We start from the raw sequence: 251,372 nt of genomic DNA on the forward strand, positions 1-251,372 counted from the left end.
CCTTAAAAGATTTAGATGCACTATTGTAAAGTGGTTGTTCCACTGGATATCATAAGGTGAATGCACCAATTTGTAAGTCTGCTAAATGACTTAAATGTAAATGTAAATGTGTATATTGATGACATTTTGATATACTCCGCTACACGTGCATGTGTCCCTGGTGCGCAGAGTGCTTGGTTGCCTGTTGGAGCATGACCTGTACGTCAAGGCTGAGAAACGCCTGTTCTTCTAACAGTCCGTCTCCTTCCTAGGGTATCGCATTTTCACCTCAGGGGTGGAGATGGAGAGTGACCGCATTGCAGCCGTGCGTAATTGGCCGACTCCCACCACAGTAAAGGAGGTGCAGCGGTTCTTAGGGTTTGCCAACTAGTACCGGAGGTTTATCCGGGGTTTTGGTCAGGTAGCGGCTCCCATTACCTCACTGCTGAAGGGGGGACCGGTGCGCTTGCAGGGGACAGCTGAGGCGGACAGGGCTTTTAGTCACCTGAGGGCTCTGTTTACCTTGGCTCCCGTGCTGGCCCATCCGGATCCCTCTTTTGCGTTCATAGTGGAGGTGGACGCGTCCGAGGCTGGGATAGGAGCAGTGCTTTCTCAGCGCTCGGGTATGCCACCGAAGCTCCGCCCCTGTGCATTCTTCTCGAAGAAGCTCAGCCCGACGGAGCGAAACTATGACGTGGGGGACCGGGAGTTGTTGGCTGTCGTCAAGGCTTTGAAGGTGTGGAGACGTTGGCTTGAAGGGGCTAGACACCCTTTTCTCATCTGGACTGACCACCGCAATCTGGAGTACATCCGGGCGGCGAGGAGACTGAACCCTCGCCAGGCAAGGTGGGCCATGTTTTTCACCCATTTTGTGTTTACCCTTTCTTACAGACCAGGCTCCCAGAATGCGAAGGCAGACACATTGTCTAGGCTGTATGACACAGAGGAGCGGCCCATGGATCCCACTCCCATACTGGTGGCGCCGGTAGTGTGGGAGCTGGACACGGACATTGAGCAGGCGTTACGTGCAGAGCCCGCTCCCGTTTAGTGTCCCATCGGGGGTCTGTACGTCCCGTCTGCTGTTCGTGACCGGTTGATCTATTGGGCCCACACGTCACCCTCCTCTGGTCATATTGGGATCGGTCGGACAGTGCACTGTTTGAGCGGGAGGTACTGGTGGCCTACCTTGGCTAAGGACGTGAGGGTTTATGTTTCCTCCTGCTCGGTGTGCGCCCAGTGTAAGGCTCCTAGGCACCTGCCCAGAGGTAAGCTACACCCCTTACCCGTTCCACAGCGGCCTTGGTCGCACCTGTCAGTGGATTGTCTTACTGATCTTCCACTCTCACAGGGTAACACCACGATCCTGGTCGTTGTGGATCATTTCTCTAAGTCCTGTCATCTCCTCCCTTTGCCCGGTCCCCCTACGGCCCTACAGACTGTGGAGGCCTTGTTTACACACGTCGTCCCGGCACTACGGGGTGCCTGAGGATATAGTGTCTGATCGGGGTCCCCAGTTCACGTCTAGGGTCTGGAAGGCGTTCATGGCTCGTCTGGGGGTCTCGATCAGCCTTATTTCAGGTTTTCACCCCGAGAGTAATGGGCAGGTGGAGAGAGTTAACCAGGATGTGGGCAGGTTTCTGCGGTCCTATTGCCAGGACCGGCCGGGGGAGTGGGCGGAGTTCGTGGCCTGGGCCGAGATGGCACACACTTCGCCACTCCTCCACTAACATCTCTCCCTTCCAGTGCGTATTGGGGTACCAGCCGGTTCTGGTGCCTTGGCATCAGGGTCAGACCGAGGTTCCTGCGGTGGACGACTGGTTCAGGTGCGCGGAGGAGACTTGGGAAGCTGTCCGTGTCCACCTTCAGCAGGCCGTGACGCGCCAGAAGAGTAATGCAGATCGCCACCGCAGTGAGACCTCGATGTTCGCACCGGGGGACCGAGTCTGGCTCTCGACCCGAAACCTGCCCCTCCGCCTGCCCTGCCGAAACCTGGGTCCGCAGTTTGTGGGGCCATTTAAAGTCCTGAGGAGAGTGAACGAGGTATGTTATAGGTTACAGCTTTTAAAGGTTACAGTTTCCCCCCGATTACCGCATTAACCCCTTGTTCCATGTGTCTCCCCTCAGGCCGGTGGTGGCTGGTCCGCTCCAGGAGTCTGAGGTGCGGGAGGTTCCTCCGCCCCCTCTGGACATCGGGGGGGCCCCGGCGTACTCCGTTCGCTCCATACTGGATTCGAGGCGCCAGGCGAGGGGCCTTCAGTATCTCATGGAGTGGGAGGGGTACGGCCCGGAGGAGAGGAGCTGGGCTCCGGTGGAGGACGTGTTGGACGTGTTGGACCCATCTATGCTGCAGGAGTTCCACCGTCTTCGTCCAGATTGCCCTGCGCCTCGCCCTCCGGGTCGTCCCCGAGGTCGATGCACTGCTGGAGTTGCGCGTCAGGGGGGTGGGGTACTGTCACGACTTCCGTCGAAGTTGGTCCCTCTCCTTGTTCGGGCGGCATTCGGCGGTCGAAGTCACCGACTTTCTAGCCATCGCTGATCCTCTTTTCATTTTCCTTTGGTTTTGTCTTGTCTTGTATCACACCTGGTTCCAATCCCATCAATTACATGTTGTGTATTTAACCCTCTGTTCCCCCACATGTCTTGTCGGTGATTGTTTGTTTGTAAGCTATGTGCAAGTTATGTTCTGGTGTGCGACAGGTTTTGTACCCACTTGTATTATTTTGTATATTTTGGTTGTCGGAGTTTCTGAGCACCTATTAAACTGCTCCGTTTATACCAAGTTCGATCTCCTGCGCCTGTCCTCCCTGCCACCAGCACGCACCCCCTTACAATAGCCTTTTAGCTATTTTATACAGCATTTTATGTCATATTGCTGGATAGCTAGCTACATTTTTAAGAGAGAGCTTTTCAATTGGCATCTCTCCCCCTGTTTTCAGTCAAAAGTGGGGACTGGATTAGGTGTGAGCAGTGCAGGAGATGAGTTCATGAGTTGTGCTTCAATTTTACTGGGGATCGCTTTATTTGTGACCTATGTACAAATTAGAATCGTGCAATCGCAGAGCATAAGAGAGTTACCACATCAATATTCCACTGAGTTAATTAGTTAAGTTATTGTTATTAAATGCTATATTCCAATGTTATTTCATGTTATTAGTTATATTCCAATATTATATTCCATATACATTTTTTAAATGAATTATATACAACTATTGAAAACCCTTTGCTCCTGAATGTCATTTTAAAGACTGCTGAGATTTAAAATCTTCCATTATTCAAATAATATTTTGTGCAATTGTACATAATGGATTGTATTTTATTTTATTTCCCAAGATGGCGTAGCAGTTCAGACGTCCTTTGTCTTCCTCTTGTCGTGTCCCGTATATATATATATATATATTACTTTTTTTTTACATATTTTCTTCGCATATGTTTTTACATATTTTTTTTCTTCTCAAAACACTCTCCTGCAACCCGCCTCACCAATTTAAAAAATAAAAGTATTATTTACCTCAAATCTGAAATCCACAACAGAAGCTAGCCAGAGGTTAGCCAGTTCAGCTAGCCACGGTTAGCGGTCCTCAGCTATCCATTAGCTCGAAAAGCTATCGGCAGTTTTTGTACACCGCGAGTCAGACCAGAGCTTACCAGACCTATTCTCTCTCCATATCCCCGGATTTCTACCGTAGGCTCTGGACATTTACACCTGGATCTTGCAGCTAGCTAGCTGCTATCTGAGTGACTATTGGCAACGTCTGTCCCGGAGTTAACATAAATTATTCCGGAGCTAGCCAGCTGCAGAGTTTCATCAGCCACTCCTGGGCTATTCCGGAGCTAGCCAGCTAAAGAGTTTCATCAGCCACTCCTGGGCTATTCCGGAGCTAGCCAGCTGAAGAGTTCCATCAGCCTCTCCTGGGCTACAATCACCTATCCGGACCCGTTTTACTGCCGATGCGGAGCCCCATCGGGCCTTCACGACTGGACCACCGACGTTATCTGCCCGAGGGAGTTATCCAACTGGCCCCTACGTCGCAACGGAAACCCGAATGCCCATCTGCGGCCCGCTAATCGTTACCTGTCTCATCGGCTGCTATCTGAATAGGTCTATCGGACAATTTTCTTGGGCCACTATAACTAACTATTTTGCCAATTGGACTGGTCCCCCCTACCACACGGAAACCCACTAATCTACAGACGGAATCGCACGAGGTGGCTAAAAACAGACCTCCCTCCATCTTCTACCAGCTTGCTACCTATGGCTCGGCTAGCTATCTAACTCTCACTGGACCCTTTGATCACTCGGCTAAGCATGCCTCTCCTTAATGTCAATATGCCTTGTCCATTGCTGTTCTGGTTAGTGTTTATTGGCTTATTTCACTGTAGAGCCTCTAGCCCTGCTCATTATACCTTATCCAACCTCTCAGTTCCTCCACCCAGACATGCTATGACATCTTCTGGTTTCAATGATGTTTCTAGAGACAATATCTCTCTCATCATCCCTAAATGCCTAGGTTTACCTCCACTGTACTCACATCCTACCATACCTTTGTCTGTATATTATACCATTAAGCTATTTTATCGCCCCCAGAAACCTGCTCCTTTTTCACTCTATTCTGGACGTCACAGACGACCAATTCTTATAGCGTTTAGCCGTACCCTTATCCTCATCCTTCTCTGGTGATTCCTCTGGTGATGTAGAGGTGAATCCAGGCCCTACAGTGCCTAGCTCCACTCCTACTCCCCAGGCGCTCTCTTTTGATGACTTCTGTAACCGTAATAGCCTTGGTTTCATGCATGTTAACATTAGAAGCCTCCTCCCTAAGTTTGTTTTATTCACTGCTTTAGCACACTCTGCCAACCCGGATGTCCTAGCCGTGTCTGAATCCTGGCTTAGGAAGTCCACCAAAAACTCTGAAATCTTCATCCCTAACTACAACGTTTTCAGACAAGATCGAACGGCCAAAGGGGGCGGTGTTGCAATCTACTGCAGAGATCTGTCCTACTATCCAGGTCTGTACCCAAACAATTTGAACTTCTACTTTTAAAAATCCATCTCTCTAAAAACAAGTCTCTCACCGTTGCCTCCTGCTATAGACCACCCTCGGCCCCCAGCTGTGCTCTGGACACCATATGTAAACTGATTGCCCCCCATCTATCTTCAGAGCTCGTGCTACTAGGTGACCTAAACTGGGACATGCTTAACACCCCAGCCATCCTACAATCCAAGCTTGACGCCATCAATCTCACACAAATTATTAATGAACCCACCAGGTACCACCCCAAAGCCGTAAACACTGGCACCCTCATAGATATCATCCTAACCAATTGGCCTTCTAAATACACCTCTGCTGTTTTCAACCAAGATCTCAGCGATCACTGCCTCATTGCCTGCATCCGTAATGGGTCAGCGGTCAAACGACCTCCACTCATCACTGTCAAACGCTTCCTGAAACATTTCAGCGAGCAAGCCTTTCTAATCGACCTGGCCCTGGTATCCTGGAAGGATATTGACCTCATCCCATCAGTAGAGGATGACTGGTTATTTTTTTTAAATGCCTTCCTCACCATCTTAAATAAGCATGCCCCATTCAAGAAATGTAGAACCAGGAACAGATATAGCCCTTGGTTCTCCCAAGACCTGACTGCCCTTAACCAACACAAAAACATCCTATGGCGTTCTGCATTAGCATCAAACAGCCCCTGTGATATGCAACTTTTCAGGGAAGTTAGAAACCAATATACACAGGCAGTTTGAAAAGCTAAGGCTAGCTTTTTCAAGCAGAAATTTGCTTCCTGCAACACAAATTCAAAAAAGTTCTGGGACATTGTAAAGTCCATGGAGAATAAGAACACCTCCTCCCAACTGCCCACTGCACTGAGGATAGGAAACTCTGTCACCACCGATAAACCCACTATAATTGAGAATTTCAATAAGCATTTTTCTACGGCTGGCCATGCTTTCCACCTGGCTACCCCTACTGCAGTCAACAGCACTGCACCCCCCACAGCTACTCGCCCAAGCCTTCCCCATTTCTCCTTCTCCCAAATCCATTCAGCTGATGTTCTGAAAGAGCTGCAAAATCTGGACCCCTACAAATCAGCCGGGCTAGACAATCTGGACCCTTTCTTTCTAAAATGATCTGCCGAAATTATTGCAACCCCTATTACTAGCCTGTTCAACCTCTCTTTCGTGTCGTCTGACATTCCCCTAGATTGGAAAGCAGCTGCTGTCATCCCCCTCTTCAAACGAGGGGACACTCTTGACCCAAATTGCTATTGACCTATATCCATCCTACCCTGCCTTTCTAAGGTCTTTGAAAGCCAAGTCAACAAACAGATTACCGACCATTTCGAATCCCACCGCACCTTCTCCGCTATGCAATCTGGTTTCAGAGCTGGTCATGGGTGCACCTCAGCCACGCTCAAGGTCCTAAACGATATCGTAACCGCCATCGAAAAGAAACAATACTGTGCTGCCGTTTACATTGACCTGGCCAAAGCTTTCGACTCTGTCAATCACCACATCCTCATCGGCAGACTCAATAGCCTTGGTTTCTCAAATGATTGCATCGCCTGGTTCACCAACTACATCTCTGATAGAGTTAAGTGTGTCAAATCGGAGGGCCTGTTGTCTGGACCTCTGGCAGTCTCTATGGGGGGTGCCAAAGGGTTCAATTCTTGGGCCAACTCTTTTCTCTGTATACATCAATGATGTCGCTCTTGCTGCTGGTGAGTCTCTGATCCACCTCTACGCAGACGACACCATTCTGTATACTTCTGGCCCTTCTTTGGACACTGTGTTAACAACCCTCCAGACGAGCTTCAATGCCATACAACTCTCCTTCCGTGGCCTCCAACTGCTCTTAAATACAAGTAAAACTAAATGCATGCCCTTCAACCGATCGCTGCCTGCACCTGCCCGCCTGTCCTGCATAACTACTATGGACGGTTCTGACTTAGAATATGTGGACAACTACAAATACCTAGGTGTCTGGTTAGACTGTAAACTCTCCTTCCAGACTCACAACAAACATCTCCAATCCAAAGTTAAATCAAGAATTGGCTTCCTATTTCGCAACAAAGCATCCTTCACTCATGCTGCCAAACATACCCTCGTAAAACTGACCATCCTACCGATCCTCGACTTCGGCGATGTCATTTACAAAATAGCCTCCAATACCCTACTCAACAAACTGGATGCAGTCTATCACAGTGCCATCCGTTTTGTCACCAAAGCCCCATATACTACCCACCACTGCGACCTGTACGCTCTCGTTGGCTGGCCTTCGCTTCATAATTGTCGCCAAACCCACTGGCTCCAGGTCATCTACAAGACCCTGCTAGGTAAAGTCCCCCCTGATCTCCGCTCACTGGTCACCATAGCAGCACCCACCTGTAGCACGCGCTCCAGCAGGTATATCTCTCTGGCCACCCCCAAAGCCAATTCCTCCTTTGGCCGTCTCTCTTTCCAGTTCTCTGCTGCCAATGACTGGAACGAACTACAAAAATCTCTGAAACTGGAAACACTTATCTCCCTCACTAGCTTTAAGCACCAGCTGTCAGAGCATCTCACAGATCACTGCACCTGTACATAGCCCATCTATAATTTAGCCCAAACAACTACCTCTTCCCCTACTGTATTTATTTATTTTATTTTGCTCCTTTGCACCCCATTATCTCTATTTCTACTTTGCAGTTTCTTCTACTACAAATCTACCATTCCAGTGTTTTACTTGCTATATTGTATTTACTTTGCCACCATAGACTTTTTGCCTTTACCTCCCTTATCTCACCTCATTTGCTCACATTGTACATAGACTTATTTTTCTACTGTATTATTGACTGTATATTTGTTTTACTCCATGTGTAACTCTGTGTTGTTGTATGTTGTCGAACTGCTTTGCTTTATCTTGGACAGGTCGCAATTGTAAATGAGAACTTGTTCTCAACTTAAACAAAAATGATATAACAAAAAATGTAAACTGTAGCCATTTATTTCCCTTTATAGTTTATTTGCCTAAGCATGACCTTGATTTACATACAAGTTTTTCTCTCCAAACTTTGCTTTCTTGTGTCAGCAATTAGACATTGTTCTTAAGGGTGGCTAGTTACCACCTAGTACCCTAATAATTTTCATACTGTCCAAGAAGTGCAGGTGCAGGTGCAGGTGCAGGTGCAGATGCTTCCCAAACTGTTTTCGTAGACCACAGGAGGTTGGTGGCACCTTAAGTGGGGAGGACGGGCTCATGGTAATGGCTGGAGAGGAATCAGTGGTATGGTATCAAATACATCAAACACATGGTTTCCATGTGCTTGATGACATTCCATTCGCTGGTTCCAGACATTATTATGAGCTGTCCTCCCATCAGCAGCCTCGCCTGTCGTAGACCTACTGATATAGGCTACACACTCACAATCAATTTGTGCAATAAACTGCAAAAAGTATTGCATCAGTTTTTGTGCAACTTAATTTGTGGAAAAGACATACATCTTTGTGCTACTTCATTCCTAGGAAAATAGACGTATTTGAGGGGTACATTTCGGAACAATCTTTTGAAAGTTATTGGAGCAATGCATGATGGACAATGGTGTTCTACACTGCTTTTTTGTGTCCAACATTTATTTCTAAAAAATTAAAATAAACAATATTGTTAATCAACCAGGTTGTCACCGAAAATATTGTAATGTAATAGTAGCCTTACGTTTTTTTATTAATACCAATACTGTTTTCTATGCTATGATTTCGCTTAATATTTTGGGATACTGGTGCACTTGTAGTCAGAAAACATCTGTTTCATGACCAAACCCACTCTAGGTGATGGTGCCCATAATAACATGTCTAGGATCAGCTTTCTCTCTCCAAACAGTACCAGAAAATAACAAAAAGCGGACCCCTTGATCAGTACTGTCTGTACAGTATCACAGGTTATTGTGAAATAGACAAGGATTGCTCATTTGAAAGGCCTTTTTTTCATGTAGGCAACAGTACACAATTTTCTTCATAAAGCATTTCATAGGCTACAAGGCTACACTTTTTCGTGTAGCCTACATTACATAATTTTCTTGATAATGCATTTATTACAAGGCTCCACCTTTTCGTGTATATAAAAAAAAATGTTTTCATAATGCATTTTATACAAGGTATTGCCAGATTGGAGAAAAGGGACAAATTTGTTTAAAAAAATGGTGGTATTGATGGAGGTATGTATTTGATTGGGGAATAGGGATACAATTTAATTCTGGGAAATTCATCAATAAATGTGGGGAAACAGAAGACCGGCAAAAAAAATCTGCTTGGTTTAAATGCTCCTAGCGTATTTGCAACTATAACGAGTCTGTCTAGACTATGATCAATTAAGCCATATCTGTCACACCCTGATCTGTTTTTACCTGTCTTTGCACACTCTTGGCATTCTCTCAACCAGCTTCACCTGGAATGCTTTTCCAACAGTCTTGAAGGAGTTCCCACATATGCTGAGCACTTGTTGGCTGCTTTTCCTTCACTCTGTGGTCCAACTCATCCCAAACCATATCAATTGGGTTGAGGTCGGGTGATTGTGGAGGCCAGGTCATCTGATGCAGCACTACATCACTCTCCTTCTTGGTCAAATAGCCCTTACACAGCCTGGAGGTGTGTTCGGTCATTGTTCTGTTGAAAAACAAATGACAGTCCCACTAAGCGCAAACCAGATGGGATGGCGTTTCGCTGCAGAATGCTATGGTAGCCATGCTGGTTAAGTGTGCCTTGAATTCTAAATAAATCACTGACAGTGTCACCAGCAAAGCACCCCCAAACCGTCACACCTCCTCCTCCATGCTTCACATTGGAAACAACACCTACTCTGCATCTCACAAAGGCACGGCGGTTGGAACCAAAAATCTCTAATTTGGACTCATCAGACCAAAGGACAGATTTCCACCAAAGGACAGATTTCCACCAAAGGACAGATTTCCATTGCTCGTGTTTCTTGGCCCAAGCAAGTCTCTTCTTCTTATTGGTATCCTTTAGTAGAGGTTTCTTTGCAGCAATTCGACCATGAAGGTCTGATTCACGCAGTCTCCTCTGAACAGTTGATGTTGAGATGTGTCTGTTACTTGAACTCTGTGAAGCATTTATTTGGGCTGCAATTTCTGAGGTTGGTAACTGTAATGAACTTATCCTCTGCAGCAGAGGTAACTCTAGGTCTTCCTTTCCTGTGGTGGCCCTCATGAGAGCCAGGTTCATCATAACGCTTGATGGTTTTTGCGACTGCACTTGACGAAACTTTACAGATTGACTGACCTTAATGTTTTAAAGTAATGATGGACTGTCGTTTCTCTTTGCTTATTTGAGCTGTTCTTGGCATAATATGCACTTGGTATTATACCAAATCTTCTGTATACCACCCCTACCTTGTCAAAACATAGCTGATTGGCTCAAACACATTAAGAAGGAAATAAATTCCACAAATTAACTTTTAACAAGGCACACCTACTAATTGAAATGCATTCCAGGTGACTACCTCATGAAGCTGGTTGAGAGAATGCCAAGAGTGTGCAAAGCTGTCATCAAGGCAAAGGGTGGTTATTACTCTACGATGTAGAAAATAGTACAAAATTAAGAAAAACCCTTGAATGAGTAGGTGTGCCCAAACTTTTGACTGGTACTGTATATATATATATATATATATATATATATATATATATATATATATATATATATATATATATATATATATTAAAAAAAAACGTTTATAAGTGCAAAAATGGATGTAGCTGTTAGGACCGACGCTGGAGATGAGAAGCAGGTATGGGGAGCTGAACATTTAATGAAGAACAGACAGGTGACAGGAACAGCGTCAGCACACGGGTATACAAAGACATGTGAACATTAATGCTGAAGCGGGGAACAGAACGGGAAAACAGACAGTTATAGGGGAAGTAATGACAGAGGTGATTGAGTCCGATAATCGCTGATGCGTGTGACTGGGGGAAGGCAGGTGTGCGTAATGATGGTGGCAGGAGTGAGCAATGCTGGGGATCCTGGCGCCTTTGAGCATGAGGGAGGGGGAGGGGGAGCGGGGGCAGGCGTGACAGTAGCAACTACATATTGCCTCTTTAAGTCTATCAACAGTGTACGAGTTTGAGCATGTATCCATTAGGCCTATGGATCTTTTTAAATTAGCATTAATAAGATGACCAATAAAATACCCACTTTTATTCCATGGGCTGGGACCCGCACTATGCAACTGTTGCAAGAGCGCATTTTTCACTGGCTGTCCACTGGTTTCAAAAACAATGATTAATAGGCAGCTTAACTTCTTGAATTCAACCATTATTGAGCTAAATACACATTTAGATTTGTGAACAGCCATCCACAACAACCACAATCCGTAAAGCGCAAATAGCTAAATGAGAGAGCAGCAGTGTGATTCACATCAATGCGCTATATAGATATCAATAATAAGTAATATCCGTATTGCCGTAGACTACACCACTGCTGTTATCCTTACCTCTAAGCGTTTATTCAAGTTGGATAATCTTTGGATGCCGACAGCAGTCGAACCATTGGAAGACATAGCTTGGATTGTAGCCTACAAAAGCCTATTCCTGCTCTTTCCCCAGGATCCATCAAACAAATTGGTCTGTCATCATAGGGATGGATCTATGACACGTCGAACAAATTTAAACTTGCCCCTCCGAGAAAACAGAAAAGTGTCAAATATTTTTTTCGCAAACATCCTTCCTGAATTGAAAAGTAATCCTCAAAGTAATCATATAGTTTTTCAAAAGTATCTGTAGTCTGATTACAATATTTTTGCCGGTAAAGTAACGGATTACAGATACAGGTTTTTTGTAATCCGTTACTCCCCAACCCTATTTACAATTGTCATCAGTCTAAATGCACATAACAGCTAGGAATAGGTTAGTGATACAGTAAATGTGTCCAACAAAATGTCTGATTCACTTGATCTATTGCATGAAATAAAGACAAATCAAAACAATACTGGCTTGTTCGATAGTTGTTACAAACTCTCAGCTCCTTCACACCCATTTGATGATCTTATGTCTTAACTTCACTGTCAGTGTCCTGTTCTGTAGGACAACTCCTTTTACAGGACAGCGCTCCCTCGCTCAGTGACAAACTCATTCCAGAAGCAGTAGCTTCTTCTTCTGTCTTTTCACAGATACTAGGAGGGCCTCCCCCTCTTCTTTCTCCCCAGAGAGACTCATTCTAGAGGGTTCTCTCCCAATCTTTCTCCACAGAGAGACTCATTTTGAACCCTTTGTCGTGTCTTTGGCTATGCCGGATTAAGTGATATGACATGCTAACCTATAAAATTCTCTCTGTAATTAATATTACCTGATTAAGCTAATCATGTAAATGTAATTAACTAGAAAGTCGGGGCACCACGGAAGATCGTTTATAGAGCCGTTATCTTCCGAATAAACTCTTAAAATACTTAGTAATATTTTACATCGATTGCAGTCAATATTAACCCTTATCTTATTTTCAGTCTCATAATGAAAGTTGTAAATTCTTGGCTATCTTCACGAACCCTGGCTAACAAGTTGAATCAGCAATGCAAAATTGGGTTTAACTATTTATTTACTAAATACCTAAACCAATCACACAGAATTACAAATACACCGAATACATATGATGTCATACAGAAAACGTCCTGGTGGACGGAACCTGTATCATGGCTGGTTACACAAAGGAAAGGGGGTTGGGCTTGAATGAAAGAGCGGGAAGATTTAGGAACAAAGAAACAGCAGCTATGCTATCGTAAATACATTATCTTATGCATTCTAAATTACCGCCCATTTGGAAAAGGAAAATGCAATAAATATTTACTCTGAGCTGCGCTTCGGTAGATTGGTCGTAGATGCTGGCCGGGTTGGCCAACAGATCTTCCTGTCCTCGGAAGAATGTCAATGGTGGTAAATTGGATACGTGGTGGTATCTTCGTCTGTCTGTTAGACTGGATCCGTCGTCCGTCCTTTCCTAGCCCACGTCTACAGCGGCCGCTGCTAACTCAACGGCTAGGAAGTATCACTTCTGTAGTGAATAAGCTCAAAGTTCATACCATTCGCCACCAAAGCTCACGCCGAGGTTGGCTTAGTTCTGTACTTGACATGTGTGTCCTTCTAACGTAGAGGCTGCAGACCTCACGTACTGGAACAACGTGGTTATCTTTTCGTCAAAGGCTTATATAGTGGAGAGGGGGAAGGATGTGTTTCATCGTTTATAACCCCTGTCTCTTCACAGGGGTGGGCCACTGATCAAGCAGGGCACTTTCCTTATGAAAACCCAATTCTCTCATTTGGAAGCTAAAATTACATTTAATCCCCTAACAAACAATTTCAATATCAAACATTTCAATTGCATAACAATTCCATGTTACTCTGATAACTAGAGGGTGTATACTTTCTCAGGTACAGTTTATGTCATCCTGTCATCAGTCATAATGTCTCAGATGACAACTGAACTGACATACATACTCATTACGTTCCCAAGCATATTTCCAACTGGTTTTATTACCAAAATATGGTTCCTTTTCCCCATTTGTTTGATGTTCCCAGACTCTCTATATTTAACACAGGCTATTCAAGTCCTTCAGTAGTGTCAGAGAGGGGAAGGGAGAAAGGTATTTATGGGGGGGTCATAAACCTTACCCACAGGCCAACGTCATGACAGTCCCCCCATGTTGGGTTCAATCTTGCGATTAAACTGCATGTTGTAAACCAACATAAAAATGAACGTGGGTTGTCCTGGTTGTGGATCATCGTTGTGGTCCCCATCTGGCGGTCGACCCGGGTAGGGTGTCTGCAAATGAAGAAGTCCGCTCCAAGGCTGGGCAGCAGATGTCCAGTTGGTGGTTGCTATTGCAGTCCCCCCTCTGGTGGTCGACCCGGGTAGGGTCTCTGCAAATGAAGAAGTCCGTTCCGTGGCTCGGCAGCGGATGTCCGGATTGGGATCGCCGTTCCGGACCCGTCGTCTGGTCATCCAGACTGGAATATCTGTGCAGTAACTTAGGCAGATGTTAACAACGCACACACACTCATGAAATATTTCATTACAATTCCTCCCAAATGAGCGGCGTTGTGGCACTAACTGATGGTTGTATGGGGGAGTTGTTTATGGCTTTATCACTTTCTATGTGCCGAAGAAAATGAAACAAAATGAATGAAAGCATAAACAAAACAAAATATAGTTATGCCACCTTAATCATCTAATTGGACTGTATTCTATCTACGTCCATGGTCTTGGCAAAATGACCCTATCATGGCATTGTCTAATGTCATATTTAGGGCTTTCCTAATTTGCGGGGTGGCTCTTAGGGTACTATCCTAAGTTGACAACTATATGATAAGTCTACAGCTGTAAGGCACTAGTTTTGGGCAGTCTACAGGGGTGACCTATGGACTTCTGGTTAGAAAACTGTGTGCTGTAGAGTCAAAGGCCTAGAAGTAATAGTTCAACTTTACTAAGGCTGGTATTTTGCTTGGACCCTTAAGTGATCCTAGCATAAATCCTAATTGGATGTTCCGTTGTGCATGTGCGTTTATGCTTACACAATCGCGCATGTCAAGGGAAGAAAACCAAGTATCCTGGCAGATTACAACTTGTTCAGAATGAGTCTGACGTAGTCAGGTAATTTTCAGGTCAATGCCTGGAGGTCAGTCAGAATTGGTGTCAAGGGAGTCTGTAGTAGTTTTCTACAAGTCATGGTGTCTTCCACTATTGTAGTGGCGATAGGTATGAAGTCTATTTCATAGCTATGTTATCCACGGAGGAGCTAACATCACGACGGAAGTACTCTAAGTATTAGACCAGTCGTACGTGGTGTGATCATGGTTCATGACTTCTAATAACTTTTCTCCTGAACGGAGGGTTCTATTTATTAGTGGCGTGTGTTAACCATTGGAAGAGTGCAATGGAGATTCCCTTCCCCGTGTTGCACTCTGAGTGACTCCTATGTCGCTATTATCAATAGCAATTTAACTTGTGAGGTTACTATTCATCTTACTGAGTGTTGCTGGACTGACTGTGGTATTGGTACTGGTATTCAAGGGGTCCAGTTGTCCTACCGATTTATTCTGAAATATTATCTACCGGAACACATGATTGGAGCATATTACTAGTTGTATTGTAGTTGAACCTACACATGGCAAGGAATGATTATTGTTGCCATTTGTTTTGGAGGTGGATAAGTCCATTGGACTTCCTTTACGACCAGTGTGGTACACCTCAGTACTATCTTAGGTGTGTTCTAAGATAATCCCCGTCTAGGGGCCTGTCTGCTCCTCACTGTTCTCAAAGGGGAGTTTACAACTAGATTTGATTTATGCTCTGGCGGCCTCGTACGGTGTTGTCCGTAGTCTCGACCCCCCCACCGGCCTCGATGAGGCTCATCATGGGTCTGGGCTACTATTCCCCCCCTTTGTGTCTCGGGACCCCCCCACCAGCGGGTGGCGTTGGTGTCCAAGGCGCAAACGAAAAGGTCGGACCCTATGTACGAGTTGTCAGTGGCCGCGTTATTATGAGAATGGCTGTAACCTTTCAACCAAATCTCCTGGTGTTTGTGCTTCAACACACTCAGTGGCTGTCGAGGTCTGTCAGTCACCACCGCGTCCGCGTGTGGCAACCTCTTCAGTACCTGCAAACTGAGACGAGGATATCGGTCTGTGATATCGCAAAGTGTTTCACCAGTGGGAGTCATCGGGTCAGTTGCTGGACTGACGCCATTAGTGTCATTGTAAGGGGTGACAGTCCCCAACAAAGCAGAAGGTGTATCATCGGAAGCAGAGTGTACTCTGCGCATCAATGTTTTTCTTGCTGAGACGGCCGCAGTGCTTGCGGAAGTGTCCGAAGGGCAAGAGAAGTTCATCTCAACTACCGTATTGCACGACTGCAAGGTGGGGGGAAGTTGCTCATTCACAGAGACAGCTGGCTCGAAATCATCCATCAATGGGAGTAACCGATCCATCAAGTCTGCTCCAAGTAGCAGGGGTACAGTTTCGAGGCTGGTAACATACACAGGGTGAACGAGCGATACGTCCTTGAAGTGTAGTTTCAGCATGACTCTCAACGTGAGAGGCGAGTTAGTCTGAGTGACCCCTCGAAGTGTAGTTTCGCATCGCTCCACTTTTAACCAACGTTTAGTTGGCTTCAAAGCCCTTTTGAGATCATCAAACAATGTTTGAGAGATGAGTGATATTGTCGCACCCGAATCAATTAGCGCATGACAAGTGAAGCAATCCTCCAGGACTGTTTCCAGGTATGGCCGTTTAGATTCGTGGTTAGTGGACATATTCCCCACAAAGTGGAGTGGTCGTTCGCAACGACGTGATGTGCCATTTCTGTTCAAGGTGGAAGCAGATTGACTTTTCCGATTATGAGTGGGCTTGGCTTTAACGAAGCGTTTGACCTTTTTCTTCGCAACATTTGTATCAGAGTCTATAGACAAAGCCCGGGGGCTTGTTTCTTGATCAGGCGGGCCCTGGATACGGTCTTGAATGAGAGCGGGAGAAATTTGAACTTTAACATCCTTGCTATGGGTGTTAATTTCTGCGGACCTGGTGTCCGGTAATTCCCCGTCTAGTCCTTGTGACTTATCTTTTACCCTTTTCTCAAATTGTTCTCGCTTTAGTTCTTCCCGTAGTGGGACTTCTCGAGAACATTGGTCTATGTTTTGATCGTCCTTCAACCCTTTGTTACCCTTGTGCTCTGACACTTTGTGTGGGTTGGGTGCAGGAACGTAGCGAACAGGTTGATTGTAGCGGTAGTCGTTTTGAAGGCGACGTACTTTACAGTTATTTCGACCGCGGCGGTTATTGGAATCATGGTTTCGTGGTAGAAACTGTTGTTGTGCGTCATCTCTCGACGCTCCAATACCTGATAATGCACCCTCTAACTGGAGTGAGTGCTCCTGGTCAAACTTCAAAACCGAGTGGTCAGGGCTCTTAGAGTTGCGAGCTTTTGATGCCTCAAAAGCTGTGCTTGCAAGCTCTCTGAGTTGTAAGATAGGCAAGCCAACGTGGGCTGCAGGGCCCAAGTAGGTAATGAAGGTGGGATACATGTTCGACAGAAACATTTGTTTGAATGGTAACAGCTCTTCCATTCCTGTTTCCGTGAGTAGGCCAAAGTAAGCTGAACGAAGCCTATGATAGAAAGCTTGTGGGTGTTCGTTCCGAGCTTGTTTGACCGTGTTAGCCAGTGAGCTATCGTGTTTGCGAGTCGCAGAACCACTGAATTCTAATTTCAAAGCTGTGGCAAGTTTAGCGTAGTCATTTAGCACGTGTTGCTGTTGTAGGCGAATGAACCTCGTCACGTGTCTATTCGACGTTCGCTTCAACAGGTAAACCCTGTCAGAACCCGTAGCGTTCGGGTAGCCATCCAACGCGTCCTCTATGTCAGCTAGGAACGTCTCAGTATCGTTTGGCTGGCCTGGAACGGGGTCAAAGATGGGGAAATTCTTGACGAGTTTGTCAAGGTATTCCGCGCCAAGTGGGAGGAGAGGGTTGGCTTCATCCTGTGGAGAAATTGGGGCCGAAAGGCCAAGAGGAGAAGCCAAGATTTGGCTTTGTTGGCCAAGAGGCTCCATATTACTCAGTGCCGAATGGCCAAGAGGAGAAGACTGAGGGACACATGATGGAGGCAATGTCTGAAACCTATCGTCTTCACTCCTTTGAGTACCGGACTCCGGTTGCTTGGATGGGTAGTCATGCTGTAGAGCGTGACCATTCTGGACTTCCTCCAGATGGTACCTAAGGGTGGTCTTCTGCTGCATTGCAGAGTCCACTTGAGCGCTTAGAGTACCGATTTTGGACACGTGAGTGTCACCTCTGCTCCTTTCGGTCTCAAACTTATCTGTCATGGTTTGCAGATAGAGGTCTCGAGTACGGAGCGAGAGATTCAGTGATGAGATTTCCTCTGCTTGCTTAGAAATCAATATTTCCATCCTCATCACCTGAGTTCTCTCATCATTCAATTGGCCAGCGACTTCAATAAGTTCTGCTGATTTGTCATCCAACTTTGTCATTGTGTTCATCAACTGATCGTCTTTGGTCTGCAGAATTTGGAGTAGAACATTGTTACCTTGAGTAACGTTCAACAAAACTGCCTGCATGTCATCAAATTGCGCGTTCCTGTTTGTAGATAACTCGACAGATTTATCTAGTTTGGCGTGGACTACATCGCATTTAGTTTTGGCTAAATCGAGTTGTTCCTGCAGACGATGATTTTGTTGGAGAGTTTGTGCTCGTTCATCGTCATAAGTATTTGCAATTACTTTTAATTCTTCCGATTTCAAACGCAGTTCCTCGACTAGCAGAATGTTTTCATTTCCTGCTTTTGTCAATAGTTGCTCAGTTCTCTCCACCTTTGCCCTCATGTTAGCCATGTCTTGCACGTGCTTCAGCTGTGCACTGTGGTATTGGATCGATGCCAACCTTTGATGGCGATACATAAGTGCTAAAGTGGAGAGAACCGTCACAAAGCCTGTGTTTGATGGTTGATTTTGGAGAGCGTTCGCAATTTCGGCTGTGTTTTCGCTAATGTCATAATTAGGGTTGGTATCCCTGCTGAGGTCAGAGATCGATCCTTTTATGGGTTGAGGTTCACTAATTAGCGGAGGAGTGGTGACCACCTCCTTTGGTAGCTTGCACATTATTAGAAAAAATTTAGAGGAAAAATGTTCCTATTTTTTTCAATGTTTGGGTTTGGAATTCATTGGAAGCTGCAAAGACAAGTTTAATCTATTCATAGATGTTGACGAACCATCAGTACTGTACCAGTAATGTGGAAGTTGGACGTGAATGAATTTGCAAAAGCAAATTGAATTAATTAATCAATGCCAATGATTAATCCTACCTGGATAGGCTATCTGGGTATTAAACTTGAATTAACCTGAGAGGTTGCTTCATCCAGGTTAATATGGGAAGTTTAAAAGTGTCTCATTTGATTGCAAGAACATTAAGGTATGTTCAACAATTTAACTTATTAAATTGAATGAGATGACAATCCATACAATCTCCATTGATTGGATTTCATAAGTGTAAACAGTCGATCAAATGTTGGGAACACTCCCCACTATGGTACACTTCTTCCTTGGGCCGAAGCCACATGGGATTCCCGCGGGGACTTCTGTCAGTACTGGATTACTGAATGGGTTTTGCAAAAACCAAATTTTCCTGATTGATCAATTTTAATGATAAATCAAACCTGTATAGGCTATTTGGGATTTAAACTTTAATTAACCTGAGAGGTTTATTCATCTAGGTTAATGTGGAAAAAAGATTACAATGTCTCATTTAGAAAACTCATCAATTTGGATATTATTTAAAAGATCCACTTGAGAATGTAAATCTGGCAATTTCACTTATTAGTTCAATTGAATAAGACATCGATATCCGTCTGGATATTACGAGTAACGACTTGAGTGTCACCTGACTAATTCTTCTTGAAGGAAAGTACTGGTGACTCTTCAGAGGTCCCTGCTGGCACACGCTGAAATCAAGTGGAAGTACCCAGGGCGGGACTTCCGTTCAGCAAGGCGGAGGATTTACAATGTGGCACATAACAAAATGGCTGTTTTCCCTTTTGTTAGCTTAGCATCTCGAGCAAGCTAATGCTACTTTATGCCTGAAAAATGCTCAACATAGGATTCCCTTGGCAAGGGAAAGGTTTTACTTATAACGTATTATGTTCAAACCCTTTTCGGCGATATTTGACGATGTTTTAACCGGAACTCGCGGCAAACAACGAAATGCACCGTGGTCTACTCGCATCGAAACGCGAGAGAGACAGAGAGATACTTATCGCTGGTCAAGCTAATCTCTCCTAAATTTCAATCGGCTGGCTCTTTGTCCTCGCTCGAGAAATTAATAATGACCTAGCCAACACGCGTCTGAAATGCGCGAGGCAGAAATAGCCCAGCGTTTGGCCAAACGCTCTATTTCTCAGACAGCTTTATCAGCCCTCATACAGAACTGTAGTTTAAGCTCCCCACTGACTACGTCAGAGCACAACACGGAGGCGATTCTCCAGAGCACACACGCACCAATAATTCCGGTCTACAATTCCCATAATTTATATAATAAACTTGGTATATTATGTAATCTGCTTTTCAATTTTATATAGGCTGAATCAAAATGAAAGCGTCATCCTATTTTAGATTCCTCGCACGGGGGCTCCAATATGTCTGTTCAGACCCTTTTCCGATCATTGAACAATGTTAAATTCTTAGGAAGCAGAGTATACTCTGGGTTAACAAGTTGAATCTGCAATACAAAATTGGGTTTAATTATTTATTTACTAAATAACTAAACTAATCACACAGAATTACAAATACACCGAATACAAATGATGTCATACATGATGGCTGGTTACACAAAGGAAAGGGGGTTGGGCTTGAATGAAAGAGCGGGAAGATTTAGGAATAAAGAAACAGCAGCTATGCTATCGTAAATACATTATCTTATGCATTCTAAATTACCGCCCATTTGGAAAAGGAAAATGCAATAAATATTTACTCTGAGCTGCGCTTCGGTAGATTGGTCATAGATGCTGGCCGGGTTGGCCAACAGATCTTCCTGTCCTCGGAAGAATGTCAATGGTGGTAAATTGGATACGTGGTGGTATCTTCGTCTGTCTGTTAGACTGGATCCGTCGTCCGTCCTTTCCTAGCTCACGTCTACAGCGGCCGCTGCTAACTCAACGGCTAGGAAGTATCACTTCTGTAGTGAATAAGCTCAAAGTTCATACCATTCGCCACCAAAGCTCACGCCGAGGTTGGCTTAGTTCTGTACTTGACATGTGTGTCCTTCTAACGTAGAGGCTGCAGACCTCACGTACTGGAACAACGTGGTTATCTTTTCGTCAAAGGCTTATATAGTGGAGAGGGGGAAGGATGTGTTTCATCGTTTATAACCCCTGTCTCTTCACAGGGGTGGGCCACTGATCAAGCAGGGCACTTTCCTTATGAAAACCCAATTCTCTCATTTGGAAGCTAAAATTACATTTAATCTCCTAACAAACAATTTCAATATCAAACATTTCAATTACATAACAATTCCATGTTACTCTGATAACTAGAGGGTGTATACTTTCTCAGGTACAGTTTGTCATCCTGTCATCAGTCATAATGTCTCAGATGACAACCGAACTGACATACATACTCATTACGTTCCCAAGCATATTTCCAACTGGTTTTATTACCAAAATATGGTTCCTTTTCCCCATTTGTTTGATGTTCCCAGACTCTCTATATTTAACACAGGCTATTCAAGTCCTTCAGTAGGGTCAGAGAGGGGAAGGGAGAAAGGTATTTATGGGGGGGGGGGGGGGTCATAAACCTTACCCACAGGCCAACGTCATGACACCTTGTAGAGCCTGTTATATTGGGAGGAGGAGTTACTTTGTTATGCGCACTTCCACCTGGTGTCCCCAATTGACTCCCTTTTGAAATTGTTCATGTTTTCTTTTTTGGTGGTCTTTTCACGTCCAACAAGAATGTTTCAACGTCCAACTTCTCACAGTTACTGTTACAGGGACAGGTGCTTCCCAAACTCTTCTCGTAGCCCTACCCATGACGTGTTTATTCCTGTCACGCCCTGACCAGGTGAACTCGGGTATTTTGGTCAAGGTGTGTCATGTTGGGTATTTTTCCTTGGTTTGTTTTCTATGTTTGCGTTATAGCCTTGTGTTAGCTCTATGTGGATTATTTCTGTTGGGTTCTGTCGATTCCCAATCAGAGACAGCTGTCGCTAGTTGTCTCTGATTGGGATCACATTTAAGTTCCTTTTTCCCCCACGCTGTTTGTGGGGTGTTGCCTCTTTGTGTTTGAGCAAGTTAACGTATCGGCCTTGTCTTGGTTTTGTGTACGTGTTTATTTCAGTGTAAAGAATAAACATGTGTTCACTCCCAGCTGCGTTTTGGTCCGCTTCCTCATCACCCGACGACGATCGTTACAATTCCAAACATCTGCCAGCACAAAAGTAAAGTCACTGCCAACCATCTGGATTAAAACTGCTTTCAGAGTGCATAACCGCCTCACAAAAAATTCTGAAGTAAAAAATAAAAAATAAAAGTTATAAATAATTAATGAGCAGTAGTAAAATAACAGTAGTGAGGGTTATACAGGGGGTACCGGTACATAGTCAACCAATGTGCGGGTGCACCGTTTAGTCGAGGTAATTTAGGTAATATGTACATGTATTTAGAGTTAAAGTGACTATGCATAGATAATAAACAGTAGTAGCAGCATCATAAAAGAGGGGGGGGGGCAATGCAAATAGTCCGGGTAGCCATTTGATTAGCTGCTCAGGAGTCTTATGGCTTGGGGGTAGAAGCTGTTAAGAAGCCTTTTGAACCTAGACTTGGTGCTCGGGTACCGCTTGCCGTGCAGTAGCAGAGAGCAATCCATGACAAGGTTAGCTGGAGTCTTCGAAAATGTTTAGAGCCTTCCTTTGACACCGCCTGGTATAGAGGTCCTGGATGGCATGAAGCTTGGCCCTAGTGATGTACTGGGCCATACGCACTAACCTCTGTAGTGTATTGTAGTCGGAGGCCAAGCAGTTGCCATACCAGGCAGCGATGCAACCAGTCAGGATGCTCTCAATTGAGCAGCTGTAGAACTTTTTGAGGATTTGAGGACCTATGCCGAATCTTTTCAGTCTCCTGAGGGGGAATAGGCTTTGTCGTGCCCTCTTCACGACTGTCTTGATGTGTTTGGACCATGATAGTTTGTTGGTGATGTGGAATGGGGGCGTTCTCGGTCCTCCATTTCCTGTAGTCCACAATCATCTCCTTTGTCTTGATCACGTTGAGGGAGCTGTTGTTAACCTGGCACCACACATCCAGGTCTCTGACCTCCTCCCTATAGGCTGTCTCATCGTTGTCAGTGATCAGGCCTACCACTGTTGAGCATGCACCCCTGAGGGGCACCCTTGTTGAGGATCAGCGTGGCGGATGTGTTGTTACCTACCCTTACCACCTGGGGGCCGTCCGTCAGGAAGTCCAGGATCCAGTTGCAGAGGGAGGTGTTTCGTCCAAGGGTCCTTTGCTTAGTTATGAGCTTTGAGGGCACTGTGGTGTTGAACGCTGAGCTGTAGTCAATGAATAGCATTCTCACATAGGTGTTCCTTTTGTCCAGGTGGGAAAGGGCAGTGTGGAGTGCAATAGAGATTGCATCATCTGTGGATCTGTTAGGGCGGTATGCAAATTGGAGTGGGTCTAGGGTTTCTGGGATAATGGTGTTGATGTGAGCCACTACCAGCCTTTCAAAGCACTTCATGGCTACAAACGTGAGTGCTACGGGTCGGTAGTCATTTAGGCAGATTACGTTAGTGTTCTTGGGCACAGGGACTTTGGTGGTCTACTTGAAACATGTTGGTATTACAGACTCGGACAGGGAGAGTGGCAAGTGGCAAGTGAAGACACTTGCCAGTTGGTCAGCGCATGCTCAGAGTACACGTCCTGGTAATCCGTCTGGCTCTGCGGCCTTATGAATGTTGACCTGTTTAAAGGTCTTACTCACATCGGCTACAGAGAGCGATGGTGTGATGGTAAGTACCATTGGTGCGGCTGGCTTCTGGGTTAAGCGAGCAGTGTGTCAATAAACAGTACGACTTGGCGGGGTTGTGTTTCGGACTCTGGAGTTGCAGCGATGGGACAAGACTAACTACCAACTGGATATCACAAAGAAGGGATAAAAAAACGAAGAAAAAAATATGTTTCTGTCTGTAAAATGTATTATGCGAGAAATGGCGGTGGAAACGCGTTCATCAGCAAATATTGATATAATAACCATCATATTGAAGCAAATTTGGAGTCACACGATGATATGTTGTGGGGTCCTCCCACTTCGACTCGGGAAAGCATGCAGTTTATTAGGCTACAGATAAAATAAGTTATGATGAACTTCCCAGGGTGGTGCTTGATGCTCATTTCCAATAAATATTGAGGGTCTTATTCTGATGACATGATGATCGATGCTGAACAAATTAACATAATACCTCACTTTTTTCCATAATAATCTCATCACGTAGGCTATATGTCCACACTGTATCTGCCAGCTGTTGGCTACCACTCTGGTATATGTGCCAATACCAGAGTGGGCACATTCGCTATATAACAACATTTTCAACTCAGTAGAGTTGAAAATGTGATGGAAACCATCACGCATATCCTTTTATCTGTAACAAGTCAATTTGATGGAAACATCTCTGGTGGGAAAATGTTTATATTTTATTTATGCAGATTTTTGAATATTCACATGAAAATCTGTTGAAAAACTGAATGGAAACCTAACTAATGATAGAAACCTAGCTAATGATGGAAACCTAGTTAAGGATGGTAACCAAGATAAAGATGGAATCTTAGATGAGGATGGAACCCTAGATAAGGATGGAAACCTAGTTAAGGATGGAAACCTAGATAATAATGGAAACCTAGATAAGGATGGAAACCTAGATAATGATGGAAACCTAGATAAGGATGGAAACCTAGATAATGATGGAAACCTGGATAAGGATGGAAACCTAGATAAGGATGGAAACCAAGATAAGGATGGAAACCTAGGTAATGATGCTATAAACAACATTAAATAGTCATTTCCTTCTTCATAATAACAACATCCGACGGAGTCACCTCCATGAGGGATAGTATCGTGGAGAAAGATTATGTTATAAATACTGTTATTACATCAAATGGTTGTTTTATGCAACAGAACAGGGGGTTCTTAGAACTCTATTCTGTCTTTGTGTAATGAAAGTGGGCCTCTGGGGCGTAATGCTGACAGAAGATTTACGATACCTTAGGTGATAAACCTAACAAGACCGCATTCCATAGCATGAGATGGTGCTTGTGTGCTGGGAGGTACCAGGGTAGAGATGGCTCCAGTATGGATAATTATGAGAGGAACCTTGTTTTGGGGACCGGACCCTGGTTTCTACACAAGGAGAACAGTCTTTACAGCAGATACTGTCTGCTGTGAATTATTAGTATCTTTCATACGAATCTTAACCTTGTGACCCATTCCACACATCTGTTGTTTGTCATGTAGACTAAGGGGGTGTATCTTTGCTATAAAAGTTATTTGTATCGTTTGTCTAGAGGCTCTTGATGAATCATCTAAGTGTGGTTCGTCGGCCAGCCTTCGTTATTGCAGAGCACTCACATCATTAACTTGTGTGTGGTGTGACATGCTTTCCTTATTAATAAGTGAATAAAGATTTAGTTTAAGTAGAACTCTGACTTGTGTGATAAGTTTGTCTCTCCTCATTTGATAGTAAAGAAATTAACCACCACAATAGTGGGCTCCCGAGTGGTGCAGCGGACTAAGGCACTGCATCTCAGTGCAAAAGACGTCACTACAGTCCCTGTTTCAAATCCAGGCTGCATCACATTCAGCTGTGATTGGGAGTCCCATAGGGTGGCGCACAATTGACCCAGCGTCACCGGGGTAGGCCGTCATTGTAAATAAGAATTTTTTCTTTATTGACTTGCCTAGTTAAATAAAGGTAAAATTTAAAAAATAGTCTCAAATTCAAAACCTCAAAGTCTCCAGTTTACAGTGTGGATCCACCAGTCCAGCAGAGAACAGCTTCACTCCTGAATCCTGGAGTTTATTGCCACTCATGTCCAGCAGTCAAAGTTGTCTTTCTGCTAAAAGGCCGGACTGGCATTGTTCGCTTGTGAAATAAAATGTATTTAATAGTTAAACATCCTGCCTGTTTTCAGATCTACTTCATTGTTTGGTGACTTTGTATAATACAGGTTTTCTAAGTTGTTTAGATTCAGGTTTGGTTAGCAATAGTCACCTGACCTGGCCACCCCTCATAGCCTGGTTCCTCTCTAGGTTTCTTCCTAGGTTTTGGCCTTTCTAGGGAGTTTTTCCTAGCCACCGTGCTTCTACACCTGCATTGCTTGCCGTTTGGGGTTTTAGGCTGGGTTTCTGTACAGCACTTTGAGATATCAACTGATGTAAGAAGGGCTATATAAATAAATACATTTGATATACCATTTAGGAACTATTAAAATATGGAAAAGTAGTCACATTTATTTTGTTCCAATCTGCAATTGGTACATACATCTTTTGACTTTTAATTGAATGATTTTTACTCATTGATTCTTTAAGAATATAACTTAAAACGCCACATGAGAGTAGTTAAACCGTCCTAAATAATCATAACCCCAAAATATAAGCAGGTTTAACTTCTGTTTGTTAAGCATGTAATTGTAAACAAACATCGTATTGCCTCAAAACATGGTACATTTTAATATAAACTTTTTTCAAAAATAGTGGCAGCGTGAACACTTTGTTATGGTTTAAACTGCTGATTGCCCCTTTAAAAGCCATTGAGTTCACAGTTAGGCCTATAATGTATGAACATTCATTGCTGTGGGAACCAAGTCATTCAATTAATCATAGATGGATAGAATGTCACACTGCAATAGGAATAACAGCTTTACTTCATATATTTAAAGAATATGAAATACAGTTTACCATTGATTAACACACAGGGTTACATAGAATCTAAGAAATGCTTGTTTTAAAACCCTACAATGAAAACACATTAAAGCAATAAGTAGTCAATACTACAGCACAAAGACTACAGAGGCATATAATACACTGAAATAGAAAAGATACAGTACAAAAGACGTACAGCAGGGTTACTAGGAAGGACAAACTATTAAAATATGGTATAGTAGTGAAAGGTTTTGTTCCATGTGAAATGCATTTTAGTTGGAGCAGCAGAATACCTTAAATGCCTTGAGTGCACACAGGTTCACCTATTCATTACGAAACCAAGGGCACGATTCAATGCATATCGCGGAAGTTCAGCGTTACAATATATGTAACCCTGTTCAGCTGTAAGTAATTCTACATTACTATAATAAAAAATATATCTGATTTGTAACACGCTTTTCAAAACCCAAGGTGCTACAATAAATAAATAAAATCCTCAAAGCAGTGTACAACACATAATCAAGACAATCCAGAGACTTCTAATACTCTGGAATATGAAGATATCAGTCTGGTAAGATGTAGAGTTACTAGTAATACAATAAGGTTGTTGATATTAAGTTTACTATAGTGACACTAGTAGAGACACTGAACTACAGTCAATATGTATAGACATGATGGATATAGCATGATGTCATTATAAAATGGCTTTTTACTGAGCTAACAGAACACACTGAACTACAGTCAATATGTATAGACATGATGGATATAGCATGATGTCATTATAAAAAGAGGGCTTTTTACTGAGCTAACAGAACACACTTTACTACAGTCAATATGTATAGACATAATGGATATAGCATGATGTCATTATAAAATGGCTTTTTACTGAGCTAACAGAACACACTGAACTACAGTCAATATGTATAGACATGATGGATATAGCATGATGTCATTATAAAAATAGGGCTTTTTACTGAGCTAACAGAACACACTGAACTACAGTCAATATGTATAGACATGATGGATATAACATGATGTCATTATAAAATGGCTTTTTACTGAGCTAACAGAACACACTGAACTACAGTCAATATGTATAGACATGATGGATATAGCATGATGTCATTATAAAATGGCTTTTTACTGAGCTAACAGAACACACTTTACTACAGTCAATATGTATAGACATGATGGATATAACATGATGTCATTATAAAATGGCTTTTTACTGAGCTAACAGAACACACAGTCCACTGACACGCAACAGAAACAGCACACATCAACCAACATCAAACCACATTTACATTATTTACATTTCCTATAACGCCACCTTACTGACAGATTGACAAGTCATCATTCCAGCCAGGAGTAACAGTCAGTCCATGTACTGCAGTGTAATGAGGTGAAGTAAAAGTAATCAAACTGAATGACCAAATGCAGTTTCTTTTGTCATTTTCTTTGTTGGGGGGAGGGGGGGGTGTTACAGTAACAATTATCAAAAATATTGGTACAGGATTCAAACAAGAAAACTAAAAAGTGGGCCTCAACCTGTCATCCCATTTATCCAACCACCCACCCCTCCCCCCTATTTAACAGTCTGATGGCCTGGAGATAAAAGCTGTTTTTCAGTCTCTCTGTCCTGGCTTTGATGCGCCTTTACTGAGAGGTCCTTGATGATCTTCTTGGCCTTCCTGTGACACCGGGTGCTGTAGATGTCCTGGAGGACAGGCAGTATGCCCCCAGTGATGTGTTTGTTGAGGTTAGTTTCCTGGCACCACTTCGCCAGGGTCCTCTGATTCAAGGAGCTATCATTGTCGATTTCAAAGCATTGAATATTTATATTCATGCACTTTGAAGTTAATTTAGTAACTGTCCCAGAAGTATTTAACAGCAGCACACTCCCACAACCAAGGACTTGGAGCTGAGGCCATTCCTTCACTGACTCTCAGGGAGCTTTCAATCATTTAACCTGGGAAATAAAGAAGTCCACATACAGCAGCATAGACATATAGGGGTAGTATTCACTAGACATCAAAGAGAAGGACACTGAACAAAAAGGGCAGGGACTACCTGAACTTGTCCAATAAGAAACAAGCATGTGTTGCAAAATGTTTCGCTACAGTTTGCACAAATGAATATGATCCGGGTGTCTGGATGTCTACAATGGCTAATTGTTCACTATATTACTGTGATCATAAAACTCACCTCAGTGTCTCCAGTTTATAGAGGGGATCCTCTCGTACAGAAGAGAGCAGCTTTACTCCAGAGTCTCCTGGAGTATTTCCACTCAGGTCCAGCTCCTTCAGGTGGGAGGGGTTTGACCTCAGAGCTGAAGCCAGATAAGTACAGCCTTCCTCTGTGATGCTGCACCCTGCCAGCCTGTGGAAAGTGAGGCAGAAAAGTTACACAGTATAAAATATTCCAGAAAATGTCAGTTTAGCATCTAAAGATAATGATACAATTAATGATAAAAACAGACAAATTGTCTTCGATTATGACATCAGAGACCAAGTCCCAATTATGACATCAGAGACCAAGTCCCAATTATGACATCAGAGACCAAGGTTGGAATTTAATCCAAGTCTTGAGCAGAGACTGGACAGCTGACAATGCTGACAACATTATCCCAATGTTTGTGGAAATCTCATTCACTCTAATATGTAGTGCATGTCGATCGAACGTAAATGAGCTTAGAAAGTCACACTGTCAGCTGTCCAGTGCACTGCCTTGTATTAAATCCAGGACCGGTGAAATGTAAGTTAAACTCCATGAGGGTTAGTCTTACCTCAGTGTCTCCAATTTACATTGTGGATTCTCAAGTCCAGCACAGATGAATCTCACACCTGAATCCTGGAGTTCATTTCCTCCCAGGTCAAGCTCTCTCAAACTTGAGGTGTTTGAGCTGAGAGTTGAAGCCAGCACCTCACAGGATTTCTCAGTTAGGATACAATCATTCAACCTGGAGAGAGATAATGCAGCTTAGTAACCCACACAAATCTATAACTACCTTTACAACATGAAGAATTTACATCTTTATATTTACAACATCCACTTCAAAGTCACTCACTTCAATTTCTCCAGTTTACAGTGTGGATCCTCCAGTCCAGCAGAGAGCAGCTTCACTCCTGAATCCTGGAGTTTATTGCCACTCATGTCCAGCAGTCTCAGACAGCATGAGTTTGATTTGAGAACAGAAGCTATTGCCTCACAGCTTTTCTTTGTGAGTTTACATTCGTTCAGACTGTGGAGAAAAAAAGCTGCATCTTAAGATAACCAGGTGCCCACAAATATATTCCGCCTTTGGGCTTGAGTTGTCATTCAAACTGATGTTCATTATTATGTTATATTATTAGCATGCTGTCTGGAATGTAATTTGACTAAGCACTTACAGGGCTGTTCTAGAGGATCTGACAACTGGGAGAAGTTTGAGAAGAGCCGCATCTGATCTGATATATTTCTTCAAGTCAAACACATCCAGCTTCTCTGAGGTCAGCAACATGAAGACCAGAGCTGACCACTGTCCAGATGAGAGTTTAGATTTTGAGAGACTTCCTGATCTCAGGTAGCTTTGGATCTCCTCCACTAGAGAATGGTCATTCAGTTCATTAAGACAGTGGAACAGATTGATGCATCTCTCCAGACTGAGGTTCTTCCTGATCTTCTCCTTGATGTAATTGACTATTTCCTTGTTGCTCTGTGAGCCGCTTCCTGTTGGTGTCAGTAGGTCTTGAAGGAGATGCTGATTGGACTGCAGTGAAAGGCCTAGAAGGAAGCGGAGGAAAAGGTCTAGATGGCCATTTTCAAACTGCAAGGCCTTGTCCACTGCATCTTCATATAGACTGTTTTTTTGGGGGAGGGATTTCTCTTCAGCCATCAGATTGACGTTGTTGTTAGTGAACATGAGGAACACATATAGTGCAGCCAGAAACTCCTGGATACTCAGATGGACAAAGCAGTACACCTTTATCTGGTTAAGCCCAGACTCTTCTCTGAAGATCTGAGTGCACACTCCAGAGTACACAGACGCATCCTTGATATCAATGCCACACTCTCTCAGGTCTTCCTCATAGAATATCAGATGGCCTTTTTCTAGCTGTTGAAAAGCCAGCTTTCCCAGTGCCAGAATCATCTCTTTATCCCAGTGAGAATCGTTGGCATGCACTACAGGATACTTCTGACTCCTCAGTTTTGACTGGAAGATCATGAGATGAGCGTACATTTGAGTAAGATTCTTGGGGATCTCTCGACTCTCTGCTTCAACCAATAGTCTCTCTAGGACAGTGGCTGAAATCCAACAGAAGACTGGAATGTGGCACATGATGTGGAGGCTCCTTGATGTCTTTATGTGTGAGATGATTCTGCTGGCCAGGTCCTCCTCAGCGACTCTCTTCCTGAAATATTCCTCCTTCTGTGGGTCATTGAATCCTCGTACCTCTGTCACCTGGTCAACACATTCAGGGGGGATCTGATTGGCTGCTGCAGGTCGGGTGGTTATCCAAATGTGAGCAGAGGGAAGCAGATTCCCTTTGATGAGGTTTGTCAGCAACACATCCACTGAAGTCGACTCTGTGACATCACAGCAGATCTTATTATTCTGGAAGTCCAGAGGAAGGCGACATTCATCCAGACCATCAAAAACAAAAACAACCTTTTCGTTTTCTGAGATTTCTGATTCTTTTGTTTCTATGAAGGAGTGATGAAGTAGTTCTATCAGACTTTGATTTGTATCTCTCATCATGTTCAGATCCCGAAAAGGAAGTGGAAAGATGATCTGGATGTCTTGATTTGCTTTTCCTTCAGCCCAGTCCAACATGAACTTCAGCACAGACACTGTTTTTCCAATGCCAGCAACTCCCTTTGTCAGCACTGTTCTGATAGGCTTGTCTTGTCCAGATAAGGGTTTGAAGATGTCATTGAGTTGGATTGATGTCTCTTGTTCTACTGGAAACCTGCATGTTGTCTCAATCTGTCTCACCTCATGTTCATAATTTACCTCTCCACTTCCACCTTGTGTGATGTAGAGCTCTGTGTAGATGTTGTTAAGAGGTGTTGTTTTTCCTTGATCTTCAATTCCCTCAAATAAAGAACATGTCCTATTCTTCAAGTAGGATTTCGTTTTCTCCTGGACTTCTGTTGGGTACCTACAGTGGCAAGAAAAAGTATGTGAACCCTTTGGAATTACCTGGATTTCTGCAAAAATTGGTCATCAAATTTGATCTGATCTGATCTTCATCTTAGTCACAACAATAAACAAACAGTGTGCTTAACCTCTAGGGTAGGGGGCAGTATTTTCACATCCGGATAAAAAATGTACCCGATTTAATCTGTTTATTACTCCTGCCCAGAAACTAGAATATGCATATAATTGTTTGATTTGGATAGAAAACACCCTAAAGTTTCTAAAACTGTTTGAATGGTGTCTGTGAGTATAACAGAACTCATATGGCAGGCCAAAACCTGAGAAGATTCTGTACAGGAAGTGCCCTCTCTGACCATTTCTTGGCCTTCTTTACCCTCTTTATCGAAAACAGAGGATCTCTGCTGTAACGTGACACTTTCTAAGGCTCCCATAGGCTCTCAGAAGGCGCCAGAACGTTGAATGATGACTCTGCAGTCCCTGGCTGAAAAACAGTAGCGCATTTGGATAGTGGTCGATCTGAGAACAATGAAACGGGGGCGCGCTTGCACGTGAAGAGTCCATTTTCTTCTTTGAGTCTTTGAACGAAAACGACGTCACCCGGTCTGAATATTATCGCTATTTTACGAGAAAAATCGCATAAAAATTGATTTTAACTTCTTACATCTAGACGTTCCGCTAGCGTAACGCCGCTCCAATATCCAATGATAAGGCGTGGCGCGAAATACAAACTCCTCGAAAATCCGAAAACTTCAATTTTTCAAACATATGACTATTTTACAGCATTTTAAAGACAAGACTCTCCTTTATCTAACCACACTGTCCGATTTCAAAAAGGCTTTACAACAAAAGCAAAACATTAGATTATGTCAGGAGAGTACCCAGCCAGAAATAATCAGACACCCATTTTTCAAGCTAGCATATAATGTCACAAAAACCAAAACCACAGCTAAATGCAGCACTAACCTTTGATGATCTTCATCAGATGACACTCCTAGGACATTATGTTATACAATACATGCATGTTTTGTTCAATCAAGTTCATATTTATATCAAAAACCAGCTTTTTACATTAGCATGTATACATGGAAAAGAAAGATACATGTTCCTTGTTGAATTTAATTATATTGTGTAAAAAGTATCAAATATAAACTCTAATCTACAGTTAGCTAGACTAAGTGAAGATTAAAGCATAAAATGTGGTGTATTTACTGGGAGACAATGCCCTCTGCATCTCCTGATAGTTACACTAAACCTTGGGTACAGTCTCACTATTACAGTCATCATATTATTTTATTTACATTTCTAGTATAAAGTCAGACTGAATGATGTCCTGTAGACAATTCAAATCCTATAACAAGCAAAATGAGGTGTCGAAAATGATGAACTGGATGCTATTACCTTCAAATTCACAGAGTAAAGGTACTAGATGTCATCAGATACATGGCTGGTGAATTAAACTACAAAACAGGTAGGATGTAGTGCAAACTGCGATCACTCACACTAACTCATCATCAGTAGGGCCTCTGGGTTGGTTATCCATTGACTGGTCATTCTCCTCAGAGATACTGCTGGGTAAAAATGAGCACAGAGAGCATCAACATCAGTCTTTATCTATACATAAGATGCTAAATAAAAGGAAGTGGCATAATCAAACACTATGTTATTTCTCAGGTTTCACCTTTGCCCAGTGGAAAGTTCTCCCTCCTTGAAGAAAATAGGATGTCCCATAGACTGGTCACTCTTCATGGAGATACCACTAGGTACAGGTGAGACTGGTCGGTCTGTCTTGATCCTGTTTAGAGCAGGATATTAATTTCCAACATGGAGTGCGCACACTTAAAAAAAATGTTTTACTGATTTTTTTATGGTTACTTTATAATTGTGATCAGTCTAAATGCTCATAACAGCTAGGAATAGGTTAGTGATACAGTAAATTTATCCAACAAAATGTCCGATTCACTTGAACTATTGCATGAAATAAAGACCAATCCCAACAATACTGGCTTGTTGGATAGTTGTTTCAAACTCTCAACTCCTTCACAATTACCTATTTGATGATCTTACCTCTTAAGTTCCCTGTCAGTGTCCTGTTCTGCAGGAAAACTCCTTTTAAGGGACATTTCTCCCTCACTCCCTGAGGGACTCATTCTAGAAGCAGTGGCTTCATCTTCAATCTCTTCACAGATACTAGAGGGAGGGCCACCCTCCTCATTCTCCCCAGAGAGACTCATTTTGACCCCTTGTACACTGGACTTTTAAAAAACAACACCTTTTACAACACCTGCAGCCTATTGGTAGATTACTTTTAAGCTAAACAGAAATACAACTTCTGAGACCGCTATTACTGGTGTAACCCAGCTTGCATCCTTTCTCAAGTAAAACAACTAAACTGAAAGCAGGAAATGGAGAAAAAAAGTCCCTATTTTAACAGTGAGGTCATAGAGTTCTGAAACTTTCAGATTATATACAGGGTAGATACCACTATAAATTAATAGAACAAAAACATGATGTGCTAGAAGTGTGTGGTTGATTTGAGAGTTGTGAGCATTGAAAACCAGATATACATAGCATGCATGTGGATAGTTGGGGAAATTTTTCCTCCCGAGCATAAACCCATTAACTATATTCCAAGTTTAATAAAGCAACGTTAGGAGACAAACATAATGCATCAATCACAAGTGAGATTCTGATCTGCTCTGAAAATTGTCTTAAGATCTGAAAAGGATACTGTGGCTAGCTCTGCAGGAGTGGTAGCAGCCTAATGTCATCTTAAATAAGAATGTCATGTAATGTTGATTAACAATGTTGGTTGATGATGACAATAACACAGGTGAGTCAAATTAGCCTTTAAAATGAACTGTGTACAAGGGGTCCTACAATGTGCCTCTCCTCGGGGGAATTCATAACAGACCTCTGATCAGGATGTGCTGACCTGTGAACACACAAAGCACTTTACTTGACACACACCAAAGAAATGGTTCAAGTAACTGTCCAGTGAAAATCTGACATTTAAAAGTTAATATTCTGTTAACTCATACCCAGATAATGTTGTTGACTCATCCTATACTCGAAAAAAACACTTAAAACCCCCCACACCAAACTTTCATCTCAAACAGACCGTTTCAAAAATGCTTGCTATTGCTTTATAAATGTCAATGATGTGAATATTTTTAACGAGGGTTTATGCCCACACCATTCTGTTGTTAGGGTATGCTCACATCATTCAAAAACAGAAAATGGAATGTTAAAATCCTCCAAGCACTTGGCACTATGGTCTCCTGTGGCATTTTTGGAGAAAAAAATGTACTGAATTTTTCAAAACGTATTTTGGGCACATCTTCCCATTCTAAACCAACTAATATGGCTTTAAATAATTTTGTACCACTGTGATAACATTGTGCCAGCAGTGGGAGTATAACACCAATGATGGTAACACCCATAGAAATATAGTTAATTATATTTATATGGTAACATGAATGAGGCATTTTTGGTAAATTAGGATTTTCTTTTTAAAATCGAGGCCACAAATACTCAAATCGTCACATCTACGGTCATCGATCAAGTTAACTGATTAATCATTTTGCGCACAATGTTATTTCCCTTCATTTCAATTGACTAATACCAAGTGACACTTTGGATTTAGACAAACCAAATGTATGAATAATAAAAAGTGGGATTAGTAAATCATTTTCTTTAATATAGACCCCTCCCCAGATAACAGTTTGCCATGGGAGAGAATACTCAAAGTCCTTGTAAATCGCTGATTTTCAAGGCGTTACCCATATACTATGTCATACTATGGTCTAAATTCTGTAGTATTACTATATTTCTATACTATACTGATGTCCTAGAAAAACACTACAGTGAATAACTGTAGTGTTTTTGCAGACATGACTGAAGTATACTGTAGTACTAATACTGAGAGAGAGGGGGGTTGCTGGTTTGAGGTCCAGGCATTTTATTGGCAGCGCCCTCCAATAAGGTGACTGACTGTCTTTAAGTGAAGTCATTTGTGTTTCTAAAATATGTAAATGCAGTGGTTAACTGTTCTTTCTTTTCTACCATCAGAAGTACAGTACTGTTTTGTCACTGTTTTTAGTCATGCTGTGAACTTAGCCAGTAGAATCTTTGTTAAAGCATTTTTCTATTTCAGAAAGCTACCTAGTGGAAGTAACAGATGTAAGAAATTACTCTTGTTAATGTGTGTTATTTATCTGTGTCAAACAAGCAAACTTAATCCTTCAAGCTTCAATAAACTTAGCTTGTTCTTTATATCTGCTTCTGTACTGTTTCCCTTTAAATGGGCCTAGAACCTAACGTTTAGATGTTACAATTGTAATAAAACATTTATATTTTTGCTAAGGTGTTGTCTGGTCCTTTGCATTGCTCAGAACTGTTGACCCAACTCAATAGGTGGCCTGTCACCAACCTGTGTGTCTTATGTCCTGGTTGAGGGCTTCCCCTTATCAAACAGTAGGCATAGTCTGGTTGTTGTGCCATTTTAGCTAACCCTAGTCGACAGGTCGACAATATACTAGTCATGTCCGCAAAAACACTACAGTCAATACTACAGTCATGTCCACAAAAACACATTTATTTAGACTATAGTATTTTTCATGTGTGTGTTTTTAATGTGGGTTAGCTGTATGAACTAACTTGTGTTATTCTCAACACATTTCTAAATGCATTGCATGTGGTTGTATTGTGTTTTTAAATCAATCAAGGGATTCTACAGTATACTACACAATTCTATATTGCTCGAAATCAGGGGCGTCCTGTCATCCCGAGGACGATAACAAAATATGTCTGGGATTGCTCAAAACAGACGTTGGGACAGTTGCGGGACGATAGGCCAGAAAATATTAAATGTAAACAACAGTGATTCCATACTAAAATGTTTAAACACAAAGACGAGGCTGATGAAACATATCACAACATTTAGCTTAAAAGTTGATAAACTATGAATAATTCACATTAGCACAGCAATGTTTTCTTTCACTCGTCTTGGCCATGAGTGAATGTTCCAGAATGCTACTACGGGAGAACACCTTTCTCAAACGTGCACCTGATGCGAGCGGTTTTTATAATGCCACAGAGATGGATATACAGCCGAATGGTAAAAACGTAGAAAGAGGGAGTATCAGAAGATGCAACAATAGGATTGTGACTTACGGCCTTTGGACAGTTGAAGAAATGGTTTCAATGACATATCAGGAAATCTTTGCTTTTTTTCTATGGTCGGATTTTGGCAGTAGGCTATTAAAAGCAAGGTAAAATAGTTTATGTCCAGGTTTCAAACAATGATATGGCTATCTATGCATCGGATATGTAATTATTTAGGTTATGGAACTGTATAAAATTAGAATATCATTCTAATGTTGGGGAAATAGACCTATTAGAACGTACATTTGACTTTCCCAGCCCGCCGGCCCGGAGCGGAGGTTGCGTGTGCCGTGAGTTGCTGTGGCTTTGCTGGCATGCATACCACTTTTTGTTGTTGTTGCCACACCAAGATTTACATGCTAAAATCGCCACTGTAAACAATATACCACATTACTTCTTACTTGTAATACATTTGTTGTTTTAGATAAATTACAAAGCATGCTCATCAATTGTTTAGTGTTTTGTTGGTGTAATTTTTGCCGAAAAAACATTTTGGATGGTAAAAAATCTTAGTGGCTGGTAGATTGTTTTTTTTATCTACCTGCCACAGTGGCTGGTGTACCAAAAAGTACATTTTAGTCGGTGTCCGTTAGCACGTGGTGGTGCTCAAAAAGGTCAAGGCGACCATTCTTCAGTCACTAAAGAGGCATTACCATTTTCCTTGTATTATTTCGCTAATTATATTTATTTATTTATTTATTTTCAACTCTGCATTGTAGGGAAAGGGCTCGTCAGTAAGCATTTCACGGTAAAGTCTACAGCTATTGTATTCGGCGCATGTAACAAATACAATTTGAATTAAACCTGACCTGAACCCTCACACAACGGATCTCATGATGTAGGCCTAAGTTCTGATAGTGTTTCTACTTAAGCCTTTGTGTTTTTTTTTATTTTTATAATTGTAGGCTACTACCTTTAGCACTTCAAGTTAATAAAGTATTTTAATATTTTGTTTTTTAAGCACTACCTCACTGCTTTAGGCCACAGTCACGTGTTCACAATTCTTTAAGAGATGTGTGGATCTAAGGCTGAAGAGGGTGTGAACGAAGCTAAATGGACGTAAACAAAAGAGCAGCACTCTAGCTGTACTTTTTTCCAATTTAAAATGTTTGAACATAAGACCGAGGTGGTCGATCACGTTGTTTTGGAGGGGGACTATGTAGCAATTTTCACTCCACCCCCTCCATAGCCCCCAATGCAATGTTTTTTTTTTCAACTTCGTTTTCATTAATTACTTATTACATTTCCTTGTTGGCAAAAGTGGCCATTGATTACAATTAAATATCACTTGAATGACTTATGTACACAGCAATGTTTTGAAATGTGAGCTTTTATTTTGAAGGTTTCCTAAATTACCATACAAAGTGATGTCATCGTTTGTGCTGCTGGCAGAACTCTGGTTTTGTTTATGGACGTGACGCAGTTACTTTTGTAACTTTGCCTACCCATATATCATTACTATTTGACAATGCATCCTAAATTAATTGTGCATTCCAACGGAATATCAAGACAAATGTGTTTTCCGCAAAGGGAGCAAGTCTCTGTAATACGTAATGGAATATATTTTAATAGGGCCTGGCTTGTAAACCATTTTACAAATTAGTTTCGCTTCCTTACCAGGACGAACTACGCGACTTTATAGCATTTTTCTTCCAGTATAGGATATAGGTCCTGTAAACTCATAGATTTGAACAGTATGCTAGGCCTTGCCTACTTTGTTAATGGTTACATTTATTTTAAGACTTTAAGAAAAAGTTGCCTGCCTTTGTATCCCGAAAACAGCATTCATTTTCCAGACCACTTCTTTGTGTAGCTTCCAGCAGACTAGACACTGTATTTCTGCCTTTCACAGTTTTCTGGCTTCTTCTTCTGTGGAGTTTATCAGCAGTTTGCATCCAATATCATGTTGCATTATCGCCACCTACTGTACTAGATAGAGTACGGCCAGAGACAGGGAGGAACTTAAACAGTTTGCATTTCACATTTGTTAATTAAACTATTTATGAAATTGCACGGTCATCTAACCCTATATACACTACATGACCAAAAGTATGTGAACACCTGCTCGTCGAACATCTCATTCCAAAATCATGGGCATTAATGGGGAGTTGGAAAGCCTTCCCACTCTCTGGGAATGTTTTCCACTAGATGTTGGAACATAGCTGTGGGGACTTCCTTCCATTCAGCCACGAGCATTAGTGAGGTCGGGCTGATGTTGGGCGATTAGGCCTGGCTCGCAGTCGGTGTTCCAATTCATACCAAAGGTTTTTGATGGAGTTGAGTTCAGGGCTCTGTGCAGGCCAGTCAAGTTCCTCCACAGCGATCTTAAACAAAACAAAAAATCTGTATGGATCTTGCTTTGTGCATGGGGGCATTGTCGTGCTGAAACAGGAAAGGGCCTTCCCCAAACTGTTGCCACACAGTTGGAAGAACAACATTGTCTAGAATGTCATTGTATGCTGTAGTGTTAAGACTTCCGTTCACTGGAACTAAGGGGCCTAGCCCGAACCATGAAAAACAGCCCCAGACCATTATTCCTCCTCTACCAAATTTTACAGTTGGCACTATGCATTGGTGCAGGTAGCGTTTTCCGGGAATCCGCCAAACCCATATTAGTCCGTCAGACTGCCAAGATGGTGAAGCTTGATTTATAACTCAAGAGAACACGTTTCCACTGCTCCAGAGTCCAATGGGGACAAGCTTTACCTGACTCCAGCCGATGCTTGGCATTGCGCATGGTGATCTTAGGCTTGTGTGCGGCTGCTCGGCCATGGAAACCCATTTCAGTAAGCTCCCGACGAACAGTTATTGTGCTGACGTTGCTTCCAGAGGCAGTTTGGAACTCCGTAGTGAGTGTTGCAACCGTAAAGCACTCTGCAGTCTCGTTCTGTGAGCTTGTGTGGCCGGTGAATGAGCCATTGTTGCTCCTAGATGTTTCCACTTCCCGATAGCAGCACTTACAGTTGACCGAGGCAGCTCTAGCAGGGTAGAAATTTGATGAACTGACTTGTTGGAAAGGTGGCATCCTATGATGGTGCCACATTGAAATTCACTGAGATCATCAGTAAGGCCTGTCTACGGCCAATGTTTGTCTATGGAGATTGCATGGCTGTGTGCTCAATTGTATACACCTGTCAGCAACAGGTGTGGCTGAAATGGCAGAATCCACTAATTTGAAGGAGTATCCACATACTTTTGTATATATAGTGTATATGGTGGCGGTAATGCAATATAATATGGATGTCAAACGCCATTAAACCTCAACGAAGAAGAATATTCACGCCTCCAGTTGTCTGATGACAACACTTTGGTTGTTTTAGTTGTCAGTGTCAACAAAGAACCAGCATCATAACACGGGTTTCTGAGGGCATCACAACCTTTTGTTTCACAATGATGGGTATAAATATTTATCTTTATTTATTTATGTTCCTGCAGAAGATCTAATCTCTTGCTGGGATGTGTTCAATATGGGCACACTAAAGCGAAACATTTTGCAATGGAAAATTTACATCTAGTTCAGGCATATCAACTTCCCCATTTCACATAAAAACATATTCTTCAACTACTGAACATGGCTATGGAAATGCAAACAGGCGTACACACAAATGCATGGCCCCTTTTAAAACTATATTAAAAGTGCCATCAGCAATCCTCGCATCATTTAAGTAGGCTCTGAATGGAACTGACTGTACAGGTGAAAGCCCCTTTGTTCACTTTTAAAGATGGAAATCTGCAGTAGGGGAAATAGTGCCCCTGTCCACCCCACAGATGTTGTTATTGTTTAAGTTTTATTGACAAAGCAGAGCTGGGGAGCGTTGCGTATCGTGGTATTGTTTTGGGGGCATTACATATGTTGCAATTCTATCACTGGTGCAATGATGCCCAAGGGGAAAAATAAGTGTTTGTCGTTTGCAAGTAACTTCTTTGTTGTTGGAATATCACAAACGGGCGTGGCAGTTTCATCAATAAGGATTCCAGCTTTAAGGAATTAGAACGGGTCTGATATGTGTCAACCCAATCATAGTCTTGCACTACCAAGTCTCACTGGCTTTTGGAACAAATGTAAACGGTATTTCTTGAGGGGAGGACAGCTCATAATAATGGCTGGAGTGGCGTCCTCCCTTCAGTAGCCTCCACTGGTATATACAGTATACTGTACATAGAATTGGAGTCGTCAACTGTGATTGAGATGTCTTGGAGTGGGCAGGCCTTCCCCAGGAGGAAGAGCAGCTCTCTCCTCGTCTTGTCAAGACTGAGCTTGAAGTGGTAGGTAGGCCAGAAACCCAGCTGAGATACGTGTCACCACATGGGTGTCAGAGGGGAGGAAGGGGAAAAAAAAGAGTTGAGTGTCGTCCACATAGCAACAATAAGACACCATGTGAGCATGTGCAACAGAGTTAAGAAGGTGCAGTAAGCTAACTCCACAGCTAGCTTGAAATGTCGCCAATGGACATATCAAATTAGATATTTTTCTATAGTTCAATCGGTTCGTACGTTGTCAAGGAGGACGGTGTCGTGTCTTTGGCTATGCCGGATTAAGTGATATGACATGCTAACTTATAAAATGATTTCTCTGTAATTAATATTACCTGATTAAGCTAATCATGTAAATGTAATTAACTAGAAAGTCGGGGCACCACGGAAGAACGTTTATAGAGCTATTATCTTCCGAATAAACTCTTAAAATACTTAGTAATATTTTACCTCGATAGCAGTCAATATTAACCCTTGTCTTATTTTCAGTCTCATAATGAAAGTTGTAAGTTCTTGGCTATCTTCACGAACCCTGGCTAACAAGTTGAATCAGCAATACAAAATTGGGTTTAATTATTTATTTACTAAATACCTAACTAATCACACAGAATTACAAATACACAGAATATAATGATGTCATACAGAAAACGTCCCGGTAGACGGAACAGATATGACGGCTGGTTACACAAAGGAAAGGGGGTTGGGCTTGAATGAAAGAGCGGGAAGATTTAGGAACAGAGAAACAGCAGCTAGGCTATCGTAAATACATTATCTTATGCATTCTAAATTACCGCCCATTTGGAAAAGGAAAATGCAATAAATATTTACTCTGAGCTGCGCTTCGGTAGATTGGTCGTAGATGCTGGCCGGGTTGGCCAACAGATCTTCCTGTACTCGGAAGAATGTCTCTGGTGGTGAATTGGATACGTGGTGGTATCTTCGTCCGTCTGTTAGACTGGATCCGTCGTCCGTCCTTTCCTAGCCCACGTTACAGCGGCCGCTGCTAACTCAACAGCTAGGAAGTAGCACTTCTGTAGTGAATAAGCTCAAAATTCATACCAGTTCATACCATAGCTCACGCCGAGGTTGGCTTAGTTCTGTCCTTGACATGTGTGTCCTTCTAACGTACAGGCTGCAGACCTCCCGTACTGGAACAACCTGGTTATCTTGTCGTCAAAGGATTATATAGTGGAGAGGGGGAGGGAGGTGTTTCATCGTTTATAACCCCTGTCTCTTCACAAGGTTGGGTTACTGATCGAGCAGGGCACTTTCCTTATGAAAACCCAAATCTCTCATTCGGAAGCTAAAATTACATTTCATCTCCTAACAAACATTTTCAATATCAAACATTTCAATTGCATAACAATTCCATGTGACTCTGATAACTAGAGGGTGTATACTTTCTCAGATACAGTTTATGTCGTCCTGTCATCAGTCATAATGTCTCAGATGACAACCGAACTGACATACATACTCATTACGTTCCCAAGCATATTTCCAACTGGTTTTATTAACAAAATATGTGGTACCTTTCCCCATTTGTTTGATGTTCCCAGACTCTCTATATTTAACACAGGCTATTCAGGTCCTTCAGTAGATTCAGAGAGGGGAAGAGAGAAAGGTATTTATGGGGGGGGGGGGTCATAAACCTTACCCACAGGCCAACGTCATGACAACGGTCACGTGTGTTTTGGAGCAGAGGATCACTATTTCTAGTCCAGTATGTTACAGGGACAGTGGAGGAAGCTATACTGTAGACAGCACACTGACGTCTGGTTCACATACCTAACAGAATCAATTGACTTGGTGTACAGAGAGAACTGGAGAGGACCTAGTACAAAGCCCTGGGGGACAACAGTAGCACAACCTTGTAGTGAAGACACAGACCTTCTCCACAATCACTTGGTAGGAGCAACCTGCTAGGTAGGATGCAATGCAGTGTGCGCCGCCTGAGGATCTTGTGTTTTATGGTGTCGAATGCAGCAGATAGGTCTAGGCCACAATGACAACAAAACCATCAGCACCTGCCTGGTTACTAACACACACACACACACACACACACACACACACACACACACACACACACACACACACACACACACACACACACACACACACACACACAGCAGTAAGGAGCTACTGAGACTGCATGGCTCTCTGCTTTACTGACCAACCAGAAGACCCACAATGAGATGTTCAGAGTTGTCTTTCTGTGAAAATGCCAAACTGGCATTGTCTGTTTATGTAATAAAATGTATTTAATAGTAAAACATCCTTCCTGTTTTAAGATATACTTTATTTTTTATTTAACCTTTTTAACTAGGCAAGTCAGTTAAGAACAAATTATTATTTACAATGATGGTCTAGGAACAGTGGGTTAACTGCCTTGTTCGGGGGGCAGAACGACAGATTTTTACCTTGTCAGCTCGGGGATTCGATCTCGCAACCTTTCGGTTACTGGCCCAACACTAACAACTAGGCTACCTGCCGCCCCAATTGTTTGGTGACTTTGTATAAGAAAGGTTTTCTATAATGATTGGTACATTATATGTGCCTCAAACGTTTCCTGCCATCAAGCCCCATTCCAAAAGCCACCTAGCCTCTTCTATAGGTTTCTTTATACGGTATTTTGAACTTTATTAAAATATGTTATATGGAATGCTGACATTTTTAATAAAAGATCATTTCGTAACAATGCGTAAATTGCAATGCATTAAATCCATATCTCTATAATCTGTAAATAAGACACTAACAGTTTACAGATGCTAGGCAATTAAGGGCACAGTTATGAAAACTTAGGACACTAAAGAGGCCTTTCTACTGACTCTGAAAAACACCAAAAGAAAGATGCCCAGGGTCCCTGCTCATCTGTGTGAACGTGCCTTAGGCATGCTGCAAGGAGACATGAGGACTGCAGATGTGGCCAGGTAAATAAATTGCAATGTCCATACTGTGAGATGCCTAAGACTGCTACAGGGAGACAGGACGGACAGCTGGCAGCTCGCAGTGACAGACCACGTGTAACAACACCTGCACAGGATCGGTACATCCGAACATCACACCTGCGGGACAGGTACAGGGTACAGGATGGCAACAACAACTGGTACAGGATGGCAACAACAACTGCCGGAGTTACACCAGGAACGCACAATCCCTCCATCAGTGCTCAGACTGTCCGCAGTAGGCTGAGAGAGGCTAGACTTAGGGCTTGTAGGCCTGTTGTAAGGCAGGTCCTCACCAGACATCACCTTCAACAATGTCGCCTATGGGCACAAACCCACCGTCGCTGGACCAGACAGGACTGGCAAAAAGTGCTCTTCACTAACAAGTCGCGGTTTTGTCTCACCCGGGGTGATGGTCGGATTTGCCTTTATCGTCGAAGGAATGAGCGTTACACCGAGGCCTGTACTCTGGAGCGGGATCGATTTGGAGGTGGAGGGTCCGTCATGGTCTGGGGCGGTGTGTCACAGCATCATCGGACTGAGCTTGTTGTTATTGCAGGCAATCTCAACGCTGTGCGTTACAGGGAAGACATCCTCCTACCTTATGTGGTACCCTTCCTGCATACTCATCCTGACATGACCCTCCAGCGTGACAATGCCACCAGCTATACTGCTCGTTCTGTGCGTGATTTCCTGCAAGACAGGAATGTCAGTGTTCTGCCATGGCCAGCGAAGAGCCCGGATCTCAATCCCATTAAGCACGTCTGGGACCTGTTGGATCGGAGGGTGAGGGCCATTCCCCCCCAAAATGTCCGGGAACTTGCAGGTGCCTTGGTGGAAGAGATGGGTAACACCTCACAGCAAGAACTGGCTAATCTGGTGCACTCCATGAGGAGGAGGTGCACTGCAGTACTTAGTGCAGCTGGTGGCCACACCAGATACTGACTGTTACTTTTGAATTTGTCCCCCCCTTTGTTCAGGGACACATTATTCCGTTTCTGTTAGTCACATGTCTGTGGAACTTGTTCAGTTTATGTCTCAGTTGTTGAATCTTGTTATGTTCATACAAATATTTACACATGATAAGTTTGCTGGAAATAAACGCAGTTGACAGTGAGAGGACATTTATTTTTTTGCTGAGTTTACATGTATTCATCAAAAGGTGAATTGTGGTATACAAAGATAAATATACTATACCAAGCAAACATTATACCTGGCTATTTTAGTATATAATTCTGCCAAAATGAATATTGTCAAAGTCTGTGAAGGACAATTAGAAAAAGTTGTGGAGAAAATGTATGCCCTTTCATCAGTTTAATTTTTAAACGAAAATACAAATTAAATGTACCGTATGCAATGTATTACATTTGTGCAATTCAAATGGTCATTGCTGGAAGGGATGCAGCTAATGTCAAAGTAACGTCAAAATGTGCATGTTACAGTGGCGTCAGGGAGAATTTTAGCAAACCCTATCCCATTTCCTAACCTCAACCTAATTCTCCTTACCTGGTACGTTAATTACCTAATCTGCTGCTGCTGTGTAAATTCTCCTAACATGCTATGAAAGGTCACTTCTGACATTAGCTGCATCCCGTCTACCCAAAAACAATACAAATTGTACTTCTTGTGGATCCCTCCATAGACAGCTCGTTGGTCAAATGTGATTGGTCCATATGAACACTACACTTCAGGAAGAAGGAAATCAATAGCCAATGGGCATTGGCACAACCGGCAGGAGCAATCTTAACCCTTTCTATTAGAAACTCCATAAAGGTATACGGACATGAGGCGTATTTGCGAAGCACTGTAAAGCTATTTCCATATGGAATATAAATTCGGAATACAAGTATTTCTCCTATTGTTTTGGAGATCGGCTTTAGATGCACTGGTGTCGGAGAATGACGGAGGGTGGTGAGTGTTTTTTTAGGCTAAGTTACGTCTTTGACCATCTATAAATTACGACTACTTCTGTTTTTTTCCACTGATTTGAACTTTTAATCAATATCTAACTCTTACATTCATTCAATAATACTAGTATTCGTAGCCTAAAAAGCGTATTTTTCCCCTCGCATGCAGGTCGTCAAATTCAGAATACAGTTTGACTGATGAGGGTCCATGCAACATTGACATCTGGGACAAAGCTTCGTTATCACATCGCCAGTTTATCCAACAGTACGTACTGTAGTCTACTTCATGTGTTCAGCCTGGGTGTGTTTGCAGTCTCTGTGAATCATTACACTGTGTGTGTTCTGCACCCATACATTGGAAACGCCTCTTTTCTATCAAGTTTTGCACCAGTATGTGTAACACACCTCGTTTTATTCCTAGATATGCCTACTCCAAACCAGTCATCCTTAAAGGTTTCTCTGACAATACGGTACATGTGAATCAAAAAAACAATTACAAAAATAAACTTGTCTCATAGGCCTTACTATCAGTCTAGCAATGGGCTCTGGTGAACGTAATTGTTTTGTTTTCAGAAATTCCAGTTCTTGTGCTCCAAGTCAAGCCTGCTGCAGCAGTATGGAGAGAGGATGGTGAGGCTCAGCACTGCCAACACCTACTCTTACAGGAAAGGTACACACACACACAATGTAGTCATCCTAGAAGGTATTCAGTGTTCTCTATTTGTAGTACATTACTTTGCCTCTTCGTTATCATTTAGTGGATGTCTGGTTTGAGGAGTTTGTGGACTTGCTGCTGAGGCCTCAGTCTTTGGACACACTGGGCAGTGGTGAGTTGTCTGGAACACCTAACTGTCGTTGTACAGTACATGAGCTCAACAGGAAAACCATGATTCGTAACATAATACAACATGCTATGTGATCACGCTGAAAAGTCAAAGCATTAACAGAAACAATTTAAAGTTCACACAGCCAGACATCCTGTATCTCACCTGGTCTCTCTTTGACAGACACTCTGTATTTCTTCGGGGACAACAACTTCACCGAGTGGCACTCTCTGTTTGAGAACTACAAGGCACCACGCTACATGCTGCCTCACACCACGGGGGACTACAGCTTCGGGATCGCAGGTCAGTGGATCTGTGGACCTGTATGGCTCAGTTAGGACAGCTCCCACAGTTGTGTCAAGTTGGCTGGATGTCCTTTGAGTGGTGGACCATTCTTGATACACACTGGAAACTGTTGAGCGTGAAAAACCCAGCAGTGTTACAGCTCTTAACACAAACCGGTGCACCTATTACAATACCCCATTCAAAGGCACTTAAATATCCTCTGAATGGCACACATACACAATCCAAGTCTCAATTGTCTCAAGGCTTAAAAATCCTTCTTTAACCTGTCACCTCCCCCCTTCATCTACACTGATTGAAGTGGATTTAACAAGTGACATCAATAAGGGAAAGAGCAGGTGTTCCTAATGTTTTGTACACAGTGTATAATATGAATATGTTGTGGATTACACTATACCAGGGTCAAGGGTTGGATATCAGAATCATGTCGTACAGCTGCAGTGGTGTTCAGGGTAGATTCAACGATATGGCGTTACCATCAGTAGCAGGGCGACTTGTACGGGACACAGAGTACGAAGCAAGAGGCTAAACTCCGATGCATTAACTACCACCTGCAGGTTGGCAGAGAGCTGAACAAACCTCCATGGACACTGATGCATCTGTGAAGAGGACATCTTAATAGTGTGTGATACATACAGCCAGTTACTGTGGTGACTGTAAAGAACAGGCTGTCATCCTCTGTTGAAGCTTACCTCCTGTGCCTTTATCTACCCACCCAACCAGGCCCAGGAACAGGTGTACCCTTCCATTGGCATGGACCTGGCTACTCTGAGGTCATCTATGGCAGGAAGGTAAAGAACACATTAACTGCCTATCAAATCATGGTCCACCTTATGCTTGATCATTTCTCCTAAGAATATCTTAATCAAGTCAGATTTATTTAAAGTGCATTTCACATGAGTCACAACACACTTTACATCAATAAAACAACAATGGGACCTTGAAGAAAGAGGAATAATGGGGAAACGACAAACAAAATGAACGTGTTTCAAATACAGCTGTCCCAGCGTCCATAATGACGCCTGGCCACAGCTGTCCCAGCGTCCATAATGACGCCTGGCCACAGCTGTCCCAGCGTCCATAATGACGCCTGGCCACAGCTGTCCCAGCGTCGATAATGACGCCTGGTCCCAGCGTCCATAATGACGCCTGGCCACAGCTGTCCCAGCGTCCATAATGACGCCTGGCCACAGCTGTCCCAGCGTCCATAATGACGCCTGGCCACAGCTGTCCCAGCGTCCATAATGACGCCTGGCCACAGCTGTCCCAGCGTCCATAATGACGCCTGGCCACAGCTGTCCCAGCGTCCATAATGACGCCTGGCCACAGCTGTCCCAGCGTCCATAATGACGCCTGGCCACAGCGTCCATAATGACGCCTGGCCACAGCTGTCCCAGCGTCGATAATGACGCCTGGTCCCAGCGTCCATAATGACGCCTGGCCACAGCTGTCCCAGCGTCCATAATGACGCCTGGCCACAGCTGTCCCAGCGTCCATAATGACGCCTGGCCACAGCTGTCCCAGCGTCCATAATGACGCCTGGCCACAGCTGTCCCAGCGTCCATAATGACGCCGGGCCACAGCTGTCCCAGCGTCCATAATGACGCCGGGCCACAGCTGTCCCAGCGTCCATAATGACGCCGGGCCACAGCTGGGCCAGCGTCCATAATGACGCCTGGCCACAGCTGTCCCAGCGTCCATAATGACGCCGGGCCACAGCTGGGCCAGCGTCCATAATGACGCCTGGCCACAGCTGTCCCAGCGTCCATAATGACGCCTGGCCACAGCTGTCCCAGCGTCCATAATGACGCCTGGCCACAGCTGTCCCAGCGTCCATAATGACGCCTGGCCACAGCTGTCCCAGCGTCCATAATGACGCCTGGCCACAGCTGTCCCAGCGTCCATAATGACGCCTGGCCACAGCTGTCCCAGCGTCCATAATGGCGCCTGGCCACAGCTGTCCCAGCGTCCATAATGGCGCCTGGCCACAGCTGTCCCAGCGTCCATAATGGCGCCTGGCCACAGCTGTCCCAGCGTCCATAATGGCGCCTGGCCACAGCTGTCCCAGCGTCCATAATGGCGCCTGGCCACAGCTGTCCCAGCGTCCATAATGGCACCTGGCCACAGCTGTCCCAGCGTCCATAATGGCACCTGGCCACAGCTGTCCCAGCGTCCATAATGGCACCTGGCTACAGCTGTCCCAGCGTCCATAATGGCACCTGGCCACAGCTGTCCCAGCGTCCATAATGGCACCTGGCCACAGCTGTCCCAGCGTCCATAATGACACCTGGCCACAGCTGTCCCAGCGTCCATAATGACACCTGGCTACAGCTGTCCCAGCGTCCATAATGACACCTGGTTAATGTAAACATTGGTCCAGCACCAGTAGATAGGCTGGTGTAAACCTGAATCCAGGGTCAGCCCTGCCGGCTGTTAGCCTCAACATCTACACTACCTTGTTGTAATTGATGCTGTTAGCCTTAGCACGCTACACTACCTTGTTGTAATTGATGCTGTTAGCCTTAGCACGCTACCCTACATTATTGTAATTGATGCTATTAGCCTCAGCACGCCACCCTACCTTGTTGTAATTGATGCTGTTAGCCTCAGCACGCTACACTACCTTGTTGTAATTGATGCTATTAGCCTCAGCACGCTACCCTACCTTGTTGTAATTGATGCTGTTAGCCTCAGCACGCTACCCTACCTTGTTGTAATTGATGCTGTTAGCCTTAGCACGCTACCCTACCTTGTTGTAATTGATGCTGTTAGCCTCAGCACGCTACCCTACCTTGTTGTAATTGATGCTGTTAGCCTCAGCACGCTACACTACCTTGTTGTAATTGATGCACGTCTGTTAAACACAACAGTATGAGATACCTTTTTATTTATTCTCCAACCACCACAGCGCTGGTTCCTGTACCCCCCGGACAAGGCGCCCCATTTCCACCCAACTACACCACCCTGTCCTGGGTCAAAGACACATACCCTTACCTGCCTGAGGAGAAGCCCATAGAGTGCACCATCTGGCCAGGAGAGGTCAGAAAACTACCATTAAGGCTGTGTTCACAGGCAGCCCAATTCAGATCTCTCTCCTTCCTTCTACTAATTAGTCTTTTGACCAATCAGATCAGCTCTTTTTACAATAATTGGTCAAAAGATCAGAATTGGTCTGCCTGTGCCAAAGCAGCCATAATAGAATAGACAGACTGGTTGAATATCGGAATACTTTAACTGTCACCCTTCCCTCCATCTACACAAGACACTAACGTCAGCTAAAATAATGTTGTATGCATTTTCCAACAGAATGGGATAACAATCAGAGTCATCATTTGGAGGAATTTCAACCATAAAATGTTAAACACATTTATCAACCATGGGTCACTAACATGAGCTAAAATTACTTTTGAGGCATTTAACCATTAGGGATAGTAGGAGCCATATTTATTTTTGAAATTTCAACTATGGAATATAATAAACACTTAAAACAACCATGGGGGTCACTACGTTTGAGGCAAACATTACTTTTGAGCCATTGTTTTCACTGAATTGGAATGATAGGCTGGATTCAGATTATTTCTTATGTATTTTTGCCTTACCAAGGCAAAGCAGGAAGATAATATCAACTTGTCACTCCAATGTCACTGACTTTTTGTGTTGTTGCTGATAGGTGCTGTATTTCCCTGACCGCTGGTGGCATGCCACGCTCAATTTGGACACCAGTGTCTTCATATCCACCTTCCTGGGCTGACCCCGCAACACACTAAAGGTCATAAGGGTCATTGCCCACGTGACCAAAGCCCTTATAGAATACTTAACATGCATCATTCCTTTTTCCCCTCTGAGGTAATCAGATTTCTTGCACAGTTCTCAACCCACCTCAGACAGCACAGATCACACACACAGTGGTTACTGATTACTGAGGGGGAGCAGGAAGGACGCACTTTCAAAAGTATCATGTCAGCTGAAATGGCACCACACCACTCCTGTCAACCAAAAACTGCCCAAAAAGTCATCTAAAGCTGTATTTCCACTCTGTCATCATAACTACTATGTAGATCAGTGGTCCATCTGTTCATAGACAAAGAAACAAAGCGGTCAAAGACTATTGGAACGTCTACTGACCAATAGGAGATGAGTGTGGCTTGTTCTGACTGTATTCCCTGGAAGTCACACACTGGTTTTCTAGCCCGTTTCCACTTCTGTGACTTTTCCCATCGGTTCCATTGTACCGGGCCAACTAGGTCAAAAGCAGCTAATATATTTCACATTTATTTTAAAAAAAATTAAGTACTTGAAAATAAGATGACCATTTGTATGTTGATTATCAATGTAAACACTGCAGCCTCTAAGTTGTAGCCTTTATTGGAACACTTGTAGACATAACAGCACAACAGTGAAATAAAGAACATTCACAGTCCCACTGAGGCTCTAGAGAAACTTGACTGTTCCCACCCCTCTCTTAGGAGGAATCAGGGCCAAGGGGGAGAGGAATATGTCCCCAACCCTACATGTACACATAATATTGATACACATGACAGACTAACACAACATAACTGCATCCTCATATCCAGCAGAGGGTAGGAATATACAGGTTCATTTCACATTCAATCATTTTCAGTTGGTAACTCAAACAGGGTCGTATGGCTGAGAGGAATGTATGATTTCTGAAATGACGAGAAGAGGAAACTGATTATCTGTTTGCAGCAGGGTTGAGGGGTCGAATTGAAAATGATTTTTTTATTATTTAAATCAGGATATTTTAATTCATGAATTTGCGTTCGAAAATCATCAATTGAAAAATGTCATCGACCCCAACCATGCTTCGCAGCCATTGGACTAAGGCTCAAAGAGTGGAATCATTAAAACAAGAGCGACCACGAGCAGTAAGTTATACTGAAGAGAAGACAGTCCTTCTCAAAGCCAATCAGATGACTGACTTCCATATTCTACTTCAAGCGCCACTTGAGGCACAGACAGGACACCACCTGAAAACATTCAGCAACATGTAAACCAGAGAAAACACATTACCATTAAACACAGCCTTCAAAAACACACCTGTGACTCACAATTTTAAACAAATCTTTAGAAAGAAAATGTGGAATTGGGTTTAATTCATTGACTGGAATTGAAATAGAATTGACCCCAACCCTGACCCCTACGCACTTCCCCATTCATCAACGCTCAGCTCTGTATGAGCGGCAACAAAATGGTGGAAACTCAGCCAAAATTAGAGATGTCCTTGGTCAAAAAACAACCCTTTGCGCAAAGCCTTGAATGCTCTTCCCAGACCCTCCCATCATTGATTACACATATTGCTTCCCTACATACTGCAAAACACTGAAGATGAGGGCTTGGGTTTCATTCTATATTATACAGTATTTTCAGCCCTCCAAGAGGATATAGAGAAGTGCTGCATTGTAGTGGTAAGAAATCAGCTTGGGTTTAAAATTGGCCCATCACTCAAGAGGACTACATTGGACCATCTACAGGCCACTCAAGAGGACTACAATGGAGAGTGGAGAAAACATGGCGGTGCCTCAGACAGTCCTCTTCCCCATAGAAAAGGAGATTTAAAATAGAAGACAAGTTGTGGAGCATCACCACAAGTAAAGTACATTTAGCCCTGATTGGTCAATCGCTGCACTTGTAGACTCGAGGTCTAGGATGTGATTGGGCCGCTGGGTTTAGTGGTCTGCAATATGATTGGTTGTTCTGAGTAACGTTCAAGCGATTGGCCCAAGGTGTTGTGTACTATATTCTGATTGGGTCCTGTTGTTGAATGATGTGCTCTGATTCGGTGCAATGTTTGGTAGCGTGTCCTGATTGTTGGATCTGACTAGTATGAGCAGCTGAGAGACACAAAATAAATGGGGGGAAAAGGACAATGATGGAAACAGAGAGAGAGATGTATAGATCAACAGGAGATTTAATGGCAGTCCTAGTATCAGTCTGTGGTGTAGTCTCAGTCCTAGTGAAGGTGTATCAGTCTGTGGTCTAGTCTCAGTCCTAGTGAAGGTGTATCAGTCTGGTGTAGTCTCAGTCCTAGTGAAGGTGTATCAGTCTGTGGTCTAGTCTCAGTCCTAGTGAAGGTGTATCAGTCTGTGGTCTAGTCTCAGTCCTAGTGAAGGTGTATCAGTCTGTGGTCTAGTCTCAGTCCTAGTGAAGGTGTATCAGTCTGTGGTCTAGTCTCAGTCCTAGTGAAGGTGTATCAGTCTGTGGTCTAGTCTCAGTCCTAGTGAAGGTGTATCAGTCTGTGGTCTAGTCTCAGTCCTAGTGAAGGTGTATCAGTCTGGTGTAGTCTCAGTCCTAGTGAAGGTGTATCAGTCTGTGGTGTAGTCTCAGTCCTAGTGAAGGTGTGTCAGTCTGTGGTGTAGTCTCAGTCCTAGTGAAAGAGTATCAGTCTGTGGTGTAGTCTCAGTCCTTGTGAAGGTGTATCAGTCTGTGGTGTAGTCTCAGTCCTAGTGAAAGTGTGTCCGTCTGTGGTCTAGTCTCAGTCCTAGTGAAGGTGTATCAGTCTGTGGTCTAGTCTCAGTCCTAGTGAAGGTGTGTCAGTCTGTGGTCTAGTCTCAGTCCTAGTGAAGGTGTGTCAGTCTGTGGTGTAGTCTCAGTCCTAGTGAAGGTGTGTCAGTCTGTGGTGTAATCTCAGTCCTAGTGAAGTTGTGTCAATCTGTGGTGTAGTCTCAGTCCTAGTGAAGGTGTCAGTCTGGTGTAGTCTCAGTCCTAGTGAAGTGGTGTCAGTCTGGTGTAGTCTCAGTCCTAGTGAAGTGGTGTCAGTCTGGTGTAGTCTCAGTCCTAGTGAAGTGGTGTCAGTCTGGTGTAGTCTCAGTCCTAGTGAAGGTGTATCAGTCTGTGGTGTAGTCTCAGTCCTAGTGAAGTGGTGTCAGTCTGGTGTAGTCTCAGTCCTAGGGAAGGTGTATCAGTCTGTGGTGTAGTCTCAGTTCTAGTGAAGGTGTGTCAATCTGTGGTGTAGTCTCAGTTCTAGTGAAGGTGTATCACTCTGTGGTGTAGTCTCAGTTCTAGTGAAGGTGTGTCAATCTGTGGTGTAGTGTCAGTCCTAGTGAAGGTGTATCAGTCTGTGGTGTAGTCTCAGTCCTACTGAAGGTATGTCAGTCTGTGGTGTGGCCTCAGCTTTAAAGTGCAGATCATACTTGTTTGGTTTGTTGTCATCTTTTAATGTCTGGTTCTTCTTTTGGAATGATTCCTACTCTCCCTCTCTCCCTCCTTCGTTCAGTAGTCCTCCACCCATCCATTCTCCATGATGAAAGCATCGATGACCTCTTTCATGGCCAGATTAGGGATCAGCTGGTCTTGAGTCAGAGGGCTGCGTGTCACCGGGTCAAAATGGCCCACTCGCTGCAAACATAAGAAGACAGTTAGGATCATATGGGTGACATAACACCTTAATACCAGGGCTGAAAGTACATTTCATTTCTTCCTGGTACAGGACCTCCTGACCAACAGAATGTATGGGCCTCATCAGAGAATTACACCTCTCCCGTCTTCTACGCTGCTGCTACTCTCTGTTACTATCTATGTACCATCACTTTAATAACTCTACTACATGTACATATTACCTCAATTACCTCGACTAACCGATACCCCCGCACATTGACTCTGTACCGGTACCCCCTGTATATAGCCCCACTACTGTTATTTACTGCTGCTCTTCAATTATTAGGTATTCTTATCTCTTATTTAATTTTTTATTTTTTGGTATTTTCTTAAAACTGCGTTGTTGGTTAAGGGCCTGAAAGTAAGCATTTCACTCTAAGGTGATCTGTTGTATTGTGACATAACATTTGATTTGAATCCCTATTAATTCAATAGCATCTCTCTGGGCCTAGTCGTAAAGATTTGTCATTTAACATGTATGACCTTTTATTGTGGCATAAACACAAACAGTCATGATGTTTTCATCTGATTGTGAAGCGATCACTTCAAAAGGGCTGCTTTACCAATAGGCTACCAGCCTGTGTTCATTCACTCACAGTCTATTTCAATTCCAAACTCCAAGCAGTGGTGAATGGAAAGAAGCATCTGTTACATAAAACACCAGAAAGTCTGACATTGGGCGATTGTCATTAGGACAGAATTTATGCGTCCAATGCTGACCGCGCGTGTCTCGGTGTCGGCCACTCATCTCTACTTTGGCAAAATGTCTGTGTTTTCGTCCAACCACATCGCATTTTGGAGACGTTTTCATGTTTCATGTCTCTGACATGCGGTAATGATAGATAGTGGTGTAATAGCTTACATTTTTCTTGACATTATGTTTTAATTATTGTGATAGGGTCATGTTTTACCGGTACAACGTACCCCCACTATTTATTTTGCCGGGACGCCGTACCGGACCATACCACCTTACTGTCACCCCTGCTTAATACTTCATAATATTGAACACAGAAATGATGTGGAACTATTCTTTTACATGGTCAGTGATTTATTTGTGAGTATAAAGGAGTATTTTGGAGATTCAATTTGGAGTACTCCTGCCGATCCTTACCTAGTCTTTCTAGACATCAATTTGAAGTACTCCTGCCGATCCTTACCTAGTCTCTCTAGACATCCATTTGGAGTACTCCTGCCGATCCTTACCTAGTCTCTCTAGACATCAATTTGGAGTACTCCTGCCGATCCTTACCTAGTCTCTCTAGACATCAATTTGAAGTACTCCTGCCGATCCTTACCTAGTCTCTCTAGACATCAATTTGAAGTACTCCTGCCGATCCTTACCTAGTCTCTCTAGACATCAATTTGGAGTACTCCTGCCGATCCTTACCTAGTCTCTCTAGACATCAATTTGAAGTACTCCTGCCGATCCTTACCTAGTCTCTCTAGACATCCATTTGGAGTACTCCTGCCGATCCTTACCTAGTCTCTCTAGACATCCATTTGGAGTACTCCTGCCGATCCTTACCTAGTCTCTCTAGACATCAATTTGGAGTACTCCTGCCGATCCTTACCTAGTCTCTCTAGACATCAATTTGGAGTACTCCTGCCGATCCTTACCTAGTCTCTCTAGACATCAATTTGGAGTACTCCTGCCGATCCTTACCTAGTCTCTCTAGACATCAATTTGAAGTACTCCTGCCGATCCTTACCTAGTCTCTCTAGACATCAATTTGAAGTACTCCTGCCGATCCTTACCTAGTCTCTCTAGACATCAATTTGAAGTACTCCTGCCGATCCTTACCTAGTCTCTCTAGACATCAATTTGAAGTACTCCTGCCGATCCTTACCTAGTCTCTCTAGACATCAATTTGAAGTACTCCTGCCGATCCTTACCTAGTCTCTCTAGACATCAATTTGAAGTACTCCTGCCGATCCTTACCTAGTCTCTCTAGACATCAATTTGAAGTACTCCTGCCGATCCTTACCTAGTCTCTCTAGACATCAATTTGAAGTACTCCTGCCGATCCTTACCTAGTCTCTCTAGACATCAATTTGAAGTACTCCTGCCGATCCTTACCTAGTCTCTCTAGACATCAATTTGAAGTACTCCTGCCGATCCTTACCTAGTCTCTCTAGACATCAATTTGAAGTACTCCTGCCGATCCTTACCTAGTCTCTCTAGACATCAATTTGAAGTACTCCTGCCGATCCTTACCTAGTCTCTCTAGACATCAATTTGAAGTACTCCTGCCGATCCTTACCTAGTCTCTCTAGACATCAATTTGGAGTACTCCTGCCGATCCTTACCTAGTCTCTCTAGACATCAATTTGGAGTACTCCTGCCGATCCTTACCTAGTCTCTCTAGACATCAATTTGGAGTACTCCTGCCGATCCTTACCTAGTCTCTCTAGACATCAATTTGGAGTACTCCTGCCGATCCTTACCTAGTCTCTCTAGACATCCGGGTTGCCTCCCACAATTGTTCCAGTTTAACACATATGTACGTAACAGAACGTCAGTTTGGCATAGAATAACTACTTCACTGCCTACGTCACTACCTGATCAGCTTGAATACAGTAGTAAATAGTAGCTAGCAAGATGGAGATCACGGAGGTTATTTTTAATGAGTGCATTTTACATGTGGCTAGTTTGCATCAGCTACCTTCACTAAAACCACAGCAAAGGTTTTGCCTTCAAACTCTGGTTTCAAATCATGACATTCTGGCATGTCTGCCTCTGATTTGTTGGGAGAGTTGTCTGTCTGAAGAGGACCCAGCCCAGAATTTTTTTCTCCACCTCATCGAGGATGCCATAAGAGCCCAACTTTCAAACCTGACCCAGTCACTGCTGTTGCCAAGGGTCAGGTTTGATGAGACTAATCCTTACCTGTAGGTGCTCCTCAATGTCTTTGCGGTCATAAGTGATCCCACTGGGTGTAATGCAGGGCTCCCTCATCAACTCAAAGCTGATCTTTCCACACAGGTAGTCTGGGATCTCCCTTTTCTGTTAAACAAACAGAGGTTATCACTAAATAGCCATGATAGAAGAGATGTATACTGTAGTTACATATTTTAGTGTCTTGTACATTCTGACCTGGTATTTGTTATTAATGAAGGGGTTAAGATTGTTTAAGGGTTTAGGAATAGAGAGTTGTTTCTAGTATAGCCAGAGTGATAGCCATCAAACACAAACCATTGATTATGTAAGGGCTAGTGCTGAGTTCCAAACCCCTAGCCCCTACTCCACAGCAGACTAGCCGCTCCTCTAGATCTGAGAGGATTGGACAGGTGGAAGCAATTTGGAATCATTTTCACCCAGCCAATCAGAAGACAAGATGAAACTTGTATTCATATCTCCCTATTACTCAGAGTGCAGAGTGCCAAGGGTGTAGGGGCTAGGGGACAGGGGTAAACAGAGCACGGGAGAATGTCAATTGCATTTCCTCTATTCCTCTCTTTCCTCGCCTCCTTCTCAAAAACCATTTGAGAAGGAGGCGAGGGTGGGAAGGTTAGAGGGGAGGAGGCTCTGACCTTCTCATCCAATGGGTTTTCGGACAGAGGCGAGGAAAGGGGTGAGAAGAATCAAGGAAATGCAACAGAGATTCTCCCCCTGAACCTGTATCCAGCAGGAGGCAGTAGAGCACTCACCTTCCTCTTCTCATCCAGCTGAGAGAAGAGCTCCTCCATGTCTGACAGGTGCTTGTCCTGTAGAGAAATGTGACACCTAAATCAAGATCATTTTATTCATCAATTGTACACAAGGTCCAACCAAAACGTTACTTCTGCTTTATCCCAACTCCTCCGAAAGACACACATACATGCAATAAGCTAGAGTAAGGCCAAACACGATTTAAACATGTTCTGTTTTTTTTTAATATATATACACATACTACTAGCCACCTACCTCATAACTAGCTACCAAGAAGCCATTTCAGGCCATCAATCAAGTTAGAGTAGCTAGCTTGTCTGCTGGTAAGGTTGGTAGACTAGAAAAGCAATAACTAATTGTACTGAATAAGACTCACGTTCCTCTCAATCTTTTACCCAGATTTTAGCAGAGATGCAGAGAAGCATATTTATACATATTATTTTACCACCAGTCAGGAGGATACAGACAGCTCAAGAGTTATGCTTATCTTTGCAAAAAAATATATAATTTGACATAGAATTAAGCACAAATGCTAAATTCTCCTAACCCCCCTCCAGACCACCCCCTGCCATTCTCACGTACTTTGTGCCCACTAAGAGTTTTTGGGAGCATAACAGCCCTGTTCTGTTGCATATCCTTATGATGTAAAAAAACAGATCTTGATTAGTAAGGTTGTGTTAACATGTCTTCGGTTTAGCTGATGAAAACCCTTTTGTTGTTTAACCATTTCTAGTAACCTAGGCTACGAGAGCATTCTAAACAGAATGTGGGTAAGTCCTTATTTCCCCATTGATATGTGTTTATACCCTGCGTCTTTGGACGTTAGCTGGATGTTGGTACACTTGTTTTAGGACTCACGTGTTTGGAGTGGAACTTAGTGAGGTCGTGTCGGCTTCTGCATTCCTCCGACTTGGCATCTTGTTCCTCTCTGCTGTCATCCAGTTCCCTGAGGATAGGACCAGTCATCCAAATCACTCTGCTAACTTCAACCAACCAAGGCTTAGCTTATTGCAATATAAATGGATAGTATGGATTACTTCAGTAACTTCCTCCAATGAAGGCTAATCTTATTGCAATATAAATGGATAGTATGGATTATTTCAGTAACTTCCACCAATGAAGGCTTATCTTACTGCAATATAAATGGATAGTATGGATAGTATGGAGTGTAGGCCTATAAATGGATGGACTAACTGGTTTTACACACCAACCACAGTTGGGGGCATTTAAAAAAAAAAACTCTCCCGGGGTGACGCCAAGCACACAGTTAATTAACAGTCATCTAGAGCATGGTGCTTGCAACATCAGGAGAGTGGGTTTGATTCCCGGGACCACCGGGCATGAAAAGTATATGCCTGCATGACTGCTTTGGTTGAAAGTGCCTGCCAAATGGCTTATATTATTATTATATGAATGCCCCCAACTGTAAGAGACGTTGTACCAACAAGGCAGCATACCACCCTGCATCCCACTGCTGGCTTGCTTCTGAAGCTAAGCAGGGTTGGTCCTGGTCAGTCCCTGGATGGGAGACCAGATGCTGCTGGAAGTGGTGTTGGAGGGCCAGTAGGAGGCATTCTTTCCTCTGGTCTAGAAAATATCCCAATGCCCCAGGGCAGTGGTTGGGGATGCTGCCCTGTGTAGGGTGCTGTCTTTCGGGTTGGGATGTTAAACAGGTGTCCTGACTCTCTGAGATCATTAAAGATCCCATGGCACTTATCGTGAGAGTAGGGGTGTTAACCCCAGTGTCCTGACTAAATTCCCAAGCTGTCCCTCATACCATCGTGGTCACCTAATCATCCCCAGTTTACAATTGGCTCATTCATCCCCCTCCTCTCCCCTGTAACTATTCCCCAGGTTGTTGCTGTAAATGAGAATGTGTTCTAAGTCAACTTACCTGGTAAAATAACAGTATCTTTTTTTTTTAAATGCAATGGTTTCCCACTGACTAATGGGAATTGATTGCGCAACACGTTTATGGTTGTTTCATTTCAACTTGAGTGTTGTGGAAAAACTAAATCAAAATGGCTATTCTCTGATTCACAAAGTGAATTCATGTTCTGTAAATCCCCCTCCCAACCCCTACAGTGTTCCCACCATGTGGCTGGAACAGATTCAGATGAGCCTCTATTGTCCTACTCGGGGGAAACCTTAGCACAGCTCACACATTATATACACACACGCACAACAGTGGAGGCTGCAGAGGGGAGGACGGCTCATAATAATGGCTGGAACGGTATCAAACGTGCTGGATACCATTCCAGCCATTAGACTCCACTCCAGCCATTATTGTGAGCCGTCCACTGATACACAACATATATAGAACACACAGCCGGAAACAAACTATTGGTGAGCACAGAAAGAATCTCTCACCTCTCTTTCTCTGCCAGGATGAGTTTGGTGAGATAGGCATGCAGCTCGTTCTCCTGGTTAATGCGCTTCTCCTCGATGCTGTTCCAGCGCTTCTTCTTGGCTATCCGGAGGGCACTGGGAATGTCGTCGCCAAAGTTCAACCGTTGCTCTTTCGCCAGGTTATATGCTGAGGGCCAAATTAAGGACAACTATTATTATTAATGATATAATGGTGAAAATGAAGCTTTGCATTAGCTGGTAGAGCTGACTTAATCCAATGTCCTGTCAAGACTTAGGCAAGTAACTTAGAAATATATTTTGATGTGTGCATCTAGACTCCTGAATGGGAGTGTGTCCGGGATGGGTGCATCTCAATAGTCTGAAGTAGGTTTCTCTCCTCATCTCCTCAATAGTCTAGTAGCTTCCTCTCCTCATCTCCTCATCTCCTCAATAGTCTAGTAGCTTCCTCATCTCCTCAATAGTCTAGTAGCTTCCTCATCTCCTCAATAGTCTAGTAGCTTCCTCATCTCCTCAATAGTCTAGTAGCTTCCTCATCTCAATAGTCTAGTAGCTTCCTCATCTCAATAGTCTAGTAGCTTCCTCATCTCAATAGTCTAGTAGCTTCCTCATCTCAATAGTCTAGTAGCTTCCGCATCTCAATAGTCTAGTAGCTTCCTCATCTCAATAGTCTAGTAGCTTCCTCATCTCAATAGTCTAGTAGCTTCCTCATCTCAATAGTCTAGTAGCTTCCTCATCTCAATAGTCTAGTAGCTTCCTCATCTCAATAGTCTAGTAGCTTCCTCATCTCAATAGTCTAGTAGCTTCCTCTCCTCATCTCAATAGTCTAGTAGCTTCATCTCCTCATCTCAATAGTCTAGTAGCTTCATCTCATCTCAATAGTCTAGTAGCTTCATCTCATCTCAATAGTCTAGTAGCTTCATCTCATCTCAATAGTCTAGTAGCTTCATCTCCTCAATCTCAATAGTCTAGTAGCTTCCTCTCCTCATCTAAATAGTCTTGTAGCTTCCTCTCCTCATCTAAATAGTCTTGTAGCTTCCTCTCCTCAACAGTCTAGTAGCTTCCTCTCCTCATCTCAATAGTCTAGTAGCTTCCTCTCATCTCCTCTCCATCTCAATAGTCTAGTAGCTTCCTCTCCTCATCTAAATAGTCTTGTTAGCTTCCTCTCCTCTAAATAGTCTAGTAGCTTCCTCTCCTCATCTAAATAGTCTTGTAGCTTCCTCTCCATCTCAATAGTCTAGTAGCTTCCTCTCCTCATCATCTCAATAGTCTAGTAGCTTCCTTTCCATCTCAATAGTCTAGTAGCTTCCTCTCCTCATCTAAAGTCTTGTAGCTTCCTCTCCTCTAAATAGTCTAGTAGCTTCCTCTCCTCATCTAAATAGTCTAGTAGCTTCCTCTCCTCATCTAAATAGTCTTGTAGCTTCCTCTCCATCTCAATAGTCTAGTAGCTTCCTCTCCTCATCTCAATAGTCTAGTAGCTTCCTCTCCTCATCTCCATAGTCTAGTAGCTTCCTCTCCTCATCTCCATAGTCTAGTAGCTTCCTCTCCTCATCTCCATAGTCTAGTAGCTTCCTCTCCTCATCTCCATAGTCTAGTAGCTTCCTCTCCTCATCTCCTCTCCATCTCAATAGTCTAGTAGCTTCCTCTCCTCATCTCCTCTCCATCTAAATAGTCTTGTAGCTTCCTCATCTAAATAGTCTAGTAGCTTCCTCATCTCCTCTCCAGCTCAATAGTCTAGTAGCTTCCTCTCCTCATCTAAATAGTCTAGTAGCTTCCTCTCCTCATCATCTCAATAGTCTAGTAGCTTCCTCTCCTCATCTAAATAGTCTTGTAGCTTCCTCTCCTCATCTCAATAGTCTAGTAGCTTCCTCTCCTCATCTCCATAGTCTAGTAGCTTCCTCTCATCTAAATAGTCTTGTAGCTTCCTCTCCTCATCTCAATAGTCTAGTAGCTTCCTCTCCTCATCTCCTCTCCATCTCAATAGTCTAGTAGCTTCCTCTCCTCATCTCAATAGTCTAGTAGCTTCCTCTCCTCATCTCCATAGTCTAGTAGCTTCCTCTCCTCATCTCCATAGTCTAGTAGCTTCCTTTCCATCTCAATAGTCTAGTAGCTTCCTCTCCTCATCTAAAGTCTTGTAGCTTCCTCTCCTCATCTAAATAGTCTAGTAGCTTCCTCTCCTCATCTCCTCTCCAGCTGAATAGTCTAGTAGCTTCCTCTCCTCATCTCCTCTCCAGCTCAATAGTGTAGTAGCTTCCTCTCCTCATCTAAATAGTCTATAGCTTCCTCTCCTCATCTCAATAGTCTATAGCTTCCTCTCCTCATCTCAATAGTCTATAGCTTCCTCTCCTCATCTCAATAGTCTATAGCTTCCTCTCCATCTCAATAGTCTATAGCTTCCTCTCCATCTCAATAGTCTATAGCTTCCTCTCCATCTCAATAGTCTATAGCTTCCTCTCCATCTCAATAGTCTATAGCTTCCTCTCCATCTCAATAGTCTATAGCTTCCTCTCCATCTCAATAGTCTATAGCTTCCTCTCCATCTCAATAGTCTATAGCTTCCTCTCCATCTCAATAGTCTATAGCTTCCTCTCCATCTCAATAGTCTATAGCTTCCTCTCCATCTCAATAGTCTATAGCTTCCTCTCCATCTCATTAGTCTATAGCTTCCTCTCCATCTCATTAGTCTATAGCTTCCTCTCCGCATCTCCATCTCAATAGTTTATAGCTTCCTCTCCTCCATTTCAATAGTCTAGTAGCTACCTCTTAATGTCCTCTCCTTAATCTACACCGATCTGAAATCCAAAGACTGGTGAACACTACCTGGTAGATGTATATTGGGAATTTCTTTTGACACTTGTCCAGTTCTTTAAAATGAGTACAAATGAAGGCGAGAAGACAGGACGCCTATGGGGCAGGGGGACTACGGGACAGGGATAGGAGGCCTATTTCGACTAGTGAGATGCACCTCTGTGTCTGGACCCTTGATTGCCACCTAGGTCCCCAGCCCACCTCTCTGCAGGTTGCCGATGGCTTCGTCGTAGTTTTCCATCTCCAGGTGACACTGACCCAGGAAGAAGAGGGCCTTGACTGACTGGGGGTCCAGCTCCAGCGCCTGCTTGCAGTCGGCCAGGGCCTTGTCGTGTTGCTGCAGCTTCACGTGGCACAATGCCCGGTTGGTGTAGTACACAGACACTGAGGGGTTCCGCTTCTGGGGACAAACACATTATTCACTATTTCTATCCCCTTATCTCATTCCTAAGTATGCCACGTTTGCACACGCACACACACAATCTTCGCTACAAGCGACAGCTGACTTTCTATATCTCAGAGTGAGGTTACTCATCACGCAAAGTTACAATTTGGGGCACTACCTCAGTTCCACACACACTCCACACTCTCTCTTTCTTTATCTCTCTCCCCCTTCTCCCAACCCCTTGTCCTTACAATGGCTTTGCTGTAGCAGGCGGCCGACTCCTGGTACTTGCGGCTGAGGAAGAGGCGGTTGCCCTGCTCCTTCCACTCCTGCGCCGAGACACTCTTCTCGGGGCTGCCCGCCATATTGTCCGCAGGCCCCGCTGTGGCGGCAGCCTCTCCGCTCTGCTTCCCTATCCTGTTACCCGTGTCTCAGGCCGGGCTGCGGCTGGCTGGGGGGAGAATGCACAAGTTCCAAGACATCAATAGTTTGGGTGGGGGAAGCAGATGGAGGAGTTTCATTTGAGGGGTGTTGCCAGTCTACAACTATAAAGTGATTGAGTGGTGTTATCAGTCTACAACTATAAACAGTGATTGAGTGGTGTTATCAGTCTACAACTATAAACAGTGATTGAGGGGTGTTGCCGGTCTACAACTATAAACAGTGATTGAGGGGTGTTGCCAGTCTACAACTATAAACAGTGATTGAGGGGTGTTGCCAGTCTACAACTATAAACAGTGATTGAGGGGTGTTGCCAGTCTACAACTATAAACAGTGATTGAGGGGTGTTGCCGGTCTACAACTATAAACAGTGATTGAGTGGTGTTATCAGTCTACAACTATAAACAGTGATTGAGGGGTGTTGCCGGTCTACAACTATAAACAGTGATTGAGGGGTGTTGCCGGTCTACAACTATAAACAGTGATTGAGTGGTGTTATCAGTCTACAACTATAAACAGTGATTGAGGGGTGTTGCCGGTCTACAACTATAAACAGTGATTGAGTGGTGTTGTCAGTCTACAACTATAAACAGTGATTGAGGGGTGTTGCCGGTCTACAACTATAAACAGTGATTGAGGGGTGTTGCCGGTCTACAACTATAAACAGTGATTGAGTGGTGTTATCAGTCTACAACTATAAACAGTGATTGAGGGGTGTTGCCGGTCTACAACTATAAACAGTGATTGAGGGGTGTTGCCGGTCTACAACTATAAACAGTGATTGAGGAGTGTTGCCAGTCTACAACTATAAACAGTGATTGAGGGGTGTTGCCAGTCTACAACTATAAACAGTGATTGAGTGGTGTTATCAGTCTACAACTATAAACAGTGATTGAGGGGTGTTGCCGGTCTACAACTATAAACAGTGATTGAGGGGTGTTGCCGGTCTACAACTATAAACAGTGATTGAGGGGTGTTGCTGGTCTACTACTGTAAACAGTGATTGAGGGGTGTTGCTGGTCTACTACTGTAAACAGTGATTGAGGGGTGTTGCTAGTCTACTACTACAAACAGTGATTGAGGGGTGTTGCCGGCCTACTACTATAAACAGTGACTGAGGTGTGTTGCTGGTCTACTCTCCTGTAAACAGTGTTTCCCAACCTGTAACTAATTTGTAGTTAACTAGCACAATGTTTGGATAAAACAACAGGGGCTAGCTTGCTACATCGTTTGATTTGACAGTTGCACTGAAGTAAAGATACAGGAAAAATAGTCAACTCTAGCTAACTGGAAGCTTCCAAATAGCTGCAAGCATAACGCTAGCTAGCATGTTACCGTTTCAATGTCCTCCCCTCAGGTGTCAAGCGGCCTCTCCGACTTCGCTCTTGTCCTGGTTTTGGCCTCCTCCCACACAGCTCGTCTGTCTACCTCTTCCAACGCAGACAGTTGAATATTTTGGAATATAGCTAGCTAGCGAACTGCCTGACGATAACGAAAAGCACAGCTATCTAAACATGTGTATAATCAATTGCTATTATTTGACATAGTGTAGTCTGTAGTATTATTTTAGCTGGGAGGATACGCTAGTGCGTAGCCAGCTAACTAGCTAATGTTTTGATACATTTCTGGTAGTCATCGATGATGACGCATTTGTAAACGGAAGTGTTTTCAGTTAAAATTTCGTCATCAACTCGCGCCTCATTGTTTTGGAAAGCAAGCATGGCTGGTAGTGTAACTGGCGTAGCTGTGCCTAAACATTCTTTATCAAAACTACAATCTTTAAATGGACTTTTTGCCATTTATAAAAAGGAAGGACCTACGTCTGCTGATGTTTTAAACTCATTAAAAGAGGCACTCCTTAAAGAGGCCGGTGTGAAAGATCCTAATCCCAGAAAAAGGAAGAAGCAAGCTCTGAAAATGGGGCATGGCGGGACTCTGGACAGCGCAGCCTCTGGTGTGCTCGTTGTTGGGATTGGAAATGGAACAAAGATGCTTAGTACTATGCTTGCTGGTTCAAAGAAATACATGGCTGTTGGAGAGTTGGGAAAAGCAACAGACACCCTTGACGCCACAGGAAATGTGGTTCATGAGAAGCTCTATGATCACATTACCAGGGAAGCCTTTGAGGAGAAGTTGAAGCAGTTCACTGGGGATATCATGCAGGTTCCTCCACTGTACTCTGCACTGAAGAAGGATGGCAAGCGTCTGTCTGTCCTGCTGAAGCAAGGCCACGAGGTGGAAGCCAAACCTGCACGGCCGGTCACAGTGTATAACCTGTCTCTGCAGGACTTCACTCCCCCCCTCTTCACTCTTGATGTTGAATGCGGTGGTGGATTTTATATCAGAAGCTTGGTGGATGACCTGGGAAAAGCGCTCTCATCGTGTGCCCACGTGAGGAAGCTGATCCGGACCAAACAGGGTCAGTTTACCCTTGACGACCACACGCTGCAGGAGGAACACTGGACACTGCAGCACATCGTTCAGTCCATGCAGCCCTGTCCCGGGTCAAAGGTCACCGAGGAGGATGGCCCAAAACCAAGCCCAAACCTGGGGGTTAAACGGGCCCCGAACGTCCAGGTGAAGGGGGATAAGAATGGCAAAGATGAAAAGGGGGAGTTATAACCCCCCCCCCAAAGTCACAATGTCCCCTCTATATGAGAGCTTAAGGCGGCGTTTTGGTTCTCTGCCCCTCCCCGGAGGTGTGCACGTGTTCACTCCCTCTCATGCATGTAAAAGCATTGGTTTGGTGCAAGCATGGCTGGTGGGAGTTTACAACATATTCCTCATGCCGGTCGATTCTTTGGCGGAAGCCAGTTTAACCAGTCCCTGCACTGTTACATGCATAATTTTTGTTGATGTGTGTATTACTAGAATATGATATCGTCATTGGAACTGACCGAAGACAATTTAATGTTTTTTGCTTTTTTATAGATTAAATCATTAATTTAGCATTTTTAAATATTGATTTTATTTTGTTGAATTGTACTGTCTTATTTTGTCATGCATTTTGAGGTTTTGTTTTGAATATTGTTTCTATCAAAGATCTCTACACCATCTAGTGTTGCCACAAGATAAGACATGGAAGCAACTTGAAATGTAACTCCCATACCTTTGTAATTGACAGCAGTGCATGTCAGAATTAATAAACAACAAAAGTCTCCACTTATTTTTGTTGTTAGTTTTTTGCAGATGTTTTGTTGTAAACACAGATGGTGTTTCTCGTATTTAGGTCATTATAACCTAGTCATGTTTGGTTTTCTTAGTATGTTCATTGGGCCCCAAGAAGCCTTGCACATATGAAGTTGCTAGAGAGCACATTCAAATCCTCAATAAGACATTGGTTAAGTTCAATCCACTGTACATTTATTTGAGGATACTACACTGAACAAAAATAAAAACGTAAAGTGCTGGTCCCATGTTTTATGAGCTGAAATAAAAGATCACAGACATTTTCCAGGCACAAAAAGCTTATTTCAATCCAATTTTGTACACACATTTGTTTACATCCCTGTTAGTGAGCATTTCTCCTTTGCCAAGATAATCCATCCACCTGACAGGTGTGGCATATCAAGAAGCTGATTAAACAGCATGATCATTACACAGGTGCACCTTGTGCTGGGGACAATAAAAGGCCACTAAAATGTGCAGTTTTGTCACACAACACAATGCCACAGAATACTTAAGTTTTGAGGGAGCGTGCAATTGACATGCTGACTGCAGGAATGTCCACCAGAGCTGTTGCCAGAGAATTTAATGTTAATTTCTCTACCATAAGCTGCCTCCAACGTCGTTTTAGAGAATTTGGCAGTATGTCCAACCGGCCTCACAACCGCAGACCACGTGTAACCACGCCAGACAAGGAACACCACATCCGGCTTCTTCACCTGCGGGCTCATCTGAGACCAGCCACCCGGACGGCTGGTGAAACTGGGTTTGCACAACTGAAATTCTTTTGCACAAACTGTCAGAAAACGTCTCAGGGAAGCTCATCTGCATGCTCGTCTTCCTCACCAGGGTCATGATCTGACTTCAGTTTGACGTCGTGACCGACTTCAGTGGGCAAATGTTTACCTTCGATTGCAACTGGCGTGCTGGAGAAGGGTGCTCTTCATGGATGAATCCTGTTTTCAACTGTACTGGGCAGATGGCAGACAGTGTGTATGGTGACGTTTGGGGCGAGCAGGCTGCTTATGTCAATGTTGTGAACAGAGTGCTCCATGGTGGCGGTGGGGTTATGGTATGGGCTGACATAAACTACGGACAATGAACACAATTGCATTTTATCTATGGAAATTTGAATGCACAGAGACACCATGATGAGATCCTGAGGCCCATTGTAATGCCATTCATCCGCCGCCATCACCTCATGTTTCAGCATGATAATGTATGGCCTCATGTCGCAAGGATCTGTACACAATTCCTGGAAGCTGAAAATGTCCTAGTTTTTCCATGGCTTACATACTCACCAGAAATGTCACCCATTGAGCATGTTTGGGATGCCCTGGGTCGACAAGTATGACAGCGTCTTCCAGTTCCCGCCAATATCCAGCAATTTCGCACAGCCATTGAAGAGGAGAGGCGGCAATGAGTGGGAACATGGACGAAAATGCACTTGCTGAAATGAGACTCATTCTCCACATGGATTTCATAAATAGTTGCATTTTTAAATACACTGAGCAAAAATATAAATGCAAAATGCAACAATTTAAAAGATTTTACTGAGTTACAGTTCATATAAGGAAATCAGACAACTGAAATAAATTAATTAGGCTCTAATCAATGGACTTTACATGAATGGGAAGACTGATATGCGTCTGTTGGTCACAGATAGCTTAAATAAAAAGTAGGGGTGTGGCTCAGTTAATCAGTCAGTATCTGGTGTGACCACCATTTGCCTCATGCAGCGTAACACATCTCATTTGCGTAGAGTTGATCAAGCTGTTGATTGTAGCCTGTGGAATGCAACTATTTATTAAATCCATGTGGAGAAGGAGTCTCATTTCAGAAAGTGCATTTTCATCCATGTTCCAACTAATTGCCGCCTCTCCTTGATCACCTTTGACCTTTTTCAAAAGGAGGTGAGAGAGGACACAGGAGTTGAGCAATTCCAATTGAGAAAAGGCCAGTGTTCCAGCTACATGGCAGAAGTCACATGATGATACACCTCCAGGTGTAAACCCAATCTCTCCTTGAATTAAACACAAAACTTGTTATAAGTGAGAAGTAGGTCAATTCAGTTGGTCATTAGTTCAATTCTATTCTCCAAAAGGAAGTGGACTTATTATTAGTATTCATTCTGACATGTACTACTGTCAGTTAGAAAAGTCTTGAGTTACACATTTCAAATTTCTTCCATGTCTTACCTTGCAGTGGCGGTTCTAGACCATTTCAACTGGGGGGGCCAAGCTGGGGCCAGTTGTACTGTTAGATGGGCCAGTTACATTAGACGTTATTGTTGTCATATCGTTTTCTTCACTGCATTGCAGGCATTAGCAGGAAAAAGACCATGTTCATAATCATTAGTGTTCCGCGTTGCCACTATCTGATAACAGATGTAAAAAAAGAACGATAGCAAAAATGAGTTATGTAAAAATTATTTCATACTCCACATTTAGGGGGGGTCACAAGGGGGTCCAAAATTGTTGTCACAGGGGCACTGCCCCCCCCCCAGAACCGCCCCTGTTACCTGGTACTAACATTACATGGTGTAGAGGCCTTCAAAAGTAAACCTCAAAATGCATGAAAACAATTAGATATCACAATTCAACAACATTTTAAAATACAAAATCTTTTACTTAATTTAGAAACTTAGTAAAAAAAAAGAAATTAATTTAACATTCAATTCTTTAGTCTTCAGTCAATTCCAATGACATGTGGTAATGGTGGGAAACAGGGAGCTATATAATATCATGTTCTAGTAATATACACATCCATAAATGATGCCTGTAACAGGGCAGGGACTGGCTTCAACTGGCTTTGTAATAAAGAGGAGGATGGGTTCAACAGCAAGGTAGGAGAGGAGGATGGGTTCAACAGCAAGGTATGAGAGGAGGATGGGTTCAACAGCAAGGTAGAAGAAGGGAGGTGTATTACGAGGTTTGGCCGTTGAATAAATTCATACAACAATTACATGAATTGGTTGATTTTATTTGCCAGTTAAAAGACCACACACACAGTACACACATTAAGAAACGTGACAGGGATATCACAAAAAAGTAAGACTTAATTCCATTGTCGTCCCTAATGTGCATGGTGCAAAAACATTACATTACACAGATAGACACATTACATAAAGTGCCTTCAGAAAGTACTCACACCAGTTTACCTTTTCCACATTTTGCTGTGTTACAGCCTGAATTTAAAATTGTGTTACAGCCTGATTAAATTGAGATTTTGTGTCGCTGATCTACACACAACACTGTAATGTCAAAGTGAAATTTAGTTTAGATATTTTGACAAATTAATTCAAAATGAAATGCCTTGAGTCAGTAAGTATTCAACCCCTTTTTTTATAGAGCCTAAATAAGTTCAGGAGTAAAAATGTGCTGAACAAATCACAAAAAGTTGCAAGGACTCATTCAGTGTTCAATAATAGTGGATAACATGATTGTTTTATGACTACCCCATACATATAATTGTATGTAAGGTTCCTCAATCGAGTAGTGAATTTCAAGCACAGATTCAACCACAAAGACCAGGGAGGTTTTTTCAATGTTGCAATGAAGGGCACAGATTGGTAGATGTGTACATTTGTTTTGTTTAAAGCAGAATATCCCTTTGAGCATGGTGAAGTTATTAATTAGGCTTTGGATGGTGTATAAATACACCCAGTCACTACAAAGATACAGGCATCCTTCCTAACTCAGTTGCCGGAGAGGAGGAAACTGCTCAGGGATTTCACCATGAGGCTGATGGTGATTTTAAAACAATTAGATTTTAATGGTTGTGATATGAGAACTGAGGATGGATCAGCAACATTGTAGTTACTCCACAATAGTAACCTAAATGACAGAGTGAAAAGGAAGCCTGTACGGAGAAAAAAAATATTCCAAAACATGCATCCAGTTTGCAACAAGGCACTTCTACATCTACATTGCTTGCTGTTTGGGGTTTTAGGCTGGGTTTCTGTATAGCACTTTGTGACATCAGATGATGTAAAAAGGGCTTTATAAAGTTGATTGATTGAAGTAATACTGCAAAAAAATGTGGCAAAGAATTGAACATCTTGTCCTGAATACAAAGCGGTGTTTGGGGAAAATCCAACACAACACTGAGTACCACTTACCATATTTTCAAGCATGGTAGTGGCTGCATCATGTTATGGGTATGCTTGTCATCGGCAAGGACTAGGGAATTGTTTTTAGGATGAAAATAAATAGAATACAGCTAAGCACAGGCAAACTCCTAGAGAAAAACCTTGTTCAGTCTGCTTTCCAAAAGATAATGGGAGACAAATTCACCTTTCAGCATGACAATAACCTAAAACACAAGGACAAATCTACACTGAAGTTGCTTACCAAGATGACATTAAATGTTCCTGAGTGTCCTAGTTACAGTTTTGACTTAAATCGGCATGAAAATCTGAGGGAAGACTTGAAAATGGCTGTCTAGAAATGATCAACAACCAACTTGACAGAGCTTGAAGAATTTTTTTAAATAATAATTGGTCTATATTGTACAATCCAGGTGTGCAAAGCTCTTAGACTTACCCAAAGACTCACAGCTGTAATCGCTGCTAAAGGTGATTCTAACACGTATTGACGCAGTGAATATCTCTTATTTTTTTATTTCACCTTTATTTAACCAGGTAGGCAAGTTGAGAACAAGTTCTCATTTACAATTGCGATCTTGCCAAGATAAAGCAAAGCAGTTTGACACATACAACAACAGAGTTACACATGGAATAAAACAAACATACAGTCAATAATACAGTAGAAAAATTAGTCTATATACAATGTGAGCAAATGAGGTGAGATAAGGGATGTAAAGGCAAAAAGGACATGGTGGCGAAGTAAATACAATATAGCAAGTAAAACACTGGAACGGTAGATTTGCAGTGGAAGAAAGTGCAAAGTAGAAATAATGGGGCGCAAAGGAGCAAAATAAATCAATTAAAAATACAGTAGGGGAAGGGGTAGTTGTTTGGGCTAAATTATAGATGGGCTATGTACAGGTGCAGTGACCTGTGAGCTGCTCTGACAGCTGGTGCTTAAAGCTAGTGAGGGAGATAAGTGTTTCCAGTTTTAGAGATTTTTGTAGTTCGTTCCAGTCATTGGCAGCAGAGAACTGGAAGGAGAGGCGGCCGAAGGAGGAATTGGCTTTGGGGGTGACCAGAGATTTAATCAATCAAGATAGTGTTTTATTTTTCATTCGTAATAAATGTTAGAATTTTTCTACCACTGACATGTTTTTTTTTGTTGTAAATTGCTGACAATTAAATCCATTTTAATCCCACTTTGTAACACAACAAAATGTGGAAAAAGTCAAAGGGTGTGAATACTTTCTGAAGGCACAGTCATGAAAAAGTTGTTCTTTCATTAGCCAGCTTCTGACATTCTTTTAAAATGACGTTATTATGGCTATACAGTATACATCACATTATTGTACATTCTTTGTTCAGAGAAATAAAGGAGAGATACAACATAACAGTATTGTAAACCCACGGGCCATTCTGTACTCAAGTATACTTCATTACCTTAAAACCTAAGTGTGACCACAAACTTTTCTAAAACCCTTGTCCCACCCATTGGGACATTTACTTTCTGAAAGACAATGCTTAGATGTAGTCTACTCTATTTGAGAGAAATGGCTGCAGTTGGGGATTGAAGTCTAAGCCCAAGATAAAGGGGCTCAGTGAATGTGGTGTGGAATGCGTACAGGTGGGTCCGTTTGTCAGACTCAGAGGAGATGTTGTAGAAGGACAGGATGCCGGCCGGCCAGTCCAGAAACACCCCTATTCTATAGGACTCATTTGATTTGATTTCAGGGAGCCGTAACTTGTGAATACATTTTTTATGCTGGGCATGAAACTTATCCTTTGAGGCGTACAAAATCCAAGAAACAGCATTCCGTCCTAGCATTACATTGTCACCGGCTCCTTTCCGCTCTAATTGCTTGTAGGCCATGCCTATATGTACGTTGTGTAGACACTCAACCTCCAGGTAATGACGCCCGCAGAGGCCCTCCTTGCACAGCACCTGGTTGCATTTATTAAACCTCTCTTGGGTGCTGGGATAGTACTGCTCCTTCCTCTGGCGCGTCACCTTCCTGTTCCCCTCAGACAGGGAGAGGAAACCATTTACTGTGCTGGGGTCTAGTGTGACCTCACTGGCATCTGAAATGTGTAGATTAGAAGTTTCAGTTACTTGCTACACAAGCTTTGCGATCACACTTGACACTATTATAAATTGGTACATAGTCCTCCTGTACGTACGTCAAATATTCTACATAGACCACTGTGAATCACTGTGTTCATAAAGGTGAGAATGATAAATGGACATTTACTCACATTTCTGCAGACCTGGTTTATTCCTGCTCTCTCCTCCGTGGTCCATGCTGAAAAACACACAAAATAAAGAGGTATTAATGAAAGCCTAGAAATGCTCATACTACTCAGGGGATGCAGTATCATAACACTAGCATGTAACAGGGCTCATATCTAGAAGGTTGAATTAGTTTAATAAAATAGTTTAATTGTTAAAGTTCTAATCTCTCAATGTTTAGCTCTACTCATTAATATTTTATTCAGAGACGTGTTTGTCTTTTTACTCAATCTAACTCACTTCAGCTGAAGCGGGAAATCCAATTCAACGGTTCTGAGGGGATTGTAGCTCAGATCCAGCTCTTTCATGTGGAAGGATTCTGACCTCAAAGCTATGGCCAGGACAGACTCAGGCAATGTGATCAAACAGCCAGATAGCCTGTAAATGAGAATAGGAAAAATTATGGAAAACATACAAATTTGTTTCACCATTAAAACTAGAAACATTGAACATTGAAGAACCATCTATATCCATAGGTTAGCACAGTGATCAGCACAGATGAACCCCTTCAAATGTGTCATTGTCTTATTTGGTACTGACGTACATACCTTAGTGCTTGCAGCTTGCAACGCTTGTGGAGGGCAAAAGCAAGCAACTCTGCCCCCGGGTCCCCAAGGTCATTGCTGCTGAGGTCCAAGTTCAGAAGTTTTGAGGTGGGACAAGTCAGCACTTCACAGATTGCCTTGACACCGCCAACTCCCACATGATTGTGGCGTAGATTCAGGGTTTCCACCTTGCAGTTGGGGTTCCGCAGCCCACAGCAGAGGCGGATCACCCCTTCATCGCCCAGGTTGTTGTGTCCCAGGTCCAAGACTGTCAGATGGGAATTCTCAGACTGAAGAACCGAGGCTACAGTTTCACACTCCAGGGCTGTGATGTCACAAAAGTTGAGTCTGAAAAAGATTGAGTTCATAATTGCCATTCAACTTTTCAATTTATATTGTATGTGAAAAAATTTAAATTTACTTGTGCGATATAAACATGCTTCACAAATAGTGAGTGATACTTACAACGCTCTAGTGCAAGACACCAAAGCAGGAGCCAGTCTGCGAAAAGCTTCCTCAGAAGTTTTGTTATTCCTGAAGTCAAACTCTTCAGGCTTCTTTGACATAATGAACATATATGCCAGGAGAGAACACTGAAATGGAGTTGGCTGTGTGTCTGAAGGCGAGACTTGGTTGTTGTCATTCTGTAGAATGGTGTGGTCTTTCAGCTGAAGCAGACAGTGGATCAAGTTGATGCATCTCTCTGGAGAGAGGTCCTTCCTTTTCAACATCTTGATATAGCCAATTAACTTTTTGTTGCATTCTGAACTGCTGGTTGTTTTTCCCAGAATGTCTTGAAGGAGGGCCTGGCTGGAGTCGTGAGAGATCCCGAAAAGGAAGCGTGTGAAAAGGTCCAGGTGTCCATTTTTACTATCTAATGCAGTGTCCAGAGCACCTTTGAGAAAATCTAACAAAGTGCCACCTTTCCTCTTTTTGATTAAGGCTTTCACTGAGTCAGTCCTGCCATTTTCAAATTCATGAAATGCGTACAGAGCAGCAAAGAACTCCTGAACACTCAAGTGTACAAAACAATACACTTTCGTGGGATACATGCCATGATCTAATTCTACAAGTTCTGTACACAGGCCAGGGCATGTAGCAGCTTCCATGACACTAACACCACAGTTTGCCAAGGCCTGTTCTGTAAAGAGCACATTTTGACTTTCCAGGTTCTGATATGCTAGCTTTCCTAATTTCAAAATGATGTCTTTGTTTGACATCAAAGGATGTTGTTTCCCCTGTGTTGGTCCATGCTTTTCGAAACTAATTATTGTTTGGATCTTAATGTAATGCATGTACATGTCAGAGAGGGTTGTAGGCAAAGATCGAGGCTTTGGCCCGCTCTTGTTGTCTTTACTCAGTATATTCTGAAGCACAGTTACCGCCATCCAGCAGAACACCGGTAAATGGCACATGATGTACAGGCTCCGTGTCGCTTTTATGTCTGAGATGATGCGGCTGGTCATCACTGGATCTCTGATGTGTTTCCTGAAGTACTCGTCCTTTTGAGCATCATTGAACCCTCTGATCTCTGTAACTCGATGACAATACTCTCTAGGAATCTGATTGGCCGCTACTGGACGGGAGGTTATCCAGAGGAGAGCCCCAGGGAGAAGACGGCCAGTGATGAGGTTTGTAAGCAAAACGTCCAGTGAAGCAGACTCAGACACATCAGATATCAGCCTGTTATCAATTTCATCAAACTCTAATGACAGCTGGCTCTCATCCAGGCCGTCAAGGATGAACAAAATCTTATGTTCATCATAAATCTTCCTAACGTTTACATCTTTAAGTTCAGGGTAGAAGATCTGAAGAAGTCCATGCAGACTGTGAGGGAGTTTTATCAAATTCAGCTTCCGGAAAGGTAGGAGGAATAGAAAATCTAGATCTTGATTCTCTTTTCCAACTGCCCAGTCCAAGTTGAGCTTCTGAGCTGCCACAGTCTTCCCAATGCCAGCGATTCCCTTTGTCATCACACATCTGATAGTTTTGTCTTCGGCAGGCTTGAAGATATCTTGGCATTTTATGACGGAGGCCTCAGAGAAGTCTTTGAGGTGTGCCGTCTCAGCCTGCCACACCTCGTGTTCCTTATTGATGCTGGTAGAATCACAGGTCACAATGTACAACTCTGTGTAGACCTTGTTAAGGACTGATGTGCTTTGGGTTTCAATACCCTCTTGAATGCTTTCAGACTTCGTCTTCTGGCATAATTTGATCTTGTCTCTGATGTGAATGATGTCTTCAAAAAGAGCTACAAAACAACAAATGTGTTATTTTGGGTGAAATTAGTCTGTTTTTCTGCTCTGGGATAACAACTGAATTTGACTTACGCCGTTTCTCCTCGCTCTGGTCATACACTGGCATCTACAGGAATTAACAAAACAGACATTTAGATTTCAAATACAGTGTTTCAATAACATATAGAGTTAATGCTGGCAACAGTCCATAATCTTATAAAGATTGTCTACAAGAATTCCCATTCATTACCTGCTGGTCAATCATATCCCCTCCAGTGTACACAGGGCCTAGAGAGAAAATAAATTTCATAAACATCACAATAAACTAGGTTAGAAGAGCAACTTACAAAGATGCATACAATTTATAAAACAGTGATCCACCCATGTTTTGCCCCAAAAGTCCTGACACCTTCTCTTACCATAAATATTTGTGGTAGAATTTAAATTCAAGTCCTTTCCAACTGAAAACCCAGTTAGCATTGGTGCATAAACGTTGCTTCCATTAGTTGCTGTGTTTGTACACCGAGCGCCACTTGGCATTGCATCGAGTGGTCCTCCAGCGTGGTTGGCCTTAGAGGTGTCACATCCATCAAATTGGGTATGTAGGGAAAGAAACAATAACATATTAGCCTCGTCACCCCATACCATAGAGATGTACTAGACAGCTCATCTTCTATCTTCAGCAATGGCCGCTTCTGTGACAACAAGGCCAGAGCCATTGTGGGTTTTCTTTACTTCTATGAGTGTAGTGACACTTCATAAATAAACTGAATAGGATCATACCACCACCTACTGTTCTAGAGTGTAGCTGCATACCGTGCTGCAGTGTGTTTAGTCTAAACAGATACATAGACAAGGTTGGTGATTTACTGCCATCTACAGTTACAGAATGTTCACACAGCAGTATAATTCATTGGCTGATCCCTCCTGCTGACCTGCATGGAATTCTGTGATCCCTCCTGCTAACCTGAATGGAATTCTGTGATCCCTCCTGCTAACCTGAATGGAATTCTGTGATCCCTCCTGCTAACCTGAATGGAATTCTGTGATCCCTCCTGCTGACCTGAATGGAATTCTGTGATCCCTCCTGCTGACCTGAATGGAATTCTATGATCCCTCCTAACCCATACCAAGCCCCACCCAGTTGACTGCTCAAAATGGTGAAAGCATCAATGGCACTGCCAATGAAAAGAAAAAAAAACTATGTCCCATACACATCTATAGGAACGTTCAGAATCCCTGTAGCTGGAAAGAACATTAAAAAATGCTCCATTACCTGTTGGTCATCCATCTCTACCTTGATGGGAGATATTGTCAGAATCTCCTCGCTCTCAATGCCTATGGAGGAAAGGCGTATATCTTTGGTGAATCATTTAACATTGACTAGAGAGAGAGATTAGGGGCCTTTTTTGGACCAAGATTAAGTCCATAAAATACAGAAAACACTGCATATAGGTAATCAAATTCACTGTTGTAATACAATGCAAACACAGATATTTTATTGCGAGGGGAGTTTACCGGGTATGTCATTCCATAAACAATTATGCTTACATCTTTATAAGAAAATAAATGCTACTGAGTAAATACTATAATCAAGACTAAGCCCAAAATCCCTCCTTTACTCCTGTGCGAACTCATACATTTGCGTTATTGAGTATTAATGCCTATACTCACCTTGTTGACTTCCTCTCCGTTTACTCTGATATTTACTGTCTTTTAGAAGTGAGGACACAATGTGACTGGCCATTTCTCCATATTTCTTCATCAGTACTGCCACAATGCATTTCATTCCCATCATCTTAACACTCTTATCATCCATCTTCCTACACAGATGGAGTTGAAATCGTCTGAACTTCTTTGACTCCAACCGTTTCAGTTTGGCACTGACCTCTGCTTTGACCCTGTTGTAGTTATACTTTCTTGCGGACATCTGAAGACAAACACAATAAATAAAAAGCATTTAGAGTGCATGCACAGTCTGGTTCACGGGACCTTTAAATTCCCCATGAACATAAAAACATTACTGTCAGTGGTAGACTACAGTAAAGCCCGACAACTATTAAAGCACTCCTCCACAATGAGAGTATTAGCTGGGTCGGTGATCATAACACAGACTGATGTCCACAATAGCCAGATCATAGCATTATTTGTTCCGATGTCAATTTAATTGCAAAATTTAAGACTGTAACGTGTAACTGTAACGTGAACCCTGACGTGAGATGTATGCATAACTGTCTTGATTAACTAGAACTTGTATTTCGCCTCGCTAGCTTCGCCCTAATGTGGTAGCTAGCAAGCACGATAGGTATTGCTAGTTATCAATAGCCAATCCAGTAACTGCTGGATGCTAAAGTGAGCTTCGATTGGTCAATAGCGCCGCGATATCGTAGAGTATTTGCATAAAGTTCAGCTTTCCCCAACTTTGGTCCCACTCTGTTCACGTCGCCCAACGGTCCTCCGCCCCGCTTCACTTCCCTCCATTGAAAATGAATGGGGCGACAAAACAACGTAAAGCGTCCACATATTCGGAGTCTACAGACTGAGACCACCATCAGAAGGGGATGCGATGCCAGAACACGCACCTCAACAAAATTCCCATCAAACTCCACGTACAAGTCCTTTATTCTATCGAAATGTGTTGACAGTTGGAGAAATAGTTTGAGCCACGTGAGAATCCTAAAAAAGACAACCTATGAAAGCCAACGGTCTGATATTCTAGAACACTGCTGTGCATATGGTACATGTTTAAAAGGCTCTGCATGGTCAATCCGACCTCTGCATTGGCAGTGCAGTATCCATAATTCTTGCTCTTCCCGGAGCAGCAGAGCTGCTGCTGAGCAGAGCTGCTATGAAGGAAGTCTGTTTGTGTTTATACAGGATCTCCCGCCCCCACCTACCGTCAACCAATCATGTCAATGCGGAGCTGTACGGAGCCCTCTGCATTGTTACAAAATTTGGGAGGCGCACAGCAATGCGGTACAGAGCTCAATTTGGCCTCTACGTGCCTTTGGAGGCTCCACAATTGTGTCACACCCTCCATATGGAGCCTCCAATCACATTTTCAGATCAAGCATAGAAGGTCAATCTGATGTCTGCATTGGACTTGCAGCATTTACAGTGATATGGCCTCTGCAGAAATCAGGGCATTCATACTTCTTGTGCTTCGCCTTGCAGAGCTGTTGTGAAGGAAGTTGTCAAGAAAGTGAGTTTGTGTTTATAGAGGTCCTCACGCCCCCCACCTGGCATCAACCAATAATATCAATGCAGAGCTATACCGAGCACTCATTGTTACAAAATTTGAGAGGCGCCTGCACAGTGATACTATGCTCAAATTGGCCTCTAAGAAGCTACGAAATTGCGTCACACCATCCAATCACATTACAGATAAAGCATAAATTGGATTACTCATGACATTTATCTGGATAGGCAGAGACATATTATTTACTTCTGTGATTTAATGTAATGTAAACATTTTAATGTAATTACAGCAACTACTTAAAACCTAATGAAGTGTAATTTCATATCAGTTGTTCACTTTTATTATTTCCCCTTACCAGATTTCCAGTCGACGGAAGTGAAGATTTGAGAGCCCGGGCTTTTGAAATGGCGGCAAACTTTGATCGGTTGCTGAATATCAATGTCTTGGAGTGCACTGGAGAATGTAGCCTGCAGTAGCCTCATATTCTCAACCAAATCAACTATGCTTTTAGGACTACTCGAATGGACAGTTCAAGCGAGTCTCGGAAGCATTGTACACGTTTTAATGTCGACTAATGGAACTAAATGATTCATTTCAATGAAGAGTTGTTCAATTTGCTCCCCCTCCAGTGTTCACTGCAAGGATGACATTTTCTTTGTTCACTGCGACATTTTACTTGACCGTTTCGTAGTAACAATCCATTGATAAATCAAGTGTTAAATCGAATCCAAACTTAATCCTCACACTAGCGCACATAACTTACCACAAACAGACTAAATAAACAAATAGTCTAGTATTATTGTAGCTTGTAGGCTACTGTAACATTAGTGCACCATGCAGAATGCGCACACAACCATTCGCGTCAAATGCAAGGATAGTGGTAGGTCCATTCTTACAGCCAATGCAATTCAGACAGTAGCCTAAATTAACGAAAAAAAGTCATTTTATTGTCATACATGTTAAAAGGGTTAGCAACCTACCTTCAAATTTGATGCTTTCTCAAATCGTTTGTCTCTGCTGCTGTTTCACTTAACGAATAAATGTCCATTCACAGGATTAACTGTCTCGAATTATCTCGACTAAATACCAAATCAATTGGCTTAAAATGATAAAAACGTACTGTGGCTACATCATTCTACGGAAAATGACATTCGTTTTATGGTTTCTTTCTGCAGAAACCAATAGTAACGTGTCGCTTTCGGTATCAACAGAACTGCCTCCTCGTCGTGTGGGTGGAGTGTGAAAGTCAGTCCCTCCCTTCCCTCATTCTCAGAAATGTGCATTTAATAAGTAATACATTTGTTCCCCGTTGAAAGCAGGCGTTTAAAAAGAATAATAAAGAAATATAAAAGTGTATACACTGTATATATTATATATATATATATATATATACAGTCCACAAATTTCTTGTTAGCAAACTATAGTTTTGGCAAGTCGGTTGGGACATCTACTTTGTGCATGACAGTAATTTTTCCAACAATTGTTTACAGACAGATTATTTCACTTATAATTCACTGTATCACAATTCCAGTGGGTCGGAAGTTTACATACACTAAATTGACTGTGCCTTTAAACAGCTTGGAAAATTCCGGGAAATGATGTCATGGCTTTAGAAGCTTCTGATAGGCTAACTGACATAATTTGAGTCCATTGGAGGTGTACCTGTGGATGTATTTCAAGACCTACCTTCAAACTCAGTGCCTCTTTGCTTGACATCATGGGAAAATCTAAAGAAATCAGCCAAGACCTCAGAAAAACAATTGTAGACCTCCACAAGTCTGGTTCATCCTTGGGAGCAATTTCCAAATGCCTGAAGGTACCACGTTCATCTGTACAAACAATAGTACGCAAGTATAAACACCATGGGACCACGCAGCCGTCATACCGCCCAGGAAGGAGATGCGTTCTGTCTTCTAGAGATGAATGTACTTTGGTGCGAAAAGTGCAAATCAATCCCAGAACAACAACAGCAAAGGACCTTGTGAAGATGCTGGAGGGAACAGGTAGAAAAGTATCTATATCCACAGTAAAACGAGTCCTATATCAACATAACCTGAAAGGCCGCTCAGCAAGGAAAAAGCCACTGATCCAAAACCGCCATAAAAAAAGACAGATTACATTATGCAACTGCACATGGGGACAAAGATCGTACTTTTTGGAGAAATGTCCTCTGGTCTGATGAAACAAAAATAGAACTGTTTGGCCATAATGACCATCGTTATGTTTGGAGGAAAAAGGGGGAGGCTTGTAAGCCGAAGAACACCATCCCAACCGTGAAGCACAGGGGTGGCAGCATCATTTTTTGGGGGTGCTTTGCTGCAGGGGGGACTGGTGCACTTCACAAAATGCATGGCATCGTGAAGGAACATTATGTGGATATATTGAAGCAACATCTCAAGACATCAGTCAGGAAGTTAAAGCTTGGTCGCAAATGGGTCTTCCAAATGGACAATGACCCCAAGCATACTTCCAAAGTTGTGGCAAAATTGCTTAAGGACAACGAAGTCAAGGTATTGGAGTGGCCATCACAAAGCCCTGACCTCAATTCTATAGAAAATGTGTGGGCAGAACTGAAAAAGCATGTGCGAGCAAGGAGGCCTACAAACCTGACTCAGTTACACCAGCTCTGTCAGGAGGATTCGGCCAAAATTTCACAACTTATTGTGGGAAGCTTGTGAAAGGTTACCCGACACGTTTCACCCAAGTTAAACAATATAAAGGCAATGCTACCAAATACTAATTGAGTGTATGTAAACTTCTGACCCACTGGGAATGTGATGAAAGAAATAAAAGCTGTAATAAATCTCTCTACTATTATTCTGACATTCACATTCTTAAAATAAAGTGGTGATCCTAACTGACCTTAAACAGGGAATATTTACTAGGATTAAATGTCAGGAATTGTGAAACTGAGTTTAAATGTATTTGGCTAAGGTGTATGTAAACTTCCGACTTCAACTGTATATAAGACTTGGTCTTTACCAAATAGGCCTATCTTCTATATACTACCCCTACCTTGTCACAACACAACTGATTGTCTCAAACGCATAAAGAAAATAAATTCCACAAATTAACTTTTTACAAGGCACACCTGTTAGATTGTAATGCATCCCAGGTGACTACCTCATGAAACTGATTGAGAGAATGCCAAGAGTGTGCAAAGCATTCATCAAGGCAAAGGGTGGCTACTTTGAAGAATCTAAAATATACAATTAGTTTAACACTTTTTTGGTTACTACATGATTCCATATGTGTTATATCATAGTTTTGATGTCTTCACTATTATTATACAATGTAGAAAATAATCAAAATGAAGAAAAACCCTTGAATGAGTAGGTGTGTCCAAATGTTTGACTGGTACTGTATATATATATTAATCTTCATCAATGAAATACATCACAATATAGGCTACAATATAGGCTACATCACAAGAAACATGCATAGTTAAATAGAATTGTAAAATTAAATACATCTACATTTTTAATCAACATAAAACAATTACTCAGATTACACAACAAAAATACATTATTATTTAACCACATTTATTAGCTGTGCCCCAATTACACACAAGCTTTAATTACATTCTCCCCTTCAATTTCTGTTCTCAGTCACTTAAACAGGTGCAATGGCCAGTGATTTTAAGATTATTTTATTTGTCTTAAGTTAGTTTTACAGAATGTTTTTCAACGTTCACTCAAAATCAAAGTCAATAATCTGGTTCAAAATGAAGGTTCAAATAAATCAATAATTGTTAAAAGTTCAATTAAGTCAAAAAATAAACATGAAATAAAATCAACACATTAACCCACCTTAACAAACCATCAAAACCAAAGAGACTGTAATTAATTAAGCATTAAGGCCCGAGGGGGTTTGGTATACGGCCATTATAGCACGGCTGAGGGCTGTTCTTATGCACGACGCAACAGGGAGTGTCTGGATACAGCCCTTAGCCGTGGAATATTGGCCATGTACCACACACCCTCAAGGTGTGTTATTGCTATTATAAACTGGTTACCAACGTAATTAGAAGAGTTAAAAGTAATATTTTTTCAAACCCATGGTTTATTGTCTGACAGACTACGGCTTTCAGCCAATCAGCATTCAGGGCTTGAATCACCCAGTTTATAATAATCAATATATCACACAAATAATAGAAGGATACACATCTATCAAATCACCATAATTTTTTTTTTTTAAAACAGCTTCAAAGCAATGATCTAAAAAAAAATTAAGGCTGTGGTTTTAAAGTACCAATGCAGCTGTTTTTATATCAATATCAAATCATTTCTAGGTAACAATTAAGCAACTTACTATAATAGTCTTCCATTCATTTCTCAAGCAAGAATTTTGCTAGGACTGTCTGGGAGTGGTCTGAGTGGAGATGGGAAAACTGAAAGCTAACTTATTGACAGAGAGGTTTGGAATTCTCTTTGTTATTGGTCTATTAACCAATTTACCGTATGGTGATGTCACCATGGAAAACCAAAACTCCCACCCATGCAAACCTGCTGATTAGAAGGTCCTGTGTAGATTGTATTTTCAACCACCAACTATCAGGAAATAACAGTGATACAATTTGTTCATACTTTAACAGTGCTGGTTTAATGAGCTGTTGTACAATATGAAACAAAAATTAGGAACAACAGAATTTTGAATGCACTGGGCCTTTAAGGCTGCAGAAAAAGGTAAACACCTCTAAGACAGCTGAATGTCTGGGAATGGATACTTACTGCAACAATTAAACACAAAGACAATATACAGTCAGTCGTGGCCAAAAGTTTTGAGAATGACACAAATATTAATTTTCACAGTCTGCTGCCTCAGTTTGTATGATGGCAATTTGCATATACTCCAGGATGTTATGAAGAGTGATCAGATGAATTGCAATTAATTGCAAAGTCCCTCTTTGCCATGCAAATGAACTGAATCCCCCAAAAACATTTCCACTGCATTTCAGCCCTGCCACAAAAGGACCAGCTCACATCATGTCAGCGATTCTCTCGTTAACACAGGTGTGAGTGTTGACGAGGACAAGGCTGGAGATCACTCTGTCATGCTGATTGAGTTCGAATAACAGACTGGAAGCTTCAAAAGGAGGGTGGTGCTTGGAATCACTGTTCTTCCTCTGTCACCCATGGTTACCTGCAAGGAAACACGTGCCGTCATCATTGCTTTGCACAAAAAGGGCTTCACAGGCAAGGATATTGTGGCCAGTAAGATTGCACCTAAATCAACCATTCATCAGATCATCAAGAACTTCAAGGAGAGCAGTTCAATTGTTGTGAAGAAGTCTTCAGGGCGCCCAAGAAAGTCCAGCAAGCGCCAGGACAGTCTCCTAAAGTTGATTCAGCTGCGGGATCGGGGCACCACCAGTACAGAGCTTGCTCAGGAATGGCAGCAGGCAGGTGAGAGTGCATCTGCACGCACAGTGAGGCAAAGACTTTTGGAGGATGGCCTGGTGTCAAGAAGGGCAGCAAAGAAGCCACTTCTCTCCAGGAAAAACATCAGGGACAGACTGATATTCTGCAAAAGGTACAGGGATTGGACTGCTGAGGACTGGGGTAAAGTCATTTTCTCTGATGAATCCCCTTTCCGATTGTCTGGGGCATCCGGAAAAAAGCTTGTCCGGAGAAGACAATTTGAGCGCTACCATCAACATTTTACATTTACATTTTAGTCATTTAGCAGACGCTCTTATCCAGAGCGACTTACAGTAGTGAATGCATACATTTCTTTATTTTATTTTTTTTCTGTACTGGCCCCCCGTGGGAATCGAACCCACAACCCTGGTGTTGCAAACACCATGCTCTACCATCTGCTCTACCAACTGAGCTACAGGGACACATGACACATCAAGACTGTGTCATGCCAACAGTAAAGCATCCTGAGACCATTCATGTGTGGGTTTGCTTCTCAGCCAAGGGAGTGGGCTCACTCACAATTTTGCCTAAGAACACAGCCATGAATAAAGAATGGTACCAACACATCCTCCGAGAGCAACTTGTCCCAACCATCCAGGAACAGTTTGGTGACGAACAATGCCTTTTCCAGCATGATGGAGCACCTTGCCATAAGGGAAAAGTGATAATTAAGTGGCTCGGGGAACAAAGCATCGATATTTTGGGTCCATGGCCAGGAAACTCCCCAGACCTTAATCCCATTGAGAACTTGTGGTCAATCCTCAAGAGGTGGGTGGACAAACAAAAACCCACAAATTATGACAAACTCCAAGCATTGATTATGCAAGAATGGGTTGCCATCAGTCAGGATGTGGCCCAGAAGTTAATTGACAGCATGCCAGGGCGGATTGCAGAGGTCTTGAAAAAGAAGGGTCAACACTGCAAATATTGACTCTTTGCATCAACTTCATGTAACTGTCAATAAAAGCCTTTGACACTTATGAAATGCTTGTAACTATACTTCAGTATTCCATAGTAACATCTGACAAAAATATCTAAAGACACTGACTGAGGCAGCAGACTTTGTGAAAATTAATATTTGTGTCATTCTCAAAACTTTTGGCCATGACTGTACAATAGTCACAAAACACAACCAGAGAGATATGTGAAAAAGTACATTAAAAAGTATAAGGACAATGAATCAGATACGGCTCACTGCAGTACCTCCCAAAGCTCAGTCCAGACTCCAAGTCCCTGGAAGTCAAACAGAGAGAAACTGTTACCTTTATGTGTGTGTGTGTGTGTGTGTGTGTGTGTGTGTGTGTGTGTGTGTGTGTGTGTGTGTGTGTGTGTGTGTGTGTGTGCGTGCGTGCGTGCGTGCGTGCGTGCGCGCGCGTGCGTGCGTGTGCGCGCGTGTGTGTGTGTGTGTGTTTCCTATAGCATCATCAACACTGTCCACATGATTGGCAGCCATGTTGTTGTTGGTAGAGGCATAATACTCACAGCTGATTGGACCAATGGTGACGGGATTAAGGGGGACGGAACTGGAGCTGGATCTCCTTCGTCTGGAACACAACTGTGGAATGAAACTAAATTGTTTTAGAAGGGTAAGAAAGTACTGTACCAGAGAGAGAAAGAGAGAGAGAGAGGGAGAAAGAGAGAGAGAGAGAGAGAAAGTGGAAGACAGACAAAGTCCATGGCCAGTATTCACAAAGGATCTGAGAAGTGCTGATCAAGGATCAGGTTACACCTCTAATTCACCACAATAAAAAAAAGGCCAAACTGATCCGAAATCAGCGCTCCTACTCTGAGACGCTTTGTGAATGTGGGCCCAGGACTCACTGGAGTGCAGGAGGAGCTCCTTTGGTCACACAGGCTGAGGCTGCAGTGCAGGAAGACGTCCTGGTAGTCCCCCTGGAACAGAAACAGCAGCACAGAGAAGCGAGCCTCGAGTGATGAGCCACTCTCCTCCACCCTCACCTGGGTACGATCACTAGGACATCTGGGGAACAGAGAGGGAGTGGCCAGGGTTAATTTGTACACCGCTACAAAAATACAGAAACAAAGAAATGGGACCTGATGCCTCTCTGCTTTGCATTCATATCAGCATAATTTTTTTTATTGGATGAAAGGCCCATGGGGTGTACTTGTACATTAAGTTGCCTCATGCTACAGAAACGGGAAGTAGGCTCCTGTCCTATGGGCTGTTCTGGCTCGGACAAGTCCACTTACAAAAATACACAGACATATAGCCAAAAACAAACACACACACTTACAGGCCGCCATTGTAAATCATTATTTATTCTTAACTGACTTTCTGAATTGACTTGCCTTGTTTAGTCTATAAACTATAAAGAAGCATAAATACTTGTTCTGAATGATGAAATATCTCATAGGGTCATCAGGGTTGGAGGAGTGAGTGGTGTAGCAGTTGTCCAGGACAACCACAAATCGCTCCGTCTCCGTCTCGTTGACGGATACGCCCACATGCAGAGCAGAGCCCAGTGGCAGAGTGACTCTCTGACCCGCTGGGTAAGGCTCTGTGTAGTTGGAGTTGTGGTACAGAGACATGGAGGCTGACGCCTTGGAGCCAATACCTGAAACTCCACCCTCCACCCTGGTGCAAAGAGAACAAGCCAAGACAAATGTATTTTATTTATGACAAAGTTACAAAGCTGTAGCTTGTTATGTGCATATTTGTCTGCATTTAATAACAACAACTGTCAAGACTGAATGTATAAAATGCCATGAAAAAAACATGACACCATAAATATTTCCAGTTATCTGACTGACTATTATTAGAATCCTGGACTAATCAGGGTGTAACACAGATGGGGCGGGACTACAATGTTGTGTTGTGGTGTGTTGTGGTGTGTTGTGGCGTTTGTATTGTTTTCTGTAATGTGACGTCTCCACTCACGGTAGGTAGGGTACGACGGCCACATCTAGGCTGCTCTCGGTGTCTAGCGGATAGGCACAGGAGAAAGGTATGCTCACGGGTCGGGTGAAGGAGACATTGTGCACCTGGTAGATGAATAAACTGTTGGAGTAGATGGCATGGCTGCTGTTGGTCTGGAAAACAGATGAAGAGAGGATGACAGTTGGGATGACATGAACAAAATGACCTCTTGACATAATATAATATAGTAAAGACCGCTGTCATGTCTCCCTGAAGTGTGGAAGTTACGATTCACATGACACATTATTAATGTGTAGAAGTTACGATTCACATGACACATTATTCATGTGTAGAAGTTATTATTCACATGACACATTATTAATGTGTAGAAGTTATTATTCACATGACACATTATTAATGTGTAGACGTTATTATTCACATGACACATTATTAATATGTAGAAGTTATTATTCACATGACACATTATTAATGTGTAGAAGTTATTATTCACATGATACATTATTCATGTCCAGAGCCAGAAGTTTGTCCAGACCACATGGCCAGTTTCAGAGAGGCAGGCAGCAAGGTTTAGACAAACTCCCACAGTTGGAAACAAAATGCTAGGCTAGAAGCATGGGGAAATCATGTCTAGATGCTTTTTTTCCAGTGGAGATTAAGTTTACTGTCCCACAGCCAGTGGATGTGCATTGATAATTCAAATGGAACTGTTAACAGGATTTCACCTCAGGATTATCAGGAATAACTAACAGCTATCAACCATTCAGCATCCCGGGTCTGAATTTACCGTTTTCTAAATATTAATGAACAACTGACAGATACAGTATGAGCTGCCCTTCAGTTGAAGTGAATTGACTGTAAGAAGAGAGAATATTGAAAGGAGCCAGAAGTCAGTGTTCTCACTCCTCACCGTCAGTGTGTTTCCACAGCTGCCCTCCCTGCGCTCCACCTGGAACCACACTGTGCCGTTAGCTTCCTGGTGGGAGGAGCAGCGGAGGTCGGCCAGGTGAGCAGAAAACGCGTTCAGACCTGCAGTCTCCAGACCAGCCCGGCTGAGACCCACCTCTAGGAGGCGCCGACCACACACCAGCTCTGGGCATGAGTTGGAAGGACGCTCTGAGTCTGAGAAAAATTGGGAGGGTAAGAAAGTGGGGATGAGAGAGAGGAGAAAAAAGGTATACATACAGGGCCCAGATTCTAAAAATAAGACACCAGAATGGGGATCTAAATATATCCATAAAGCCTTCACTGAAGATGTTGATTGAATTATAAAAAATTATGAATAAGGATCATTAAAGAATGATACTCCTACCCGAACAGACGACACCAGCGTCTTCACCATGATTACAGTTGTGTCTCCCAAACCCTTTGTGACTGCACCTTGTGAGATTAGACTCGCTGCCTGTACATCCAACATCATCCATCCATATTGTCCCGTTCCCCTGTCCGAAGTGGGCTTGGTGTGGTGCAGACAGAGCTCTTCCACAGCCCAGCTGTCTACAAACCACCTGGGTGTCACTCAAGTCCCACGAATCATCACACACCGTCCCCCAGTGACCACTGTGGTAGACCTCCACTCTCCCTGAGCAGGAGTTAGGACCGTTGATCAATCTGATCGGGGCATCTGACAAAGAAATCAAAATCAAAACAAATGACTTATTGTAAGAGCTAGACGTCACAGCTAGCACAGGCCTGCAGTGTTCAATTCATTACCAAGTGCAGCTCGCAATCTGTTGCTGTGGCCACTATTTTATCCATCACTATGCGTGAATACCAAACTGTGAGTGCAGTACTTGTTTCTCAATGTTTTACTGACAAAGTTGTCAATAGTGTTAGGGTTGAACTGGCTATTTGTATGCATAGCCTTTATAATATACTGGGGAAGCTATGCTACAATATTAAGTATATGAACTGCGAGTAAATCAACTGAAGACAAGAAGAACTACAACCGGAAAAAGGAAGTGCGTCACGACGCTGGGATCAGCCTACACGCCGACGACAGGAGGAGCAAGTTTAAACCACACTCCTCCTCCCTCGGACAGGCCAGCATTGAGCAGGAACTATCTCTGTTAGAGTATAAAAGAGAGAACAATAGGATGTGTCGCTCTCTTCTTTGTTTTGCCCTGCGAGGTAAAACAGCGAGACCGTATATATACGAACCACACATATACCACGCACCTGTTTGCATTAATTAAAGTACAGCTAAATCAGAAGTTACTATGTGCTGACTATTTTGTTCTGTTACCAGAAACGAACTGTCGCAACATTAACAATAGTTAAATCATATTTTCGTAGTTATTACAGCAGTTATTACAGTTATTACAGTTATTACATATATCTCGTTTTCATGCTAGCTCTGTAACAATGTTAGCTACATTTTGCCTATCATTGTTCGGTGGGTAGTCTTGTAGCTAGCTAGCTGTATTTTCCTTTCAGTCATCGTATTATTGTCACAGATGAGAGCAGTATCTTGTTTTGTTATTGCTAAATGAATATGTGCCTTATCCTAGTATTGATGCCATTGTATTCATGTTTATTATTTCCAGACCACATGCTGTATGGATAAAATGATAGTTCATTGGATAATCATAGCTGGGTGATAATGGCATAGAAGTGTGAACCTGTGTTGATCTAAAATCAACATTAAAGAACCCTAAACTGAGGAACAGTGTCTCTAATAGGAAGGAATACAATCACCATATCTCTGCCTACTCAAACCAGTGTAATAGTCTCAGAGACTTCAGCCCCTTTCAACACTTTTCCAAGTTACAATTGAATTCTAAGTGCATTTTACACAACAATGAGACAGCACACTTTCTTAACACTCACCTTGCCACGCTGTCACTGGTGTAATTATTGTGGTGTTACCAGCCAATGTGGTTGATTGGTTGGTTGGTCCTGCTGTTTCTGTTGTGGTGTTCCAGTAGAAAGGTGGTGATGTTGACAGAGCTAAAGACAGGAGTTCAGTACAAATGTACTTTATATGGTTGTGAAATGTTCAGTTTAACCCGGTCATGTCATTTGATCAGTAAAACCTCTGTGCCCTAATCTATGGTTGCAATGCATTAACAAGAACACCATTGATCTGACAATACCACTTATAATACCAATTAAGCTTCATCAGACAAGGTTTTAACCTTCAGAGGCAGTGGGATACGGGAAGGTGAGACACGGGGGCACTTACACACAGTGAAAGAGAGATTTAGAGCAGAACACAAAAGCACACAACAGAACAAAAGAGCACACACGTCCTAAACGTACACAAGATACCTACACATCCCAGGGAAACCCCTACTACATAATTGGACAGAAAACAAACACACACACCGACAGACTAAACACTAGACAGATTGTTTTGATTTGATTTAATAGACGCACACACCCTAAAGAAACAGGGATACACACACACACCGTACCTAGTATAACGAGGGAGGTGATGCCCTGTTCATTGCCGCTGGGGTAGGTGGCGTATTCACAGATGTATCTCCCTTCATCAGTCATCCTGATGTCAGAGATCTGGATTGAAGGGTTGTTGAGGGAGGGCGTGGGGAAGCTAACTCGTCCCTTCAGGGGTGACATGGGGTAAATTACCCCAAATATGGGGTGGTACACAGCTATGTTGAGCCTCTCGCCCTCAAAAGTTTGGACACACCTACTCATTCAATGGTTTTTCTTTATTTTTACTAATTTATACATTGTAGAGTAATAGTGAAGACATCAAAACTATGAAATAACGCACATGGAATCATCATGTGTTATTGTTTTTACCATCGAGGACCACTTTGGAAATGCGTTTTAATTAATAATTTCAAGTGATATCCTCTGGCTCCACATTGTACATTTTGTTGTATATGTCTGTTACCCCAAATAAATTCAATTCAATGTAGTAACCAAAAAAGTGTTCAACAAATCAAAATATATTTTATATTTGAGATTCTTCAAAGTAGCCACTCTTGATGACAGCCTTGCACACTCTTGGCAGTCTCTCAACCAGCTTCATGAGGTCGTCACTTGGAATGCATTTCAATTAACAGGTGTGCCTTGTTAAAAGCTAATTTGTGGAATTTCTTTCCTTGTGTTGTGACAAGGTAGGGTTGGTATACAGAAGATAGCCCTATTTGGTAAAAGACCAAGTCCATATTATGGCAAGAACAGTTCAAAGCAAAGAGAAACGACAGTCCATCATTACGATGTTGGGCATTGTCCATATCACGGCCGGATGTGATACAGCCTGGAATTGAACCAGGGACTGTAGTGATGCCTCTTGCACTGAGATGCAGTGCCTTAGAACGCTGTGCCACTCGGTGAGCCCAATAGAGTTACCAGCCTCAGAAAATGCAGCCCAAATAAATGCTTCACAGAGTTGAAGTAACAAACACATCTCAACATCAACTGTTCAGAGGAGACTGCGTGAATCAGGCCTTCATGGTCAAATTGCTGCAAAGAAACCACTACTAAAGGACAAGAAGAAGAGATGTGCGTGGGCCAAGAAACACGAGCAATAGACATTAGACCGGTGGAAATCTGCCCTTTGGTCTGATGAGTCTAAATGTAAGATTTTTGGTTCCAACCGCTGTGTCTTTGTGAGACACAGAGTAGGTGACCGGATAGTCTTCACATGTGTGGTTCCCACCGTGAAGCATGGAGGCGGTGGTGTGATGGTGTGGGGAAGCTTTGCTAGTGACAGTGTCTGTGATTTATTTAGAATTCAAGGCAAACTTAACCAGTATGGCTACCACAGCATTCTGCAGTGATACGCCATCTCATCTGGTTTGCACTTAGTGGGACTATCATTTGTTTTTCAGCAGGACAATGACCCAAACACACCTCCAGGCTGTGTAAGGGCTATTTGACCAAGAAGGAGAGTGATGGAGTGCTGCATCAGATGACCTGGCCTCATCCGACCTCAACCCAATTGAGATGGTTTGGGATGAGTTGGACCACAGAGTGAAGAAAAAGGAGTTCCTATATATGCTTGAAAGAGTTCCCATATATGCTGGGAACTCCTTCAAGACTGTTGGAAAAGCATTCTAGGTAAAGCTGGTTGAGAGAATGCCAAGAGTGTGCAAAGCTGTCATCAAGGCAAAGGATGGCTACTTTGAAGAATCTAAAACCTAAAATATATTTTGGTTTGTTTGACACTTTTTTGGTTACTACATGATTCTAAGTGTACTATTTCATAGTTTTGAGGTCTTCACTATTATTCTACAATGTAGAAAATAGTAAAAATAAAGAAAAACCCTGGAATGAGTAGGTGTGTCCAAACTTTTGACTGGAACTCTATGTATGACTACTCTTACTTTCTGTATTTTCTTGTACATGTACTGCTACCTGAACTATTAAAGGTAAAACATTTACTACTACCTGAACTATTAAAGGTAAAACATTTACTACTACCTGAACTATTATAGGTAAAACATTTACTACTACCTGAACTATTAAAGGTAAAACATTTACTACTACCTGAACAATTAAAGGTAAAACATTTACTACTACCTGTCACGTTCTGACCAGTATGAGGGTTATTTTGTTAGTGTAGGCTGGTCAGGACGTGGCAGAGGGTATTTGGTTTATGTGGTTGGGGGTGTGTGTATTATGTAGAGGGTAGTTGATTTATGTATTCCGGGGTTTTTTGGTCACTGCTCTGTTACTCTATGTTCTTTCTAGTTAGTCTGTTTCTATGTTTAGTTAATTGGGGTGTGGACTCTCAATTGAAGGCAGGTGTTGTCTAGTTGCCTTTGATTGAGAGTCCTATATATTAGGGTGTGTTTGTGTTTGTAATTTGTGGGAGGTTGTCTCCTGAATTGCTGTCTTTTGCCGTCAAGTCTGTATTCGTCGGCCCTCGGTTTGTTTTGTTTGTGTAAGTGTGTTCATTAAAGTTAATTATGAGCACTCAACCCGCTGCGCCTTGGTCCATTCCTGACGACCGTCGTTACACTACCTGAACTACTGTAGGTAAAACATTTTTTAATCAAATACTATCTGACTTCATCCATGTTGGAATTTGGATGATCAAGGACAAAGTATATTTTTCTCAGCATATTGTAACAATATATATATTAGTCCACACAACTTCCTGTGTGACTGACCTGTGTGAGCTGTATGACCTGCGTTCCTATGAAGGCACACCGCAGGTTAACCGTCTGGCCAGGATATGATATCACTTCTGGTTCCACCTCCACCCACTGTGACCAAGCCCCTGGTAGGAAGACGAAAAGAAGAGGAAATTCTCACCTTTCACCGCAGCTTCTTGTTGTTTCCCAGACAATGGGGAACCATAACGTTAAGGAGACGAGGAGAGAAAGCTTCTTGAGACTTTTGGGGCTAAGCCTCAGCTCCTAATGACAAATGACAGTACTCCCTGTTGTTTTGCTTAACTAGCTAACATTGTGTCTATTTTCTGAACTGCAGAAACAGAATAATAGATGATCTATGTAAGGGGTTTTCTGGCCCAGGGACACCTGCCCAGGCAAACCGACGACCCAGGGACACCTGCCCAGGCAAACCGGCGCCCCAGGGACACCTGCCCAGGCAAACCGGCGCCCCAGGGACACCTGCCCAGGCAAACCGGCGCCCCAGGGACACCTGCCCAGGCAAACCGGCGCCCCAGGGACACCTGCCCAGGCAAACCGGCGACCCAGGGACACCTGCCCAGGCAAACCGGCGACCCAGGGACACCTGCCCAGGCAAACCGGCGTCCCAAGGACCCCCATCATTTGTTAGAAGAATAAACTGGCCCGTGAGGCACAACGACCCAAATTGCAATACTACTGGCACATGTTTTGCTTTACACTCAGATTGCAATTCTATAAAAAACATTTATCAAAACACAACACACACTTCTCTACCTTAGGAACAACCTTCACAACTAAAATCTCTTGTGTGCAAATGGAAAGCAACACTCTTCAACAAGATAAGCTCAATTACCAATTGATCACTTTCCCTTTTCACATTAATTGCGTAAATGTTCACTTTGCAATCAGACTTTTGGTATGGATAAAAAGGCTACAGGTGAGTACTCAGTATTTTTTACTAATTATCCCACCTTTCACCGCAGCTTCCTGTTGTTTCCCAGACAACAGGAACCATAACGTTAAGGAGACGAGGAGAGAAAGCTTCTTGAGACTTTTGGGACCAGGCCTCAGCTCCTTATGGAGCTACACTATTTTGCAACATGTTTATCTTGCATACTGTATTAATGTAGTGTTTACTGTACTGGATGCTATTTTGTTTGTAGAACTGAAAGACGACCACCACGTGGTGGTAGAACGTGTCTATCTACAGAAGAACAGCAGGCTGCCATTGTGCAAATGGTGGTTGAAAATAATGCCAAAAGACTGCGGGAAATCCAACAACAGATTATTGAAAACCCTGCCATCTTCCATAACATCATAGTAAGCTTATCAATCATAGCCCGCATACTTAAGAAACACCATTTCCGGATTACGCAAATCTACAGTCTCATTTGAAGGAATTCCCAGAGTGAAGGTTAAACAATACAAATATATGCAAGTAAGTAATGTTCTAGTATTACACTCTTAAAACATTAGACTCATTGATGTTGCCAGTGAACTTGACTATACAGCAATTACAGTATTTGCCATTTCAGAGAATCCTGGAATTGAATGCAAGTCCCATCCCCCCAGGAACTCATAGTCATAGATGAGGCTGGATTCAATTTTGCGAAGACGAGGAGAGGAAGGAACATCATTTGTCAATGCGCCATCATTGAGGTACCTGGCCACATTGGGGTAAATGTCACCATATGCGCAGCTATGAGCCACAATGGGGTCCTCCACCGCCATGCCACCCTTGGACCATACAACACTGCCCATCTCCTTAATTTCCTGAACACCTTACATTTCAATCTTTTTCAGCCAGATCAGAGAGGGCCAGGTGATCCTGAGCAGGAAATGTATGTTCTAATTTGGAACAACGTGAGTTTCCATCGGGCTGCTCAGGTCCGCAACTGGTTCCATGACCATCCCAGCTTTATAATTCTCTATCTCCCACCGTATTCCCCATTTCTCAACCCCATTGATGAGTTTTCAGCATGGCGGTGGAAGGTGTATAATCGCAAACCCCATGAACGTATGGCCCTTCTCCAGGCAATGGAGGCTTGTGTTGACATTCCAGCAGAGTCCTGTCAGGGGTGAATGTGTCATGCCAGAAGATATTTTCCTGCTGTCTGGCCACGGAGAATACCGCATGTGATGTTGATGAAAATCTCTAGCCGGACCAAAACACAAGACAGAACTGATTTTGTTTTCGCAATGGAGTATTTGTTTCTTCACTTATGATTTGACTGTATTTTGACAGTTTCTTTATCTCTTCCATACAATTGATCTAACATACAGTACAGTAGTACAAATTGGCCTATTTTTCTTCCTTTGCATATGCATGTGTGTGCTTACAGTATGCTGTTTGACATGTATTGAGTCATGTTGAAATATACAACAGACATTTTTACATTTGTGTTCCTTTCCTGTTTGAGTACACACAAACAATATACAGTATAACAAGTCTTTACACTGAAATAGGTTCTGAGAGAGGTGTTTTGAATATGTCACAGAAGTGTGATCTCGGTTGTCACTAAGTTAGATTCATTTGATGTGTGTCTCATTTGTAGGCAGAGTTTCATTTTCAGTAGGGAGTACATGATTTTGATTGCTGTGTTTCATTTTGCAAGATGTCTGTGGGGTTTGGGGAAATTGGCTAACAGTTTTGAGTACCTGAGATGCAGTTTAAGCAAACGTGTGTTAACAATTGGGAAAAACTGTAAAATGAATTGTCGTGTCTTTGGGGCACCATTAAACTGAAGACATGTTTATCAATTAACTCCCTGTAATTATTATCACGCGATTAAACTGATTAATCGTTTAATTGTAATTAACTAGGAGATCGGGGCACCAAGGAAAATATTCAGATTACAAAGTTATAATTTTCCTAATATAACTTTCCTATATTATAACATTACATATTATAGTATAGGCCGATTATCTTCTGGTTTAAATGGTGTATTTTACCTCGCGTCCAGTCTCGTTCCAAACGTCGTAAATTGTTGTATCTGCACGAATCCAGCCTTTACTAAAATCATCCATACATCAATTGTCTTAAAATCATTTATTTACTAAACTAAGTAATTCACAGAAAGCATACAAACAGTAATTATCGTCACAAAGAATTGGTAGAGTAATGTGCCCTAGTGGCTAAACAGGCATGGCTGGTGTCTTGTTAAACAAAGGGTCATAAAGGGGCAGCTGAGAAGGCACACCAGAGTTGATAAATATTAACAATTGATATGCTAATCCTTTGCACATGAATGCTCACTCATTCGGGAACGAATTGCAATCAATATATATTTACTGTGTTGTGTGTTGTCGGGATCCTTGTTGGAGAGTCTTCTCTCTTTCTCTCTCGGTTAGAATGGATCTTTCAAAGCGACATTCATTAATGTCGTTAAAGAATGGAAGGTTTCGTCGGTCTTCACGTTCAATGATATAAGTTACTTAGCTGCAGACTAATAATTAATATCAAAGACTTGTTCTTATTCTGTCGGTATCGATAGTCTAAAAGTTAACCACGTGGTATAGTTCATTTTCAGTAGAGGAATTGGATGGTCAAACCTATTGGCCAACTCGCAATGGAGTGGAGGCCTGGTCTGAAGAAAGTAAATCAGGGTGGGGTTTTATAGTGAACATAGAACAGGCTTGTCACATGACGCCTGGTCCTGTCTGTGTCCCTGGGGGCGTGCCGATGACTGATTTAATCTTTGAACATAAATACATTCTATCACATTAACATCAGTACACAGCATCTCAATGTATTACAAAATAGCTTTATCCTTATTAATACATTCTATACAACCATTTGGATGCAAGTCCCATAGCTGAGGCTATTATATAAACAGTTTTATGGTAATATGGCTATATTGTCTCTTCTGAGTATCACAGAATTGTACCAAGCGGACCAGTTCGTAGCTGGATTCTTCACCAATCTTTTATACCTTCTCCAGAACATATCGTTCGGTTCCCCAATTCTGTGAGTTGGAAGAATTTCCTGTGTCTCTCTATGAAACCCCTCTGTGTCTCAACTGGGCCATGTGGCAAGAGATTCTCCTCTAGAATTTTACAACCCCTTCACACAGGGCCTGGGTAGACAATTTGGTAGACAATTCCATTATTTTGACCTCTCCACAGTTCATTGGAAGAGGAAGTGTAGACTCTAACATAGCCTATTAGCTAGAAATAAAAAGTGCTTTCAGAAAGTATTCAGACCCCTTGACTTTTTCCACATTTTGTTACGTTATAGCCTTATTCTGAAATGCATTAAATACAATGTTTTCCTCATCTATCGACACACAACAACAAAAAAATATGTAAAAAAACAATACCCCATAATGACAAAGCAAAAACAGGTTTTTAGTCATTTTTGCACATTAATTACAAATACAAAACAGAAATACCTTATTTACATACTATAAATATTCAGACCCTTAGCGATGAGACTCGAAATTGACCTCAGGTGCATCCTGTTTCCATTGATCATCATTGAGAAGTTTCTACAACTTGTTTGGAGTCCACCAGTGGTAAATTCAATTGATTGGACATGACTTGGAAAGGCACACACCTGTCTACAGTGAGGGAAAAAAGTATTTGATCCCCTGCTGATTTTGTACATTTGCACACTGACAAAGAAATTATCGGTCTATAATTTTAATGGTAGGCTTATTTGAACAGTGAGAGACAGAATAACAACAAAAGAATCCAGAAAAAAACACATGTCAAAAATGTTATAAATTTATTTGCATTTTAATGAGGGAAATAAGAATTTGACCCCCTCTCAATCAGAAAGATTTCTGGCTCCCAGGTGTCTTTTATACAGGTAATGAGCTGAGATTAGGAGCACACTCTTAAAGGGAGTGCTCCTAATCTCAGCTTGTTACCTGTATAAAAGACACCTGTCCACAGAAGCAATCAATCAATCAGATTCCAAACTCTCCACCATGGCCAAGACCAAAGATATCTCCAAGGATGTCAGGGACAAGATTGTAGACCTACACAAGGCTGGAATGGGCTACAAGACCATCGCCAAGCAGCTTGGTGAGAAGGTGACAACAGTTGGTGCGATTATTCGCAAATGGAAGAAACACAAAAGAACTGTCAATCTCCCTCGGCCTGGGGCTCCATGCAAGATCTCACCTCGTGGAGTTGCAATGATCATGAGAACTGTGAGGAATCAGCCCAGAACTACACGGGAGGATCTTGTCAATGATCTCAAGGCAGCTGGGACCATAGTCGCCAAGAAAACAAATGGTAACACACTACGCCGCGAAGGACTGAAATCCTGCAGCGCCCACAAGGTCCCCCTGCTCAAGAAAGCACATATACATGCCTGTCTGAAATTTGCCAATGAACATCTGAATGATTCAGAGGACAACTGGGTGAAAGTGTTGTGGTCAGATGAGACCAAAATGGAGCTCTTTGGCATCCACTCAACTCGCCGTGTTTGGAGGAGGAGGAATGTTGCCTATGACCCCAAGAACACCATCCCCACCATCAAACATGGAGGTGGAAACATTATACTTTAGGGGTGTTTTTCTGCAAAGGGGACAGGACAACTTCACTGCATCAAAGGGACGATGGACGGGGCCATGTACCGTCAAATCTTGGGTGAGAACCTCCTTCCCTCAGCCAGGGCATTGAAAATGGGTCGTGGATGGGTATTCCAGCATGACAATGACTCAAAACACACGGCCAAGGCAACAAAGGAGTGGCTCAAGAAGAAGCACATTAAGGTCCTGGAGTGCCCTAGCCAGTCTCCAGACCTTAATCCCATAGAAAATCTGTGGAGGGAGCTGAAGGTTCGAGTTGCCAAACGTCAGCCTCGAAACCTTAATGACTTGGAGAAGATCTGCAAAGAGGAGTGGGACAAAATCCCTCCTGAGATGTGTGCAAACCTGGTGGCCAACTACAAGAAACGTCTGACCTCTGTGATTGCCAACAAGGGTTTTGCCACCAAGTACTAAGTCATGTTTTGCAGAGGGGTCAAATACTTATTTCCCTCATTAAAATGCAAATAACTTTATAACATTTTTGACATGCGTTTCCCAAAGATAAACATCCACCACACAGCATAACGTGGAAAGAACAATTAAGCCCGCACACAGAACAGGCGGGCATATGGGCTTAAATAGCCCAGCTAACAAGCCTAATAAAACACAGGTGTAACTAATTAGGCATAACCAATCGTAAAGGAAAAAGGGATCGGTAGCAGCTAGTAGGCCGGTGACGACGACCGCCGAGCTCCACCCGAACAGGGAGAGGAGCCACCCTCAGTAGGAGTCGTAACAATACTACCTTTCAAAAGTTTGGGGTCACTTAGAAATGTAATTGTTTTTGAAAGATAAGCAAATTTTTGGTCCATTTAAAATAACATCAAATTGATCAGAAATACAGTGTAGACATTGTTAATGTTGTAAATTACTATTGTAGCTGGAAACGGCAGATTTTTTATGGAATATCTACATAGGCATGCAGAGGCCCATTATCAACAACCATCACTCCTGTGTTCCAATGGCACGTTGTGTTAGCTAATCCAAGTTTATCATTTTTAAAAGGCTAATTGATCATTAGAAAAACCTTTTGCAATTATGTTAGCACAGCTGAAAACTGTTGTCCTGATTAAAGAAGCAATAAACCTGGCCTTCTTTAGACTAGTTGAGTATCTGGAGCATCAGCATTTGTGAGTTTGATTACAGGCTCAAAATGGCCAGAAACAAAGAACTTTCTTCTGAAACTCGTCAGTCTATTCTTGTTCTGAGAAATGAAGGCTATTACATGCAAGAAATTGCCAAGAAACTGAAGATCTTGTACAACGCTGTGTACTACACCCTTCACAGAACAGCGCAAACTGTCTCTAACCATAATAGAAAGAGGAGTGGGAGGCCCCGGTGCACAACTGAGCAAGTGGACAAGTACATTAGTGTCTAGCTTGAGAAACAGATGCCTCACAAGTCCTCAACTGGTAGCTTCATTAAATAATACCCGCAAAACACCAGTCTCAACGTCAACAGTGAAGAGGTGACTCCGGATGTGACTCCACGATGCTGCCCTTCTAGGCAGAGTTGCAAAGAAAAAGCCATATCTCAGACTGGCCAATAAAAATAAAAGATTAAGATGAGCAAAAGAACACAGACACTGGACAGAGGAACTCTGCCTAGAAGGCCAGCATCCCGGAGTCGCCTCTTCACTTTTGACATTGAGACTGGTGTTTTGCGGGTACTGTTTAATGAAGCTGCCAGTTGAGGACTTGTGAGGCGTCTGTTTCTCAAACTAGAAACTCTAATGTACTTGTCCTCTTGCTCAGTTGTGCACCGGGGCCTCCCACTCCTCTTTAGTGCGGTAGCAAAGAAAACAGTCTATGACTTGGGTGACTGGAGTCTCTGAAAAAATGTTGGGCTTTCCTCTGACACCACCTAGTATATAGGTCCTGGATGAAAGGAAGCTTGGACCCAGTGATGTATTGGGCCGTACGCACTACCCTCTGTAGTGCGGTCAGACGGCGAGCAGTTGCCATACCAGGCGGTGATGCAACCACTCAGGATGCTCTCGATGGTGCAGCTGTATAACTTTTTGAGGATCTGGGGACCCATGCCAAATCTTTTCAGGCTCCTGAGGGGTAAAAGGTGTTGTCGTGCCCTCTTATCGACTGTCTTGGCGTGTTTGGACCAGGGACGACCCAGGGACACCTGCCCAGGCAAACCGGCGACCCAGGGACACCTGCCCAGGCAAACCGATGACTCGGGGACACCTGCCCAGGCAAACCGATGACTCGGGGGCACCTGATAGTTTGTTGGTGATGTGGACACCAAGGATCTTGAAACTCTCGATCCGCTCCACTGTAGCCCCATTGATGTTAATGAAACATAAGATATTACAGTTTTTAATGTCCTGTTGGTAGGATAATCTTAATCGTAGGTAATACATGTTATTTTCCAATGATTGCACGTTGACCAATAGAATGGATGGCAGTGGGGGTTTACTCGATCGCCTACGAATTCTCAGAAGGCAGCCCAAACTCCGCCCCTTTTTTCTCCGTATTTCTTCACACAAATGACGGGGATTTGGGCCTGTTCCCGAGAAAGCAGTATATCCTTCGCGACGCGCTATGTACAAAATAAGTTTCAAAATAAGTTATAAACAATGCAAAAATACTAACAAAATAGCACAGTTGGTCAGCCATCCCACATCTACACAGTGCATTCGGATTGTATTCAGACCCCTTGACTTTTTCCACATTTTGTTACGTTACAGCCTTATTCTAAAATTGATTAAATAGTTTTTTCCCCCCTTATCAATCTACACACAATACTCCATAATGACAAAGCGAAAACAGGTTTTTAGAAATGTTTGCAAATGTACCTAATTTTTTATTTTTATTTGTTATTTACAAAGATGTTTCTATAACTTAATTGGAGTCCACCAGTGGTAAATTTAATTGATTAGACATGATTTGGAAAGGCACACACCTGTCTATATAAGGTCCCACAGTTGACAGTGCATGTCAGAGCAAAGACCAAGCCATGAGGTCGAAGGAATTGTCTGTAGAGCTCCAAAACAGGATTGTGTCGAGGCACAGATCTAGGAAGGGTACCAAAACATATCTGCAGCATTGAAGGTCCAGAAGAACACAGTGGGCTTCAACATTCTTAAATGGAAGAAGTTTGGAACCACCAAGACTCTTCCTAGAGCTGGCAGCCTGGCCAAACTGAGCAATCGGGGGAGAAGGGCCTTGGTCGGGGAGGTGACCAAGAACCCACTGGTCACTCTGACAGAGCTCCAGAGTTCCTCTGTGGAGATAAGAGATCCTTCCAGAAGGATAACCATCTCTGCAGCACTCCACCAATCAGACCTTGATGGTAGAATGGCCAGAAAGAAGCCACTCCTCAGTAAAAGACACATGAAGGACTCTCAGACCATGAGTAACAAGATTATCTGGTCTAATGAAACCAAGATTGAACACTTTGGGCAGAATGCCAAGCGTCACCTCTGGAGGAAACCTGGCACCATCCCTACGGTGAAGCATGGTGGTGGCAGCATCTTGCTTTGAAGATGTTTTTCAGCGGCAGTCACTGGGAGACTAGTCAGGATCGAGGGAAAGATGAACGGAGCAATGTACAGAGAGATCCTTGATGAAACCTGCTCCAGAGCACTCAGGACCTCAGACTGGGGCAAAGGTTCACCTTCCAACAGGACAACAACCCTATGCACACAGCCAAGACAACGCAGGAGTGGCTTCGGGACAAGTCCAAGAACGTCCTTGAGTGGCCCAACCAGAGCTTGAATCCGATCTAACATCTCTGGAGCTGCAGAGAGGAATGGGAGAAACTCCCCAAATACAGTTGTGCCAAGCTTGTAGCGTCATACCCAAGAAGACTTGAGGCTGTAATCACTGCCAAAGGTGCCTTTACTTATGTAAATGTGATATTTCAGATTTTTCTTTGTAATTCTTTTTCTATATTTTCTAAAAAAAAAAAGTTTTTTTAATGCTTTGTCATTATGGGGTATTGTGTGTAGATTGATGAAGAAAAAAAACTATTTAATACATTTTAGAATAAGGCTGTAATGTAACAAAATGTGGAAAAAGTCAAGGGATCTGAATACTTTCCCAATGCACTGTATTTAACCCATTTGGAATTCAGGCAGTAATGCAGCAACATGTGGGATAAGCAAGGGGTATGAATACTTTCTGAAGGCACTGTAATTATTTAATTTGTGGATCAACCCTTAGCAGTCATTCTGATCTCGTTCCCAATGATGAGTGCTTTAGTTTATTATGTTGCTGTCCAGCAGTTCTGAAATTGCGATGCACCCAACTATCCACGTTTTTCTGTGTAATAATAGCCTTTTGATTTGAACATTTGAAAAGTTTTGGTGTGTGTACTATCACTAGCGGTGCCTGGGTAAAATCACCGGGGAAGCCAATCCAAAAATAAAAGCCTTATTACAACCTATGTGTTGTGATAATTGTGTTGTTTGCTCTATAACCTGTTAGTTCATATGCCTTGACACTAATATATAGGCCTAAGGCCAAGAAAAATAGAAGACACTGTGGCAGAATAAATTCAACCACACATTTGTTTCATTACAAAACCGGAGCGCAACATCTGTCCGGTGAAGTCCACAAAATATATTGCATGTAACAAACAGTTCATGATCTACAGCATTGTCAACCAAGGTGATGTTATTGACATTTTCGTTACCGCAAGTCACAAAGAAAACAGGAGTTGCCTCCATTATTCCAGCAGCATTTCAACATCATCTAATCACCTCTGCTTAGTCTAATACAGTGACAACTAAAAGATACCAAAAACGATTTAGTCCAATCAACGTAAGCTAAATATGATGTGGCTGTCCATGTATACTGATTTATATATGTGGGTGTGTGTACATGCGTGCAAGTAGAAAAAACATGTTGACTCACCCTACTTGTAAAACAACGGCAATGCCATCCTCCTCTTTCATGTTGCCGAAATGGTCTATGACTCTGGTAAACGTTACGCCATTTCAGTTAGTTAACATTAGCATACTACATCTAGCTACATGTAGAACTTCCATACTCTCAGGCCAGGGGCACAATGTATGAATTTATGGTTGGATCAGAATCGCCGTTATAATCATTGGCCCGTACGGAGAATTAAGTAAAACCACATTCAAATCCCTATTTCCATCCATGGCTAATTTAGGAAAGGGACAATTTTAGCTAGCTACCTAGCCACCGGAGGACAACAACACAACGAGATGCAACAATAACATTTTTTCTGTCAATAATGACATTTGACTTGTGATGTGATTGGTCTGAAGCCAAATCCAAACTGGGACCATTCACAGCTGAGTTCACTCAGTTTAGCGCAGCGCTGATTGGCTATTATTTGTATTTATTTTTATCAAGGGAGGCCAAATGCTCGCTGGCTTCCCTTGCATTCAATGCTACGGGTGCCAACATTGTCATACTCTTTCTGATCAGACAGCACCAGATAGATACGCTACGCATATTGAGACAGAGGGGCGCTGTTTTGTTCGCTCGGATGCTTTAACCGGTGAGATACATACAGCCTCTTGCGAACTGAATGAAATTTAGGAAACAAAGAGATGTACATGGTCATTTTTTTATTTGGTCATTTTTCGGGGAAGCCTGGCTTCCCTTGGCATCCATGAATTCACGCCACTGTGTACTACAGTACGCGATTTAATTGTATTTATTTATGTTACAGCACTTTGGTTTCACTAATAAATATGTTGAAATGGAACCAAATTATATTTTTCTGTCTTCAGTCCTTTTTAAATAGTCCATCTATCCTATGTGGGCTATGGTATTGGTCGAATGTGATAGTCTGCCTATAACCAGCCTGAGTAGGCCTATAACTCCATTCCTATTCTATTCAGAGTTTAGAGAAATTAATCAAATTGGAAATGAGGTATTATCATGCTGGTTAATGCGATGCATGTCTGTTGAATTTGGAAAAATTCACCTGCACTCAGCCTTGCCCCATCTACGCAGCAAATCAGTAGCCTCTACTTCATTGCGGCCGTAGCATACTGCATACTTCTCACTAAACGGTACGTTCTAAATAGTATGCAACGATGAGTTCATAGTATGCAGTTTAAGTATGTAGTACGCTATAATAGGTATTCGGACAGGGCAAGAGTCTGGGTGTACTTTACAATGATCTTGCCACCTTGTTATTGGTTCTGTGGAGTTACCTGCCAATGTGGTTCTTTGGTTGGTTGGTCGGGCTGTTCCTGTTGCGGTGTTCCAGGAGATAGGTGGTGCTGCTGTGGTGTTGCTGCCACCTGACAAAGATAAAGACAGGATTTCAGTACAAACTTACTTTACGCTCTTTTTAAATCCTAAAGTCCCTAGTGAAGGTTGGGTTATAAATGGATGGGAGAATTGGAGGTTGGGTTATAAAGGGATGGGAGAAGTGGATGTTGGGTTATAAAGGCATGGGAGAAGTGGAGGTTGGGTTGTAAAGGGATGGGAGAAGTGGAGGTTGGGTTATAAAGGCATGGGGAGAAGTGGAGGTTGGGTTATAAAGGGATGGGAGAAGTGGAGGTTGGATTCAAATAAAACAGACATAACAAAATTAGGAAAATGAATACATTAACGAGAAAAATGTGTGCTTGCTCTTCTTGAAGTATTTATGGCTGTGAAATAAGTTGTTGTGGGGGTTTAAACCATAAGACACCAGGATGGTGATCTAACTGTATCCAATAAGCCTTTACTAAGGTTGTTGACAGGAAAAAAAGAGTAAAGTTGATAAAGAAGCTTAAAAAACGATACTCCTACCTGAGCAGATGACACCAGCGTCTTCGTGATGTCCACAGTTGTGTCTCCCAAACCCTTTGTGACTGCACCTTGTGAGATTAGACTCGCTGCCTGTACATCCAACATCATCCATCCATATTGTCCCGTTCCTCTGTCCGAAGCGGGCTTCGTGTGGTGCAGACAGAGCTCTTCCACAGCCCAGCTGTCTACAAACCACCTGGGCGTCACTCACGTCCCACGAATCATCACACACCGTCCCCCAGTGACCACTGTGGTAGACCTCCACTCTCCCTGAGCAGGAGTTAGGACCGTTGACCAATCTGATTTGACTATTGGCTATTGCTGATGTTGTTGTATCGGATGTCATTGTTGAAAACATAGTGTCTGCGACACTGGGTGGGGTGGTGAGCGGTGGTGTCGACATCTGTGTTGGAGAGGTGGCATTGACATCTGACTGATCTGAAAAAATTGAGTTTCTGATGAAGCATAGGCTACTAGCCACAGTATCATGTACAATAATTATGTATGACTAACAAGACCTTCAGGAAAAATGTCAACTGCTATGATGAAAATGTAACTCTGCCCAGATCTTAAACACAAGGACCTGAAACGCATAATAACAAATGACCAAGACCATCAACCCTGTTACCTGAGCTATGACCAGTGGTGGCCTGTATGAACAGGAGCAGCAGCTGTTACCTGAGCTATGACCAGTGGTGACCTGTATGAACAGGAACAGCAGCTGTTACCTGAGCTATGACCAGTGGTGACCTGTATGAACAGGAGCAGCAGCTGTTACCTGAGCTATGACCAGTGGTGACCTGTATGAACAGGAGCAGCAGCTGTTACCTGAGCTATGACCAGTGGTGACCTGTATGAACAGGAACAGCAGCCGTTACCTGAGCTATGACCAGTGGTGACCTGTATGAACAGGAACAGCAGCTGTTACCTGAGCTATGACCAGTGGTGACCTGTATGAACAGGAGCAGCAGCTGTTACCTGAGCTATGACCAGTGGTGACCTGTATGAACAGGAGCAGCAGCTGTTACCTGAGCTATGACCAGTGGTGGCCTGTATGAACAGGAGCAGCAGCTGTTACCTGAGCTACAGTGGGGGAAAAAAGTATTTGATCCCCTGCTGATTTTGTATGTTTGCCCACTGATAAAGAAAGGATCAGTCTATCATTTTAATGGTAGGTTTATTTGAACAGTGAGAGACAGAATAACAACAAAAATATCCATAAAAACACATGTCGAAAATGTTATAAATTGAGTTGCATTTTAATGAGGGAAATAAGTATTTGACCCCCTCTCAATCAAAAAGATTTCTGGATCCCAGGTGTCTTTTATACAGGTAACGAGCTGAGATTAGGAGCACACTCTTAAATGGAGTGCTCCTAACCGCAGCTTGTTCCCTGTAAAAAAGACACCTGTCCACAGAAGCAATCAATCAATCAGATTCCAAACTCTCCACCATGGCCAAGACCAAAGAGCTCTCCAAGGATGTCAGGGACAAGATTGTAGACCTACACAAGGCTGGAATGGGCTACAAGACCATCGCCAAGCAGCTTGGTGAGAAGGTGACAACATTTGGTGCGATTATTTGCAAATGGAAGAAACACAAAAGAACTGTCAATATCCCTCGGCCTGGGGCTCCATGCAAGATCTCACCTCGTGGGGTTGCAATGATCATGAGAACAGTGAGGAATCAGCCCAGAACTACACGGGAGGATCTTGTCAATGATCTCAAGGCAGCTGGGACCATAGTCGCCAAGAAAACAATTGGTAACACACTACGCCGTGAAGGACTGAAATCCTGCAGCGCCCGCAAGGTCCCACTGCTCAAGAATACATATACATGCCCGTATGAAGTTTGCCAATGAAAATCTGAATGATTCAGAGGACAACCGGTGAAAGTGTTGTGGTCAGATGAGACCAAAATGGAGCTCTTTGGCATCAACTAAACTCGCCGTGTTTGGAGGAGGAGGAATGCTGCCTATGACCCCAAGAACACCATCTCCACCGTCAAACATGGAGGTGGAAACATTATGCTTTGGGGGTGTTTTTCTGCTAAGGGGACAGGACAACTTCACCGCATCAAAGGGATGATGGACGGGGCCATGTACCGTCAAATCTTGGGTGAGAACCTACTTCCCTCAGCCAGGGCATTGAAAATGGGTCGTGGATGGGTATTCCAGCATGACAATGACCCAAAACACACGGCCAAGGCAACAAAGGAGTGGCTCAAGAAGAAGCACATTAAGGTCCTGGAGTGCCCTAGCCAGTCTCCAGACCTTAATCCCATAGAAAATCTGTGGAGGGAGCTGAAGGTTCGAGTTGCCAAACGTCAGCCTCGAAACCTTAATGACTTGGAGAAGATCTGCAAAGAGGAGTGGGACAAAATCCCTCCTGAGATGTGTGCAAACCTGGTGGCCAACTACAAGAAACGTCTGACCTCTGTGATTGCCAACAAGGGTTTTGCCATCAAGTACTAAGTCATGTTTTGCAGAGGGGTCAAATACTTATTTCCCTCATTAAAATGCAAATAATTTTATAACATTTTTGACATGCGTTTTTCTGGATATTTTTGTTGTTATTCTGTCTCTCACTGTTCAAATAAACCTACCATTAAAATCATAGACTGATCATTTATTTTTAAGTGGGCAAACATACAAAATCAACAGGGGATCAAATACATTTCCCCCCACTGTTTGACCAGTGGTGGCCTGTATGAACAGGTATTTTCTTGTAGCTAGCGATATTCATAAAATAAATATTTTTACCCCACAAAAATAACCTCCTCAAAATTGTTTTACAAAAAGATACCCCCCAAAATTACCGGACCCCCTGCAGTACCCTGGGCCACGGACCCCAGCTTGAAAACCACAAATCAATGTTATTTTTAAGAATAGTAAAATTCATGACATCTAGATCAGGTAGGAGTCAGCAAAAAAAGCTGATGTTCTCGTCTGTCATCTATGCTAGGTTTGAAATCCAGCCGAGGCTGTTATTAGTCATTTGGCTAATAAAATAGAAGGCTGTGATACACTGGAGATGGTCAGGTATGTACGCAGAGATTTTATTTGAAATAATGTGTAGATCGTCAAAGACAAAGGTGGTTGTAAAATGCAGTTATTCTACTGGGGTAGTGGTGGAATGAATGGGATTGAATAGGAGGCTTTAGACTCCTTAAATTCTCCCTTTGATTCATTCTTGGGCTCTGCATTGTCCGAGGTGAAGGTACACATTTGTTAAATTAACAAACCATAAAAGTGAGGTGATACTTTGCATTGAGATGTTTATGAGCATGTCACACATACTGTCTGTGTGCCAAAGCACAACCTGTTCGCGCAACCCTGTCTTTAAGTGGGGCAGCAGGTAGCCTAATGGTTAGAGCGTTGGACCAGTAACCGAAAGGTTGCTAGATTGAATCCCCGAGCTGACAAGGTAAAAATCTGTCGTTCTGCCCCTGAACAAGGCAGTTAGCCCACTGTTCCTAGGCTGTCATTGTAAATAATAATTTGTTCTTAACTGACTTGCCTAGTTAAATAAAGGTCAAATAAATAAAAGTGCAATGTTAAGTGTAATTTGTCTGGAAACAAGATAGCACTTTCTAAAAGAAGAATGAAAGAATGAATGAAATGCAGTAAAGCATGTTTTTTCCCTCTCACCTTTTCACCCTGGCGTGGCGTTAACTACCGATGGGGTTGTTGGGTAGATTGGTCCTCGTGTCTCTGTTGTAGCGTTCCAGTAGATTGGTGGTGCTGCTGTGGTGTTGCTGCCACCTGCTGAAGCTAAAGACCGAAGTTCAGAACAAGCTTACTTCAAACTACAGGCTCTAGTGGAGGTTGGGCCAAAACAACAACTATGGCCCATGGTTATAGCCAAGGCCCAGAGTTATACAGATAGCTCGGTTAGCCAATGTGCGGGAGTGCTGGTTGGTCGGGCCAATTGAGGTAGTATTTACATGAATGTATACAGGGGCGAAAATCTGATATCAACTTCGGAGGGGACAATTACATGAAATTTTCTCAAGAGCAATTCCTGAGGGGGACACCAAAAGTAGTGCTGTAACACACAGCCTACGTTGTAATATGGTACATGTATATTGAGGAACCAAAGAAATAAGGTGTTTGCGGTACTCCTAACTACCGGTATCCAAAACTACACAACTAATCACAACAGCAATACCATTGCCTTTAACAAATCTTAGTTCAGTCACCAGTGTAAGTTGAGAGTGGGGGTATCCATGGCATTTTCCAATTATGTTCCTATTTTACAAGTCAAAAAAATTGAGAACCTTTCATAATGTTGCCAAACAAAGACTCAACAAACTTACCTGAGACTCCCTGTCTCTGCCAGTCTGTCCCTGCATATCTGTCCCCAGCTCTGCTGTCTGTGTGCCATCTGTTGCCTGCTCTGCCTAATGACATCATTGTGAAACATTTTCATTAGCATTTCACTTCTTTCTTATGAACATTATATCAACTAGTCTTTGAGATATTAGGCTACTAGGGTTCTTACTTTGCGTTTTGGTGTACTGAAAAATACCCTGATGTCCGTCATTTTTCTACCTGGCTGGCTACACACACACAGGTTATTTACAGTAGGAGATGGGCTTCTATCATCCTATCTTCTATCATTCCATATGGGCTTCGATCTAAAAGGTAGCTAGCAAATGTGAAAAGGATTCCTTTGACAAGAGTTGACAGCTGTATGAGTTCACCATTTACACCACATATGCTGCAACCTTTTGTAATTATAACCGTTTGTTTCATATTGGCTGGCTTCCAACAATAGCTGAATTTGCAAAGCTAGCGAGCACAAATTCCGTTTCAGTGGTGTTTGCTATAATCTTTGCTACCCGGGTTAAATAAAGGTCAAATAAAATAAATAAATAAAAGTTCCCTTGCGACAATTTAGCTTTTGCAACGAGACCATTAAATATATTTAAGACAATGGTAGAAGAGAGTGTAGTTCTGTTCAGTTTGGACTTCAGTTTATCGCTAACCTTCTCACAGGGACTTTGAAGCACTAACACTTGGAATAAATTGACGATAGCAAAGATTCCATCTTTGGCGATGCCACATAAATGGAATAGGTACTAGCTAGCTTAATAGTTAATATTTGCACGCTAGCTCTGCAAATTGAGCTAGTGTGTGTGTGTGTGTGTGTGTGAACCCTGCCAACATAAAACAAAACATTGCTATGGCGCGATTGACTGGATGAACCTCACGTCAATTATGTGCATTGAGTGCCTTTCAGACACTAGATACGAACCCTCTGTTACCTTGCCAACTAAGGAACTGGCAGTGGATCAAACCATTGTTAAATGAGGCCTCACCCCCTGGTTACACTATTGACCATACCCCCCGTGCATCCGGCAAAGGCGGAGGTGTTGCTAACATTTACGATAGCAAATTTCAATTTACAAAAAAAAATAAACTATGACGTTTTCGTCTTTTGAGCTTCTAGTCATGAAATCTATGCAGCCTACTCACTCACTTTTTATAGCTACTGTTTACAGGCCTCCTGGGCCATACGCAGTGTTCCTCACTGAGTTCCCTGAATTCCTATCGGATCTTGTAGTCATAGCAGATAATATTCTAATTTTTGGTGACTTTAACATTCACATGGAAAAGTCCACAGACCCACTCCAAAAGGCTTTCGGAGCCATCATCGACTCAGTGGGTTTTGTCCAACATGTCTCTGGACCTACTCACTGCAACAGTCATACTCTGGACCTAGTTTTGTCCCATGGAATAAATGTTGTGGATCTTAATGTTTTTCCTCATAATCCTGGACTATCGGACCACCATTTTATTACGTTTGCAATCGCAACAAATAATCTGCTCAGACCCCAACCAAGGAGCATTAAAAGTCGTGCTATAAATTCTCAGACAACCCAAAGATTCCTTGATGCCCTTCCAGACTGCCTCTGCCTACCCAAGGACGTCAGAGGACAAAAATCAGTTAACCACCTAACCGAGGAACTCAATTTAACCTTGCGCAATACCCTAGATGCAGTTGCACCCCTAAAAACTAAAAACATCTGTCATAAGAAACTAGCTCCCTGGTATACAGAAAATACACGAGCTCTGAAGCAAGCTTCCAGAAAATTGGAACGGAAATGGCGCCACACCAAACTGGAAGTCTTCCGATTGAGGAAAATAAGAACAATCCGAAATTTCTTTTTGATACTGTCGCAAAGCTAACTAAAAAGCAGCCTTCGCAAATGGAGGATGGCTTTCACTTCAGCAGTAATACATTTATGAACTTCTTTGAGGAAAAGATCATGATCATTAGAAAGCAAATTACAGACTCCTCTTTAAATCTGGGTATTCCTCCAAAGCTCCATTGTCCTGAGTCTACACAACTCTGCCAGGACCTAGGATCAAGGGAGATACTAAAGTGTTTTAGTACTATATCTCTTGACACAAGGATGAAAATAATCATGGCCTCCAAACCCTCAAGCTGTATACTGGACCCTATTCCAACTAAACTACTGAAAGAGCTGCTTCCTGTGCTTGGCCCCCCTATGTTGAACATAATAAACGGCTCTCTATCCACCGGATGTGTACCAAGCTCACTAAAAGTGGCAGTAATAAAGCCTCTCTTGAAAAAGCCGAATCTTGATCCAGAAATTATAAAAAACTATCGGCCTATATCGAATCTTCCATTCCTCTCAAAAATTTTAGAAAAAGCTGTTGCACAGCAACTCACTGCCTTCCTGAAGACAAACAATGTATACGAAACGCTTCAGTCTGGTTTTAGACCCCATCATAGCACTGAGACTGCACTTGTGAAGGTGGTAAATGACCTTTTAATGATGTCAGACCGAGGCTCTGCATCTGTCCTCGTGCTCCTAGATCTTAGTGCCGCTTTTGATACCATCGATCACCACATTCTTTTGGAGAGATTGGAAACCCAAATTGGTCTACATGGACAAGTTCTGGCCTGGTTTAGATCTTATCTGTCGGAAAGATATTAGTTTGTCTCTGTGAATGGTTTGTCCTCTGACAAATCAATTGTAAATTTCGGTGTTCCTCAAGGTTCCGTTTTAGGACCACTATTGTTTTCACTATATATTTTACCTCTTGGGGATGTCATTCGAAAACATAATGTTAAATTTCACTGCTATGCGGACGACACACAGCTGTACATTTCAATGAAACATGGTGAAGCCCCAAAATTGCCCTCGCTAGAAGCCTGTGTTTCAGATATAAAGAAGTGGATGGCTGCAAACTTTCTACTTTTAAACTCGGACAAAACAGAGATGCTTGTTCTAGGTCCCAAGAAACAAAGAGATCTTCTGTTGAATCTGACAATTAATCTGGATGGTTGTACAGTCGTCTCAAATAAAACTGTGAAGGACCTCGGCGTTACTCTGGACCCTGATCTCTCTTTTGAAGAACATATCAAGACTGTTTCAAGGACAGCTTTTTTCCATCTACGTAACATTGCAAAAATCAGAAACTTTCTGTCCAAAAATGACGCAGAAAAATGTATCCATGCTTTTGTTACTTCTAGGCTGGACTACTGCAATGCTCTACTTTCCGGCTACCCGGATAAAGCACTAAACAAACTTCAGTTTGTGCTAAATACGGCTGCTAGAATCCTGACTAGAACCAAACAATTTGATCATATTACTCCAGTGCTAGCCTCCCTACACTGGCAAGGGCTGATTTCAAGGTTTTACTGCTAACCTACAAAGCATTACATGGGCTTGCTCCTACCTATCTTTTCGATTTGGTCCTGCCGTACATACCTACACGTACGCTACGGTCACAAGACGCAGGCCTCCTAATTGTCCCTAGAATTTCTAAGCAAACGGCTGGAGGTAGGGCTTTCTCCTATAGAGCTCCATTTTTATGGAATGGTCTGCCTACCAATGTGAGAGACGCAGACTCAGTCTCAACCTTTAAGTCTTTACTGAAGACTTCTCTCTTCAGTAGGTCCTATGATTAAGTATAGTCTGGCCCAGGAGTGTGAAGGTGAACGGAAAGGCTGGAGCAACGAACCGCCCTTGCTGTCTCTGCCTTGCCGGTTCCCCTCTTTCCACTGGGATTCTCTGCCTCTAACCCTTTTACAGGGGCTGAGTCACTGGCTTACTGGTGTTCTTCCATGCCGTCCATGGGAGGGGTGCGTCACTTGAGTGGGTTGAGTCACTGACGTGGTCTTCCTGTCTGGGTTGGCGCCCCCCCTTGGGATGTGCCATGGCGGAGATCGTTGTGGGCTATACTCGGCCTTGTCTTAGGATGGTAAGTTGGTGGTTGGAGACATCCCTCTAGTGGTGTGGGGGCTGTGCTTTGGCAAAGTGGGTGGGGTTATATCCTGCCTGTTTGGCCCTGTCCGGGGGTATCATCGGATGGGGCCACAGTGTCTTCTGATCCCTCCTGTCTCAGCCTCCAGTATTTATGCTGCAGTAGTTTATGTGTCGGGGGGCTAGGGTCAGTCTGTTACATCTGGAGTATTTCTCTTGTCTTATCCGGTGTCCTGTGTGAATTTAAATATGCTCTCTCTAATTCTCTCTTTCTCTCTTTCTGTCTTTCTCTCGGAGGACCTGTGCCCTAGGACCATGCCTCAGGACTACCTGGTATGATGACTCCTTGCTGTCCCCAGTCCACCTGGCCGTGCTGCTGCTCCAGTTTCAACTGTTCTGCCTGCGGCTATGGAACCCTGACTTGTTCACCGGACGTGCTTGTTGCACACTCTACAACTACTATGATTATTATTATTTGACCATGCTGGTCATTTATGAACATTTTAACATCTTGACCATGTTCTGTTATAATATCCACCCTGCACAGCCAGAAGAGGACTGGCCACCCCTCATAGCCTGGTTCCTCTCTAGGTTTCTTCCTAGGTTTTTGGCCTTTCTAGGGAGTTTTTCCTAGGGAGTTTTTCCTAGCCACCGTGCTTCTTTCACATGCTTTGCTTGCTGTTTTAGGCAGGGTTTCTGTACAGCACTTTGAGATATCCGCTGATGTACAAAGGGCTATATAAATAAATTTGATTTGATTTGATTTGATTTGTGAGGCAAAGGGTGGGGGGTCGCAATCTCTTGAAACTTCAAAACGCGCTATTAAGTGTCTATAATCAGCACAATTGCTTTCATTGCGTATTATTAATATTATTTAAATTACATAGTTATCTTTACAGTGATATATTGGGGGGGACAAATCATATTTTTCCCAGGATGGAGGGGTCGTGTGTCCCCCCGTCCCCCCTGGGATTACCGCCCCTGAATGTATATTTAAAGTGACTATGCATATAAGATAAACAGAGAGTAGCAGCAGCGTAAAAGAGGGGTTGGGGGGGGCACACAATGCAAATAGTCCGGGTAACCATTTGGTTACCTGTTCAGGAGTCTTATGGCTCGGGGGTAAAAACTGTTGAGAAGCCTTTTTGTCCTAGACTTGGCACTCAGGTATCGCTTGCCATGTGGTAGTAGAGATAACAGTCTATGACTGGCCTTCCTCTGACACCGCCTGGTGTAGAGGTCCTGGATGGCAGGCAGCTTTGCCCCTTCTGATGTACTGGGCCGTACGCACTACCCTCTGAAGTGCCTTGCGGTCAGAGGCCGAGCAATTGCCGTACCAGGCAGTGATGCAACCGGTCAGGATGCTCTCGATGTTGCAGCTGTAGAACATTTTGAGGATCTCAGGACCCATGCCAAATCTTTTAGTTTCCTGTTTTAGGTTTCCTGAGGGGGAATAGGCTTTGTCCTGAGGGGGAATAGGGTTATGTCGTGCCCTCTTCACGATGTACTGAGGTACTGATCCTCAAAAAGTTCTACAGCTTCACCATCGATAGCATCACCACTTGGTATGGAAAATGCACCGCTCTTGACCACAAAGCGCTACAGAGGGTGGTACCGTACGGACAGCCCAGTACATCACTGGGGCCAAGCTCCCTGCCATCCAGGACCTCTACACCAGGTGGTGTCAGAGGAAGGCCCAAAAAATTGTTCTAAGCTGTCATATGGAATTGTTTTAAGATGGTCATACCATGGATCATTTCGCTATTTGATTAAAAAAAATGTAGGTATACATTTTTTTAAACTAATAATTATTTGATTAAATATTTAAGTTACTACCATAGCCCATAGAAACTCATTGAATAACAAATTCAAAGACTGTCAAAAAATGTATCATAAGGAAAAAGGTTTTCAAGTGTCTGTCCTGTATCTAGGAGATATAAGAAAGCTGAGGATATATGTATATATATATATATATATATATATATATATATATATATATATATGTGTTCATTCAGTATTGTTGTAATTGTCATTATTACAAAAAAATAAAAAAATATCTGCCGATTAATCGGTATCGGCTTTTTTGGCCCTCCAGTAATCGGTATCGGCGTTGAAAAATCATATCGGTCGACCTCATATATATATATATATATATATATATCGACCGATTATGATTTTTCAACGCCGATAAAAGCCGATACCGATTAATCGGCAGATATTTTTTTATTTTTTTGTAATAATGACAATTACAACAATACTGAATGAACACATATATATATATATACATATATCCTCAGCTTTCTTATATCTCCTAGATACAGGACAGACACTTGAAAACCTTTTTCCTTATGATACATTTTTTGACAGTCTTTGAATTTGCCGCCATAATGCTTTGTCATTATAGGGTATTGAGTGTAGATTGATGAAGAAAAAAAACGATTTAATCAATTTTAGAATAAGGCTGTAATGTAACAAAATGTGGAAAAAGTCAAGGGATCTGAATACTTTCCCAATGCACTGTATTTAACCCATTTGGAATTCAGGCAGTAATGCAGCAACATGTGGGATAAGCAAGGGGTATGAATACTTTCTGAAGGCACTGTAATTATTTAATTTGTGGATCAACCCTTAGCAGTCATTCTGATCTCGTTCCCAATGATGAGTGCTTTAGTTTATTATGTTGCTGTCCAGCAGTTCTGAAATTGCGATGCACCCAACTATCCACGTTTTTCTGTGTAATAATAGCCTTTTGATTTGAACATTTGAAATGTTTTGGTGTGTGTACTATCACTAGCGGTGCCTGGGTAAAATCACCGGGAAGCCAATCCAGAAATAAAAGCCTTATTACAACCTATGTGTTGTGATAATTGTGTTGTTTGCTCTATAACCTGTTAGTTCATATGCCTTGACACTAATATATAGGCCTAAGGCCAAGAAAAATAGAAGACACTGTGGCAGAATAAATTCAACCACACATTTGTTTCATTACAAAACCGGAGCGCAACATCTGTCCGGTGAAGTCCACAAAATATATTGCATGTAACAAACAGTTCATGATCTACAGCATTGTCAACCAAGGTGATGTTATTGACATTTTCGTTACCGCAAGTCACAAAGAAAACAGGAGTTGCCTCCATTATTCCAGCAGCATTTCAACATCATCTAATCACCTCTGCTTAGTCTAATACAGTGACAACTAAAAGATACCAAAAACGATTTAGTCCAATCAACGTAAGCTAAATAGCATGTGGCTGTCCATGTATACTGATTTATATATGTGGGTGTGTGTACATGCGTGCAAGTAGAAAAAACATGTTGACTCACCCTACTTGTAAAACAACGGCAATGCCATCCTCCTCTTTCATGTTGCCGAAATGGTCTATGACTCTGGTAAACGTTACGCCATTTCAGTTAGTTAACATTAGCATACTACATCTAGCTACATGTAGAACTTCCATACTCTCAGGCCAGGGGCACAATGTATGAATTTATGGTTGGATCAGAATCGCCGTTATAATCATTGGCCCGTACGGAGAATTAAGTAAAACCACATTCAAATCCCTATTTCCATCCATGGCTAATTTAGGAAAGGGACAATTTTAGCTAGCTACCTAGCCACCGGAGGACAACAACACAACGAGATGCAACAATAACATTTTTTCTGTCAATAATGACATTTGACTTGTGATGTGATTGGTCTGAAGCCAAATCCAAACTGGGACCATTCACAGCTGAGTTCACTCAGTTTAGCGCAGCGCTGATTGGCTATTATTTGTATTTATTTTTATCAAGGGAGGCCAAATGCTCGCTGGCTTCCCTTGCATTCAATGCTACGGGTGCCAACATTGTCATACTCTTTCTGATCAGACAGCACCAGATAGATACGCTACGCATATTGAGACAGAGGGGCGCTGTTTTGTTCGCTCGGATGCTTTAACCGGTGAGATACATACAGCCTCTTGCGAACTGAATGAAATTTAGGAAACAAAGAGATGTACATGGTCATTTTTTTATTTGGTCATTTTTCGGGGAAGCCTGGCTTCCCTTGGCATCCATGAATTCACGCCACTGTGTACTACAGTACGCGATTTAATTGTATTTATTTATGTTACAGCACTTTGGTTTCACTAATAAATATGTTGAAATGGAACCAAATTATATTTTTCTGTCTTCAGTCCTTTTTAAATAGTCCATCTATCCTATGTGGGCTATGGTATTGGTCGAATGTGATAGTCTGCCTATAACCAGCCTGAGTAGGCCTATAACTCCATTCCTATTCTATTCAGAGTTTAGAGAAATTAATCAAATTGGAAATGAGGTATTATCATGCTGGTTAATGCGATGCATGTCTGTTGAATTTGGAAAAATTCACCTGCACTCAGCCTTGCCCCATCTACGCAGCAAATCAGTAGCCTCTACTTCATTGCGGCCGTAGCATACTGCATACTTCTCACTAAACGGTACGTTCTAAATAGTATGCAACGATGAGTTCATAGTATGCAGTTTAAGTATGTAGTACGCTATAATAGGTTTTCGGACAGGGCAAGAGTCTGGGTGTACTTTACAATGATCTTGCCACCTTGTTATTGGTTCTGTGGAGTTACCTGCCAATGTGGTTCTTTGGTTGGTTGGTCGGGCTGTTCCTGTTGCGGTGTTCCAGGAGATAGGTGGTGCTGCTGTGGTGTTGCTGCCACCTGACAAAGATAAAGACAGGATTTCAGTACAAACTTACTTTACGCTCTTTTTAAATCCTAAAGTCCCTAGTGAAGGTTGGGTTATAAATGGATGGGAGAATTGGAGGTTGGGTTATAAAGGGATGGGAGAAGTGGATGTTGGGTTATAAAGGCATGGGAGAAGTGGAGGTTGGGTTGTAAAGGGATGGGAGAAGTGGAGGTTGGGTTATAAAGGCATGGGGAGAAGTGGAGGTTGGGTTATAAAGGGATGGGAGAAGTGGAGGTTGGATTCAAATAAAACAGACATAACAAAATTAGGAAAATGAATACATTAACGAGAAAAATGTGTGCTTGCTCTTCTTGAAGTATTTATGGCTGTGAAATAAGTTGTTGTGGGGTTTAAACCATAAGACACCAGGATGGTGATCTAACTGTATCCAATAAGCCTTTACTAAGGTTGTTGACAGGAAAAAAAGAGTAAAGTTGATAAAGAAGCTTAAAAAACGATACTCCTACCTGAGCAGATGACACCAGCGTCTTCGTGATGTCCACAGTTGTGTCTCCCAAACCCTTTGTGACTGCACCTTGTGAGATTAGACTCGCTGCCTGTACATCCAACATCATCCATCCATATTGTCCCGTTCCTCTGTCCGAAGCGGGCTTCGTGTGGTGCAGACAGAGCTCTTCCACAGCCCAGCTGTCTACAAACCACCTGGGCGTCACTCACGTCCCACGAATCATCACACACCGTCCCCCAGTGACCACTGTGGTAGACCTCCACTCTCCCTGAGCAGGAGTTAGGACCGTTGACCAATCTGATTTGACTATTGGCTATTGCTGATGTTGTTGTATCGGATGTCATTGTTGAAAACATAGTGTCTGCGACACTGGGTGGGGTGGTGAGCGGTGGTGTCGACATCTGTGTTGGAGAGGTGGCATTGACATCTGACTGATCTGAAAAAATTGAGTTTCTGATGAAGCATAGGCTACTAGCCACAGTATCATGTACAATAATTATGTATGACTAACAAGACCTTCAGGAAAAATGTCAACTGCTATGATGAAAATGTAACTCTGCCCAGATCTTAAACACAAGGACCTGAAACGCATAATAACAAATGACCAAGACCATCAACCCTGTTACCTGAGCTATGACCAGTGGTGGCCTGTATGAACAGGAGCAGCAGCTGTTACCTGAGCTATGACCAGTGGTGACCTGTATGAACAGGAACAGCAGCTGTTACCTGAGCTATGACCAGTGGTGACCTGTATGAACAGGAGCAGCAGCTGTTACCTGAGCTATGACCAGTGGTGACCTGTATGAACAGGAACAGCAGCCGTTACCTGAGCTATGACCAGTGGTGACCTGTATGAACAGGAACAGCAGCTGTTACCTGAGCTATGACCAGTGGTGACCTGTATGAACAGGAGCAGCAGCTGTTACCTGAGCTATGACCAGTGGTGACCTGTATGAACAGGAGCAGCAGCTGTTACCTGAGCTATGACCAGTGGTGACCTGTATGAACAGGAGCAGCAGCTGTTACCTGAGCTATGACCAGTGGTGGCCTGTATGAACAGGAGCAGCAGCTGTTACCTGAGCTACAGTGGGGGAAAAAAGTATTTGATCCCCTGCTGATTTTGTATGTTTGCCCACTGATAAAGAAAGGATCAGTCTATCATTTTAATGGTAGGTTTATTTGAACAGTGAGAGACAGAATAACAACAAAAATATCCATAAAAACACATGTCGAAAATGTTATAAATTGAGTTGCATTTTAATGAGGGAAATAAGTATTTGACCCCCTCTCAATCAAAAAGATTTCTGGATCCCAGGTGTCTTTTATACAGGTAACGAGCTGAGATTAGGAGCACACTCTTAAATGGAGTGCTCCTAACCGCAGCTTGTTCCCTGTAAAAAAGACACCTGTCCACAGAAGCAATCAATCAATCAGATTCCAAACTCTCCACCATGGCCAAGACCAAAGAGCTCTCCAAGGATGTCAGGGACAAGATTGTAGACCTACACAAGGCTGGAATGGGCTACAAGACCATCGCCAAGCAGCTTGGTGAGAAGGTGACAACATTTGGTGCGATTATTTGCAAATGGAAGAAACACAAAAGAACTGTCAATATCCCTCGGCCTGGGGCTCCATGCAAGATCTCACCTCGTGGGGTTGCAATGATCATGAGAACAGTGAGGAATCAGCCCAGAACTACACGGGAGGATCTTGTCAATGATCTCAAGGCAGCTGGGACCATAGTCGCCAAGAAAACAATTGGTAACACACTACGCCGTGAAGGACTGAAATCCTGCAGCGCCCGCAAGGTCCCACTGCTCAAGAATACATATACATGCCCGTATGAAGTTTGCCAATGAAAATCTGAATGATTCAGAGGACAACCGGTGAAAGTGTTGTGGTCAGATGAGACCAAAATGGAGCTCTTTGGCATCAACTAAACTCGCCGTGTTTGGAGGAGGAGGAATGCTGCCTATGACCCCAAGAACACCATCTCCACCGTCAAACATGGAGGTGGAAACATTATGCTTTGGGGGTGTTTTTCTGCTAAGGGGACAGGACAACTTCACCGCATCAAAGGGATGATGGACGGGGCCATGTACCGTCAAATCTTGGGTGAGAACCTACTTCCCTCAGCCAGGGCATTGAAAATGGGTCGTGGATGGGTATTCCAGCATGACAATGACCCAAAACACACGGCCAAGGCAACAAAGGAGTGGCTCAAGAAGAAGCACATTAAGGTCCTGGAGTGCCCTAGCCAGTCTCCAGACCTTAATCCCATAGAAAATCTGTGGAGGGAGCTGAAGGTTCGAGTTGCCAAACGTCAGCCTCGAAACCTTAATGACTTGGAGAAGATCTGCAAAGAGGAGTGGGACAACATCCCTCCTGAGATGTGTGCAAACCTGGTGGCCAACTACAAGAAACGTCTGACCTCTGTGATTGCCAACAAGGGTTTTGCCATCAAGTACTAAGTCATGTTTTGCAGAGGGGTCAAATACTTATTTCCCTCATTAAAATGCAAATAATTTTATAACATTTTTGACATGCGTTTTTCTGGATATTTTTGTTGTTATTCTGTCTCTCACTGTTCAAATAAACCTACCATTAAAATCATAGACTGATCATTTATTTTTAAGTGGGCAAACATACAAAATCAACAGGGGATCAAATACATTTCCCCCCACTGTTTGACCAGTGGTGGCCTGTATGAACAGGTATTTTCTTGTAGCTAGCGATATTCATAAAATAAATATTTTTACCCCACAAAAATAACCTCCTCAAAATTGTTTTACAAAAAGATACCCCCAAAATTACCGGACCCCCTGCAGTACCCTGGGCCACGGACCCCAGCTTGAAAACCACAAATCAATGTTATTTTTAAGAATAGTAAAATTCATGACATCTAGATCAGGTAGGAGTCAGCAAAAAAAGCTGATGTTCTCGTCTGTCATCTATGCTAGGTTTGAAATCCAGCCGAGGCTGTTATTAGTCATTTGGCTAATAAAATAGAAGGCTGTGATACACTGGAGATGGTCAGGTATGTACGCAGAGATTTTATTTGAAATAATGTGTAGATCGTCAAAGACAAAGGTGGTTGTAAAATGCAGTTATTCTACTGGGGTAGTGGTGGAATGAATGGGATTGAATAGGAGGCTTTAGACTCCTTAAATTCTCCCTTTGATTCATTCTTGGGCTCTGCATTGTCCGAGGTGAAGGTACACATTTGTTAAATTAACAAACCATAAAAGTGAGGTGATACTTTGCATTGAGATGTTTATGAGCATGTCACACATACTGTCTGTGTGCCAAAGCACAACCTGTTCGCGCAACCCTGTCTTTAAGTGGGGCAGCAGGTAGCCTAATGGTTAGAGCGTTGGACCAGTAACCGAAAGGTTGCTAGATTGAATCCCCGAGCTGACAAGGTAAAAATCTGTCGTTCTGCCCCTGAACAAGGCAGTTAGCCCACTGTTCCTAGGCTGTCATTGTAAATAATAATTTGTTCTTAACTGACTTGCCTAGTTAAATAAAGGTCAAATAAATAAAAGTGCAATGTTAAGTGTAATTTGTCTGGAAACAAGATAGCACTTTCTAAAAGAAGAATGAAAGAATGAATGAAATGCAGTAAAGCATGTTTTTTTCCCTCTCACCTTTTCACCCTGGCGTGGCGTTAACTACCGATGGGGTTGTTGGGTAGATTGGTCCTCGTGTCTCTGTTGTAGCGTTCCAGTAGATTGGTGGTGCTGCTGTGGTGTTGCTGCCACCTGCTGAAGCTAAAGACCGAAGTTCAGAACAAGCTTACTTCAAACTACAGGCTCTAGTGGAGGTTGGGCCAAAACAACAACTATGGCCCATGGTTATAGCCAAGGCCCAGAGTTATACAGATAGCTCGGTTAGCCAATGTGCGGGAGTGCTGGTTGGTCGGGCCAATTGAGGTAGTATTTACATGAATGTATACAGGGGCGAAAATCTGATATCAACTTCGGAGGGGACAATTACATGAAATTTTCTCAAGAGCAATTCCTGAGGGGGACACCAAAAGTAGTGCTGTAACACACAGCCTACGTTGTAATATGGTACATGTATATTGAGGAACCAAAGAAATAAGGTGTTTGCGGTACTCCTAACTACCGGTATCCAAAACTACACAACTAATCACAACAGCAATACCATTGCCTTTAACAAATCTTAGTTCAGTCACCAGTGTAAGTTGAGAGTGGGGGTATCCATGGCATTTTCCAATTATGTTCCTATTTTACAAGTCAAAAAAATTGAGAACCTTTCATAATGTTGCCAAACAAAGACTCAACAAACTTACCTGAGACTCCCTGTCTCTGCCAGTCTGTCCCTGCATATCTGTCCCCAGCTCTGCTGTCTGTGTGCCATCTGTTGCCTGCTCTGCCTAATGACATCATTGTGAAACATTTTCATTAGCATTTCACTTCTTTCTTATGAACATTATATCAACTAGTCTTTGAGATATTAGGCTACTAGGGTTCTTACTTTGCGTTTTGGTGTACTGAAAAATACCCTGATGTCCGTCATTTTTCTACCTGGCTGGCTACACACACACAGGTTATTTACAGTAGGAGATGGGCTTCTATCATCCTATCTTCTATCATTCCATATGGGCTTCGATCTAAAAGGTAGCTAGCAAATGTGAAAAGGATTCCTTTGACAAGAGTTGACAGCTGTATGAGTTCACCATTTACACCACATATGCTGCAACCTTTTGTAATTATAACCGTTTGTTTCATATTGGCTGGCTTCCAACAATAGCTGAATTTGCAAAGCTAGCGAGCACAAATTCCGTTTCAGTGGTGTTTGCTATAATCTTTGCTACCCGGGTTAAATAAAGGTCAAATAAAATAAATAAATAAAAGTTCCCTTGCGACAATTTAGCTTTTGCAACGAGACCATTAAATATATTTAAGACAATGGTAGAAGAGAGTGTAGTTCTGTTCAGTTTGGACTTCAGTTTATCGCTAACCTTCTCACAGGGACTTTGAAGCACTAACACTTGGAATAAATTGACGATAGCAAAGATTCCATCTTTGGCGATGCCACATAAATGGAATAGGTACTAGCTAGCTTAATAGTTAATATTTGCACGCTAGCTCTGCAAATTGAGCTAGTGTGTGTGTGTGTGTGTGTGTGAACCCTGCCAACATAAAACAAAACATTGCTATGGCGCGATTGACTGGATGAACCTCACGTCAATTATGTGCATTGAGTGCCTTTCAGACACTAGATACGAACCCTCTGTTACCTTGCCAACTAAGGAACTGGCAGTGGATCAAACCATTGTTAAATGAGGCCTCACCCCCTGGTTACACTATTGACCATACCCCCCGTGCATCCGGCAAAGGCGGAGGTGTTGCTAACATTTACGATAGCAAATTTCAATTTACAAAAAAAAATAAACTATGACGTTTTCGTCTTTTGAGCTTCTAGTCATGAAATCTATGCAGCCTACTCACTCACTTTTTATAGCTACTGTTTACAGGCCTCCTGGGCCATACGCAGTGTTCCTCACTGAGTTCCCTGAATTCCTATCGGATCTTGTAGTCATAGCAGATAATATTCTAATTTTTGGTGACTTTAACATTCACATGGAAAAGTCCACAGACCCACTCCAAAAGGCTTTCGGAGCCATCATCGACTCAGTGGGTTTTGTCCAACATGTCTCTGGACCTACTCACTGCAACAGTCATACTCTGGACCTAGTTTTGTCCCATGGAATAAATGTTGTGGATCTTAATGTTTTTCCTCATAATCCTGGACTATCGGACCACCATTTTATTACGTTTGCAATCGCAACAAATAATCTGCTCAGACCCCAACCAAGGAGCATTAAAAGTCGTGCTATAAATTCTCAGACAACCCAAAGATTCCTTGATGCCCTTCCAGACTGCCTCTGCCTACCCAAGGACGTCAGAGGACAAAAATCAGTTAACCACCTAACCGAGGAACTCAATTTAACCTTGCGCAATACCCTAGATGCAGTTGCACCCCTAAAAACTAAAAACATCTGTCATAAGAAACTAGCTCCCTGGTATACAGAAAATACACGAGCTCTGAAGCAAGCTTCCAGAAAATTGGAACAGAAATGGCGCCACACCAAACTGGAAGTCTTCCGATTGAGGAAAATAAGAACAATCCGAAATTTCTTTTTGATACTGTCGCAAAGCTAACTAAAAAGCAGCCTTCGCAAATGGAGGATGGCTTTCACTTCAGCAGTAATACATTTATGAACTTCTTTGAGGAAAAGATCATGATCATTAGAAAGCAAATTACAGACTCCTCTTTAAATCTGGGTATTCCTCCAAAGCTCCATTGTCCTGAGTCTACACAACTCTGCCAGGACCTAGGATCAAGGGAGATACTAAAGTGTTTTAGTACTATATCTCTTGACACAAGGATGAAAATAATCATGGCCTCCAAACCCTCAAGCTGTATACTGGACCCTATTCCAACTAAACTACTGAAAGAGCTGCTTCCTGTGCTTGGCCCCCCTATGTTGAACATAATAAACGGCTCTCTATCCACCGGATGTGTACCAAGCTCACTAAAAGTGGCAGTAATAAAGCCTCTCTTGAAAAAGCCGAATCTTGATCCAGAAATTATAAAAAACTATCGGCCTATATCGAATCTTCCATTCCTCTCAAAAATTTTAGAAAAAAGCTGTTGCACAGCAACTCACTGCCTTCCTGAAGACAAACAATGTATACGAAACGCTTCAGTCTGGTTTTAGACCCCATCATAGCACTGAGACTGCACTTGTGAAGGTGGTAAATGACCTTTTAATGATGTCAGACCGAGGCTCTGCATCTGTCCTCGTGCTCCTAGATCTTAGTGCCGCTTTTGATACCATCGATCACCACATTCTTTTGGAGAGATTGGAAACCCAAATTGGTCTACATGGACAAGTTCTGGCCTGGTTTAGATCTTATCTGTCGGAAAGATATCAGTTTGTCTCTGTGAATGGTTTGTCCTCTGACAAATCAATTGTAAATTTCGGTGTTCCTCAAGGTTCCGTTTTAGGACCACTATTGTTTTCACTATATATTTTACCTCTTGGGGATGTCATTCGAAAACATAATGTTAAATTTCACTGCTATGCGGACGACACACAGCTGTACATTTCAATGAAACATGGTGAAGCCCCAAAATTGCCCTCGCTAGAAGCCTGTGTTTCAGATATAAAGAAGTGGATGGCTGCAAACTTTCTACTTTTAAACTCGGACAAAACAGAGATGCTTGTTCTAGGTCCCAAGAAACAAAGAGATCTTCTGTTGAATCTGACAATTAATCTGGATGGTTGTACAGTCGTCTCAAATAAAACTGTGAAGGACCTCGGCGTTACTCTGGACCCTGATCTCTCTTTTGAAGAACATATCAAGACTGTTTCAAGGACAGCTTTTTTCCATCTACGTAACATTGCAAAAATCAGAAACTTTCTGTCCAAAAATGACGCAGAAAAATGTATCCATGCTTTTGTTACTTCTAGGCTGGACTACTGCAATGCTCTACTTTCCGGCTACCCGGATAAAGCACTAAACAAACTTCAGTTTGTGCTAAATACGGCTGCTAGAATCCTGACTAGAACCAAACAATTTGATCATATTACTCCAGTGCTAGCCTCCCTACACTGGCAAGGGCTGATTTCAAGGTTTTACTGCTAACCTACAAAGCATTACAGTGGCTTGCTCCTACCTATCTTTTCGATTTGGTCCTGCCGTACATACCTACACGTACGCTACGGTCACAAGACGCAGGCCTCCTAATTGTCCCTAGAATTTCTAAGCAAACGGCTGGAGGTAGGGCTTTCTCCTATAGAGCTCCATTTTTATGGAATGGTCTGCCTACCAATGTGAGAGACGCAGACTCAGTCTCAACCTTTAAGTCTTTACTGAAGACTTCTCTCTTCAGTAGGTCCTATGATTAAGTATAGTCTGGCCCAGGAGTGTGAAGGTGAACGGAAAGGCTGGAGCAACGAACCGCCCTTGCTGTCTCTGCCTTGCCGGTTCCCCTCTTTCCACTGGGATTCTCTGCCTCTAACCCTTTTACAGGGGCTGAGTCACTGGCTTACTGGTGTTCTTCCATGCCGTCCATGGGAGGGGTGCGTCACTTGAGTGGGTTGAGTCACTGACGTGGTCTTCCTGTCTGGGTTGGCGCCCCCCTTGGGATGTGCCATGGCGGAGATCGTTGTGGGCTATACTCGGCCTTGTCTTAGGATGGTAAGTTGGTGGTTGGAGACATCCCTCTAGTGGTGTGGGGGCTGTGCTTTGGCAAAGTGGGTGGGGTTATATCCTGCCTGTTTGGCCCTGTCCGGGGGTATCATCGGATGGGGCCACAGTGTCTTCTGATCCCTCCTGTCTCAGCCTCCAGTATTTATGCTGCAGTAGTTTATGTGTCGGGGGGCTAGGGTCAGTCTGTTACATCTGGAGTATTTCTCTTGTCTTATCCGGTGTCCTGTGTGAATTTAAATATGCTCTCTCTAATTCTCTCTTTCTCTCTTTCTGTCTTTCTCTCGGAGGACCTGTGCCCTAGGACCATGCCTCAGGACTACCTGGTATGATGACTCCTTGCTGTCCCCAGTCCACCTGGCCGTGCTGCTGCTCCAGTTTCAACTGTTCTGCCTGCGGCTATGGAACCCTGACTTGTTCACCGGACGTGCTTGTTGCACACTCTACAACTACTATGATTATTATTATTTGACCATGCTGGTCATTTATGAACATTTTAACATCTTGACCATGTTCTGTTATAATATCCACCCTGCACAGCCAGAAGAGGACTGGCCACCCCTCATAGCCTGGTTCCTCTCTAGGTTTCTTCCTAGGTTTTTGGCCTTTCTAGGGAGTTTTTCCTAGGGAGTTTTTCCTAGCCACCGTGCTTCTTTCACATGCTTTGCTTGCTGTTTGGGGTTTTAGGCAGGGTTTCTGTACAGCACTTTGAGATATCCGCTGATGTACGAAGGGCTATATAAATAAATTTGATTTGATTTGATTTGTGAGGCAAAGGGTGGGGGGTCGCAATCTCTTGAAACTTCAAAACGCGCTATTAAGTGTCTATAATCAGCACAATTGCTTTCATTGCGTATTATTAATATTATTTAAATTACATAGTTATCTTTACAGTGATATATTGGGGGGGACAAATCATATTTTTCCCAGGATGGAGGGGTCGTGTGTCCCCCCGTCCCCCCTGGGATTACCGCCCCTGAATGTATATTTAAAGTGACTATGCATATAAGATAAACAGAGAGTAGCAGCAGCGTAAAAGAGGGGTTGGGGGGGGCACACAATGCAAATAGTCCGGGTAACCATTTGGTTACCTGTTCAGGAGTCTTATGGCTCGGGGGTAAAAACTGTTGAGAAGCCTTTTTGTCCTAGACTTGGCACTCAGGTATCGCTTGCCATGTGGTAGTAGAGATAACAGTCTATGACTGGCCTTCCTCTGACACCGCCTGGTGTAGAGGTCCTGGATGGCAGGCAGCTTTGCCCCTTCTGATGTACTGGGCCGTACGCACTACCCTCTGAAGTGCCTTGCGGTCAGAGGCCGAGCAATTGCCGTACCAGGCAGTGATGCAACCGGTCAGGATGCTCTCGATGTTGCAGCTGTAGAACATTTTGAGGATCTCAGGACCCATGCCAAATCTTTTTAGTTTCCTGTTTTAGGTTTCCTGAGGGGGAATAGGCTTTGTCCTGAGGGGGAATAGGGTTATGTCGTGCCCTCTTCACGATGTACTGAGGTACTGATCCTCAAAAAGTTCTACAGCTTCACCATCGATAGCATCACCACTTGGTATGGAAAATGCACCGCTCTTGACCACAAAGCGCTACAGAGGGTGGTACCGTACGGACAGCCCAGTACATCACTGGGGCCAAGCTCCCTGCCATCCAGGACCTCTACACCAGGTGGTGTCAGAGGAAGGCCCAAAAAATTGTTCTAAGCTGTCATATGGAATTGTTTTAAGATGGTCATACCATGGATCATTTCGCTATTTGATTTAAAAAAATGTAGGTATACATTTTTTTAAACTAATAATTATTTGATTAAATATTTAAGTTACTACCATAGCCCATAGAAACTCATTGAATAACAAATTCAAAGACTGTCAAAAATGTATCATAAGGAAAAAGGTTTTCAAGTGTCTGTCCTGTATCTAGGAGATATAAGAAAGCTGAGGATATATGTATATATATATATATATATATATATATATATATATATATATGTGTTCATTCAGTATTGTTGTAATTGTCATTATTACAAAAAATAAAAAAATATCTGCCGATTAATCGGTATCGGCTTTTTGGCCCTCCAGTAATCGGTATCGGCGTTGAAAAATCATATCGGTCGACCTCATATATATATATATATATATATATTCGACCGATTATGATTTTTCAACGCCGATAAAAGCCGATACCGATTAATCGGCAGATATTTTTTTATTTTTTTGTAATAATGACAATTACAACAATACTGAATGAACACATATATATATATATACATATATCCTCAGCTTTCTTATATCTCCTAGATACAGGACAGACACTTGAAAACCTTTTTCCTTATGATACATTTTTTGACAGTCTTTGAATTTGCCGCCATAATGCTTTGTCATTATAGGGTATTGAGTGTAGATTGATGAAGAAAAAAAACGATTTAATCAATTTTAGAATAAGGCTGTAATGTAACAAAATGTGGAAAAAGTCAAGGGATCTGAATACTTTCCCAATGCACTGTATTTAACCCATTTGGAATTCAGGCAGTAATGCAGCAACATGTGGGATAAGCAAGGGGTATGAATACTTTCTGAAGGCACTGTAATTATTTAATTTGTGGATCAACCCTTAGCAGTCATTCTGATCTCGTTCCCAATGATGAGTGCTTTAGTTTATTATGTTGCTGTCCAGCAGTTCTGAAATTGCGATGCACCCAACTATCCACGTTTTTCTGTGTAATAATAGCCTTTTGATTTGAACATTTGAAATGTTTTGGTGTGTGTACTATCACTAGCGGTGCCTGGGTAAAATCACCGGGGAAGCCAATCCAGAAATAAAAGCCTTATTACAACCTATGTGTTGTGATAATTGTGTTGTTTGCTCTATAACCTGTTAGTTCATATGCCTTGACACTAATATATAGGCCTAAGGCCAAGAAAAATAGAAGACACTGTGGCAGAATAAATTCAACCACACATTTGTTTCATTACAAAACCGGAGCGCAACATCTGTCCGGTGAAGTCCACAAAATATATTGCATGTAACAAACAGTTCATGATCTACAGCATTGTCAACCAAGGTGATGTTATTGACATTTTCGTTACCGCAAGTCACAAAGAAAACAGGAGTTGCCTCCATTATTCCAGCAGCATTTCAACATCATCTAATCACCTCTGCTTAGTCTAATACAGTGACAACTAAAAGATACCAAAAACGATTTAGTCCAATCAACGTAAGCTAAATAGCATGTGGCTGTCCATGTATACTGATTTATATATGTGGGTGTGTGTACATGCGTGCAAGTAGAAAAAAACATGTTGACTCACCCTACTTGTAAAACAACGGCAATGCCATCCTCCTCTTTCATGTTGCCGAAATGGTCTATGACTCTGGTAAACGTTACGCCATTTCAGTTAGTTAACATTAGCATACTACATCTAGCTACATGTAGAACTTCCATACTCTCAGGCCAGGGGCACAATGTATGAATTTATGGTTGGATCAGAATCGCCGTTATAATCATTGGCCCGTACGGAGAATTAAGTAAAACCACATTCAAATCCCTATTTCCATCCATGGCTAATTTAGGAAAGGGACAATTTTAGCTAGCTACCTAGCCACCGGAGGACAACAACACAACGAGATGCAACAATAACATTTTTTCTGTCAATAATGACATTTGACTTGTGATGTGATTGGTCTGAAGCCAAATCCAAACTGGGACCATTCACAGCTGAGTTCACTCAGTTTAGCGCAGCGCTGATTGGCTATTATTTGTATTTATTTTTATCAAGGGAGGCCAAATGCTCGCTGGCTTCCCTTGCATTCAATGCTACGGGTGCCAACATTGTCATACTCTTTCTGATCAGACAGCACCAGATAGATACGCTACGCATATTGAGACAGAGGGGCGCTGTTTTGTTCGCTCGGATGCTTTAACCGGTGAGATACATACAGCCTCTTGCGAACTGAATGAAATTTAGGAAACAAAGAGATGTACATGGTCATTTTTTTATTTGGTCATTTTTCGGGGAAGCCTGGCTTCCCTTGGCATCCATGAATTCACGCCACTGTGTACTACAGTACGCGATTTAATTGTATTTATTTATGTTACAGCACTTTGGTTTCACTAATAAATATGTTGAAATGGAACCAAATTATATTTTTCTGTCTTCAGTCCTTTTTAAATAGTCCATCTATCCTATGTGGGCTATGGTATTGGTCGAATGTGTTAGTCTGCCTATAACCAGCCTGAGTAGGCCTATAACTCCATTCCTATTCTATTCAGAGTTTAGAGAAATTAATCAAATTGGAAATGAGGTATTATCATGCTGGTTAATGCGATGCATGTCTGTTGAATTTGGAAAAATTCACCTGCACTCAGCCTTGCCCCATCTACGCAGCAAATCAGTAGCCTCTACTTCATTGCGGCCGTAGCATACTGCATACTTCTCACTAAACGGTACGTTCTAAATAGTATGCAACGATGAGTTCATAGTATGCAGTTTAAGTATGTAGTACGCTATAATAGGTATTCGGACAGGGCAAGAGTCTGGGTGTACTTTACAATGATCTTGCCACCTTGTTATTGGTTCTGTGGAGTTACCTGCCAATGTGGTTCTTTGGTTGGTTGGTCGGGCTGTTCCTGTTGCGGTGTTCCAGGAGATAGGTGGTGCTGCTGTGGTGTTGCTGCCACCTGACAAAGATAAAGACAGGATTTCAGTACAAACTTACTTTACGCTCTTTTTAAATCCTAAAGTCCCTAGTGAAGGTTGGGTTATAAAGGGATGGGAGAATTGGAGGTTGGGTTATAAAGGGATGGGAGAAGTGGATGTTGGGTTATAAAGGCATGGGAGAAGTGGAGGTTGGGTTGTAAAGGGATGGGAGAAGTGGAGGTTGGGTTATAAAGGCATGGGGAGAAGTGGAGGTTGGGTTATAAAGGGATGGGAGAAGTGGAGGTTGGATTCAAATAAAACAGACATAACAAAATTAGGAAAATGAATACATTAACGAGAAAAATGTGTGCTTGCTCTTCTTGAAGTATTTATGGCTGTGAAATAAGTTGTTGTGGGGTTTAAACCATAAGACACCAGGATGGTGATCTAACTGTATCCAATAAGCCTTTACTAAGGTTGTTGACTGGAAAAAAAGAGTAAAGTTGATAAAGAAGCTTAAAAAACGATACTCCTACCTGAGCAGATGACACCAGCGTCTTCTTGATGTCCACAGTTGTGTCTCCCAAACCCTTTGTGACTGCACCTTGTGAGATTAGACTCGCTGCCTGTACATCCAACATCATCCATCCATATTGTCCCGTTCCCCTGTCCGAATTGGGCTTGGTGTGGTGCAGACAGAGCTCTTCCACAGCCCAGCTGTCTACAAACCACCTGGGCGTCACTCACGTCCCACGAATCATCACACACCGTCCCCCAGTGACCACTGTGGTAGACCTCCACTCTCCCTGAGCAGGAGTTAGGACAGTTGACCAATCTGATTTGACTATTGGCTATTGCTGATGTTGTTGTATCGGATGTCATTGTTGAAAACATAGTGTCTGCGACACTGGGTGGGGTGGTGAGCGGTGGTGTCGACATCTGTGTTGGAGAGGTGGCATTGACATCTGACCGATCTGAAAAAATTTAGTTTCTGATGAAGCATAGGCTACTAGCCACAGTATCATGTACAATAATTATGTATGACTAACAAGACCTTCAGGAAAAATGTCAGCTGCTATGATGAAAATGTAACTCTGCCCAGATCTTAAACACAAGGACCTGAAACACATAATAACAAATGACCAAGACCATCAACCCTGTTACCTGAGCTATGACCAGTGGTGACCTGTATGAACAGGAGCAGCAGCTGTTACCTGAGCTATGACCAGTGGTGGCCTGTATGAACAGGAACAGCAGCTGTTACCTGAGCTATGACCAGTGGTGACCTGTATGAACAGGAGCAGCAGCTGTTACCTGAGCTATGACCAGTGGTGGCCTGTATGAACAGGAGCAGCAGCTGTTACCTGAGCTATGACCAGTGGTGACCTGTATGAACAGGAACAGCAGCTGTTACCTGAGCTATGACCAGTGGTGGCCTGTATGAACAGGAGCAGCAGCTGTTACCTGAGCTATGACCAGTGGTGACCTGTATGAACAGGAACAGCAGCTGTTACCTGAGCTATGACCAGTGGTGGCCTGTATGAACAGGAACAGCAGCTGTTACCTGAGCTATGACCAGTGGTGACCTGTATGAACAGGAACAGCAGCTGTTACCTGAGCTATGACCAGTGGTGACCTGTATGAACAGGAACAGCAGCGGAGCCCCTGAGGACGGCATTAAGAACACCATCATTCAGATCCAAAACACACCTGAGAAGAGGTTTAGAGTTAGTAGTGGGTAGTTAGTGGACAATTGAGTGATACTGTATATAGTTAAACATCTAGAAACCATGTAGAAACCAATTCACATAAAGTGCTATTAGGAATTACAAATAAAATAAAGCATAATTGAAAGAAACCAAATCTAACAATGTAGTTTTAGTCTGCTAGAATGGTCAAGTCTTCCATGACCTCCATCGTTGACTTACCACTCAGAGGACGTGTGTTCTGGATTTCACCTGGGAGCTCCATTTATACCGTTTCCTAGGACACATCATGTGACCATAAAGAACATTTATATTGTGATTACTGGCATTAAGTTAATTATTCATCGCTTTTAAATCCAAACAGAAACTAACCTGACAGATGAATAAAATGAGTCTTTGTCAGAAAGCCTTGTATCAATATACTTAGTCATAGGACGTCTCAATAATATGGACACAACCTCCCAATATATTAGAACAACCTTGGGGGTTATGAACACAAAGACAGTTTGTACATTCCAGTAAAACCACAGCCAACCCCTTTTATCCAAACCTACCTTTAGCCAACAGCCATGTCTATAAAATGTATTTAATGTGTTACTATCAAGAAGTCCTTTGAAGTAATTTGGGTTCATTGCAAAACTGTGAATAAAATAAAAACATACATACACAACTTTAACAGCTCAATTGTAAATCTGACCTAATTGTTTGATTGCAGTTTACCCGTTTCTTTGAATGTTTGATACTCCTTTAATTTATTTCTGTCTGCAAAAGGAGTTATTTGTACAAAGTAAAGTTTCCTTTTACCCAAAGTAAACTGACCCTAACCTTCACAATACAGTTCCCATGGATTCAAAGTGTGCAAGAATGCAGAGGCTTTATCTTTCGTGTAGTGAACCATAAAAAAACAATCCTGTAGTGTATTTCCACTATCTAAATCAAACACACTAACCCTGGTGGTATGAGAACCTACATTCCCAAGTTGTCATGTCATGTTTGCGTGTTGCTGGGAAATACCTGGCATGTGTCCCAAAAGGCACACTATTCCCAATATAGTGCACTACTTTTGACCAAGGCATGGGGTTCTATATAGGGAAAAGGGTGCCATTTGGGATGCAAGCCCAATGTCATTTCTTACTAATAGTATGAATTGTCATACGTGTGAGATTTGCTTTACTCAAAGTGTTGCTGGGGCATGCCTCTTGTTGTATAGCTCCTGAAGTCCTCACTGTGCTGTACACTCTCAAATAAAAATGTGTCAAATTGCATTACAAACTAATTACAGTATTCTGAACAAAAATATGAAGGCAACATGCAACAATTTAAAACATTTTTAACATGAGTTACAGTTCATATAAGGAAATCAGTCAATTTAAATAAATTCATTAGGCCCTAATCTATGGATTTCACATGACTGAGCATGGGTGCAGCCATGGGCAGGCAGGCATAGGCTCACCCACTTGGCAGCCAGGCCCATCCACTGGGAAACCAGGCCCAGCCAATCAGAATCATTATTTTCCCCACAAAGGGTCTTTATTAAAGTGTAATTATATTGTCCCCAGCACAAGGTACACCTTTGTAATGATAATGCTGTTTGATCAGCTTCTTGATATGCCGCACCTGTCAGGTGGATGGATTATCTTGGCAAAGGAAAAATGCTCACTAACATACTTGTAAACAAATTTGTGCACACAATTTGAGAGAAATAAGCTTTTTGTGCATATGGAAAATGTATAGGATTTTTTATTTCAGCTCATGAAACATGGGACCAACACTTTACATGTTGCATTTATATTTTTGTTCAGTGTAATTGAGGTACAAATGCTTGTCACTGGGGTGATACCCTGTAAGGTACACTATATATACAAAAGTACAGACCCGTAGCACTCACGTCCGTAGCCATGAAGTGCTTTGAAAGGCTGGTAATGGCTCACATCGACACCATTATCCCAGAAACCCTAGACCCACTCTAATTTGCATACCGCCCAAACAGATCCACAGATGATGCAATCTCTATTGCACTCCACACTGCCCTTTCCCACCTGGACAAAATGAACACTTATGTGAGAATGCTATTCATTGACTACAGCACAGCGTTCAACACCATAGTACCCTCAAAGCTCATCACTAAGCTAAGGAACCTGGGACTAAACACCTCCCTCTGCAACTGGATCCTGGACTTCCTGACGGACCGCCCCCAGGTGGTAAGGGTAGGTAGCAACACATCTGCCACGCTGATCCTCAACACTGGAGCTCCCCAGGGGTGCGTGCTCAGTCCCTTACCAGGCAGTGTCAGAGGAAGGTCCTATAAATTGTCAAAGACCCCAGCCACCCAAGTCATAGACTGTTCTCTCTACTACCGCATGGCAAGCAGTACCAGAGTGCCAAGTCTAGGACAAAAAGGCTTATCAACAGTTTTTACCGCCAAGCCATAAGACTCCTGAACAGGTAATCAAATGGCTACCCGGACAATTTGCATTGTGTGCCCCCCCAACCACTCTTTTACGCTGCTGCTACTCTCTGTTTATCATAAATGCACAGTCACTTTAACGTACTACCTCAATTGGCCCGACCAACCAGTGCTCCCGCACATTGGCTAACCGGGCAATCTGCATTGTGTCCAGCCACCCACCACCCGCCAACCCCTCTTTACGCTACTGCAACTCTCATCATATATGCATAGTCACTTTAACCATATCTACATGTACATACTACCTCAATCAGCCTGACTAAACGGTGTCTGTATGTAGCCTCGCTACTTTTATAGCCACGCTACTGTATATAGTCTCGCTACAGTTTTTCACTATCTTTTTACTGTTGTTTTTATGTCTTTACTTACCTATTGTTCACCTAATACCTTTTTTGCACTATTGGTTAGAGCCTGTAAGTAAGCATTTCACTGTAAGGTCTACACCTGTTGTATTCGGCGCACACATCCATGCAATCTCCATAGACAAATATTGGCAGTAGAATGGCCTTACTGAAGAGCTCAGTGACTTTCAACTTGGCACTGTCGTAGGATGCCACCTTTACAACAAGTCAATTCGTAAAATGTATGCCCTTCTAGAGTTGCCCCAGTCAACTGTAAGTGCTGCTATTGTGAAGTGGAAAGGTCTAGGAGCAACAATGGCACAGCCGTGAAGTGGTAGACCGCAGAAACTCACAGAACAGGCCGCCAAGTGCTGAAGCGTGTAGTACGTAAAAATTGTCTGTCCTCTGTTGCTACACTCACTAACGAGTTCCAAACTGCCTCCGGAAGCAATGTCAGCACAAGAACTGTTCGTTGGGAGCTTCATGAAATGTGTTTCCATGGAGGAGCAGCCACACATAAGCCTAAGATCACCATATGCAATGCCAAGTGTCGGCTGGAGTGGTGTAAAGCTCGCTGCCATTGGACTCTGGAGCAGTGGATATGTGTTCTCTAGAGTGATGAATCACGCCATCTGGTAGTCCGACGGACGAATCTGGGTTTGGTGGATGCCAAGAGAACGCTACCTGCCGAATGCATAGTGCCAATTGTAAAGTTCGGTGGAGGAAGAATAATGGTCTTGGGCTGTTTTTCATGGTTCGGGCTTGGTCCCTTAGTTCCAGTGAAGGGAAATCTTAATTCTACAGCATACAATTACATTCTAGACGATTCTGTGCTTCCAACTTTGTGGCAACAATTTGGGGAAGGACCTTTCCTCTTTCAGCATGACAATGCCCCCGTGCACAAAGCGAGGTCCATATAGAAATGGTTTGTCGAGATCGATGTGGAAGAACATGACTGGCCTGCACAGAGCTCTGACCTCAACCCCATTGAACACCTTTGGGATGAATTGGAACGCCGACACGAATTGGAACGCCCAACATCATTGGCCAACCTCACTAATGCTCTTGTGGCTGAATGGAAGCATGTCCCTGCAGCAATGATCCAACATCTAGTGGAAAGCCTTCCCAGAAGAGTGGAAGCTGTTATAGCAGCAAAGGGGGGACCAACTTCATATTACAGAAATGATACAAATTTGCATTGGGATACCACTCTGGTGACAAAGCCCTTTGTTCCTTTCCTGTGGCAAAATTGTACCATTAAAAGCGTACACATTTGCCATCTTAAGGTACCACCTCAATGACAAAGACATTTGTTCCTTTAAGTTGCAAAAGGCTCCAGTAAGACGTTCTAAACCTCTCTGCATTTACAATATGTAGTGTAATATAATGTTGATTCAACAACAATGAATATTAGCAAGACCTTTTTGTTATCACATACTCTTACATAATCCTTTACAAAGACTTTAGAACTGCCGTTGGACAATAATAGTGATCAACCTGAACATAACCATAGACTACCTAAACTGGTACAAAACTTCCATTAATGGGTGGCACAAATACAACACGGTGGAAACCACGGCCATACAATATGCTAATGAGCCCACACAAACATGAAAAAAACTCAGTGATGATTGTATTCAAAATATTGTGTATAGAAATGTACCATTATACTAGATTATCTGCACATGTACCCTAAAAGGTACTGAACAGTACAGTATGTTTACCTCTGAAGATACTTTGTGTACTTTTGACCTTTTTGTACCCAAGGGAACAATACTGAACCCTAACCATACCCATATTTTTGAGAACGTACTACTATAATAAGTGCATAAAATATTTGCCTTTATTTCTTTCCACTGGCGATTGGACCCTGAGCCGGAGGGGATGGGAGTGTGAACATCTCTTATGATGCTGTTATGGCAGGGCTCTCCAACCCTGTTCCTGGAGAGGTTTTCACTCACCTAATTATCTGATTGATAAGCTGAATCAGATTAGTTTCAACTGGGGTTGGAGCGAATACCCTCTTGTATGTTTCTCTCCAGCAACAGGCTTGGAGTTAAAACCTACAGGAGGTTAGCTCTCCAGGAACAGGGTTGGAGTTAAAACCTACAGGAGGTTAGCTCTCCAGGAACAGGGTTGGAGTTAAAATCTACAGGACGTTAGCTATCCAAGAACAGGGTTGGAGTCAAAACCTACAGGAGGGTATCTCTCCAGGAACAGGGAAAGGAACCAACCAAACGTAGTTGGTCTTGTAGAGCCATCTGGTGGGGGATGTCGATACAGGATAATGAAGCAAGACTTGGCAATATGCCAGGACCTTCATCAGATTGATTATCACATCATCTATGTATTTTCAATGATAAGACCTCATGTAGCCCTTTTTATCACTGTAATACAACACATCTCTTCAGATCTCTTTTTTTGTGACTGACTGTGTTCAAAACCAGATTTCAAGCGCACCACACAGCTATGTTACCCTGAGCTGAAGCCTGCTAGCATACCACACAACTATGTTACCCTGAGCTGAAGCCTGCCAGCGCACCACACAGCTATGTTACCCTGAGCTGAAGCCTGCCAGCGCACCACACAACTATGTTACCCTGAGCTGAAGCCTGCCAGCGCACCACACAACTATGTTACCCTGAGCTGAAGCCTGCCAGTGCACCACACAACCATGTTACCCTGAGCTGAAGCCTGCCAGCATACCACACAACCATGTTACCCTGAGCTGAAGCCTGCCAGCGTACCACACAACCATGTTACCCTGAGCTGAAGCCTGCCAGCGCACCACACAACCATGTTACCCTGAGCTGAAGCCTGCCAGCGCACCACACAACCATGTTACCCTGAGCTGAAGCCTGCCAGCATGGACATTCTCTTGGGGAGTTAACAGAAGTCTTCAGGTCTCAGGCAAGGTTACACCCCACGTCAGTGTAGTACAAACCACCTCTGTTACATCTGGCTACATGTCCTAGATTGAATATTAAGAGCATTTTGAACACTGCCCAATGTTTTACTGACTCAACTGAATCAAATAGTATTGTCAAACAGATGGACTCAGTTATCGATCTGCTATAAAGGCTAAGTCAATTAGAAACCATTTGATAGGAAAGCTATTGAGTCACTGCCATTGATTTGGAGCGTTTTCAACCTTTTTCTGGTCTCTGCGTGTTTAAGTTGTATCAGTAGGTTCGTATTCTGTGGAAAAGTTCCATCTTTATTAACAGACATGCTGGAATGAGACATACTCCTGCACTCTGTAGTATTGTTGCTTAATGATGATTCCAAATTGGCCTGGTGGACAAACAACATCAAATCATTGTTGGCTGGCCTAGCTGTGAATTCCTCCATGTGAGCTTTGTGTGCTACACTGACTCAGACAGTTTCAGGACATTGTGATGTTAGAGTTGTCCACCACCAGGATGAACAAGGCCAAGGCCTCCACACTGCTGACATGGACAGATGGAAGTTCTAAGACATCAGAACTCATTGCCCTGAGGTCCACTGAGGTCCACTGAGGTCCACCAAGGTCCACCGAGGTCCACCGAGGACCATTGAGGGCCACTGAGGACCACTGAGGTCCACTGAGGTCTACTGAGGGCCACTGAGGTCCACTGAGGTCCACTGTCCTAATATCTTGTTTCTGACTTTTCTGTGATCACTGTTTCAGTTGTTTGGCATGTGTTACTATTTTATGTGTATTTATGCATTATTTATTGATCCATTCTTGTCCTTTTGATTTCCATTTTCATATTTCTGTTTTAAAACTATGCTGTTTTCATTTAACCTATGGCATGATATGCAAACTGGGACCTTCAGGGGAGGAGGTTAGTGGGTGGTGGATGGAGGGTTCTTTTAGGGTTTTATGTTGTTGTGTCTGAAAATGTTCTAAAACTAAATGTATCACAAAAAAATTGTATCAGTGACTCCTGAGGACTCACAGACAGGCATCCGTAAGACCTTTAACATAGGTGATTTGCATCACATAGCGTTGATAGTAAAACACACATGCCTTATTTTGGGGGTTCTGGTCCAAAAAGCTAATAGTAATGAAGTAGATGCTCCAACACATTAGTTCACCCTTAGAAAAGGTTCCAGGAAGAACCTTTTCACCAAAGGTTTCCTAAAAGGATCTTTGAGGGTTCTTTGTTGGGCAAAAGGGTTCTACCTGGAATAAAAAGTGGTCCTGGAAACTAGACAGCCGGAGAACCCTTTATGAACCCTTTCAAAGAAAAAATATTTAGATCCCTGAAAGGATGTTGGTCAGGTCCATGTCCTACTTCATTAGTGTTTCGCATCACAACAATAGAAACAGAATGGGAACATTATGAGACTGAAAATAGAAAAGGAATGGGAACATTATGACACTGAAAATAGAAACAGAATGGGAACATTATGACACTGAAAATAGAAAAGGAATGGGAACATTATGACACTGAAAATAGAAACAGAATGGGAACATTATGACACTGAAAATAGAAAAGGAATGGGAACATTATGACACTGAAAATAGAAAAGGAATGGGAACATTATGACACTGAAAATAGAAAAGGAATGGGAACATTATGACACTGAAAATAGAAACAGAATGGGAACATTATGACACTGAAAATAGAAACAGAATGGGAACATTATGACACTGAAAATAGAAACAGAATGGGAACATTATGACACTGAAAATAGAAACAGAATGGGAACATTATGACACTGAAAATAGAAAAGGAATGGGAACATTATGACACTGAAAATAGAAAAGGAATGGGAACATTATGACACTGAAAATAGAAACAGAATGGGAACATTATGACACTGAAAATAGAAACAGAATGGGAACATTATGACACTGAAAATAGAAACAGAATGGGAACATTATGACACTGAAAATAGAAACAGAATGGGAACATTATGACACTGAAAATAGAAACAGAATGGGAACATTATGACACTGAAAAGGAAAGAACATGAGCTGTATGTTTCATTGATATCACACAATGTGCTTTTCAGATCAGTGGGTCCCGTCCATTTTAATGTTGGCCAGTGGACAGACTGTTTGATCTTCTCTCTCTTATTACTCCTTGTAAGAGAAAATAAAAGATTATGCAGATCTTTTTAAAGTGCACCAAATGTGTAATTTGCTTGTCCTCTAAAAGAACACCATAGTATCTTAGATCACTGAATGCAGCGCCTGTATTTTAGATCACTGAATGCAGCGCCTGTATTTTAGATCACTGAATGCACCGCCAGTATTTTAGATCACAGAGGAACATGCAGATTGTGCTTTCAGTTAAGTACAGTATTGAGTGTTTAGATTGGCGTGACGTTTTGGAGGTCTCCAAGGGAGCCAATCAACTGGTTGATACCCTGTGGTCCCAACACCCAGCGTGAGGTCACTCAGGACACATTTCTGGTGTTGGTACTGCCATTTACCACTCGTTAAACTAAGGTGTTTAACACGGCTGCGATCGGGCCAGGCAAGGCCCCCCGTGGTCTCATTGATCCTACCATTCAGTCCTCCCCAGGGGTGCTTTTAGAGATTTGGCAGGGTGTCAATTGGATTCTGAACCCTGTGACCACTGTCCTGTCAGTACGTTCTTCTTAGAACTGGTCTTGGTAAGGCTCTGAAAGTCACCCAGAGTTCTAATTCTAAGTTGCAACCAAGATAATGATTTGTTGCATTTCGGCTCACAGTGAACCTACACTGAACAGTTTTACAGTTCAGGATTGATCTACTCACCGCCAGAGGATTAGAAGACGAACAACAGACAAAGAACAGAGTAGATATTGGTCATCCTTGGCGCAAGCCCCTTAAAAGTGGAAATCAATGTGAACTTAGTTTGTAAGCACTGATGCCTTGGGTGCTCATGTGGCCGGTGGCACCTTAATTGGGTAGGACAGCTCATAGTAATGGCTGGAACGGAATAATGGAATAGTATCAAACACATTAAACACATGGTTTCCATGTGTTTGATACCATTCCATTCATTCCATTCCAGCCATTATTATTAGCTGTCCTCCCCTCGGTAGGCTCCTGTGCTTGGGTGACAAGTCCAAAAGATGATTCAAGGAAATTAACTTCTCAGAAGCCACATTTTCAGGTACAGAGAATAAATAGTCCCATTCTCTCCTGTCAAACACATCTGAATCTAAGGATGCTCAGGAACGTCCCAATATGCAGCGGAGTGTTGGACATTGGTTAATAAACCCTGTCTAATCCAATATTATGTATATCAAAGCAGATGTCTTTCACAACAGAGAAGCAAGACATTTTGCTGGTATTTGAATGTTTCGATTCAAAAGCAAAATTGGTCTAAAAGAGCAACAATTAGACACGTCTTTGCAATGCTTTAATAAAAGTTTTAACGCTGCTTCTGTCAGACTTTGACACAATGGTCGAGAGAGAGTGCTTAAACATTTCCAGAAGAAAGATGCAGAAAATGTATTGGGTACACCCTCATGCGATTTAGAGTTATTAAGGAGAGAGGAGAGACGACAAGTTTAGATTAGGTAGCGAAATATTCCTTTTGAATCTCACTGTTTCTGAAAAAGCAGTCTGAATTCAACCTATTGGATGGGATCGGTCAGTGTCTGTAATTGACTGTAAGTAGAGTGATGGCTTTGAATCATGCATCATCATCTCAAATACAGCCTCTCTATGTTTCTTCATTGTCATTCCATGGCAACAATAGTTGGTTACAGCCTGTCAGGTAAGAGGGTCAGGCACCATTTTAGGTTTTTAAATCACATTTAAAAACACACCTTTTAGCATGGCTTTTAGTCAGTAATTGTTTTAGACATCCTCAGTGTTTTGTTATTTTATTAATCCTTCATACATGTTCGCTTTAACTTTATTCATTTGATTGTTTTAATGTAAAGTGTGTTGCGATTTTGAATGCACTTTAAATAAAGTTTGATTTAATTTCATTTACAACACATTTACATAAGACCAGGGCAAGCTATCACTTCTCCTCAAGGGATGCAGTGTCTCCTGTCCCCTGTCCTCCAGCAGCCATCCCAATTCCTTCCTTCCTGTCTCAGACCTCATTAGAGAGTAACTCAGCCCAGCTCTCCTCAGAGAACATGTCATGCTATTCATAGCACACAGGCTAGGTATGGATCTCCTAGGACATCTGTAGGTAACTACATAGATGCATTCTTACTAGCAACCCAATTCTGTCTGAAACAACGTTTTATGCTATCCTTGGTGGACTACGTAGGATACCATAATGAACAAAATCCATATTCTTTCTAAAGATGTATTTATCTGTCTTATGTGGTGGTTATTCAATAGAGATGATTTGACTTGACTGAAGGTAATCTCATTTAACAGAGAACTAAAATCTTGCGTAATTTGGTCAGATGTTCGATAGACGTCTGTCAACGAGAGATTAGACTGAAGGCTAATTAGTGCAGGTTAGGGTTTTTTGTCATGCATCTTGTTCTGGAGGCAGCTCTGCAGAGTGGTCACAAGCTGGCACAGCCACAAAGTCATCACATCTGATTTTAAACATAACCCTAACCTTAACCCTGACCACACTGCTGACCATAATGCCTGACCTTAAATTAAGTCCAAAAAGCACATTTTTGTTTTCAATAATGTTTACAATATAGCCAATTCTGTCTTTGCAGCTGGTCCATCTAGCCGTAATCGCTCAGTTCTGCCTCAAGTACAAGACTCATCCCAATAAACATCAACCTGCTTAATTAGTCTGAGAGGCTCCTTCATTTGCTTTCATCCCAGTCAGCGGTCCAACACACTTTGAGAACATCTCTTCATCTTTCCCTGAAGAAGAGATCATCAAAACCATTCGGGTATTGACTCCCCATTACCCCAGAGACAGGAAATCGATATCGAAACTGCACGGAAGAGAAAGGGTCAATTGAACACCTTGTTCATTGGTCAATTACTTCAACATTCCTTTGACCTTCTTAGGTCATCACCAAATTCTCATGTGCCAATGTAACGGGCGGCTTCTCTCTGTCGGGACCACAATGCACCAGGCAGTAACCTTCACGCTCGTCAATAAGGCTGAGTAAGAGTTTTTAGGAGAGCATGTAGCTTGATACCACTCACCAGAGTGGATAGTATGCGCAGTATTGATTTCATGGTTCCCCGTAAGAGCAATTAGCATGTTCCCTGCCTGCAGCAGCAACCCGTGAACTCTTTGACCAGCTGTTCCTTTTGTCGCTGAGGATCACGCACATTCGTTTTGCACTCGGCAACAGAACACAGAACACAGTGGAACAGAACACAGAACACAGTGGAATAGAACACAGTGACACAGAACACACAGACACACAGTCACTCTGCATGCACGGACTCAGGTACCGCTTGTTAGTGTGGTTTGTCTCTTCACCACATTTCAATCCTTTTCAACACAAAATAAGTCAACATTAAAGGGATAGTTCACCCAAATGACATATTGGTTTCCTTACCCTGTAAGCAGTCTATGGACAAGGTATGATGACAGCATCCATTTACATTTTTTATAATTTTGTATTATTTGGTGTTTTTATCAATGTCAATCAATAAGATATAGCAATCACATGATTACCGCAGCAACAAAACATGAGCAAGAATTGGGGGGGGGGATTGATACAGCAGTTGAAGATACAACAATTGAGAGATAATATTACGAGGGGTACCTAACCGAGGTCTTTGATGGTGGAAGTGTCTTTTGACCAGCCCACTAGAATGTTTGTAGCGGTGCCATGCTTTGGTTTTATTTACTTGGCCACTGTTTCCAAATGCTAACTTTGTTTTTCATTCGTGGCACAAATCCAATGCAAGTCAATAGTACTGGAATGTGTCACACTTCATGTCCAAACCATCTATTGAGCTACACAATCAATGTTAGATATTTTAGGACGATTTGGACATGAAGCATTGTCCATACTGAATTCATATCAAGCCATTTGTCATAAAAGCAAGGCATGAACAAGAAGACAAGCATGTACATCAGTGGAGGCTGCTGAGGGGAGGAAGGCTCATAAAAATGGTTGGAATGGAGTGTTTGGAATGGCATCAATCACATGGAAACCATGTGTTTAATGTATTTGATACCATTCCATTGATTCCGCTCCTGCCATTACCAAGAGCCCATCCTCCTCAATTAAGGTGTTACCAACCTCCTGTGGTGTACATCCATGTGAATGTATTTTATTTTCGAAGAGTACAAACAGATGAGTGAAATCGACGAAGTCCCAGATGTCCCTAGCCGGATATCATTTTACATTTTTTACATTTTAGTCATTTAGCAGACGCTCTTATCCAGAGCGACTTACAGTAGTGAATGCATACATTTCATACATGTTTTTTTCCCCGTACTGGTCCCCCGTGGGAATCGAACCCACAACCCTGGCGCTGCAAACACCATGCTCTACCAACTGAGCCACACGGGGATATGTTCACTAATCCAATCAGAGAGCAGTGCACTGAAATTGTCACACTAAAATTTGGACTGTGACCATCGCTCTAATGCAAGGCTCTCCAACCCTGTTCCTGCATCATGTAGGTTTTCAATCCAACCCCAGTTTTAACTAACCTGATTCAGCTTATCAACCAGCTAATTATTAGAATCAGGAGCGCAAGATTAGGTTTGGTGCGAAAACCTACAGGACGGTAGCTCTCCAGGAACAGGGTTGGAGTTAAAACCTACAGGATGGTAGCTCTCCAGGAACAGGGTTGGAGTTAAAACCTACAGGAGGTTAGCTCTCCAGGAACAGGGTTGGAGTTAAAACCTACAGGACGGTAGCTCTCCAGGAACAGGGTTGGAGTTAAAACCTACAGGACAGTAGCTCTTCAGGAACAGGGTTGGAGTTAAAACCTACAGGACGGTAGCTCTCCAGGAACAGGGTTGGATTTAAAACCTACAGGACGGTATCTCTCCAGGAACAGGGTTGGAGTTAAAACCTACAGGAGGGTAGCTCTCCAGGAACAGGGTTGGAGTTAAAACCTACAGGATGGTAGTTCTCCAGGAACAGGGTTGGAGTTAAAACCTACAGGATGGTAGTTCTCCAGGAACAGGGTTGGAGTTAAAACCTACAGGATGGTAGTTCTCCAGGAACAGGGTTGGCGTTAAAACCTACAAGACGGTAGCTATTCAGGAACAGGGTTGGAGTTAAAACCTACAGGACGGTATCTCTCCAGGAACAGGGTTGGAGTTAAAACCTACAGGAGGGTAGCTCTCCAGGAACAGGGTTGGAGTTAAAACCTACAGGATGGTAGTTCTCCAGGAACAGGGTTGGAGTTAAAACCTACAGGATGGTAGTTCTCCAGGAACAGGGTTGGAGTTAAAACCTACAGGATGGTAGTTCTCCAGGAACAGGGTTGGCGTTAAAACCTACAGGACGGTATCTCTCCAGGAACAGGGTTGGAGAGCCCTGCTCTAATGGGTATGCACTAATCTTTCAATTACGGAGATTATCAGGCCGTTACTGAGAACTGTTGTCAATTTCCAGCAGACATGCTGTTATAGGATTTTGTATTAAAATTGATTGGTGTTGATATGGCGTTATAGATATCACCTCACTAATTAACTCTGTGGTTAATTACTTAATCGTGCCATTGACACAGATTTCACATATTGGTCTCATTACTTCTAATTAACATAAATAAAACCCTCACATACAATACCCTAATTATATTATAACAGTGTACTTAATCATAAAATAGTTGATTCATATTGACTCCATAATATAGTGTTTAATCACCCTTTCTCATCCACCTACACTCAAAAAATAAAGAGAGAGTCCCTGTTGGGCCACAGATCGATGCCATGTTAACATGGAAAAGGGAGAAATTCAGAATCCAAACCGTTGTCATGGCAACGGCCCCTGCCAGATTCCACCAATCAATGGAGTCCGCAAGGCGATGTGAGAGGCACCAGGCGGGGAAAAAAGGCCAGGCGTTCTACATAAAGAGTCCGGGACGGGGAGTCAGGGCGCCACAACGGGGCAACCCACCTCTTGCACACACTCACACACACACACACACACACACACAAAGACATTAAGCACCAAGAGGAAGACGGAAAGAGTGAAACGAAGAAAAAGAAGGAACAGAGAAGAGAGAGAGAGAGAGAGAGAGAGGGGATATATATGACTAGATATGGCAAACACCTATGAAGGAGGAATCCCTGCCCGGGTCTATCTGGGAACCCTGCTCGTGGCTCTTTGCTTCCACCCCATCGCCGTTGGAGGAGGTAAGGTGACTGTGTTGACAGACTGCTCTGCATAGTGATCAACTGTTTAGCTTGTCTAATTTAGTCACTGCCACTTTCCTCTCTCACTATAGTGCATCAACAACATCAGTTTTATTTCCTATTCTATTTACATTTCTTATCCTAATGAAGGATAGGAAAGAGATACAACTCTGTTTTAGAGGAATATCGCCCCACTCAGTGTTGGGGAAATGGTGGTGGGACACGTTGCATGTGGGTTGCTCTCTTTAAGCCCTGAGGCACTAGGTTGAGTAATGGAATAGCAGCACTGTCCCACCAGTTCCATTTCCCACATCCTATCTCTGTCTGTCTGTGGTGCTTTGCAGGGAGAGCCTGAGATGTTTGTTTTTGTGTGGCCTTTGTGAGTCAGAATCGATGAGGATGCTATTTTAGAGACTGAAGAAAATGCTCTTTCCTATATTGAAGGACTTGACCAGGGAAGCATCAATTGAATTACACTTTATTTCAGGCTATAACGCCTTCATTTGCATGGCAGTTTATTCCTCATGCGTTTTGTGTGCTCGTCTTGTGTGCACACACACACACGCATATCTATGTTTAATTTAGGGGATTCAACCCCCCAGCTTCTAAAAATCTCTGTGCTTGACTAGAGGAGAAAATTCTTAATCTTTTATTAATAGCATCATCCTCAGCTGTATCAATTTCCCTGAAGTTCTCACTTCAAACTATTGCAACGAATTCACCACAGCATTTTAAAGGAAACAAATGGAATTCTTGGAATTCTTTAAACTAGGAAGTAATTAGCCGGAACAAATCAATCTGTCACAATTAAATGGCATGTCAACCGATCACAATTAATATGCTTGCAAAAGTCAAATTGAACTTCTGAAGTCCAATTTAGTTTGAGCTGGGTGAATGACACAAATTACACAAATGCAATATGCATTTGACCCACAAGCATCAGCTGCCGTCACGGAAATGTAGGCTGTAAGCTAGTTGTGTCTAATGAACTGAGCAAAGGTTGCTTTGAAGTGGAGGTGCATGATTAGCCGACAGTGGTGACATGAAGACTGGGGGGTAGGGGGGGGGGCAGGAGTCTTTCTCCCTCTGTGTCTCATTAAACCTATAGTAACAGGAGGAAGCAGCTGGTGTCAATGGAGGCAGAGGAAGGAGGGCGTTAAAGAGAGTGAGCGTGCAGCTTGTCGTGCTGAGACTTCCTTTCATGTGACTCTACAGTGTGCATGTGCCACTTGTGCTCATCCTCAAGAAGACCCTGTAGTGAAGAAGGAGACATCTTGTGTTCAACCTCACAGGAACCCTGTAGCGAAGAAGGAGACATCTTGTGCTCAACCTCAAGAAGACCCTGTAGTGAAGGAGACATCTTGTGTTCAACCTCACAGGAACCCTGTAGTGAAGAAGGAGACATCTTGTGCTCAACCTCACAGGGACCCTGTAGTGAAGAAGGAGACATCTTGTGCTCAACCTCACAGGAACCCTGTAGTGAAGAAGGAGACATCTTGTGCTCAACCTCACAGGGACCCTGTAGTGAAGAAGGAGACATCTTGTGCTCAACCTCACAGGGACCCTGTAGTGAAGAAGGAGACATCTTGTGCTCAACCTCACAGGGACCATGTAGTGAAGAAGGAGACATCTTGTGCTCAACCTCACAGGGACCCTGTAGTGAAGAAGGAGACATCTTGTGCTCAACCTCACAGGGACCCTGTAGTGAAGAAGGAGACATCTTGTGCTCAACCTCACAGGGACCCTGTAGTGAAGAAGGAGACATCTTGTGCTCAACCTCACAGGGACCCTGTAGTAAAGAAGGATACATCTTGTGCTCAACCTCACAGGGACCCTGTAGTAAAGAAGGAGACATCTTGTGCTCTACCTCACAGGGACCCTGTAGTGAAGAAGGAGACATCTTGTGCTCAACCTCACAGGGACCCTGTAGTGTTAGTAATACATCTAAGTAATAATAATTTTACCAGCAGTGTATGTAATTTTTCAGTCCTTTCTCCGACACTGCCTGGCATTTACGTCCCGAATGGCTGGGTGCTCACCCACAGTGATGCACTGGGCCGTCCGTACCACCCTCTGTAGGGCCTTCCGGTCGAGGGGGTTGCAGTTGCCATACCAGACGGTGATACAACCAGTCAGGATGCTCTCGATGATGCAGCTGTAAAAGTTCCTAAGGATCTGAGGCGCCATGCCAAATCGTATCAGCCTCCTGAGGGAGAAGAGGCACGACTGTGCTGGTGTGAGAGGATCATGTTAAGTCCTCAGTGATGTAGACACCGAGCAATTTAATACAGTCTATTCATGTAATAATCTGCAAATATGGATTTTAAAACTTGAAAAAGTATTTTAGTCAGGGGATAAAAAAAATGTTTTCGACATGTCTGGTGCTTATACAGTATGGCCTAGGCATAATTGTACTTAAAGACAAGAAGCCTATTGGTTTCATAGCCTACACTATTACCATCCATTATCATCCATTATTATCCGTCTATTAACATTGTGTTTTACGCTCCAAGATGCTGACCCTAAACCCAAACCACGGGTAAGATTTCCCCATTAGCGACTGGGTCAGTCACTTCTGAACTGCAGACGAACTCAGCAACTCTTCAAGTTTATGGCTATCACTGCACTGTTAATTAAGCTTTGAAGGAGAGAGTGTAGAGTGTTAAGGCTGGTAGACAGCTTGTCATAATGAATGATTGGTTAGCGGTTGTAATTCATTGTGAGAGCCATGGTGGGTTTATAGGGAACGGCAGGGCTTTTACATTTTAAAACAATGTGTTGAGTTGCTCGGTAGTAGTGTATGTTTTAGAAGGAGGTGTCGATTGGCTGGATAGGGGTGTTTATGTTTTAGGAAGATGTGTTGATTAGACAGTTGGATGGGACTTGATGGATGTGCCAGTGTTGTCGGGTAGGACAGGATGCCAATCAGAGAGACTCAGATGTCGATACATTGATCAAGGCGGGTCTCACATGGACTGAGTATCTGTTGGTTGAGTTGGTGTTGATTGGCAGAAGGCTCAACTGTCAACTCAACATTCAGTGTCAAAGTGAGTGATGACTGGAGAAGAAGGGCTCTATCTCAATTTGTCTTTCTGCAATTCCTCACCTCCTTCACAACCGTATTGGAGGAGAAGGTCCAAGGGGAGGATGCCATAAAGAATAGAGAGAACGGTGAATAGAATGAGGTTGTGAGGAATCGAGGACAGATGAATTGAGAAAGAGGTGTTTTCACTTGCAGTTGACCCGGTGTTGAACGGGATCCCTTCATCTTCTCTTCCTGCAGCCGTGCTGAAGCAGGAGGTGGCGCTGGAGAATGGCGCCACAACGCTGAACCACTCCATGGCAATGGTGCAGCGCATGGAGGGTCTGCTGGCCCAAGGCAACGGCAGCGATGTGGCCCTCCGCGTGCAGACGGTAAACACGGATGAGGTGAAGGTGATCCAGGCGCACACGCTGGTGCTCTCGCTGCAGAGCGAGGTGTTTGAGGAGCTGCTGCTCAGCCACAACACCAGCACCTTGGTCCTGAGGGAGCCTGCCGACTGTGCTGCTGTCTTTGACAAGTTCATCAGGTGAGGGGACCTGGGGGGGGGCAGAATGAGCGTACACCTCAAGAGGATGGGGGAGGAACAGAAATGGGCTAATGTTGTTTCATGTATTTTTATTTAAAAAAGTGACCTTTCAAGTTCGGTAATGACTGCCAATGTTTCTGCAGACCGATCTAGCCTTGTTTTATCTCTGCAGGTACCTCTACTGCGGTGACATCTCTGTGCGCCTGGACCAGGCAATCCCTCTGCACAAGCTGGCCAGCAAGTACCGTGTGTGGAGCCTCCAGCAGGGCCTGAGCCAGTACATGACGGGGCACCTGTCCAGCGACTCCCCGACAGGACACGTGGTTGGCTGGTACCAGTACGCCATGCAAATTGGCGACGCCAACCTGAGGGACAGCTGCCTCCAGTACCTCTCCTGGAACCTGTCGTCGGTGTTGCAGAGCGGCGAGTGGGGCTCCATCAGCGACGACCTGCTGCTGTCCCTGATGCAGCGCTCCGACCTCATCCTGCAGAGCGAGCTGGAGCTCTACGAGGCCCTGGAAGCCTGGATCGGCCAGAACCAGCCGGCCAGCCTAACGGTGGAGAATGCCCTGAGGCAGGTGCGCTATGGCATGATCCCCCCACAGCACCTGTTCCGTCTGCAGAAGCAGTCACCAGTCATGCTGAAATACTACGAGTCCATCCGTGACCTGCTCTTCCTGGCCTTCCAGTTCCACTCGGCCTCGCCCGTCCAGCTGGCCAAATACTTTGACGTCAACTGCAGCATATTCACGCCACGCAACTACCTGTCACCGTCCTGGGGCTCTCCATGGGTCATCAACAACCCCACGCGCGACGACCGCAGCTTCAGCTTCCAGACCCAGCTGGGCCCCAGCGGCAGCGACACCAGCAAGCGGGTGACCTGGAACGCCCTGTTCTCCCCGCGCTGGCTCCCGCTCAGCGTGCGCTCCGCCTATACAAACGAGATGCAGGCCACACGCACTGACGGCGGTCGTCCTCGCATCATCGTCACCCCAGCCACTTCCAGCCCCGACTTCGCCGGTGTGAGCTTCCAGAAGACGGTGATCGTGACGGCGAGGCAGGGGGGTAAAATGGTGGTTCGTCACGTCTACAACTTCCACCAGAGCACTGAGGAGGCCGGGGATTTCCTGGTGGAAGCCGACCTTCACCGCCGGGCGTCTGAATACCTCATCGACAGCTCCCTCTACCTGCACGTCGTGGTAAAGCCCCTTTACCACAGCCTCATCATTGCCAGAAAATAGGCCAAGAGGTTGTTGTTGCCTTAGTAACCAACGGTTCCCATTAGATGGTCAAGTTGCAGAGTAAAAATTGGCTATATCATAAATAATTATGAAAACAAAACATTTGCTTTTTGGTCTTAATTTAAGGTACACAGCATAAGGTTTGCAGTGTGGTTGAGGTTATATTTCAAGAACAGAAATTGTAGAAATAGGCTGGGTTTATGACTTTGGAACTTGCCCAGACAGTGATGACCGTAACCAACCGCCCTCCCTGCTGAGTCCCACCCCCCCTAGCCTGCAGACAAAGTCACACATGCACACTCATATCGCAACTCCTGTTTATTGGCCTGGTACTGGGCACCTCTGTTCTACATAAGGTAATGGTACTTTTTGCAGTAGTGGTTAAGTTTGTCTCCAAACTGTTTTAGCTCTGAAAAGAGGTGTCTGGAGCCAGCTGTAACTGTACTGCATCTATTAAAGAAGTCAATGAAAGAGTTTCAGATAATAACAGTTCCTCCACATTGTTTCCCCCCCAATCTTACACACATGGTAGGGGCAAACACGACTGCACTGTATTTGTTTGAGATATGATTATGTCAATACTTGGATATTTCCTTGATTGCCCCTGATTAGAGGAAAGGCACATTCTTTATGACATATTTAACTGTATGAATTTATCTGCATAGCTACAGGATACTACTAGTAAATCAAAGTGTCAGTTATTGGTATTGTTTCCATTAGCTGAACTCTCACTTTGTTGGTGCTAACCAAACCTCACAGGATCAAGTGAAGCTTCTTTTGTTGCTTTGCACACTGCCAACACCATAAGTACAGGCCAATTTAAAAGCATGCATTCATACCATTAGTCACAATTACAAGCATAAGTTTACAGGCCTAAATATTATAGCCATGCTGATACTCAGTGACCAGACAATTCCTATACCAGAGTTTCTCTAGAAGCCATTTTGCTGTTGCCCTACTCTTTTGCAATTGAGGAGCATTTCTATTGAATCTTTAAGTCAACCGGCAGTATTAGTGGTCTTAGAAGGATTGTGTTGTTGTGAGTAGTGCTTATATAATGAATTATGCACAGGCCTATGGACAACATTGTTGGTCTAAATTATACTTTCGGGTCTTTAGAATGTTACTGGTTCATGTAGCTACCATATCTCTCTCTATGTCCTCTTCCTATATCCTGAATAAAATGTTATTTTACCCAGTCTGTAATTGGTCTGTTTACTTGATTCACCCTAATATGCAGAACACAATGTGATACAGAGGACAATTGTGACTTAAGCCTAATTTATACCGTACATATGCAACAAAGTAATGCAAACACAAAATGGCTACCCTGCAAACTGGCATCACATTTATAATCTTGGGGCTGCAGACATGTGTTTTTGCTACTCAACAATACAGCATTGCAATTTTTCATAGCTATTTGTAGCTCTTGTAGTTCATAGTACTGTAGGTATGGTATAAATTAAGCTTTAATCAAAAACAACCAAGATATGCCTATCAAAATGAATTTCACATGCCTTGTATGGGGATATCTATCTGAAATCAAAATGTTTTGAAGCCATTGAAAACCACAAATTATACAATTACATTCTTAGAATGTATATATATATTTTTCAACCATGATTGTTGTGACCATGGACTGGTCTTGGACATGTCCAAGCTTGTTGGCAATGACAGCAGACTACATATCCCACAACTATGTACAACACAGGGAGGAAAAACGTCATAACGCATTTGACGCTCGAGCTTTCAGACGTCAGATTGATCGAGTTGGTTTTGCATAGCCCGGTGCCCCGGGAGAACAGAGTTTACTCATTTTAGACCATTCCATTGTTCCTGAATAAGATCTCCACACACCCAGGGCACCGGGCTATGCTAAACTAATCCGTCCACTTCTTCGCTATCTAAAAAGTGTAACGTTTGGTATTGTAACGTAATCGAGTTAAATTCGCCGGCATTCATATGTCCATTCGGTTTATAACTTTTTTTATTTTTTTATTTTTTAAACAAGAAGCCCTGCGACACGGAGACAAACTAACGCAACATGCATGAAGATTGAAACAGACTTGCATCGTAGTTGCAGGACAAGCCGCAGCTTCTGAGCGGGGTAGATGCAGGGAGGGAGGGAGTAAAAAAAGTCTTTGTGCTTCCCCTCGTCAAAGCAAAGGGGGGAAATGTCTCTTTCTAAAGGAGGTAAGAATTCTAACAATAATGTTAATTGTGCAACAAGAATGAATCTGACAAAGATGCATTGCTGGAAGTCAGGGTATTGCGTCATTGCATTATTGACGTTTTTTAAAATCAGTTCGTTTCCGGCTTAACCTAACGTTAGGGTCTGCCCTTGTACAAAGTTGCTAGCTAACTTCAGCTAGCTACAGTACAAGTTGTACTGTGGTGCCTGATTGCATTTCTCTGTAACCTGGCTAGAAACCGTAACATTTATGCGGATTCCCCGGGGTTGGTTGTTTCCTGTCAATTCCTGGAAATGTACACAATTGTTTGTGAACACGCGATAACGTTGCTAACGTTAGTTAGGCTACTTGGGGCTGCAAGTTGCAACTGTTGCTTGCTAGTTAGCTACCTACCTAGCGAGATAACGTTACCTATAGCATTGTCTATTCGACCAAACGAAAAGTGCGTAGCTAGCCACACCGGTATCGATGTAACGTTAGCTATATCGCGTGCGTTATTTTATTTGGAGCACGCATGCCATGCCTCGCGACTTGTGGGTTGATGGGAAAACATGAGTCATGTATTTTTTTCCGACAGCGTTACTTGGTCTAATATTACCGTGTGAGTGTTCATGTCGTCTCTCACGCATTCTTGCAATAGTTGTCCACTTGTATTTGTCTCGCATATTTTCTACAAATGCCTGATCTATCATACAGTTGGTCTCCCTCTGACACAAGGTGATGTGTAGCTAGCTAGCAACAAGCAATGTTGAATAAAAAACACCTGGTGGAAAATAAATCAAGGCCCTCCTACGTCACACATGGGGACATTATGTTACACCATCGTTTCCCGAACTCTGTCCTGGGGATCCCAAGGGGTGCACATGTTGGTTTTTGCCCTAACACTATCGTTACACAGCTGATTCAAAATATCAACTGATTATCAAGCATCCATTGTTTGAATCAGCTGTGTGGTGCTAGGGCAAACACCAAAACGTGCACCCCTTGAAGTCCCCAGCACCAATTTGGGAAGTGCTGATCTACACAATCCTACTGGCATTACCAGCAGGATTGTGAGAGGCCTGCTCACTGACTATTATGCTATCACAGGCAGCCCCTCTATAGCCTAGCTACCTGAATGCATGTGTTGACTTGTACTTCCAGTGACTTCTGCAACCTGTGGTTGTAAAGATGCTACACTGTTGTGCTATGCTGACGTTATTGGTGCTCACCTTTTCTTTCAGGAGCAGCAACGGCCTGTTTGCTGATAGTAAAAGTGTAGGATGAGCCTTTCCATTGTGTATGGACTTTTCTTGACCACTGTAGCCAGTTTCACTTTGTTTAAGGTATTGGGTGGAGTAGGCTTAAGTGCTTTGCAATGCTTGTTTTTTCATTTCAAGTTGCTGTTGCTTAAGGAGGTTTTACAACAAATAATGCACTCTTCTAAAACGGTGTTTACCCTGCCCATGTAACAGTGTAGGTTCCGTCCCTCTCTTCGCCCCAACCCTGGCTCGAACCAGGGACCCTTGCACACATCAACAACTGATACCCACCGAAGCATCGTTACCCATCGCGCCACAAAAGCCGCGGCCCTTACAACGCAAGGGGAAACCCTACTTCAAGTCTCAGAGCGAGTGACGTCACTGATTGAAATGCTATTAGCGCGCACCACCGCTAACTAATTAGCCATTTCACATCGGTTACACCCACACAAGAAATGTCAGCTGCAATGTGAGACATTTTCAAGCACCCCATTTTTTGTTTTGTTTTACATTGACCTTTTAGTAATTTAGCAGACGCTCTTATCCAGACTGACTTACAGACAGTGCTAGGCTTTAGCACAGTGGGTTAACACGGTCTGACTGGTGTGCCTTCTGACTGGCAGCCAGTCCCATCCAGGACACAGATTAAGCCTAGTTCTGGATTAAAAATAAATCTCAATGGTTTATCTCCGTTGAAAGTGCGTTGTAGTCCAGGACTAGGTTTAGAGGTAAACTTATTTTGTATTTTATTCGTATCCCCATTAGCTGTTGCTAAAGCAGCAGCTACTCTTCCTGGGGTCCACAAAAAACATGACATAATCCCAGAACGTCAATAGACAAGAACAGCTCAACTACACATCTTAAATAACAATAGAACCATAAAAAGATCCTAATGACAGTTACACACGTTACTGAGTTACCCACACATCAGTACATGTACCTATGCCCAATAATTATTTGGGTCAGACAGCGGAGAGGCATTGTGATGTGTTGTTTTATTCGGGGGGTTTTTAAGCTAACTTTGCTGTTTGTTTGAGTCATTTGAGATGGAAATGAGTTCCACGCAGCAATAAAGGGCTGATTTCGACAACTAAGAACGGTGAAGCACAAGGCTAAACTTCTCTGCTGTTTTGGTCCCGTACCTACCACGTTGTAGCAGTGTGATGTGAACCCGTGCACATGCACAGAAACTCAGTGTGAGCGAGAGAGAGCACTGCTGCTTGTCCAGAGTGAAAAATAACCTGTTACTTGGTAGCTTCCTCGTTGCCGGTGTAAGCGGGTCGATGGCGGCTGTGATGGTGGCTCGTGACCCAGCCATTCACGCCGTCATCCAATGGGCTGTCCAAGAATTCAGAGTATTCATCTTCACACGGAAGATATAGCATACCTTGTGCAGGAGTCTTCAAACTGGTGCACCTGTCTGTGACTAAGGCCGGGTGGGGTTGTTTTCCTGTAGAAGGTAGTGAATCACTGTAACATGATATGCACACACACCACAGCTACGGCTGTAGCTAGATTAGTCAGCATCAATTATTTCATTTTACCGCCTAGGCCTATAGGCTATTTCTGTGCATGGTTCAGGCCGTTGAGGGAATGCTTCCTTGGAAATCTGCTCTATTGCTCGAGTTGTCATGTCCGATGGCGGCGTCCAAGCTCAAGAATCGATGGCTGACGTGCGCATTCATTCCATCTTGTGAATTGAATGAGAAATAAAGTTGATTTTGGTTACATATGGCCTTGACTATACACAACACTGGTTATTTTACAACGCTTTACAACACGCTCTGTGTAACAGGTAGAATGTCACATTGACACGATGCTGATGGCAAAGCAACGCGTATAGTGGAGTGTAAGCCACTGTCTATAACCAAAGGGTTGTTGTGCAGTAAGCTTATTAGGCTGGGTTTAGGGTTCAGGTGGATGTAAAAGGGGTTCAGAAAGCTGGAGGAGAGCTATGCCCAATGACATCATGCTTCCCAAAGGATCTCATGACAGCTATTCAGAAAGGATGTCTTGTTTGGTTGGGAGTCATCCTCTCTTGCCTGGACACTGCCCTGACCCCCGAACCCTGAGGAAGTTAACACAGTGAGCATCGTCCATATGGGCTACCATTTGTAACATGAGAACTTCTAACTTGGTTTTGTCGACGTCAGACATTCCCACAAAGAAAGTGTTGGATACGGCATAGTCCCATGCCTGAAATGCTTAGAGTTGTAGGATTTTTAATAGCTCCTTCATTGATATGAGGCCTGATGTGGGCCTAGCTGTCAACTAGTCAAATATGTGACCTCAGACGCTGAAGGTATAATGTATGTCAGGGAGTTCAGCTGAAATAGAGTGCCACGTAAGATCCGTTTCTGCCATGCATTTTAGCTATGCATTGCGAGCTAACGGCAGTATTTAGCCAAACTAAATAGTTTCTTGCCATGCTTAAAACAATGTTGGGCTGTGGATCATCTTTAATATTGCAGATTGTGGCTTCTAACAATGTAATTGTCTGCATCATTTCCAATCCCCCATATATATATTTATATATCCAAATGCATTTCAATTGACTGATTTCCTCACTGTAATTCAGTAAACTCAATGAAATTGTTGTTTTTATAAAAACAACAATTTCATTGAGTTTACTGAATTACAGTGAGGAAATCAGTCAATTGAAATGCCTTTGGATATCACATGACTGGGAATACAGATATGCATCTGTTGGTCACAGATACCTAAAAAAAATGGGCCTCACAATGGGCCTCAGGATCTCACCACGGTATTGTACATTCAAATTGTCATCGATAAAATGCAATTGTGTGTCGTTGTCTGTAGCTTATGCCTGCCCATACCATAACCCCACCGCCATCATGGGGCACTCTGTTCACACCCTTGACATCAGCAAACTGCTCGCCCACACGATGCCATACACGTGGTCTGCAGTTGTGAGTCCGGTTGGACGTACTAAAACGACGTTGGCAGCGGCTTATGGTAGAGAAATTAACATTCAATTCTCTGGCAACAGCTCTGGTGAACATTCTTGCAGTCAGCATGCCAATTGCATGCTCCATCAACTTGAGACATCTGTGGCATTGTGTTGTGACAACACAATGCCTTTTATTGCCCCCAGCAGAAGGTGCACCTGTGTAATGATTATGCTGTTTAGTCAGCTTGTTGATATGCCACACCTGTCATGGGAAATTGATTATCTTGGTGAAGGAGAAATGCTTGCTTGGGATGTAAACAAATTTGTGCACAACATTTGAAAATGTTTTTTTTTGGTTTTCATGGAACATTTCTGGGATCTTTTATTTCAGCTCATGATACATGGCACCAACACTTTACATGTTGCCTTTATATTTTTGTTAAGTGTATCTTAAATATAAAAAAATATATTTTCCTTTATTATTTTCCCCTAACCCCACCACCCCTAATGGGAGTAAACAAATGGACAACAATACCAATACTTTTACTTCCAGCTTATACATACTATATACATTTTACGGACATGGTATATTTTACATTAGTTACCTTTTTTGTTTTCAGTCCCAGCCTTCAGCTACCCTCAACCCCTCCCATCAATCTCTAAAGAACATCCAGTTTTGATTTCTAGCTGGCATATATTTTCCCGCTGTGATGTTTCACAAAAGTTCTGAAGCTTTCTATTCTCATGGTTTCTACAGATTGTAAATAATAAAAAAAACTACGATTTTTGCTAATTGTATTATTGATTAGGACTTTTCAAACCCCCCAGCCGTGCTATTTGTAGAGTTAGCTCCAAGTAAATGTTGACATTATTCAGCCATTCCTGAACCTGCGACCAAAAATAAGCTACATATGGGTAGTACCAATACAAGTGATCTAATGATTCTGTCTCTAAACAGCAACATCTGCAGAGCTGGGATGGTTGTATCCCCCATGTACAGTACCAGTCAAAAGTTTGGACACCTACTCATTCAAGGGTTTTTTTCTTTATTTTTACTATTTTCTACATTGTCGAATAATAGTGAAGACATCAAAACTATGAAATAACACCATGGAATCAGGTAGTAACAAAAAAAAGTGTTAAACAAATCAATAAAATAAAATATATTTGAGATTCTTCAAAGTAGCCACCCTTTGCCTTGATGACAGCTTTGCACACTCTTGGCATTCTCTTAACCAGCTTCACCTGGAATGCTTTTCCAACAGTCTTGAAGGAGTTCCCACATATGCTGAGCACCTGTTGACTGTTTTTCCTTCACTTTGAGGTCCAACTCATCCCAAACCATCTCAATTGGGTTGAGGTCAGGTGATTGTGGAAGCCAGGTCATCTGATGCAGCACTCCATCACTCTCCTCCTTGGTCAAATAGCCGTTAGACAAAAAAATCCACCTCTCCAGAAACAAGTCTCTTGCCGTTGCCGCTTGCTATAGACTTTCTGCCCCCAGCTGCCCTGGACACCATATGCAAATTGATTGCCCCCCCATCTATCTTCAGAGCTCATGCTGCTAGGTGACCTAAACTGGGACATGCTTAACACCCAGGCCATCCTACAATCTAAGCTTGATGCTCTCAATCTCACCCAAATTATCAATGAACCAGGTACAAGGTACAACCCCAAATCCGTAAACACGGGGACCCTCATAGATATCATCCTAACCAACCTGCCCTCCAAATACACCTCTGCTGTCTTCAACCAGGATCTCAGCGATCACTGCCTCATTGCCTGCGTCCGTAATGGGTCTGCGGTCAAGCGCCCACCCCTCATCACTGTCAAATGCTCCCTAAAACACTTCAGCGAGCAGGCCTTTCTAATCGACCTGGCTCGGGTATCCTGGAAGGATATTGACCTCATTCCGTCAGTAGAGGACGCCTGGTTGTTCTTTAACCTGTTAGGGCTAGGGGGCAGTATTGACACGGCTGGATAAAAAACATACCCGATTTAATCTGGTTACCACTCCTACCCAGTAACTAGAATATGCATATACTTATTACATATGGATAGAAAACACCCTAAAGTTTCTAAAACTGTTTGAATGGTGTCTGTGAGTATAACAGAACTCAAATGGCAGGTCAAAACCTGAGAGATTCCTTTACAGGAAGTGGCCTGTCTGACCATTTCTTGAACTTCTTTTCCATCTCTATCTTTTACTAAGGATCTCTGCTCTAACGTGACACTTCCCACGTCTTCCATAGGCGCTCAGAGCCCGGGAAAAAACAGAATGTCGTCATTCCAGCCCTAGGCTGAAACACATTATCGCCTTTCTCAAGTGGCCGATCAAGGGACTCTGGGCTTATGCGCGTGACCCGACCGCCCCCGCCTTTGTGATTTTTTTCCTCTGTTTGCCGAAAAGGAGATTCCCTGTCGGAATATTATCGCTTTCTCACGAGAAAAATGGCGTAAAAATTGATTTTAAACAGCGGTTGACACGCTTCGAAGTACGGTAATGGAATATTTAGAATTTTATTGTCACGAATTGCGCAATGCGCGCGACACTTCTTTACCATTTCGGATAGTGTCTGGAACGCACGAACAAAACGCCGCTATTCGGATATAACGATGGATTATTTTGGACCAAACCAACATTTGTTATTGAAGTAGCAGACCTGGGAGTGCATTCTGACGAAGACAACAAAAGGTAATCAAACTTTTATAATAGTAAATATGATTATGGTGAGTGCTAAACTTGCCGGGTGTCTAAATAGCGAGCCCGTGATGCCTGGGCTATGTACTTAGAATATTGCAAAATGTGCTTTCACCAAAAAGCTATTTTAAAATCGGACATATCGAGTGCATAGAGGAGGTCTGTATCTATAATTCTTAAAATAATTGTTATGCTTTTTGTGAACGTTTATCGTGAGTAATTTAGTAAATTGTTAGTAAATTCTTGAAAAATGGGTGTCTGATTATTTCTGGCTTGGTACTCTGCTGACATAATCTAATGTTTTGCTTTCGTTGTAAAGCCTTTTTGAAATCGGACAGTGTGGTTAGATTAACGAGAGTCTTGTCTTTAAATAGCTGTAAAATAGTCATATGTTTGAGAAATTGAAGTAATAGGATTTTTAAGGTTTTGAAAATCGCGCCACAGGCTGCAAGTGGCTGTTACGTAGGTGGGACGCTAGCCCATAGAGGTTAAAAGTGCTTTCCTCACCATCTTAAATAAGCATGCCCCATTCAAAAAATGTAGAACCAGGAACAGATATAGCCCTTGGTTCACTCCAGACCTGACTGCCCTTGACCAGCACAAAAACATCCTGTGGCGTACTGCATTAGCATCGAATAGCCCCCGCGATATGCAATTTTTTGGGGAAGTTAGGAACCAATATACACAGGCAGTTTGAAAAAGCTAGCCTTTGCTTTCCTAACAGAAATTTGCATCCTGTAACACTAACTCCAAAAAGTTCTGGGACACTGTAAAGTCCATGGAGAATAAGAGTACCTCCTCCCAGCTGCCCACTGCACTGAGGCTAGAAAACACTGTCACCACCGATAAATCCGCGATTGAGAATTTCAATAAGCATTTTTCTACGGCTGGCCATGCTTTCCACCTGGCTACCCCGACCCTGGTCAACAGCCCTGCACCCCTCACTCCAACTTGCCCAAGCCTCCCCCATTTCTCCTTCACCCAAATCCAGATAGCTGATGTTCTGAAAGAGCTGCAAAATCTGGACCCCTACAAATCAGCAGGGCTAGACAATCTGGACTCTCTTCCTAAAATTATCCGCCGCAATTGTTGCAACCCCTATTACTAGCTTGTTCAACCTCTTTCGTATCTTCTGAGATCCCCAAAGATTGGAAAGCTGCCGCGGTCATCCCCCCCTCTTCAACGGGGAAGACACTCTGGACCCAAACTGCTACAGACCTATCTATCCTACCCTGCCTTTCTAAGGTCTTCGAAAGCCAAGTTAAGAAACAGATCACCGACCATTTCGAATCCCACCGTACCTTCTCCGCTATTCAATCTGGTTTCAGAGCTGGTCATGGGTGCACTTCAGCCACGCTCAAGGTCCTATACGATATCATAACCACCATCGATAAGAGACAATAGTGTGCAGCTGTATTCATCGACCTGGCCAAGGCTTTCGACTCTGTCAGTCACCATATTCTTATCGGCAGACTCAACAGCCTTGGTTTCTCAAATGACTGCCTAGCCTGGTTCACCAACTACTTCTCAGACAGAGTTCCGTGTGTCAAATCGGAGGGTCTGTTGTCCGGACCTCTGGCAGTCTCTATGGGGGTGCCACAGGGTTCAATTCTCGGGCCGACTCTCTTCTCTGTATACATCAATGATGTCGCTCTTGCTGCTGGTGAGTCTCTGATCCACCTCTACGCAGACGACACAATTCTGTATACTTCTGGCCCTTCTTTGGACACTGTGTTAACTAACCTCCAGACGAGCTTTAATGCCATACAACTCTCCTTCCGTGGCCTCCAACAGCTCTTAAATGAAAGTAAAACTAAATGCATGCTTTTCAACCGATCACTGCCCACACCTACCCACCTGTCCAGCATCACTACTCTGGGCGGTTCTGACTTAGAATATGTGGACTAGTACAAATATCTAGGTGTCTGGTTCGACTGTAAACTCTCGTTCCAGATTCACAATAAGCATCTCCAATCCAAAATTAAATCTAGAATCGGCTTCCTATTTCGCAACAAAGCATCCTTCACTCATGCTGCCAAACATACCCTCGTAAAACTGACTATCCTACCGATCCTTGACTTTGGTGAGGTAATTTACAAAATAGCCTCCAACACTACTCAGCAAATTGGATGCAGTCTATCACAGTGCCATCCTTTTTGTCACCAAAGCCCCATATACTACCCACCACTGCGACCTGTATGCTCTCGTTGGCTGGCCCTCGCTTCATATCTGTCGCTAAACCCACTGGCTCCAGGTCATCTATAAGTCGTTGCTAGGTAAAGCCCCGCCTTATCTCAGCTCACTGGTCACCATAGCAGCACCCACACGCAGCACGCGCTCCAGCAGGTATATTTCACTGGTCACCCCCAAAGCCAATTCCTCCTTTGGCCGCCTTTCCTTCCAGTTCTCTGCTGACAATGACTGGAACGAACTGCAAAAATCACTGAAGCTGGAGACTGATATCTCCCTCACTAGCTTTAAGCACCAGCTGTCAGAGCAGCTCACAGGTCACTGCACATGTACATAGCCAATCTGTAAATAGCCCATCCAACTACCTCATCACCATATTGTTATTTATTTTGCTCCTTTGCACCCCAGTACCACTACTTGCACACTCATCTTCTGCACATCTCTCCCCCCGTGTTTAATTTGCCATACTGTAATAATTTTGCCACAATGGCCCATTTATTACGTCACCCCCCCTTATCCTACCTCATTTGCACACACTGTATTTAGACTTTCTCTGTTGTATAATTGACAGTATGTTTGTTTATTCCATGTGTAACTCGGTGTTGTTGTGTCGCACTGCTTTGCTTTATCTTGGCCAGGTCGCAGTTGTAAATGAGAACTTGTTCTCAACTAGCCTACCTGGTTAAATAAAGGTGAAATAAAAAAAACAGCCTGGAGGTGTGTTTGGTCATTGTCCTGTTGGAAAAACAAATGATTGTCCCACTAAGTGCAAACCAGATGGGATATCGCTGCAGAATGTTTTGGTAGCCATGCTGTTAAGTGTGCCTTGAATTCTAAATAAATCACTGACAGTGTCACCAGCAAAGCACTATCACACCTCCTCCGTGCTTCACGGTGTGAACCACACATGCGGAGATCATCTCACAAAGACATGGCGGTTGGAACCAAAAATCTCAAATTTGGTTTCCACCTGTCTAATGTCCATTGCTCGTGTTTCTTGGCCCAAGCAAGTCTCTTCTTGTTGGTGTCCTTTAGTAGTGGTTTCTTTGCAGCAATTCGACCATGAAGGCCTGATTCACGCAGTCTCTGAACAGTTGATGTTGAGATGTGTCTGTTACTTGAACTCTGTGAAGCATTTATTTGGGCTGCAATCTGAGGTGCAATTAACTCTAATGAACTTATCCTCTGCAGCAGAGGTAACTCTGGGTCTTCCTTTCCTGTGGCGGTCCTCATGAGAGCCAGTTTCATCATAGCGCTTGATGGTTTTTGCGACTGTACTTAAAGAAACTTTAGAAGTTCTTAATTTTCCGGATTGACTGACCTTCATGTCTTAAAGTAATGATGGACTGTCATTTCTCTTTGCTTATTTGAACTGTTCTTGTCATAGTATGGACTTATCCCTATTTGGTAAAATACCATCTTCTGTATACCACCCCTACCTTGTCACCACACAACTGATTGGCTCAAACGCATAAAGAAAGAAAGCAATTCCACATTCACTTTTATCAAGGCACACCTGTGTATTGAAATTAATTCCAGGTGACTACCTCATGAAGCTGGTTGACAGAATGCAAAGGGTGGCTATTTTGAAGAATCTGAAACAAATCAAAATATTTTATATTTAACTTTTTTTGTTGGTTACATGATTCCATGTGTGTTATTTCATAGTTTTGATGTCTTCATTATTATTCTACAATGTAGAAAATAGTGAAAATAAAGTGTGGAATTTGTAGGTGTCAACTTTTGACTGATACTGCGTGTGTGTGTGTATATATATATATATATATATATATATATAACATTTGTATTGGTTGCAAAAATGTTGTATAATTTTAATGTGAAAAATAAAGTTTTGAATCCGGCATAGTTTTGTGAATCCTTACCTTCTCCCCTTTCCACTTGCCGCCTCCATTTTTGCAGTGATGCTGCAATCAGTTGGTTGTAATTTTGAATACAGCAGACATTTCCATGTTTTGTTAACCATTCCACCAGTCCTATTTATATCATTTACAAAGATTAAACCATTTTTAAACATGTTATTTTTTGTTGTTGAGTTCAACAATATTTGTTTAATCCACCAGAAAAGACTGAACAAATATTAAACTGAATTTTCAACCAGCTTTCTATGGCTTGTTGTTACGCACGCCTCTAGAAAGAGGGAATACAACTTAACTCTCTGTGGTGTGAAAAAGGTGTGGAAGTGTAGGTGTGAGCAAGGATGACAAAAAGGCAGAGAATACCGTTTACTGGGAATTTATTCCTTCACGCGGTAAGGTTGGGGAAAAGGGGCTGGACGGAACCAAAGCAAAGAAACTAAATATCAAAGCCCCCTCTCCTACTTTACCTGCCTACCCACTACTTAACTAACTAGCACCACCTGGTGCACTAACCAAAATACAGGGGATGGTCCGCCCAGGTCTTTCCTAGTGTGCGTAGACAATAAATTACTACGGGTATATGTATGCCCACGGGCCTCTTGCCTAAGCACTCCCTAGGTGCCTTCCCCTTCCCCCTTGGGAACAAATGAAACAGAATATTCTAAATGTCTTCACAACAAACTGAGAAAAAACTATTAACTCAGGACATTAAAGAAGCTCTCTCTGAGCAACAACTACACAGTACATACCAAATGTCTTAGCAACCACCAACATGCTATAACTCTCAACCATTATCTCTGGGTCTCCCAACAAATATCTCTCTGCAATCATCTCTCTTTCTGAGCAACAGAACTGGGGCTTATATAGCTTCAGAAGAAGTTAGTAATTGGAGACAGCTGCGTCCTGATGAGGGGGCGGGTTCAGCTCTCCAATCATCAATGTTGATTGACCAATCAGCTGCTCGTAGAGAATTTCAGGAATCCATTTCCTGAAATACATACATGATAATACACAAACCACAACACAGAAACTGGGGAACGTAACACTTGTTTTAAATATAGTGATATTTTGGAGATTCCATTTCAAATAACCAAAAGTGAATGAAGGGGAAAAAGGCAATTTCTTGACATGCTACTTCAGTTGGGACAAAGGCTGTTTTTTATACTGTTGTTCTAGGTCATTTTAAGAAGGTTTTGAATGCTCTTTTTTTAGCTTGACGGAGGAAATGAACATCTATTTTTACTCTGCTGGGTGCATGTGAGCATAGCACAAGTCAATGAATCTCCCCTCACTGTATTTCACTGGGAAGTCAATGAATCTTACTGGGAAGCTGGACGTCTGCAGTGGCTCATCTGAGAGCATGAGATGCTACCTGTCCAGTCTATACGAACTTGCTTTCATCCGGATATGTAGGTTATTTGCTAACATTTAGCCTCCTGTGTATGTACTGCAGATAATCCACCCACGATTAGGCTGCACTGTATTACCCGGCCAACACAGTATACCCAACCTAAATGCTTCACTTGCAACATTGCAAAACGTTGCACTGCCTTTATGAATGGTGTCTCTGCTCTCTGCAGCCTTATTTCCAGTTGTTCGTGGTACAGAGAGCCAATGGAAGCTTTAAACAGCAAGTGGTGTTTAAGTGTCTGGTTAACTCTGAGCCAATGTACACTATATATACAAAGTATGTGGAAATACATTAGTGCAACACATTCGGCAGAAATAGCTTAATTCATCAGCCACACAAGTAAATGACCATATTATTTAAAAGCTATAGCTTTTTCATTGTAAGCTCATTTACTTGTGTGACTGAATGCCAAATAGTGTTGCACTTCTATTGTCATCTGATGAATTAAGCTATTTCTGCCAAATGTGTTGCACTAATGTATTTTCTGTGAAGGTAAACTATATTTTTATACCCCTGATCACTACTGAAGCAAAATAGTGTGTGTGTGTGTGTGTGTGTGTTTTTAGCAAAAACGATACATGGCCATCATATTTCTGTTTATCATAGAAAGAATGTCGCCAGCTACATTTCCTGATGTTTTGCCGGAAGCTAATCGTACATTTTACCAGAGAAAAGTAGGCTACACCGAGAAAAGTAAAACAGAGAATCAGTCCAGAGTGCTGTCTACTGATAGAATGTCTGTTTTGTGAATTCTCATCTGAGTGAAGTGCAGCTGAAGCACAAATTAGTCTGGGCAAAAAAAAGCATTTAAACCAGCGTTTTACAAAACACAGCAAGATTTTTCTTTTGCGTTTTCATTTTTTGTTTGCGTGACAACACAGAATTCTGCATTTAACAGGACCTCTGCAAATGTACCTGCCAATAGCTGTCAGAAATCAACCTGCCTCAGGCCCCGGATGAGAGCAGGTCCTAAATATCTTTCTGCTGTATCACCTCATCCAATGTTGTGCAGATCAGGAGAGGAGAAAAGGGTGTTTAGACTATTGAGGCGCAGTCCTCGTCTGAATCCCACGTTCCTTCAGTTGGGGTTGTTGTTTTACACCAGCATGGCCCCGTTGCCCTAGCCTGGATGAGAAGTCCCCACTTGTTGCTTGTGAACAGTGTTTATGAATGCACTGTAGTGTGCATTTCACACAGGGAGAGGTCTCTGGTCTCCATTGTGTAGGCAGCAGCAGACCTACTGCAGGAGCTAACGTGAGTCACTGTTCAGTGGCTATTCTGATTATGGTTGAGACTTTGGTTCGGACAAACCAAAGCGGTTAAACTACTGCTTGTATAACAATAGGGTTAGACAAAACAGAGGGTTAATGAGTGAGATAATCTGTTTCTGCTTTCTCGCTCTCTGTGTCATCATTCCGATTTATGAGCGAGTCATTCACCTGTTTCCTATTGTTAAGCAATCTCTGGGTAGATAACAAATGGAGCTGTACAGTCAGTAACACGTTACAGTACAAGTCGGAAGTCCACACCAAAAACAGAACAGCTACCCCACTGAAAATCAAATCCAAGCATTCTCACAACACAAGGTTCAACTTTCTCTGTTCTGGTTTATTTAAAGTGAAGATTGACAGGTCATGGTACAGATGAGTTTTCTGAAAGAACTAGGCTGATCTCTCCTCTCCCCATCCTCTCATAGGGAAGAAGAAGAACCCAGGCCTCAAGCTCTCCAAAGAGGTCTTTGATCAGCCCCCACCTGCAGCTGCAGCGTAAGGCTTCTTCTCTGTCATTGGTTGGCCGGATTCCAGGTTGTCTTTTTCGTGGTCACGCTGTGCATCTCAGAAGACTGCTATATCATATTAACGTGGTTCCTGAGATGGTAGGCTAAACACTTCTCCAGATATTGAGATCTCATCATCTGTGCAGCACGACTCCAAAAAAGATACCCTGGAAATTAGCCACTGCTGTGTGTTTTTCACAAACGTGACGATGACCTCTGTGCAGATTGTGTTTGTTTTAATTTCTTAATAATGATGAAGAGGAAAACCGCTGATGCCAGAGAGAAGCTAACAAAAGAAACAGGGAGAGCGTACTGACGAGGTAGCTGTACAGTAATAGATGATGAGGTTATGGTTTCATATGCTGATGTGATCACCCCAATCTCCTCTTTCACACCCTAAACTCTACCACCCAGGTTTCACATAGCATCTTGTCAAAGTACAGTCATACAGTGTGATGTTCAATGAGAAAGAGCATTAGTTGTTGGTGTTTGATATCGATGTCACATTTTTAAAGGAATGCATGGTATTAATCCCACTACCTTTCCTCTCTCCTCAGCCCCCCTCGAGATCTGGATTCCAAAGCCTGTGTTACCATTGGAGAAAAGGTGGGGAAAGGAAGAACGTTGTGTTCAGGCTGTAGTACTTCACTTTCTGTCACCTTTTGTGGTTTTACTTGGGTCATGTTCATTAGACACCAAACGGACGAAAACGGACTGAAACAGGGAGGGACTGCTTGGGGTGTATTCATTACGCCGATTCTGTTGGAAAATGTTTCTTAAACGGAATGGGGACGGACCTGAATTTGTCCAATAGAAACTCATGTTTTGTAACTTTGGACTAATGTTTACACCCCTGGACTTGTCCTATAAGAAGCACTTACTTTAGTTTTGCGTTGCTAAGCTTTTTGAAAATGTTTTCTGTTGCATGTCCTAATGAACACGACCTTAGCGTTTTCTCTAATGCATTTACTGGGTGACTTTGATGTGACTGATAGACTTTTCTCACACTGTGCATCTCAGACAAACGTGATGATCTCCTCTGTGCAGATGATGTATTTGTTTTAATTTCTGAATAATCCTGATGAAACAAATCACTGATGCCAGAGAGAAACTAAACAAAAAGACAGGGAGAGTGTTGAAGAGGGTTGTACTGTAGTCAACGACAAGTATATGGTTTTGGTGTCAAAATGGTGATGTCATTACCTGACTCAGAAATCCAAAACTATACCACCCAGGTTTACCTGGACTTGTCCAATTAGAAATATTTTATTTTTGTTTTCTGATGGGTCCTAATGAACACGACTCTGGGGTTTTCTCTTTTGCATGTATTGGTTGAACTTGATGTGATTGGCTGATAGACCTCTTTCCCTCTCCACTGTGTTTCTCTCTCTGGCCAGAACTTTGTTGTGAAGGCAGATGACTTGGAGCAGATTGGGGAGCTGGGTAGAGGAGCGTATGGTGTGGTGGACAAGATGAGACATGTGCCCAGTGGGCTTATCATGGCCGTCAAGGTGGGTGGAGTGCTCCAGTTGGCTCCAGGGTCCATGTTAAATGAGCCAACGTTATGGAACGTTGCAGATAGAAATGCCATGAATAGAGACAAAACAATTCCTTATTCTACATGTCAGAGGCATGTTTGTTCTACATAGCATATTTGTATCTGAATGTTTCAAAATATTGCGTTCTACTGAAAGACATTTTAGATTTCTGTACAGTGCATTCGGAAAGTATTCAGACCCCTTGATGTAAATAAGGCATTTCAGTTTTGTTTAAAAAATATATATATGTTATTTTTTTTTTTTACATTTTCAAAAATGTCTTAACCAGTTTTTGCTTTGTCATTATGGGGTATTGTGGGGTATTGTGTCTAGGTTGGTGGGGGGCGGGGATATTGAATACATTTTAGAATAAGGCTGTAACGTAACGAAATGGGGAAAAAAGTCAAGGGTTCTGAATACTTTCCGACGGCACTTTATCAGAGATGTTTATTTGATAATATTAGATGTTTTCAAAAGTCAAAACAGACATTTTCTATTTATATATCTGAGATGTTTATTAAATAAGTGTACGTGTCACATTTAAAGACAAGCCACACAGCTCTATCTCAACATCAACACTCCTGACCAACACAGACCTCTGCTGTTTTGACAACTCCCATGGTCATTTTGGGCTCGCGAGTGGCACAGCGGTCTAAGGCACTGCATCTCAGTGCTAGAGGTGACACTACAGACCCTGGTTCGATTCCAGGCTGTATCACAACCGGCCGTGATTGGGAGTCCCATAGGGCGGCGCACAATTGGACCAGCGTTGTCCAGGTTAGGGTTTGGCCGGGGTAGGCCGTCATTGTAAATAAGAATTTGTTCTTAACTTACTTGCCTAGGTAAATAAAGGTTAAATATGTTTTACATTTTTTTTATTGTCAAGCCAAACGTGACAATGAATGACCTCTGTGCAGATGATGTATTTGTTTTAATTTCTGAATAATCCTGATGAAAGAAACCACTGATGCCAGAGAGAAACTAAACAGGTAGTTTAACAGTAATGGATGAGGTTATGGTGTCATATGCAGATGTCATAACAAATTTAAAGTTTATTTTCACTGTGAAGTCAATCTTTAACAAGTGAGCCCTTAACTATATTTAATTTACACACAAATACAAAATAGATACATTATGGAAGAGCTAATTAGTATTCCTGTGAGTCTTCCATTCAAATTGCCATGGTCTGAGCCAAAGGGCTTTGTTCCTTCTATTGATTGTATTTCTCTGACTGCCCCCCTCCCAGAGGATCCGGGCCACAGTGAACACCCTGGAGCAGAAGAGACTGCTGATGGACCTGGACATCTCCATGAGGACCGTGGACTGCTTCTTCACGGTCACCTTCTACGGCGCTCTCTTCAGAGAGGTCAGCTCTCAGCACCACATCTGTAGCACAGCCTGGGTTTGCCTGGACACTGTCACTCAGCACCACATCTGTAGCACAGACTGGGTTTACACAGGCAGCCAAATTATTGTATTTTGCCCATTTATTGGCAAAAGTTCTGATTTGTTCAAAATACCAATTATTGGCCAGAAATCTGAATTGGGTTACTTGTGTAAACAGCCATAGACGGCACACCGTCACATTCACTCTTAGTTTGTCAAATTAAGATGGAGTTATCTGGACTTTATTTTAATTGGTTAAAAAAAACTGTCCTTGTGTCGTTCCCTTCATCAACTGGTTGGAAAAGACTTAACAGGTTGTTACGTTCCCCAGCAAGAAAACCAAAAATTGTCACTCAAACCGAAAGGGGAACCAAGAACAACCAAAAGGAAACGGGTAGGGTTTCAGGAGGGGTTCTGAAGGACACTCATGGGGGTGTCCACTGAAAGTTGACTAGCACCAACAACTGGGACCTAAAAGACACCCACCATGAGACACACTATATTTGCCCAAGAGGAGGCAAACAAAATTACCAAACTTAAAGACAGGAAGCAAACCAAAAAAGGTGGAACAAAACTAAATTAGGGAAGACCAGATAAAGGATTGTTATTCTAGAATGATGGGGGGAACCAGCACAGGTGTAACACATGCTGACTAACGAGATGGGGGGGAACCAGCACAGGTGTAACACATGCTGACTAACGAGATGGGGGGGAACCAGCACAGGTGTAACACATGCTGACTAACGAGATGGGGGGGGAACCAGCACAGGTGTAACACATGCTGACTAACGAGATGGGGGGAACCAGCACAGGTGTAACACATGCTGACTAACGAGATGGGGGGGGACCAGCACAGGTGTAACACATGCTGACTAACGAGATGGGGGGAACCAGCACAGGTGTAACACATGCTGACTAACGAGATGGGGGGGGAACCAGCACAGGTGTAACACATGCTGACTAACGAGATGGGGGGGGAACCAGCACAGGTGTAACACATGCTGACTAACGAGATGGGGGGGGACCAGCACAGGTGTAACACATGCTGACTAACGAGATGGGGGGGGACCAGCACAGGTGTAACACATGCTGACTAACGAGATGGGGGGGGGGACCAGCACAGGTGTAACACATGCTGACTAACGAGATGGGGGGGAACCAGCACAGGTGTAACACATGCTGACTAACGAGATGGGGGGGAACCAGCACAGGTGTAACACATGCTGACTAACGAGATGGGGGGGGACCAGCACAGGTGTAACACATGCTGACTAACGAGATGGGGGGGGGACCAGCACAGGTGTAACACATGCTGACTAACGAGATGGGGGGGGAACCAGCACAGGTGTAACACATGCTGACTAACGAGATGACACCAGTCAGTGCGCCCTACGTGCTAAAAGTCCAACCTCAAAACATAAATGGAAAAACCAAACCTGTGAAAACAACATTATGGTGGAAGCCCGTGGCTAGGCTGGCTTTCACTTGGCCACATCTTTCTGCCCTCAAATACATTTTCAATTCAGTTGAGTTTTCAAATTACGATTAAAAGTAGTCTCCTCTGTATTAGTCACGGAAGGACTTATTTGCTTTTCTTTGTGTGTGTCACACTGACCTCTGTGCAGATGATGTATTTTGTTTTAATTTCTGAGTAATCCTGATGAAAGAAACCACTGATGCCAGAGAGAGAAAAACAAACAGGCTGAGTATTTAAAGAGGTAGTTCTATAGTAATAGGTGTTTGTCTCTGTGTTGCCAGGGTGACGTGTGGATCTGCATGGAGCTGATGGACACGTCTCTGGATAAGTTCTACAAGCAGGTGATAGATAAAGGCATGACCATCCCTGAAGACATCCTGGGGAAGATCACTGTAGCGGTGAGTGGACACCTGGGTCGTGTTCATCAGGGCACACAATGAAGATCATTTAAACAAACGATTTGCAATGGAAAACAAATGAGTTTCTTATTGGTCCAGGTAGGCCCTCCCTGTTTCAGTTTTTATTCTGTTTGGTGCCTAATGAGCACAACCTGCAGGGTTACTGAATAATGCTTAGAGTTACAGTATAACGTCACACTGACCTCTGTGCAGATGATGTATTTTGTTTTAATTTCTGAATAATCCTGATGAAAGAAACCACTGATGCCAGAGAAACAGAACAAAACAACATGGATAATACTGAAGTACACTGTCCTATTGATATGATTTATATTGTCATCTGTAAAAGGTGTCCACACCAGCTTGTCGTGATGCTGTATAAGGAACAGTCACACAGCTACTCCTGTTCCCTCAGGTTATCTGGAATGATGTCATTAAAATGCCGTGTGTAACTGCTTCTGTCTCTCTCTCCAGATCGTCAAGGCTTTGGAGCATCTGCATAACAAACTTTCAGTGATACACCGAGGTAAATGAAGGATACGATTTTGTTAGCCTGCTGAGCTAAAGCCAAGGCAAATAGCTTGGGGAGCTAACAACTCTTCATGTCTTGGGCACGGTTACTCATCACTCGATCATCTCCTTTACTCATGTTGATCTGAAATGGTCCTTTGTTTTATTTGTATTTTTTTGCTCTCCGCCACAGTTGTCGGGACAACTATTCCTTATTATGAAAAATATTATTTTTTAAAAATAAATCTGACCTTTGTGCAGATGTGAAACCGTCCAACGTGCTGATCAACACACAGGGCCAGGTGAAGATGTGTGACTTTGGCATCAGCGGCCACCTGGTGGACTCTATGGCCAAGACCATGGATGCCGGCTGCAAGCCCTACATGGCGGTGAGTAGGAATGGGGGGAGAGAGAGAGAGAGAGGTGGGTGAGCTCTGACACCTTCTTGGCTATGTTCAGTAGGCACCAGGGTTTCTGTTAGCCGGTAATAGACGGCTTTTGGTAAAAAAGAATTGAAAAGCCAAAAAAATGTAGCTGCCGAGAGACAATTGTCCAGGAGAAGAGAAAATCCTATTGCAAAATAATGCTTTTTAGCCTATTCATTGATGGAAATACCAGTCGACATAAATGCATTTGACCGGTCATGCTTACAGTGCATCCTTATATAAAATGGATTCAATTCATTTATTTTTCTAATGACAAATCGAAAACAAGTTTTTAGAAATGTTTGCAAATGTATTACAAATAGAAATACCTTATTTACATAAGCTTCCAGACCCTTTGCTATGAGACTCGAAATTGAGCTCAGGTGCATCCTGTTTCCATTGATCATCCTTGAGAGGTTTCTACAACTTGATTGGAGTCCACTTGTGGTAAATTGTGTTTCCCATTTATATATGCAACGGTATGTGTAGGCTTCAGTGCGTCACACACCACTTTGAAATGAGCTGGAGGCAGTATGCATTTTGAAAACATGCATGTAATTGTTTGAAACCTGAATGTTTTACTTCATATTATGAGACATGTCTTTCCTACCTTCAAAGAAAAATCCGACCATAGAAACGTGGTGGCAATTATTTTATAGACTTCCATATGCCATTGAAACCAGTAGCATATTCAACTTTCTTTCATTGTCCAGTAGCCAAAGGCACAATCCTAGTCATGTTAGCAACCCATGCTAGTTGCATCTTTAGTTCTCCCCTCTTTCTAAATTGTGTGTGCGGTGCGATTTGACAATGGTGTTTTCATGCTAATTGCATTATGGAATGAACATCCGCGTATAGCCTACTGCCTTGTGCTCATTGCTGCGCTTATAATGTGAAGAAATAATAGTTTATCGACATTTTAAGTTAATGTTCTGCTCTGTTGCATCAGCCTCGTTATTTTTTTTAATGTAGCCTAGGCCTACTGTTTGTATGAATTTGGGATCCTTCGTCCCACAACTGTCCCAGACTCCGTTGCATCCTGGAGTGGCATGTTCTGTTAAAATGAATAACCATCATGTAAAAGTGACTTCAATGGGTGGACTCCCTAATCAGATACCCACCCGATGTCTACATTTCGTGAATGCGCACATTTCTCAAATGTCTGTTTAAATTAAAATGCTGCCGGTCAAATGTCCTGCGCCACATTTTCCTAAAGGAAACCCTGTTTTAGAGAAGTTTGACACGTAAGAAATAAAATGAAACATCCATATCGAACAAGTTAACCTCTATGGGACCCCTTCCCGTTCTCATCCCGTTAACGGGATTGATTTTGACAACAGCCAGTGGAAAATCAGAGCGCCAAATTTAAAACAGCTAAAATCTCATAATTCCATTTTCTCAATCAACTATTTTACACCATTTTAAAGATAAACTTCTCGTTAATCTAACCACATTGTCCGATTTCAAAAAGGCTTTACGGCGAAAGCATAAAATTAGATTGTTAGGACATAAACTTCAAACACCACACAGACATTTTTCAAGCAACTAGATGCATCACAAAAACCCAAAACACAGCTAAATGAAGCACTAACCTTTGACGATCTTTGTCAGATGACACTCCTAGGACATTATGTTACACAATACATGCATGTTTTGCTTGATAATGTTCATATTTATATCCAAAAACAGCATTTTACATTGGCGCGTAATGTTGAGAAATGTTTTCCCTCCAAACCTACCGGTGAATCAGCACAATGAGCACACACAGTATGTAAATTCTCATCGTAAACATTGATCAATATAGTGTTATGCACAGAATTATAGATACACTTCTCCTAAATGTAATCGCTTTGTCAGATTTCAAAAAAGGTTCACGGCGAACGCACAATTTGCAATAATCTGAGTACAGCCCAGATGACACTAACAACTAGCAAACAGAAACCCGCCATCTTGGAGTCAATAAAACTAAGAAATTACATTATAAACATTCACTTACCTTTGATTATCTTCATCAGAAGGCACTCCCAGGAATCCCAGCTCCACAATAAATGTTAGATAAAGTTCATATTTATTTCCAAATAATCCATTTTGTTTGCGTTAGATTCACTATCCAAATCCACTACGCGCGTGCTTACTTAGTCCAGACAAAAAGTCAAAAAAGTTATACTACAGTTTGTAGAAACATGTCAAACGATGTATAGAATCAATCTTTAGGTTGTTTTTATCATATACCTTGAATAAAATTCCAACCGGACCTATATGAATATGAACTCAGCTCGCTCCCAAGTCATTGCGCGTGACTTGAGCCCATGCCTTATAATGGGACACCAGTTTACTACAGCTGGTATTCCCTTCAAATTCACCATAGAATCTTCAAACACTGTTCTAAAGACTGCTGACATCTAGTGGAAGCTTTAGGAAGTGCAAAATGAACCCTAAGTCACTGTATACAGTCAAGGCAATCACTTGAAAGGACTACAAGCACCAGACTTCCCACTTCCTGCTTGGATTTTTCTCAGGTTTTTGCCTGCCATATGAGTTCTGTTATACTCACAGACACCATTCAAACAGTTTTATGCATATTCTAGTTTCTGGGACAGAGTAGTAACCTGTTTAAATTGGGTACGTTTTTCATCCGGCCGTGAAAATACTGCCCCCTAGCCCTAAGAGGTTTAATGTGGTACCTCCTACGTTTCCATTTTTTGTGCCGACCCTGGTTGCAGCGTAAGGCTTCTTCAGTCATTGGTTGGCCAGATTCCAGGTTCTTTTTCATGGTCAAGCTGTGCCTCTCAGAAGAATTCTACATCATATTGATGTGGTTCCTGAGATGCTAAACGTGACGATCACCTCTGTGCAGATGATGTATTTGTTTTAATTTCTGAATAATCCTGATGAAAGAAACCACTGATGCCAGCGAGAAACTTAACAGAACAACAGGGAGAGTGTGTTGAACAGCGATAGTGAGGAGGAATGGGGAGAGGTGGCTCTGACACCGTCTGGGCCACGTTCATTAGGCATCGCATGGAAAACGTCTAACACAACAAAAATACTTAACACGAGCCTGGTCTAGTTGTGGTTGGGAGCGCACTGCCTGAAGGAAATAGGATTGGTGCTTGTTGTGTTGATGTCGTTGTTATATGTTACAGTGGTATTCTTATCCTATGTGATGGCGTTGGTGTCATTATGTAATGGTGTTGATAGTGTTTTCATTCCCTCGGTTTCAGCCGGAACGGATAAACCCCGACCTCAACCAGAAAGGCTACAGCGTCAAGTCAGACATCTGGAGTCTAGGAATCACAATGGTGAGTCACAGACCTGATTGGGACCAAATCCTGGATTGAGATCATGTAAACTGTGCATTAATGTCAAATTACATCCATTCATCTCAAATCGGTATGCTACCAGTAACACCCAAACCAATTCTTTCAACAGCAGGGTCATGTTCATTAGGCACCAAACAGAAGAAAATGGGACTGAAACGGAGAGGGGCTACCTGAATTTATGTGATTGTTTTCTGTTCCAACGTTAGTTTGTAATGGTGTGTCCTAATGAATACAACCTTGGTCTGAGTGATGATTCTACTGTATTGTCCCATGTTTCTTTATGACGGTAAATACCAGTGTCCATAGTTGAAAGATGAGCTTCTGCCTGCCTCTCTCTGTGGGTTAACAAGCCTCTGTCTGGTCCTCTGCCCCAGATTGAGCTGGCCATTCTGAAGTTCCCCTATGACTCGTGGGGTACACCCTTCCAGCAACTGAAGCAGGTAGTGGATGAGCCCTCTCCACAGCTGCCCTCGGACCGCTTCTCCCCTGAGTTTGTGGACTTCAGCTCCCGGTGGTGAGCCCATCTCTCTCTCCCTGTCTGCATTCCAAATGGCACCATCTTCTCTGTTTAGTATGGATGGGTATGAGAACTCGACGTCAAACCTTTCTTTTTAACCAGAGGTCACCTTTTTCCCCCCAAATACTGTAAAAGTATATGGTGGAATGGTTCCACACTGGAAATATACAGAAACATTAGTTTGAAAAAGACAAGCCTGTTTTCATAAGAATTATTAAGCCTAAACCTACTAAACCAAACTGATGTTGTCGCAGTATTCATCACTGTGAGCATTGTTCAACGTTAATCCATTTAGAACATTCCAAAGAACAGGCAGAATAAACTAAATGGAACATCTGTAGGCCTATATCGAAAAGATTTTGGTTTGTAACCCTGAAGAAATGTCAACGTTCCAAACTGAGCCTCGTTTCAAATGATCACTGGTTGAGAATAACTGTTCCAGATGCACATCACTTCGCACTGGCAACTTTTCTTTCATTTGGAAAAATATTCTGTGTTTTCTTGTTATATTAGATCATGTTTTTGCTCTAAAATAGGTTTCTTGACTGTGAGTGCTCAGGAAATGAACAAGACAAGGCTATGCCATTGCAAAGCCATAGACTTCTACATGCAAGCGCCCCTGCTGAGGTTACTACCATTTTAGAAGATTGTTTCACCATGTAATATAACCAGTTGATATGGTTTCAAGAAATGAATCTTAAATGGCAATTGTTTTATTGACTAAAATAAATATATATATATATAAATATATATATAATCTGTAATGGTCATGATAAATTAGGCATCGTTGGCATAGATATACGCACACATATTTGTCCTTGTGTTCTAAAAGTTAAAAAATATATATGTATAATATATATTCTCCATTCTGAGTATTGCGAGAAAATCCTGCGAGTACTCGAACAGTTAAAAAAAAAAAAAAAAAACATCCCTACTATTTAGTGCACTACCTTTGACCAGGACCTGTAGGGTTTAGAGCCCTGGTCAAAAGTAGTGCACTGTATAGGGAATAGGGTGTTATTTGGGATGCCGCCTGTCTGGCCTTACTGATGAGGCAGTTGAACCAAACAGCAGGTGGCACTGCCCTGCTGTCCCCTCCCTGTGGGTCCAGGCCTGGGTCCCCTTCAGCCTGTGCATCTCTGACTGCCCAGTGTGAATGCAACCTGGGGGAAAAAGACGACCTGGAAATGAATCCACCTACATTTTTGGGGATGACCCAGTTTTCCTGACCTAGTCCCACCTTGGCCCACTATAAATGTCATGCTGTAGCTTTCATGTAGGCTTATCTGGTGTAAATGTGTTTTGGTGTACTTGGGGTTGCACAATTACGGCAACCTTCCCAGGTTGGAGGATTCTGGATTTCCTGCTTATTCCTTCCTGATTCTGGGAATCTCCTAACCGGGATATCTGGGAAAACTTTCCCAAAAATCCCAGGTTATCAGAATTTTGTCCTCAAACAGGCTTTGATGTGTTGGGGGCTCTTACTAAAGGTATATTGTAAGAAGTGTCCAGTATTGAGGTATGTTTCTCAGTTCTTTGTTTTGTTTTCTCTCTGCAGCTTAAGAAAGAAACCCAACGAGAGACCCGCCTACACAGAATTAATGGTTGGTTTTAGATCCTCATAAGCATTTGTTTAAATCAGTGACAGGTGAATACGTGTAATGTTGTTGGATTGTAGGCGTTGTTTTTCTCTCTTCATTCACATCGTCTTTGTAAAGGCTCACTTCCTGTCTCCGTTTCCTCTTTGTTATGTGTCCACAAGAGGACAGGCTTACCCAAGTGTTTAGTCAAACCAGGATGATGTATTCTTGTGTGTAAATGTGTACTTTCTGTTGGACTACTGTTTATTTTAGGAATTGTTGACTCATGGTGTTTTTTTACAGCAACACCCCTTTTTCACCCTGCATGACTCCAAAGAGACGGACGTAGCCAGCTTTGTCAAGATCATCCTGGCAGACTGACATGCCCCTCCACCCACCAGGGTAGGAGCTGGCGGGACTTCTCCACCCACCAATCCAAGGCCTTTCAGAAAGCTCACTGGAATTGATCTGCCACACAACTCCAACTTTCTGTCCACCTACCTACTCCTACAGGGTTTCCCCAAAGACTGACTACAGCTCACAGATGCCACGTGGGAAAGCGCTTGTAATATGAACTCAAGATGTTGATGGTGTCCACCCAAACTGGAGATGGTCAACTCGCCCACGGGTCCAACAAACCTTTCCCTCCCTCTACTCCTACAAACTAAACTGAATCAAACTCCTCACTGTACCAGTTTTCTGATTGGACAGTGTCTATCAGCAGGAAGAAAATCTCTCTTTACACATACTGTATGTCCATCACTCTGAATTACACAGAAAGCGAAAAAGAATTCGGTGAAATGTGTACGTTTCTGTATAATGAATTGAAAAGATATATATTTTTCATTTATGCGTTTTTGTTTTTCTGATACAGTTTGTAATACTGTATATTTTCATCACATATGAATTTAAGGAAGTGTCTTTACTCTTTCTGAATTGTATCATGAGGGGAAGAGGTGACCTACATTTCTCGTCTCGCCTTCTGGTGATTGGTCAGTAATGGGACGGCAGCTGCTGTCGTCGGGCAGGGTTTTGGGAGGCTCTGGAGGGGTCAGACGAAGTAAGTTTCTTTGTAGGGGGAAGTTCCAAGGTGAAAGCGTGACTGGGGATTCTGGACAAAAGGAATTGCAAGTCCTACCTAGGTCTCTGGTGGCATGGGAATGTGAGGCATCCGTTATCGTCTGACCCTATATACAACCCCCTCACCCCTCTGCCCCGCCCCTTCCTAACCATCACACCCTGCTCTGTCACCAACAGGATGTGAACAGTGTATTCTCATATAGTACATGGACTTGTAATTGGGGGAATGATAATCTAACTATCCAGACTATACTGCATCTATCTTCCAGTCCCTTTGGGCCATTTTAAAAGCTGTAGTTTCATTATTAATTATGACTATCACTTGGTTTCCTGGATGTGGTTGGGGGCTGCTGTTTGACCCATTTTAACTTTTTAATTTTACATTTTTCTCAATCTCCTTTTCCCGAGTGCTGGACAGGAACATGTCAGTATCGTGTTTCGTCCCTGAAGCACAGAGAGGTCTACGAAGCCTCATGCCTTACACGTACAGTATGTTAGGGAAAATAATTTATGTGTTGAAGATGTAAATACTATTTGACAACTTTTTCTCTTTTTAAATGTAACGTTGGCAGAGTGGACGTGTAGTTGTGTGCTATGCGGCTGATTGATGTGTACTGGTTGGTTTTAATGCAGTCGGGGTGTGTGAGAGGCAAACGCAGCCCGCTGACTCCTCCTGTAATCATCCGCCTGTTTGATCGATCTGCTGCAGCCACCTCTCAGGTTTCAATGCCCTGCTTTAAGTCAGCGGAGGCGGCCATGTTTATTTCCCCACCATGTTGTACCTCTCTTCAGCGCTGGGTTGTGTTCATTAGGCACCAAACGGAAGAAAACAAACAGTGAGGAACTACCTGGACTTAGTCCGAATAAGAAACGCTAATTTTCGATTCCTCGTTGCAAAACGTTAAACGCTTCCCGTTGCATGCCCCAATGAACGCAACCCTTTATGGTGGAAGACTACGTGTGAGATCATGCTAGGCTGTGAATGGGTACCTGCCATCTAGGCTTGAATCCCAAATCCACCCCCTAATCCCTAGACAATCATCTAGGTCTGCGACCGATTTGGAGGTATGAGCACTATAACAAGGTGAAGCAATCACCATATTGGTTAAAGTTTCCACTCCATACTTTATAGAAGTGCCATAGGGAGTCGGGAGGCTCTGGGTTGATCTGGAACTCAACCCTCTGGACTCTGCTATGCAGTGGCCCTCAGGTCTTTGATCAGGACTATGAGAATCCTGCCATGTGACCATCAGTGGTAGTGGTGGCACTTGCCCTTAGTGTTTTTAGGGTGCGTCCAAAAGGATGCCCTATCTCTTCTTTCTAGGGAACCGGGTGCCATTTCAGACGCAGCCTTGGTCTGTAACTGGTAAGCCTATCTGGTCTTCTCTCAGCCTCTCTGACATACATTGTAGTTGGCTTCTTATCAAAGTTGGTGGATGAGGAGTATTTATAATATGTGAGTAAAGAAGGGAAAGCAAATAAAGAGCTGCTGTGATTTGACCTTTTTTTTCTTCTTGTCGGCCATCTTAGAAGTGGGCCACTGTAATCCTCGGAATAGTTCCGTTCCACTTTTTAGTTCCGTAAAGCAGACTAGAGCAGTGAACAACCCATTAGAACGTAGCGTGATGGGCCCATTCACAATGTGTTCATGACTATCTAACTGACAGTGTTAGTTCTTTATGGGTTACTTTGTAGTTTGTGAAGCTTAAGGATCTAGAAGTGGAGTGGGACTATTCCAATTAGTACAGAGGCTCCTCACAACACACTGATTCCTTATGTGTTGAGAAGATTGAGTAACACAGTGTGGATGGAACTGTCAGGCTGATGACTGGGTGGATGGAACTGTACAGGCTGATGACTGGGTGGATGGAACTGTACAGGGTGGATGGAACTGTACAGGCTGATGACAGGGTGGATGGAACTGTACAGGGTCTTGACTGGGTGGATGGAACTGTACAGGCGGATGACTGGGTGGATGGAACTGTACAGGCGGATGACTGGGTGGATGGAACTGTACAGGGTGGATGGAACTGTACAGGCTGATGACTGGGTGGATGGAACTGTACAGGCGGATGACTGGGTGGATGGAACTGTACAGGGTGGATGGAACTGTACAGGCTGATGACTGGGTGGATGGAACTGATGGTCTACCTCTCTCATTCCCTCTACATGCCACCACGTCATTGTGTAGTTTTGACAAACTTGAACTGTGGGAAGACAAAATAAAGGCTTTATTCTTAAATGAAATGTGTCCTTGTCAATTACTGTTATCGCACCAAACTTCGAGTGTCCTGTTTTATCATTTGTTGACCATGATTGTAGAATCGTGATTAAATCAAAGTTTATTGGTCGCATACACAGTTTAGCAGATGTTATAGCGAGTGCAGCCAAATGCTTGTTACTAGCTCCGAACAGTGCAGCAGAAATGTCAAACAAGAAATCAAATGTCAGAACCAGTTCTTGAGGGCGCTATTTTCACGTCTGGATGAAAGGTGTGCCCAAAGTATACTGCCTGCTACTCAGGCCCAGAAGCTAGGATATGCATATAATTGGTAGATTCGGATAGAAAACACTCTGTTTCTAAAACTCTTTGCATTGTCTGTGAGTATATAATAGAACTTATTTGGCAGGCGAAACCCCGAGGACAAACCATCCAGGATTTTTAATTTTTTAGGTCACTCTCTTTTCAATGGGTTTTCATTGAGAATCCATAATTTTAAGGCAGTTGCTTGCAGTTCCTATCGCTTCCACTGGATGTCAACAGTCTTTAGAAATTGGTTGTTTTTCCTTCGTGTAATAAAGAAGAAGCCCTGTTCAGAATGAGGCTCGAGGGAAGTGTACTGTTTGATAGAGGCGCGTGACCTGAAAAGCACGCTCCACTTTGTTTTCCTCTGGTATTGAACGCAGTTTATCCCGTCTTAAATTTTATCGATTATTTACGTAAAAAAATACCTAAAGTTGTTTGGACAAAGATTAAAGGTAACTTGAGATATTTTGTAGTCATGTTGCGCGAGTTGGAACCGGTGTTTTTCTGGATCACACACGACAAATAAATGGACATTTTGGGTATATAACGACAGAATTAATCGAACAAAAGGACCATTTGTGATGTTTATGGGACATATTGGAGTGCCAACAGAAGAAGCTCGTCAAAGGTAAGGCATGAATTATATCGTTATTTCTGAGTTTTGTCGCGCCTGGCGGGATGAAATATGATTGTCTGTGTTTGATGGGGTGCTGTCCTCACATAATAGCATTGATTGCTTTTGCTGTAAAGCCTTTTTGAAATCTGACACTGGCTAGATTAACAAGAAGTTCAGCTTTAATTTGGTGTATTGCACTTGTGAATGTATGAAAGCGCTCTGCCATTTCACCGGATGTTGTCAAATCAATCCCGTTAACGGGATTTGAGCCATAAGAAGTTTTAACAACCCAAATAACACTCAGTAATCCAAATGCAATCTATGCGTCTATACTAGTGTTGACACGATACCAGGATTTTTACTTCGATACCAGGTTTATTATACTCGATACCAGTGGAGGCTGCTGAGGGGAGGACTGCTCATAATAATAGAATGGCATCAAACCCAGGGAAACCACAACAATGCTTAAACCACGTCAGGGGACCAAAACACGTTCCCCTTTTAATTAAAGTGCACATGCACTGTTTAGTTAGCGGTGGTTGTGTGGGCCACACTGTTTAGTTAGCGGTGGTTGTGTGGGCCACACTGTTTAGTTAGCGGTGGTTGTGTGGGCCACACTGTTTAGTTAGCGTGGTTCTGTGGGCCACACTGTTTAGTTAGCGCTGGTTCTGTGGGCCACACTGTTTAGTTAGCGCTGGTTCTGTGGGCCACACTGTTTAGTTAGCGCTGGTTCTGTGAGCCACACTGTTTAGTTAGCGGGGGTTCTGTGGGCCACACTGTTTAGTTAGCGTGGTTCTGTGGGCCACACTGTTTAGTTAGCGCTGGTTCTGTGGGCCACTGGATTGATGCACATAATCAAGATTCTGCCTGGTAGGCATCGGCTACTTTAACTTTTAATTGAGAAGTTTTCTGGGAAACCCTTTCCATTGACCTGACAAAGGTTAGCCTATCATTAGCATTGCTAACGGCCACACAAGGTGGTAGACACACACACACACAGATGGGCATTCCTTTGCCGTTGTCTCTTCAGATAATGATCAACTTGAGCACATTTTCTAATAAGTTCAATAGATTTAGTTGATTTCCAAACGTGAGACATCTGGTAGACGAACCGAAAGTACAATTACAGTACTGGACTGTTGTTCAGGTTTTGGTGTACTGTGCAACAGTTTATACAACAAAAATATATATACTAAGAGTATGTACAGCAGTAGATATTACAGTGAGCTATGTTGAGAATCCAGTGTATAAATAAACTGTAAAAATAATGCAATGTGTATATACACTGCTCAAAAAAATAAAGGGAACACTTAAACAACACAATGTAACTCCAAGTCAATCACACTTCTGTGAAACCGAACTGTCCACTTAGGAAGCAACACTGATTGACAATAAATGTCACATGCTGTTGTGCAAATGGAATAGACAACAGGTGGAAATTATAGGCAATTAGCAAGACACCCCCAATAAAGGAGTGGTTCTGCAGGTGCGGACCACAGACCACTTCTCAGTTCCTATGCTTCCTGGCTGATGTTTTGGTCACTTGAATGCTGGCGGTGCTTTCACTCTAGTGGTAGCATGAGACGGAGTCTACAACCCACACAAGTGGCTCAGGTAGTGCAGCTCATCCAGGATGGCACATCAATGCGAGCTGTGGCAAGAAGGTTTGCTGTGTCTGTCAGCGTAGTGTCCAGAGCATGGAGGCGCTACCAGGAGACAGGCCAGTACATCAGGAGACGTGGAGGAGGCCGTAGGAGGGCAACAACCCAGCAGCAGGACCGCTACCTCCGCCTTTGTGCAAGGAGGAGCAGGAGGAGCACTGCCAGAGCCCTGCAAAATGACCTCCAGCAGGCCACAAATGTGCATGTGTCTGCTCAAACGGTCAGAAACAGACTCCATGAGGGTGGTATGAGGGCCCGACATCCACAGGTGGGGGTTGTGCTTACAGCCCAACACCGTGCAGGACGTTTGGCATTTGCCAGAGAACACCAAGATTGGTAAATTCGCCACTGGCGCCCTGTGCTCTTCACAGATGAAAGCAGGTTCACACTGAGCACATGTGACAGACGTGACAGAGTCTGGAGACGCCGTGGAGAACGTTCTGCTGCCTGCAACATCCTCCAGCATGACCGGTTTGGCAGTGTGTCAGTCATGGTGTGGGGTGGCATTTCTTTGGGGGGCCGCACAGCCCTCCATGTGCTCGCCAGAGGTAGCCTGACTGCCATTAGGTACCGAGATGAGATCCTCAGACCCCTTGTGAGACCATATGCTGGTGCGGTTGGCCCTGGGTTCCTCCTAATGGAAGACAATGCTAGACCTCATGTGGCTGGAGTGTGTCAGCAGTTCCTGCAAGAGGAAGGCATTGATGCTATGGACTGGCCCGCCCGTTCCCCAGACCTGAATGCAATTGAGCACATCTGGGACATCATGTCTCGCTCCATCCACCAACGCCACGTTGCACCACAGACTGTCCAGGAGTTGGCGGATGCTTTAGTCCAGGTCTGGGAGGAGATCCCTCAGGAGACCATCCGCCACCTCATCAGGAGCATGCCCAGGCGTTGTAGGGAGGTCATACAGGCACATGGAGGCCACACACACTACTGAGCCTCATTTTGACTTGTTTTAAGGACATTACATCAAAGTTGGATCAGCCTGTAGTGTGCTTTTCCACTTTAATTTTGAGTGTGACTCCAAATCCAGACCTCCATGGGTTGATAAATTGGATTTCCATTGATTCTTTTTGTGATTTTTGTTGTCAGCACATTCAACTATGTAAAGAAAAAAGTATTTGATAAGATTATTTCATTCATATCTAGGATGTGTTATTTTAGTGTTCCCTTTTTTTTTAGCAGTATATATTACTATGAGCTATGTGAAGAATACACTGTATGAATACACAGTGCAGTCAATTAGATTTTTGTTGTATATATATTTACACACTATGAGGTTGGAATAATATTGTGAAATGTATAATGCCCTTTTAGTGTAAGAGCTGTTAAAAAATATATAATACAATGAACTGACATTTCAGCCTGTTTGTTTTGGTGGGAGGGAGTTTTGGCCTTCCTGGTGACAGCACCATGTGGTAAATTAGTCAATAGACCAATAAAAAAGAGTTCTAAACCTCTCTGCCAATAACAGCACATTTTCATTTTTCCCCTCCCCACAACCACTCCCAGACAGTCCTAGCAAAAAATCTGGCTTGAGAAATTACTCTTTGCTAAGAAGCTATTTTTTTTTTACTATTTTAATTGAAGGTAGGTACTTAATTGTTAACCAGAAATGATTTGATATTGAGATAAATGGCTGCATTGGATATTTTTTTAAGTGCAGGCATAGTGTTACCTGAAGTTCATGCTAGGACTTGCAGGAAACTGCCAGGAAGTGTACACATGCAGTCCAATAAATACTAGAGTAGTGTTGTGTCTGTTCCAATACATGATTGAAGTATCTGTCTCTAACTTTTATTGTGTAATTACTGTAATTACTTGTATTGTATAATTGCTGCTGGTCTTGTCATGCAGGGCACTCTTGAAAAAGAGACCTTGGTCTCAATGGGGCTCCCTGCCTAAATAAAGGTTAAATAAAACATGCATCTTGGCCGTCACCGTTAGACCTGCCATTGAGACTGGTCCTCCATCAATCAAGCTCAAGCCTCCTGACCCTGAGTTGTGCGTCACTAACGGGTTCCACTTAAGTTCATCCTTCCTGAAACCACACACCTTGATTGAGATGGGAGAGATATAAGATGTCTGATCCTTCAGATAAAGTAGGGAAACTGTCTCTCTCCCCCCCCCTCACTCCTCTCCTCCCTTTCTCTTCTCCCCCTCCCTCCTCTTCTCTCTTTCTCCCTCTTTCTCCCTCCTCTTTCTCTCCCCTCCCTCCCTCCTCTTCTCGCTTTCTCCCTAATCTCTCTCTCCCTCCTCTCCTCTTTCTCCCCCTCTCCCTCCTCTCCTCTTTCTCCCCCTCTCCCTCCTCCCCTCTTTCTCCCCCTCTCCCTCCTCCCCTCTCTTTCTCTCCTCTCCTCTCTTTATCCCTCCTCTCCCCCTTTCTCTTCTCCCCTCTCTCCCTCGTCTTCTCCCCTCTCTCCCTCCTCTTCTTTCTCTCTCCCTCTCTCCCTCTCTTTATCCTCCTCTTTCCCTTCTCTCCTCTTTCTCTCCCTCCTCTCTTTCTCCCCCTCTCTCCCTCCTCCTTTCTCCCCTTCTCTCTCTCTGTCTCTCTCTCTGTGTCTCTCTCTGTGTCTGTCTCTCTGTCTCTCTCTCTCCTCCTTTTTCCCCTTCTCTCTGTCTGTCTGTCTGTCTGTCTGTCTCTGTCTGTCTGTCTCTCTCTCTCCTCCTTTCTCCCCTTCTCTCTGTCTCTGTCTCTCTCTGTGTGTGTGGTGCTTTTCCAGTGTACTTGTCCCGCCGGCTCCATTCTTCTTCTCCATTGTGTACCATGAATATTTTTAATGGTTAACCTTTAGTCATTAGATATGTTAAAGAAGAACAGTGTTCCAGTACTTGCTAGAGGCTGTATAGGATGCTTGATCAGGAAATAGGGTTCTGTTGTTGTCATATCTGTATTGTAGGAATGCATCCCAATGAAATTGAGTTTTTCAAAGATGGAGAGGAAAGATGGTAGCTGTGCCCCTTCTCTCACTCACTCTCACACACACACACACACACACACACAGAGGATTTGGGAACAACCTCACTGTTCTCTGTGGTATGACTTTTCAATCTGAGTTCACTTTACAGCCAATTTCCCCATTTAGTTATATTAATTCATCTTGTTCATTATAACACATGTGCATGTACCTGATGATATTGCAGTGGTGTCTGTCTTTATGTTGCATCCTAATGGAAGCAAAAAGAGGACTGTGTTGCACGCCTATTCATTTCAGAGGCTTCATAAAAAGAAACACAAAAGCACATTTCCTGGCTCTTTTTGAGTTCTTTCACTATCAATGCAACAATTAACAAACAATCACTTCCCTTGACCAGTCCAGTGCAGACCACTCCACTCTGAATGTGTGTCTGTCAAAGATCCAATCTATTCACGGCACAATGGGGAAGCTCAATGCCAGGAGACTGCAGCCACCGGCTCAAGAGTTGGGAGGTCCAAGACATGGCCACCAGCCAAAGCGGAGGCACTCTTTTTAGGAAAATAAAAAGTCAGCCAAAGCGAACACTTATATAAGGGCAATGAAATTCAAGAGCTTTGCTAGAGAAAAGGGCCAACGTCCATTTGAGTTAATATCCCTCAATGGAGAGGCAACCTTGGTGCCGAAGGGAACCGCTGTTTTATAACAGAGGTTGTTAAAGGCCTTGCCAGAGGATGCATTGAGTGTGTAGGCCTAAATGTAAGTGTGCCTGTGAGTGTGTGTTGGGTATCCCCATATATGGTTGCTCCGTATTGACAAGATCTGTATAGGAAAAAGTCAGCAGACAGGCAGGAAGCGGGCCCTAAATCATTTCCTGAATTTGCTAGGGGTTTCCTGTGTTTTTATTCATGTACATTGAGATCTGTATAGGAAAAAGTCAGCAGACAGGCAGGAAGCGGGCCCTAAATCATTTCCTGAATTTGCTAGGGGTTTCCTGTGTTTTTATTCATGTACATTGAGTTGAAAAAAGCATCCACTTCCTCCACACCCTCTTTTCTCTCCCTCCAAACCTATCTGTCCAGCTACGGGAGAAGGTTTTGGCCACATATGTGCTCCATAATTGACGGTAAAGTCATGGAGTTGAGTGCTGGTGGCACCTGGAGAGCAGATTAATAAGTAATAAACAGCAGACAACCTACTGAACATTACTGCAGGATCGTCTTCATTAGGCACCAAATGGAACAAAACAGGCTGAAACTGAGAGGGACTACCTGGACTTGTCCAATGAGAAGAGCTCATTTTCTGCTGCAAAGCGCTTCAACACATTTTCTGTTACATGCCGTAATGACCCAGACGATTGGACCTGGGCTTTAGAGATTCACCAGATCACATGCAGGGGGACAGTCAGGGGAGGGTGGGTTCAAAATAACTTGTTTTCATGATCAAATACAACAGATGTAACCTGTTACCGACTCAAGTTCAGCTCAACTCACAATTCCCCTAATGATTTACACTCCGCATTAGAAATTAGTCCAGAAGATTCTTGTCTCTCTAGTCCTGCTCAGAGCCAGTCTCATCTTGTGTCTAGTCCTGCTCAGAGCCAGTCTCAACCTGTGTCTAGTCCCGCTCAGAACCAGTCTCATCCTGCCTAGTCCCACTCAGAACCAGTCTCATCCTGCCTAGTCCTGCTCAGAGCCAGTCTCATCCTGTCTAGTGCTGCTCAAAGCTAGTCTCATCCTGCCTAGTCCTGCTTAGAACCAGTCTCATCCTGTCTAGTGCTGCTCAAAGCTAGTCTCATCCTGCCTAGACCTGCTCAGAGCTTGGGTTTGAAAGTAACAGGGAACCTCCCTATGAGAGACTCAGCTGGATTGGACAGTGCATGACAAAGTACAATATGTTACACTCCATGTTTAGAGCCTTAATCTGATGCCAGGTCTCACGATCCTTTGCCCCTTACTACAACAACAACAACATGGGACATTGGAAGGCTCTATTTTAGGATGTGATCTAGCAACTCATTAGAGAGACAGAGACTAGATCCAGCGACAAAGGACAGTTTTCCCATCCCAGTGTTTGTCCCAGTGTTGGTCCCAGTGCCTCCTGTAATTACCTCTTGGCCTGATGAGGTTTGGGGACAGACAATGAGGGACATGAGAGAGGTCACTAATTGGAATAATGTAGTTAGAGAGAGAGAGATTCTTCCACCCAAGGGGGAAGGTCAGCATGTCTGTCTCTGTCAGCAGTTGGGGAGATCTCTGTCTCTCCCCATGCCTCCTCCCTCTGTCTGCCTTGCCAAGGAATGCAGCCCCTATCCTTGTGTCACGGTGCCCTTAGACGGCAGAGCTACAACAGCCCCTTCTAGAACACTTCATCTACCGAGCAAGCATCTCTGTTCACCAGCACTTCATCATTGGATGGCATCGACAGCCAAGTCTGACACAGGATGTACTTGGAACAGGGATTACAGGGGATCTATATCTACGTCCCAAATGACATCCTATCCCCTATATAGTGCACTACTTTTGACCAGGGCCCATAAATGGGAGTATTGGAGTAGGAGGGTGGGGGTGGAAGAGGTAGTAGGAGGGTGGAAGAGGTTGTAGAAGAGTGGGGGTGGAACAGGTAGTAGGAGGGTAGGGGTGGAAGTGGTAGTAGGAGGGTGGAAGAGGTAGTAGGAAGGTGGAAGAGGTAGTAGGAAGGTGGAAGAGGTAGTAGGAAGAGGTAGTAGGAAGGTGGAAGAGGTAGTAGGAGGGTGGAAGAGGTAGGAGAGTGGAAGAAGAAGTAGTGCTGGGTGTCAGCAACCGTCCTCCCAGACCTGACAGGTGGATTGTAGTCATCAGTGAGCAGAGATACATTAGATTGATGATGTCTGTGGTTGCACGCCAGGGTTGGGGTCAATTCCATTTAAATTCCAGTCAATTCAGAAAGTAAACAAAACATTCCAATTCCAAATGTTGTTCATTGAAAATAATTTGAATTTGAATTTCAGTGTTCTTTATGAATTGTCTGATGCATGCAGATTCACACAGACACACATGCAGGTGATACAGACACACATGCAGGTGATACAGACACACATGCAGGTGATACAGACACACATGCAGGTGATACAGGCACACATGCAGGTGATACAGACACACATGCAGGTGATACAGACACACATGCAGGTGATACAGGCACACATGCAGGTGATACAGGCACACATGCAGGTGATACAGGCACACATGCAGGTGATACAGACACACATGCAGGTGATACAGGCACACATGCAGGTGATACAGGCACACATGCAGGTGATACAGACACACATGCAGGTGATACAGACACACATGCAGGTGATACAGGCACACATGCAGGTGATACAGGCACACATGCAGGTGATACAGGCACACATGCAGGTGATACAGGCACACATGCAGGTGATACAGACACACATGCAGGTGATACAGGCACACATGCAGGTGATACAGACACACATGCAGGTGATACAGGCACACATGCAGGTGATACAGACACACATGCAGGTGATACAGACACACATGCAGGTGATACAGACACACATGCAGGTGATACAGGCACACATGCAGGTGATACAGGCACACATGCAGGTGATACAGGCACACATGCAGGTGATACAGGCACACATGCAGGTGATACAGGCACACATGCAGGTGATACAGACACACATGCAGGTGATACAGACACACATGCAGGTGATACAGGCACACATGCAGGTGATACAGGCACACATGCAGGTGATACAGACACACATGCAGGTGATACAGACACACATGCAGGTGATACAGGCACACATGCAGGTGATACAGACACACATGCAGGTGATACAGGCACACATGCAGGTGATACAGGCACACATGCAGGTGATACAGGCACACATGCAGGTGATACAGACACACATGCAGGTGATACAGGCACACATGCAGGTGATACAGGCACACATGCAGGTGATACAGGCACACATGCAGGTGATACAGGCACACATGCAGGTGATACAGGCACACATGCAGGTGATACAGGCACACATGCAGGTGATACAGGCACACATGCAGGTGATACAGGCACACATGCAGGTGATACAGGCACACATGCAGGTGATACAGGCACACATGCAGGTGATACAGGCACACATGCAGGTGATACAGACACACATGCAGGTGATACAGGCACACATGCAGGTGATACAGACACACATGCAGGTGATACAGGCACACATGCAGGTGATACAGGCACACATGCAGGTGATACAGACACACATGCAGGTGATACAGACACGATGAATGTGTTACAAAGCTTTTCTAGTGTGAAAGGTTCCTATGTGCAGTCAATGTTTCACAGTCTTAGATTGAGTGTTTTTCCACTGTCCTTGAGGGGACTGGTCTTTGCTTTGCTTTCCCACAGAAGGCCATGGTAATGTCATTGAAATGTGTTGGTTTAAGGTCAGGGGTCACCATAGGCTTTGTATAATGTACTTACCAACTTGTATCCCTTATTTCCAAAGCCTCTAGGGGAGTACCGTCCCCTCTGAAATCAAAGGGTTAGGACACAAAGCCAACCCTGTGTATAAATGAAACTCCTCTACCAAAAGGATGTCTCAGGGAGACTACATCAGGCCATTACATAAACAACATGTGGGAGAGTTATTGGGGATATTACCTGGCTGTCAAAGGGTTGAATGTCTCAGTAGATGCATCAAGCCTGGCCATGTTATAACCCATATGTTTCAGAGGAGGCTGGTGGGAGGATCTATAGGAGGACAGGCTCATTGTAATGGCTGGAATGGAATTAATGGAGCAGAGTCAAACATTTGTTTGATATCATTCCATTAATTCCATTCCAGCCATTACAATGAGCCCGTCCTCCTATAACTCCACCCACCAGCCCCCTCTGATATGTGTACATGTAAGTATAAGTCCAGGATGCTGTCCAGACCGTGGAACATCCACGTTGCAGCGCGGTTGACATTTAAAGGTAATTTCTGATTGAGCTGACACCTGCAGCTTTTACTTTAAATGTGATCTCCGTGACCGCGGTAACATTGCATAGCCGAAAAGGGCAGATGGGATTATACTGGTACACTAAATGTACATGGCTCTGCCCTACTGCACTGGAGCCTCTGGGTTTGGGGCCCAACGAGGAGCACGTGGATATAGTGTAAGACAGATCCAGAGAGGTGTCGTCTGACTAGACTACTTGGCTGTTTAACATTGACATCTTGATCTCTATGTTGTAAATAAATACCTGTGTGTAACTGGGTCTCAAGTGGTCTGCCTGATTAAACTTCTGGAAATACTCTAGTCTTACAGGCTGTTTCATTCATTACAGAGGTTCTGGGCTACATTTGCAAAGGTTCAAAGAAACAATCCCTGTTTTAATGTGGATGTGAAAGAAAGTGATAGCCTGGATAGATTAGTGGATTTGATAGCTGAGCCTGGAGAGAAGACGTAGTCAGTAATTATGACTTGGTGGCAGCCATCCACCACAAATCACCATGCAAAGGGAGGACATCTGTCCCTGTCTGTTTACTGCAGGCCACAATGAGAGGGAGGTGTGTGTGTGTGTGTGTGTGTGTGTGTGTGTGTGTGTGTGTGTGTGTGTGTGTGTGTGTGTGTGTGTGTGTGTGTGTGTGTGTGTGTGTGTGTGTGTGTGTGTGTGTGTGTGTGTGTGTGTGTGTGTGTGTGTGTGTGTGTGTGTGTGTACAGGTACTGTGTGTGTAAACAAACAGATTGATGAGAGCCATCTGAGTAGGCAGGATCACCTCTTCAGCAGATAATTACCATTGGACTATTGGAAGAGAAGCAGTATATTTCAGCACACTGACAGAATAAAATATATAGATGGCTTGGCACAGTAAAAGCTAACTACAATGTTGTTAAAAGGGTATGGAGACATCTTAATTAAGAGGCGTGCCAAATTCTGCCTCAGAAATCTCTGACTTGCTGTAGAGGGTGTAATGTCAATCAATCAATCAAATGTATTTTATAAAGCCCTTTTACATCAGCAGTTGTCACATAGTGCTGTGCAGATACTCAGCCTGAATCCCCAAAGAGCAAGCAATGCCGAGGCAGAAGCACAGTGTCTAGGAAAAACTCCTAAGAAGGCAGGAACCTAGGAAGAAACGTAGAGAGGGAAAAAATAAAAAGCTATATATAGTATATCTACCATTTTAGGTCATGTTCATTAAGCACCATAATGAAGAAAACTGACTGAAACCGGAAAGGACTACTTGGACTTGGAAAAGAAACACACTTTTTTGTTTTCAGTTGTAAAACTTTTAAAAACATATTCTGTTGCAAGCCCCAAAGAACACAACTGGTCTTTGGGCTCTTGCTGTCTTCTTAAAACGAGTCCAGTTGTGTTATATCAATTACATTGCTGCCTTCATTAGTCTTTACATGACATAAACACCAGGACACCAACCACAGTTGAGTGTGTGAACGGCAGCGCTGGGCACTGTTTAACATGGGGAACTGTGCACGACAATGGAAGATACACGAAACCCTCACAGGGAATTAGGCGTGATTTCTTTTGCATGTGACAACAACCAGTGGCAACCAGCCTAAGAGGAGGGAAGGTGGGGGAGAGAGAGCTGGCGTGTCAGAGCCAGGAATAATATAATTGGTCCAATTAGAGATGTGTAATGGTCACCAGAGCTTGATAAGGGAGGGATGGAAGAGAGGAGAGGAAGGTGGTAGCTGGTAGAAACGTGACACAAGCATCAGGGTAAATACAGGATGTTCCAAACGTGTGTTGTTTACCAGGCAGTTTGGAACATTTTCCGGATTATTTTAGAATGGAGACGGTCCAAGAAGGTGACATGTAATATGGTCTCATTGAGTGTTATGTTGAGAAGGAGTACTGGAGGAGGACGGTTAACGAGCAGAACAGCTGCACCTCCTCACCACTGCTGAATGAATCATGGGAAAGGGCTATACCCAATTTTCTGACATGCAAGCCGAAATGTAATTTCAGAATTGGTTAAAGTTAGGTTACGATTGGGGTTAGGGTTAAGGGTTAAATTGGGGTCAGTTTTCAATTTTGGCTAGTCGGTTTGCACGTCAGAAAATCTGTAAAGTTTCCCAAAACAGTGCCTTCATGATGCCTCTAGGTTTTACCAGGGGCTGGTCTAGTGCTAGTGCACATTACCCTGGAGGCAGCGGTTTGATCCCCGGTCCTGCTGCTCACCATCTGTGCTGTCTATCCTCCTGAGACCAAGCAATTCATTTTTGTCCTCTGTAATGGACATTAGTTATTGGTCCGTATCTCTAAGACAATATATGTCACTGCGTTAAGTCCTGTTGTCCCTTTGAGAGGACATTATGGACTTTTCAATGACATCGCACGTGTGGGCGTGTCACCTTGATCATCTTTTCTTCCTTCTTCTTCAAAATGGCTACCATCACAATTACCATCACAATTACCACATTTTATGGTAAGTTGGTCATTTTGTAAATATCATTTTTCTGAGTTTAAAATTCTAATAGTTTCTAGTAGGTAAATCTCAGGAATAGTTTGGTGAGGTTTCAGAGCAGCGGGATCATTTCTTCACATGAAATAAGAGGTAAATAAGAGCATGTTAATGAATGTCCTCTGTAGTGGACATCAGGATGTGCTAACTATATTTTTTACCTACTGTACACATCTGCTCTAATGTCCACCACAGTGCACGTACAATAAAATAAAATAAGCTTAAACATTTTTCTTTGTAACATCTTTTTGTCAACCTTAACACTTCTGTGATGTAAAAAATAAATACATTCCAAAACTTTTTTTTAGCTTGGTCTCATAAGGCTATATCTGCCAATAAAATCTATACAAATAAAAAATACCTTGTGTATTTAGCTTGGTCTCATGAGGCTATATCTGCCAATAAAATCTATACAAATAAAAAATACCTTCCAATACAATCTACATAATTAGAGCACATAATTTGCTTCACAGTTGCTATCAATGGAGGTATTGAATAATACTGTATGGCATAATGTCATCAAGCAAAAACACGCTCTCCTTCAGTTGTGGATGTAAATGTGGACATTCTGGGTATGACTTATTCATTAGCGATTTTTGTTGCATCAGGCTTTGTTTCACTGATGCAGTAGTAGAAAATGATTTTTGTTTCATCAGGCTTTGTTTCACTGATGCAGTAGTAGAAAAGGATTTTTGTTTCATCAGGCTTTGTTTCACTGATGCAGTAGTAGAAAAGGATTTTTGTTGCATCAGGCTTTGTTTCACTGATGCAGTAGTAGAAAATGATTTTTGTTGCATCAGGCTTTGTTTCACTGACGCAGTAGTAGAAAATGATTTTTGTTGCATCAGGCTTTGTTTCACTGACGCAGTAGTAGAAAATGATTTTTGTTGCATCAGGCTTTGTTTCACTGACGCAGTAATAGAAAATTATTTTTGTTTCATCAGGCTTTGTTTCACTGACGCAGTAGTAGAAAGGGATTTTTGCCTGATTGCATAAATGTGTTTCCATTCGTGTCCTGCAGCCACACTGTCCCGTTCCTATTGATCTAACAGTCCAGTCATGTTGTGGTGCAAGGCTGCAGGCTATGCAAGTAGAGTACCAGCCTACTCACTGAAACAACCAGGATGTTTAAGGCCAGGCTGGCAGCACGAACCAGACATACTAGGATTAAACAAGGCACCTCCATGACATGACAGGGAGAGAGACACACCATGTGATGGTGTCACTGGCGTTGGTTGTCACACATGGTGTGTTGTGGGTCGATGGGGCGCAGCGAGTTGTGGTGGTCACAGTGGTGGTGCAGCGGTGAGAACACACCGACCTGATTCTCTTAAATAGCCACATCCCTGATACATAAGGCATCAACGGTGAAATATTTCACAGTTTGGTTCAGTTCAAAAAGGGTACAATACTGGCTTAGCTTTGACTTCTGCTGTTTCTCCCCCTCCCCCCACAATTTTTGTTGTATTTCTCTACATTTAAAAAAAGATTTTCAACAAAATACAGCATGTATCCTCCGCAGTGTCCTCATCAGCCACCGTCCACATGCTGCTGCTGCTGACGTTACAGTGAGGTCACTACATGACTGTCTTCTTTTCAATCATTGAGCTGCACTTGATTGACCTTGGAAAGGATTCAATCCGGGCCGTGTTTACTTTGAATGCTATCTCAGAGACTGTGGTAATGTTGTTTAAACTGCCTTTAAATGGTGCATAGCCGAAAAGTGGCGATCAGATTGAATCCCGGACCTTTTTATAGTACAATGGAACCAGTTCAACGTTTTTGAAAGTAAACCAATACTATTTGAACACAGGTCTGCCTATGTCGCCTGCTCCCAGATCTGTGTGCGCTGACCATAGGACGAGTTGGCTATACAGCACAAACAGGTCTGGGACCAGTCTAAGGTCTGCCATCCCATATGCCTCCTGGTTCCCATGGTGGGGCATACAGAGAGAGCTGGCTGATAGCAGCAGTGGAAGGTATCACTCTCTGTAATTCCTGACCCCGTCTGTCCCTGGGTGTTCTCCCCTCCTGGAGGAAAAATACAGTTTACATTTAGAGCCCAGCTGTCCTAATGGAAACATCCATAGTCCCCAGCGACCCTGGGTGAATAGACACTGCACTGCACTCATCGAAACAGCCTCCATACAAGTCTGTGCCTGTTTGTGACCCAACAACAAGGAGCTAAAATGGAGCCCCTTTGGAGATAGTAGTATAAATAAACGTCTTTAATGCTCAGTTCACCATCTCTCTCCCTTTCTCCTTTCTCTCTCTAGCCCCCCTCTTTCCCTCTAACTCACTCCCTCTTCCTTTCTCTTGTTCTGTTTGAGGTCTGGACACAAGGCTTTGCGTGCATATGGGTCACTCTTGACGTAGCAGCAGGAAAGGTTACCTAATATCAACAAATCCCCAGACACAACAGTCAAATGGTAGTGCTACTTTGTTCTCAGAGAGTCGCACCTGCAATAGCTGCTACATCTTATGACCCAATATTAGACTCAATAGCTGCTACATCTTATGACCCAATATTAGACTCTATAGCTGCTACATCTTATGACCCAATATTAGACTCAACAGCTGCTACATCTTATGACCCAATATTAGACTCAATAGCCGCTACATCTTATGACCCAATATTAGACTCTATAGCTGCTACATCTTATGACCCAATATTAGACTCTATAGCTGCTACATCTTATGACCCAATATTAGACTCAATAGCCGCTACATCTTATGACCCAATATTAGACTCTATAGCTGCTACATCTTATGACCCAATATTAGACTCTATAGCTGCTACATCTTATGACCAAATATTAGACTCAATAGCCGCTACATCTTATGACCCAATATTAGACTCTATAGCTGCTACATCTTATGACCCAATATTAGACTCTATAGCTGCTACATCTTATGACCCAATATTAGACTCTATAGCTGCTACATCTTATGACCCAATATTAGACTCTATAGCTGCTACATCTTATGACCCTAGCTGCTACATCTTACAATATTAGACTCAATAGCCGCTACATCTTATGACCCAATATTAGACTCTATAGCTGCTACATCTTATGACCCAATATTAGACTCTATAGCTGCTACATCTTATGACCCAATATTAGACTCTATAGCTGCTACATCTTATGACACGTTATATGACTCAATAGACAGAAGTGTTTACTTTCCTGTGGTGGACAGTGATTGCCAGAGTTTATGTTCAAGTGGTCCGAATGGATGGCAAAGGTAAATCAAGGATTGCAGATGGAGGAGGAAGAGGAGAACGAAGGCAGGTGTAAATAACTGTTGAGTTGAAGAGGAGAACGAAGGCAGGTGTAAATAACTGTTGAGTTGAGGAGGAAGAGGAGAACGAAGGCAGGTGTAAATAACTGTTGAGTTGAGGAGGAAGAGGAGAACGAAGGCAGGTGTAAATAACTGTTGAGTTGAGGAGGAAGAGGAGAACGAAGGCAGGTGTAAATAACTGTTGAGTTGAGGAGGAAGAGGAGAACGAAGGCAGGTGTAAATAACTGTTGAGTTGAGGAGGAAGAGGAGAACGAAGGCAGGTGTAAATAACTGTTGAGTTGAGGAGGAAGAGGAGAACGAAGGCAGGTGTAAATAACTGTTGAGTTGAGGAGGAAGAGGAGAACGAAGGCAGGTGTAAATAACTGTTGAGTTGAGGAGGAAGAGGAGAACGAAGGCAGGTGTAAATAACTGTTGAGTTGAGGAGGAAGAGGAGAACGAAGGCAGGTATAAATAACTGTTGAGTTGAGGAGGAAGAGGAGAACGAAGGCAGGTGTAAATAACTGTTGAGTTGAGGAGGAAGAGGAGAACGAAGGCAGGTGTAAATAAGTGTTGAGTTGAGGAGGAAGAGAACGAAGGCAGGTGTAAATAAGTGTTGAGTTGAGGAGGAAGAGAACGAAGGCAGGTGTAAATAAGTGTTGAGTTGAGGAGGAAGAGGAGAACGAAGGCAGGTGTAAATAAGTGTTGAGTTGAGGAGGAAGAGAACGAAGGCAGGTGTAAATAAGTGTTGAGTTGAGGAGGAAGAGAACGAAGGCAGGTGTAAATAAGTGTTGAGTTGAGGAGGAAGAGAACGAAGGCAGGTGTAAGTAATATAACAGGAGGGTTATTGAGTTGCGCGGTGATGGAGGCAGCCAGGTGAGGTGAATATTGTGTGGGATTAGTGCCAGAAACTCTGACTGTTGTGAAGACATGTTGAAGTATAGCTCTGTCTGTTCTGAAGACATGTTGAAGTATAGCTCTGTCTGTTCTGAAGACATGTTGAAGTATAGCTCTGTCTGTTCTGAAGACATGTTGAAGTATAGCTCTGTCTGTTCTGAAGACATGTTGAAGTATAGCTCTGTCTGTTCTGAAGGCATGTTGAAGTATAGCTCTGTCTGTTCTGAAGACATGTTGAAGTATAGCTCTGTCCTGAAGACATGTTGAAGTATAGCTCTGTCTGTTCTGAAGACATGTTGAAGTATAGCTCTGTCTGTTCTGAAGACATGTTGAAGTATAGCTCTGTCTGTTCTGAAGACATGTTGAAGTATAGCTCTGTCTGTTCTGAAGACATGTTGAAGTATAGCTCTGTCTGTTCTGAAGACATGTTGAAGTATAGCTCTGTCTGTTCTGAAGGCATGTTGAAGTATAGCTCTGTCTGTTCTGAAGACATGTTGAAGTATAGCTCTGTCTTCTGAAGACATGTTGAAGTATAGCTCTGTCTTTCTGAAGACATGTTGAAGTATAGCTCTGTCTGTTCTGAAGACATGTTGAAGTATAGCTCTGTCTGTTCTGAAGACATGTTGAAGTATAGCTCTGTCTGTTCTGAAGACATGTTGAAGTATAGCTCTGTCTGTTCTGAAGACATGTTGAAGTATAGCTCTGTCTGTTCTGAAGACAGGTTGAAGTATAGCTCTGTCTGTTCTGAAGACATGTTGAAGTATAGCTCTGTCTGTTCTGAAGACATGTTGAAGTATAGCTCTGACTGTTCTGAAGACATGTTGAAGTATAGCTCTGTCTGTTCTGAAGGCATGTTGAAGTATAGCTCTGTCTGTTCTGAAGACATGTTGAAGTATAGCTCTGTCTGTTCTGAAGACATGTTGAAGTATAGCTCTGTCTGTTCTGAAGGCATGTTGAAGTATAGCTCTGACTGTTCTGAAGGCATGTTGAAGTATAGCTCTGTCTGTTCTGAAGGCATGTTGAAGTATAGCTCTGTCCTGAAGACATGTTGAAGTATAACTCTGTCTGTCCTGAAGACATGTTGAAGTATAGCTCTGTCCTGAAGACATGTTGAAGTATAGCTCTGTCCTGAAGGCATGTTGAAGTATAGCTCTGTTCTGAAGACATGTTGAAGTATAGCTCTGTCTGTTCTGAAGACATATTGAAGTATAGCTCTGTTCTGAAGGCATGTTGAAGTATAACTCTGTCTGCTCTGAAGGCATGTTGAAGTATAGCTCTGTCTGTTCTGAAGGCATGTTGAAGTATAGCTCTGTCTGTTCTGAAGGCATGTTGAAGTATAGCTCTGTCTGTTCTGAAGACATGTTGAAGTATAGCTCTGTCTGTTCTGAAGGCATGTTGAAGTATAACTCTGTCTGCTCTGAAGGCATGTTGAAGTATAGCTCTGTCTGTTCTGAAGGCATGTTGAAGTATAGCTCTGTCTGTTCTGAAGGCATGTTGAAGTATAGCTCTGTCTGTTCTGAAGACATGTTGAAGTATAGCTCTGTCTGTTATGAAGGCATGTTGAAGTATAGCTCTGTCTGTTCTGAAGACATGTTGAAGTATAGCTCTGTCTGTTCTGAAGACATGTTGAAGTATACCTCTGTCTGCTCTGACGACATGTTGAAGTATAAATCTATCTGTTCTGAAGGCATGTTGAAGTATAGCTCTGTCTGTTCTGAAGGCGTGTTGAAGTATAGCTCTGTTCTGAAGGCATGTTGAAGTATAGCTCTGTCTGTTCTGAAGGCATGTTGACGTATAGCTCTGTTCTGAAGACGTGTTGAAGTACAGCTCTGTCCTGAATGCATGTTGAAGTATAGCTCTGTCTGTTCTGAAGGCATGTTGAAGTATAGCTCTGTCTGTTCTGAAGGCATGTTGAAATATAGCTCTGTTCTGAAGGCATGTTGAAGTATAGCTCTGTCTGTTCTGAAGGCATGTTGAAGTATAGCTCTGTCCTGAAGACATGTTGAAGTATAGCTCTGTCTGTCCTGAAGACATGTTGAAGTATAGCTCTGTCTGTTCTGAAGGCATGTTGAAGTATAGCTCTGTCTGTTCTGAAGGCATGTTGAAGTATAGCTCTGTCTGTTCTGAAGGCATGTTGAAGTATAGCTCTGTCCTGAAGACATGTTGAAGTATAACTCTGTCTGTCCTTTTGACATGTTGAAGTATAGCTCTGTCCTGAAGGCATGTTGAAGTATAGCTCTGTCCTGAAGGCATGTTGAAGTATAGCTCTGTTCTGAAGACATGTTGAAGTATAGCTCTGTCTGTTCTGAAGACATATTGAAGTATAGCTCTGTCTGTTCTGAAGACATGTTGAAATATAGCTCTGTCTGTTCTGAAGACATGTTGAAGTATAGCTCTGTCTGTTCTGAAGACATGTTGAAGTATAGCTCTGTCTGTTCTGAGGGCATGTTGAAGTATAGCTCTGTCTGTCCTGAAGGCATGTTGAAGTATAGCTCTGTTCTGAAGACATGTTGAAGTATAGCTCTGTCTGTTCTGAGGGCATGTTGAAGTATAGCGGGCATTAATCAGAAACCAGATCAGAAACTGTTACGGTGTCCATATTAGGAAGTGACTCTGATACAACTTCCATAAACATGTGACTGTCTATGGACACCGTGAACTGTCCTATCGATACTTCATATTTACATTCAATTCAATTTGATTCAACTAAGGAAACATTGGCAAATCACAAATAGTAATACAACATCAAGTACACAAACATCACATCAGCCCATTACGTCCCAACTAAAGGGGATCCTTGGTAGTGGAGGAGACTAAATGGGATCCTTGGTAGTGGAGGAGACTAAAGGGGATCCTTGGTCGTGGAGGAGACTAAATGGGATCCTTGGTAGTGGAGGAGACTAAAGGGGATCCTTGGTCGTGGAGGAGACTAAAGGGGATCCTTGGTAGTGGAGGAGACTAAAGATGATCCTTGGTAGTGGAGGAAACAAAAGAGGATCCTTGGTAGTGCAGGAAACAAAAGAGGATCCTTGGTAGTGGAGGAGACTAAAGATGATCCTTGGTAGTGGAGGAAACAAAAGAGGATCCTTGGTAGTGGAGGAAACAAAAGAGGATCATTGGTAGTGGAGGAGACTAAAGATGATCCTTGGTAGTGGAGGAGACTAAAGATTATCCTTGGTAGTGGATGAAATAAAAGAGGATCCTTGGTAGTGGAGGAAACAAAAGAGGATCCTTGGTAGTGGAGGAGACTAAAGATTCTCCTTGGTAGTGGAGGAGACTAAAGAGGATCATTGGTAGTGAGGAGAGTAAAGATTCTCCTTGGTAGTGGAGGAGAGAAAAGAGGATCATTGGTAGTGGAGGAGACTAAAAATTATCCTTGGTAGTGGAGGAGACTAAAGATTCTCCTTGGTAGTGGAGGAGAGAAAAGAGGATCATTGGTAGTGGAGGAGACTAAAGATTATCCTTGGTAGTGGAGGAGACTAAAGATTATCCTTGGTAGTGGAGGAGAGAAAAGAGGATCATTGGTAGTGAGGAGAGTAAAGATTCTCCTTGGTAGTGGAGGAGAGAAAAGGTGATCCTTCCCATCAGGGAGGATGTATTTTCATCATTCATCTTTCTAACACCAGATTATATTGAAATCTAGGCTTGGATTCATTTGCATCGCCCTTTGTCAGCTATGCACCTTTTGAAAGCAATTTTCACACACTTGCGGAGACGGCATTCACGGTACACACTGCACATGTCGGCTAAATCGGAAATTACCTTTCAATGTCAAGCGCTTATAACGCGGATCTACTGCTGTTCAGACTGAATCCCGGCCCTAGTCTACCATTGGTAAAATAACACAATTCGCACAAATAATCCAGGCTTCAGTTCTGGGAAAGGAAAGCATGTGCTGCCTGTCTTTGAAAGCAATCTCTCCCAAGTGTGACAGTGACAGAGGTCTCCCAGACCAGTGTTTCCCAACCCTGGTCCTTGAGTACCCCCAACAGTACCTCCAACCCTGGTCCTCCAGTTCCCCCAACAGCACACATTTCTATTGTAACCCTGGACAAGCACACCTGATTCAACTAATCATCAAGCCCTCAATGAGTTGGATTTGTCCAGGGCTACAACTAAACTGTACTGTTGGGGTACTGGAGGACCAGGGTTGGGAAACACTGTCCCAGACCAATGCCTGAATGAGAGAGGGACTACTTCATGTGTACTGTACATGACATACCTTCTCATCTTTATGTAGACTCAACATGTCTACCACTGAGCAAGTCAGGGAGAGGATGATCAAATCACTATATCACAATCAATACCACACTGATGTATGTGTGTCATGTTAATATGAATGTTTTAATGAATTAACATGTGTACATTTTAGTCATTTAGCAGATGCTCTTATCCAGAGCAACTTACAGTAGTGAATACATACATTTCATGCATTTTTTTTTTGTACTGGCCCCCCGTGGGAATCAAACCCACAACCCTGGCGTTGCACACACCATGCTGGCGTTGCAAACACCATGCTCTACCAACTGAGCCACAGGTGTGTCATGTTCATGTGTTAATATGTTAATGTGGGTCATGTTAATATGTTAATGTGCTTCATGTTAATGTGTTAATGTGTTAATGTGTGTCATGTTAATGTGTTAATGTGTTCATGTGTTAATGTGTGTCATGTTAATGTTAATGAGTAAATGTGTTAATGTTAATGAGTAAATGTGTTAATGTTAATGTGTTAATGTTAATGAGTAAATGTGTTAATGTTAATGAGTAAATGTGTTAATGTTAATGGCTTAATGTGTTAATGTTAATGAATTAATGTGTTAATGTATTAATGTGAATGTTTTAATGTATTAATGTGAATGTTTTAATGTGTTAAAGTGTTAATGTGTTGATGTGTGAATGTTTTAATGTGTTATTGTTAATGTGTTAATGTGTTGATGTGTTGATGTGAATGTTTTAATGTGTTAATGTGAATGTTTTAATGTGTTATTGTTAATGTGTTAATGTGTTAATGTGTTGATGTGTTGATGTGAATGTTTTAATGTGTTAATGTGAATGTTTTAATGTGTTATTGTTAATGTTTTAATGTGTTAATGTGAATGTTTTAATGTGTTAATGTGAATGTTTTAATGTGTTAATGTGAATGTTTTAATGTGTTAATGTGAATGTTTTAATGTGTTATTGTTAATGTGTTAATGTGAATGTTTTAATGTGTTAATGTGAATGTTTTAATGTGTTATTGTTAATGTTTTAATGTGTTAATGTGAATGTTTTAATGTGTTATTGTTAATGTTTTAATGTGTTAATGTGAATGTTTTAATGTGTTATTGTTAATGTGTTAATGTTAAAGTGTTAGTGTTAATGTGTTATTGTTAAAGTGTTAAAGTGTTAATGTGTTAATGTTAATGTCTTAATGTGTGTAATGGAAATGATATGATTAAAGGTTTGACTAAATGATTTCACTCAGAAACCATATAACCTGTTGAAATGTATTAGAAATTATAAAGGCTATGGCTGTGTGTGAGTAGACTGTTTAAAACTAAGACACTGTTACCACTTCAAAATGAGCAGGGTAGAGTTGATAAGACAACCTTGGGAAAGGAACAGGAGAAGATGCCTCCCTAAATTAGGGAGAGAAACAACGGCCTGGGAACTGCTTAGTTGGCAGGAGATTAGAAGACAGGTGGCAAGGTTGATAAGGAATGTATGTGTACTGTGGAAAAATACAGCCGCCTAAAGCGGGGTGGAGTTCTCTACTGGTGTGTGTGTGTGTGTGTGTGTGTGTGTGTGTGTGTGTGTGTGTGTGTGTGTGTGTGTGTGTGTGTGTGTGTGTGTGTGTGTGTGTGTGTGTGTGTGTGTGTGTGTGTGTGTGTGTGTGTGTTAATATAAAAGGCTTTGTACATTGTAAGGATTTCAGAGCTCTCATAAATAAACGTTCTGACCATTGTTAGCTGGGCCTCAGTCTGTTAATTTCAACCGGAACCTTACACCTTCTGGTATACAAACTGAGTAGTTTAATTGAAGTTCGGTTTAAGAACATTGATAACTTAATTCACGTAACAATTGGTCCTTTGAGCCGGGATCCAAAATCTGTCCCTGTCTTCCTAAGGTAACACGCTGAAAACCGTGCACGGGCGGGTCATTGACTCGTAAATTAAAGACCTGTCCCCTGAAATTGGGGTTCCATAACAGGCCGGTAAATATCTAAGGCCGACAGGGATGGTGACGGAATCCAACCTACATTGCTTTTCCCAGCCTACAAGACAAAGGTCAGTAAATCTTTATTTATGCGGATTTGGGGAATAATACCTGTATGATTGCATGGAGTGGAGAAGGAAGTTAGTGTAGTCTAGGTGTTAAACGCTGAAATATCCGTTCCCGGTAGGGCATACTAACATGGTGACCTGTCTTCAGAATATGGTATAGAGAACCCTGATATAGGCAGTATTCTATGCGATTGGAAGAGAGGAATTGGGTGTAGAGCCATCCTAGGCAACGTAGCGGGGGTACGTAATGACCCTAGGTATCTGTGGCCACTACCAATGTAAACTATCTAATGTTGAGGCCTAAGAGTTAAATTGGTCAATATACATTAGGCAGGCTAATGTACTGAGATCTAACGGATAACTGATCTAGAGTATATTAGCGGGGAAGGTAGTCGAGATCTAACAGGGCGCAAAACTTGGTCTGACTATTCCATGGAAGGAGGACGCACACCCACACAGATTGGGAGAAGTGACAAAAACACAGGTTGTGAGATCCATTGAAGGGAAACCTAATATAGCGGAGTGAGATACGAGATATTAAAGTCAAAAGTCACAAGAAGCAACAGATAAACAGACCGTTAACTAGGACTTTACGACCTCTGGAAATAGTTTATAGTTGCATACGTGTGCGACCTAATGTCCGATCAAAAGTCACCTCTATAGATAAAGTTTCAAGAAAAAGATACACATAGAAGTTTTAAATTTACTTATAATTTTAAAGCACACACACAGAATAACAAGTATAACGTATGGTCGTATACGTGTGAGATATAAATAATATGTCAGGATCCATACGAATAATTATTCTAAAATTCTAGGTTAAGGATAACAATGGTAAATAGCACACACATAGAGATTAATAGTAAGTACACACAGATTGTGTGAAAAAGCATAATAACAACGATAGTTATTGGATAACCATGGGTGGCAAATCCTCAAAGGAGGTGCAGGAATTAACGGGAGATGAGCGATACATGGAGTTAAATGTTATAAAATACATATTTATTTCGGTCCAATGTGGAGAAGGAAGTATGAATTCGATGGACGTAGAAAAGTTGGGACTAATGGTAAGAAAGATGCATAAGGTATGTGGGGACAAGACAGGGAAACAGCATGTCGAGGGTTAGACATAGCCAGGGTGTGGCTTTCTGAAGCACGGAGAAGGCAAGAAGGCAAGTGTAGAAAAAGAGAGAGGCAGAGTCAATGGTCGCAGGAGAAAGGCTTAGACATTTACATTGGGCTATGTTCTGGAAATTGTATCGATAGTACGTGCCTAGTTTTACGACTACAGACATTTATAAATAGGGTTATTTGCGAGGAGTCTCCAATAGTTCAATAGCGCGTTGGTGGTTCAGTGGTAGAATTCTCGCCTGCCATGTGGGAGGCTCGGGTTTGATTCTCAGCCTATGCATCAGTGGATTAAAATTTGAGTTGCTGATTGTCATTCAACTGTTGGTATGTTTTGCCTGGAAAGATACGGTTGTTAGTGGTTGTTTAAGATATAAACCGAATGTTTTGATGGCTTGTTTAGTTTAAATTGAAGAGACAGTTACCAAAATCGAATGAATTATAATGAGCGGATAGGTAATTGCGATAGAATAGTACCGAGCTAAATGTGTTTTTATATTTGAAAGGATTTGTATTAAGTATTTTATGAATTTGGCGATTTACATGGTACATTTAAGGTTGTAGACATTTCATAAGTGTGAAGCTGAAAAATAGGAGAAAGTTGTAACATACGTTTTGATCTTACGATGGAGGTACAGCAGAACGTTGTTTGCGCACTCGCTGGGATATATATATATATATATTGGCTGTAAAGCGGTTCAGGTTTGGATAGTTGAATCGTAAAGGCTCTGTGATAGTTTCTGGGATAGTTAAAGGGAGTGCTCCAAATCTCAGTTTGTTACCTATATAAAAGACACCTGTCCATAGAAGCAATCAATCAATCAGATTCCAAACTCTCCACCATGGCCAAGACCAAAGAGCTCTCCAAGGATGTCAGGGACAAGATTGTAGACCTACACAAGGCTGGAATGGGCTACATTTACATTTACATTTAAGTCATTTAGCAGACGCTCTTATCCAGAGCGACTTACAAATTGGTGGATTCACCTTATGATATCCAGTGGAACAACCACTTTACAAGACCATCGCCAAGCAGCTTGGTGAGAAGGTGACAACAGTTGGTGCGATTATTCGCAAATGGAAGAAACACAAAAGAACTGTCAATCTCCCTCGGCCTGGGGCTCCATGCAAGATCTCACCTTGTGGAGTTGCAATGATCATGAGAACGGTGAGGAATCAGCCCAGAACTACACGGGAGGATCTTGTCAATGATCTCAAGGCAGCTGGGACCATAGTCACCAAGAAAACAATTGGTAACACACTACGCCGTGAAGGACTGAAATCCTGCAGTGCCCGCAAGGTCCCCCTGCTCAAGAAAGCACATATACATGCCCGTCTGAAGTTTGCCAATGAACATCTGAATGATTCAGAGGACAAGTGGGTGAAAGTGTTGTGGTCAGATGAGACCAAAATGGAGCTCTTTGGCATCAACTCAACTCGCCGTGTTTGGAGGAGGAGTAAGGCTGCCTATGACCCCAAGAACACCATCCCCACCATCAGATATGGAGGTGGAAACATTATGCTTTGGGGGTGTTTTTCTGCTAAGGGGACAGGACAACTTCACCGCATCAAAGGGACGATGGACGGGGCCATGTACCGTCAAATCTTGGGTGAGAACCTCCTTCCCTCAGCCAGGGCATTGAAAATGAGTCGTGGATAGGTATTCCAGCATGGCAATGACCCAAAACACACGGCCAAGGCAACAAAGGAGTGGCTCAAGAAGAAGCACATTAAGGTCCTGGAGTGGCCTAGCCAGTCTCCAGACCTTAATCCCATAGAAAATCTGTGGAGGGAGCTGAAGGTTCGAGTTGCCAAACGTCAGCCTCGAAACCTTAATGACTTGGAGAAGATCTGCAAAGAGGAGTGGGACAAAATCCCTCCTGAGATGTGTGCAAACCTGGTGGCCAACTACAAGAAATGTCTGACCTCTGTGATTGCCAACAAGGGTTTTGCCACCAAGTACCAAGTCATGTTTTGCAGAGGGGTCAAATACTTATTTCCCTCATTAAATTGCAAATCATTTTATAACATTTTTGACATGCGTTTTTCTGGATTGTTTTGTTGTTATTCTGTCTCTCACTGTTCAAATAAACCTACCGTTAAAATTATAGACTGATCAGCAAACGTACAAAATCAGCAGGGGATCAAATATTTTTTTCCCTCACTGTACGAGTCCATTTCTTATCCCTATTCAAACATAATCTTTTGCTCATTGGTGTGGGGAGATGTGTCCCTCTCTGTCCAGTTAGGTCGTATCTGGACCAGTCCAATTTGGCAACTCCCTTTGGTTTAAGAGCACCTCAAGATGCTAATGTGGCGTAAAGCCTGTTTAAATGGACAGGTCCTCAGACTGCATGCCTTATGTGTGTTGTAAGGGAGTAGTAGTCAACATCAAGAGATCAGCAGAGCATTGATTACCTGAGACCTGCCTGCTGTAACACTAACCCTTCTCTTTTCTCCAAGGACTTCCTGAAATGGAGACCTTCTCTGGTTACCTGTCCCAGAGAGGAAGAGGCGAAGCGAGAGGGATAGCTGGGCCCAAAATCTGTCTTCCCCAGCAGGTGGCATTTAAAACATAAAAAAAAACGTTTTAAAAAATGTATTGCTGCATGTGGCTTGATTGATCTAATAGAAGTTTCGTAATGATTAGGCTGTTACGAGTGTACTGATATAAATAGGACACGTGACATCCCGGTAACTTGGAGAAAAAACACTTTATATTGGAGTTGTGGCAGTTCTCACAAGGGTATCTGCCCACTCATTGGCTAGAATGGTCCCACCTGATCTTGCCTCCTCCTGACTGCCTAAATGCATTTTATTTCATTTTTAGAGTGACCAATGGTGGATTTGGTCAATATAATGGATAATCTGTGCCTATCATTTAGATTGTAAAATGTTCCTGTTTGTTTCTGTTACATTGTCATTATAGTCATTTAGCAGACGCTCTTATCCAGAGTGACTTTCAGGAGCATTTACAGTTAAGTGCCTTGCTCAAGGACACATTGACACTGATTTTTTTCACCTAGTTGGCTTGGGGATTTGAACCATCGACCTTTCAGTTACTGGCCCAATGCTCCTAACCTGACACCCCATTACAACTGATCTCTGTGTATTTTGGTTTAATAATACTGTATCATACAGCAGCCTACTGCATGTTTACCCCTTTATACTGTGTTATATACTGTATCATACAGCAGCCTACTGCATGTTTACCCCTTTATACTGTGTTATATACTGTATCATACAGCAGCCTACTGCATGTTTACCCCCTTATACTGTGTTATATACTGTATCATATGTGGCGGATGAATCAGAATTAGTTGGGTAACATAGTGTCATGACGTTGGCCTCTCCCTTTTGCACACAATCCACCCTGTGTGTAAATGGGTAGAAAAACTCTAAAATTCCAGGAAAGTCTCTGGCCACATGGCCCATAGAGAGACAAAGGAAATTCTTCCAACTCATAGAATTGAAGAATCCAGCTACGAACTGATCCGCTGGTACCATTTTGTGATACTCAGAAGAGACAATATAGCCATATTACCATAAAACTGTTTATATAATAGACTCAGTTTAAGACTTGCCTCATATGGGTGTATGGAATGTATTGATAAGGATAAAGCTTTTGTAAGACATTGAGATGCTATGTACTGATGTAATGTGATAGAATTGTATTTCTGTACCAAATCCAACTCAGTCATAGGCACGCCCCAGGGACATATACAGGACCAGGCGTCATTTGACCAGCCTGTTCGATGGGCACTATAAAACACTCCCTGATTTACATTTCCTCAGACCAGGCCTACACTCCGTTGGCCAAATAGGTTCTACCATCTAATTCCTCTACTGAAAGTGAACCATACCACGTGGTTAACTTTTAGACTATCGATACTGACAGAATAAGAACAAGTCTTTGATATTAATTATTAGTCTGCAGCTAAGTAAATTATATCATTGAACGCGAAGACCAACGAAGCAACCATTCGATGACGACATTAATGAAGGTCGCTCTGAAAGATCCATTCTAACCGAGAGAGAGAGAGAGAGAACACGGACAAAACTCCCCAACAGAACTACTCTCCAACAAGAATCAGAACGACACACTGAGCGTAAATATATATATTGATTGCAATTGTTCCCGAATGAGTGAGCCTTCAATTGTCAATTGTTAATGAACTCTGTGTAAACTTCTCAGCTGACCATTTATGACCCATTGTTCAACAGGCCGACCAGCCTGTTTAGCCCACAAGGGCACATTCCGATACCAATCCTTTGTTGACGATAATTACTGTTTGTATGTTTTTCTGTTAATAATATTATAGTACAGGAAAGTTATATTAGGAAAATTATAACTTTGTAATCTGAATATTCTCCTTGGTGCCCCGACCTCCTAGTTAATTACAATTAAACGATTAATCAGTTTAATCGCGTGATAATAATTACAGGGAGCTAATTGATAAACATATCTTCCGTTTAATGGTACCCCCAAAGACACGACAATAGATAATTAAGATGTTTTATTAGCATAATATGTTTATGTGAGATACTTGTCATTAGAAAGTATCCTTTTGGACTCTGGTGTCTTTTAGTTGCACCTTTCCCTTAGCTAGGACTCAGTGACTTGGAGCCCAGAGAGAGGAGAGGTCAGACTTGTCTTTGACATATCTCTGTTGCTATGCAGAATATCAGACAGGAAGGAGGACAAAATGTAACATTGTCTTCATATGTGAATGTGTCTTTACCTATTCTTAAACCATGTGAAGAGATGGCGTGATTAATGGGGAACCAATTATTTGTCTCCACAATGTCTGTGCGCAAGTCACTCCCCTCAGTGAGCTTGTCCAGGAGTGGGATCAAGAGGGGGTTTACTTGAGACGGGAGTATCTAGAGTTGACAATTGATATATGCCATTGGATGAGATGGTGTTTTTGTACTATGAAGTACCAGGAACGAGATTAGAACCTCGTCATTAGGGACCAAACTGAACGATAATTTAAAGTGAATGTTATCTGGTTAACCCTTTCACGCGTGAGTTCCAAATATCTCTAACGGTCGCCCCAGCGTGAGTTTTTTTATGCACGTGATGTTCGAACGTTCTCTCCATTCCAGGATGTGATTGTTACATAAACAACAACACTGAATGGCTCAGAGTGGGAGTGAGAGGTTACCGTGATTGACTGCCTGCACGCGCCATTTGTATCAATAAATCACTATCAGAAAATGTTTTGTGTGGTATTATTGATATATTTAGTATTTTATTGACGTTTTTCAATTACCCGTGATAAATCATGCATTCCGATTTTTGCATAAATTGTAATGGGCGCATAGTATGTGTGTAAAATAATGTTTTGAAGGTTGTACTGATTATGATGAGCTAAGCTAATTCCAGCTATGTGTATGGAGCCATGTTTGTTGACATACAATGCATTCTGGGTTTCACGTAATCATCCATTTGACCAAAGATGTTTTAACAAAATGAGGTGAGTAAGAGTTCACTCATTTTTTGAGGACTTCTGCAAATGAATGGTGGGATGTGAACGACAGTAGATGACACACCCCTTCAACATGCATACTGTAAACAGACCAAACTCATCTTGTCTTCTCTTATTATCTTTGGTTTCTGTGAGGAAAAAAAGCATGCCTGCGCGCTGAAACTAATCGACGGATTACTTTCAATTTCTAGAAAGTGTTTTACCAAATTATTTCGATCAATGGTGAGCTCACTTGTGATGTGATTAATTATACATAGTAATTGCTATTAGCTAATTCATGGTATAGTTTACGTAAGGACTGTTTGTGTAAATAGTTTCTGAAAAAAGTGTGGCCAGCTCAAATGCTGATTGTTGCGTCATTCGAAACTGGCCGTTTGTCATAAAATAAGTCGTACTCATCCTTAAAAATGTCGTACTGGAGAGAAGAGGACCAAAACGCAGCAGGTATGTGCAGGCTCATCTTGACTTTTATTAACTATCAAAAATGAACACCCAAAATAACAAAGAACTCACGAGAATGAACGATCAACCACCAGTCTGGCAAAGCATAGGCTCAACACAGAACAATTCCCCACAACCCCAAAGACAAACACACACACCTATATAGGACTTCCAATCAAAGGCAACTATACACACCTGCCTTCAATTGGAAGTCCCAATCATCAACCCAACATTTAACAAACACAAACCCCCTGCCACATCCTGACCTAGACTAAGCAATACGCCCTCTGCTGGTCAGGACGTGACAGTACCCCCCCCTCAAGGTGCAGACTCCAGGATGCACCTAAAAAAGAAAAACAAGAAAATCCCCAATACCCCAACAAAAACCCAACAAACAATAACCCCTAAACCATAAGGGAGGGAAGGGAGGGTGGCTGCCGTCAACGACGGCACTGTGCTACACCCTCCCTCCCCAACCCACCTATCCTGGAGGTGGCTCAGGTGCAGGCCGTTCCAGGCAGTCGGGACAGTCAGGAAGCTCGGGACAGTCTGGGCAGTCTGGCAACTGGGGACAGTCTGGGCCGTCTGGCAACTGGGGACAGTCTGGGCCGTCTGGCAACTGGGGACAGCCTGGGCCGTCTGGCAACTGGGGACAGTCTGGGCCGTCTGGCAACTGGGGACAGTCTGGGCCGTCTGGCAACTGGGGACAGTCTGGGCCGTCTGGCAACTGGGGACAGTCTGGGCCGTCTGGCAACTGGGGACAGTCTGGGCCGTCTGGCAACTGGGGACAGTCTGGGCAGTCTGGCCACTCCGGCAGGTCAGGGCAGTCTGGCCACTCCGGCAGGTCAGGGCAGTCTGGCCACTCCGGCAGGTCAGGGCAGTCTGGCCACTCCGGCAGTTCAGGGCAGTCTGGCCACTCCGGCAGTTCAGCGCAGTCTGGCCACTCCGGCAGTTCAGCGCAGTCTGGCCACTCCGGCAGTTCAGCGCAGTCTGGCCACTCCGGCAGGTCAGCGCAGTCTGGCCACTCCGGCAGTTCAGCGCAGTCTGGCCACTCCGGCAGGTCAGCGCAGTCTGGCCACTCCGGCAGTTCAGCGCAGTCTGGCCACTCCGGCAGGTCAGGGCAGTCTGGCCACTCCGGCAGTTCAGCGCAGTCTGGCCTCTCCGGCAGGTCAGCGCAGTCTGGCCACTCCGGCAGTTCAGCGCAGTCTGGCCACTCCGGCAGTTCAGCGCAGTCTGGCCACTCCGGCAGTTCAGCGCAGTCTGGCCACTCCGGCAGTTCAGCGCAGTCTGGCCTCTCCGGCAGTTCAGCGCAGTCTGGCCTCTCTGGCGACTGTTGACTGGCGGGCAGCTCTGGCGACTGTTGACTGGCGGGCAGCTCTGGCGACTGTTGACTGGCGGGCAGCTCTGGCGACTGTTGACTGGCGGGCAGCTCTGATGACGACTGTTGACTGGCGGGCAGCTCTGATGACGACTGTTGACTGGCGGGCAGCTCTGATGACGACTGTTGACTGGCGGGCAGCTCTGATGACGACTGTTGACTGGCGGGCAGCTCTTGCCCCGTCAAACAGCCCTTGTGCCCCCCCCCTAAAAAATTATTGGGGGTGTCTCTCGGTCTCCCTTATCTCGCCAGCCTTCTTCCGCTGCTTGGTCCTTTGTTGGTGGGGAACTCTGTCATAAAATAAGTCGTACTCATCCTTAAAAATGTCGTACTGGAGAGAAGAGGACCAAAACGCAGCAGGTATGTGCAGGCTCATCTTGACTTTTATTAACTATCAAAAATGAACACCCAAAATAACAAAGAACTCACGAGAATGAACGAACAACCACCAGTCTGGCAAAGCATAGGCTCAACACAGAACAATTCCCCACAACCCCAAAGACAAACACACACACCTATATAGGACTTCCAATCAAAGGCAACTATACACACCTGCCTTCAATTGGAAGTCCCAATCATCAACCCAACATTTAACAAACACAAACCCCCTGCCACATCCTGACCTAGACTAAGCAATACGCCCTCTGCTGGTCAGGACGTGGGGCCGTTCTAAATGAGCCTTCTAAATGAGTGTTCTAATCACACGGGGTGTGATTGTACGCTTCAGGGACCACTGTAGAACGATCACACCCCGTGTGATGGTACGTGTGAAAGGGTTAAGGGATACTCCTTTCTCAAGTATAAGGTCCCTTTGTGAACAGTTCCTAAGATCTGTTGTTTGTCATGTACATTGAGAGGGGTGGATCTTGGGTATAAAGCTCTTTGTACTTATGTGTAGTCACTTTTCAATGGTTCATTAGAGATAGCGCATCATTGAAAGTCAAGTGCTTTTGCAAAAGTATCTTAATTATTAAAGATGTAGTTTACGTATAACTCTGACTGGTGTGTGCAGTTTGTAACTCTCCTCATTTGGTAATGCAGAAATTAGCCACCACATATACAGCAGCTTACTGCATGTTTACCCCTTTATACTGTGTTATATACTGTATCATACAGCAGCCTACTGCATGTTTACCCCTTTATACTGTGTTATATACTGTATCATACAGCAGCCTACTGCATGTTTACCCCTTTATACTTTGTTATATACTGTATCATACAGCAGCCTACTGCATGTTTACCCCCTTTATACTGTGTTATATACTGTAAGTCTGTACAGTAGAAAGTTGTTAAATATATGTTTTAGATGTTATATACTGTATGTCTGTGCAGTAGGTTGTTAAATAGATGTTATATACTGTGTGTCTGTGCAGTAGGTTGTTAAATAGATGTTTTACATGTTATGTACTGTGTCTGTGCAGTAGGTTGTTAGATAGATGTTATATACTGTGTCTGTGCAGTAGGTTGTTAAATAGATGTTTTACATGTTATATACTGTGTCTGTGCAGTAGGTTGTTAAATAGATGTTTTACATGTTATATACTGTGTCTGTGCAGTAGGTTGTTAAATAGATGTTTTACATGTTATATACTGTGTGTCTGTGCAGTAGGTTGTTAAATAGATGTTATGTACTGTGAGTCTGTGCAGTAGGTTGTTAAATAGATGTTATATACTGTGTCTGTGCAGTAGGTTGTTAAATAGATGTTTTCCATGTTATATACTGTGTATACTCACTCCCTCTTCACTCTCTCCCTCTTCACTCCCTCCCAGGAGTCATCTCTCACTGTAATCATTCATTGTTGTCTCTCACTGTATTTCTGCTTCAACCCAACATAAGCCACCTCTATAATCTCAGGCCGAACAAGGGACACAATTGTGGGATGACGCAACTGATCTAACCTATGTACAGTAACCTGCTGGAGAATGAAAAGTAGTAGTATAATACATGGATACACACACACACACACACACACACACACACACACAGTAACATTCATTATGGTTAGGAGTAGGGTTGCCCATAGCCGTTTGATTCATGATTAAACACACCCCATGGTGGTTTCATTCAGAACAGTTGCACTACCACAACATTACCATTGCTTTTCCTCCAATTTATGGCATTATTTTGATTCTAAACCACTGTTGGATCACACAGTGTTCATTATGACACCCATGATGTGAGGAATTCTTCCATACTAGCTGAATTAGGCTTTTCTATTATTTATGTATTTGAACTTTATGAGTTATTGGAAAGATTTTAAAACATACACTGAGTGTTCAACACATTAAGAACACCTTCCTAATATTGAGTTGTACCCCCCCACATTTCCCTCAGAACAGCCTCAATTCGTCGGGGCATGGACTCTACAATGTGTCGAAAGCGTTTCACAGCGATTCTGGCCCATGCTTCCCAGAGTTGTGTCAAGTTGGCTGGATGTCATTTGGGTGGTGGACCATTCTTGGTACACACAGGAAACTGTTGAGCGTGAAAAACCAAGCAGCGTTGCAGTTCTTGACACATACCAGTGCGCCTGGCACCTACTACCATACCCCGTTTAAAGGCACTTACGTATTTTGTCTTGCCTATTCACCCTCTAAATGGCACACATACACATACAGTGAGGGAAAAAAGTATTTGATCCCCTGATGATTTTGTACGTTTGCCCACTGACAAAGAAATGATCAGTCTATAATTTTAATGGGAGGTTTATTTGAACAGTGAGAGACAGAATAACAACAAAACAATCCAGAAAACGCATGTCAAAAATGTTATAAAATTATTTGCATTTTAATTACAGAAAAAAAAAAGTATGAAATGAAATGTATGCATTCACTACTGTAAGTCGCTCTGGATAAGAGCGTCTGCTAAATGACTAAAATGTAAAATGTAAAATGTTAATGAGGGAAATAAGTATTTGACCCCTCTGCAAAACATGACTTAGTACTTGGTGGCAAAACCCTTGTTGGCAATCACAGAGGTCAGACGTTTCTTGTAGTTGGCCACCAGGTTTGCACACATCTCAGGAGGGATTTTGTCCCACTCCTCTTTGCAGATCTTCTCCAAGTCATTAAGGTTTCGAGGCTGACGTTTGGCAACTCGAACCTTCAGCTCCCTCCACAGATTTTCTATGGGATTAAGGTCTGGAGACTGGCTAGGCCACTCCAGGACCTTAATGTGCTTCTTCTTGAGCCACTCCTTTGTTGCCTTGGTCGTGTGTTTTGGGTCATTGTCATGCTGGAAAACCCATCCACGACCCATTTTCAATGCCCTGGCTGAGGGAAGGAGGTTCTCACCCAAGATTTGACGGTACATGGCCCCATCCATCGTCCCTTTGATGCGGTGAAGTTGTCCTGTCCCCTTAGCAGAAAAACACCCCCAAAGCATAATGTTTCCACCTCCATGTTTGACGGTGGGGATGGTGTTCTTAGGGTCATAGGCAGCATTCCTCCTCCTCCAAACACGGCGAGTTGAGTTGATGCCAAAGAGCTCCATTTTGGTCTCATCTGACCACAACACTTTCACCAGTTGTCCACTGAATCATTCAGATGTTCATTGGCAAACTTCAGACGGGCATGTATATGTGCTTTCTTGAGCAGGGGGACCTTGCGGGCGCTGCAGGATTTCAGTCCTTCACGGTGTAGTGTGTTACCAATTGTTTTCTTGGTGACTATGGTCCCAGCTGCCATGAGATCATTGACAAGATCCTCCCGTGTAGTTCTGGGCTGATTCCTCACCGTTCTCATGATCATTGCAACTCCACGAGGTGAGATCTTGCATGGAGCCCCAGGCCGAGGGAGATTGACAGTTCTTTTGTGTTTCTTCCATTTGCGAATAATCGCACCAACTGTTGTCACCTTCTCACCAAGCTGCTTGGCGATGGTCTTGTAGCCCATTCCAGCCTTGTGTAGGTATACAATCTTGTCCCTGACATCCTTGGAGAGCTCTTTGGTCTTGGCCATGGTGGAGAGTTTGGAATCTGATTGATTGATTGCTTCTGTGGACAGGTGTCTTTTATACAGGTAACAAACTGAGATTAGGAGCATTCCCTTTAAGAGTGTGCTCCTAATCCCAGGTCGTTACCTGTATAAAAGACACCTGGGAGCCAGAAATCTTTCTGATTGAGAGGGGGTCAAATACTTATTTCCCTCATTAAAATGCAAATCAATTTATAACATTTCTGACATGCGTTTTTCTGGATTTTTGTTGTTGTTATTCTGTCTCTCACTGTTCAAATAAACCTACCATTAAAATGATAGACTGATCATTTCTTTGTCAGTGGGCAAACGTACAAAATCAGCAGGAGATCAAATACTTTTTTCCATCACTGTATGTCATTCTTAATGTTTTGTACACTCAGTGTATATTACAGTGACGACCTGGTTATTAGGGTTGCGGAGTAATATCATATCATCAGCAACCAGCACTCTGCCACTGAGGAGCCTCACTACACCCCCTGGGCCAACTGTTTCCTTGCACTGAGCAGCCTGTCACCGTGGGAACGTGGTACTAATCACCCACCCACCAGGCTGCGACCCAGGCGATAGGCCACCTTCACATTTCACATTGACGGGAGAGAGGAGGGATAATCGTATCTATAAAAAAAAGGAGGAGGTAATATCAACCATCTGCCTGGGCGAGGGGATTTCTGTTCATCTGACACGACACTATGATCAGGGTTCCAGTAACCCTTTCCCTCTCTGCCAGGGTTTGGGCTCAATCAATGTTACCACTTGATTGGATCCTTTAATCTCGTTTGTTCTGTTTGAATTCAATCTAAAGTCAGAGGGAGGTGGATCAACTCTGTACTCACATGATCTGGTGCTCCTGTGACTCTGTGACTGTTACTCTGTGACCGGGGTTCAATCCCCACATCAACCCTTCATGCCCCCTCTCTGTCTGTTGCTCATGAGGCCTACCTCTAGTGAAAAGGATTATCCAATTTTTAAAGGGGAAATACACAGATGACACAATAACAAAGTGTTTTCCCCACCACTGTTTCACTAAAAAGCTGAGGGACGGGCTGGATAAATGTAACCACCCTCAAATTCATAGACAGAGCTATTGATGCAAGGGCTGACTATCCATGATATCAACACTATGTGTTAAATATGTTTTAACACCATGAAGGGTTTGTTTACGTTTACTTTGTTTACAAACATTGGAGTAAAACAAGCTTTATATTTTGGGTTCTGATGGGGTACGACAGTTAAACTAAGCTCATGAGGCATTTATAAGTTATATTATTCAAAAATGAATTGGTACATATCATTAAATTGATCTAGCAACTGCAGATTGCCTCTTTAAAGGAAGAACTTTCAAAATAAGGTATGTTTCCATGGTGATAGCAGTTAATAGCAGTTTCCCACTCCTATAGAATTCTATGGGTTTGAGAAGATCATACATTACAGGGAGTCTCTTAACCTTGGGCTCAGCAGATGACCTATCATGGTCAAGTTCAGGGGAGTAACATTTGTTATGGTTGGCTTCAAGTAAAGTATTATTTCTGTATATTTGCTGCTACTATCCAGTGTTGCGTTGCTACCCGTTTTAATGAATTAACAATCCAATAGCAGAAGCTGTTCATTTCTTGTCCAATGATAGAAAAGTCCTTGATCTGAGCATCCAATAAAAAGAGTCCTTACAAGGCTATCAACCACTCAGCTACTGAGGAATGTGGTCAGTGGTCGCCTCTGGAGAGACTGACCAACAGTGACCATTATAGCGTGCAGAAAGGGAGCAACAGCGTCATCTCAAGTGAAAACAAAGATTTGGCGAATCCCAGCTGCTTAAACCAGCTCCACTTACTTCCTGATTGGTCGCCAACACCAATAGCACCCTAAAAATAGTCATGAAATGGCATATGATTAACTTTCAAACATCAACAAGGACAATGGGATCCCCACATACAGACACAGCAGACAGTAGACATCAACAACATGTTAAAACCTCTTACTCACACCCCTCCCTCTCTCCTCCTTGTTGACATATTCACCTGAACCTCCACACACACACCCATCACATCAACACCTCCACACTACTCTAGGCAGGTTGGCATTTATTGGGATGAATCTTTTCCTGGAGGCAGCTCTGCAGAGTGGTCACTAGCTGGCCTAACCACAAAGTCATAACATCTGATTTTGAACAAAACCCTAACCTTAACCACACTGCTAAACTTGTGCCTAACAGTTTGGTTTTCATGCATGTTTATTGATATAGCTGACCCATCTAGCGGAAACCACTCAGCTCTGCCTCCAGGACAAGATTCATCCCAATAAACGTCAACCTGCCTTCTCTACACCCCTGCTCTCTCTCTCTCTCTCTCTCTCTCTCTCTCTCTCTCTCTCTCTCTCTCTCTCTCTCTCTCTCTCTCACTTTCTCTCTCGCTCCATTTTTTCCTCTGGAGGATTCCAAAGTGGCACTGACGTCAGCGGTTGCCAGGACCGTGATAACCCCAGATGGCACGGTGGGCCTGGCTTTGTGCCACTTTCAGGTGTAGAGAGAAGTTTGGCCTCAGGGGGGTTGTGTGGCACTGTGCAGTGGAAATATCAAATGTTCTTTCACAATGAACAATCTGAACATCTACACAACATGGTGTGGCAAGCAACTTGTCTGTTGTTAAGAAACATGGCAGGTCATCAGAAATTCACAGGATGTTATGACCGCTTTGTTATAATTTAAACTGCCTGCATAATGCACCTCTGAGGAGTGTTTCAGGTCTACAGAATGCCCCTTTGAGGAGTGTTTCAGGTCTACAGAATGCCCCTCTGAGGAGTGTTTCAGGTCTACAGAATGCCCCTCTGAGGAGTGTTTCAGGTCCACAGAATGCCCCTCTGAGGAGTGTTTCAGGCCTACAGAATGCCCCTCTGAGGAGTGTTTCAGGTCTACAGAATGCCCCTCTGAGGAGTGTTTCAGGCCTGCAAAATGCCCCTCTGAGGAGTGTTTCAGGTCTACAGAATGCCCCTCTGAGGAGTGTTTCAGGTCTACAGAATGCCCCTCTGAGGAGTGTTTCAGGTCTACACAATGCCCCTCTGAGGAGTGTTTCAGGCCTGCATAATGCCCCTCTGAGGAGTGTTTCAGGTCTACAGAATGCCCCTCTGAGGAGTGTTTCAGGTCTGCAGAATGCCCCTCTGAGGAGTGTTTCAGGTCTACAGAATGCCCCTCTGAGGAGTGTTTCAGGTCTACAGAATGCCCCTCTGAGGAGTGTTTCAGGTCTACAGAATGCCCCTCTGAGGAGTGTTTCAGGTCTGTAGAATGCCTCTCTGAGGAGTGTTTCAGGTCTACAGAATGCCCCTCTGAGGAGTGTTTCAGGTCTACAGAATGCCCCTCTGAGGAGTGTTTCAGGTCTACAGAATGCCCCTCTGAGGAGTGTTTCAGGTCTACAGAATGCCCCTCTGAGGAGTGTTTCAGGTCTACAGAATGCCCCTCTGAGGAGTGTTTCAGGCCTACAGAATGCCCCTCTGAGGAGTGTTTCAGGCCTGCATAATGCCCCTCTGAGGAGTGTTTCAGGTCTGCATAATGCCTCTTTGAGGAGTGTTTCAGGTCTACAGAATGCCCCTCTGAGGAGTGTTTCAGGTCTACAGAATGCCCCTCTGAGGAGTGTTTCAGGCCTGCATAATGCCCCTCTGAGGAGTGTTTCAGGTCTGTAGAATGCCTCATTGAGGAGTGTTTCTGGTCTACAGAATGCCCCTCTGAGGAGTGTTTCAGGTCTACAGAATGCCTCTTTGAGGAGTGTTTCAGGTCTGTAGAATGCCTCTTTGAGGAGTATTTCAGGCCTGTAGAATGCCTCTTTGAGGAGTGTTTCAGGTCTACAGAATGCCCCTCTGAGGAGTGTTTCAGGCCTGCAGAATGCCTCTCTGAGGAGTGTTTCAGGTCTACAGAATGCCTCTGAGGAGTGTTTCAGGCCTGTAGAATGCCTCTTTGAGGAGTGTTTCAGGTCTGTAGAATGCCTCTTTGAGGAGTGTTTCAGGTCTGTAGAATGCCTCTTTGAGGAGTGTTTCAGGTCTACAGAATGCCTCTGAGGAGTGTTTCAGGCCTGTAGAATGCCTCTTTGAGGAGTGTTTCAGGTCTGCAGAATGCCTCTTTGAGGAGTGTTTCAGGTCTACAGAATGCCCCTCTGAGGAGTGTTTCAGGTCTACAGAATGCCCCTCTGAGGAGTGTTTCAGGTCTACAGAATGCCCCTCTGAGGAGTGTTTCAGGCCTGCATAATGCCCCTCTGAGGAGTGTTTCAGGTCTACAGAATGCCCCTCTGAGGAGTGTTTCAGGTCTACAGAATGCCCCTCTGAGGAGTGTTTCAGGTCTACAGAATGCCCCTCTGAGGAGTGTTTCAGGTCTACAGAATGCCCCTCTGAGGAGTGTTTCAGGTCTGCAGAATGCCCCTCTGAGGAGTGTTTCAGGTCTACAGAATGCCCCTCTGAGGAGTGTTTCAGGTCTACAGAATGCCCCTCTGAGGAGTGTTTCAGGTCTGCATAATGCCCCTCTGAGGAGTGTTTCAGGTCTGCAGAATGCCCCTCTGAGGAGTGTTTCAGGTCTGCATAATGCCTCTCTGAGGAGTGTTTCAGGTCTACAGAATGCCCCTCTGAGGAGTGTTTCAGGTCTACAGAATGCCCCTCTGAGGAGTGTTTCAGGTCCACAGAATGCCCCTCTGAGGAGTGTTTCAGGTCTACAGAATGCCCCTCTGAGGAGTGTTTCAGGCCTGCAGAATGCCCCTCTGAGGAGTGTTTCAGGTCTACAGAATGCCCCTCTGAGGAGTGTTTCAGGTCTACAGAATGCCCCTCTGAGGAGTGTTTCAGGTCTACACAATGCCCCTCTGAGGAGTGTTTCAGGCCTGCATAATGCCCCTCTGAGGAGTGTTTCAGGCCTGCATAATGCCCCTCTGAGGAGTGTTTCAGGTCTGCATAATGCCCCTCTGAGGATTGTTTCAGGTCTACAGAATGCCCCTCTGAGGAGTGTTTCAGGTCTACAGAATGCCCCTCTGAGGAGTGTTTCAGGCCTGCATAATGCCCCTCTGAGGAGTGTTTCAGGTCTGTAGAATGCCTCATTGAGGAGTGTTTCTGGTCTACAGAATGCCCCTCTGAGGAGTGTTTCAGGTCTACAGAATGCCTCTTTGAGGAGTGTTTCAGGTCTGTAGAATGCCTCTTTGAGGAGTGTTTCAGGTCTGTAGAATGCCTCTTTGAGGAGTGTTTCAGGTCTACAGAATGCCCCTCTGAGGAGTGTTTCAGGTCTACAGAATGCCCCTCTGAGGAGTGTTTCAGGCCTGTAGAATGCCTCTTTGAGGAGTGTTTCAGGTCTACAGAATGCCTCTGAGGAGTGTTTCAGGCCTGTAGAATGCCTCTTTGAGGAGTGTTTCAGGTCTGCAGAATGCCTCTTTGAGGAGTGTTTCAGGTCTGTAGAATGCCTCTTTGAGGAGTGTTTCAGGTCTACAGAATGCCCCTCTGAGGAGTGTTTCAGGCCTGTAGAATGCCCCTTTGAGGAGTGTTTCAGGTCTACAGAATGCCCCTCTGAGAGTGTTTCAGGTCTACAGAATGCCCCTCTGAGGAGTGTTTCAGGTCTACACAATGCCACTCTGAGGAGTGTTTCAGGCCTGCATAATGCCCCTCTGAGGAGTGTTTCAGGTCTACAGAATGCCCCTCTGAGGAGTGTTTCAGGTCTACAGAATGACCCTCTGAGGAGTGTTTCAGGTCTACAGAATGCCCCTCTGAGGAGTGTTTCAGGTCTACAGAATGCCCCTCTGAGGAGTGTTTCAGGTCTGCAGAATGCCCCTCTGAGGAGTGTTTCAGGTCTACAGAATGCCCCTCTGAGGAGTGTTTCAGGTCTGCATAATGCCTCTTTGAGGAGTGTTTCAGGTCTACAGAATGCCCCTCTGAGGAGTGTTTCAGGCCTGCATAATGCCCCTCTGAGGAGTGTTTCAGGTCTGTAGAATGCCCCTCATTGAGGAGTGTTTCTGGTCTACAGAATGCCCCTCTGAGGAGTGTTTCAGGTCTACAGAATGCCTCTTTGAGGAGTGTTTCAGGTCTGTAGAATGCCTCTTTGAGGAGTGTTTCAGGTCTACAGAATGCCTCTGAGGAGTGTTTCAGGCCTGTAGAATGCCTCTTTGAGGAGTGTTTCAGGTCTGTAGAATGCCCCTTTGAGGAGTGTTTCAGGTCTGCAGAATGCCCCTTTGAGGAGTGTTTCAGGTCTACAGAATGCCCCTCTGAGGAGTGTTTCAGGCCTGCAGAATGCCTCTCTGAGGAGTGTTTCAGGTCTGCAGAATGCCTCTTTGAGGAGTGTTTCAGGTCTACAGAATGCCCCTCTGAGGAGTGTTTCAGGCCTGTAGAATGCCCCTCTGAGGAGTGTTTCAGGTCTGTAGAATGCCTCTTTGAGGAGTGTTTCAGGTCTGTAGAATGCCTCTTTGAGGAGTGTTTCAGGTCTACAGAATGCCTCTGAGGAGTGTTTCAGGCCTGTAGAATGCCTCTTTGAGGAGTGTTTCAGGTCTGCAGAATGCCTCTTTGAGGAGTGTTTCAGATCTACAGAATGCCCCTCTGAGGAGTGTTTCAGGTCTACAGAATGCCCCTCTGAGGAGTGTTTCAGGCCTGCATAATGCCCCTCTGAGGAGTGTTTCAGGTCTACATAATGCCCCTCTGAGGAGTGTTTCAGGTCTGCAGAATGCCCCTCTGAGGAGTGTTTCAGGTCTACAGAATGCCCCTCTGAGGAGTGTTTCAGGTCTACAGAATGCCCCTCTGAGGAGTGTTTCAGGCCTGCATAATGCCCCTCTGAGGAGTGTTTCAGGTCTGCATAATGCCCCTCTGAGGAGTGTTTCAGGTCTGCATAATGCCTCTTTGAGGAGTGTTTCAGGTCTACAGAATGCCCCTCTGAGGAGTGTTTCAGGTCTACAGAATGCCCCTCTGAGGAGTGTTTCAGGTCCACAGAATGCCCCTCTGAGGAGTGTTTCAGGTCTACAGAATGCCCCTCTGAGGAGTGTTTCAGGCCTGCAAAATGCCCCTCTGAGGAGTGTTTCAGGTCTACAGAATGCCCCTCTGAGGAGTGTTTCAGGTCTACAGAATGCCCCTCTGAGGAGTGTTTCAGGTCTACACAATGCCCCTCTGAGGAGTGTTTCAGGCCTGCAGAATGCCCCCTCTGAGGAGTGTTTCAGGCCTGCATAATGCCCCTCTGAGGAGTGTTTCAGGTCTGCATAATGCCTCTTTGAGGAGTGTTTCAGGTCTACAGAATGCCCCTCTGAGGAGTGTTTCAGGTCTACAGAATGCCCCTCTGAGGAGTGTTTCAGGCCTGCATAATGCCCCTCTGAGGAGTGTTTCAGGTCTGCAGAATGCCCCTCATTGAGGAGTGTTTCTGGTCTACAGAATGCCCCTCTGAGGAGTGTTTCAGGTCTACAGAATGCCCCTTTGAGAAGTGTTTCAGGTCTGCAGAATGCCTCTCTGAGGAGTGTTTCAGGTCTGCAGAATGCCCCTCTGAGGAGTGTTTCAGGTCTACAGAATGCCCCTCTGAGGAGTGTTTCAGGTCTACAGAATGCCCCTCTGAGGAGTGTTTCAGGCCTGTAGAATGCCTCTTTGAGGAGTGTTTCAGGTCTACAGAATGCCCCTCTGAGGAGTGTTTCAGGTCTACAGAATGCCCCTCTGAGGAGTGTTTCAGGACTGTAGAATGCCTCTTTGAGGAGTGTTTCAGGCCTGCATAATGCCCCTCTGAGGAGTGTTTCAGGTCTACAGAATGCCCCTCTGAGGAGTGTTTCAGGTCTGCAGAATGCCTCTTTGAGGAGTGTTTCAGGTCTACAGAATGCCCCTCTGAGAGTGTTTCAGGTCTACAGAATGCCCCTCTGAGGAGTGTTTCAGGTCTACACAATGCCACTCTGAGGAGTGTTTCAGGCCTGCATAATGCCCCTCTGAGGAGTGTTTCAGGTCTACAGAATGCCCCTCTGAGGAGTGTTTCAGGTCTACAGAATGCCCCTCTGAGGAGTGTTTCAGGTCTACAGAATGCCCCTCTGAGGAGTGTTTCAGGTCTACAGAATGCCCCTCTGAGGAGTGTTTCAGGCCTGCATAATGCCCCTCTGAGGAGTGTTTCAGGTCTGCATAATGCCCCTCTGAGGAGTGTTTCAGGTCTGCATAATGCCTCTTTGAGGAGTGTTTCAGGTCTACAGAATGCCCCTCTGAGGAGTGTTTCAGGCCTGCATAATGCCCCTCTGAGGAGTGTTTCAGGTCTGTAGAATGCCTCATTGAGGAGTGTTTCTGGTCTACAGAATGCCCCTCTGAGGAGTGTTTCAGGTCTACAGAATGCCCCTCTGAGGAGTGTTTCAGGTCTGCAGAATGCCCCTCTGAGGAGTGTTTCAGGTCTACAGAATGCCCCTCTGAGGAGTGTTTCAGGCCTGCATAATGCCCCTCTGAGGAGTGTTTCAGGTCTGCAGAATGCCCCTTTGAGGAGTGTTTCAGGTCTGCAGAATGCCTCTCTGAGGAGTGTTTCAGGTCTACAGAATGCCCCTCTGAGGAGTGTTTCAGGTCTGCAGAATGCCTCTTTGAGGAGTGTTTCAGGTCTGTAGAATGCCTCTTTGAGGAGTGTTTCAGGTCTACAGAATGCCTCTGAGGAGTGTTTCAGGCCTGTAGAATGCCTCTTTGAGGAGTGTTTCAGGTCTGTAGAATGCCTCTTTGAGGAGTGTTTCAGGTCTGTAGAATGCCTCTTTGAGGAGTGTTTCAGGTCTACAGAATGCCTCTGAGGAGTGTTTCAGGCCTGTAGAATGCCTCTTTGAGGAGTGTTTCAGGTCTGCAGAATGCCTCTTTGAGGAGTGTTTCAGATCTACAGAATGCCCCTCTGAGGAGTGTTTCAGGTCTACAGAATGCCCCTCCGAGGAGTGTTTCAGGCCTGCATAATGCCCCTCTGAGGAGTGTTTCAGGTCTACATAATGCCCCTCTGAGGAGTGTTTCAGGTATGTAGAATGCCCCTCTGAGGAGTGTTTCAGGTCTACAGAATGCCCCTCTGAGGAGTGTTTCAGGTCTACAGAATGCCCCTCTGAGAAGTGTTTCAGGTCTGTAGAATGCCTCTTTGAGGAGTGTTTCAGGTCTACAGAATGCCCCTCTGAGGAGTGTTTCAGGCCTGTAGAATGCCTCTTTGAGGAGTGTTTCAGGTCTGTAGAATGCCTCATTGAGGAGTGTTTCAGGTCTACAGAATGCCCCTCAGTGGAGTGTTTCAGGTCTACAGAATGCCCCTCTGAGGAGTGTTTCAGGTCTACAGAATGCCCCTCTGAGGAGTGTTTCAGGTCTGTAGAATGCCCCTCTGAGGAGTGTTTCAGGTCTACAGAATGCCCCTCTGAGGAGTGTTTCAGGTCTACAGAATGCCCCTCTGAGGAGTGTTTCAGGTCTACAGAATGCCCCTCTGAGGAGTGTTTCAGGCCTACATAATGCCCCTCTGAGGAGTGTTTCAGGTCTGCAGAATGCCTCATTGAGGAGTGTTTCTGGTCTACAGAATGCCCCTCTGAGGAGTGTTTCAGGTCTACAGAATGCCTCTTTGAGGAGTGTTTCAGGTCTGTAGAATGCCTCTTTGAGGAGTGTTTCAGGTCTGTAGAATTCCTCTTTGAGGAGTGTTTCAGGTCTACAGAATGCCCCTCTGAGGAGTGTTTCAGGTCTATAGAATGCCCCTCTGAGGAGTGTTTCAGGTCTACAGAATGCCCCTCTGAGGAGTGTTTCAGGCCTGCATAATGCCCCTCTGAGGAGTGTTTCAGGCCTGCATAATGCCCCTCTGAGGAGTGTTTCAGGCCTGCATAATGCCTCTTTGAGGAGTGTTTCAGGTCTACAGAATGCCCCTCTGAGGAGTGTTTCAGGTCTACAGAATGCCCCTCTGAGGAGTGTTTCAGGCCTGCATAATGCCCCTCTGAGGAGTGTTTCAGGTCTGTAGAATGCCTCTTTGAGGAGTGTTTCAGGTCTACAGAATGCCCCTCTGAGGAGTGTTTCAGGTCTGCAGAATGCCTCTTTGAGGAGTGTTTCAGGTCTGTAGAATGCCTCTTTGAGGAGTGTTTCAGGTCTGTAGAATGCCTCTTTGAGGAGTGTTTCAGGTCTACAGAATGCCCCTCTGAGGAGTGTTTCAGGTCTACAGAATGCCTCTTTGAGGAGTGTTTCAGGTCTGCAGAATGCCTCTTTGAGGAGTGTTTCAGGTCTACAGAATGCCCCTCTGAGAGTGTTTCAGGTCTACAGAATGCCCCTCTGAGGAGTGTTTCAGGTCTACACAATGCCCCTCTGAGGAGTGTTTCAGGCCTGCATAATGCCCCTCTGAGGAGTGTTTCAGGTCTACAGAATGCCCCTCTGAGGAGTGTTTCAGGTCTACAGAATGCCCCTCTGAGGAGTGTTTCAGGTCTACAGAATGCCCCTCTGAGGAGTGTTTCAGGTCTACAGAATGCCCCTCTGAGGAGTGTTTCAGGTCTACAGAATGCCCCTCTGAGGAGTGTTTCAGGTCTACAGAATGCCCCTCTGAGGAGTGTTTCAGGTCTGTAGAATGCCCCTCTGAGGAGTGTTTCAGGTCTACAGAATGCCCCTCTGAGGAGTGTTTCAGGTCTACAGAATGCCCCTCTGAGGAGTGTTTCAGGCCTGCATAATGCCCCTCTGAGGAGTGTTTCAGGTCTGCAGAATGCCCCTCTGAGGAGTGTTTCAGGTCTGCATAATGCCTCTTTGAGGAGTGTTTCAGGTCTACAGAATGCCCCTCTGAGGAGTGTTTCAGGTCTGTAGAATGCCTCATTGAGGAGTGTTTCTGGTCTACAGAATGCCCCTCTGAGGAGTGTTTCAGGCCTGTAGAATGCCTCTTTGAGGAGTGTTTCAGGTCTGCAGAATGCCTCTTTGAGGAGTGTTTCAGATCTACAGAATGCCCCTCTGAGGAGTGTTTCAGGTCTACAGAATGCCCCTCCGAGGAGTGTTTCAGGCCTGCATAATGCCCCTCTGAGGAGTGTTTCAGGTCTACATAATGCCCCTCTGAGGAGTGTTTCAGGTCTACAGAATGCCCCTCTGAGGAGTGTTTCAGGTCTACAGAATGCCCCTCTGAGGAGTGTTTCAGGCCTGCATAATGCCCCTCTGAGGAGTGTTTCAGGCCTGCATAATGCCCCTCTGAGGAGTGTTTCAGGTCTACAGAATGCCCCTCTGAGGAGTGTTTCAGGTCTACAGAATGCCCCTCTGAGAACTGTTTCAGGTCTGTAGAATGCCTCTTTGAGGAGTGTTTCAGGTCTACAGAATGCCTCTGAGGAGTGTTTCAGGCCTGTAGAATGCCTCTTTGAGGAGTGTTTCAGGTCTGTAGAATGCCTCATTGAGGAGTGTTTCAGGTCTACAGAATGCCCCTCAGTGGAGTGTTTCAGGTCTACAGAATGCCCCTCTGAGGAGTGTTTCAGGTCTACAGAATGCCCTCCTGAGGAGTGTTTCAGGTCTGTAGAATGCCTCTTTGAGGAGTGTTTCAGGTCTACATAATGCCGCTCTGAGGAGTGTTTCAGGTCTGCATAATGCCTCTTTGAGGAGTGTTTCAGGTCTACAGAATGCCCCTCTGAGGAGTGTTTCAGGTCTACAGAATGCCTCTTTGAGGAGTGTTTCAGGTCTGTAGAATGCCTCTTTGAGGAGTGTTTCAGGTCTGTAGAATGCCTCTTTGAAAAGTGTTTCAGGTCTACAGAATGCCCCTCTGAGGAGTGTTTCAGGTCTACAGAATGCCCCTCTGAGGAGTGTTTCAGGCCTGTAGAATGCCTCTTTGAGGAGTGTTTCAGGTCTACAGAATGCCTCTTTGAGGAGTGTTTCAGGCCTGTAGAATGCCTCTTTGAGGAGTGTTTCAGGTCTACAGAATGCCCCTCTGAGAGTGTTTCAGGTCTACAGAATGCCCCTCTGAGGAGTGTTTCAGGCCTGTAGAATGCCCCTCTGAGGAGTGTTTCAGGTCTGCAGAATGCCTCTTTGAGGAGTGTTTCAGGTCTACAGAATGCCCCTCTGAGGAGTGTTTCAGGTCTACAGAATGCCCCTCTGAGGAGTGTTTCAGGTCTACAGAATGCCACTCTGAGGAGTGTTTCAGGCCTGCATAATGCCCCTCTGAGGAGTGTTTCAGGTCTACAGAATGCCCCTCTGAGGAGTGTTTCAGGTCTACAGAATGCCCCTCTGAGGAGTGTTTCAGGTCTACAGATTGCCCCTCTGAGGAGTGTTTCAGGTCTACAGAATGCCCCTCTGAGGAGTGTTTCAGGTCTACAGAATGCCCCTCTGAGGAGTGTTTCAGGTCTACAGAATGCCCCTCTGAGGAGTGTTTCAGGTCTGCAGAATGCCCCTCTGAGGAGTGTTTCAGGTCTACAGAATGCCCCTCTGAGGAGTGTTTCAGGTCTACAGAATGCCCCTCTGAGGAGTGTTTCAGGCCTGCATAATGCCCCTCTGAGGAGTGTTTCAGGTCTGCATAATGCCCCTCTGAGGAGTGTTTCAGGTCTGCATAATGCCTCTTTGAGGAGTGTTTCAGGTCTACAGAATGCCCCTCTGAGGAGTGTTTCAGGTCTGTAGAATGCCTCATTGAGGAGTGTTTCTGGTCTACAGAATGCCCCTCTGAGGAGTGTTTCAGGCCTGTAGAATGCCTCTTTGAGGAGTGTTTCAGGTCTGCAGAATGCCTCTCTGAGGAGTGTTTCAGATCTACAGAATGCCCCTCTGAGGAGTGTTTCAGGTCTACAGAATGCCCCTCCGAGGAGTGTTTCAGGCCTGCATAATGCCCCTCTGAGGAGTGTTTCAGGTCTACATAATGCCCCTCTGAGGAGTGTTTCAGGTCTACAGAATGCCCCTCTGAGGAGTGTTTCAGGTCTACAGAATGCCCCTCTGAGGAGTGTTTCAGGCCTGCAGAATGCCCCTCTGAGGAGTGTTTCAGGCCTGCATAATGCCCCTCTGAGGAGTGTTTCAGGTCTACAGAATGCCCCTCTGAGGAGTGTTTCAGGTCTACAGAATGCCCCTCTGAGGACTGTTTCAGGTCTGTAGAATGCCTCTTTGAGGAGTGTTTCAGGTCTACAGAATGCCCTCTGAGGAGTGTTTCAGGCCTGTAGAATGCCTCTTTGAGGAGTGTTTCAGGTCCTTAGAATGCCTCATTGAGGAGTGTTTCAGGTCTACAGAATGCCCCTCAGTGGAGTGTTTCAGGTCTACAGAATGCCCCTCTGAGGAGTGTTTCAGGTCTACAGAATGCCCTCCTGAGGAGTGTTTCAGGTCTGTAGAATGCCTCTTTGAGGAGTGTTTCAGGTCTACAGAATGCCGCTCTGAGGAGTGTTTCAGGTCTACAGAATGCCCCTCTGAGGAGTGTTTCAGGTCTACAGAATGCCCCTCTGAGGAGTGTTTCAGGTCTGTAGAATGCCCCTCTGAGGAGTGTTTCAGGTCTACAGAATGCCCCTCTGAGGAGTGTTTCAGGTCTACAGAATGCCCCTCTGAGGAGTGTTTCAGGTCTACAGAATGCCCCTCTGAGGAGTGTTTCAGGCCTGCAGAATGCCCCTCTGAGGAGTGTTTCAGGTCTGTAGAATGCCTCATTGAGGAGTGTTTCTGGTCTACAGAATGCCCCTCTGAGGAGTGTTTCAGGTCTACAGAATGCCCCTCTGAGGAGTGTTTCAGGTCTGTAGAATGCCTCTTTGAGGAGTGTTTCAGGTCTGTAGAATTCCTCTCTGAGGAGTGTTTCAGGTCTACAGAATGCCCCTCTGAGGAGTGTTTCAGGTCTACAGAATGCCCCTCTGAGGAGTGTTTCAGGTCTACAGAATGCCCCTCTGAGGAGTGTTTCAGGCCTGCATAATGCCCCTCTGAGGAGTGTTTCAGGCCTGCAGAATGCCCCTCTGAGGAGTGTTTCAGGTCTGCATAATGCCCCTCTGAGGAGTGTTTCAGGTCTACAGAATGCCCCTCTGAGGAGTGTTTCAGGTCTACAGAATGCCCCTCTGAGGAGTGTTTCAGGCCTGCAGAATGCCCCTCTGAGGAGTGTTTCAGGTCTGCAGAATGCCTCTCTGAGGAGTGTTTCTGGTCTACAGAATGCCCCTCTGAGGAGTGTTTCAGGTCTACAGAATGCCCTCTTTGAGGAGTGTTTCAGGTCTACAGAATGCCCCTCTGAGGAGTGTTTCAGGCCTGCAGAATGCCCTCTTTGAGGAGTGTTTCAGGTCTGCAGAATGCCCCTCTGAGGAGTGTTTCAGGTCTACAGAATGCCCCTCTGAGGAGTGTTTCAGGTCTACAGAATGCCCCTCTGAGGAGTGTTTCAGGTCTACAGAATGCCCCTCTGAGGAGTGTTTCAGGTCTGTAGAATGCCTCTCTGAGGAGTGTTTCAGGTCTACAGAATGCCGCTCTGAGGAGTGTTTCAGGTCTACAGAATGCCCCTCTGAGGAGTGTTTCAGGTCTACAGAATGCCCCTCTGAGGAGTGTTTCAGGTCTGCAGAATGCCCCTCTGAGGAGTGTTTCAGGTCTACCGAATGCCCCTCTGAGGAGTGTTTCAGGTCTACAGAATGCCCCTCTGAGGAGTGTTTCAGGTCTACAGAATGCCCCTCTGAGGAGTGTTTCAGGCCTGCAAAATGCCCCTCTGAGGAGTGTTTCAGGTCTGCAGAATGCCCCTCTGAGGAGTGTTTCAGGTCTACAGCATGCACCTCTGAGGAGTGTTTCAGGTCTACAGAATGCCTCTTTGAGGAGTGTTTCAGGTCTGTAGAATGCCCCTTTGAGGAGTGTTTCAGGTCTGCAGAATGCCCTCTCTGAGGAGTGTTTCAGGTCTACAGAATGCCCCTCTGAGGAGTGTTTCAGGTCTGCAGAATGCCCCTCTGAGGAGTGTTTCAGGTCTACAGAATGCCCCTCTGAGGAGTGTTTCAGGCCTACATAATGCCCCCTCTGAGGAGTGTTTCAGGCCTGCACAATGCCCCTCTGAGGAGTGTTTCAGGTCTGCATAATGCCCCTCTGAGGAGTGTTTCAGGTCTACAGAATGCCCCTCTGAGGAGTGTTTCAGGTCTACAGAATGCCCCTCTGAGGAGTGTTTCAGGCCTGCATAATGCCCCTCTGAGGAGTGTTTCAGGTCTGCAGAATGCCCCTCTGAGGAGTGTTTCAGGTCTACAGAATGCCCCTCTGAGGAGTGTTTCAGGTCTACAGAATGCCCCTCTGAGGAGTGTTTCAGGTCTGCAGAATGCCCTCTTTGAGGAGTGTTTCAGGTCTGCAGAATGCCCCTTTGAGGAGTGTTTCAGGTCTACAGAATGCCCCTCTGAGGAGTGTTTCAGGTCTACAGAATGCCCCTCTGAGGAGTGTTTCAGGCCTGTAGAATGCCCTCTCTGAGGAGTGTTTCAGGTCTACAGAATGCCCTCTTTGAGGAATGTTTCAGGTCTGCAGAATGCCCCTCTGAGGAGTGTTTCAGGTCTACAGAATGCCCCTCTGAGGAGTGTTTCAGGTCTGCAGAATGCCCCTCTGAGGAGTGTTTCAGGTCTGCAGAATGCCCCTCTGAGGAGTGTTTCAGGTCTGCAGAATGCCCCTCTGAGGAGTGTTTCAGGTCTACAGAATGCCCCTCTGAGGAGTGTTTCAGGTCTGCAGAATGCCCCTCTGAGGAGTGTTTCAGGTCTACAGAATGCCACTCTGAGGAGTGTTTCAGGTCTACAGAATGCCCCTCTGAGGAGTGTTTCAGGTCTACAGAATGCCCCTCTGAGGAGTGTTTCAGGTCTGCAGAATGCCCCTCTGAGGAGTGTTTCAGGTCTGCAGAATGCCCCTCTGAGGAGTGTTTCAGGTCTACAGAATGCCCCTCTGAGGAGTGTTTCAGGCCTGCAGAATGCCCCTCTGAGGAGTGTTTCAGGTCTGCAGAATGCCTCTTTGAGGAGTGTTTCAGGTCTACAGAATGCCCCTCTGAGGAGTGTTTCAGGTCTACAGAATGCCCTCTCTGAGGAGTGTTTCAGGCCTGCAGAATGCCCCTCTGAGGAGTGTTTCAGGTCTGCAGAATGCCCCTCTGAGGAGTGTTTCAGGTCTACAGAATGCCCCTCTGAGGAGTGTTTCAGGTCTACAGAATGCCCCTCTGAGGAGTGTTTCAGGCCTGCAGAATGCCCCTCTGAGGAGTGTTTCAGGTCTACAGAATGCCCCTCTGAGGAGTGTTTCAGGTCTGCAGAATGCCCTCTCTGAGGAGTGTTTCAGGTCTGCAGAATGCCCTCTCTGAGGAGTGTTTCAGGTCTGCAGAATGCCCTCTCTGAGGAGTGTTTCAGGTCTACAGAATGCCCCTCTGAGGAGTGTTTCAGGCCTGCAGAATGCCCTCTCTGAGGAGTGTTTCAGGTCTGCAGAATGCCCTCTCTGAGGAGTGTTTCAGGTCTACAGAATGCCCCTCTTAGGAGTGTTTCAGGTCTACAGAATGCCCCTCCGAGGAGTGTTTCAGGTCTGCAGAATGCCCTCTTTGAGGAGTGTTTCAGGTCTACAGAATGCCCCTCTGAGGAGTGTTTCAGGCCTGCAGAATGCCCCTTTGAGGAGTGTTTCAGGTCTACAGAATGCCCCTTTGAGGAGTGTTTCAGGTCTGCAGAATGCCCCTCTGAGGAGTGTTTCAGGTCTACAGAATGCCCCTCTGAGGAGTGTTTCAGGTCTACAGAATGCCCCTCTGAGGAGTGTTTCAGGTCTACACAATGCCCCTCTGAGGAGTGTTTCAGGCCTGCAAAATGCCCCTCTGAGGAGTGTTTCAGGTCTACAGAATGCCCCTCTGAGGAGTGTTTCAGGTCTGAAGAATGCCCCTCTGAGGAGTGTTTCAGGTCTACAGAATGCCCCTCTGAGGAGTGTTTCAGGTCTACAGAATGCCCCTCTGAGGAGTGTTTCAGGTCTACAGAATGCCCCTCTGAGGAGTGTTTCAGGTCTGCAGAATGCCCCTCTGAGGAGTGTTTCAGGTCTACAGAATGCCCCTCTGAGGAGTGTTTCAGGTCTACAGAATGCCCCTCTGAGGAGTGTTTCAGGCCTGCATAATGCCCCTCTGAGGAGTGTTTCAGGTCTGCAGAATGCCCCTCTGAGGAGTGTTTCAGGTCTACAGAATGCCCCTCTGAGGAGTGTTTCAGGTCTACAGAATGCCCCTCTGAGGAGTGTTTCAGGTCTGCAGAATGCCCTCTTTGAGGAGTGTTTCAGGTCTGCAGAATGCCTCTCTGAGGAGTGTTTCAGGTCTACAGAATGCCCCTCTGAGAGTGTTTCAGGTCTACAGAATGCCCCTCTGAGGAGTGTTTCAGGTCTACAGAATGCCCCTCTGAGGAGTGTTTCAGGCCTGCAAAATGCCCCTCTGAGGAGTGTTTCAGGTCTACAGAATGCCCCTCTGAGGAGTGTTTCAGGTCTGTAGAATGCCCCTCTGAGGAGTGTTTCAGGTCTACAGAATGCCCCTCTGAGGAGTGTTTCAGGTCTACAGAATGCCCCTCTGAGGAGTGTTTCAGGTCTGCAGAATGCCCCTCTGAGGAGTGTTTCAGGTCTGCAGAATGCCCCTCTGAGGAGTGTTTCAGGTCTACAGAATGCCCCTCTGAGGAGTGTTTCAGGTCTACAGAATGCCCCTCTGAGGAGTGTTTCAGGCCTGCATAATGCCCCTCTGAGGAGTGTTTCAGGTCTGTAGAATGCCTCATTGAGGAGTGTTTCTGGTCTACAGAATGCCCCTCTGAGGAGTGTTTCAGGTCTACAGAATGCCTCTTTGAGGAGTGTTTCAGGTCTGCAGAATGCCTCTTTGAGGAGTGTTTCAGGTCTGTAGAATGCCTCTTTGAGGAGTGTTTCAGGTCTACAGAATGCCCCTCTGAGGAGTGTTTCAGGTCTACAGAATGCCCCTCTGAGGAGTGTTTCAGGCCTGTAGAATGCCTCTTTGAGGAGTGTTTCAGGTCTACAGAATGCCCCTCTGAGGAGTGTTTCAGGCCTGCAGAATGCCCTCTTTGAGGAGTGTTTCAGGTCTGCAGAATGCCCTCTCTGAGGAGTGTTTCAGGTCTGCAGAATGCCCCTCTGAGGAGTGTTTCAGGTCTACAGAATGCCCCTCTGAGGTGTGTTTCAGGCCTGCATAATGCCTCTCTGAGGAGTGTTTCAGGTCTGCAGAATGCCCCTCTGAGGAGTATTTCAGATCTACAGAATGCCCCTCTGAGGAGTGTTTCAGGTCTACAGAATGCCCCTCCGAGGAGTGTTTCAGGCCTGCATAATGCCCCTCTGAGTAGTGTTTCAGGTCTACAGAATGCCCCTCTGAGGAGTGTTTCAGGTCTGCAGAATGCCCCTTTGAGGAGTGTTTCAGGTCTACAGAATGCCCCTCTGAGGAGTGTTTCAGGCCTGCAGAATGCCCCTTTGAGGAGTGTTTCAGGTCCGTAGAATGCCTCTCTGAGGAGTGTTTCAGGTCTACAGAATGCCCCTCTGAGGAGTGTTTCAGGTCTACAGAATGCCCCTCTGAGGAGTGTTTCAGGTCTACAGAATGCCCCTCTGAGGAGTGTTTCAGGTCTGTAGAATGCCCCTTTGAGGAGTGTTTCAGGTCTACAGAATGCCGCTCTGAGGAGTGTTTCAGGTCTACAGAATGCCCCTCTGAGGAGTGTTTCAGGTCTACAGAATGCCCCTCTGAGGAGTGTTTCAGGTCTGTAGAATGCCCCTCTGAGGAGTGTTTCAGGTCTACAGAATGCCCCTCTGAGGAGTGTTTCAGGTCTACAGAATGCCCCTCTGAGGAGTGTTTCAGGTCTACAGAATGCCCCTCTGAGGAGTGTTTCAGGCCTGCATAATGCCCCTCTGAGGAGTGTTTCAGGTCTGTAGAATGCCTCATTGAGGAGTGTTTCAGGTCTACAGAATGCCCCTCTGAGGAGTGTTTCAGGTCTACAGAATGCCCTCTCTGAGGAGTGTTTCAGGTCTGCAGAATGCCCCTTTGAGGAGTGTTTCAGGTCTGCAGAATGCCCCTCTGAGGAGTGTTTCAGGTCTACAGAATGCCCCTCTGAGGAGTGTTTCAGGTCTACAGAATGCCCCTCTGAGGAGTGTTTCAGGTCTACAGAATGCCCCTCTGAGGAGTGTTTCAGGCCTGCATAATGCCCCACTGAGGAGTGTTTCAGGCCTGCACAATGCCCCTCTGAGGAGTGTTTCAGGTCTGCATAATGCCTCTCTGAGGAGTGTTTCAGGTCTACAGAATGCCCCTCTGAGGAGTGTTTCAGGCCTGCAGAATGCCCCTCTGAGGAGTGTTTCAGGTCTACAGAATGCCCCTCTGAGGAGTGTTTCAGGCCTGCAGAATGCCCTCTTTGAGGAGTGTTTCAGGTCTACAGAATGCCCTCTCTGAGGAATGTTTCAGGTCTGTAGAATGCCTCTTTGAGGAGTGTTTCAGGTCTACAGAATGCACCTCTGAGAGTGTTTCAGGTCTACAGAATGCCCCTCTGAGGAGTGTTTCATGTCTACACAATGCCCCTCTGAGGAGTGTTTCAGGCCTGCATAATGCCCCTCTGAGGAGTGTTTCAGGTCTACAGAATGCCCCTCTGAGGAGTGTTTCAGGTCTGTAGAATGCCTCTCTGAGGAGTGTTTCAGGTCTACAGAATGCCACTCTGAGGAGTGTTTCAGGTCTACAGAATGCCCCTCTGAGGAGTGTTTCAGGTCTACAGAATGCCCCTCTGAGGAGTGTTTCAGGTCTGTAGAATGCCCCTCTGAGGAGTGTTTCAGGTCTACAGAATGCCCCTCTGAGGAGTGTTTCAGGTCTACAGAATGCCCCTCTGAGGAGTGTTTCAGGCCTGCATAATGCCCCTCTGAGGAGTGTTTCAGGTCTGTAGAATGCCTCTTTGAGGAGTGTTTCTGGTCTACAGAATGCCCCTCTGAGGAGTGTTTCAGGTCTACAGAATGCCTCTTTGAGGAGTGTTTCAGGTCTGCAGAATGCCTCTCTGAGGAGTGTTTCAGGTCTGTAGAATGCCCCTCTGAGGAGTGTTTCAGGTCTACAGAATGCCCCTCTGAGGAGTGTTTCAGGTCTACAGAATGCCCCTCTGAGGAGTGTTTCAGGCCTGCATAATGCCCCTCTGAGGAGTGTTTCAGGTCTACAGAATGCCCCTCTGAGGAGTGTTTCAGGCCTGCAAAATGCCCCTCTGAGGAGTGTTTCAGGTCTGTAGAATGCCCCTCTGAGGAGTGTTTCAGGTCTGCAGAATGCCCTCTTTGAGGAGTGTTTCAGGTCTACAGAATGCCCCTCTGAGGTGTGTTTCAGGCCTGCAGAATGCCCTCTTTGAGGAGTGTTTCAGGTCTGCAGAATGCCCTCTTTGAGGAGTGTTTCAGGTCTACAGAATGCCCCTCTGAGGAGTGTTTCAGGTCTACAGAATGCCCCTCCGAGGAGTGTTTCAGGCCTGCATAATGCCCCTCTGATTAGTGTTTCAGGTCTAAATAATGCCCCTCTGAGGAGTGTTTCAGGTCTGTAGAATGCCCCTCTGAGGAGTGTTTCAGGTCTACAGAATGCCCCTCTGAGGAGTGTTTCAGGTCTACAGAATGCCCCTCTGAGGAGTGTTTCAGGCCTGCATAATGCCCCTCTGAGGAGTGTTTCAGGCCTGCATAATGCCCCTCTGAGGAGTGTTTCAGGTCTACAGAATGCCCCTCTGAGGAGTGTTTCAGGTCTACAGAATGCCCCTCTGAGGAGTGTTTCAGGCCTGCATAATGCCCCTCTGAGGAGTGTTTCAGGTCTGCAGAATGCCCCTCTGAGGAGTGTTTCAGGTCTGCATAATGCCTCTCTGAGGAGTGTTTCAGGTCTACAGAATGCCCCTCTGAGGAGTGTTTCAGGTCTGTAGAATGCCCCTCATTGAGGAGTGTTTCTGGTCTACAGAATGCCCCTCTGAGGAGTGTTTCAGGCCTGTAGAATGCCTCTCTGAGGAGTGTTTCAGGTCTGCAGAATGCCTCTTTGAGGAGTGTTTCAGATCTACAGAATGCCCCTCTGAGGAGTGTTTCAGGTCTACAGAATGCCCCTCCGAGGAGTGTTTCAGGCCTGCATAATGCCCCTCTGAGGAGTGTTTCAGGTCTACAGAATGCCCCTCTGAGGAGTGTTTCAGGTCTACAGAATGCCCCTCTGAGGAGTGTTTCAGGTCTACAGAATGCCCCTCTGAGGAGTGTTTCAGGCCTGCATAATGCCCCTCTGAGGAGTGTTTCAGGCCTTCATAATGCCCCTCTGAGGAGTGTTTCAGGTCTACAGAATGCCCCTCTGAGGAGTGTTTCAGGTCTACAGAATGCCCCTCTGAGAACTGTTTCAGGTCTGTAGAATGCCCCTCTGAGGAGTGTTTCAGGTCTACAGAATGCCCCTCTGAGGAGTGTTTCAGGTCTGTAGAATGCCCCTTTGAGGAGTGTTTCAGGTCTGTAGAATGCCCCTCATGAGGAGTGTTTCAGGTCTACAGAATGCCCCTCTGAGGAGTGTTTCAGGTCTACAGAATGCCCCTCTGAGGAGTGTTTCAGGTCTGCAGAATGCCCTCCTGAGGAGTGTTTCAGGTCTGTAGAATGCCCCTTTGAGGAGTGTTTCAGGTCTACAGAATGCCGCTCTGAGGAGTGTTTCAGGTCTACAGAATGCCCCTCTGAGGAGTGTTTCAGGTCTGCAGAATGCCCCTCTGAGGAGTGTTTCAGGTCTGCAGAATGCCCCTCTGAGGAGTGTTTCAGGTCTACAGAATGCCCCTCTGAGGATTGTTTCAGGTCTACAGAATGCCCCTCTGAGGAGTGTTTCAGGTCTACAGAATGCCCCTCTGAGGAGTGTTTCAGGCCTGCATAATGCCCCTCTGAGGAGTGTTTCAGGTCTGTAGAATGCCTCTTTGAGGAGTGTTTCAGGTCTACAGAATGCCCCTCTGAGGAGTGTTTCAGGTCTACAGAATGCCTCTCTGAGGAGTGTTTCAGGTCTGTAGAATGCCTCTCTGAGGAGTGTTTCAGGTCTGCAGAATGCCCTCTCTGAGGAGTGTTTCAGGTCTACAGAATGCCCCTCTGAGGAGTGTTTCAGGTCTGCAGAATGCCCCTCTGAGGAGTGTTTCAGGTCTACAGAATGCCCCTCTGAGGATTGTTTCAGGCCTGCAGAATGCCCCTCTGAGGAGTGTTTCAGGCCTGCAGAATGCCCCTCTGAGGAGTGTTTCAGGTCTGCATAATGCCCTCTCTGAGGAGTGTTTCAGGTCTACAGAATGCCCCTCTGAGGAGTGTTTCACGTCTACAGAATGCCCCTCTGAGGAGTGTTTCAGGCCTGCATAATGCCTCTCTGAGGAGTGTTTCAGGTCTGTAGAATGCCCCTCATTGAGGAGTGTTTCAGGTCTACAGAATGCCCCTCTGAGGAGTGTTTCAGGTCTACAGAATGCCTCTTTGAGGAGTTTTTCAGGTCTGTAGAATGCCTCTTTGAGGAGTGTTTCAGGTCTGTAGAATGCCTCTTTGAGGAGTGTTTCAGGTCTACAGAATGCCCCTCTGAGGAGTGTTTCAGGTCTACAGAATGCCCCTCTGAGGAGTGTTTCAGGCCTGTAGAATGCCTCTTTGAGGAGTGTTTCAGGTCTACAGAATGCCTCTCTGAGGAGTGTTTCAGGCCTGTAGAATGCCTCTTTGAGGAGTGTTTCAGGTCTACAGAATGCCTCTCTGAGGAGTGTTTCAGGTCTGTAGAATGCCTCTTTGAGGAGTGTTTCAGGTCTACAGAATGCCCCTCTGAGGAGTGTTTCAGGTCTACAGAATGCCCCTCTGAGGAGTGTTTCAGGTCTACACAATGCCCCTCTGAGGAGTGTTTCAGGCCTGCATAATGCCCCTCTGAGGAGTGTTTCAGGTCTACAGAATGCCCCTCTGAGGAGTGTTTCAGGTCTGCAGAATGCCCCTCTGAGGAGTGTTTCAGGTCTACAGAATGCCCCTCTGAGGAGTGTTTCAGGTCTACAGAATGCCCCTCTGAGGAGTGTTTCAGGTCTACAGAATGCCCCTCTGAGGAGTGTTTCAGGTCTACAGAATGCCCCTCTGAGGAGTGTTTCAGGTCTACAGAATGCCCCTCTGAGGAGTGTTTCAGGTCTACAGAATGCCCCTCTGAGGAGTGTTTCAGGTCTGTAGAATGCCCTCTCTGAGGAGTGTTTCAGGTCTACAGAATGCCCCTCTGAGGAGTGTTTCAGGTCTACAGAATGCCCCTCTGAGGAGTGTTTCAGGTCTACAGAATGCCCCTCTGAGGAGTGTTTCAGGTCTGCAGAATGCCCCTCTGAGGAGTGTTTCAGGTCTACAGAATGCCCCTCTGAGGAGTGTTTCAGGTCTACAGAATGCCCCTCTGAGGAGTGTTTCAGGCCTGCATAATGCCCCTCTGAGGAGTGTTTCAGGTCTGCAGAATGCCCTCATTGAGGAGTGTTTCTGGTCTACAGAATGCCCCTCTGAGGAGTGTTTCAGGTCTACAGAATGCCCCTTTGAGGAGTGTTTCAGGTCTGTAGAATGCCCCTCTGAGGAGTGTTTCAGGTCTACAGAATGCCCCTCTGAAGAGTGTTTCAGGTCTACAGAATGCCCCTCTGAGGAGTGTTTCAGGCCTGCAGAATGCCCTCTTTGAGGAGTGTTTCAGGTCTACAGAATGCCCCTCTGAGGAGTGTTTCAGGCCTGCAGAATGCCCCTCTGAGGAGTGTTTCAGGTCTGCAGAATGCCCTCTTTGAGGAGTGTTTCAGGTCTGCAGAATGCCTCTTTGAGGAGTGTTTCAGGTCTACAGAATGCCCCTCTGAGGTGTGTTTCAGGCCTGTAGAATGCCTCTTTGAGGAGTGTTTCAGGTCTGCAGAATGCCCTCTTTGAGGAGTGTTTCAGGTCTACAGAATGCCCCTCTGAGGAGTGTTTCAGGTCTACAGAATGCCCCTCCGAGGAGTGTTTCAGGCCTGCATAATGCCCCTCTGAGGAGTGTTTCAGGTCTACATAATGCCCCTCTGAGGAGTGTTTCAGGTCTGCAGAATGCCCCTCTGAGGAGTGTTTCAGGTCTACAGAATGCCCCTCTGAGGAGTGTTTCAGGTCTACAGAATGCCCCTCTGAGGAGTGTTTCAGGCCTGCAGAATGCCCCTCTGAGGAGTGTTTCAGGCCTGCATAATGCCCCTCTGAGGAGTGTTTCAGGTCTACAGAATGCCCCTCTGAGGAGTGTTTCAGGTCTACAGAATGCCCCTCTGAGGAGTGTTTCAGGTCTGTAGAATGCCTCTTTGAGGAGTGTTTCAGGTCTACAGAATGCCCCTCTGAGGAGTGTTTCAGGCCTGTAGAATGCCTCTTTGAGGAGTGTTTCAGGTCTGTAGAATGCCTCTTTGAGGAGTGTTTCAGGTCTACAGAATGCCCCTCAGAGGAGTGTTTCAGGTCTACAGAATGCCCCTCTGAGGAGTGTTTCAGGTCTACAGAATGCCCCTCCTGAGGAGTGTTTCAGGTCTTCAGACATGCCCCTCTGAGGAGTGTTTCAGGTCTACAGAATGCCCCTCTGAGGAGTGTTTCAGGTCTACAGAATGCCCCTCTGAGGAGTGTTTCAGGTCTGTAGAATGCCCCTCTGAGGAGTGTTTCAGGTCTACAGAATGCCCCTCTGAGGAGTGTTTCAGGTCTACAGAATGCCCCTCTGAGGAGTGTTTCAGGTCTACAGAATGCCCCTCTGAGGAGTGTTTCAGGTCTGCAGAATGCCCCTCTGAGGAGTGTTTCAGGTCTGCAGAATGCCCCTCTGAGGATTGTTTCAGGTCTACAGAATGCCCCTCTGAGGAGTGTTTCAGGTCTACAGAATGCCCCTCTGAGGAGTGTTTCAGGCCTGCAGAATGCCCCTCTGAGGAGTGTTTCAGGTCTGTAGAATGCCCTCTCTGAGGAGTGTTTCAGGTCTACAGAATGCCCCTCTGAGGAGTGTTTCAGGTCTACAGAATGCCCCTCTGAGGAGTGTTTCAGGTCTGCAGAATGCCCCTTTGAGGAGTGTTTCAGGTCTGCAGAATTCCCCTCTGAGGAGTGTTTCAGGTCTACAGAATGCCCCTCTGAGGAGTGTTTCAGGTCTGCAGAATGCCCCTCTGAGGAGTGTTTCAGGTCTACAGAATGCCCCTCTGAGGAGTGTTTCAGGCCTACAGAATGCCCCTCTGAGGAGTGTTTCAGGCCTGCATAATGCCCCCTCTGAGGAGTGTTTCAGGTCTGCAGAATGCCTCTTTGAGGAGTGTTTCAGGTCTACAGAATGCCCCTCTGAGGAGTGTTTCACGTCTACAGAATGCCCCTCTGAGGAGTGTTTCAGGCCTGCAGAATGCCCCTCTGAGGAGTGTTTCAGGTCTGTAGAATGCCCCTCATTGAGGAGTGTTTCAGGTCTACAGAATGCCCCTCTGAGGAGTGTTTCAGGTCTACAGAATGCCCTCTCTGAGGAGTTTTTCAGGTCTGCAGAATGCCCCTTTGAGGAGTGTTTCAGGTCTGCAGAATGACTCTTTGAGGAGTGTTTCAGGTCTGCAGAATGCCCCTCTGAGGAGTGTTTCAGGTCTACAGAATGCCCCTCTGAGGAGTGTTTCAGGCCTGCAGAATGCCCTCTCTGAGGAGTGTTTCAGGTCTACAGAATGCCCCTCTGAGGAGTGTTTCAGGCCTGCAGAATGCCTCTCTGAGGAGTGTTTCAGGTCTACAGAATGCCCCTTTGAGGAGTGTTTCAGGTCTGTAGAATGCCTCTTTGAGGAGTGTTTCAGGTCTACAGAATGCCCCTCTGAGAGTGTTTCAGGTCTACAGAATGCCCCTCTGAGGAGTGTTTCAGGTCTACAGAATGCCCCTCTGAGGAGTGTTTCAGGCCTGCATAATGCCCCTCTGAGGAGTGTTTCAGGTCTGCAGAATGCCCCTCTGAGGAGTGTTTCAGGTCTACAGAATGCCCCTCTGAGGAGTGTTTCAGGTCTACAGAATGCCCCTCTGAGGAGTGTTTCAGGTCTACAGAATGCCGCTCTGAGGAGTGTTTCAGGTCTACAGAATGCCCCTCTGAGGAGTGTTTCAGGTCTACAGAATGCCCCTCTGAGGAGTGTTTCAGGTCTACAGAATGCCCCTCTGAGGAGTGTTTCAGGTCTACAGAATGCCCCTCTGAGGAGTGTTTCAGGTCTGCAGAATGCCTCTCTGAGGAGTGTTTCAGGTCTACAGAATGCCCCTCTGAGGAGTGTTTCAGGTCTACAGAATGCCCCTCTGAGGAGTGTTTCAGGTCTGCAGAATGCCCCTCTGAGGAGTGTTTCAGGTCTGCAGAATGCCCCTCTGAGGAGTGTTTCAGGTCTACAGAATGCCCCTCTGAGGAGTGTTTCAGGCCTGCAGAATGCCCCTCTGAGGAGTGTTTCAGGTCTGTGGAATGCCCTCTCTGAGGAGTGTTTCAGGTCTACAGAATGCCCCTCTGAGGAGTGTTTCAGGTCTACAGAATGCCTCTTTGAGGAGTGTTTCAGGTCTGCAGAATGCCCCTCTGAGGAGTGTTTCAGGTCTACAGAATGCCCCTCTGAGGAGTGTTTCAGGTCTGCAGAATGCCCCTCTGAGGAGTGTTTCAGGCCTGTAGAATGCCTCTTTGAGGAGTGTTTCAGGTCTACAGAATGCCCCTCTGAGGAGTGTTTCAGGCCTGCAGAATGCCTCTCTGAGGAGTGTTTCAGGTCTGCAGAATGCCCTCTTTGAGGAGTGTTTCAGGTCTGCAGAATGCCCCTCTGAGGAGTGTTTCAGGTCTACAGAATGCCCCTCTGAGGAGTGTTTCAGGCCTGTAGAATGCCCTCTCTGAGGAGTGTTTCAGGTCTGCAGAATGCCCCTTTGAGGAGTGTTTCAGATCTACAGAATGCCCCTCTGAGGAGTGTTTCAGGTCTACAGAATGCCCCTCCGAGGAGTGTTTCAGGCCTGCATAATGCCCCTCTGAGGAGTGTTTCAGGTCTACATAATGCCCCTCTGAGGAGTGTTTCAGGTCTGTAGAATGCCCCTCTGAGGAGTGTTTCAGGTCTACAGAATGCCCCTCTGAGGAGTGTTTCAGGTCTACAGAATGCCCCTCTGAGGAGTGTTTCAGGCCTGCATAATGCCCCTCTGAGGAGTGTTTCAGGCCTGCATAATGCCCCTCTGAGGAGTGTTTCAGGTCTACAGAATGCCCCTCTGAGGAGTGTTTCAGGTCTACAGAATGCCCCTCTGAGGAGTGTTTCAGGTCTGTAGAATGCCCTCTCTGAGGAGTGTTTCAGGTCTACAGAATGCCCCTCTGAGGAGTGTTTCAGGCCTGCAGAATGCCCTTTGAGGAGTGTTTCAGGTCTGTAGAATGCCCTCATTGAGGAGTGTTTCAGGTCTACAGAATGCCCCTCTGTGGAGTGTTTCAGGTCTACAGAATGTCCCTCTGAGGAGTGTTTCAGGTCTACAGAATGCCCCTCTGAGGAGTGTTTCAGGTCTTCAGAATGCCCCTCTGAGGAGTGTTTCAGGTCTACAGAATGCCCCTCTGAGGAGTGTTTCAGGTCTACAGAATGCCCCTCTGAGGAGTGTTTCAGGTCTGTAGAATGCCCCTCTGAGGAGTGTTTCAGGTCTACAGAATGCCCCTCTGAGGAGTGTTTCAGGTCTACAGAATGCCCCTCTGAGGAGTGTTTCAGGTCTACAGAATGCCCCTCTGAGGAGTGTTTCAGGTCTACAGAATGCCCCTCTGAGGAGTGTTTCAGGTCTGTAGAATGCCTCTTTGAGGAGTGTTTCAGGTCTACAGAATGCCCCTCTGAGGAGTGTTTCAGGTCTACACAATGCCCCTCTGAGGAGTGTTTCAGGCCTGCATAATGCACCTCTGAGGAGTGTTTCAGGTCTACAGAATGCCCCTCTGAGGAGTGTTTCAGGTCTACAGAATGCCCCTCTGAGGAGTGTTTCAGGTCTACAGAATGCCCCTCTGAGGAGTGTTTCAGGTCTACAGAATGCCCCTCTGAGGAGTGTTTCAGATCTGCAGAATGCCCCTCTGAGGAGTGTTTCAGGTCTACAGAATGCCACTCTGAGGAGTGTTTCAGGTCTACAGAATGCCCCTCTGAGGAGTGTTTCAGGTCTACAGAATGCCCCTCTGAGGAGTGTTTCAGGTCTACAGAATGCCCCTCTGAGGAGTGTTTCAGGCCTGTAGAATGCCTCTTTGAGGAGTGTTTCAGGTCTACAGAATGCCCCTCTGAGGAGTGTTTCAGGCCTGCAGAATGCCCCTCTGAGGAGTGTTTCAGGTCTGTAGAATGCCTCTTTGAGGAGTGTTTCAGGTCTGTAGAATGCCTCTTTGAGGAGTGTTTCAGGTCTACAGAATGCCTCTGAGGTGTGTTTCAGGCCTGCAGAATGCCCCTCTGAGGAGTGTTTCAGGTCTGCAGAATGCCCCTTTGAGGAGTGTTTCAGGTCTACAGAATGCCCCTCTGAGGAGTGTTTCAGGTCTATAGAATGCCCCTTCGAGGAGTGTTTCAGGCCTGCATAATGCCCCTCTGAGTGTTTCAGGTCTACAGAATGCCCCTCTGAGGAGTGTTTCAGGTCTGCAGAATGCCCCTCTGAGGAGTGTTTCAGGTCTACAGAATGCCCCTCTGAGGAGTGTTTCAGGTCTACAGAATGCCCCTCTGAGGAGTGTTTCAGGCCTGCATAATGCCCCTCTGAGGAGTGTTTCAGGTCTGCATAATGCCCCTCTGAGGAGTGTTTCAGGTCTACAGAATGCCCCTCTGAGGAGTGTTTCAGGTCTACAGAATGCCCCTCTGAGGAGTGTTTCAGGTCTGTAGAATGCCTCTCTGAGGAGTGTTTCAGGTCTACAGAATGCCCCTCTGAGGAGTGTTTCAGGCCTGTAGAATGCCCTCTCTGAGGAGTGTTTCAGGTCTGCAGAATGCCCCTCTGAGGAGTGTTTCAGGTCTACAGAATGCCCCTCTGAGGAGTGTTTCAGGTCTACAGAATGCCCCTCTGAGGAGTGTTTCAGGTCTACAGAATGCCCCCTCTGAGGAGTGTTTCAGGTCTGCAGAATGCCCCTCTGAGGAGTGTTTCAGGTCTACAGAATGCCCCTCTGAGGAGTGTTTCAGGTCTACAGAATGCCCCTCTGAGGAGTGTTTCAGGTCTGCAGAATGCCCCTCTGAGGAGTGTTTCAGGTCTACAGAATGCCCCTCTGAGGAGTGTTTCAGGTCTACAGAATGCCCCTCTGAGGAGTGTTTCAGGTCTACAGAATGCCCCTCTGAGGAGTGTTTCAGGTCTGCAGAATGCCCCTCTGAGGAGTGTTTCAGGTCTGTAGAATGCCTCTATGAGGAGTGTTTCAGGTCTACAGAATGCCCCTCTGAGGAGTGTTTCAGGTCTACACAATGCCCCCTCTGAGGAGTGTTTCAGGCCTGCATAATGCCCCTCTGAGGAGTGTTTCAGGTCTACAGAATGCCCCTCTGAGGAGTGTTTCAGGTCTGCAGAATGCCCCTCTGAGGAGTGTTTCAGGTCTGCAGAATGCCCCTCTGAGGAGTGTTTCAGGTCTACAGAATGCCCCTCTGAGGAGTGTTTCAGGTCTGTAGAATGCCCCTCTGAGGAGTGTTTCAGGTCTACAGAATGCCCCTCTGAGGAGTGTTTCAGGCCTGTAGAATGCCTCTTTGAGGAGTGTTTCAGGTCTGCAGAATGCCCCTTTGAGGAGTGTTTCAGATCTACAGAATGCCCCTCTGAGGAGTGTTTCAGGTCTACAGAATGCCCCTCTGAGGAGTGTTTCAGGCCTGCAGAATGCCCCTCTGAGGAGTGTTTCAGGTCTACAGAATGCCCCTCTGAGGAGTGTTTCAGGTCTGCAGAATGCCCCTCTGAGGAGTGTTTCAGGTCTACAGAATGCCCCTCTGAGGAGTGTTTCAGGTCTACAGAATGCCCCTCTGAGGAGTGTTTCAGGCCTGCATAATGCCCCTCTGAGGAGTGTTTCAGGCCTGCATAATGCCCCTCTGAGGAGTGTTTCAGGTCTACAGAATGCCCTCTGAGGAGTGTTTCAGGTCTACAGAATGCCCCTCTGAGGAGTGTTTCAGGTCTGTAGAATGCCCCTTTGAGGAGTGTTTCAGGTCTACAGAATGCCCCTCTGAGGAGTGTTTCAGGTCTACAGAATGCCCCTCTGAGGAGTGTTTCAGGCCTGCAAAATGCCCCTCTGAGGAGTGTTTCAGGTCTACAGAATGCCCCTCTGAGGAGTGTTTCAGGTCTACAGAATGCCCCTCTGAGGAGTGTTTCAGGCCTGTAGAATGCCCCTCTGAGGAGTGTTTCAGGTCTACAGAATGCCCCTCTGAGGAGTGTTTCAGGTCTGCAGAATGCCCCTCTGAGGAGTGTTTCAGGTCTGCAGAATGCCCCTCTGAGGAGTGTTTCAGGTCTACAGAATGCCCCTCTGAGGAGTGTTTCAGGTCTGTAGAATGCCTCTCTGAGGAGTGTTTCAGGTCTACAGAATGCCCCTCTGAGGAGTGTTTCAGGTCTACAGAATGCCCCTCTGAGGAGTGTTTCAGGTCTACAGAATGCCCCTCTGAGGAGTGTTTCAGGTCTACAGAATGCCCCTCTGAGGAGTGTTTCAGGTCTACAGAATGCCCCTCTGAGGAGTGTTTCAGGCCTACAGAATGCCCCTCTGAGGAGTGTTTCAGGTCTACAGAATGCCCCTCTGAGGAGTGTTTCAGGCCTGCATAATGCCCCTCTGAGGAGTGTTTCAGGCCTGCAGAATGCCCCCTCTGAGGAGTGTTTCAGGTCTGCATAATGCCCCTCTGAGGAGTGTTTCAGGTCTACAGAATGCCCCTCTGAGGAGTGTTTCAGGTCTACAGAATGCCCCTCTGAGGAGTGTTTCAGGTCTACAGAATGCCTCTTTGAGGAGTGTTTCAGGTCTGTAGAATGCCTCTTTGAGGAGTGTTTCAAGTCTGTAGAATGCCTCTTTGAGGAGTGTTTCAGGTCAGTAGAATGCCTTTTGAGGAGTGTTTCAGGTCTACAGAATGCCTCTGAGGAGTGTTTCAGGCCTGTAGAATGCCTCTTTGAGGAGTGTTTCAGGTCTGTAGAATGCCTCATTGAGGAGTGTTTCAGGTCTACAGAATGCCCCTCTGAGGAGTGTTTCAGGTCTGTAGAATGCCTCTTTGAGGAGTGTTTCAGGTCTACAGAATGCCTCTGAGGAGTGTTTCAGGCCTGTAGAATGCCTCTTTTAGGAGTGTTTCAGGTCTGTAGAATGCCTCTTTGAGGAGTGTTTCAGGTCTACAGAATGCCCCTCTGAGGTGTGTTTCAGGTCTACAGAATGCCCCTCTGAGGAGTGTTTCAGGTCTACAGAATGCCCCTCTGAGGAGTGTTTCAGGTCTACAGAATGCCCCTCTGAGGAGTGTTTCAGGTCTACAGAATGCCCCTCTGAGGAGTGTTTCAGGTCTGTAGAATGCCCCTCTGAGGAGTGTTTCAGGTCTACAGTATGCCCCTCTTAGGAGTGTTTCAGGTCTGTAGAATGCCTCTTTGAGGAGTGTTTCAGGTCTGTAGAATGCCTCTTTGAGGAGTGTTTCAGGTCTACAGAATGCCCCTCTGAGGAGTGTTTCAGGCCTGTAGAATGCCTCTTTGAGGAGTGTTTCAGGTCTGCAGAATGCCTCTTTGAGGAGTGTTTCAGGTCTACAGAATGCCCCTCTGAGAGTGTTTCAGGTCTACACAATGCCCCTCTGAGGAGTGTTTCAGGTCTACACAATGCCCCTCTGAGGGGTGTTTCAGGCCTGCATAATGCCCCTCTGAGGAGTGTTTCAGGTCTGTAGAATGCCTCTTGAGGAGTGTTTCAGGTCTACAGAATGCCCCTCTGAGGAGTGTTTCAGGTCTGCAGAATGCCCCTCTGAGGAGTGTTTCAGGTCTACAGAATGCCCCTCTGAGGAGTGTTTTAGGTCTGTAGAATGCCCCTCTGAGGAGTGTTTCAGGTCTACAGAATGCCCCTCTGAGGAGTGTTTCAGGTCTACAGAATGCCCTTCTGAGGAGTGTTTCAGGTCTACAGAATGCCCCTCTGAGGAG

At 43.9% G+C, this 251,372-nt stretch overlaps 9 protein-coding genes across 16 annotated transcripts; 4 read left to right on the plus strand and 5 right to left on the minus strand.

Annotated features, from left to right (window-relative positions):
• Positions 1-26,419: 26,419 nt before the first annotated feature.
• LOC106606344 (NLR family CARD domain-containing protein 3) lies at positions 26,420-34,507 on the minus strand. Of its 2 annotated transcripts, none has more exons than XM_014202499.2 (8): positions 33,640-34,507; positions 33,254-33,367; positions 33,075-33,140; positions 29,825-31,576; positions 29,503-29,676; positions 29,221-29,394; positions 28,641-28,814; positions 26,420-28,404 (listed from the first exon to the last, which is right to left on the minus strand). In XM_014202499.2, exons 1-8 carry the CDS (start codon positions 33,804-33,806, stop codon positions 28,392-28,394), a joined length of 2,634 nt encoding a protein of 877 aa, XP_014057974.1. In that variant the 5' UTR covers positions 33,807-34,507; the 3' UTR covers positions 26,420-28,391. The 2 variants fall into 2 exon arrangements, with proteins under 2 accessions (XP_014057974.1, XP_014057973.1); XM_014202498.2 differs by having other exon boundaries at positions 33,075-33,143.
• An 11,155-nt stretch (positions 34,508-45,662) lies between these two features.
• Positions 45,663-51,391, plus strand: LOC106606216 (jmjC domain-containing protein 8). The gene is given in 10 exon segments (XM_014202352.2): positions 45,663-45,845; positions 46,011-46,106; positions 46,263-46,311; positions 46,415-46,511; positions 46,600-46,668; positions 46,849-46,968; positions 47,692-47,759; positions 49,877-49,922; positions 49,925-50,007; positions 50,639-51,391. Coding segments are annotated over 10 exon segments (798 nt in total). The 5' UTR covers positions 45,663-45,756; the 3' UTR covers positions 50,720-51,391.
• On the minus strand, positions 51,318-65,631 carry LOC106606340 (E3 ubiquitin-protein ligase CHIP). 2 transcript variants are annotated; one of them, XM_045719804.1, is made up of 8 exons: positions 65,349-65,631; positions 63,824-64,023; positions 63,389-63,584; positions 60,383-60,548; positions 58,871-58,958; positions 58,012-58,068; positions 57,251-57,367; positions 51,318-54,324 (listed from the first exon to the last, which is right to left on the minus strand). In XM_045719804.1, exons 2-8 carry the CDS (start codon positions 63,935-63,937, stop codon positions 54,199-54,201), a joined length of 864 nt encoding a protein of 287 aa, XP_045575760.1. In that variant the 5' UTR covers positions 63,938-64,023; positions 65,349-65,631; the 3' UTR covers positions 51,318-54,198. The 2 variants fall into 2 exon arrangements, with proteins under 2 accessions (XP_045575760.1, XP_045575759.1); XM_045719803.1 differs by having other exon boundaries at positions 63,389-63,587.
• A 30-nt stretch (positions 65,632-65,661) lies between these two features.
• LOC106606348 (probable tRNA pseudouridine synthase 1) lies at positions 65,662-67,179 on the plus strand. The gene has a single exon (XM_045719802.1). The coding sequence runs from the start codon at positions 65,733-65,735 to the stop codon at positions 66,633-66,635; it is 903 nt and encodes a 300-aa protein (XP_045575758.1). The 5' UTR covers positions 65,662-65,732; the 3' UTR covers positions 66,636-67,179.
• A 5,133-nt stretch (positions 67,180-72,312) lies between these two features.
• On the minus strand, positions 72,313-80,761 carry LOC106606343 (NACHT, LRR and PYD domains-containing protein 3). The gene is made up of 11 exons (XM_014202497.2): positions 80,517-80,761; positions 78,012-78,267; positions 77,614-77,675; positions 76,757-76,907; positions 76,588-76,625; positions 76,431-76,464; positions 74,566-76,351; positions 74,104-74,448; positions 73,796-73,933; positions 73,522-73,568; positions 72,313-73,347 (listed from the first exon to the last, which is right to left on the minus strand). The coding sequence occupies exons 2-11, from the start codon at positions 78,265-78,267 to the stop codon at positions 72,806-72,808; spliced, it is 3,399 nt and encodes a 1,132-aa protein (XP_014057972.2). The 5' UTR covers positions 80,517-80,761; the 3' UTR covers positions 72,313-72,805.
• Positions 80,762-84,604: 3,843 nt separating this feature from the next.
• On the minus strand, positions 84,605-110,220 carry LOC106606352 (deleted in malignant brain tumors 1 protein). Of its 2 annotated transcripts, XM_045719806.1 has the most exons (14): positions 109,853-110,220; positions 106,204-106,641; positions 105,618-105,707; positions 93,942-94,051; positions 91,269-91,416; positions 90,682-90,801; positions 89,165-89,476; positions 88,763-88,974; positions 87,856-88,007; positions 87,304-87,552; positions 86,778-86,937; positions 86,439-86,511; positions 86,160-86,189; positions 84,605-84,678 (listed from the first exon to the last, which is right to left on the minus strand). In XM_045719806.1, the coding sequence occupies exons 2-13, from the start codon at positions 106,604-106,606 to the stop codon at positions 86,170-86,172; spliced, it is 2,049 nt and encodes a 682-aa protein (XP_045575762.1). In that variant the 5' UTR covers positions 106,607-106,641; positions 109,853-110,220; the 3' UTR covers positions 84,605-84,678; positions 86,160-86,169. The 2 variants fall into 2 exon arrangements, with proteins under 2 accessions (XP_045575762.1, XP_045575761.1); XM_045719805.1 differs by lacking the exon at positions 84,605-84,678 and having other exon boundaries at positions 85,901-86,189.
• Positions 110,221-123,277: 13,057 nt separating this feature from the next.
• LOC106606364 (deleted in malignant brain tumors 1 protein) lies at positions 123,278-134,263 on the minus strand. 3 transcript variants are annotated; one of them, XM_045719808.1, is made up of 5 exons: positions 134,139-134,263; positions 133,061-133,498; positions 132,476-132,565; positions 123,951-124,034; positions 123,278-123,405 (listed from the first exon to the last, which is right to left on the minus strand). In XM_045719808.1, exons 2-5 carry the CDS (start codon positions 133,166-133,168, stop codon positions 123,307-123,309), a joined length of 381 nt encoding a protein of 126 aa, XP_045575764.1. In that variant the 5' UTR covers positions 133,169-133,498; positions 134,139-134,263; the 3' UTR covers positions 123,278-123,306. The 3 variants fall into 3 exon arrangements, with proteins under 3 accessions (XP_045575764.1, XP_045575763.1, XP_014057989.1); XM_045719807.1 differs by lacking the exon at positions 134,139-134,263 and adding an exon at positions 133,689-133,770 and having other exon boundaries at positions 123,284-123,405; XM_014202514.2 differs by lacking the exons at positions 123,278-123,405; positions 123,951-124,034 and adding an exon at positions 130,292-131,258.
• Positions 134,264-147,940: 13,677 nt separating this feature from the next.
• LOC106606358 (BTB/POZ domain-containing protein 17) lies at positions 147,941-154,250 on the plus strand. Of its 2 annotated transcripts, none has more exons than XM_014202512.2 (3): positions 147,941-148,239; positions 151,523-151,808; positions 151,981-154,250. In XM_014202512.2, the coding sequence occupies exons 1-3, from the start codon at positions 148,146-148,148 to the stop codon at positions 153,047-153,049; spliced, it is 1,449 nt and encodes a 482-aa protein (XP_014057987.1). In that variant the 5' UTR covers positions 147,941-148,145; the 3' UTR covers positions 153,050-154,250. The 2 variants fall into 2 exon arrangements, with proteins under 2 accessions (XP_014057987.1, XP_014057986.1); XM_014202511.2 differs by having other exon boundaries at positions 147,944-148,239; positions 151,478-151,808.
• A 595-nt stretch (positions 154,251-154,845) lies between these two features.
• Positions 154,846-183,825, plus strand: LOC106606355 (dual specificity mitogen-activated protein kinase kinase 6). 2 transcript variants are annotated; one of them, XM_045719810.1, is made up of 12 exons: positions 154,846-155,242; positions 169,269-169,338; positions 169,907-169,955; positions 170,747-170,860; positions 172,134-172,253; positions 174,032-174,148; positions 174,623-174,674; positions 174,920-175,047; positions 178,308-178,385; positions 178,781-178,920; positions 180,482-180,527; positions 180,841-183,825. In XM_045719810.1, the coding sequence occupies exons 1-12, from the start codon at positions 155,224-155,226 to the stop codon at positions 180,850-180,852; spliced, it is 945 nt and encodes a 314-aa protein (XP_045575766.1). In that variant the 5' UTR covers positions 154,846-155,223; the 3' UTR covers positions 180,853-183,825. The 2 variants fall into 2 exon arrangements, with proteins under 2 accessions (XP_045575766.1, XP_045575765.1); XM_045719809.1 differs by having other exon boundaries at positions 154,847-155,242; positions 180,807-183,825.
• The last annotated feature ends 67,547 nt before the right edge of the window (positions 183,826-251,372 follow it).

This window comes from Salmo salar, chromosome ssa06, assembly GCF_905237065.1.
Source record: "Salmo salar chromosome ssa06, Ssal_v3.1, whole genome shotgun sequence".
Taxonomy (NCBI): domain Eukaryota; kingdom Metazoa; phylum Chordata; class Actinopteri; order Salmoniformes; family Salmonidae; genus Salmo; species Salmo salar.

Bases quoted from the DNA above. Each gene is read 5' to 3' on its own strand.
- LOC106606340 (XM_045719803.1), bottom strand. From the start codon at position 63,937: ATGGCGGGCAGCCCCGAGAAGAGTGTCTCGGCGCAGGAGTGGAAGGAG. The intron at 58,959-60,382 runs GTGAGAGATTCT...TCCTATCCTCAG, and splicing joins ATCCTGGCAGAGAAAGAGAG to GGAACTGGATGACAGCAGAG. The intron at 58,069-58,870 runs GTGAGTCCTAAA...ATTTCTCTACAG, and splicing joins CTAAGTTCCACTCCAAACAC to GACAAGCACCTGTCAGACAT.
- LOC106606358 (XM_014202511.2), top strand. From the start codon at position 148,146: ATGGCAAACACCTATGAAGGAGGAATCCCTGCCCGGGTCTATCTGGGA. The intron at 148,240-151,477 runs GTAAGGTGACTG...TTTCACTTGCAG, and splicing joins CCCCATCGCCGTTGGAGGAG to TTGACCCGGTGTTGAACGGG. The intron at 151,809-151,980 runs GTGAGGGGACCT...TTATCTCTGCAG, and splicing joins GTCTTTGACAAGTTCATCAG to GTACCTCTACTGCGGTGACA.
- LOC106606364 (XM_045719807.1), bottom strand. From the start codon at position 133,463: ATGTCGACACCACCGCTCACCACCCCACCCAGTGTCGCAGACACTATG. The intron at 132,566-133,060 runs GTAGGAGTATCG...TATCTTTGTCAG, and splicing joins CGCTGGTGTCATCTGCTCAG to GTGGCAGCAACACCACAGCA. The intron at 123,406-123,950 runs GTAAGTTTGTTG...TTCGGTCTTTAG, and splicing joins GCAGAGACAGGGAGTCTCAG to CTTCAGCAGGTGGCAGCAAC.
- LOC106606348 (XM_045719802.1), top strand. From the start codon at position 65,733: ATGGCTGGTAGTGTAACTGGCGTAGCTGTGCCTAAACATTCTTTATCA.
- LOC106606343 (XM_014202497.2), bottom strand. From the start codon at position 78,267: ATGTCCGCAAGAAAGTATAACTACAACAGGGTCAAAGCAGAGGTCAGT. The intron at 76,352-76,430 runs GTAAGTCAAATT...GTTGTTTTGTAG, and splicing joins CCAGAGCGAGGAGAAACGGC to CTCTTTTTGAAGACATCATT. The intron at 74,449-74,565 runs GTAAGTATCACT...AATCTTTTTCAG, and splicing joins GTGTCTTGCACTAGAGCGTT to ACTCAACTTTTGTGACATCA.
- LOC106606352 (XM_045719806.1), bottom strand. From the start codon at position 106,606: ATGTCGACACCACCGCTCACCACCCCACCCAGTGTCGCAGACACTATG. The intron at 94,052-105,617 runs GTAACTCCACAG...TCTTCCTACCAG, and splicing joins CCAAAGAACCACATTGGCAG to GGGCTTGGTCACAGTGGGTG. The intron at 91,417-93,941 runs GTCAGTCACACA...TCACCCCTGAAG, and splicing joins AGGTCATACAGCTCACACAG to GGACGAGTTAGCTTCCCCAC.
- LOC106606355 (XM_045719809.1), top strand. The intron at 169,956-170,746 runs GTGGGGAAAGGA...CTCTCTGGCCAG, and splicing joins GTGTTACCATTGGAGAAAAG to AACTTTGTTGTGAAGGCAGA. The intron at 178,386-178,780 runs GTGAGTCACAGA...CCTCTGCCCCAG, and splicing joins GGAGTCTAGGAATCACAATG to ATTGAGCTGGCCATTCTGAA.
- LOC106606344 (XM_014202498.2), bottom strand. From the start codon at position 33,806: ATGAGTCTCTCTGGGGAGAATGAGGAGGGTGGCCCTCCCTCTAGTATC. The intron at 33,368-33,639 runs GTAAGATCATCA...TGCTCTAAACAG, and splicing joins ACTGACAGGGAACTTAAGAG to GATCAAGACAGACCGACCAG. The intron at 29,395-29,502 runs GTGAGTGACTTT...ATCTCTCTCCAG, and splicing joins TGTAAACTGGAGAAATTGAA to GTTGAATGATTGTATCCTAA.